The sequence below is a fragment of the Triturus cristatus genome, chromosome 9 (assembly GCF_964204655.1).
Source record: "Triturus cristatus chromosome 9, aTriCri1.1, whole genome shotgun sequence".
NCBI classification, from domain to species: Eukaryota; Metazoa; Chordata; class Amphibia; order Caudata; family Salamandridae; genus Triturus; species Triturus cristatus.
Genome location: NC_140592.1, coordinates 253578546 through 253866903, shown reverse-complemented (window position 1 = coordinate 253866903; position 288358 = coordinate 253578546). Strand labels below are relative to the sequence as shown.

Below are 288358 nucleotides of genomic sequence, written 5' to 3'. Positions count from 1 at the left end.
AATCTACGGAATACTCCCTGAGTGCTGCACTTTGTCCGAGAGGGTGGACTTTGTTGGTAGCGTCGATTTTGAACGCGGGCACCACCGCGTTACAGCACCCGCCTACGAGTGCCTTGGCTTTTGGTGCAACCTGGTAGCGATAAATACATATATATATATACACATATATATATATATATATATATATATATATATATGTATATATTACCTACTGGCGGTCGCCAGTAGGTAGTTATAGTTAGGACCACGTTTCCATAGGAAATCCGCAACATTCTATTTTGAATAACTTTGGCGCCGGTCGACGAATCCTCGCGAATGTTTCAAAATAGGTGGGGCGCTACGCTCCGCTCCTACCCTGAAAGTCTCGGGGGGATTCGTCAAGCGGGGGCTGAGATAAAAGGGGGGTCCCAAAACGCAATTTTCCCATGCAATTTTCCATAGGACCTTTAGACAGGGCTACAGCCCGAACGGCTGAACAGAATTTAATGAAATTTGGCAGAGAGGTAGTCCCCAGGTCAAGGAAGTGCCTTTTGTAGGTTTGGTGTAAATCTGTTCAGTAGAATCTGAGAAAATAGCCTTTAAATCAATATATATATCTGTGGCAGCTTACCGTGCGCTTACGGTGCGCTTACCGTGCGCGTACGGTGGCGTGCGCGAGCGCGATTCTGATTGGCTGTTAGATCTTAGTAAACATTCGAATCGGTCGAAACCAGGAAGCGGCGGCCGCCATTTCGTGTGTTTCACTCAGAAAAAAAAGAGTGATATCTTGAAAAGGGGGCAAGGAGGAGAGTTACAGACCCCCTAACATTTGTAAGGGGGTCAAAGAAGGACAGAAAAGTTCAAAGAAAACATTTATTATTTTTAAAAAACGCGTACGGTAGAAAAAAAAATAAAAAAAGAAATAAAATTCAGATTTAAGAGTTTAGATATTAGGGGGCTCTAAAAAGAGCCGTTGTGTTTATGAAGTGATTTTTTAGTGGTACCTACAAGTAAGTACCGATGCAGAGTCTAAGGTTCAAGAGGAAGACTCTGTTCCCTTCATCATTGAAGTGCACACCATCTCCTCTATAAATGTCTTGCATGTCGTAACGCAAGTTGTTGTGGTAAATGGAACCCATACCATAGTCACGGAGGAAAGCAGAAACAGATTTGTTGACGTGCTTTCTTGCTTTGTCAATCTGCGGACAGAAATGATTGGACCAGTTCCATTTTTGCCTTTGGCATATGTTAGAAAACACAAAGGCAGTTTTAGGGAAAAGTGAAAACAGTTGTGCAAAGGTGTCCTTCATAAGCATTTCCAGACCTACCCCAGTCAAAGTGCCTAGGTCATTGCCACCACAGTGCACTATTATGAGGTCAGGGTGTTGGATTTGCATGAAGGATTTCACCAATGGCATCAATTGGTGCCACTTTAACCCTCTCTGACCAATCCATTTAATGTCTACATTTGGCAAAGCAAGGTCTCTCACCATACCTGTTTTCTCTGCAAACTTTTCACTCCAGAAAACATAGCTGTGCCCTACAATCCACACTGTGAACATCTCCCAAGGAGATCTGGATGCACTCAGGAGGTGTAATTCAGTAGAATGGTAAAAAGAAATGAAAGACAGTTTGGAAATGGAGGCATACATATTTTTTTCATTAAAAAAAAGAACTGATTGGCTGTTTCATACCATTCTAGAATAAAAACTAGGCTGCATGTGTAAATTAATAGAAGCATGTTTTGTATTGGTACAGAAAAATGTGTTACCAAAGAACAGTACTATGGATTTGCTGTTAGGTTTGAAAAGTCAAGCACTCTTGCTCTGTGGAATTGAAACATTGTTTGGTGATCTTCTGACCTAACTCCACACAGCAGTGTTCCATGAGCTGTTGCTATGGTAGCAGGCAGAAGTCAAGTTGGGGGAAGGGTACTTTTGGAAAAGGGTTGGTTTTCAACCAATAGAAATGTGTGATTACATTTGAAAAAAAGGGGAAGCACTGAGATTTGAAATTAACATGTATATGTGTGGAAAAAGAGAGGGAAAGTTTGCCATTATCTGGTTCTGCTGAGAGGAGAGAGGTGTAAAGAACAGAGATCCTGGCTCTGATAATCTGCTGTTTGAGTGCCACATTTCTTTCACAGCTAACTAATTTTAAAGGTGAGTTTAGAGTTTGAGAGGGGATGTATATGATAAATTAAGAAATGAATAATAGAAATGGAATTCCTTTTGTTGAAGTTGTGTTTATTATTTTCTGTTTTGGGAGAAATTTAAATGTGAGGAACATGTAAAATAATATGGACTATGTTTTCAAGATAAATTAAGGTGTACTGGTAAAAATAAAGAATACTTTAAGGGTTTGAGGTTGGACTCAGTAATGCAAATACATACAGCATCAGTAAGGCTGGTTGCCCTTGCTGGAGTGTAGGCAGTCAGCCAGGTTACACATTGTGCTAGTCTGAAAAAGCAGTTTGGACATGTGCTGTTTTAAGAATCTGAAAAGTGGATTCAAAATGTGTCAGTCTGTAAAAGTGTTTATCACTTGCCAAAAAAAAGAGTAGTAAGTGTGCTTTCAAAATGGCAAAGAAATTTCGTTTTGTGACTAATGTGAAAACATGAGAAATTAGAAGGTCTCTTTCTTCCACTTTATCTCAAAAAGATTTTTAAAAATTAGTTAATTTTTTTCTCAAGGATCTTGAGATGTGGTAAGTGATTTTTAGTGTTTTTTTTTTACAAAAAAAAAAAAAAATACGCTTACGGTAAAAAAAAAAAAAAAAAGTTTCAAAGAAAAAATAAAACAAAGTTGAGAGGTAAGGTTGGCTCTTATAAGAGCCGTTGGGTTCATACAGGGATGGAGGAAAGAAAGAATGGGAGTATTATGAGCGTCTACAAACATGCTGGTCTATCTTATTGTTAATAAGGGGAAGACTGATCTCCCCAAAAACAATAAGACCACCACATCTTGTACACCTCATTTCAACCCTCCCAAATCGAGGGTTGGTGTCCACAGGAAAAGAAGAAGGTGATGCTCCCACATCAGAGGAAGGGCTCAGCTGAGCTGCCGATGATGTACTCGGCTGAGCATCTGAGGCTGGGCTCTGGTGACTTACTGAAGAGTTTTCTCCAGCATGTCGAGCAAAGGTCCTTGGGTGTCTATCCTGGAGGTGTCTCTTCATAGAGTGATTTCCAAAGGAATATTTCTTCCTTGGATTTCCTCTTGATAAAACACGACCACAAAGTATGCAAGTGACCAATTGAGCATTCACCTTTTTCTCCCCCTCTGGAAAAGAAAAATACTCCCATACAAAAGAAGTCTTTTGTTTCCTCCTTCTCTGGATCATGGTGGTGCTGCTGGCCTCACTCTCAGAAGAGGTCTGCTGTTCTGCCATTGTATCCCAATGTCAATCCAGCTCCTGCTCCTAGAGAATCACAAGCAGAAATGAGGGGAATGGGTGTGGTGTGGGAAGAATCTGGAACTGAAAGTAGTTTCAACCAATGAAAAGTGTTCTTTCAAGCAGTAATGAGGGGAATGGGTGTGGTGTGGGAAGTTTCTGGAAGTGAAAGTAATTTCAACCAATAAAAAGTGTTCTTTGTAAGTCATATGACCTACCGTGCGCGCACGTGACGCTTACGGTGCGCTTACGAAGCACGTACGTCACACTCGCGCATGCGCATTACACGCCCCTGCGTAACCGCGACGTTGCTTCCGGGTGTACGCGTATGCCACGCACGTATCGTGTAGGCACGCTGTACTAATGACGTCCAGAGCGCGTAGCGTCAGCTTACCATACGCGTATCCTATTACGTACGCGCACCGTACTTATGCCGTACGAAGCGCTTACCGTACGCGCACGGAAAAAAATGCATAAAAAAAAAAAAACCTTTCCATAATGCAGGATATAGTACATATATTATTTTATACAAAGGCTTACAAAAAATGACAAAAAAAAATTTGCATTTAAAAAACCGTACAAATTCACTGAAAAAACCATGGGTTTCACACACGTTATAGTTAGAAATTAGCATTTTAAAAACCTTGCAAATTCACTGAAAAAACCATAGGTTTCACACATGTTATAGTTAGGGATTAGCATTTAAAAAACCTTGCAAATTCACTGAAAAAACCATAGGTTTCACACACGTTATAGTTAGGAATTAGCATTTAAAAAACCTTAGAAATTCAATGAAAAAACCAAAGGTTTCACACATGTTATAGTTAGCTGGACATTTCACTCGTAAAAAACCAATGAAATTTCCCCGTTATAGTTAGTTCAGCTAACTATAACTCGCGCGCCCGCAATGCACTACTGATGACGTCACATACTACATCACTCATGACATGGTCACTGACATCACTCATGACATCAGTGATGACATCTCAAATGACATCACTGATGACATCACTGATGACATCATCCTTGTGAAAGAGTAGCAGACCTCTTCTTCCCCTAATATAACCTTTAATACACACATTCAAAAATAGAAACTAAAATGTTCAAAATAATGAACATATCAATATCAGTTACAACAACCTATTCAGTAATTCTAAGAACCACATACACATCCACTCATTCACCAACAGTCCTCTACAGTCACTCATACATGTACTCACTCATCATATGTATTCATACACCTATACATCCTGTTACACAACGCCACTCATCCATAGAGTTACTCACACACATAGTCACTCATGCTAATAAAGAATCAAACATCCATTTACTTGCATATACAGTTATACACACACCACCACACCTACTTCTACAGAAACTTACACATACTTACTCTTTTAAACAATCACTTATAGAAACACATACTTATTCATACAGGAACTCTTTCAATCTCTCACTCTCACATATACTCACTTATATACACCAATAGTCACATATACTAGTATAAAACATATGTAGTTACTCATGGAGACACTATTGAGACAGTCATTCACTCACTAACGCACCCATGCACACACTCATCCACCCATACAGTCCTGCACACATGCTGTCTTCAACACATACAAACCGTGAGTCACTCATTCATGCACCTATGCACTACGTAATACCCCCCACCGAACCATACAGACACTCAGACACTCATACTGACAAAAAACCAACTAATAACCTATATAGACACTCATGTAGCTACTCACCAACCCATGCAGCCACTTATACACAAAGTAAGAAACTGATACAGATATTTTCATATTTAAAGATTACTCAGTAAGCCATGTATTCACTATGATACACTTAATCAGTCAGTCACACTAAAAAATTTTCAAAAAAAAGCATCCATTTAGACACTTATATACCAATTTATTCTTCCATTGACCTTGAGATATACATAAATATAAAACATATTTAATTTTCAGAAAAACACACAATCACAAGGATGATGTCATCAGTGATGTCATCAGTGATGTCATTTGAGATGTCATCAGTGATGTCATGAGTGATGTCAGTGACCATGTCATGAGTGATGTAATATGTGACGTCATCAGTAGTGCATTGCGGGCGCGCGAGTTATAGTTAGCTGAACTAACTATAACGGGGAAATTTCATTGGTTTTTTACGAGTGAAATGTCCAGCTAACTATAACATGTGTGAAACCTTTGGTTTTTTCATTGAATTTCTAAGGTTTTTTAAATGCTAATTCCTAACTATAACGTGTGTGAAACCTATGGTTTTTTCAGTGAATATATAATATACATATATATATATATATATATATTATTTCCTTAGTAGGATATCGAGCACTGAGGCAGGCTTATTTTCGCAAATGGAGCGCTGTGCTATTCCAGGAAATAATTGAAGATAATGCAACAAATATACATTTGAACTTACTAGAAGGAATAATTATGCTCGCATCGGGACTTTATGTCCCATCATGCATCCTAACAGACATTGCACTAAGCATTCGCCCACTGGGGGCTGTTATGCAAATAAATAAGAGTGGAAATGGAAAGAGTGCGAGTTTCAGATGTCATTTGTTTTCAGCCCAAGAAGAAGGGGTTGTTATACCTTGAAACGCGTTGGCAACATAATTTAAAAGTGGAGCAGTGAGGCATGCTGCATGACAAAGCCGGCTGGCGGAGCGCTGTCGAGTGTGCTCCCGATGCTTCAGGGCACTTTGGTGACAATATATATATACATATAAAGGGTGCAGTCTCAGACGTGTTTCGGACACAAACTGTGTCCTTGATCATATATATATATGACCCAGTTGATAGTTGGGTCAGTGTTTCCATATGAAATGCGTTTTTATGGTGCTAATTCCTTTGGAACCGCTTGATAAACTTACACAAATACTTCCAAAAACAGAGCTCTTTTTTGACTAGTCTGTGCATGGAAAGTGTCAGTGTAATCCATCAAGCGTAGACCGAATAAAAAGGTCCCAAAACTCGAAAGCTCCATGCATTTTCCATAGACTACTTTAAGAAGCACTACAGCACAAACTGCAAGACGGAATTACACCAAATTTAGCTTGAAGCTAGATCTTGGTCTGTAGATTGTGCTTTTTGTGATTTGGTGTAAATCTATTCAGTAGTTTTCGAAAAATTAAAGTTTTAATTTATTTTTTATATCTGGACAATTGTGTCTGCGAGAGTCTTGCGTGAGAGCTAATTTAATAATAGAGCATTCTGATTGTCCCAGTGGGCTTTTTTCCCCATTAGGCCATCTTGCTTTAGCTGGAGCCAGACTCTCACAGAAGCAGGTGCTCTGATTGACTGCCAGCAACATGAGAAAAGTGTTGTTTTCAGCCATTACAGTCTCCATCCTGAAGATTTTGGACCTAGAGGGACCTCCCTGGGATTATAAAGGCAGCAGTCATTTTATAATCTAAATAAGTGTCAGCAGGGCCCCGCCTCCTCAGCCTGTTTAGGGTCCCAGTGCCCAGTGAAGGTGAGGTGAAGGAAGTGACCCGAATAGGGTCTCCCGGGTCACTCGCTACCGCCTCTCGGACTTCCAAACAAATGAAGAGTCAGTCAGACAGTATAGAATATAAACCAAGTTATTTATTACTATTGCGCTGCAGCCGAGCCCAGTCTGACCAGCCTCATAAGATAGCTGCCGAGGGACTGATCTTCACAAGCATAAAAGTAACAATTATACATTTCGTAACTAGACAGGAACGAGCCCACCCAGTAACTTTCCACAGTGAGACAGCTTAAACAAAGGGGCACAGAGAGATGAGCTAAGACTCTGAGACAGGGCACACACTATCTCTCTGGCAAGGTCATCCTGTCTGTACCCGCAGCTGGTATAGTGGGAGCGATCCTCTATCTAGCGGGAAAGGTATGTGCTAATGACCAACTTTCTCATGCTTTCAGCGAGGCCTAACCTTGGAGACACAAATACATCGGCACAACTTTTAGCAATGAAAGCAGAAATAAGTTTCGATCATGGTTCAAAATGGCGGCTGGCAAGAAAATGGTGCCATGAATGCTAACTTAACACAGAACAAAGCATAAGCAATATGGCAGTAATATTTCAATTCTTATAGACCCTTCTATTAGCATTTATGGCTAAAAAAAAATTCCAATAGGAGCGGCCCCATTTGTGTGTAACAATACTTTTTTTATTGCCATTAGGTAAGGGTCTTACAATTCTAAAAGATGGAAAAAATGCTCAGACAAAGACAGTAGTACAATTTGTCAGTATTCAGAAATACCTGTTATTCGATATGCGTAAGGACATTAACACTCAGTATTACCCATTAATTTAGTATCAGAAATAGAAGTTGCAAGGGATGAGGCAGAACCAAAAATTCTCTCATGTATCTGCATCATCTCGTGAACATCCTTCTGCAGTATAATCACAGCAGTATCATGGACTGTCTTCCGTGGCTTTGGGGAGAGGAGTGTTGTAAAATAAGAGCAGCGTAATGGAAGACACTGCACCAGAACGCAACAGAAAATCAGAACTACAATAAAATAGATTACCCTTTCCATATCCAACCCCATCCACCAAAGAGGGACCAACTCCAATTTTCGCTCTCCATTCCTTTGACATTTTCCAAAATATCTAAATGTGTTGGGTAATATTCTTTTCCATATTTGTGATGCCGACTATACACTGGTCGCCTACTACTGCGCACACACCACCGCTTTTAGCTAGGATGAAATCAACCACATATCTTGCTTGCTCAGAGTAGACTCGCATACTTTTCAATTGGGTGGTGATGTCAGGTAAGGCTGCTACTGTGGAGTTAGACAGTATCTGCAACTTACATCCAAAATATTCCCTAGCCCTTTCACCTTTAGTCATAGCGATACCACCAAATGTAATAATGGAGGAAAGTATATACCCAAAGGTGATACCATTACTATAAATATTGACCTCCAGATCAGTTACTCCGTCACAAAATTCTTTTGTTAGTGTTCTTTTCACCCAACGGATATTAGGTTTGGGATTAGCATGTTTGCAGGGAACGCCCAAAGGCAACACCATTCCTAGGGCTACATCGTCTGTTCCATTATGGACATTAGAGTAAGTACCATTAGACCAAAAATAAAACCCCGGGTGTGCAAAAATCGGCATATCCTAATCCACACCAGAATATCTAGAATTCATTAAAAAGGTATTGGGGTCTTTATCATTGACTAGGGGAATCGTACTTTTATGCAGCACTGTGCCTGGGACGTTCACATACAAGTCGGTATCTGTGCTATTTACAATGGGATAAGCAGGATAATAGCCGGTCTCTCGGGTAACCACTAAATCTTTATAATGCCAGCCTACTGGAGTAATAGGTGTCATTAGCGCATCTTGGATAGCCCATTCCCCGTGGTTTTCTGTAATATAGGCAAGGACCCTGATAGGCAAAACCAAAGGCTCCAGAAACTTCTCTAAAATACGGGAGTTTAGTGTAAGTATAGTTCACGAGAGACAATGGATAAGCAGTCCATAGGTTAATGACGGAATCGGTAGGGTAACAAGCTGTTCCTTGTCCAAATAATCTCAAATGTGTATCTAAAAATATGTTGTATGGGACTGACCTCTTACTTCAAGGCAGAGAGACAACCTTTTCTTTTCCTGACAAGATTACATTTTGTTCATTCTCCAATATCCATATCATCCCACATAATGTCAAAAACAACAGAACCATGGAAACAACACAAAATATTTTCTTTTTAAGTGACCACACCATATTAGATTGAACAACAAGGAACACAGGCTGCTCCTCGTCAGCCATGGGTCGACCAAATGGGTACATGGTAATCAGAAAAGGGGGAGTGCAATGAAGCTAAAAACAAGCAAAAGTAAAAAAGGGGGTACATTTTCTAGTGTCATCTGAGTCTCACTGGTAGACTCCTATTGTTCATCTGCATCGGCGCTATTGAGCACCGGCGGTGGAGCTTCTAGTCCGAGCTCTTTGTCACAGTTCACGTTGCAGGAAAAGCACTCCCCTCCAGAAGAGCACGCTCACCGAATCCTGTTTACCACAGTCTGAAAAAGAGCACCAATTTCCCTTGCCCTAAGCTATCTTTGGTACCACAGACAAGGTACATGCACCCTATTCTTCATCCTCGCAGTTCATCCCTACTAATCTGACTTCACCTTTGGTGCACTGTCCCTCCGTCGGGGATGCAAATTGTACACAGCCGCCCCATGAACAGAGAGGTCAGCGAAAAGGTGTTCAAACTCAGATGAACCAGCGGATGGGGGCTCAAACTCAGAAGCACCAGTGGATGGAGGCTCTTGGATGACCCTTATTTCAGGGGGCGCTGCCTCATTCAGCACAGCATTGTTCTCCTCCTCCGATTGTGCCCATGTCAGTCGAGCATCAGAAAAGGGGATCAAACGGGCTACTTTCTCTGTTTCACTGTCTCCCACTCTTTTCAGCACCCATTTGTCGTACGACAGAGGCAGAGGTACCCGCTGACAGGGGTTGACGTGAATCCAATTTTTCCGGCCAGCCACTTTCACTGCACTTCTGGTGGTAAGTAGAACCTGGGCAGGCCCCTTCCAGCGGGGCTCCAATCTGGCATTCCACTGGAAGTGTCTGGTTAGAACATAGTCGCCAGGCTGGATAACATGTCCTGGCCCCTCAGGTGCTGGCGGCAGGGTCTCTGAGATCTGTTGGTTAATAGAACGCAAATATTTTGTCAATTCATAAAGGTAATCCATTAACAAAGGGTATTCACTTTTGGAGAAATGTCTTGGTCGTGGGACGCCCCAGACATTTGCTGGGCAGCCGAACACGACCTCACATGGGGACAATCCTGTCCCAGAGTGAGCCGTAACTCTGGTTGACAGAAGAGCTAACGGTAAAGCATCTGGACACTTCAATCCTGTACTTTCCTGAATTTTTGCCAGTTTCAGTTTGAGGGTACTTCTCAACCAAACCTGCTGACTGGGGGTGGTGTGCAGCATGGAACTTCTGCCTAATGTGCAACCCATCACACACTAACTGGATCACTTTTGCATTGAAGTGACTGTTATTGTCACTCCAAATCAAACGAGGCAAACCAAAGCGAGGGAAGAACTCCTTCAGGATGGCTTTCGCCTTCGCCAAGGCTGTATTCTCTTTAGTGGGGTATGCCTCAACCCTTTTACTAAATGCGCAAACAACCACTAACACATATTTCAGATTGATGTCCCGTTCCATTTCGATATAGTCCATCCGACGGCGGGGCAAAATTGCCAGGGGGTGTTGGAGTGGCCTTTCCAGGATTGTACATCATGCATACCATGCAATATTTACCAAGTGAGCGGCAGCCTTGGGGATGCTATCATTCTGCCTCACAGGGTCTAGTAGTTTGCATATGCCCTTAGTGCTAATGTGAGCTGGTCCTGAGGCCAATGTGACTACAGGGAGGACATAGGCATCCGGTAACATTCATCTTTGCTTTCCTGACTTATCCGTCCAGCACCCATCTTCATCTAAATGTGCTGTGCTTTCTTGCCATACTGCAGCTCCTCAATCGTTGCCTCACTCTGCATCTCCTTGACACTTTCCAGTGTATCCTCAAACATAGCAACTTTGGGTACCCATCTAGCAGGACCTGCCACAAACATTATTTTCATTTTTGTTCAAGCTGTTTTCTTAGCTGTTAGATCTGCAAATGCATTTCCCCTCCCCACATCATTAGTAATTGCCTTGTGGGCGCTGCACTTTACTATTGCTTGCTTCTTGGGGAGTGTCAGAGCTGGCCAAAGCCTGTGTATCAATTGCCCATTCTGTATCTTTAACCCATGTGAAGTCAGAAATCCTCTGTCTGCCCAGAGCCGCCCAAAATTGTGGGCGACTCCAAAGGCATACTGGCTGTCAGTATAAATATTGACAGTCAGTCCCTCACTTAGCTCACAAGCCCGAAGGAGGGCAACTAGCTCTGCAGCTTGGGCTGACTGATAGGGAACTCGTGATGTCTCAACTACCGTGTGCAAAAGTGGTTACTGCGTAAGCAGCAGTTGTTGTGCCATCCGGTAATTTGAAACAAGAGCCATCGACATATAGGTCCCTTGTGGGTCAGATAGGGGAACATCAGTCAGGTCTACCCGTCCCTCTGTCTCCTCTTCAGTCCGAAAAATTGAATCATGCACGTCTATTTCCTCACTTTCAGAAGGGAGGGGTAGTAACGTGGCTGGGTTCAGGGTGGCACATCTTTAGATGGTGACGTGTGGTGCAAAGAGTGTCAATTTGTAACTAGTCAGACATGCACTGGTAAGGTGCTGTGTCTTTGTTTTGTTCAAAAGTGTATCCACAGCATGCGGTATCGTGACTGTGAGGTCGGTATCAAGGACGAGCCCTGCCGATTGTCAGATAGAGACAGCCACAGCCGCAACCGCTCTTAGACAGCTCAGGAGGGCTCTCACTGCGTTATCAAGCAAAGCAGAAAAATAAGCACACGGTCTCTGCTTACCTCCAAAGGCTTGTGTCAGGACAGAGAGCGAACAGCCGGCCGTCTCGTGTTCGTACAACACGAATGGCTTCTGGTAGTCAGGCGTACTAAGCACAGGCGCAGAGCAAAGCGCAAGCTTTAATTGCTCAAAAGCTTGCTGACATTCAGGTGTCCAGGGCAAGGGTTCATGCACATCTTTAGTGGTTAGCTGCAACAGCGGCTTTGTTAGCAGGGAAACGTTAGGTATCCAGTGGCGTCAATACGAAGTAATACCAATGAAAGCTCGCACATCCCTTTGAGTCTTAGGGATGGGCTTTTTGACAATAGCATTAATGCGTTCAGGTGTTAGTCTCCTACCCTCCTGCGACAGTAGGTAACCTAGATAGGTAGACAATATGCGAATATGCGAATTTTGAAAGGGGCACTTTATGTCCATGATGAGCCAAATGTAGCAATAATTTAACCGTTGCATCTTTGCGCCCTTCTTCTGTGTCTGAAGTGATCAAGAGATCGTCCACGTACTGCAGTAATACATTACCTGGGGGAAGTGTGAGGGAATCTAATTGGCTTTTTAAAGCTTGACTATATATGCTAGGACTCTCAGTAAAGCCTTGGGGAACCCTACAGAATCTAAAGCTTCTGCCAGAGAGGGCAAACCCAAACAAATACCTACTATCTGGATGGATTGGAATGTTATAGATTGCATTTTCCAAATCGATGACAGAAAAGAATTTGGCGGAGGAAGAAATCATAGTTAAAAGGGCAGTGATATCGGGGACAACTGGGAACTGAGGAACCATAATCGTATTAACTTCACGCTAATCGATCACAAAGCGATATACATCAGGTTGGTTATCAGAGGAGCCCGTGGGTCCCCTCTTAAGAATGGGAATAATAGGGCTATTACACAAATTCGCAGTCGTCTCTTCAACAACCCCTGACTTAATCAAATCTTGTATAATCTGCAATAGACCTCGCTCCCCTGCTTGTGGTATTTTGTACTGAGGAATACGAGAGAGAACAGCATTGTCTTTGACCCGAATAGAAACTGGAGGTATTTGCAACAGCCATACGTCTGTATCACCCGTAGTCCATAAAGTAGTTGGTACATCTCTAAACTCAGTGGGAAAGGGTTCATCTTTGGACAAGCACTGCTTGGAACTCGCTACTTTTGGTCCTATTATCATATAGACACCATCCGGAAAACAAGAAATTGTCACATGCAGCCTCTACAACAAATCCAAACCCATCAAATTTTCTCCACAATTGGATGTCAACAGAAATGGCGAATCCACAGTAAAGGGACCAATAGTCAAGGCAAGTGTCTTGGAAATGGGGCTCACAACCGGTATACCTGAAAAGCCTACCAAAACATTATTTTGGCCAGAGGACCAACAAACGAGACATAGAGCTATTCATTGCCCCTGTGTCCACTAAGAATTTCTTAACTGAGCCTTGCAAATCTGCGGTGACATAAGGACCGCACTAATCCACAGGTATCTGAACTGGTCCCCCACCCTGTCCCTGGGTGTCCTAGCTGTGGGACATCCCTGTCACCTCGTCCAAATCATAATCATCGTGGTAATACTGTTTCCCTCGAGGGTCATCAAAATAGTTCTGATCAAAGCGACCCTGCGATGTCCCATCCCCCCGAGCTTTGTCTAGATCACTTACTCCGCAACCCCGTTCACGAGAACCCTGTCTTTGAGGGGCAGCGACTTTCTGCAATAACACCACACACTCGCTATGCCAGTGCCCCTCCTCTTTGCAATAAGCGCACTGATTCGGCCCTACAGGCACAGCATTCCTGCTAGTACGGGGAAGCTTCAGAGCCGGACTAGCACCACATCCCTTTCCATTTCCCCTAGACGCCTGCTGTAACAATACCTTAGTTTTTAACTTCTTATGCTTCTTCTCCACCTTCTCCTCATTTTCCCTATGCTCTTAATACTGTACCATACTCAAAATCCCGGAAGGGTAGGATGTCATCCAAGTGCTCTCTGAAGCCTGCAACTGAGTCGCATTCTCTAGGAGAAGGTTCGTAACAAATTTATTGACAAACACTCGCACACCCCCTTCTACTGACAAATCCTGTTCGCTGAAATCCCAAAACACCCCCTCAAACTGCGTAAAAAAAATCGGACACACTCTCATCTTTCTTCTGACGACATGCTGCTAACTTGTCCCAATCTACTCTTCCCGGAGGAATAAGGGAGTGCATATACGTGATAATCCGGACGGTTAAAGCTAGTATCTTGGCCTTCTCTCCAGGTTTCCTTTAGGTTTCCCATGCTTTAATCTGATACAACGTATCACCCAGTTCTAAATATGATCCTGCGTGTGCACCTGGCTCCAAATGTCGACAGGCACCAATAACCCAGAAAACATTTCAATGGGCCCGATTCAGAAAAGTAATCTGACACAAAATCCTAACTTTACGACTTTCGGTATTCACAAAAGGCATTTAGGAGTAGTAAAGTTAGGATTTTGTCTTAAGTTTGTCTTAAGTTTTGGTCTTAAGACAAAATCCTAACTAAATTCATCTTAAGTTAGGATTTTGTCTTAAGACCAAAACTTAAGTCAAAATCCTAACTTTATTACTCCTAAAGGCCTTTTGTGAATACCGAAGGTCGTAAAGTTAGGATTTTGTCTCTGATTACTTTTCTGAATCAGGCCCAATATCAGCAAGTGTCAGTACTGTTGACGAAGCAGCTTCAGTCAATTCCTTATAGAAATGCAGTAGGATTTTTCCTAGGGTCAGGTAACTGAGTCTTGAGGGACAAAACCACACTACTTTTCCAAGGAGTATAAACCTACTGTTCTTGAAACCGGGCCTCTACCCGTGGCCTAGTAACATTATCTTGCTGATCCTGCAACTCAGGTATTTCAGGATGATATATGGGATGGACTTCCCTCATTGGGACTGGGATACTGCCTTCGGGCTCCTTTCAAGCAGCCTACTTCGATAAGCGACCAGTGACGCAACTTTACCAAAAACATCACTAGGTGCCATATTAGCTGCATATACATGGTCCTTAATATCATAAATAACCTGGGGTGCTACATCATTGAAACACTGTTCCCACAATCCAATCAAATTAGCAGACATGTGCTTAAGGACATGCTGCTGCACAAACGGCTCATAATCTTTCATCACACTCCTCACATTTTCAACACTGTAAATGGGGTTACGAGCCCACTGAGCGGCCTGATTGGCTACCACCTTTTTCTCTTCATCTCCCACATCCTATCGTATTAATGTCCTCCCCATTCGTTCCCTAGCTGTCACCCAGTTTCCATCCCCTAGTCCACGAACAGACGCTCCACTACCTAATGCTGCCGGGTAGTGAGGGAAAAGGGAAGGAGTAGTAATTGAGTGGGGAGGCACCAATGTCATCAATGGCTGGGTTGTGGGTGTAAGGGCCAGAGAAAGAGAAGACACGGACACAACAGGCACAGCAGAGACACTAGCAGTTATCGCAGGCGCAGAGGGTGAAGCCACAGAATGGAAAGGAGGCGCAATTGTTAGAGCAACTGAATCAATGACAGAAGAAACAGAAACATTGGGGGCGGAAGAGACTGAGACAACTGACGGAGGCACAACAGGGTATACTCTCTGCGGGGCATACGGAGGCGGGGGCCGGGTGTCTAACAAATCCTCCCCAAACGTATTACCTTCCTCTCGGGGAACATAGGATTTGTCACATTGCAATCAAAACTTTCTATCAGCACACTCTATACCTTTTTCTACTTCCTCTCTATCATACGCTACTGCTTTCTGTGTCACTGTCTGAATTCTCCCTTTGCAGGCCTCCTTTTCTGCCTTCATCCGCCTCTGTTTAGCTTCCTTCTGCCATACCTGAAGAGAATCAAACATCGACTGTCCAGTCCGTTTTGCAAACAATTTATTCTATAGGAAATTCTGTTTTTGTTCATCAAAGGTACCTGTTAGCGGCCACTGCAACTCGGCATTGTACCTTGTATATTTGTGTCACAGTGTACTAAAGATAATAGGGCCAAGGCCATGCTTGACGTACATATCAAAGTTTGGAGTGGCTTCCGGAGGCATAGGTTGCCTCTCCTCCAATAAAGCATCTGTAGAACAACAACGGCACCCCAAACAACACAATTTGCTCACATGAAGGCATCTTAAAAAGGGGGCAGGGTCACTATTCCTGCCAGATCAATAATATGCAAATATCTTTCAAAAGGTCGATCCTCAGACCGTATCAAACAAAGAAGAACCAGAAGTCAGTCCTCAGACTGCACCCAAAACCCAAAAAACGGTCAAAAGACCCCCAGGGATTTTTTTAAAGTAAGCCAAATCCATTCTTTTGCCCGGCAAAGTGTCTGCAGACACATTGCATCCATAATTGGTCCGCAGACCTATCAAATACAAACCAATAGTGGTCCTCAGACCACACCAAAGATTACTCAAAATGGCGTCGTAGTCACAAAGAACCAAAGCAAACTCACCTGGTGCACACAGGTCGAACTAATTTATTTTCTACTGCCGACTCTTCCGACCAAACGGTCAGATCCAAGGGTTTTGCCTTTCAGGACCCCAGCCGGGATGACCACTAGGCGAGGCACCGCCTAGTCAGACAGGCGGGGCAGCTGCAAGTACTAAGCTCTAGCATGCAGGGACCCCGATCCGACCCGACGTGGCGCCATCCTCCACACCCGTCTGCGGGTGAAGATGGGTCACCCCATGGAGTCCTTGTTCGGGCGCCAACTGAAAGAAGTGACCCGAATAGGGTCACCCGGGTCACTCGCGACCACCTCTCGGCCTTCCAAACAAATGAAGAGTCGGTCAGACAGTAGAGAATACAAACCAAGTTATTTATTAGTATTGTGCTGCAGCGGAGGACAGTCTGACCAGCCTCATAAGATAGCTGCATAGGGACTGATCTTCACAAGCATAAAGGTAACAATTATACATTTCGTAACTAGACAGGAACACGCCCACCCAATAACTTTCCACAGGGAGACAGCTTAAACAAAGGGGCACACAGAGATGAGTTAAGAGTCTAAGACCGGGCGCACACTATCTCTCTGGCAAGGTCATCCCGCAGCTGGAATAGTGGGAGCGAACCTCTATCTAGCAGGAAAGGTATGCACTAATGAGCAACTTTCTCATGCTTTTAGTGAAGCCTAACCTTGGAGACACAAATACATCGGCACAACTTTTAGCAATGAAAGCAGAAATAAGTTTCGATCATGTTTCAAAATGGCGGCTGGCAAGAAAATGGGGTCATGAATGCTAACTTAACACAGAACAAAGCATAAGCAATATGGCAGTAATATTTCAATTCTAACAGAGGGGGGTGCAGCCTCCCTCCCTGAGGCATTTTCAGCCCGGGGACCAATCCCCGGGCCTCAATGTATTTGTTAAGGGGAGGGAGGTATGCAGCACCCCACCCCGCGCCATTTGAGACCCCAGGGACTCCATGCCCCCGGGCCCACTGTATTTATTAAGGCAAGGGGGGCACACAGGCCCCCTCCCTTGCCTTAAAAAGTCCCTGGAGACCACACTCCCTAGGGCTCTCAGTTTAATTAAGAGGGGGGGGGGTGGCCCCTCTCCCTGAGCCTTAAATGGCCCAGGGCACCCCATCTCTAAGGGCCAGCTCAATTACTGTGTCCCGGGGAGCCCACACCCGAGACACAGTAGTTTCCCTGCCTGCGCTATAAGGTGCAGGGAAACATGTGTTCACTACCGTCTGGCGGGAGCCTTTTTAATTCTCCTGCCAAACAGGAGCAAACACTATGGGTCCAATTACGATGCTGCCCGAAAAGGCTCCGACCATCGGTTGGAGCCTTTGACGGTCGCTTCTTGGTTTACTTTCCTTCCGCCGCATTACTATGCTGGCGGACAGAAACTAAACCAGCCGGTCATTCTGGCTGGCTTCCTACAGTCGGAGGCCAGCCCGTAATCCCAAAGGGCGGTCTTTCCGCCCTTGGGATTACGATACATGGATTTGGGCAGGGTTGAGGGCGGGGCGCTTGCCAGCACCAGCAGACTGTTTTGAAGGGCACATTTGGTGTACTCCTTGCATACTTCAGTTGGAACCAGTCCAGGGAACCCTTGGCTCCTGCTCTGGTGCAAAACTGGACAAAGTGAAGAAATAAAAACCTTCTAAGGGGTTCACTGATACACCTGGCCCTTTAAACCAACAAAGAAGAGATGGGCACGGAAGCTGCAATATCAAAGGAACATATTTAATAACCTCACAACAGGGAGACTGCGTCATACAGTACCCTCAGGCCACTGTAGGAGACAGTCTAAGGGGTACAGAGAACAGGGGCCTTTTATACCCACACAGGGGCTCAAAAGGAGGAGGTACAAGTACATATGAGAAGAGTTACACACATAGATGGTCATACAGAAAATGCAAGAAGGAGGAGTAATGAGTTGTTGACATCAGTAAGAACAGCCTGACAGTTACACACTAGAAGCAGGTGCATTCTGGCAGCTACCGGTCTTTCTGGGCATGTGCAAGGCTCTGGAAGAGGGAGAAAGCACATGGCTAACTAAAATGGCTGCCAAGAACAAAATGGCTTTCAGCTCATGCTAATAGCAATTCCTGCAATCTTTAGCAAAAGGACATGGTTATTTTCTCCCCTGTGTTCAGCCCCTCCTCTGGGAGGGACCTCTGAGTCATTCCAACCCTTTCCCTAGGGTACTTAAGGGCTTTCATGTGGGTGGCTCTTCAGATTCATCGCAGGACAAGACTCAAGCCTGAAACCATTTCAATCTTCGACTGTCAGGACACCTGGACTTCACCTGGAACAAGACTGCATCAAGGAAGACTCCTACGGCTCTTGGTCTCACTGTTCTGCAGGTCTTCTTTGTCGTCTGTGTCTGTGCTTCTTTCAGGATCTTTAACAGATCTGTGGGCAACAATGACACCCGAAGTAGTCTCCCTTGGAGTGAAGGAGACACTCCCCTGCATCTGCAGGCACTGCAACAAAGCTGACCGGTCTACTGCTCCTGATGTCCCATGGACTTCGAAAGGTTCAGCAACACAGGTGGTGGTTCGGCATCTCCCACGAGGCCTGACTAGTCCTCTCTGGAATTGTGTGGCCAGTACCCCTCCTTGGAACCACTGGGACCAAACCCCTGTGCTGACATCAGTTAGAACAGCCTGACAGTTACACACTAGGAGCAGGTGCATTCTGGCAGCTACAGGTCTTTCTGAGCATGTGCAAGGCTCTGGAAGAAGGTGAAAGCACATGGCTAACTAAAATGGCTGCCAAGTACAAAATGGCTTTCAGCTCATGCTAACAGCAATTCCTGCAATCTTTAACAGACGGTCCTTTTAGCATGAGCTAAAGACATCCCTATGATCTAGAAGGAACATAAAAAATATTTTGCACATTTATTCTCATAAATTCATCAATATCCTAATCCATTGTTAGGTGGGCATTTCTCATTCTAAATATTAAGCGAGCATATATAAAGTATAAAGAGGAGTACAAAGGGAACAGAGCATTGGGTCATAATTAACACACCAGTATCAGGAGAACACATATCTAAAAAAACATTTTCAATAGACTTTTCCAATGTTCTTTTTATGAGGGCAGAGTATCAATTAATATACTTTAGGAGGAGGGCAAAGTAACATTTGTCAACTGCTCAGAAGAACGTTTCTCTTGCAGAATAAACAATATTCCTAATGCAAATATTAAAGCAGTCAGACATATTATTACAAAAACAATCCTGGCTGCAGGGGACCAGGAGGACCACACAGGGCCATAGGAATTAGGACGAGGAGCCGCAAAGGGCTGCTCCTCCTCAAAAATGGGACGACCGAAAGGGTACATTGCTAACAAAAAGAAGTCCTTGGGAAATTGAAGCCGCTGTACAACCAGCCAAAGAGGAGTCTTCCCCCTGTTTCCGTTTGAGCCTCACATGCAGGCTCCTATTGTTCATCCAACGGTGGAGCTGCACAACTCACAACTCAGGAAAAATTATCAAGGCCCAGTTTCAAGGGAAAAGTTTCTTCTTTCAGGATAGGGCAATCTCCGCCCCCCCCCCCTTCCCCCCAAGGGCAAAGGTCCTCAGCGATCCTGTCCAGTGTCTCAGGCAGTGTACCAGTTTTCTTCACTTCAATCTAACAGGCACCAAAGCCACAACACCTGTACCCGAAACTCAAGTCCTTCCCTGACTCCTGTATTGCTCCGCTGGCGCACTGCTCTTTTGTTGGGGCCACAGATTGTACTCAGTGTGCTCAGGTATCTCTTGATCAACAAACAAAGGTACAAACTTTATGGCCAGTATTCAGGGGCGTGATGCTGAAGTACCTGAAGCAACCCTTATTTCAAAGGGGGTCACCTCAAGCAAAAGCCTCCTTGCTGTTCTGGTCGGTCTGTGACTCTCAGCTGGGCATCAAAAACTGGATCTATGACTTCTCCTTTCTGATTTGTGACCCCGTCTTTCGCCCAAGAAAGTGGCAAGGGTACACACTTCACATCCCAGTGCTGCCGGCCTTGTACCTTCACTGGGGTCCTAGTTGCCAGCAACGCCTGTGCTGGTTACCTTCACCTTGGCTTCAAGCTGGACTAGTGCTGACTCCTCAGGCTGGATCTGATGTCCGGGCCCCTCTGGCAATGGTTGTAAGGCAGAAAATATCTATTGGTGGACAGAACAAAAGGTCTTTAGACAAGGCGTACAAATAATCTATCAACAGAGAGGAGAGTCTCAGAATACCTTCTCAGTCTTGGGGCACCCAATATATTAGCAAGGCACCCAAGAACCACTTCATCTATCTGAGAGTAAAAAAACCTGAACCTATTACACTATTTGAAGCAGCTAAGGAAGTCTGTGTTCATTTACTAAATTCTGAAGAAAAGAGAAAAACAATACAGACATACTCTAAATCCTTACATTTGTGTATTCCTATATTATTAATCTGAAGAACCTCAAGAAAAAAAGGAAATGTTCTACACTTTTACTCATAAACCTTGCATTACTTGTACAGGACTGCAGACACTTCTAAAATGATTTTTCTTTCATAAAGACAGCTAAATTGTACGCTTAGGACCATGCTCTCAAGTTATAGGTGCAGCAGGAAAATCTAAAACTGCTAATTTAACAGGGATTCTTATTGCATAAAGAACTAAAAAAAACTCAACGTAGTGGGTACATAAATTTCTCCATCAGAATATATTGTAACAAACAAACTCCCATAAAACAATATTTTCCTTTAAAAATGTTTGCTGAGGATCACATGGGTGTCTTCCCTGACATTATAAACCTTATGCATTCTACTTTTCACGATGTGGACTATGCAACATCATTCACCAGCTCTAATAAGACTAGCAATGCCCGTGCAAAACTGTATGTAGCATGAGAATGACATATAGTTTCCCCTTAAAGGTCAAATAAGGGAACAGCAATCTAGACTACTCATCCTTTCATAATTTCATCAGACAGGATGGGCAGTAACATAGCATATATATTTTTTTCTTCATTTTATTAAATGCTAACAATTTTAAAACAGTATTACTGAATAGCCAATTAAATGTCTCATGGCTATTTCCTAGACAATTTAGACAGGCTCAAAAGAGAGAGAGAAAAAGAGAGAGAAAATATAAATTTGCCTACCCTTAATTTGTAGAGGAGCTAACCTCCTTCCCCTATTTCGACAGTAGGAAAACCTGAAATAGGTTTACCTTCTGTCAACACTATCTACCCCTATTTGTGGCAACTGGGCACAAACAAACTTGTAGGAGGTAAATAGCACATTGAGGTAGCTAGAAAACATTAGAAACCAACCACCAATTCCTTTAGCAATTGTACTAGTGTAACATGAGGGCGAATGAATGCAAACTAAATCCCATTGCCTCCTTATCTCAGCCCTTGCACAGTAATCTTTAAACTAAAAGCATTAGTGCTATATACATGGCAGAGCTATTCTCTAATCAGGGCCAACATATACCACTATATTTCCTTCTGTTCATATGACTGCACAAAAAACTTATTTTTGCCAAAAATAGTAAGCAAAGCTTCTATTTCTCTCCCTGCGCTGTCATCTCGTCTTTCAGAATTTTTCAGAGCCCGAAGTGTCAAAGCAAAAGCCTGCCTTTAGCCCTGCTAGGCTGCTAAATGCAGAACTCGACCTTTAACCCTTACCAGCTGCCCTATTTTGTGCAAGGCTTTCCATGCGGCTTTTCCAATACAAAGCAACTTATGGACTCACAGCTGAAAAGCAGTCCTATGCCATTCCTGTTTGCCAGTAATTTAGAGGTAGGATAATAACTTCTGCTGGTTTTTTATACTTATTTTCATTTGTGTGCAGTGTGTGGTGTGCTTTTCTAGCAGTATAGAGGTCAGCTGCTTGTTCTATACTTGCATGTGTGCATACTGAAGCCTGAGATCAGTTTGAAAACTGCCCTGAGTGGCAGAACTGCTTTTAACAGTACATTTTGCCCAAATTTGACTTTGGTGCTAGGGGCACTAGAAAATGAATAACCTACAATGTTTTGGCATATTAAGGACCCCCAGAGTATTCTCTAGATATCCCAGGAATGGGGGATCAGAAATGTATAAGGTACACCCTTATAAAATGAGTTTTTATACGCCTGGGTAAAATGAAATTTCATATTTTAGATCCCCTCCATTGCTGTATAGCGCTGCTTAAATTCAACTTTGATGCTAGGAGTTCACAGTATGTTTATTTAGACATTACAAATCAAAACGAATTTAGTGCAATTATTTTTTAGTAAATTTTTGTAATATAGTCACATTTTAAAAAATAATAATTATCACCAACCCTTTTGCTGTTTCCACATATGAAAAGCAAGCCTCATTCCTTTCCTTTTGCTTTTAAATGCATGTTATGTTATGGTATGTTATGTTATAGGGTATTTCTTAAGCGCACGGCTACTCCACAGATTGTCCCGGCGCTAGCCTGACCCCAAAACAGAGAAGCAAACCTGAATAACTGCCACAATATTTCTGAAAAAGCCAGGTCTTTAAGCCTGTTCGAAAATTGAGAAGGTCACATTCTTGCCGCAGGATAAGAGGGAGGCTATTCCATAATCTGGCTGCGACCACCTGAAAAGAGCGGCCGCCCTTGCGAGAACGGTGGAATTTGGGCACAATTGTTAATTGTTGGAATGATGAACGCAGTGTTCTGGAGGGTTTATAGGGTTGGATTTTATTTCAAATATATGGGGCTCCAATTTTATTCAAAGCCTTAAAAGTTAAAACCAGGGATTTAAAACAGATCCTCTGTCTTACTGGTAGCCAATGCAAAGTGATCAGATGAGAGGACATATGGTCTCTTGGACCCACTGCAAGGACTGCCCTTGCCGCTGCATTTTGAAACACCTGCAGACGATTTAAAAGGTAGTTCGGGAGGCCCAGATACAGCACGTTTACGTAGTCCAGCCTGGACATGATCAGAGCCTGGACCACAGTTTTCCTGTGCGCAATCGGGAGGAGGGGGAGAACATTTCTCATCGTTTTTAGTAGTCCAAAACATGTGCCTGCCGTTGATTGAACCTGGGTCTTCATGGCCATATCTGAATCAATTTTTACTCCTACATTTTTCACAGTGAGGGCAGGCTTCTCCGGAGGCGAATGATTATTAGGCCACCATTTGCGCCATTCGTTGTCCGGGGTGTGCCCAAAAAAGATAATTTCTGATTTATCCAAGTTACAGAGTAGCTGGTTTTGGTTAAACCAATTGAACACCTCGGTTAGACAGATGTTGACTTTATTTCCATCTAACACCTCCTCCTTACCACATGTGAAAAGGAATTGCGGTTCATCTGCGTAAGATATATAATTTGCATTTATAACCCTATAAACCTAAGCACAGAGGCTTTACTTAAACCTAAAATAGCTTGCGCCACTTTTTAAAGAGCAGTGATTATTTTACCATCAGATCCACAGGTGTACTTACATAAAAAGCAACAAGAAAGAAAAATCCCTAATCCTTTCACTGTTTTCCAAAACAATGAAACTGTCTGTTCTAACTTTTAAAATCAGCAGTCTTTAATGCACGCCTTTATACCATGTTTGCACTAACTTAAAATCTAGTTGACTCAGCATTTTCCCTCCGTGGCCTGCGATCAGGTAGAGCCATGTGTTATTGACTCAGCTGTGCTCTTGACCAGCAGGCGTCAATTTCTACGCCTTTCAAGCCAGCACAAATCTATCGTTCTGTAATGTGGTATTTATTTAAGTAACAACCAATTGACTCAGATGATGTGAATGCCTTTTAATATCTAATACAATGTATCTAAGGAAAATGCAGGAACATTTTATATTGAGTCCTAGGTGTTTAAAGCACACAATTTTGTGGCTCAATGATTAGAGCGGCAGACCCTGATGCAGAGGTCTAGCCCGGGACCAGGGTTCAATTCCCTGCCTCGGCGGGTCTTGGGCTAAAAAATTCCATGGACCTGATAATTCTCTCCTCGGTGCCATTCCAATCATGGAGTCCCACTCTGCAACTCTGGGCAATAGCTTGCTTAATCTCCACAACGGCCCCCACAACGCTACGGATGCCTGGCCTCCACCTTGGGGGTGCCCAGGAGTGGACGCCTCACAGGGAAAGCCAGGATGGGTTCCACAGCGGTATTCGTACAAGCGCCTTGAGACCCTTGCGGGTGAGTAGTGCGCTATACAAGTATCAATTTACAATTTTGTTTTTTCTTCCTTTCTATGAGGCCTATTTTATTCCTATTGATTGTGAATTCTAATTTATCTTTAGCATTGTGGCAATTTGCACATCCAGAATTTGCTACTATTTTACTTCCAATGTGCTATTTAGCATATGTTACATAATTAATTTCTTGAATTTTAAAATTTAATTCTTTCAATGACATTTGCATAACAGAATGACAAAAAAAATTCCAGACATTTTCAGAAGGGGGTCATACACTCAGAACACACAATACAGCGTGCTTAAGGCTAGCCATTCTTACACAAAGAGTGCAATCGCTACTCACTCACACAAGTACCACCGGTGTCAAAGCACAAACCACATAGACATTTAAACACACAATTAACCCCCAAATCAACACTTAGGACAGAAACAAAAGACAGCCCACAGACTGTACTTAAACCAAACCATTTGTAAATACTAATTGTAAGTCATATTTACAAGAAAAGCTCTCAAAAGTAGTCTAAAAGACTGCACCAAAACAGCCCAAAAGATTATTCCATGTTCAAGAAGTCAAAATACACCAAATTCGCCAGTTTTGGCTGGCAGAACACTCAAAAAGCGCTCTGCATGTCACCACTTATGAATGTTACTAAGTGCATAGACCAGGATCCTTTTTTATGTACATATTTAGTTCCATGGGGTACTTAGTCACCAAGGAAGAAATACCTTTTTATACCTAAACCTATTTAGGTATCCCCTCTAGGGGAACCGGCAGAGTTAATTCAAGATTCACATTGGTACCTCCAAAAAAAGCAGCACATTCTTGGATGTGCGCTTAAAACAGGCATGCCAAAAATATTGTAGCATATACAATATAATACAGCAGTGGCACTTAACACAATATGCGCCGTTACGAATTATTCAAAAGTTAGAGAAAAATCTCCTCAATACCTGCCTACATAAATTGCAATTTACATATATTTCCAAATTCCAAAGTCTTTGGCCAAACAAACAAATCAAATGTCGACGACCTTACCAAGCACAAATATCCATACTCCACTGCCAGGTTCTGAGTGACCTAACGGTCGTTTTAAAATACTCACGCCAAAGAAGTTCTCAGTTGGGAGTGGCAAACACTTGGAGGATCAGATCAGAAAGACCAGAAATATACTGGGCTGGAAAGACAAACAATCTCCGTGCGCAGAGTACCTCCTCAGTAGATTCCTGTCCTGTCCTCCTCAGTAGATTCCTGTCTCCTGTCAAGACCACTCCCTTGGATAGCCGCTTCTCCGCTGAGGTCCACGTTTGGGCGCCATTTGAAGAAATAAAAACCTTCTAAGGGGTTCACTGATACACCTGGTCTTTTAAACCAACAAAGAAGAGATTGGCACGGAAGCTGTAGTATCAAAGGAACATATTTAATAACCTCACATGAGGGAGACTGCGTCATACAGTACCCTCAGGCCACTGTAGGAGACAGTCTAAGGAGTACAGAGAACAGGGGCCTTCTATTCCCACAAAGGGGCTCAAAAAGAGGTGGTACAAGTACACATGAGAAGAGTTACACACATAGATGGTCATACAGAAAATGCACAGTCAACAAGTAGGAGGAGTAATGAGTTGCTGACATCAGTTAGAACAGCCTGACAGTTACACACTAGGAACAGGTGCATTCTGGCAGCTACAGGTCTTTCTGAGCATGTGCAAGGCTCTGGAAGAGGGAGAAAGCACATGGCTAACTAAAATGGCTGCCAAGTACAAAATGGCTTTCAGCTCATGCTAATAGCAATTCCTGCAATCTTTAACAAAAAGACATGGTTATTTCCTCCCCTCTGTCCAGCCCCTCCTCTGGGAGGGTCCTCTGAGTCGTTCCAACCCTTTCCCTAGGGTACTTAAGGGCTTTCATGTGGGTGGCTCTTCAGATTAATCGCAGGACAAGACTCTAGCCTGAAACCATTTCACTCTTCGACTGTCAGGACACCTGGACTTTGCCTGGAACAAGACTGCATCAAGGAAGACTCCTACGGCTCTTGGTCTCACTGTTCTGCAAGTCTTCTTCGTCGTCTGTGTCTGTGCTTCTTCCAGGATCTTTAACAGATCTGTGGGCAACAATGACACCCGAAGTAGTCTCCCTTGGAGTGAAGGAGACACTCCCCTGCATCTGCAGGCACCGCAACAAAGCTGACCGGTCTACTGCTCCTGATGTCCCATGGACTTCAAAAGGTTCAGCAACACAGGTGGTGGTTCTGCATCTCCCCTGAGGCCTGACCAGTCCTCTCTGGAATTTTGTGGCCAGTACCCCTCCTTGGAACACTGGGACCAAACCCCTGTGCACCACGCTGACTTGCCGTTGCCAAGGCTTGTTGGCTCTGCACTCCAGAGTTCCTAGAGCTACAAGAAGCTCCACCCTCCATCATCTCTTCCTGCCAAGATCTTCATCCTCACCACATCGTCTGCACCTTGGGCCTTCATCTTTGGTGAGCTGCTTGAGGTCCTCTTGCTATTCCTGTGCCTGAGGTTCTTCTCCTGCTTCAGTGGGCTCCCCTGCTTGCTCGGGTCCTGCTCTGACTCTCCTGCACTTGGTGAGTCTCTTGCTGGTCCCAACGCTGCTCCATCATAATTTTTCACATTTGTTGCTGCTGCCAAGGCTTGTTGGTGCTCCCGCCGGACACCGACATCCTTGTTCTCGACTTACGACATGGGACAGGGCGTGCATGGCTCCTGGTCTTTCTGAGTGTTGCCTGGTCCTCACAGCTGCAATGACAAGGTCACCGTCAACAGTCCTGCATCCTCCTACATCGGTGGGCATTGCTCCTCTGTGCCACCTGTTCACCTCTGAGTGGCATAGACTCTGTCCCTTCTGCTTGCAGGTTCCTCACATCAACAATCCACCAGTGGAATCCACCGGACTCTTGCACCTTCTTCGCCATCGGGCATCTTTACTGAAGTCCTCCATTGTGGTCTATGGCGATTTCCGACATCAGCTCGCACCTATGCACCCGGCTTCCCTGGTGTAGGTATCCTGGTTCCTGGTGTATCTACGGGTGGGGTGCCTCTCGAACATACTGTCTTCCATGAGGTTTCTTCAGAGTCCACTGGGAAGGGTCTTTCTTCTTCAAAACTGCAACTGGCCTTTCCCATTGACTTCTATTGAGTACAGAGTTGTGTTTCCACTCTGCACACAGCCTCTTTGGGGTTCCTGGGTAATAACCTTGGGTGGTTCCTTGGTTACCCAGCTCTTCTAAGTCTCCTGGTCCAAGTCCTGACTTCAGTCGTAGTTCGCATTTCACTTTCTTAGTATATGGTTTGGTCTCCCCCTGGAGACCACTGTGTACTGTGCTTACTTACATCTTGCAATTGAAGTATCGTTGTGTATTTGTGTTGATATCTCCGGGTGGGAGATATACCAATGTGTCAGTGAGGGTTGTGTAATAAATAGACATATTTTATAACTACACTGTGTGTTTCTTGTACATATAACCTACACTGCATGATTAGATCTGATAAATCAAGCTGCTTAACACTCCTTCTGGACTAAGCCTGAAGGCTGCTCTTCACAGCTACCACTTAGAGAGCTTTCTAAGGTTGTCTAAGACCACTAAAACCACCATAAGGGTTGTCTGGAATAGTGCAAGGTGCTTCACTTAAGTGTGCACCATATACTAAGCCAGCCTCCTACATTGGTGTGCAGCAGTCGGGATTTAAGCCTGCACTTTTTACCAGCTAATCTAGGTGTGGTTAGTTGAAAAACCATCACTAACATTGGGCACATATAAATACTTTTTGAAAAGTAGTAAGTTCTACTGAACCTTCTGGATTGTTAGTTGAGGGTCTAGCACAACCCTTTCTACAAACCCGTTTTAAGTTTAGTTTCCACTAGGGTAGGTAGGTGCAACACCACACTACACCTAGTTTTACCATGTCTTTAGTTTGGGAATCCAGTGGGTTCCAATCTTCTAGATACATTGGTCTTAAGTTCCAGGAACTTAGAGCCCTGGCTGCAGCTAGGAAGTTAAAGACAGGTAGTAATCTGCTGCTGCAGGATGACCTCCCGAATGCTGGTAGGCCAGAAGGACAGGACAATATGAGTGGGATTGCTCCAGAAGATGGGTCAAGGGTGGTTCATCCCAGTGACACAAATTCTGAGCATGACTAGGAGGAGGCTGATGACTCCACACTGGTGAACTCTGATCCTCCAGTGAATATTGCAGATGGTACAGAGGGTGTCCCTAGAGGTATGTCCCCCTTTATTCCTCCTGGGAGGGTGCAGAGAATGCAGGTGAGGTCTAGGTCATCCTATGCTAATTCAATTGCCTCTAACAATTCGATAGTAACCTCCATCTCTAGTCAGAGGGAAGACTCCTAAGAGAGGGAATACCATCTGCTTAAGCTTGAGAGAGCCAAGCTCAGAATCAAGCAAGAGCAGCTGGCCATTGATAAGGAAACTTTGGAAGTATAGGGGGCTTGGAAGAAATTGGGACTACAGTCCCATGGTGGCAGCACTAGTGTCCCTAGGCGGAGTCGAGTCAGCGGAGATTTGCCGGCATCCGCCGGTATCTGCTGGTACCTGTGCCCGTGCTGGGCGATCCCCTACCGCTACTGCTGTCATTGCTGTCACCATCAGCTGCCGGCCCCCCTTCAACCGAGAGGAGCGACGCTGCGAGAGCGGAGGGGAGAGGAGGAGCGGCGGCGGCGGAGCAGAGCGGAGGAAAGCCGCGAGGGTCGTGGCCGTGGAAAAGGCTGCTGGGACCCCGCCTTGACCCCGCCTGGACCCACGTGAGTGTTCCGGCAGCGTGAGTGTCCCAAAGGGGCAGGGGGCCACGAGAGCCACAGAAGCGACGTGAGCCTCCCTATACTAGGGGGAGTGGGGTCGGAGCACCGTGTGCAGCAGGTTGTGAGAATCCCAATGAAAGTAGGAGCAGAGCGGAGCTTGAGTGGTGGTTGGGCTATGCCAGACCACCCCCCGCGGCGGTGACAGGAGCTGCACCTGGAACCAGTTCTGATCCTGTCAGCGGCAGGAGGAGCTGAGAGAGTCGTGGGAACTGCTCCAGTGTCGCGCCAGAGGCAGGAGCCAGGAGCCAGCACCCCCCGCAGCAGTAGGAGCCATACTAGTGTCCCCACTGTCACTGGAGAGTCTCCCCTAGGAGGCAGGAGGCAGGAACAGCAGCAGGGAGTGAACTAGTGCCCCAGCAGCGGTAGGAGGAGCCGTGGGCATCTCCCCACCGGCTACATTGGCTGCATTGGCGCCGCGCAGGAGTTGTGTCTGTGCCCATTCCAGCGGCTGGAGGGAAGTTCCTCCAAAACTTCTCCAAAGCAGCAGGTACCGCAACAGAGAATACCAGTCGCTCTCAGCCATCCACTCTCTGCCATCCACAGTCACTTCTGAGCCCTGGTTACCATACGGAGCATACCGATATAGCCATAGTAATGAGGTCGGGTAAGAAAAGAGCTCAGCCTGCGACTAAGCCCAAGCTTAAGGCCAAACGAACTGATGATAATAAACCAGCCAGCGGGAGCTTGATCACATCCCCAGAAGGGACCGGGTCCAGTAGGGGTTCAGCTCATTAGGCCGGAGTTCACTACTACCATCTTCGTCAACCAAAAATTACATCAAAATGTCATCTCTTAAAAGATCCACCTTCATTTATTTTTTCATCTAGCGGCAAAATCTTGGGCCTCCAGTACCCCCTACTTCCCCTACCTTGCAAGGAATCACCTGTACCAGCGTTGCAGGGACTGGTCCCCACTCACGCCATCAACACGTCCCTTTCCACGGCTGCCTTGTTAACGAATGGAACTAATGGCAAAAAGGCGCTCGACAACAGGGGCACCAGTAGCATAGCTGCCCTGCAAAAGGAAGGCAAGGGAGGGCAGTCCCCCTCCGGTCTACCGTCTCCTCAAAAGTTCATAATCACCTCAATTACTCCACACAACCAGAGGGGAAGACAACCCTCATTCAGCCATACGTCAAGCCCAGGCAAGGATTCTAACCAAGAGGATGAGGCGCTCAGCAGCTCTAACTAAAATGACCTTTTTAAGCCCACTAATGTCTCCCTCCACACTTCGGAGGCCACTAAGACCATTCAACTGCCTACAGAAGCAACTGTAATTGTACATAAAAAGGGCCATTACAAGCAGCTGAAGGAGGACATTGAAATCATACAGGACTCAGGGTGCGACGGCCCTACCAATTTCTCTTACTTAGGACTACAGGAATGGGGGGACACAATTCTTCCTGACATTCAGTTCACCCCCGCTAAACAACCTCTGTCTACAGCCAAAACCAAAGAAAACCAGCATGTTATAATCAGGTTTTTCATCAGGAGGCAACTTTAACAAATCAACAGAGTTCTTCAGCCCTTTTGGAATCCCCCGGCCTCCTAAGTTTATCAGGGATTGATCTAGGGACCCAAACATCGAAAGCACCTAAAACATGGGATATTCTTTTAAACACAATGCAACGAACGGTCGACACTCTACATTACCAGTCCGATAAAATGGATTTGCAACTGACCATACTTGACACCTTGGCCATCTTTGTGGGGCGGATTGACGAGAAATTAGGCCAACTAAATCTTCTAATTGGTAGAGCCCAGCAGGAAGCAAAGTTGATCTGCAGCTGTGGCCCAATTATTGACAAACTATCGTCACTTCCGGAAATAGTATCTACTCTGATAGAAGGTTTGCCAAAGGGGCACTATAAAGTGGGACCGGACACCAACACCAGCATAAAAACTAATCTCGAAAACTTAAAAAAGGACCCTTCTGCAGCCAAAACTACTGACAAATCTGTACTGTCATCCCCAGAGTGCACTTCGCCCAAATGCCCCCTTCGACCCTCCAAGCACCAAAACCCAACTCAGAATGCCAAGCAGCGTCGTCATCAAAGAAGGAAAGGCCGCAACAAAAAACTAACTTTAGCCTCTCCCAAGGGTTACCCCATTTTTTAGACAGAATCTGGACAGCAGCCACCTGAACTAAAACTTTTCTCAGCACTCTTCACAAGTGCAGAACAAATTCCTACTGAGACTAGTGAACCCACAATAGGGCGAAACCCGGCACTTCACAAAGAGGCACCAATACTGGGGGCAGGCCGGGCCCAGTCCAGCAGCCACACTGGCTCTCAAAGTACTATGGTTCTTAGTCGGACTAGTAACGGGAAAGCTGTTAACTTCCCTAGACAACCACCACCAAATACGCCAAAGGAGGTGCCACTCACACATGGTACTGATTCGGCACCGGAATCTACGATCATCCCCTACCCGCCCCAATTATCGGGCGAGGAGCCTACAACACCTGGACCTTCGGGTCCCTGGGCTCAACTGCCTCCTCACTCAGACGGAGCCCCTAAAGCCCCCTCAGTTTTCAAGTCTCAATACCCTCCTACTTTTGATGCCAATTCGAGACCCCCACAACAGTTCACTTCAAACAACAGAGGAACTTACTTGGGTGGCATCAATCCAATAGTTCAGCCGGGACACCAAACCATGAATTCCACCATTGCTGTTTTCACTCCAGAATACGTATCAAAGGGCCCAGTTGACATCTTGAATAGGGGGAACCTACTTCGACTCCTAACCACCATGCCAACCTTAAATGATTTATGCTCAGCAGACCTTCTCTCAGTAGAATTTATATAAGTCGAGAAAACACAGAACCTGGAAGCCACAAAAGCAACTTGGAGGTCGTCCGAAATTGCTAATAAAATTCTGGAGGCGCAGACAACCCTTAAAGCATGGGGGATCCAATCAGCCCTACACCGCAACACAGGATATCCGTTCCCCCTGCTTGAGAGACCCCGCGAAGAATTATCTCCGAAAAACTCACAGACCACGTCAGTGCTAAGGGGCGCCCAGGGTCGATCACTGTTAAAGAGGCAGGTGCTGAACCATTAAGAGGGCACAACGGCTCCCCACTCAGACAATTTAGAAAACTTACGGATTTTTAGGACGATCAACGCCACGAACTATCCACAATGACAGGGCAACCCGATAAGGAAAGATCCGAATCTAGACATTACGCCAATGAAATTGTGTTCATGGAACATAAACGGGCAAAACAACAAGGCTGCAGATGCCGATTTCCTTCAATATGTAAAATCATTTGATATTATCCTATTACAGGAAACATGGTTAGAAAACCCTGTGCAAATAGAGGGTTATACCTGTTTTTACTTTTCAGCTACAAGGAAAAGCAAATATGGCCGGCTAGCGGGTGGTTTAGCCTCTTACATTAAAATCACAAAAATTCACAGTGCCCTGGAACTGACCCCTCAATCCCCAGTTATAAACACCGTTAAGATCAAATTAAACCTCAAAGGGAAAAAGAAGAGGTGCTGGTGATCAACACCTACATAAATCCAAAAGAGAAAAAACAGGAGTCGAAATTTCTATTGGATTATTTGCACCAATTGATGTCCACGCAAACTGCCTCCAAATTCATTTTGTCGGGGGATTTCAACCAACATATCCTAGGCTCGTCCATAAACAATGACATTCAAGCTCAGTCATTCTATTGGAATATTCCAACCCAATCCACCAATGGCCAGGGAAAAATCCCCAAATTGGGAAAGGAGCTACTAGAAGAGATGGAGCATTTAGGGCTGAGAGTTTTAAACGGAAGATTCGCAGGCGATTCACCATCTGCCGCCTCATTTCATTCAGGTAACATGTCCTCCACAATAGATTACACATTCGTATCTCTTCCAATTTTCCATCACATACTAAACTTCAGCCTAGGAGACAAAGGGGATAGTGACCATCGACCCCAGGAAGTCTCCATTCTTGCTTCTCCAGATCTAACCCTTCCCAATCCAATAGGATTCTAAGCTTGCCACACAATAAACCTCAGAATTAAGAATTAAGTCCTCAGTGGCAAACACAAAGGAGGTACTCTCAGTAGCAAAATTTCAATTAAACAGTCTGAAATACCCCATGGGCAATCCTATAGCCCTATGGGAGACCTTCACGGACGTTTTTGCGAACCTCTATTCAACTACAGTTCGGCACTATTCGCCTCACGGCCCAACGGCCACAGGGAAGATCTCTAGTGTTCAGAAATCGGCCCTGAAACATCATAAAAACGCCATAAACAAATTACTAAGGCTGCTGAGGACACATCCAGGGGGCACGGGCCTTTCCCAACAGCTTCGCAGACAAAAGGCTGACTTTAAAAAACTTAAATGGGGGATCAAAAGACGTAAAGAAGACGACTTTTGGGCCAAACTCCACTATGACATTAAAGCAAACAACAGTGCTCGCTTCTGGTCCACCCTGAATAAACTCCTAAATCCCAAACATGGAGGCATAACATCACATGTAACAGATAATGCCTGGGATCTCTTTTTAGCTACCCACTTTAATCAACAGGCTGTAGGATAAATCAGGCGCCAGGATGATCAGGCGGCCAACCTACAGCAAACAACACACTATACGAAGACGCACCACTTGAAATCAGGGAATTAATTTCCAAAGGGAGGAAAGATGGAGCGCCAGGGCCAAATGGAATCCCACCAGCTCTCTTTAAACACAATCCGGATTACTGGTCAGAAACTCTGACCCCACTTTTCACCTCGGCCAGTCTGTCTGGGGCCTTCCAGCCTCATGGAAGGGCTCCCCAAAAACTATCGCCTGATCGCTCTATTGGATATAGAGGTGAAATATTTCGCAGGGCTCCTATTGATTCAGCTGCGCGAATGGGCTACCAAGAACAACTTAATCCCGCCCAGCCAAACAGGATTTTGTAGAGATGCTGGAACCACAACAAACCTTTTAGCTATATCACTACTTATTGACAAAGCAAAACAGACCAAACAAAGTCTCCAATTCTGCTTGTGGATTTCAAAGCGGCCTTTGATAATGTCAATCGAGCAAATCTTTGGAGGAAACTAGCTCTATGGGGGATTCCTGCACCCCTTTTAAATCTCCTGATCGAATTGCACTCCAACACATGGATCCAAGTGAAGCTGGGGAATGGCACCCACCTTTCGAGGCGCATAACAACAACAAAAGGCCTCAAGCAGGGGTGCGTTTTAGCACTAAGTCTTTTCAATCTATACACAGCCGATTTGCCACCAGCTCTAGATGCCTGTAACGCACACGCCCCTCGTCTGGGGGGGGTCGAACCCTGCCCAGCATATCCTATGCAGACGATGTGGTTCTGATCAGTCACACCAAAGTAGGCCTGCAACACCTTATCAATACACTGCACGGATATGCTGAGGATAACCTGCTTGAAATCAACATTGAAAAAAACAAAACACTGACAATAACCGGGAAAAATAAGTCCTACTCCTGGTTCCTTGGGACAAGGGCAATTGCGAACTGCTCTGAATATAAATATCTTGGCGTTATTGTCGACAGGGGCGGCCATATTTCAAATCACCTTGAGGCCACCAAGAGGAAAGGTAGGCTGATTGCAATAACACTCAGACAACTCAAAACCAAACTGTCCGGGCCTACTCTTCTGCCACTACTGCGTGTCGCCCAAGCAAAAATCTAATCATCAATCACTTATGGTAGCGAAGCCTTAAGAGGTACAGACGCAAAACTGCTGGACACCACTATCTCAAAAGCTTATAGAGTCCTCCTAAATCTACCATCATACACCTCAAAGGCCCAAATCCGGCTAGAATTTGGTCTAACCAAGCAACTGCTCGCAAGGCGAGGATCATGCATCAAATGCTGGTACAAAATAAAGAACTCGCCTGAAAACACACTGAATCACCAGCTCTGGGAAAACCTGCGTGGCAGCTCCACTGCACTTGCAAAAAAATACTTAGAGGAGTCATTAGCAACGACAGGCCTAAAAGATCTATGGGAAATCTCTCTTCCGAACGAACAATTCAAACGTGTTGTAAATAAGAACATAAAGTGACTCTCCGTTATAGAGTATAAAGCTACCTTTGCTCACAGACGCCACGCATGGATGATACTGAGCACTTACAAATCGCCCGGGTTACAGGCTTATTTCGGACTGGGTTACTGCAGGAAATCAAAAGAAACATTTCTAAAACATAGGCTTGGAATCTTACCAGCCATACCCCACTTACAACCTTGGCTGAGAAGGAATTGCGGGCCTACATGTAGGCTGTGTGGCTCAGGGAAAGAAGACATGGACCATCTGATATGCTCCTGCAAAAAGTTAAAAGGGGAAAGAGTAGCTCTCCTGAAAACCACCTTCAACGAACTTAATATACGCACACGGAGACAAGCAGTCATTGCATGCTTTGACCCAAGACTTTTACATCTGAATGTACTGCTGGCACCAGTTCCTTGTCTGGGACTAACCTCTATCCCGGTTAACCTGCACATTTGCGCCTCCTCCAAGCCCGCTTCCGCCTCCGCCTCCTCCAAGGCCCGCTTCCGCCTCCAGGTGCGACGCATCAACACATCAGTGCGAGGAAGCCGTTGACGGACGCTAGTGAACGCCGAAACGCCGACCAACGCCAGAGTAGTGCCACCGACGGCGTGTGTATCGCCGCGTAGGCATATTGGGGGTTCGGGAGAAGAGCCTTGGTTGTGCAGGGCACGGAGGGACAGGGTGAAGGCCCGGGGAAGGTCCGGGGAAATTAATAGGAAGTCCGTGCAGCCCATATGCTCACGCGCCGAGGGGCAGAATCTGACACTGTCTCGGATCGGCAAGATGTAAAGTGGCGCTGCAGCACTTTAGTGAGCAGAACATTTTATTCTGCGTATTTAATATAAAGGACAACAGGAGAGCAGCCGAAATCAGCAGAGCTGTGTAAAGCAGGAGACTGTGTTGGAAAGATATATAAGCACAGGCTATAACAAGGGGCTGGAAAAGAGTGCAGGGGAAAAACCGTGGGAATAGAGGTAAGTGCTGAATAACAGTTATTTTATGCTGGAGCAATCTGTAGTGGTTTAAAGATCTAAAATGTTATTCTTTAAGGTTTAAATTAACCAACATCTAATTATAGCCCTATGAAACATAATCTAATCTAAATCTAGTGTTGGAACAAGAGACGGAGTACCCCCAGAGGAGGCCTGTACCCAATGAGCCAGATACCCTGGTAATCTTAATCCAGCTGGGGGAGAGTAAAAGGTTAAAGTCAGAGAAAAGAAAATGGCACCGGTAAAAGCACGGACCAAAGCGAGAGCTCGTAAGACTACAAAAACCGGGAAAAAGACTGAGAAGGATATTGTGGAGAACCCTGTAGAGTCCGGGGAAGAAAATAGAGTAAACAATCAAAGGAGGGTGGCAAGTGACCCAATCGAAAGGAAAAAGCGACGGACGAGAAATGCACAATCCCTGACCCTAACCCCTAAACCAGTAAACCAAAAAGCAGCAAAAGGTGGCGCATCAGTATCAAATTCAATCAAAGACTTCCTTGGAAGACATTTTAAGGGGAAGGACGTGTTGGAGAAGGAGTCAAGGGACATGGAGCACTCAACCTCTGGAATATCGGGCAAAGAGGATTTAATTTCCATAAACCAGATTGTACTTAATTTATCTGAGGCCTCCTTAAACACACGGCTGTCTTCTTCACCGAAAATGACTCAGTGGCCTCTTGAACGGGAAATAGAGGATGAAGGCGAAGGCGAAGAAAGAACTATCTGCAGTATTGAGCTAAGCTCAAAAGACTTAAATGACTCGATGACCCATCCAAATGAGAAGGGGGGAGATGACTATTCTCTTGGTATAGAGAATGATCTATCGCGCTCCCCACTGTGTGGGCTTGAGGTTACAGGCACTTCAAGTACCTCCATGCTTGAGGTTATGTGTGTCCTGCAAAAAACCCTGCAAGGCCTACTAGAGGTCTCGGTATTGAATAATGATCTTTTAAAAATACAAGGAGAGCAGTCTAAGGCTATGCTGGGCGAGCGGACTCAGATTAGAGGTTTAATGCCCACCTTAGCGAGCCCGATTGATGGAGTCCAGGAGGAGATAGGCTGTAAAAAGAAGGAGGAAGTAGGGTTGAGCGCCCCAATTTTAAAGAATGAGGAACCCTCAGTATATATATCTCGTCATCCAATGATTGTAAAGAAATGGGGTTAATGGAGATACTATGCAAGCGGAATCCCGAGGTTAGGAGGGGGTGAGGTAGCCCGTACTAAAAGATACCTAACCAATCTCCACGTAAGGAATAAGAGAGAAAAGGATGGAGGAAAGAAAGAACATAAAGGTAAAGAAAGGGAAAAAATGCAAAATTTAAGATTGAAGAAAGCAAAGATTCAGGTAGAAGGTGAGAGAAACCATACAAAGTTAGAAAAACCCAAGAAAGGGAAAAGTGACCCGGTATTAACATCGAGGGAGATGGAGATGAAAGAAGGGAAAAGGATAAAAGGGAGATTGATGATGCAGGGGGGACCAGGAAACCTAAATGGTAGGCAGGTACCCATAGGGAAAGAGAAGGGAGAATATAAAATAAAGGAAAAAGAACCCAGAATTAAGGGAGATTTGTATGGTACAGGGCAAGACTGCTCCCCAGACCTATGGATCTTTTTAGAACCATATAGGGATGTTAAAGGTGGGAAAAGGGTAAGGAAGCTAAATCCTCTAAACCGATCCCAACTTCTTTCCTCAATGGCTAAATGCGTAAGTCTCAGTAGCATTGGCACAGAGGATCTTAAAGAAGTGGGGTTTGTCACAAGTAGTAATGGGGGAGATGTGACTAAAGTTCTCTTTCATTCAGCCATGGTGAAAAATGCTGTAGAAAAAGCCAAAACTGAGCTGCAAAGGGAGGGAATTAGACTGGTAAGAAAGTAGGAATTACAGGGACAGTACTTTTTGACGAACCATGCGGGCCTAGGCCTACGGAAGGTAAGACTAATTAACTCAAATTGGAATAGGAAGGAGAATCTTGCAATAACGATAACAGAGAGCGGATCCGCGAGCTATGAAACAGACCTATTAATAGGAAATAGATTCAACCATCTAGCATCCCCAGATTTTAGGGCGGACGATGAGGAGGGTTTTCTGAGTGAAACTGATTAGGAACCTGGGACGTCACACAGCCTATCAGCCATTTCATGGAACATAAATGGTCTCAAGAAAATAAGTGTAAACATAGATTTTGTTAAATTTATAAGGCGAAATGATATTGTATGTCTACAAGAGACTTGGCTGTGTGACGATACCCTAGAATTACAAGCCTTAGAAGGATTTATCCAACATTCCAAAGTAGCAAAGAGGGAAAAAAATTTGGGGAGACCATCTGGGGGCCAAATAACGTTGATCTCTTCATAGATAGCAAAGAAAATCGATAAGTTAAAGCTATTATGTGATTGGGCATTAGGTTGTAGGGTCCTATTACAAAAGACCGACCCTCGATTCGAAGGAATATGTGTCATAAATGTATATATTTATAAGGGGAAGGATAATGATTACAAAGTAAATTTGGGAAATTTGAAAGAAGATATAGCGGCAGTTTGTTTAAAGTATCGGAAGGATCTAGTACTTGTGTTGGGAGATTTTAATCACAGATTAGATCCCCGAAGAGTGGATAAATGGTGTAAAGAATTTTTAGACGCTTACAACATAGAAGCAGCCATCTTTCCAAAAGGTGAGATCTCTGCACAGGATATGATATTTACCCAACTGATGGGCTCATTGGGCATGATCTGTGCAAATGGGAGATCTCACCTGGATCGACCATCTAGCCGGACCTTTGTGAGGGACCAGCAATTCTGCCCAATCGATTATATGTTCTGCCAGGCCTGGTGTTTTGAGACAATTAAAATTTTTGAGGTGGTAAAAATGTCAAGCAGTGACCATTACCCATTGAGGGCAGAAATCCAACTATCAAGCAACAATAGAAATAGAGAAAGGGTGTTGCAGATACATGCTGAATATCCAAAACGGCTGAGAACATGTATAACTGAAGAGAATGTTAAAAAGCTTTTGTTAACCCAGCATGAAATTTCAATGGAAGAAATGTATGTGAATGTTGGAATAACCTGGTATGAATCATCCTTGGGAAGGCTGGTGGTAACCCTAAAGAAGAAGTTTAGGGCAAAAAAGTCAGAGAAGGGTAGGAATAATCCTGTAAATTTGAGGAAGACCTGCTTTGATGAAGATTGTAGGAGGGCAAAGGCTGAGATTAGACAAAAGGAAAGAAAATTAAGGGCTAAATTTAAGCTGGATGTATATCAGTCGCTCCATCAAGCGAGAATCAAATATAAAAAATTAATTCGAGGAAAAAAAACAAGCTATAAAGATAAATGTTGGTCAAATATGTTGGAGGTAATAGAAACCAAAGACATTAAAGGGTTCTGGAAACTAGTCCAAGAAAGTATGGGTATGAAAACCGGCTCCCTGATATGTAAGGTTGCAGAAGATGATTGGGTGGGTTACTTAGGAGAAATGTATGGGCAATGGCCAATGCAAGAAGATTTAAGAGTTATTGATTGGAAGGCCGTTGTCAGAGGACATAAAAGAATATTTTTCCTCAGAAAATATAAAAAGTATTATAGCCAGTCTGAAGCTCACCGGTGCGGCAGGCCCAGATAACTTACCGGCTGTAATAATAAAAACAAGACCGGAATGGTGGGCTGACCTTTTTACAAATCCGTTCCAAATAATCCTGGAAACAGGAATTATCCCAGAAAGTTGGAAGGGTGCTATTATAAGACCCATATATAAAAATGGTGATTATAATTTACTGAAAAATTACAGATTGATAAATCTCCTTGATATAGGGGAAAAGGTCATCGCAAAAGCACTATTGAATGTATTAAAAGACTGGGCAGAGGAAAAACAGATTATCCCGCCGGAACAGGGGGGGGGGGGGGGGAGGTTTAAAGCTGGCCATTCTACAATTGATCATTGTTTTGCGCTATGGGCAATAGCGCGGAAGTCAATGGAAACACGGGGAAATTTATTTTGTTTTTTTGTAGACTTCCGGGCAGCTTTCGACCTGGTGGATCGGAAGCTGCTATGGGAGGACCTAACTAGCTTTGGGATCTCAAATGAATTGTTACGCTTGATACAAACCCTGCATACCAAAAATTGGGCCCAGATAATTCTAGATATAGACGGTAGTTTATCCAGGAAAATAGAGATTGGGAATGGGCTACGGCAGGGATGTGTATTGGCCCCCCTGTTGTTCTCCTTATTCCTGGCAGATCTACCTTTGATTCTAGGGGAACCAATTAGGGTTAGCCCGAAACTAGATGGGAAGCATATTGCCAGCTTACTCTATACTGACGATCTGGTAATTATGGACCAGACCGTAGTGGGCTTGCAAAGGAAACTGAATTCTTTTAACGCTTATTGTCTGAAGAAAAAACTGGTGATTAATATGGATAAGACCAAAACTTTGACTTTTGGTCGAAAGAAATCCGGTTTCACTTGGTGGATGGGGACCGAGAAAGTGGAATCAGTTTCCGAATACAGATACCTGGGGATATGGTTTGAGAAGACCATGAAGTGGCATACCCATCTAGATGCATTAAGATTGAGATCCTCAATAATAATCAGTGGCCTGAAAATATTTAACAAAGCCTATGGTGAAATGTCGGATGGCCCAGTGCTAAAAGCTTATTCCGCTATGGTACCCCCACAATTTCTGTATGGTGCTGAATTGATATATTTGAGTGGGAAGATGTCCTGGGATCTTGAGGAAGGCAAACATTTAAAAAACATATTTATGCTGCCTCAATCATCAATGGTTCAGGCCGTAAGATTGGATCTAGGACTGACTTCATGGGGTATGTTAGCTGGTATGGCCCTGTTTCGCTTTTGGCAACGATTAGGGGCTGATGGAAATATAAAAGTATCCCAATGGTGTAAAAATGAAGTAGAGAAAAGTGAGTTAAGATGGGTAAAAGAGATCAGGGCAACCATGAAGAAGTTATACCGTAGGATGGAGGTTACCCTGGGCCCTAACGATTCTGTGGTAAATATTGATTAAAAGATCCTCAAATCGTTGGGGAAGGAAATATCTATTGTAGAGGATCGAAAGTATCTTGGGAACAAACCATCAGTACATTTTATGAATATTGCTTGGGAAGATAATCAATGCTTCCCTTATATTGATAGGCTACCAGATTGTGGATTACGGAGGGAGGTCCTTAGGGTAAGAATTGGGGTAAACCCATGTTATACAACCCATATGGTAAAAAGCGCCATGGTCGACAAGATGGGAAGATTTGTTACATATATTATTAGATTATTAGATTGCCACAGGCTTTTAGAATTACGATGCATGTTTTTAAAACCATTATTTAAGTTATATGAGATCAAAACAAGGATACAGGCTGTCGCACTGTTAACCGAAATGACTAATTTAGATATTGCTGTTGCTATGGGGAAGTTTTTGCAAAAAGTGAAAGTATTTTTGAATACTTTTATTGAGCTGTAGCAAATAGATCACGTGCAACTTAGGTTATAAAGGTGTTTAAATGAGTTTTTAAGATGTATTTTAATGTTTTAAAAGAAATGAACTTTTTAAGATGTAATTTTATATATTGTGTGTTTGGTTTATGGATCTACGGTCCAAATAAACGTGAATTAAAAACGAACGACTGCTGGTAAAATTCCTGAAATTAGTCAAGCAAAAACAATCCAAAACAGATGACGGTGCTCAGAGAAACAAGGAATCATGAATATCTTTTAAATTCTAACTCTATAATTATTTTTTCTTTTTAAGATTGTTCTTAAATTCAGAAACTGATGAAATGTGCATTTACTATGAACTTTTGTAATGGTTTTAATTAATCCGAAACAATAAATTTGTACTTACCACTTACTACTACTACTTAGTGTCCCTAGGGTTATGGAGCTATCTTTTGATGCTAGGAACCTGAGCAGGATAGTCCCTCCTTACCAGGGGGGGGGGTGATATCCATAAATAGATCACTGCCTTGGAGAGGGCCTGTAAAGTACAGAAGGTCCCTCAATGGTAGGGGGCAGCTATCCTGTGGCTCTCTTCTGTTAGCAAATGCAGAGACAAACTTCTTACTGTTAGGGGGGAGGATGTAGACAATTACTCGGTCTTGAAGAGTGCCCTCATAGATGGGTTGGACTTAACCACTGAATAGTGCTGGGTTAAGTTTAGGGACACACAAAAGGAACACACCCAAGACTGGGTATATTTTATAGACAGTGGTATTAAGGCGCAGGAAGTCTGGCTTCATGGAAGTAATGTGCATGATTACACAGGACTGTACAATTTACTAGTGAGGGAGCACATCCTTAATAATTGTCCAAATCAACAACGGCACCAGTACCTGGTAGACTCTGATTCGACCTTGCCCCAAGAATTGGGGAAGAAGGCAGACAAATGGGTTCGTTCTAGGCTTAAGACTAAGTCTCAAGGTGGTGGTGACCAGAAGAAAGATTCTTCCAAGGCCCAAGAGAAAGGTGGGGAAACATCCCAAGAGAAGTCCTCTAAAGGTCACAAAAAATCTTCCTCTGGGGTGGGTCCAAATCCTCTTCCTACCCTGGTAAGAAACTGTTGGACTTGGCACTTTTTGCAGGGTCATCCCCAAACTTTTTGCCTTCCTCCTACATTTTTTCTGACCTGTTGTTGGCTGTTTTATGACTCTGGGCACTTTATCACTGCTGACCAGTGCTAAAGTGCATATGCTCTCCCTATTATAAATTAATGTGTGAATTAGTGATTCCATGATTGCCTGTTTTGGTTTACCTGTCAGACCCTAGTACAGTGCACCAGGAGTGCCCAGGGCTGGTAATCCAAATGCTGCTGGTGGGCTTGCAGCACTGGTTTTGCCACCCACAGAAGCAGCCTGTAAAAGTGTGTCTAAGGCCTGCCATTGCAGAGCCTGTGTGCAGTCTGGTACTGCCATGCTGACTGGGCAAGTGCACCCACTTGCCGGTCCCTAAACCTTCCCTTTTCTTCATGTCAGACACCCCTATGGTAGGACCAAGGGCAGGGTGCATTGTGAGTATACGGTAGGACAAGCCCTGGTGTGTGTGGCATGTCCTAATAGTGAATTACAGCCATTTTCGTTTTTCACTATTGCAAGGCTACCTGTTCTCCATAGGCCAGAATGGGCAGTTTGGTTATTACATCTTATAATCCTAACTGACTCAGGGAACATGGTAGAAATTCAAGTTTAGTATGCCTAAACTCAGAATAGAAAGGCCATAAGGCAAGTAATTCCGATTGCCCCAAGGCCAGCAACAAGGATACCACTACTACTACTACTCCTACTACTACACGCCATAGTGCCCCTAGTAGTAGCACTCTAAGCAGTAGTAGTGCACCCAAAAATTGAGTTCTGATGGGGTACTAAAGCAGATTCTGGCCAAGCCAGATCCCCTACACAGGCCACCTTAGTATGTGTTGGTGGCATGAGTTTTGCCACTTTTACTGTACGTCCCAATACCTTGGGAAAGTACATACAGGAACCTCTGATCAATTATCAAAAAGCTGTAGACTGTAGAGACACAGGGGCCACTGTCACCATGGTGACAGGAAGACTTGTGTACCCCTCTCAGCTTCTACCTGGGTACATGTACCAGGTGACCAATGCTGATGGTGTTAGAACAGATCACCCCATGGCCATAATCAATGTAAGCTGGGAAAGGGTAACTGGCCCTAAAAGGGTTGCAGTATCCCCCAACCTGCCTGTAGATTGCCTTCTGGCGCAATGATATAGAAATTTCAGCTTGGTCTGAAGTAGAACTCAGTACCCATCAAGAAATTATAGGCCTCCCTGAGCACGTTGGTATGACCCCCTAGGGCAGAAGTCCAAAAACAAAGGAACTCTGGAGTAGTGGAGCCTGAGCCCACACAGCTCCAACAGAGAGCACAAAGGAAGAAGAGAATCCCTCCACCCCCCGGACTGAAGGTGAGGGTCAGCCTCCTCAGGAAACTGATCTTACCTCTTGTGAAGAAACTGTCCAAGAGGAGGTCAGGCCTGTCCTGGCAGAGCATCTGAGGATAGGGGAGTCTTCCAAGGAGGTACCAAGTCTGAAGTAGGTATCCTGCCCCTCTCTGCCAAGCCTCAGCCAGCCAGGTGCTGCAGAGGCAGGGATGTCAGTGGACCCCACAGGGCCCACTGCCAAGAGGAATCCTCCCATCCACAGATTATGGACCCCAGCCTAGTAGTACTTGCCAGGTGAACTGCCCTCAACAATCTGAGGAATTCCTCTTACCCTTGGCAGGTGACATCCCCCAAATGGACTCTGTTGGGCAAAGCAAGACCTGCGACAAAACTGTCCCAAACCTTCACTGGCCCCACATATTTCCATAGCAGCAGGCTCAACCAAAAGCTGTAATCAGCAAAAGATTGACTCCTAGGGATAAGTACAAGTCAGCCATGGAGACAAGGGCTTCTGTTGTGGCCAGTGCTCTGCGGAAGTTGAGACCAACCCTGCTAGGGCCTCACTTCCCTAGTCAGACACCCCACAAGCCTCTCTCTTGGATTAAACAGTTGGCAGGTAGACACCCCCAACTTTTGAGAGGATCCAAGCCCCTGCAGAGGAGAAACTATTCAATGGACCATAAAACAGGGAGTATCCATGCTAGTGTAGTTGGACCTTCCTTGTATGTAGCATGGTTACCCTCACTTTTTGCTGGTGTCTGTATGTTTTTTTTAATTTACTAGTCTGGCTGGGATCCTGCTAATCAGGACCCCAGCCCCTGTGCTTCCTCCCGAAATTTGACATGGTAAGTACTTTGGTACCTCTGCAATTGGCTACTGGTGTACTCTTGTTAGCCCCTAGTATATGGTACTAAGGTACCCAGGGCATAGGTACACCAGGGGTCTCCCATGGGCTTAAGCATGTATTATGCCACCCATGAGAGACCACTCAAACTGTGACTACAGGCCTGTCATTGCGGCATGTGTAAGCTGGTGTTAGCACCACTTACATCAGATATAAGTTTCCTTATATCTGAGGTCACTAAACTTACAACCTATAAGTCACCCCTAAGGCAGGGTGCTTGGCTATAAGTATGAGGGTGCCCCTGCATGATCAGGACACCCCTATAAACCACGAAGTCGGTTCTCCAGGCTTTGTAAGTGCGGTCAGCCATTCTAACACACATAGTGGACGTCAGTCATTACGAGATGTCTTAACTATATAGTGGCTGAATCGAACTGGTCATGTTTGGAATCAAACATGTTGGAATCATACCCCTAAACCGATTTGAGTGTTGGTAGTATGATCCCATGTACTGGGGGCTCCATTGGGGTACCCCCCTGTACTCCAGGTTACAGCCTTTCAGGGTCTGACAGCAACCAAGTGCTGCTGCCCACCACAGACACGATTCTGCCCTCCTGCTGCTGAGCCAAGCTCAGGAAGAGGAAGTTAGAACCATAGGTTTCCTGTCACAGGGAGATATGACCACCTTCCCAGACAGGACATAGTGTATTGGGCTGGGGTGGGGGAGCTTGCCAGCGCCAATAGACTGCTTTGAAGGGACATTTGGTGCCCTTCTTACATACTCCAGTTGGTGCGAAACTGGACAAAGGACATGGGCGTATCCTCCCCTCTGTCCAGCTCCTACTCTGGGAGGGATCCCAGAGTCGTTCCAACCCTTTCCCTAAGGTACTTAAGGGCTTACATGTGGGTGGCTCTTCAGATTCATCGCGGTACAAGACTCATGCCTGAAACCATGTCACTCTTCGACTGTCTGGACACCTGGATTTTGCCTAGAACTAGACAACATCAAGGAAGACTCCTACAGCTCCAGGTCTCGCTGTTCTGCAAGCCTTCTTTGCTGTCTGTGCTTCTTCCAGGATCTTTAACAGATCTGTGGGCAACAAGGACACCGGAAGTAGTCTCCCTTGGAGTGGTCACTCCCCTGCATCTGCAGGCACCGCAACAAAGCTGACCAGTCTGCTGCTTCTGACGTCCCATAGACTTCTATAGGTTCAGCTACACAGGTGGTGGTTCTGCATCTCTTGCGAGGCCTGATCTGTCCTCTCTGGAATTTTGTGGCCAGTATCCCAGAACCGCTGGGACCAAACTCCTGTGCACCACGCCAACTTGCCGTTGCTAAGGCTTGTTGGCTCTGCACTCCAGAGATCTTCAAGCTACAAGAATCTTCACCCTTCAGTATCTCTTCCTGCCAAGATCTTTGTTCTCACCACATCCTTTGAACCGTGAGCCTTCACCTTTGATGAGCTGCTTGAGGTCCTTTTGCAACTCCTTTGCCTTTGGCCTGTTGGTCCTCCTGAGGGTCTTCTCCTGTATCAGTGGGCTTCCCTGCTTGTTCAGGGACTGCTCTGACTCTACACTTGGTGAGCCCCCTGGACCTTGCTGCTCCCAATGTTGCTCCTTCTTCGTGTTCTATATCTGTTGCTGCTGCCAAGGTTTGTTGGTGCTCCCGCCGGACACCAACCCCCTGGTTCTCTACTTCCGTCATGAGACAGCTCGTTCGCAGCACCTGGTCTTCCTCAGCGTCACCTAGTCCTCACAGGTGCAACTAAAAGGTCACCATCAACACTCCTGCATCCTCCGACATCAGTGGGCATTGCTCTTCCGTGTCTCCTTGTCACCTCTGAGTGGCATAGACTCTTCCCCTCTGCTTGCAGCGTCTTCGCTTCAAAAATCCATCCTATGATTCCACCAGACTCTTGCACCTTCTTCGCCAGCGGCATCTTTACTGAAGTCCTCATTGTGGTCTAAATCGGTTTCCGAAGTCACTATGCACCTATGCACCCAGCTTCCTTGGTGCAGGTTTCCAGGTTCCTGGGGTATCCACTGGTGGGGTGACTCTCCAAACTTCCATCTTCCACTGGGTTTCTTCAGAGTCCACTGAGAAGGGTCCTTCTTCTTCAAAACTGCAACTGCAACTTTACCATTGACTTCTATTAAGTACATGGCTGTGTTTCCACTCTGCACACAGCCTCCATGGGGTTCCTGGGTACTTACTTGGGTGGTTCCTTGGTTCCCCAGCTCTTCTGAGTCTCCTGGTCCAAGTCCCAACTTAAGTCGCAGGTCGCATTCCACTTTCTTAGTATATGGTTTGGTCTCCCCGTGAAGACCACTGTGTATTGTGCTTACTCACCTTGCAATTCAATCAATCACATTTGTAGAGCGCGCTACTCACCCGAGAGGGTCTCAAGGCGCTGGGGGGGGGGGGAGGGGGGCCGCTACTGCTCGCAAAGACAGGTCTTGAGGTGCTTCCTGTAGGAGAGGTGGTCCTGGATAAGTCGTAGGTGGGCAGGGAGGGAGTTCCATGTCTTGGCCGCTAAGTAGGAGAAGGATCTTCCTCCTGTGGTGGTTCTGCGAATCCGTGGGACGGTGGCGAGGGCGAGGCTGGCGGGGCGGAGGTGGCAGGTAGGTGTGTAGAACATAAGGCGGTTGTTGAGGTATTCGGGGCCCAATGTCGTGGAGAGCCTTGTGTGCGTGGGTGAAGAGTCTGAACGTGATCCTCTTGTTGACGGGGAGCCAGTGCAGGTCTCTCAGGTGGGGAGAGATGTGGCTGTGTCGGGGGATGTCCAGGATGAGTCGTGCCGATGCGTTCTGTATGTGCTGAAGTCTTTTCTGTAGTTTGGCCGTGGTCCCAGCGTAGAGGGCGTTCCCGTAGTCCAGTCGGCTGGTGACGAGGGCCTGGGTGACCGTCTTCCTGGTTCCAGTGGGGATCCATCGGAAGATCTTACGGAGCATGCGGAGGGTGTTGAAACAGGTAGACGTAACGGCGTTGACTTGCTTGGTCATCGTGAGGGAGGAGTCCAGGATGAAACCCAGGTAGCGTGCATGGTCCGTGAGTATGGGGGCGGGGCCCAGAGCTGTGGGCCACCAGGAGTCGTCCCAGACGGAGGGGGATGGTCCGATGATGAGGACTTCCGTCTTGTCTAAGTTCAGCTTCAGACGGCTGAGCTTCATCCATTCGCGACATCTTTCATTCCTTCCTGGAAGCTGGATCTGGCAGTGGTGGGGCCGTTGGTGAGGAAGAGGATGAGTTGGGCGTCGTCTGCATAGGAGATGATGTTGAGGTTGTGTTTGCGTGCGATGGCTGCGAGGGGGCTCATGTAGACATTGAAGAGGGTAGGGCTGAGTGAAGATCCTTGGGGTACGCCGCAGATGATCTTGGTGGCTGCTGCGCAGAAGGGCGGGAGACGGACTCTCTGAGCTCTGTCTGAGAGGAAGGAGATGATCCATTCCAGGGCCTTTCCTTGGATCCCAGCGTGGTGGAGGCGGTTTGTCAGGGTGCGGTGGCAGACCGTGTCGAATGCGGCTGACAGGTCGAGGAGGACGAGGGCGGCAGTTTCACCGTTGTCGAGTAGGGTCCTGATGTCGTCGGTGGCTGCGATGAGGGCGGTCTCAGCGCTGTGGTTCGCTCGGAATCCGGACTGTGATTGGTCGGGGCGCCGTTTGTCTCGAGGAAGGTGGTCAGCTGTTTGTTGACGGTTTTCTCGATGACTTTTGCGGGGAAGGGGAGGAGCGAGATGGGACGGAAGTTCTTGAGGTCAGTGGGGTCCGCGGTGGGTTTCTTCAGGAGGGCGCTGATTTCCGCATGCTTCCAGCTCTCCGGGAATGTGGCGGATGCGAAGGAGCTGTTGATGATATCTCGGAGTTGGGGTGCGATGATGGAGCCGGCTTTGTTGAAGATGGGGTGTGGGCAGGGGTCGGTTGGGGAGCCGGAGTGGATGGTGTTCATCGTGTGGGTGGTGTCTTCAGTGCTCATGGGGTTCCAGGCGCAAAGGGTGGTGGTGGGGGGGCATAGGTCAGGTGGATGCGTATGTAGTCTGAGCGCCGAAGCTGTCATGTATGTCGCCGATCTTTCGGTAGAAGAACGTTGCGAGTGAGTCGCAAAGGTCTTGCGACAGCGTGATGTCGTTGTTGCTGGCGCTGGGGTTGGAGAGCTCTTTAACGATGCTGAAGAGTTCCTTGCTGTTGTGGTTGTTGTTGTCCAGTCGGTCTCTGAATGAGGTCCTTTTGGTGGTGCGGATCAGCTGGTGGTGGTTGCGGATGGCGTTCTTGAGGGCTGTCATGTTTTCTGTAGATTGGTCGTGGCGCCAGGCTTTCTCAAGGGAACGGCAGGATTTCTTGGAGTCTTTGAGGTCGTCGGTGAACCATGAGGCTTTCTTGCTGTCGTGAGTGCTAGGGGGGTTCTTCAGTGGTGCAAGGGCATCGGCGCAGTTGGTGATCCACTGTGTGAGGTTGCGGGCTGCTTCGTTGGGGTCCGTAGTGTTGGTGGGTGGGTTTTGGCTCAGGGAGGCGGCGAGCTGGTCGGCGGTGATCTTGCTCCAGCATCTTCGGGGAGCTTGTTGCTGGTGGTGGAGAGTCGTGGTTTTCCTGAAGTTGAAGTGGACGCAGCTGTGATCCGTCCAGTGTAGCTCGGTGGAGTGGCTGAAGGAGATGTGGTTGCTGGAGGAGAAGATGGGGTCAAGCGTGTGGCCGGCGTAATGTGTGGGGGTGTTGACCAGTTGCTTGAGGCCGAGGTTGGCGAGGTTGTCTAGCAAGGTGGTGGTGTTGTTGTCCTTGTTGTCCTCCAGGTGGAAGTTGAGGTCCCCTAGGAGGATGTAGTCGGGGGAGGCGAGGGCGAGCGGGCTGATGAAGTCTGCGATGGCTTCGCTGAATTGAGTGCGTGGTCCCTGGGGTCTGTAGATGAGAGTGCCTCTGAGGGTGGTCTTGGGGTCGGTGTGTATCTGGAAGTGGAGGTGCTCGGCGGCGGTGAGGGTGTCTTCGGTGTTGGTCGTGACGCAGATGGTGTTTTTGTAGACAATGGCGATGCCACCTCCGGTCTGGTTGACGCGGTCCCTCCGGGTGATCTTATAGCCGTCCGGGATTGAAGTATTCTTGTGTATTTGTGTTGATATCTCCGGGTAGGAGATATACCAATGTGTTAGTGAGTGTTATGTAATAAATAGACATATTTTTATAACTACATTGTGTGATTCTTTTTCATTTAATCCACATTACATGATTAGATCTGGTAAAACGAGGTGCCTAACACTCCTCCTGGACTAAGCCTGAAGGCTGCTCTCCACAGCTACCACTTAGAGAGCTTCTATGGTTGTCTAAGACCACTAAAACCACCATAAGGGTTATCTGGATTGGTGCAGGGTGCTTCACTTAAATAAGTGTTTACCATAAACTAAGCCAGCCTCCTACACAGACCTAACTGTAACTTGTGCCCCCGCATTGTACTACGTATGACCTCACATATGACATCATTCATACCATTTTATATGACATAATTGATTACATCACTGAGGAGACATATTACTCTATAACCTAGAATGGCACTAGAGGCCTGAAAGTAAGAACAAAATAGTTCAGAATAATATAAAGCATCATTAATGCCATCACAGAAACAACTCCCTTAGGTGTAGCAAACATGTTATGTGCAATATTGACCCTATACCATACACTTCCCGGGTAGCCTAGTTCACATTAGCAATCAATCACAGATATATAGGAATCTCTCATTGCACACAGTTTTCAATATGTATACAACTGTTCAGAGAAAGCCAAGTTCCTCACGATACTCAACGTCTCATCCAAATTAATGCTCTTCTACTGACAGTTTTTATCTATATCAAATTCCTTGCAGTCACTGAACCTACATTGAGAAATTAAGCTGATAAGAGCAAATGGGTATTGTAAACAATGTTTACTCTATGAAGAGATTTTACTCTGTACCACACTGTTTGCAAACAGTGACACTCTCATGAGACATACACCAAAGAGTATAAAAAAGTATCTGGTAAGAACAGTGTACACACTATGCAACACTTGTCAAAAAATATACTATTCACTTAAAATAACCAAGGTCTGAAGGTGTTAAAGATCATATTATCTGCAACCTTCATATTGTGGTGAAAACTTTCCAGATAGTCAATCTTCTGAAACAAGTGAAGTACATGTACATAGGTTAGTATATGGTGCAGACAGTCGTCTATGTTAAGTAGAAATTGTCATGCTGAGACGATTTTGTCTAATAACTCAAGGCTGCTTACAATACTTATTATATAGTACGTACAATCTTTGCCCTGTTGGAAACTATTTCTGCAGAACCAAAACGGTTGTGTGGAATTTGCTGGACACAAGTCATCAACTGTCATCTGCACACAGAGTTACTCTTCAATACAAAGATTTAGAATGTGTTCAATACCTCTACACACCTATAATGCATTAGAAGCACATGCGTTTGGTAAACACTGACACCCATAAGGTGGGCACAGGCTGTACAGAATTAGGTAGCAAAGTAGTATGGTAGCTACCCACCATTAATCAGTGGTACTCAAAGTACGAGCCGCTGGCAGCCTGGCAGACCTCTCCTTACCGCCCGCAGACATTCTCCAGGAAAGAGCAGCAGAGAAATAAAAGCTGCCCTACTTCAATTTTTTTCTGTCATTTTTACTAACTAAGCAAATTTGTTTTTTGGTACTGGGCTTTTTTTTCAATAACCCAAATCAAACAGAAGGCTCCAGATTTTTGAAGCCAAAAATGGCTTTATATTAGGTGTCTCCCACCTAAAATTACCTCAGTTTCAACGTAAGCCAATGGGGAAAATACATTCCCAGGTTTTTTTTCCTAAATCGCCCAGTTTTGAAAATGTTTTGTTTTTTAACTGTCCCGATAATCTCCCATTCCTCCCTATCTCCCTAAGGATGGCCCAGCATTAATGTGGCCCTCAAGCCCCTCACTGACTGCACTTTGGGGCCCCTGAGAAAATATTTAGGAGTACCCATGATGTAAACTATAAAACAAACTAACACACTCATTGGATGTTATCAATGATGCCACATTGAGATGTCATAAATGATGTCATAGAACATGCCATGAGTGATGACATATGTGAGGTCATAAGCAGTGCATGGTGGGGGCGCAAGTTGTAGTTAGCTCTGCTACCTATAACTGGTAAATTTCTTTTTTTTTTTATTCAAAATGTTAATGTTGTCACTGACAAATTCACCTAACTATAACAATATATGATTGACAGTATATATATATATATATATATATATACTTTAAAACAAAGCCCCTTCTGGACAGCTGGCACCCATGGAAAGTGGCGTACACGCCAGCGGAGCGTGCTGGCAATCTTTAATGCACAAATCCAAAGTAGGTACGCTCTCAGTCAAAGAAAACACGCTCTCATAAATGGATGCGACTAGTTTTATTCCACACGACGCGTTTCAACTGCATCCGCAGCCTTGCTCACGTGAATATGGTGCACTGACTCAAAACATTCACTAAGTAATCACGGATATCGCGTCATAATCCTAAGACATAGAGAAAGGACACTATCTGTAAACATCTTGGCGGCCATGTTGGAAGTGCCAAATTAGTTTGTTACTTTGTAAAAACATCAAATTAAACGTCAGTACATAAATCCTATACAGTATTATGTATATTGTGTTCTTGCATCATAAAGAAGTACAAAATATCACAAATCGTGTGCGTGATTATGTCCTCATGACGAGATAAAATAACTGAATGATTACTTCACAAAGAGGAACCAGAAAGGAAAAGAATGACACAGCCATATTGGACTAGTTAATCGTAACTGTCTACTCATATCGTTATACCAGCCTAATGCGTGTTGATGAGAAAATCAAAAGGTAAACTAAACGTTATATATTGTGAGAAAATGAGAGAAAGTGTGAAGGCACAGTGCTCGTTTACGTGTGAATAGCAGAGAGCATAGAAGTGCTACTCTCCCTAAATGTAAACGGGAGTGCTGAGAAAAAAAGTACATATTAAGACATATAATAACTAAGCTAATGCTAGAACATTTATCACTCAACATTACACTAACCATTAGTTACAAATACCATCATAGTATAAATGCACTTCTGTGCGGTAAGCATATTCACATTATCTCGCTATTATGATACGCTCTGGGGATATCAGAGTAAGCATCTGAAGATTCATCTGACAATATTGTGCCTAATGCACCATAATCTTCTAAGTGGTATCCTTGATTAATCCATTTGTCCATAGTGGAAAAATTGTATATACGGTACCATTTTATCAACCAAGAGGATCTTCACAATTGAAAAAAAAATATATATAGAGTATTCACTTTCTGTCCTCCAAACATGTAATCAATACAACCAGTCCGTGAAAACATCGTGTACACCAGAGTCATCAAATGTATCCAAAATGTGATATCAAAAAAGTGAAGTCGAAGAAAAGGTTAGGCAACCCGTGTAGTGGTTAGGTACCTTCCTTCTCTCCTGCAAAAGAAACAAAATTAAATAAAGTTACAATTCAAAATAACAAAATTGTTAAAAACACAGTTCCTAATGCATATGGTCACTAAGCTTCTGATAGGAAATCCATCATACTGAAAGACAATAAATACTTTCTCTCATTTTCTCACAATATATAACGTTTCGTTTACCTTTTGATTTTCTCATCAACACGCATTAGGCTGGTATAACGATATGAGTAGACAGTTACGATTAACTAGTCAAATATGGCTGTGTCATTCTTTTCCTTTCTGGTTCCTCTTTGAGAAGTAATCATTCAGTTATTTTATCTCGTCATGAGGACATAATCACGCACACAATTTGTGATATTTTGTACTTCTTTATGATGCAAGAACACAATATACATAATACTGTATAGGATTTATGTACTGACGTTTAATTTGATGTTTTTACAAAGTAACGAACTAATTTGGCACTTCCAACATGGCCGCCAAGATGTTTACAGATAGTGTCCTTTCTCTATGTCTTAGGATTATGACGCGATATCCGTGATTACTTAGTGAATGTTTTGAGTCAGTGCACCATATTCACGTGAGCAAGGCTGCGGATGCAGTTGAAACGCGTCGTGTGGAATAAAACTAGTCGCATCCATTTATGAGAGCGTGTTTTCTTTGACTGAGAGCGTACCTACTTGGATTTTTGCATATATATATATATATTATCTACTGGCGGTCGCCAGTTGATAGTTATAGTTACAACCTAGTTTCTATAGGAAATCTCAAAATTCTATTTTGAATAACTTTGGCGCCGGTTGACGAATCCTCGCGAAATTTTAAAACAAATGGGGCGCTCCGTTCAGCTCCTACTCTGAAAGTCTCGGGGTGATTTGTCAAGCGGGGGCCGAGAAAAAGGGGGGGTCCCAAAACGCGTTTTCCCCATGCATTTTTCCATAGGACCTTTAGTCGCAGCTACAGCCCGAACGGCTGAACAGAATTACGTGAAATTTGGCAGAGAGGTAGCCATAAGGTCAAGGAAGTGCCTTTTGCAGGTCTGGTGTAAATCTGTTCAGTATTTCCTGAGAAAATAGCATTTAAAAGCATATCAATATCTATACGCGCGCACCCTGCCGTGCGCGAGCGCAATTCTGATTGGTTGTTAGATGTCGGTAAACATTCGAATCGGTCGAAACCAGGAAGTGTCGGCCGCCATTTTGTCTCTCGCAGTCTGAGGGGGTGAAAAAAAAAGGTGGAGAACGTGAAAAGGGGGCAGAGTGGACAGTTCCTGACCCCCTAGCCGTGGTCAGGGGGTCACAGAAGGACCCCCAAGGGAGAAAAAAACAATTATTATTTTTTTTTGAATCGCGAGGTGCGCGCACCGCGCGCGCACGGCACGCACGGCACGCACTACGAACCGTGGGTGCTCGGTGCGTGAAACGCACCGAGCGCCCACGGCGCGCACACGGTGCGCGCACGGTGAACAACATGAAAAATAAATAAATTAATAAATACATAACTTAGCATTTAAAAAAACTTACAAATTCACTGAAAAAAACATAGGTTTCACACACGTTATAGTTACGAATTAGCATTTAAAAAACCTTGCAAATTCACTTAAAAAACCATAGGTTTCACACATGTTATAGTTAGCTGGACATTTCACTCGTAAAAAACCAATGAAATTCCCCCGTTATAGTTAGTGCAGGCAACTATAACTCACGCGACCCCAATCCTCTGCTGATGACGTCAGACATTACATCACTGATGACATATGTGTCTTCATGAAAAATAAATATTTGTTATATATGTATAGCTAAAGATTAATGGAAGAAGACATGGGTAAATAAGTGTCTAAATACAGTGACGTAACTATAACGTGTGTGAAACCTATGGTTTTTTCAGTGAATATATATTATCTACTGGCGGTCGCCAGTAGATAGTTATAGTTAGGACCGAGTTCCCATAGGAAATCTGAAAATTCTATTTTGAATAACTTTGGCGCCGGTTGACTTATCTTATTGAAATTTTCAAAACTAATGGGGCGCTCCGCTCAGCTCCTACCCTGAAAGTCTCGGGGTGATTCGTCAAGCAGGGGCTGAGAAAAAAGGGGGGTCCCTAAACTCGTTTTCCCCATGCGAGATATGATTGGCTGTCAGCACTTCATCCAAGAAGTGTTGGCAGCCATCTTGGGACCAATATACATGATCGCTCCTCATTAAAAAGCATGGCAGTTAATAGAAGGTTTTAAGACTTTAGTTACATTATAAATCATTTGTTGATGGTACCATACTCATTTTAGGAATTGTGGTATGTTCTAAGGTGATTTTACCATGTGAAAAAGCCTTCTGCTGGGATATCATGAATCATGTTTGAGAGAAAACTATTTTCACATGCTTTTCCCACAGAGGTTTGGAGGTGATCTATAAGCTAAACTGAGAGCATATTTTCTGTAAATTCACATTATCTTTCTCAGTCATGTGAGAATGAAGTCTGACAATCTCAGTAAAACATGTACATCCAACAAGGGCAGAGACTGTCAGTTGATTCCTTTGTGTTCTACTGCAGTTTCCCAGAGTGTTCTAAAGAACAACTAGAGCGCTAACAGTCTTACTTATGACAAAGGTATGGCACACCTGAAGCCATCTTGATTGGAATAAAGTGGTAACATTTAAAACATTTCGTTTAAAAAGGAACAACATGAGAGGGTTCATTTTGCCATAGAATGTATGATTAGTGCTGCAGAAAGAAAAATGAGGGCACATTTTGAGTGACTTCTCAAATCCTCTTCTATTTCATTAAAGAATTCTGACATGCAGACTGAAACATGCACTTTCAATACCAGCAGCAGACTTCCCTGGTGAGCAGTAGCTTTACTACAGTGATCTAATGAGCAACTAGAGTGCTAACATTCTGAATTTATGGCAAATGTGTGAAACATCTGAATGCCTTCTTCATTGAATCAAAGTAAAAAACTGACAGTATGCCTACTGAGGAGACTGCAGTAAATGAGGAAATTAGGAAACTTCATAACAAGTCTCCCAAGATGGCCACCAGAGACAAAAGAGCCCAAATGTAGCACAAATATCACCGAGATGTAGCCCAAGTATAGCCCAATGACAGAAATCCCAGAGTGTTTTAAAGAACAACTAGAGCGCTAACAGTCTTACTTATGACAAAGGTATGGCACACCTGAAGCCATCTTGATTGGAATAAAGTGGTAACATTTAAAACATTTAATTTGCAAAGGAACAAAATGAGGGGGTTCATTTTGCCATAAAAATTATGATTAGTGCTGCAGAAAGAAAACTTAGGGCACATTTTGACTTCTCAAATGCTCTTCTATTTCATTAAAAAGTTCTGACATGCAGACTGAAACATGCACTTTGAATACCAGAAGCAGACTTCCCTGGTGAGCAGTAGCTTTACTACAGTGATCTAATGAGGAACTAGAGTGCTACCATTCAGAATTTATGGCAAATGTGTCACATCTGAATGCCTTCTTGATGGAACCAAAGTAAACAAGCATTGAAAATGCAATAGGTCTCGCCCTCGTTTAAGTTAAAGCAATTCTGTTTCTAATTAGGTGGCTTTTTAGCTTTGCTTTTATTAGTGTTTTTCAAAATTTCATGTACATAACATGCATATATGTATATGTATGCATGAATTTATATTTGTATTTATATAGATATGCAGATTATATATATATGTTTATATATGTATGTATATATATATACACATACATATATATAAATGCATATGCATATATGTGCATATGTGTGCGTGTAGAGAGAGGTAGAAAGACGTAGAGAGGTAGAGGTGTAGAGGTGGAGACGTAGAGGTAGAGGTAGAGGTAGAGGTAGAGAGGTAGAGGTAGAGAGGTAGAGAGTAGTAGAGAGAGAGGTAGAGAAAGGTAGAGAGGTAGAGAGTAGAGGATGAGTAATAGAGAGTAGAGAGTAGAGAGAGAGTAGTAGAGAGTAGTAGAGAGAGTAGCAGAGAGTGAGTAGGAGAGAGTAGTAGAGTGAGTAGTAGAGAGTGAGTAGTAGAGAGTAGTAGAGAGTGAGAAGTAGAGAGTAGTAGAGAGTAGTAGAGAGTGAGTAGTAGGGGGAGTAGTAGGGAGTAGTAGAGAGTGAGTAGTAGAGAGTAGTAGAGAGTGAGTATTAGAGAGTGAGTAGTAGAGAGTAGTAGAGAGTGAGTAGTGGAGAGAGAGTAGCAGAGAGAGAGAGTAGTAGAGAATGAGTAGTAGAGAATGAGTAGTAGAGTGAGTAGTAGAGAGTAGTAGAGTAGTAGAGAGTGAGTAGTAGAGAGTAGTAGAGAGTGAGTAGTATGGAGTAGTAGAGAGTAGTAGAGAGAGAGTAGTAGAGAGTGAGTAGTAGAGAGTGAGTAGTAGTGAGTAGTAGAGAGCAGTAGAGAGTGAGTAGTAGAGAGTAGTACAAAGTGAGTAGTAGAGAGTGATTAGTAGAGAGTAGTGGAGTAGTAGAGAGTGAGTAGTAGAGAGTAGTAGAGAGTGAGTAGTAGAGTGAGTAGTAGGGAGTAGTAGAGAGTGAGTAGTAGAATGAATAGTAGAGTGAGTAGTAGAGAGCAAGTAGTAGAGAGTGTGTAGTAGAGAGAGAGTAGTAGAGAGTGAGTAGTAGAGAGAGTAGTAGAGTAGCAGAGAGTGAGTAGTAGAGAGTGAGTAGTAGAGAGTAGTAGAGAGTGAGTAGCAGAGAGAGTAGTAGAGAGTAGCAGAGTGAGTAGTAGAGAGTGAGTAGTAGAGAGAGAGTAGTAGAGAGTGAGTGGTAGAGAGTAGTAGAGTGAGTAGTAGAGAGTAGTAGAAAGTGAGTAGTAGAGAGAGTAGTAGAGTGAGTAGTTGAGAGTGAGTAGTAGAGAGTGAGTAGTAGAGAGTAGTAGAGTGAGTAGTAGAGAGGGAGTAGTAGAGAGAGAGTAGTAGAGAGAGAGTAGTAGAGAGTAGTAGAGAGTGAGTATTAGAGTAGTAGAGAGTGAGTGGTAGAGAGTAGTAGAGAGTAGTAGAAAGTGAGTAGTAGAGAGTGAGTAGTAGATAGTAGTAGCGAGTGAGTAGTAGAGAGTGAGTAGTTTAATTTAAAAGGAACAATATGAGGAGGTTAATTTTGCCATAGAAATTATGATGAGTGAGGAAAAAAGAAAAATTAGGGCACATTTTGAGTGACTTCTCAAATCCTCTTCTATTTCATTTAAAAATTCTGACATGTAGACTGAAACATGCACTTTCAATACCAGCAGCAGACTTCCCTGGTGAGCAGTAGCTTTACTACAGTGTTCTAATGAGCAACTAGAGTGCTACCATTCAGAATTTATGGCAAATGTGTCACATCTGAATGCCTTCTTGATGGAACCAAAGTAAACAAGCATTGAAAATGCAATAGGTCTCGCCCACATTTAAGTTAAAGCAATTCTGTTTCTAATTAGGTGGCTTTTTAACTTTGCTTTTATTAGTGTTTTTCAAAATTTCATGTACATAACATGCATATATGTATATGTATGCATGAATTTATATTTGTATTTATATAGATATGCAGATTATATATATATGTTTATATATATATGTGTGTATATATATATATACACATACATATATATAAATGCATATGCATATATGTGCGTATGTGTGCGTGTAGAGAGAGGTAGAAAGAGGTAGAGAGGTAGAGGTGTAGAGGTGGAGACGTAGAGGTAGAGGTAGAGAGGTAGAGGTAGAGAGGTAGAGAGTAGTAGAGAGAGAGGTAGAGAAAGGTAGAGAGGTAGAGAGTAGAGGATGAGTAATAGAGAGTAGAGAGTAGAGAGAGAGTAGTAGAGAGTAGTAGAGAGAGTAGCAGAGAGTGAGTAGGAGAGAGTAGTAGAGTGAGTAGTAGAGAGTGAGTAGTAGAGAGTAGTAGAGAGTGAGAAGTAGAGAGTAGTAGAGAGTAGTAGAGAGTGAGTAGTAGAGGGAGTAGTAGAGAGTAGTAGAGAGTGAGTAGTAGAGAGTAGTAGAGAGTGAGTATTAGAGAGTGAGTAGTAGAGAGTAGTAGAGAGTGAGTAGTGGAGAGAGAGTAGCAGAGAGAGAGAGTAGTAGAGAATGAGTAGTAGAGAATGAGTAGTAGAGTGAGTAGTAGAGAGTAGTAGAGTAGTAGAGAGTGAGTAGTAGAGAGTAGTAGAGAGTGAGTAGTAGAGAGTAGTAGAGAGTAGTAGAGAGAGAGTAGTAGAGAGTGAGTAGTAGAGAGTGAGTAGTAGAGAGTGAGTAGTAGAGAGTGAGTAGTAGTGAGTAGTAGAGAGGGAGTAGTAGAGAGTAGTACAAAGTGAGTAGTAGAGAGTGATTAGTAGAGAGTAGTGGAGTAGTAGAGAGTGAGTAGTAGAGAGTAGTAGAGAGTGAGTAGTAGAGTGGGTAGTAGGGAGTAGTAGAGAGTGAGTAGTAGAGTGAATAGTAGAGTGAGTAGTAGAGAGCAAGTAGTAGAGAGTGTGTAGTAGAGAGAGAGTAGTAGAGAGTGAGTAGTAGAGAGTAGTAGAGTAGTAGAGAGTGAGTAGTAGAGAGTAGTAGAGAGTGAGTAGCAGAGAAAGTAGTAGAGAGTGAGTAGTAGAGAGAGAGTAGTAGAGAGTGAGTGGTAGAGAGTAGTAGAGTGAGTAGTAGAGAGTAGTAGAAAGTGAGTAGTAGAGAGAGTAGTAGAGTGAGTAGTTGAGAGTGAGTAGTAGAGAGTGAGTAGTAGAGAGTAGTAGAGTGAGTAGTAGAGAGGGAGTAGTAGAGAGAGAGTAGTAGAGAGAGAGTAGTAGAGAGTAGTAGAGAGTGAGTAGTAGAGTAGTAGAGAGTGAGTGGTAGAGAGTAGTAGAGAGTAGTAGAAAGTGAGTAGTAGAGAGTGAGTAGTAGATAGTAGTAGCGAGTGAGTAGTAGAGAGTGAGTAGTTTAATTTAAAAGGAACACAATGAGGAGGTTCATTTTGCCATAGAAATTATGATTAGTGAGGAAAAAAGAAAAATTAGGGCACATTTTGAGTGACTTCTCAAATCCTCTTCTATTTCATTTAAAAATTCTGACATGTAGACTGAAACATGCACTTTCAATACCAGCAGCAGACTTCCCTGGTGAGCAGTAGCTTTACTACAGTGATCTAATGAGCAACTAGAGTGCTACCATTCAGAATTTATGGAAAATGTGTGACACATCTGAATGCCTTCTTGATGGAATCAAAGTAAACAAGCATTGAAAATGCAACGGGTCTCGCCCTCGTTTAAGTTAAAGCAATTCTGTTTGTAATTAGGTGGCTTTTTAGCTTTGCTTGTATTAGAGTTTTTCAAACTTTCATGTACATACCATGCATATGTATGCATATATGTATATGTATATGTTTGCATGAATTTATATATATATTGATATGCAGATTATATTTATATGTTTATATATGTATATATATATATACACACATACATATATATAAATGCATATGCATATATATGCATATATATGTGCATATGTGTGCATGTACAGAGAGGTAGAGAGGTAGAGGTGTATAGGTAGAGGTGTAGAGGTAGAGAGGTAGAGGTAGAGACGTAGAGAGTAGTAGAGAGAGAGGTAGAGAGTAGAGAGCGAGTAATAGAGAGTAGAGAGTGAGTAGTAGAGAGTAGTAGAGAGAGAGTAGTAGAGAGTGAGTAGTAGAGAGTAGTAGAGAGTGAGTAGTAGAGAGTGGTAGAGAGAGTAGTAGAGAGTGAGTCGTAGAGAGTAGTAGAGAGTGAGTAGTAGAGAGTGAGTAGTAGAGAGTGAGTAGTAGAGAGAGAGTAGTAGAGAGTAGTAGAGTAGTAGAGCGTGAGTAGTAGAGAGTAGTGGAGTAGTAGAGAGTTGTAGAGAGTGAGTATTAGAGTGAGTACTAGAGAGTAGTAGAGAGCGAGTAGCAGAGAGCAAGTAGTAGAGAGTGTGTAGTAGAGAGTGAGTAGTAGAGATTGAGTAGTAGGGAGAGTAGTAGAGAGTGAGAAGTAGAGAGTAGTAGAGAGTGAGTAGTACAGAGTGAGTAGTACAGAGTGAGTAGTAGAGAGTAGTACAGTGAGTAATAGAGAGTGAGTAGTAGAGAGAGAGTAGTAGAGAGTGAGTAGTAGAGTAGTAGAGAGTGAGTGGTAGAGAGTAGGAGAGAGTAGTAGAGTGAGTAGTAGAGAATAATAGAGAGTGAGTAGTAGAGCGAGTAGTAGAGAGTAGTAGAGTAGCAGAGAGTGAGTAGTAGAGAGTGAGTAGCAGAGAGTAGTAGAGAGTAGTAGAGAGTGAGTAGTAGAGAGTGAGTAGTAGAGAGTAGTAGAGAGCGAGTAGTAGAGAGTGAGTAGTGGAGAGTGAGTAGTAGAGAGCGAGTAGTAGAGAGCGAGTAGTAGAGAGTGAATAGTAGAGAGTGAGTAGTAGAGAGAGAGTAGTAGAGAGTGAGTAGTAGAGAGTAGTAGAGTGAGTAGTAGAGAGTGAGTAGTAGAGAGAGAGTAGTAGAGAGTGAGTAGTAGAGAAAGAGTAGTAGAGTAGTAGAGAGCGAGTGCTAGAGAGCAGCAGAGAGTAGTAGAGTGAGTAGTAGAGAGTGAGTAGTAGAGAGTGAATAGTAGAGAGTAGTAGTAGAGTGTAGTAGAGAGAGAGAGTAGTAGAGAGTGTAGTAGAGAGTGAGTAGTAGAGAGTAGTAGCGAGTGAGTAGTAGAGAGTAGTAGAGAGTGAGTAGTAGAGTAGTAGAGAGTGAGTGGTAGAGAGTAGTAGAAAGTAGTAGAGTGAGTAGTAGAGAGTGAGTAGTAGAGAGTGAATAGTAGAGAGTAGTAGAGAGTGAGTAGTAGAGAGTAGTAGAGCGTGAGTAGTAGAGAGTGAGTAGTAGAGAGTGAGTAGTAGAGAGTAGTAGCGAGTGAGTAGTAGAGAGTGAATAGTAGAGTAGTTGAGAGTGAGTAGTTGAGAGTGAGTAGTTGAGAGTGAGTAGTTGAGAGTGAGTAGTAGAGAGTAGTAGAGAGCGAGTAGTAGAGAGTCAGTAGTGGAGAGTAGTAGAGTAGTAGAGAGTGAGTAGTAGAGAGTAGTAGAGAGTGAGTAGTAGAGAGTGAGTAGTAGAGAGAGAGTAGTAGAGAGTAGTAGAGAGTCAGTAGTAGAGTAGTAGAGAGTAGTCAGTCAGTGTCAGTCAGTGTCAGTCTATGTCAGTCAGTCAGTGTCTGTCAATCAGTGTCAGTCAGTGTCAGACAATCAGTGTCAGTCAGTCAGTGTCAGTCAATCAGTGTCAGTCAGTCAGTGTCAGTCAATCAGTGTCAATCAGTGTCAGTCAGTGTCAGTCAGTCAGTGTCAGTCAGTCAGTGTCAGCTAGAGCAGCTCTGCTCACCTGGTTCTCTGGCTCTAAAGCAGCTCTGCTGACCTGGTTTCTCTGGCTCTACAGCAGGTCTGCTGACCTGGTTCTCTGGCTCTAGAGCAGCTCTGCTGAGCTAGTTCTTATGCTACAGAGCAGCTCTGCTGATCTAGTTCTCTGGCTCTACAACAGCTCTGCAGACCTGGTTCTCTGGCTCTAAAGCAGCTCCGTTGACCCAGTTCTATGGCTCTGAAGCAATTCTGCTGACATGGTTCTCGGGCTCTATAGAAGCTCTGCTGACCTGGTTCTCTTCCTCTAAAGCAGCTCTACTTACCTGGTTTCTCTGGCTCTGCAGCAGCTCTGCTGACCTGGTTCTCTGGCTCTAGAGCAGCTCTGTTGACCTGGTTCTTAGGCTCTAGAGCAGCTCTACTGACCTGGTTCTCTGGCTCTAAAGCAGCTCTGCTGACCTGGTTCTATGGCTCTAAAGCAGCTCTGCTGATTTGGTTCTCTGGCTCTAGAGTAGCTCTGCTGACCTGGTTCTCTGGCTCTACAGCAGCTCTACTGGCCTGGTTCTCTGGCTCTAAAGCAGCTCTGCTGACCTGGTTCTCTCCCTCTAAAGCAGGTCTGCTGACCTGGTTTCTCTGGCTCTACAGCAGCTCTGCTGACCTGGTTCTCTGACTCTAGAGCAGCTCTGCTGACCTAGTTCTTAGGCTCTAGAGCAGCTCTGCTGACCTGGTTCTCTGGCTCTACAGCAGCTCTGCTGACCTGGTTTTCTGCACTCACGACGCACGCACCCGACTTCGCGAAAATATATTTAAAAATAATATAAGTGGAGGAGGAGCCTAGCGCGCAACCATGATGGACGCGTAGGCACAGAGCTCCCGAGACTCACGCAGCCTCCCACGATTATCCTGGATTTCATCCTGATCTTTTGAAGGAATACTACGGGTGAACCTACGCTGAGGACACCCCTGTTCTCAAAACGCAAATCGGATTCTGGGAACTTTACTTATTCGGTTTTTGGGAAAGAGGCCTGCTCCGCGACGCTGCCCCGGGCTCGGTTTGGCATCTTCCCCGTGTCCCAATTGAACAACAACGGATCCGGAGCGTCGGGCTGACCCGTGCACCCCGGGTTTCACTTTCGCTTTTGACTCTCCTCAGTGGCGTGGAGAGCGGGTGCCTGTGAAGGCTCCACATCTGAGCAGCCCGGAGGCCGGCGGGTGAGATCGGTGGTGGGAGCTGTCTACCACTGATTGCGGTGTGCCCCCCCCAGGGAACCACTGCAACACTCGGGCATCCGGTGGTTGGTTTCCCCTGCCGTGTAATGGCGGCCCGACTAGACGGGGACAAGCTAAGGCCCAAGGCTACCTGGAGAGGTGGCTATGTGCAGACGAATAACATGGATCGGTATGCCCATCAGAAGGGGTCTCCTGGTCCGAGTGGGCCCGCAGAGGTGGCTCGAGAGGGACCGTCATCCTCGGTGGAGCTGACACTTAACGATGTCATGGGTGCCATCGACGCCATGAAGGAATCGGTTGGCCAGCGGTTTGACTCTCTGGCCCACAAGCTGGACACCGTGTCAATTGAGGTTAACCTCCTCAGAGCGGACCTTTCGAAAACCAGCTACAGGGTCAATTCACTTGCTCTCACAACCTCGGGCCTCACGAAAGATGTTACTGACATGCAGATGGAGCTTCACTGTCTGAGGACCCTCACCGACCTCTCGACCAAGCGGCTGGAGGATTTTGAAGGTCGGGCACGACGAAACAACGTGCGCATTGTAGGTGTGCCGGAGAGGTCGGAGGATGGGTCAGTGGATCTTTTTGTGGAGGAATTGATCCTGAACCACCTCGTGCCGAAGTGCCTCAGTAAATACTTCATGGTGGAGCGGGCCCACAGAGTCCCGGGGGGTCGACCGAAGCCGGGGGCCCCACCGCGTCCCATCATCGCCAGGATCTTTAACTTTAGGGACCGCGACGCCATCCTACAGACCTCCCGTGTAAATGGCCCGCTGAAGTATGAGAACGTGGACGTTAGCTTTTATCCTGACTTTACTCAGACAGTCCAAAAACAGCGCATGGGGTTTCTGACTGTGAAACGGCGTTTGAGAGACATGGGCCTGAAGTACGCCATGCTTTTCCCGGCTAAGCTTCGTGTTGAACTGGAGGACCAAATCCACTTTTTCGACCGGCCTGATGCGGTGGAGGAATGGCTTGATACATTGCATCATCGGCGCGGGGGAGATGAGCGGACCGAGGACGACGGGGGTGGCTCGGCGGAGCACCCGTGAACTACTGAACTATTGTTCCTGGCTAATCGTGTGTTGAACTCAGACTTTGGTCAGGGGTGACCTGGTACATGGGACTGCATTGCCCTTCCTTTTGTGTTGGGGGGCTGCGGGGTATCTGGTGAGACTCTTCCTCCTCCGGGGGAGTTTTCTTTCTTTTCGTAGACTAGGTTTATGTCGGGGCGACAGGCACACTGCGAGTTGGGGTGGCTAGATGTTCTAGTGCAGGGGTGCAGGGTGGGGGGGTGTGTCATGGGAGTTGGTTGGGTGGTGGTGGGGGAGTTGTTGTTGTTTCAGGTTAGTTTTATACCAGGTGATCGATGTTTTGTTTTTTGCTCTCGTTGTGGGTGGGACGTTCGCTGTGGTTGGGATGGGGGGTAGGGGGTTGCAAATCTTAACATGGAATGTCAATGGGTTGGGGGATCGTGTGAAGCGAGGGGTGGTGCTACAATATCTGAAGCGTCTCTCTCCTGATATCGTCTTCTTGCAAGAGACGCATTTGGTGGGCAACTCCTGTCAGGCATTGAATAGACGGGGCTACCGTTTGGTGGCCCATTCCGGCTTTACTACTGGGTCCAGAGGGGCAGGCATTATGGTTCGAGCATCTCTCCCGCTGGAAATTGATGAGGTGAAGCACGATGACCGGGGGCGTTACGTAGTGCTGGTTGGCCGGTGGGAGGGTAGAACTTTATGTTTGGTTTCAGTTTACGTCCCCCCTGGGTTGCAGACTACCACCTTCGCGGATCTGGGAGGTCTATTGCTTGGGCTCCCTGAGGGCCTGTTGCTGGTTGGTGGGGATTTTAACTCTGTTGTGTCTGGTAGAGAGGATCGACACCCGCCCAGAGACCTCCCTGGGGCGCATTCTTGGTTAGGTGGTTTTATTGACACTATGGGGCTGGTTGACTGTTGGAGAACGATGCACCCGGGGCTGGCTCAGTTTACGTTTCACTCTGGGGCCCACGACTCCCTGTCTAGATTGGATTATGTACTGATGCCGGCCGCCCAAGCCCCAATGATTGGGGAAGTTAAACATCTGGCTCGTGGCATCTCGGATCATTCCCCGGTGCTGCTCCACTTGGATATTGCCTTGGGGGCTGGGGGGAGGGTGGCGCCGATTAACCCCTGGTATCTCCGTGACCCCACAGTTCGTGCCCAATTGGTGAAGTCCCTGGACCGGTTTTTCGCGGAAAACCAGGGTTCCGTCGCGTCAACTTTGACATTGTGGGAGGCCTTTAAGGTGGTGATCCGTGGGCAGGTGCTATCCCTGATTTCCCTTGCTAAAAAGCGTAAAAACGAAGAGGTAGTGCACCTAGAGTCTGACATAACTAGTATGGAAGAGGATCTTGGGCGGGGAGTCACGAGGGAGAAACTTCACGCCCTTAGCCTTAAGCAGTCGGACTATAGGGCGCTGGTTACGAATGCTGCGAAGCTCGCTAGTCGGGAACAGCAGGGGCGCTTGTATGATGTGGGTGACAAGGCTGGAAAACTGATTGCGTGGCTGGAAAAGAGCGAAAGAGTGAATCGAGTGGTTCCGGTGATTGTGCGCGCTGACGGTGTGAGTGTCACGGACCCCGGAGAGATAGTGACTTGTTTTGCAGATCATCTGCGTGACGACTATACGTCGGTTTCGGATAGGCCGGAGGATGACTCTCGTCAATTGTTACGAGATATTACGTTGCCATGCCTCTCTGTCTCCGACAGGGATTTGATGGACGCGGCATTGACGAATGATGAGATAGCTCTGGCGATTCGCGCACTCCGCTCCGGAAAGGCTTTGGGCCCGAATGGTCTGCCGATCGAGTTATACAAGCTTCGTCCTGAGACGCTGGCGCCTCATCTCCGTGAGATGTTTAATGCATCGCTTAAGGTGGGCTCCCTTTCGCTAGACCAACGGCTTGCAACGATTGTGGTTCTCCATAAAGAGGGGAAGCCGCGAGACGGTTGTGCATCTTATAGGCCTATCTCACTCCTGAATGCCGAACCCAAAATTCTTGCGAAGGTCCTGGCAAATCGATTGATTACTGTAATTGGCGACCTGGTTCATCAGGATCAGTCTGGTTTTATTCCGCATCGCAACACCGCGCTGAACCTGCGGCGCCTGCATGGAGTTCTCGCAAAAGTCGACTGTATCCAGGAGCCCACCATTTTGGCGTCTTTGGACGCCACGATGGCGTTCGATACGCTGGAATGGTCGTATCTTTGGGCAGCACTGGCCAAGTTTAGTTTTGGACCCGGATTCATTAAATGGGTGAAACTGTTGCATATGGAGCCGCTGGCGCAGGTGGTGGTGAATGGTAGGGTGTCTGCCCCCTTTGTGCTTGGGAGGGGCACCCGCCAGGGTTGCCCCTTGTCCCCGCTTCTTTTTGCTCTTGCGCTGGAACCCCTGGCGGCATGGCTGATGTGGGAACCCTCTATGGCGGGTATCCGGTGGACTCCGATGTTTGAGGACCGTGTGTCACTATACGCTGATGACATTTTGCTCTACCTCACCTCGCCGCGGAAATCATTGATGGTGATGTTCGATGTTTTGACCTCCTTCGGCCGCAATTCTGGGCTTGTTATCAATTGGGCTAAGTCCTGTGTATATGTGCTGGTTGGCGACCCCCCTCTTCTCCCTCGCGGCTGTCCGATTCAAATCTCTCCGGCTGGATTTAAATATTTAGGCATTCACGTCTCCCTGAGTTCAGCGGATCGTTACTCCCTGAACCTGCTGCCGCCGCTTCAGCGGCTTCGGGCGGACGTAGTCCGGTGGCGGAGGCTTCCGTTATCGCCGCTGGGCAGGGCGGCCTTATTTAAAATGATGTCTCTGCCACGTTTTTTGTACGCCCTACAGAATACGCTGGACGTGGTGCCTGCACGATATTTTCGGGAGGTGGAAAGCCTGCAGCGACAGCTGGTGTGGGATGGGAGACCACGCATCGCTCTTGCTAAGCTGACTCTTCCATGGTACGATGGTGGCATAGCTCTTCCTGATATCAGACGGTATTACTGGGCGTCCCAGCTGGTGGCGGTGAACCATGGGACGTATGGCCCGGCTTTGAACCCAGCGTATGAGATGGATAAGCTACTGTTGCCGGGTGGGGATTTCAATCGAATGCTTTATTCCAAGAAGGGGCGCGCTAAACTCACGGGCCCCACGAACAATGCTGTACGCGCATGGCACGGCGCCACTGCTGCTACGGGCTGGAAGGGTCGCCTGACTCGGGCGACTCCGCTGTATGCCTCTGAAGAGTTGGGCGGGCTGTGGCGCACTAAGGGATTTGAGAAGTGGGACACGATTGGTATTAGCCGCGTCGGGGATCTGTGGGCGAAGGGCGCTTTTAAAACGTTCGATGTCCTTCGGGCCGAATATAGCCTGAGCGATAAGGAATTCTTTCGTTACGCGCAGATCCGCCACGCCCTGCTTTCTGCCTTTCCGAACCCGGCTGATATCCCTGAGGCCTCCCCTTTGGAAGACCGTATACTCGATGGTTACTTGCCAGACAGCACCATTTCCCTGATTTATAGAAAAATGATTAATACTCGCGCTGACCTCCTCACCCGCCTGCGAGAAGCATGGGTCGCTGATGGCCTAGAGCTGGATGATGAGGACTGGGTTGCGGCTGTAGCCTTGCCGAGAGAGGTGGCCATACCCGCTCGCCTCAGATTTGTGCAGTTAAAGATACTACACAGGGTCTATGTTACCGGTCCCCGCTTGCTTCGCTTGGGATATTCGAGTGATGGTTTATGTAGGCGTGGCTGTGGCCTGCTTGGTACTTTTCTGCATATTTTGTGGGAATGTCCAGTGGTTGTCCGGTTCTGGATTGGGGTGCATGCAGCGATGGAGGAGGTCACTGGTGTGGCCCTACTCCCGGAGGCGCGGCGCTGTGTGTTGAATGTGTGGGAACCGACTGATTGTGACGCGGCCCAGGAGCGCTGGGTGACTCTGGGTAATATGATAGCCAAAAGAGACATCGCGCAGCTGTGGGGCTCGGGTAGGTCTCCTACGGTGTCGAAGTGGAGAGAAAACATGGACTGGTGCATGTTCCGGGAGAAAACCGTGTATGTTGCTAGAGGCAAACCCAAAAAATGGAATAAGATGTGGGGTCCGTGGAATTCTTACCGTGGTGATATATGCACGCCCCCCCTGGTGATCGCCTCCGATGTAGCCCTGTCCCCTTAGCTCGGATATTCCTGTTCCTTCCTGGAATCGGTACATGTGTACTTCCCTGCCCCCCCTCCCGCCTCGCCTAATACTAGCTTTTGCCTATAGTGCCGCTGAGAGGCGGCTGCCCCCCCCCCCCCCCCCCATGGGAGAGCAAGTCCCTGTTTATATGTTTTCATGCCTGGTTTTAGTTTTGTATTGTTGTTTTTTTCTCATAAAATGTTAATTCAAAACCTTCTTGTCGTATGGAATCTCGTTGTGGGCCGATTAGCCGCCCCCTCGTGCAGGTTGCTCATTTGCTCGCTGTATTGATTTTCCTTTTTGCACACTAGCGGCCGGCCTCGGAGGTTGTAGGCCCGTGACTGTACATAACTGCTGTGTCAAATAAAGGTTTTTTCAACAAAAAAATAAATAAATAAATAATATAAGTTTCTTATAAGTACAAATATATTATTTTGATGAATATCTTACATAATCTCTTGCCTTAATATGTATATTAAAGACACATACATATCATTTTGGAACATAATTTTTTTTTGCGGGAGTCGCGCACCCAGCGCGCCCCAGCACGTATATGATGTCACGCGGGACCCGCAAGTGCGCAAACATCTCGTACCGTAATGCGCATGTGTCGCGAATGCGCGGGAGCAGGAGTCGCAGACTGGTTGCATACCAATCGCGCATATCACGTGATATTAAATGTATATGATGTAACTGTAAAACACGCAGCCGTCGCACACCATACGCGGATCCTTCATGACTTTTCTAAAATGGCGGCTAGAATGCGCGCACCCACCGTGATGTGTACACTTTGAGTGCACGACTGCGAAAGAAATTGGAATTTTTGTTTTTTAAAGAAAATGATATAAATATATTAAAATAAAAAATGAAAACAAGAAAATGAATCAATATTTCAGTTTTAATTAAAAAATGTTTTTTTTGCAATTTTCAGAAAAATATATAAGGTTATTTAATTAATAAAATATTTATAAATAAACTGTTAAAAAACTGTAGAAAATCAGTACAAAAAAATAAATATAACTACTATCACACTTAAAAGTTAGCATTTAAAAAACCTTTGAAATTCACTGAAAAAAACCATAGGTTTCAGGGGTGTTATAGTTAGCTGCCCATTTCACTCGTACAAAACCATAGAAATTCCTCCGTTATAGTTAGTTCTGCTAACTATAACTCACGCGCCCGCAATGCACTGCTGATGATGTCACATATTGCATCATTCATGATATGGTCAGTGACATCACTGATGACATCACTGATGACATCTCAAATGACATCACTGATGACATCATCCACTTGACAATCCGATACACCACATTATACACTAGTATAACCTTTCATCACTCACTGTAAAATACAGAGTACCATTTTGAAACCATTGACACACCAATACCAGTTACTACATACCCACTCACTGATTCCTAAGTCTACACACACAACTACCCATTCAACAACAGAATCATCTATACATGCAGTCATTAGTTAATAGAACACTATCAAATGCACTTATACACATATATAGACATTGACAAATCAGCAGTCATCTTAGTCAGTTATGCAGTCATCCTACTCACTCATGAAAAAAATGTATCGCACTTAAATTTACTCACTTACACAATTATCCAACGACACCTCATTTATTCAAACACATAGTAACTCATCGTTAATATGTTAAACAAGCATTTGCAATGCAATAGGCCTCGCATTTACGGGAGTTTGAGCTATTGGCATTGTAATTGACAATGCGTTTTATTTATGTTTTACAAACAAAAACATAAATAAGAGGCATTGTCATTTACAGTGCCAATAGCTCAAACTTGCGTAATTGCGAGACCTATTGCATTGCAAATGCTTGTTAGGGATGGGGAGATTAAGTGATTTGCCCGGAATCACAGGATGCTTGAGCCTCCCGTCAGACTCGAACCCAGTTCCCCACCTTCAAAGTCAGCCACTCTACTGTTAACCTACATGTGTATCTGAGAAAGAATAAATGGCTGCTCATTGTATTCTCTATTCCCCAGTGAGAAGCGCTCAGAACTCTTTCTTTCACTTTCAAAGTAGTAATTGAAGCAAGCACCACACAGAATGTGCTATTATACGTGGGGGGAGGGCAGAGGTAGGTTGTGCCTCGCTGGGCCTGTTGCTGCACTGAGTCATGGAAGTCTGTTGTCAGTCAGACACACCCAGGGGCGGTGGAGGTAGACTTACCAGGCCCAGTTGATGCTGGTGGGAGCGGCAGCCCCGGATTCCTACAGGGGCCCCTGCTGCCCCGTAGACAGCTGATTGCGCTCCGCGGCTGAGACACTTCCTGGCGTGTCACTAGGGGCAAGCAGGAGCATTACACAGAATACGTGGCACGCGTCGCAGCCTTAAGAGAAATAGCCCATTACTCCCAGTGTATGTACATCCAATGCGGTGTGCTTTGTTGATGATCCCATTCATAAGTATTGACACACAGTTTTGGTTTTTGTACAGTTAACACTGGATTCAGTGAAGCGTAAAAAAACAGACCCCATGTAATGTTAAGATAATGGCCATTAACTGGGCAGTCACATTTTAGCAATCCTAGAATTACTGAGTATTAATTAGCAAAAGTCGTGCCGTCGCGGACAGAGACGTCATATGACATGTGATCCTCTGCAATAAACTTTGAGCTTTTTGCATCATTGCATACTTTTACTCTAAAGATGCTAGGACATAAAAGGCATGTCATTCAGTGACAACATAGCACTATGCGTACCCATGAAAAGAGATCATGTTGAGGAGCATTGGTAGAGCGCTGTCTGTATAGTGTTCAAGTGTATATCAAGAGCAAGGTGGACTGGGTTAGCTGTGTGGGTAGGGAGTCGAGGGATATGTTGGGGTACAAGCACAATGTGTGTACAGTGGATCTGCAGGTCCAAAGCAGAGCAGTGGGAGACCTGGCTTTGCTCATTTTATGAAGAGACAAAGGAGGGGCTGCGGGGTGTGCCCTTCCCTCGCTATCTCTTCCCTGAACTGCTTCTATCAATTATAATAATTACAGTCTACATGTACCTGCAAAGAGAACAAGCAAGCATGGGGAATGCAACGGTGGGTTAAGGGATGGGGCGATAATGAGGTCAGCATTGCAGGGTGTGCAGAGCCTTCTGGGACCAGGCGGACTGATAGAATAGTAGTGATGGCGAAGGTACAGTGGAGGGGTACAGTGTTGTAGTGTATCAGCAGGGATGGCGGGGGCATAGCGAAGCAGCACCGTGCTGTAATGTAATAGTAGCGATGGCGGGAATATAGCACCGTGACACGGTGCTGTGGTGTAATAGCAATAATAATGGGTTTGGAAAAAACGGGCACGGTGAGGGTGTAGCAGCGATAGCGGTAATACAACGGAAGGTCACGGTGTCGCAGTGTAATAATAATAACGAGGGCAGCAGACAGGAGCGGCACAGCGTAGGAGTTGTGGCAAGGATACAGCGGAGGGACCAATGTTGTAGGAGACAGCAGAGGGACAGAGTGGTGTAATGCAATAGTAGTAATGACGACAGTAGAGAGGAGAAGCACGGTGTAGTAGTATAGTAACAGTCATAACGAGGATGCGGCGAAGAGACATGGCGCAGTTTGTCATAACAGTAATAGTGGGAGAAGCACAATGTTCTGGTGCTGGTGGTGTAGTGATGACAGGCGTGAGCGAAAAGGAGCAAAGGGGCACAGTGGGGCAGCGTAATAGCAGGAATAACGAGATACAGCAGAGGGGCACGAAGGCCTAGCGTGATAGCAGTGATGACGGAATACAGCAAAGGGGCACCATTCAGCGAGGGAAAGGCGGGAGAAACAAGAATCAACGGGAATAGGGCACACATGCTTTTGTTTACATGAAAGGGGCGGGGCCTGTCACGGGCAGCTGATTCTGCTCAAGACAAACGACATTAGCAGAGCGGTCCGTGCCCAGAGGAGGCGGTGTCCACAAGCAGGGGTCACCAGGGGTCACCCAGAGAAGTCCGCAGAGAGGCAGAGTCTGGATGCCTGAGGGGAACCAGAGACAAAGTAAACAAGCAAGAAGGGGGTGGCAAATGGTGTGCACTTTGATGTCCTCAGTGGCCGCGCGGCTCACTGAGGACATCAAAGCAAGTGATCAGGCAGTGCTTTTCAGGCTGCCAAATGGTGCGCGCGCCCGGCGCACATGCACTGTATTTGGAGGCCTGAAAAGCACTGTTTGCACTTCCAAAACTCGCTTACTATAAGTCTCGCCAGAGCAGCGCTAAAGCGCTGTCTCAGACGAGACCTAAAAAGCACCATTACAATTATACACTCATTCATATATTTACTCTCACAATCACTGACTCTTACACAAACTTATTTATATACACCAACTCTCACATACAATGCCTTTTATTTTTTTACTTTTTTGAAGATGTACAACTAAAACATATATTCGCTCACCAACACACAAATAAATACACTCAGTCACCCAAACAACTGTTTCCACATGCACTCTTAAACCCATACACCTAGTCAATCAACCATTCACACATCTATGCATAGAGTTACACACACCTCATCCAACCACACACAAACTCAGTGTCCCATACAAATACTCACCCAACTAATCAATAACTAATATACACTCTCATGTAGTTAGTGACCAACTGAGGCAGCATGTTATACAACAACAGAGACAGTGCTGCACACATTCACATAGTTTAGTTACTAATCCATGTATTAAGTGAGACACTTTTAATTACTCACTTAAAAAGACAGTCAGACAGCTACTAAATCCTCCATCCAGACAGTTATATATCCACTCAATCTTCAATACAGATTGGTATATATATATATAATACATATTTAAATTTCAAACTAAACCACATTCAGTGGATGATGTCATCAGTGATGTCATTTGAGATGTCATTTGAGATGTCATCAGTGATGTCATCAGTGATGTCACTGACCACGTCATGAATGATGCAATATGTGACATCATCAGCAGTGCATTGCGGGCGCGTGAGTTATAGTTAGCAGAACTAACTATAACGGAGGAATTTCTATGGTTTTGTACGAGTGAAATGGGCAGCTAACTATAACACCCCTGAAACCTATGGTTTTTTTCAGTGAATATATGATATATATATCATGCTAATAGATTTGATTCAGGTGGGAGACTCCTATTTTGTCTCTGTAGTGTTGGGCCTAAGGCTCCTTGCTTGCTGGGCGACAGGATGTCCAGTCGCGTGTCGCTGGCGTTGGAGCGCTTGGTGCTGTGGCGGCCGCCACGTGGAGTGTGCGACTCCTACCTTGCCTGTCGTGGGTCACCGCCGACTCCATCTTGAGGCTGTGTTGAGGAGGACACTGTGACGCTTACGGGCCGCTGCGGGTGTGACTCCTCTCTTGCCTGTTGTGTGTCACCGCTGACTCCATCTTGAGGCTGTGTTGAGGAGGACCCGGTGTTGCTTCCGGCCCACTGCGGGGCTTCGCTGGTGCAGTGGGGACGTGGTCGCTCTCTGTGCTGCATTCAGCTGTGTTTCTTCGTAGAGATGTCTCTATCTCCCGGGCGCCTGCCCGTGCAGTCGGATTCACTGGCGTGGTCTTCTACATGCTTCGGACCACATTTGCTCCGTCTTTGTCTTGGGCGCTCTCTTCCGGCATTGGTGTGCCTGTGGTGTGGTTGGCGGTTGTGCCTGTTCACCAGAAAGGGGCAGGTGATGCGACCTCTTCCCTGGCGGTGGCGTGTGGCAGCCACGTGCGGTGCGTGCTCTGCACCAGTTTGGCCCGTTCTTCGGCTGGGGTGGTCCTGGGCTACGGGCTTCTCTTTGTTAGTTGTGGGTTTGGAGCTCCTCTCCTTTGAGTGGTTGGGGGCGTCCTTCCGCTGATCTCCGCCGTGGCACTGGGAGCAGTGCTCAGGCTCTTCAGCCTGCCTTGCCTGTAGCTGGGCGTGCCTGGGTAGGGTCTCTGGAGGCGCTCTTGAACGATTGTGCGGTGGCACTGTCGCTACCTGTAGGGTGAGTCCGAGACACACTCTTCCAGTTGCTGAGGTTTCTTTGCTCTTGGCGGTATGCCTTTGGACCCCACGTAGGGCGCGCTGCGGGCCTCCCAGTGTGCTGAGGACACTGGCAACCGTGGGGGGCCTCTCAGGCTGGTGTGTTGTTCACGCGGTGCAGGCATGCGGCCGCTAGGGGTGCTGCACTCACGCCTCGGCAGCACTTCTCCTCCTGTGCGCCATCGGTGCGGGACAGCTTCTGCGCTTGTGTAGGCTGAGGATTTGTGTGTCCCTTGCACGCTGTTCAGCAGGCATAGCAGCGGGATTACCTGCGGATGCTCTGTCACCTGCCCAACTGCGCTCTTCTACCAGATTCTCCTGCTTTCTTTTCTTCCTTCCTCCAGTATTACACCTGGTGCCCTATTTGCCTGTCTCCTCTGTAGTGCTCAGGATCAGGGGCTACGTCCGAGAGACTTGTGCATGGGATAAGGCTGTGCCTAGGTGGGAGCCATTCTGTGCCGGTGCAATGTCTTTGGCGGCCACCGGGTGGCAGTGCGACCTTGTGCCTGGGTCCTGGCCGGTGTCCTAGCGATGCGGGCTTAGCAGGGCACGATGGACCACAGTGCTGCATAGAGAGGGCTGGCTTGGTAGTTTTACGGGACTAGAGGACAACCAGGGGGGGCTCCACGGAAGCACACAGCCCTCCCTGAGGGCTTTGGCTGCTGGCAAAGTTCTCGCACTCAGTCCTGGACGGGCCTGCTGTGGGTACGGTCTTCCCGTGTGGGCGCTTTGGTTACACGGCCACTAGGTGGCGCTGCAGCGGCAGCTCTCTCTCGGCCGCGGCCGTCTTTCCCCCTCCCTGCGGGTCACGCTGCGTTCCGGTCGACTTGCGGCAGTCAATTGGGGCCTTTCGTAGAGCTGCAGATGTGTAGCAGTAGCAGCGTGGCTTTAGCACTTATGCCGGTCAGCAGGGCAGCTTGCTGCGGCATGTGCTTTCCCTGGTGAAGGAAGATATGTGGTGTGACACCGGCAGGCATCCGCTAGGTGGCGCGGCTTGCGGAGTCACTATTTCGCGGGCTGAGGCGGCTTCCTCGTTTCCTTGGGCAGAGACACGCACCGCGAGCAACTGGTGCGGGGCCTCCCGCGACGTTGGCGCCTTGCCTCCCTGTGGTGCCTTCTCTCCGAGCAGCCATCGCCGAGCAGGAACTAACTGGTGCTTCTAGGTGAGGCGGCTTTCTCTTTCTTCGCGGGCAGAGAGACGCGCTGCAATCAGCTGGTGCAGGGCCTCGCATGGCTTTCTCCCGTTGCCTGTGGGTCACAGGGCTGTGCTCCTGTGGGGGTGACCCTCCGGCTGCAGCTGCGGGCACAGTTCCGACATTGTAGGGGGGTTCGCCGCGCTCCCTAGCAACCCGGGCAGATGACTGGAGTGTTGCCTTCCCCCTTCTTGCTCACACCGCCGCTACGGAGTGTAGGACCACTTGTGGGCGCTGCGGGGCTTGCAGGGGTGGTCACTGACCTCTCGCTGTCTGGCTGGGTGGCACTGGGGTTGCGTCGGTGGCCGCGTGTGGGTGGCTGCAGGCGCCTCCTGAGGTCTTCCCTGCGATGCCGGTTCCGGTACCCGGTGGCTTTAGCGGCACGGCTGCAGCCGTCGTATTGACGATGGGGCTACGTGCAAAAACCCTTGTGCAGGCAGTGGCGATCGCCTCGGGGCAAGGATGCGTGCCTGGGTGGCAGGAGAGGCGCACCTTTCACCTCCGTCACTGGTGGCGCGAAAGAGCACACCGGGTGTCGCCGCCGGGCTTCTCTCTTCCCCCCCCACGAGACGATGAAGGTCAGAGTAGCGGGGCTGGAGGGTTAGTTACCCGCCCCGTCGCCAGTGTAGTGTTGGGCCTAAGGCCCACATGGCATAGACTGAATGACACAGACACTCAGCAAGATAGTGCGATAATTGGCCACGAGCACGTGCACCCGGGCCTTTTTATTACCGGGGCCACGTCACTCGTGACACCCGTGATGGATGGGTGTCGGGTGCAGTGTGTCCAGCCCTCGAAGGAGTGGCTGGGGTTACAGCTTCCTGTGAGACACTAGAGCGTGTCTCGCAGGACACTACAGTCTCCTGCCTAAAGTTGCCTCTGCTTCAATAAAAGCCAATGGGGAAAATACATTCCCATGCTTTTAAAAAAAAACAAAATACTCCCACTTCGCAGTTTGAAAATGTTTGCATAGACAATAAACACAGGTATATTTCGTCTACTCCTTGGTGACTATGAACCGGCTGTCCAAAACATACATAGTCCTATTTCTATGTCTACGGCATTCTCGGTTTTTCATTCTAAAAAAAAAAGTCTGGTCGCGCTAAGCAATGCTGATTATGAATGTTGGCAGTAGTGACCAAACAGTTAAAGTATGCGCTCTTGTTTGACTTTCCACGTCTTTGATAAAGCCATTACAAAGAAATAAAAGAACGAGAAAGGCTATGTTGTTACTTCAAGGGTTTTAACTTCAGATAGATAGCTGATAAGATAAAGGAGTCGAGCGCGGGCAATGTTATGTCGTTAACCATTTTACGCGCTTCGACCAGTAAGTTTTAGGACTCACGCTAGCAGAACTGCTGAGCAAATAAAGCAAACGTACGGGAAATAGTGAAGTGTGAGACCAAGCCAATCCGGAAAGGAACACTCAACGTACCAATAGAGAAGGAGGTTTATGAAAGCTGAAGAAAATGGCCAATCAAAGACCATTTTACATTGACACAGGCGGTAATGTTTTATATCTGTCTCTATGATTCGTAGCTCTCGTGGAAGTGGGGGTTGGTCCGTGGTTTGGTTTTGGTTCCCCTGATCGGCAATGCTGGCTGCTTTCTGTTTCTGACATTCATGAAACAAATTACGTTTGTGTTTGTTTTCGGGAATGACATCGTCTGCCATACAAAGTACGGGATTTACGTTAAGAAAGATCTTGTCGTATTTCCCTCAGGATGTTAGCTTGGCGTTTGCTTATGGTTCGGGGGTGTTCAGGCAGTCCGGGACCAGACAAAGTCAGATTGGGGTAAGACTGCAAACCTATTATGGTCATGCCATAGTGAAACATCGAAACTGCAACAATTCTAAAAAGTAGTTCGTTCAGTGTACTTATTAACAATAATGGTAATTGTGTGTATTTTAAATAACGTTCGTTGCCAATGTTTCGAGTCCACCCAGTGTTGCAAATAATTGCTTGACAGTAAGATTTCTCAGCTCGGTGGTACACGTTTCGAATCGTCTGCCAAATTCTGAGAGGCAGAGTTGGCCCTGCAAATCGATTCTATTACAGGACCGGAGGCTTCGTATTATGCTTCTTTTTCTATTTATTGCTACCCACAGCAGCCAATGAAAACTTTTGTTACATGAAAAAACAACAACATTTCTCATGATGCATATGTCACATCACTTCCTGCAGGGCCCCATAAGAGCCAGCCATACCGGAACTAGTCCTCTTTCTTTGCTGCTCACGCAGACAGTTAAGTTGACAGCTCCGATTTTAATTGGATATCATTGACTTATGATTGTTTTATGATTGAAATGCGCTTTCTTCTAGCGATTGCTATGCTAATGGGCATGTTCAGGGACAGCCGCTTTGTGCTATGTTGATATATGTGTTCACGGCGAGAGCGCCCTGATTTGTCCGCATCCTTCGGGTGTGAAGGTTTTCAGAATCGCGCTGCGGCGCTGTGTGGTCACCGCGATTGAGCGTGGTGAGCTTGGGGGCATTACTGACGGCGAGCGGGCCGAGGCGCGTATGCGCGTTACCTTGCAGTGAGGATCTCTCACGCGGCGCTCGGCCGCTTCGCAGGTCCCAGCTTACGCTTCACTCGTTTTCAGCACCGGTACCGTCCCACCTTCGGCGGGTTCAAAATTTATGGTTTATGGGCGCTGAGGCTTCCCTTGTACGCCGCTGACGCCAGGAGCCGGATAGTTTTGGTTTCGTTCGTGTTTCCACGTGCGTAGCCCAATCTGGTTGTTTTCAGTTGGATTTGGGCTACGCACATCGAAACGACCCGATTAGTTTCATTTTTAGGCATTTGGGCTGTAGTTTTTATTCGAAGAGCACTGCTGACGCCTGGCTGGCTGCAACAACGACCTGGGCCTGGAGGGAGCACACCTCCTTGGATTTGATTTGCTCTTTGGCTCTACTACGCCCTGTGGGCTGTAATAATTGTTCTACAGCTGCTGCTGAGGAGCTAGGTACTGGTGCTGCTGTGCTGTGGGTTGGCTCCCCCCTTGGATTTTCCTCCTTGCTTTTGCCTTAGGAGCAAATACCGATACAAGTGTGGTTCCACTATGGATACGTGGGTGCATTATGAGGAGGATGATGATGCCTTGTATGAAGAGGAGGTAGGAGGACCTGCCATTGAAGAGAATATTGTTGAGGCCCTGGATGCTTCTGTCCAGGAGTCGGTCAACAAGGCCCTAGAAAAAGCAGTTCCGGGAACTGTGCAACAAGCTCTAGCGACGGCTTTAAAGCCCATCACCAAGCAGTTGGAGAGGTTTGCAAAGAAGCATGGCTTCCCTAAACAGACAGAAGGCAGGTCAGGTGACCCCCGGGATTCCTACGAAGCGCTTCCGCGCCCGATCAAAGAACGTGAGAAGGTTCAGGACACTGACACAGAGTCTACGTCCACATCTTCCGACACCCCGGATGACTCCCCTCCCAAAAAGAAGTCCAGGAAAACTAAGCATGCGGAGCCTTCCCCCCCGGCTCCTACACCCTTTACTTTCAACCCCGCAGATATTGTGCACCCCAGATCATCGGACTGGTTACCGGCTCCTGAGGTGGCCGCGTACTTACATAAGAATTTACGTAAGGGGTTTGATAAGGAGGTGCGCAACAGGCTAAGGTCAGAATGCCCAAGACCAGACCTCTCAGACAAAGTGGCGGTGACTGATTTATTCTAATCTTCATTGTGGGAGCATAAGGGCGGGCGGTTTTGTTCAACTCCTGAATAATTCATTTACTTTCGTAACCTTATAAAATATATTTTATTTATTTTTACTTTTTCAGTGATAACAGCGTGGTTTTTCTGTATGTACACACATGATCTATTTTTTCTACGTGTTTCATCGAAAGGAGAATTCGTGTATTAAGTTGGATTATATAGGAGTATAAATATCTTTTCTTAACCTTTTAACTATGGATTGAACATATTTTGTTGTCACAGCCGAACTAGGACGTTCAATTGTATTCTCTTTTGTTCAGCCTTTAGAAAGTTCCAGGAGAAACAAAATACACGTCAACTAGTTTCTTACATAGTTTTCTCATACTATGGGGCAGATTTACTACTTCTGGCGCATCTCTGCTAATCAGCAGGGATTCGCCGTAAGAGTTGCGATGCATCTGCCCACCCGTGCGCCACCACTGATGTGCCGCATTTACAATGCGGTGCACCGTGGCGCACAGATGGGCAGATGCGTGTCGCATCCCCCCGCGGAAAGGCGGCACATTGCTGGAGTTGCGACGCAGCTCCAGCAAGGCTTGGGGTGCCCCTATCTCTAACATGCTGCATCACTCCTTACGCCTGCTTCAAGCAGGCACAGGGTTTTGACGCAGCATGGCCGTAAAAGTGACTTGGTGAAATCTTGTAGATTTCACTCAGCCACTTTTCGGAGGCGTTCCTGCGCCGGAACGCCCCCTGATTTCCCCCTCTCCCCCCCCCTGTGTAGGAACGCCCACATGTGGCGCAGGGCTTTACAATGTGACGCATCTCCCTAGATGCGTCATGTTGTAAATAACCCGCAGCATGGCGCTGGCTTTGCACCGCCGCTGCGTCACAAAAGTGATGCAACGGCGGCGCAAATCTGGCGTAAGGGGCTTGTAAATTTGCCCCCATGTTTCAGGATAATCTACTCGCCTATTCTAAGCCAAGAATTGCAACAAGATTCTACTTGTTATTACTAGTTTATAAAACGCAAATAGATACCGGAAGAAGGAACTAAAACAAGAAGCACCAGAAACACCATATAAGATTCACAAAATAAATAGGTTTTTGCGACACACGTAAAAGCTAAGGGGCATATTATCAAGCACGGCGTTAAAATTATCACCGCTTTAGCGGCAGAAAACTGCAGCTAAAGCGATGATAATGGGCTTGATAATATGCCCTTGAGAATTCCAATAGAAGCCCATGTTGACACCAGAACATGGGCTTCTATTGGAATTCCCAAGGGCATATTATCAAGACCATTATCGCCGCGTTAGCGGCAGTTTTCTGCCGCTAAAGCGGCGATAATTTTAAAGCCGTTTCTTGATAATATGCCCCTAAGTTTTTCCTATTTAAGACTTTTCAAGGTCATGGGAATCCCTGTTGGCGAAACAGAGAGTATTAAACTGCATTCAAATCTAAATTTGAAGCCAATGCAGGGAATGGCAAGTCTCCGTAATGTGAGTAAATTAGTGGAGCTTACAAAACGTACAGATGGCTAAGTTTTGAATAAGTAGAAGTCTGGACGAAAGATATCCGCAGGGCCCAAGAATAGACTATTACTTTAGCCTAATGATGAAAGTGTCAGGGCAGGGATAAGTGTAGAATGTTTGTACACCGGTATGACGATAAGAATTTTCCTAGGTGTTCGCAATATCAGAAAGCAGGAAGATGGGGCCACCCACCTTATTGTGTGTAACGAGGGAGGAGTCAGAATTGACCATTGCACTGATGACTTTGGCTTTCAGTGGAAGGGGGGTTATTCTCAAGCTCTGGGAGCCACAAAATGCAATCCCAGAGCGAGGGGTTAGTTTCCTAGGATAAGATTTTCTTTTCACTTGCATTCAGTTTTAGGAAATTGGTGTTTATCCACTCCTGAATCTCCACCAGACTGTCCCTCCGATTATTTGAGTATTTCCTGCATATGGTAGCGCTGTGTGTTGTATGCCCGAAAAATCTTATTAGCTTCAATAGGGGGCAAACATAGACACGTACTTGGAACAGAAACAAGCCCTGACAATTCCACTCGACCTGCCGGGGGTGGGGTCCTAGTGTCAAGCACTGCTGCCGATTTTGTTACAGGGGGCCAGTATTGCAGCACTACGTAAAACCGTCCACCAGTAACAAAACCGCCTCCCACCCTGCCGGCCCACCGGGAAAACGCCTGGTGCCCGCTACGGCCAGTCCAGCCCTGAACATATATGTTGAAATGTAGTGGTGACAACGATGGCCCCCTGTGGAACTCACAGTTTATAGGTACTTTACCTGAAAGAAGGTGGCCAAAGATAACATCTGTGTGCAATTAGCTAGGAATGATTTTAACCATGCAAGGTCAGTGCTGTATATGTCAGTTTCAACCTGTCATGTGATTAAGATGCAATGGTCGATCATATCAAAGACGGCCGATAAGTCCAGCATGAAGAGGACAGACATATAACATTCATCTTTTATCCAACATTTCACTTACATGGTCATCAAAAGTGCAGATACAGTTCCACTGCCAGAGCAAATGCCCAGCTGCCTTTGATCAACTATTGCAGACTTTTCAAGAAATTTAGCCTGTTTGCAAACAAATCTACCTGTAGAGGACCCCACCTCTGCTGTAATCTCTCAAACTTCCCTGTTCAACCTCCAATTGCTCACATCTTTGAGATATCTCGAATACCAGTCTGCTTCTACGTTGCTGAACCCTGGAATATACTGAGCCTGAACCATAATCTCCTTCTCTAAACAAAACCTCCAAAAATCCTTCGCCAAATCTGCTAAGCCATTCGATCTCTGACCTCCCAGCTTGTTCACATACCTCACTGCTGACAAGTTGTCCATCTTTAAGAGGACACAGCATTTCACCTGATCCTTCATAAAGCTCTTTATTGCAAACGATCCTTCCAGGAGCTCCAAACAATTTATGTGCATGGCTCTCTCCTTCTCTGACCACTGTCCCCCTCTTGACACCATGCCACACCGTGCTCCCCATCCGTGCAAACTCGCATCCGATTCTATTTCCGGAACCTCTCCAAAAATTGCCTTCCCATTCCATGCTTCCAGACTCCTCAACCACCAATTCAGTTCTTCTACTGTCTCCTGATTCAACCTCACCTTCTGAGAGTATTTCGCTCCTTTCCTTAAGTAATGAGCTTTCAACCTCTGCAACGCTCTGTATTCAAAGAGAGCTGGAAAGATCGCTTGAATAGACGCAGATAACAGACCCAGCAACCGAGATAACTGTCTCAACGTAATCCAATTTGCATTCTTCACTCTTCTCACCTCCTTCTTGATTTTCCTCACCTTTTCCATTGGTAACCTCAACACACATTCCAACATCTGTATCTGAAAACCTAAAAATTGCATCACTTGCTTCGGTTCCACACACAATTTCTCCTTGTTCACCACAAATCCTAGATCCTCCAGAACCCTCACAGCCAACTCAGTTTGCTCCATCGCTAAACTCCTTTTCTCTGCCATTATCAATATATCGTCCAGATAAACAATCAAACGAATCCCTCTGGACCTCAACCAAGCCGCTACTGGTCTCCTTACCTTCGTAAACCACCATGGGGCTGATGTCAACCCAAATGGGAAACTCTTGAATCTCCAAAGTTTTCCTTTCCATCTGAACTGCAGGAAATCCCTTTGCTCTTTGCACATTGGAATTGTCAGATAAGCATCTTTCAAATCCAACCTGGTCAACCAATCCACTTTCCTTAACTAATCCCTCAACATGTGAATACCTTCCATCTTGAAATGATTGTAACATTTAACTCCCTCAGATTTATTACTGGCCTCATTCCTTTTTCTTTCTTCTCCACTAAAAACAAATTGCTTATGAAACAGCCCTGCACCATTTGTGCTGTTTCTATTGCCCCTTTCGCCTCCAAAGCCTCTACTTCCTTCGTCACAAGTTCTTCCATCTCCTTTGAAAACCTTAAAATATTGGGAGGCCTCCCCTGCACCGGAGTTTGTAAAAAATCTATTCTGTAACCTGAAACAATTTCCAAAACCCACGGATCTTGAGTTATTTCTCTCCATCTCTTAACAAACTGGGCTAGTCTGCCGCTCAATTTTAACTGGATAGAAATGGGGTCTAGAGAACATCTTACCTGACCTCTCAGATCGCATGCCTCTCGATCTGCCCCTCTGCCTTTGTGGGAAAAAACTTCCCTGCTCCGGCCTTGTATGGTTGTTGTTTGATCCAAAACTGGTTTCATAGGGTCTGAAACCTCTTCCAAAGCTTCCTCTGGACACACCTTGTCCCCGGACGGGGAACCGACCCCGCATTCGACCGGCCATGCCAAAAACTCTGCGAATATCTTTTTGCGCCTTTTAAGTGAGTTGAACGTACCCACATATTTGGCCATATCCTTAATAAAATCTTCACCAAATAATAAACTATCACTAAGTTCTCCAAGCTCTTTCCTAGCTAGATCCGCCAACTTTGGATCTATCTTGAACAGAATACTTTTTCTTCTCTCTGTACAAAGCGCAGCATTTGAATTGCCTAGAAGGCAAATTGCCCTCTGAATCCACTGCCGTATCTCTGCCACATCTATGCCTGTATTATTAGAATGTGCCCCCTCGCACATATCAAATATTTTTGTAAGTGGTCCCAGCACATCTAAAAGCCTGACCCCTTCTAGGATCCTTGCCAGTCTTGTTGATGAAAGCCATCATCTTCTGATCCAACTCAGGAGTATAGGCTACTTTACTGTCCAGAGTTGGTCTTGGACATTCGGACCTCAGTCTGGTTCTTACATCCTTCGGTATCTCTCTCCGAATCCAGTACCTTTCGTACTTCGCCACAGGAGCCCACTGTGGTTAAAGGGGATGTTGTATTAGGAGAGGATCGAACGTCTCCTCTCCCTGGGGGTCAACAAAATCCCCAATTTCTAATGTAATCTCTTTTTCAAGCCCCTTTTTCTTCTTTAGTGGAACCTCCTCTACATCAGAATCATCAATACTTAAACTACAAGTTATCTCTACGTCCCCACTCGTAGAGCTAGAATCACAAGCCACCACCATGTGCTTTCCTTTACGCGCCTTTATAGCGCTGTCTTTCTGAACCTTTAGTTCATTTCCTTTTCTCAACATTTCCACGTTTCCTTTTCTGGGCTTTTTTCTTCCCTAAACAGACCCTCCTGCGACCACCTCAACTTTTGTGGTCCAGAAGTTTTCATCTTCGCCTGGCTTTTGCCTCAACTCCTTTTTTTTTTAACATTGATTTTTCCACAGAATTCTCTATTTTCTTTTCGAGAGATGCATACATTTCTCCAAACATCTTCTCCATATAAATCTTTATCCTCTCCTCGACACCTGCCTCTGAATTTTCCACTTTCAAAATAATTACATTTTTTACGCTGCCAAACTCCCTAAGATTACCTCACCAGATAATAAAAAAGTTGAATTTACTAACCAAATTGTTCAAAACTACAATAACAATCTTATGCCCTTAGCAACAATTTTAAAACTCCAGAATTTATATTAAACCGATCACCTCTCTTCACGCTATTGCAACCTCCTCATGAACTATTGACCGAAGTCTGTCAGAATACTGATCTGCGATCTGCCAGACTTCGACTCCATTCCCCAAAAATGTCCATCCTTAATCATGCATTCTTAATGGTACTTAACCCAAACTCTCAAAATGGCCGCCGCAAGTTGCATGCGTACGGCATCCCTTCTGACCCAAAACTAACTTCCAAAATGTCTTGAGTCCACCGACGGCGAAGATGCGAGAGAAAAAACCAATGCGCTCGAGCTCGCATCATGCGCGTCATCTCGAACGTCAACAAGGTGAATTCGAACCTCGCGTGTCCCCTGTTTGAAAATCTCACTAACGGTAAAAACTGTGGAAAATCTGCATTTTATGCAGCAGCAGTTTTTTCTACAGAATCTTAATTTGACTGGGTAGTAGTGTGATATAATTTCACGAATCGTTGGTATTAAGATTCTTTTGTTTTTTTTTCAGAAAAGGGTAAACCATTCACGCTTTCCAGTTCTCTGGCACTATAAGCATGCACTATAAGCATGCATGAAAATGTTTGGCAACTGGGTTGCTGGTTGCTTAGGCCTAATTACTTCTTCTGGAGCAGATGTACCTGGCATGGGTCCAGTCGGGAGGTTAACTTAGTTAATGAGTTTGTGGTTGTCAGGTGGCTATAGTAGCTCAAAGTCCTACCATGGGATATCTTCCTCATTCTCCAGACTAAGATGCTGTGGAGAGCAGGTACGAGTCGATTGGTCTTAATCGCATTCTAGATTTGTTGTTTCTAGTGCTAAAAAACAATTAAGCCAAAGTATTACTGGATTCCTACAAATCGGGAATGATACTAGCAAGGTCTTCTGCCTAAGGACACACATATTAGAACTGTCCAATACCTCCTCACCACTAAGAAAACTTCACAGAACTTAATATCAAGACTGGATATTGTTAACTACGCACTGTTCTGAAAGGTTACATCATTAGATCGCTAGTATTATGTTAAATACATGTGTATAGCTTTGCACTAACTGGTAATAAAGCATTAACAAAAACAGTACACATTTTCAATTTGAAAAACAGTACACATTTTCAATTTGAGAGAAGTGTGGACAATTTGATAAATGTGTCGACAGTTGTGGTGGGCAGGAGCTTTACAGTACATCCCACAATTGTAAACAAAACAAACTCTGAGTTGGCGAGTTCTTTTAAGGTTAGCACCCTTAACACACATTACATTTTGCATTATTACTATTTCTTTACATATTATAGAGTTCTGGAAAGAGGTATAAATACTGTTGATTATACCACTGCCACACACCTACAATATTTTTATTGTATTTTAGTAATTTTTTTTCTTGCGATGTGAGAGCTAAAATTCATACATGGCACAATCCACTGCATCATAAACAAAGAAGATAAAAAGTAAAGTAAACTTCCCAAATTCATTCCCCCTATTCATTTTGCAGTCAATCTAGAATAAAGTACTTCGCAGTAAAGTTCTAGCTCTCACGTTTCCATTTTCAAGTGATAATCGAGTTCATTATACAAACTTCCATGTACGATAGACCTAGAAGCAATTATTTATAAGCTGCATAAACAATATTCAAGATACAATAAAGTGTTTCTCAAAGTTATTGTAATACGTAGAACTCTAATTTGGAGTAGTAGATCGAAGGATTATAATCACATCATACATATTCAGCTTTATCTAACACTTTCTGTTACCCATACTCTTCTGCCAGCCTATTTTTTTTTTTTTTTAGTACTTGAATTCCCAATTCTTCCTTATGTTTAGCTTAACTATGGAGCCCAACCTTTTAGCATACAGAACTTCTCGAGTGTATACTCTTTGCGTTTTCAAGATCCATTGGAAAACTGTAGGGGTTGTCTCCAATTTCCAATTTGCTACAATCAATGACCCTGCTACTAAGGTGGCAATAAAAATAAATTGACGCTGTCCGATAGTTAGTTCTTCAACTATCTCAGTCAACCAAATAGAGCTGCAGACGCTTCTGGACAAAGATTACCTTGCAGTTTGAAACTAACTTCAGAAAAGATTTTTTGCCAGAATTTAATTAAATTGGTGCATGTAAATGCTATACAAAGCCAATCTCCATTAGCTTGCCTGCATCTATAACGTTGTGATTCTACCCCGGGATACACTTTATGGAGTTTAGCGGCGGTGTAGTAAATCATCCACCTGCTAAACAGCGGCACTCTCCTTAAATTAGTTGCTCTTACCGCCTTGCAGCTCCACCGATTATATTCCTGGCACGTTGAGATATGTATACAGCAGCCTGTGGAAGTTTGTATTTCCTCCAAATGGTCGGAGATTTCCAGCTTATCCGCTGCTGGTTTGAGTAGTCCGTACCACTTGCCTACCCCTTTTATTGTAGAGATAAAATATGCCTTCTCCAGATGTATCGCAGTAGAGTTGGAAGAATCTTCTAGGCATTTTACTGCATTTATTTTCAGCATTGTCCCGTGCCATTTGGTTTAGCATCTGTTTTTCAAAGAATCATGTTTCAGCTTCTTGTTGATGCCTAAAGTGTTGGTATTCACAAAGAATCTGGAGCAGCACTTCCGAAGAGTTCTCAAACCTTTTCTGATAGAGGGATTGTGGTAAAAAGAAAAAAAGTGTGAATTTTGGAAGAAGTCTATTGAATTGTTGGATCATGTCATTTCGGAGAATGGTATAATGCCTAAACCTTGTCTGGTTCAGGCTGTAGTGAATTGCCCAGTATTTAGGAATAAAGATGAATTGCAATTATAAAATGGTCTGTGTGAATTTTAGTCAAAATATATTCCAGAATATGCCACAGAATTGAAAGGACTTTCTAATTTGTTAACGTCTGTGCCAACCTCCTCGCTATCACTTCCCCCCCCCCCCCCCCCCCTCCCAAAAAAGAAGACGCTGTAAAAGTTCCAACCGAACCTCTTCCTCACCCTAAGCTGCGTTCGGCAAACTCAGCAGGCTGCAATTTGGCTGACCAATTTAAATAACTAACAGGGCTTTATTGTAATGCCCGTTCAATTCCAAGACATCCTCTCGAGATATGGGGCCTGCTAGACTCCAAAAAGCCAGACTTCTGTTTCATCACCGAAACCTGGCTCCATGAGTCTGCCCTCCCTGATATTGCAATCTCAACCCCCCCCCCCCCACCACCCTCGGATTATCAGCTAATCAGACTTGACAGGAACAATAAGAGAGGAGGCAGCCTAGCGCAATAGCCTTCAGGACCCGCTCTAAGATTAGCATATTTGAAACTTTTCTCTCGGAATGTGGTGAACTATGCATCTTCGGAATAGAGAACTTCACTAAGGGAACTTGGAGAGGTGCCTTAGTCTACCGACCCCATGGCACCAAAACTAATTTTACCAACCACTTGATCAAGACTATTGCACTATTGCACCACATGTACTAGCAGCCGACCACTTTCTCCTTATCGGCGACTTCAATTTTCATGCAGAACTTTTATCCGACACCAAAACGTGCCGACTGATTTCCAGTCTTCACACTGTGTCAACGACAATTGGTAACCGGGCCAACCCCTTCAGCAGGCCATACCCATGACCTCCTGTACACCAATACACTGTATGTCAAAGTAGAGCCCCCTATCCCAGTACTCTGGTCAGACCATTACTTACTAAAATTCTCTTTACAGCCTGTCTCTACTCAGTAACTCCAGCAGAGAACAGAAATGGAGCCGACCCTGGAAGGAAGTCAGCTTAGCTACTGTCTTACCCCACTTTAGCACCCCACACTTTGCAAACACTGATCACTTTAAACCTTGCAGTTGACACTTTTAAGAAGGCAATCACTCAGGCCGTCAACATTATCGCTCCCTTGAATAAGGTCAAACTCAAGCATAAAATGTCACCTTGGTTCACCAAAGCTTTAGAATCCGACAAACTGGCCAGTAGGAAAGCCGAGCGAAAATGGAGGAACTCTAGAAGTATTGAGGATAGGCAGGTATACAAACATATATAGATGCTACCTTGACAACATCAAATAAGTAAAAAAAAACTACATAGGTAACAGAATTAATAAGGCCGCCAATTCAAACAAAAAACTTTACAAAATATTAAATGAATTCACTAGCCCCTCCTCCTGCCAGTCTCAAACCCCAGCCTCAAAGGATTGGGTGGACACAATATCCACCTTCTTCAAGGAGAAGATTAACACCATCCATAGCCTTTTTCCTAATCAGATAGTTGAACACCATTACAATTTGTCCGACAGCAAACATACACCTACCTTAAGGTCTCTATAAGAATTTACCAAATTTACCCAAGAAGATGTCCGTATTGCCCTTTCTAAGGTCGAATCAGGCTCTTCCGCCGACCCAGTCTCACCTCTCATTCTGCCCAGTATCGGCCCTGCACTTCTCAAAAGCCTCACTGGCCTTTTCAACTGGCCTTTTCAATTTATCCTTAAGTTGTGCAACTGTGCCCATAAAATGGAAAGTAGCCAGGGTCAAACCCATCCTAAAAAAAAAACTACTTCGACCCTAAGGGACCTAACAACTATCGGCCCATCTCCCTTTTTTTGGGAGAGTCCTTAATCAATAAGCAATTTTCGACCTCCCTAGTGAGCCATAAATTGTTGGACCCTTCCTAATCAGGGTTCCGGGCGGCCCACTGCACTGAAACATCACTGATGGAGGTAGTAGACAATATAAGACTTGCCCTGGACATTGGGCAGTCAGCCATGCTGGTCCTACTTGAGCTATCAGCTGCTTTTGTCACCATCTCCCACAGGACTCTAGTGCATCTACTGTGGGAGATGGGAATCAGGGAAACTGGCTTAGGAGTTACTTAACTGATCATACGTTGATGGTGCAAATTGGCACCCTTGTCTTTTGTAGCCAGACGGTTGACAAGGTAGTCCCCCAGGGATCCATTGTAAGTCCTACGCGTTTCAATCTTTATGTGGCACCCCTGGCAAGAATGATTAGATCGCATGGGTTCGACACTGTGTCGTACGCAGACGACACACAACTATTGATTACTCTTGGCCCAGATCCACCTGACACCAAACTCAGATTCACAAATTGCATGACCAATATCAACGTCTGGATGCAAAACAACCACCTGCAACTCAATGCCAGTAAGACGGAGATTATTTTCTTTGGGACGGCCCAAGAACTGTGTTCCAGCAACTGATGGCCTCCTAATCTTGGCCCTTGTACTTCCCCTCAACTTGTGGTCCGTAACCTTGGGGTGAAGATCAATAACAAATTGTCGATGAAAGACCATGTTAACCATGTGACGGGCACCTGCTATGGACTAATGCGAAGCCTATCCAAGATCTTCCAATGGATCCCAGTTGAATCCAGGAAGCCGCTGGTCCAGGGTCTAGTCATCAGTCAGCTCCATTACGGAAACTCCCTGATGGCTTCCATCAATGAAGAGCTTCTTACCAAACTCCAAGTGCTTCAGAACACTGCCACCAGACTTGTATTACATTTACCTTCACGGTCCCCATCAGTACCAAGTCTGAGAGCTCTCCAGTACTTCCCCATCGGGAAACAAATCCGTTTTTAGATCATCTGTCTGGTACATAAAACTATTTACGGGAACGGGTCAAGATACCTTGCCATAAAACTCATCTGGTACCTACCTAGTAGAACCCCTAGGTCCGCAACCAAACATCTTCTCACCCCTCTCAAGATCTGCACCGCCAGGAATGGAGGCAGATCCTTTTCATATCTCGTCGCCACTTTGTGGAACTCTCTTCCACTGCAGCTGCCTATGGTTACCGACCATAGTCCATTTCGGAGAAGGCTAAAAACCTGGCTATTCTGATCATCCTCTTTTGCTGCCGCTGTCGTCTTTCCTTCCCTCTTCAGGTTTTGACTAGCGTTTTGAGACCCTCAGATTATATGTGCGCTTAATAAAATCCTATTACTATGTCTATTTGTTTGGGATGTGAATTATCAGTCCACTTTTGGATGTACGAAGCGAGAACTGTCAAGTGTGAGAACGCTTAAGACCTATGTCTGTGCATTATTACTGTGGATGCTAGTAAATATGGGTTAGGTGCAGTTCTTACCTTTAATATTGGGGGGGGGGGGAGAATTAACAGTTTTCTTTGCTTCTAGAGTCTAAAGGGATCTTGAGTTATATTATTCTGTCATAGAGAAAGAACTGCTACGCTGGTTTTGGGATATAGAGAAATTTTGTTTAAATATGTTGGGGGGGATTAATTCCTCAAACAGATCACAAATATTTGGTGTTGATCCTTAATTGGGGAACGTGTTAAAACTATCACACCATATATAGCTAGACTCACTGCAAAGCTATTGCAGTATAATTGTGATGCCCAGCATTTTCCTGGTAAAAGTAATTTCACTGCGGATTTTCTCTCTAGTGCTTGTTCTGAAAAGATGTGGAGAAAGCCAATGATAATGATCCTGTTCTTAATCAAGGGAAAAATTGTGTTACCAATAGCTGGCCCAAAGAGAGAAATGTGCAAGTTGGATTGAAGTCTTTCGTCAAGGTTGCTGACGAATTATCAATTGAGGATGATGTAGTGTTGAGGGGAGATAGGTTGGTACCACCAGCTAGCATTAGAATGGATTTGGTGTACTTAGGTCATGAGGGACATTTGTAATCGACAATGATCAAAAGAAGAATTAGCATGAACTTTTGATGGCCACAATGGACACTGATATTGATGATGATGTCAATACGTATGCAATATTTTGTAGTTCGGAGAAAGAGTTGAAGGTCAACGCTCCTCCTTTAGATCCTATAGAGTTCCCTGACTGACCTTGGAATAAGGTTGGTGTAGACATGGGTGGACCTTTCAATGTTCTTCCTGCACAGCTCCACTGTGTATTTGTTTTTGTGGATTATTATACCAAGTGGCCAGAGGTACAATTTAGTAGTTGCGTTTTTGAGGGATGTTTTTTCTAAAGAGGGATTTCCTGCACACCTGATTTCACACAATTGTGTACAGCTTATTGGAGCTGACAATACATTTTCTGGCTGATTGCAGTGTGAAGCATTAGAAGAGTTCTTTGTAAAACCCTCAGACCAGTGGTCTTGTAGAAAGGATGAACATGGTGGTGACAGATTGAATTCAGGGGGCAAAGTATAATAGGTGTGGTGTTGAGGAAGGTATGCTCTCTATGCTCCGGTTCTATTGCCCCACTCAGTTGCAAAGGTTTCATCTTTTGAGTTTTGAAGAGGGCGGCAACTGACCTCAGTCTTGTATCCAGCCTGGATGTCCAAATGGCTTCATAAAAGTAAATCAGAAGAGCGGCTTGATGGTGAGGTACGCAAAAGGGTATATGAAGCCCAGGAAAACAAAATATTCAGTATAACTCCAGAAGGTGCACAAAGTAGAGAGTATTGAAAGTAGGTGGGTGGGAGGTGCTTATAAAGAAGATTGGTTTCATAAGGAAAGGAGATTCATATTTTAGTGAACCGCACAGGTTAAGAGGGTGTGTGGCAAGTCAGTGATTGTTCAGGGTGATGAGTGGTGGAATTAGAGAAAAGTTATGAATATCTCAAAAAAACAAGCCGAACCTTCAACGTTTTACCAAGATCTTAGTGAGTCTTCACAGCATGTGTCTTTTGGTAAGGACAAAGATGAATTTAATGATGCCACTGTGTCTAATTGTGTTCTTCGCAGATCTACCCGTGTCAAACAGTTGCCATGGAAGCTTAGATAGGCATTTTAAGTTTATTATTTGGAATGCATATGTAAATGTTTTTCTGTGGTCTGTTCATTGGGTGATGTTGGTTCTGTGTCTTATGGGGTTTGTATTCCTTGGTTTATTTTGGAGATTGTTTTGTTCCTTTGTTAAAAAAAAAAGAAAGATCGATAATGTTGTATTTATGCTGTCCTAGAAGGTTGGGGTTTCAGTTCTATTGTGATGGTTGGAATTGGAGGGTGAATGTTCGAAGGTGAGGTAAAGCGTTGTTCACAGTTTGTCTGTTGGAGGGCTGACTGTCTCATTACAGAAACTGAAGATAAACTTTATCAACGCTACCTGTTTCTAGAATCATCTCTCGCCATCGCAAACTAAAGAGTCACATAGTAGAAATCACCTCACATGTCATTGAACAAACAGTTTACCTTAGAATATGTTATGTGTCTATATTTAAGAGGGAGAGACTTTTGATTTCCAGTGTTTCAGTTTTATTTTGTTTCTCAAACAACAGGTCTATGATTTAACCGGTGTTGATTACTAGGCCCTAAACATCATGAGACATGTAGCAACCATAGGCGATCCATACAGATTATGGCGAGACCAAATCAATCCTATCCAGTTCCCCTGCACCGTACTTTTTAAGTTTTGTCTCATCCGCTCAAAACAGGCTGAGAGCCTGCCCCTTACTTACCATTATTTTGCTTTTGTGTCACTCATTTCCTTGCTTCTCATTGGTCAGCGCCTCCTGCTTCCACTTTTTCTTTGTGTCTTCCTGTCTATCTTGGATCAAGGACCAAGTATAGCTTCATGTCTGCGGCAAGTGTCTTTCGGAGGTACTTAAAAAAATTTTTTACACTACGACTCCATTCAATGCATGTGCTTGCAGGCCCTCTGTACCCCTTCCCACCCCCGTCTTTGTTGATTGCCCCCTCCCACCCACGACCTTGTTGCTTACTCAGTTGCCCCCCCCACCCGCTTGGTTTTTACATCCTCCTATTCCTCCCACCTCTTTTCTTCTTGCCCCTCCCCAGACACAAACAAGTATTGGCAAAGCCAATAGGTATCAAGCAAAAAGGAAACCACCTCTCCTTGAAATACTATAAGACTTACAATATAGTCACTTAATTATAAAAGCTACTTCTCACCATAGACCTATTCGGAGTTAATTGATATTATCAAAACATATTTTTTTAGGTCAAATACCATATTTTCATACTAAACATATTTCTTTTAAAACAAGAATTAATCATAGCATACATGGTTTATTTATCACAATTAATTAAATCTTCAGTAACATGAAAGATCAACTCCTCCCACATCGCATACAATCTGCCCCTCATAAAAATCATGATAACGTTCAATCTACACACACCTCATACATACTGCAACCTAAAACAAATTTCATATACAGACTACCAACACTTAAAACGGTCATATTTTTGTTCAGATTTGCAAATTAACATTATCACACTAAGTCCTGGTCATTTACTGTTGATCTACTCATATAGCTATAAATCCCCTTTCCTTCTCTTGTTAATCTTTTGTACACAGAGTGTTGGGCCTGTTTCATCAAATAATAATGTCTTTCCAGTTGTGATTCCAATAATGTGCCAATGCATGTTTTGGAGAAAGCCAGTAGGCACTGTACACATTCTTTAGGACACCAACAACTACCCACCTAAAATCAAGTGGAGGGGAGGTGGAAGGTGACACAGTTACCTACAATGATAATAAATTCAAATAAACGCGGAAGACTCGCAAATCATTCACAAAAATAAAAATCACAAAATATTACCTACACCATTTGCATATCTATTCCAATTATCATTTCACCTCCACCGTGATTGAACAAACATGCACTAAGTGTACACAATTCTGTGAACTGTTACCAGTGTTTTATATACAGCTATGTATAAACCCCTCATCACACCAAACGTGCACAAGTACCTCACCTAATCATAAAAACGACCCCCCTTAAGACCATGCTGCACCTCTCACTACTTCTGTAAACCTTCAGGACTAACGAATGTGTATGTCTCCCTTCCTTCTACGGATGGCTAGAGTACGGGGAAAAACATCCAATTTAACTTATAGCCATCCAGTCGTACGCCATAAGAATAGAGGCTGACTATTTGAACCAATTTCCTCCAGACCTTCTTCCTCTTGATTTGCGCATATAAAGCAAATAATATTTGAACAGAATTCCTACATCTCTGCCTAGTTGATATTAGTATAATGCTTCGCTGCTTGTGGGCAATGTGCTGCAGTTCCTACAAAAGAAAAGGTACAGATATAGATACAGCCAGTTTAAATCTCCTAACAAGAGGGGCGACTCCCGGAGTTGCTTAAACCAATACTGAGAATACCTAACTCAAAGTAATCACATAAACTTTAAAGAGGCCAAATCTATCTAACCCGGAACATCTACTTGACTCGTATAGTAGTAACCTGCATGAGGTTCAACATGGAGTCTTCTAACAGGTATATCAAATAACTGGAAACAAAAAAAGTAACTTTTCCTCAAGGTCGAGTTTAAATATCCATTGCGGCTCCTTATGTTACTGAGTAAGCGCCCTAATGCCATTACTGTTTTTAACGTTGCTCCGGCAGTCATCTTAAGATAGTTGTTTTGAATCTAAGAAATGGAAATTTATTTCTGCTCCGAATGTAAATGCAACCTATAATACAACACTGTATGCCATCTTGTCCTGGTATTGGTCGAAAATTTATATGCATGAATTATAAATCTAAAAATAAGACCACTCAAAGAATACCCCCTATGTCAGACAAATGATCGGAGTAAATTGTACGTGCAAGCTCTTATATCAATAAACATCGACCCCGAGGCCCTCCGTACTCCTGACGCTAATCATGGCGGCCATCTTCAAATAATTATGCTAAATCAGGATGAACAGAGATATTGTTCAAACTCATTGAAGGTATAGCTAGTATGTACCAAATCACTCCAACTTGCATTCTATCATTTGTCACCTAATCATGGCCAAGAGTATATATACACATCAAACCATGAATGTGGAAATCAACTGAAGCTACCCTCTATGCTAGGCATTACTCTAGTAACCATCCTTTGTTGAACTAATAGCCATCACATATCGCTGATCCTCTCAAAATATGAAAGACAATCATGCCATACCATAGAGCATGGTCACCGCCAGTTATATTATCAGAGGAATCTCTTGGAAACTAAGTAACATTGAGATTCAAAAAGAAGCAACAGGGGTCCCTGGTAGGAGTAGTCTACAGTCCGTATATTCTGGCGTTTTCTCATGGTATATTTTTGTTTAGGTGCCCGAAGTGAAAATCCAGTATACTTTTCTTTCTTTGATGGGGAGACTATTTTTCCCCTTGATATATTTAATCTTCTCCAATATAACCCACTTGAGGCTATTATCCCCATGATCATATTCAATACAATGTTGTGCAAAAGAAGCCTGGCTTTTTTATTGCGAACTGCTGACTTTTGTTAACTAAATCCATACCGAAATTCTCGCCTTGTTTCTCCCTCATAGCCAAGGCGACATGGGCACTAGATCTAGATATACCGCATTGGTTAGTCATGTGTTTCAATATTATACATATACCACTTTAGCTCATATCAGCAGTTGTTATAGCTGTAGGAGAGTAGGGTCTGCAATCCTATGATCACCCAGATTTTTTGCTTTTGCTTCATTGGTTTACGACTTTCCCCGGCTGTGGGCCTGCCAATCAGACCCACAGCCTAGCTGTTCTCTCTCGAAATTAACACACATGTACGTTAGGTGCACCCACTAATTGGAACTGGGCCGCCTTGTCAGTCCCTGTCTCAGCATACCACAGGTATCCAGGGCATCGGTGTACCCAGGGCCTACCAGGGGCTGAAGCATGTATTATGCCACCCCTGGAATGGCCGCCCAAATCTGACACAACTGGCTGCACGACAGCTGGGGCCACGTGGTGTAATCACCCGTTGCTGTAGGGGTAGTATTCCTACACCTAAACCCTAAAATGTACACATGGATTCCTATCAGTCACTCCTATAGCAGGCCTTATCAATCCTGAAGGCAGAGTGCAGGGAATCATGTGGGACGGTGCTCTGGCGCGAGCTGAGCCCGTCGACGGCTTGCGGAACCAAGTCCTAATAGCCGTTCCATGGTGACGCGGGCCAACTACTTTTAATGCATTATAATTCTGGCGGTTATTTGCTAACTTTGGCCTCACATCACCTACACATGTCGAGTAAGGTGTCATACGAATGGGAATACAAACCCCTCGCCAGTCCTGGTGACGGGGTTAGCATTCCCCCCTTTCAGAGGGACACGACATGGAAGTAACCTTGAACCCCGGTTAAAGTTGACTCAAGCCTCAGCATCACAAAATGGATGCTGCCACCAGACACAAGTCTGACCTCCTGCTGCGGGGGGACCTTCCAGCAAGGGGAGCTTGGACAAAGGGTTTCCTGTCGAGGGCGGTGTTAGCACCGTCCCAGACAGGGTTTGTGTATCCCAGGTAGGCAGTGCTGAAAGGAAGGTGATTGCAAGTGGCACCCCGGTGCTCACTGTGCATAGCCCGGCTCAAACCAGTTTCGGGGGCACACCAGCCCCTGAGCTGGCGCGAAGCCGGACAAAGGATAGGGGTGTAACCACCCCCCTCCTGGCTCCACCCATAGGTAGAACCTAGTCACGGGCCAGCCCCTTTTCTTAGAATAAAGGTAGGAGCGAGTCCCCTTCCCAAATTGGATAATCAGATAATTCCGAATCACGAACCACTTTCCACGAAAGGAACTCTTGACTATTTCTGAAGACTCTCCCTTGTGGCTAAGGAGTAGCCACCCTGCACCAGCAGGCACCATCTAAGCGCTTGCGGTTTGCTGTAAGTCTCTCCTACGGATCAAGACTGCCCAGCTCGACGAGACCCGAGTTCCCTGCCATCTCTGACCTTTTACCTACCTCATCAGCCCAGCTGAGAGTCGTAGGTGTGACGAGACCTGCGGGACCGGCCATCTTCAGAACCTGCACGACGCTTATCTAGCACGCCCACCGAGGGACCCTCGAGTGAGTGCACCTAGGGTTTGAGAAGCCCTAACCCTGAGCAGCTCCAGCATCGAAGTCTGCCTCCCCAGCATCCCCGAGATCTGCGTGGGGGCCCTTCCGCTCCTTGCTGTTCACCGCGTTGTTCGACCACTTGCCGACCGGCTTGTGGCCCTCTTCACGACGCACCACGATTGTTTCATCACTAGTCTGGTTGCTCCAGACTGGCTCTTGCTCCCCTTCAACAGAGGAGTACCACGGACCCTCCTGGTCCACTCCCGACGCCATCTTGACTCCCCCGCTTGGGTTGCCACTGCCAAGATCCGCTGCCCCTGCCTGGGCCCAGCATCATCGACAGCAGACACCTTCGTGGGACAGCTCGCCCTCCATCCTGGTCGCCGCCGCGCCTCCTGGCCCGAGGAACAGCCGAGTCCGACGTCACCCACTCACCTGGTCGAGGTGACTTCAGCCGGTACCCTCCTGGTACCCACACGATCGCTGGCTAGCGGTTGAGAACTGAGTCCCCTCTGCTTTCAGGTTTCCTTCATCACCGATCCAGGCTTGGATCGCTCTGAACATCGTCACTGGTCGCCTGCCAGCAACTTCTTCCTTCAGGCTCCTGAGACTACACGAGGACTCCCGACATCTTGCCGAACTTCACGCAGCCGCAGCCTCCGGGCTAGGTAACTCGAGCATCTCGGTGCTCCATCGCAGGTTCGCTCTACAAGTGTCCAGTTCCTTTTTCGTTTAGTCCCACTGATCGGATCACTCCGGAATCAGTACCTCCAGACTCTAACCATTCGCATTTCACTGTTAGTGTAGATGGTTTCTCGTGCCCCTCGGGCATTTGTGTAAATTGTGCAACTGAAGTATTTTCCTAAGAGTTTTGTAGTGTGCTTAGCTCCCTGACTCATAAAGAGCCAGGGTAGTCTTGTTATAAATAAATATCCTTTTATTTTCATAACAACTTGTGTGGTGTCCTTTCACTTGGTGTTCAAGGGGTATATGTGATGGTAAACAGCTGGCTTAACACGCCCTCTAGAGTTTAGCCTAAGACTGCTCGTATCCACGCTACTAGGATAGCTGGTCTAAAAGGTTGACTTACAACCAATCATCAATAAGGGTCGTTTGGAATGATACACAGTGATCACTAGAATAGTGAGCGCTACATATCAGGCCAACTTCTCACAATAGCTCCATCACACGTGTGACAATGCCCACAGTGATTCCCAATCGCTGTCACCTCACCTGTGATAGATTTCTGTATAAAGTTAGATTCTGTAGTGATTCGAGATCTTACTGATCTATATTTCAAACTGTGATTTCTACTAAAAGCAAATAACGGCCTTGGAAGCTTGAAATCTTCATTGCAGCTATTAAGTATGTGCCACTGGGGACTAACGATCTGTCATATCTTCTGATTCAAATTAAAATCCCTAGTGAGACATACCAAACTGTTATTACCTTTGCTTTCCTTAGGTTCAAACATAAGGTCACTATTGAAATATTTGGCCTTCTTAAATGAGTCTTGGACTAAGCGTCTAGGGTAACCTTTTGTCAATAGTTTCTTCTTTAGAGTGGTTGCATTCAGAATGTAGTTGTGCAGATTAGAGCAATTTCTCTGAATTCGGAGGAACTGGCTAAATGTTCTACCCTGTTTCGGGCTAACTTTCTTTTTAAGCAGGTAAATTGTCCATTGTAGGTAAAGAAATCAATCTAAAGGCATTTATGGATGTCTTCTTGCCTTGGCATCAGTCGGGTATGGGAGATCCATACTCCTGAAACCAAAATGACTGTTCTTAATTAAAAATGCCTTTTGTGGGGGGGGGGGGATATACCAAAGGCAACCCTTAGTGTCAAGAAGGGGAAAACTGGTAGGAAATTATGTATGACTGGCACATGACCCCACAAAATTTGCACTGTATCTTCCCAAACAAAATTGGAATATGTCTGCGAGAGTGTAATATGGAGGGATCCACAATACTTATATGGTGGTTATGCCTAGTGATTGAAATATTTTGGGAAGAGATCATAGGTCCTATTTTTTTTTTTTTTTAAATGCCTTGTTAAGAGAGAGATATCCCTATATAAAAATGACTAGAGTACCTTGCAATTTTGCTCCTCCCCTACAAAAGATTTCTGTATATCAAATCTCTCAAACAGATCAAAGAGCAGCCGGAGTGAAAGTTTCTCCGAACATAGAGATCCATGGCCAATACACCCACCTTAATCATCATGATCTTACTTCATAAGCAAGACAGTAATCTCTTCTGTCTTGTACCGTCTTCTGCAATCCATGCAAAGACAGCATCCAAATTATTCCACAGCATATTTTTTAATAATTCCCTGCAAGAAAATTTCAAAATGTGCAATTCCTGCAAAAGACAACTTTACACTGCTATGTTGAGACTGTGATCAAAAGAAACTGGAACGACTTCAGTCTTATTCCAGTTTGTTTTATGTCCTGAAAGTTTGTCAAAACTATGTATTAGTTGCAATAAGTAGTTACTTATTTTCTCTGGATTACCGATCACCAACAGCATATCGTCTGCATTAAGAAAGGCATATTGTATCTTAATGCTTAAATCCCTGACAATTGGGTCCTGTTGATTTGGTATGGCCAAGGATACTACTGCGAGATTTTTAAAAAAAGCAGACAATGGGCATCTTTGCTTAGTGCCCTTGCTTTGTAATTACTCTGGCCTCAGCACTTCGATATAGTATTTCAGATGTCTTAAGCAAAGTATTGCCTGCACCAAAAGTATGTGAACAGAATCCAAATAACTTTAATTACCTCTTTTAGAATCAAGGGATATGATACCTGTATGGACAACATTATTTGTTTGAGTGTGATTACATTTAATAGAAGATTTAAATAGCACTTCAGTTATTTTGTGGTTTAGTTACACCCCAGTGCTGCCCTTCAATAAATCGACCTTGGTCAGTTGTTAAAGGGTTGGAGCTTTTTAGTAGCTGGCCTAGTAACACACTAAATCAGAAATACGTTTCATTAAGTCTTGTTTAACTGTTTTAGTGCTTAAAAGCCTACTCCTGAAGTATTAAATAAACACTTGCATTTTCTCTTTAGAACAATATGCTGGACTTTGTGTTTGCTGTCGATGACCCTATTACGTGGCATACAATGAACATGACGCGGAATCGGAGCCACTATTCTTTCCTCAAGTATCTTGGTTCAAAGCAAATCAGTGTCTTGCAGAATAACTATGGAGCAGGAGTTTACTACAATACGTTAGTACCCTGTGATGGCAAGGTAAGTGATTGTTAGAGGCAAATATATTTTCTTAGTGGTGTGGACGAACACAGCTTATAATTCTAAAAAAAAGTAGAAACAAGGAGCAATCCCTGCTGTTGCTTTGTTCTCTTGAAAGCATACTTTCGATTTTCTATAAAAATTAAAAAGGGAGTAAAATATTTTGCACAAACGGAAATTATCTCTAAGATGTCAAAGTGAGCAGATAGATAAAATAGGTATGTTTGTTGCCTGTCCAATATTGGCAAATTTTTTAGTTGCTGTATTTCATAAAGTTAGTAATATATACTGCAAGTATTGAGCCCTGAACCTAGTATTAAGCTGTTATGACTACATAATGATTACACTGTTTTTATGCTGTCTTGTGCATGAATACTTCTCTCAAATAATTGGTCATATAACTGAGCACCTACTTATTGGAAATGGGGAAAGTATTTTAACAAGACTTATGAACTGCAATATCAAATTGCTGTTACAAAAGGTACTGTTGCGGCCTAAAAGACCTGATTAATTATTTAAATTTGTAATTTGCTCCTCCTTTCACCTTCCTTCTCAATTTCTAATTTCCTTTGATTAATTGAGTGTACTTTTTCTGCGTGTTTATGGCTTTTTTTGTACTGTGATGCTCTGTATTAATTTATTTTATTGTTTAATAACAACAAAAAATAAAAACAGAAAAATGACTCAGACCCACCTCTACACATACTTGCCTTTCTTAGTGGCCAAAACACAATAAACTGAATATGTAATATCGAAGAAACCTGTAACTTAAATCACCTAGTCCTCATAGCCCAAAAGATTCCATTATTCCGCCCCTTTCAACTTCAACTATCTCTTTCACCTTTGTCCTCCCTGTTTTGGCCTCAAAGACCGCTACTTTCCACCTAATCTACTGGCCTAAGCAAATAACACTCCCCCACCTCACCAGTCAACCATTCAAGCAATTTCTTCCTTGAAGTGAACCTCCCAGTAAGCTTATCAACCAAAATTATGAAAGAAGCTCTCCTTGGCCTCTTCCTCACTCTGATGATCAACATTGTTACCAATGAAATCCACACAAAGAAAGCAATGATCTTGGATTGTTATCTCCATTTGGAACTGTTGCTTGCGTCTTCTAGACTAAAAGACTGGTTTGATTATGCCACTATCCAGATCCTCAAACCATTCAAGTAAAACCCAAGAGCCAACAGCACCTCTCCTACAAAGACTCTTTTAAATATGTTGTGACCACCACAACCAATTCCACAGCAAACTAGCTCCCTTATTGACTCACTCAGCTGAGCCATAAATTACCGCTTTGGCATCCATACCCTATGAAACTGTTCACCATGAAAACAAAACCCTTGCCAGGTTGGAAATCAAACGTATTGTGGCATAAGACAAGTCTTCAGAAGCTGCATAACCTGGATTTAGAATAACATACAACCATAATTCATAGTCTTTCTCCTACTTCCCTTGTCTTCAGAAAACAGCAGTTCACTTCCCCTTCTGTAATGAACCGTTATATTTCTCCTGTTCCCCTTTATCTAAGCCATGAAGTATGTCCCTCTCAACTTTGTGCACGACCTTCAGTTGCTTCTCTTCTGTACTTTGTGGTGCACTTTGTTTCCCCAGCTAGATTCCTGATATGTTTCAGTATATATAAAACATAATATAATCTGAGTTATCCTTTTTCGCCAAAGCACTGTGAGTGTTCCCAAACACAGTATATTTGAGCTATAGATGATACAAATAAGCAAACTATAGCTTAGTCAATTCAAACATTAGTGAGGTAAAAGGCCATGAACTAGAAGAAATATTGTATCTTTGGTTTAACGGAGTATTACTGGATTACATGCACTAGAATGGGAGGATCTTGTACTTGATTCAGTGGCATTTTCTTCGAGTCTCAGCTGTAGATATTTACTAATGCGAGGAGGCTTTGTTGGTGAAGATGCCACAATTAAGCTTCTTCTTACCTTCCACACTCATTCCCTATCTCCATACTTTAAATGGCAACACGAATGTTACATAAATATAGTAACAGAAGTTGGGCTTTGACGCGTTGCCAAAACAATGGGGACACCTAAAATGTGCAGAGCCCTCAGAAATGCTGGGTAAGATGGGATGAGTATCTCTAATGACACTTCATCCTTCGTAGAACGTGACCCCTAGTGCGCAGCCGGTGTCTTGCTAAGATAACTAGTTTCGTACAAATTGTTATCCATTCTAAAGATACATGATCCTTCGTATGTTCCATTAAAGGATGTTTTTATTTCAATTCATATTCATACAGAACTGGATAACATCAAATCATGATTTAATCTCATGACCGCTATTGATTCTATACATGTATTTTACACATGAAAGCATGATGTGAAATAAAGCAAAATTCCATTAACTTCAATGAATAGCCAATATTTTTGCTCCAAGGTGAAATGCATATTAAAATGTTAGTAATATCAAGAACGTTATTCTGTTCGCTTTTTCTATAAAACCAGAGTACATGTCATTCTTTTTTCTTCCTTCTGTACCAACATAAAACTCTTACTTCCTAAATAAAAGTGCCCTGTATCGAATTCTTAAAGGTTTAAGATACCTTCCAGTAATTGTTAAGGACATTACCATAATTCAGTCTTATTAAATCAAAATTGGCTAATGTGAGCAGTTTTTCATGAAAATGTTTAGTGGACAGCGTATTCTAGTTTTGCCAAACGTGCGATTGTGTTCGCAGGACTTGTGACCTATTATCAGTAATGGACAAAAAGTTACCAAGGAACACATTTATTTAATAACTGTTCAAAATATATTTTATAATATGTGTGTCCGATATTGTTGTATATAAGGCCGATTAACTCACCAGCTCTTATAAACATCAACCGATGAGTGCATTCATTTTGTTTTATTTTAAAATTTCAGATGATAAAGTATGGGGTCGTGAGCACTGATAACTTGATTAAGGATCTCCTTCACTGGAAGACACTGTATGTTGCTGGCAGACTACACAAACCAGTAAGTAAACAGAATACGTATGCATTGTTGGCTTACTAGTCACAAAAGATGAATTCTTGTGTTTGAAACTTTTTAGTGAAACTGAGTTGTTAAATATTTTCTGTTTCCAAACTGCACAACCATTCATGCAGCTTTATGTGAGCCTTGAAATGGCTTAGGACGTATTCTTCATGAGCTTTCACGACAAGAGATGAGGGTTAAGTCACCAACAATATTCGATGTTCCTGAGCGATGCAAGCCTTAATCGTCCAGATTTACCTGCAAGGAAACGGGCCTAAAAGTACTTTTAAAAATTTTTTTTTTAATCTTTAATGTCGAGTTTAATAAATTTCAAGAACACAAATAAGTATAGAGATGCAAGACACGCATCCGATGACCAACAAAGTCCAAATGCTATTTTTTAGGTCTGTCCTTGAGGGGAGACGTCCTTTACTACGCGGGCGTTTCACCGCGGTAGGTTTACAACGCGGGCTTTACAACGCAAGTCGTTCAGAGTGGTCCAGCTGTTTCACCAGCCTCATATTTTCTAAATAGTTGTTTATATAATACATAGTATTACTTACTGCCTCGAATTAAATGCTTCAACTAAACAGTGCTTTGGTTAAATACTTGTTAAACTGATTTTTGATGCTGATAATGTTACTCGCAAAAGTATTTTTCCTTGATGTTAAGTAACGGCTTGCATTAGCCTTTACACTTGTTTCACCATACGTTTCAAAAGATAACATCTGGCACGAAAATACTTGAGCGCTCAACAGCTAAAAAAGTATTTTCACACTTACAGATTTTAAATAGCCCGTTCTTTAAATGTTGTAATTCCTCTTAACCTTATGCCCTAGTTCTTAAAACCTATATACTCTGAGGCTAATGTGAACTGCTGGAGATGTGGTTCTGTAGTGAGGCCATTTGGTGGGACTGTGTATGGGTATGAGCCTGCTGGAAGGAAATATTCAGCCATGATGCACACAAGTCCTGGAAATGCCAGTCTAGGCTCACCCTATGGTAATCATGTTTAATATGCAAGAGCTGTGCCTGGAGGAAGGGAGTAAGGCTCCGATCATTTGGTTGTCCCTTATGTTAGGAGTAGCTGAGAGCCTCATTGCTACACATTGGGAAGAAAAATAGTCCCTCCTCATTGTCTCAGTAGATCTTTTCCCTTTAAAAGCCTCTCGTTCTTGAGGGCCTCTAACAGCTTATGTCAACAGGGCACCTATTCCGATAATATATGGAAATTGCTGAGTCAACATATGAAAGCTCTGCGACAACTCTGGGACTAACTAGCATATTTGTGAGTGCTTAAGCTGTTTAAAAATTAGTGCAAGCAGAGTGATGGCAGTAGACAATATCCATCAAAGGTTGACATGAGAAGGTCCTACATTTTGCTTGGTCAACCCAATTGTTTACTGGCTGGTTTAACTGGATTTTGAACTCTGCACACTGTGGCCCTGTTGTCCAGGCCTCAGTGTATGTGCCCTAACCCCTCAAACATGGTAAAATTGGCTAACCCCCCAATTGACTTATTGAACTTCACACTAAGACCATAGTGTACTAGAAAATATATAGGAAAATACACTGATGGCACGGAAAATTAAATGTCGCCTGTGGACTGCAGCCCTTATTGTGCCATCCACTATAGTGTCTAGAAAAGCAGGACTTCAGACCTGTGTAGCCGAACTACTGCAGCTTTTTAAACCTGCAGGCAGACCTGTCATAATAACCCCTTTTCAAAGGAACAAACCTTACTTTTAGATATTTAATAATTCACCTCTATTTAGGCCTTGTTGCCCACAAATCAGAAGTGGTACATACAAGATTTTAATCTTCTTCTGTACCTATAGTGACTAGCATCCAAAAGCTGTTTTCACTGGAAAGGGTTGTAGCTGGTTTATGAAAATAACTACAGTTCAGAATAAAATGTCCGGTATGGGAGAAGCGACTGGAATAATTCAAACACTTTTTTCGGTGTTTATTATAAATCCAATTCAGTGGTGAAGTTGTAATTTTAATAAATATTTAGGAAAAAAGACTTTTAAAAAGTTGGATGTTGCTTTCACCTCCAGTGGCTAATTAGTATTAACCTGCTGCCAGATGACCCTGTCAGTGCTTCTCCTTAATGAGCACAGCAGAAACAATGGGTTAGACCTTTTCACAGGAAGACTGAGATGTGAAGTATGTGACGCATATCCGCTCAGAAATGGCAGCTGGAGAAGAGTTCAGGGACTTCATTAACTTGAAGGGGAAAGGAGTGAAGGCTGCCCATTCATAGGGGGCGGAATAAAGGCAGACCTGGGAAAGAGAAGCATTTGTATACAAGCCAATCTATCGCCAGTTTGGCACTAGCCCATTGGGAGGAGGAGCTGGTCCCAGAACCAGTTTGATCTAGCTGAGGGGCTTCTCATTTGCCTAAACGCGCTCCTGGATGGCACACAAGCTTCCTTCGTTGGCAGAAAGATTGTTCCATGTTGAATTTGCCTCAAAATGGCGCACTGGGGGATTGTTTGCATTAACACAATCGGGATGTGTTGCAAAAGTGGGAAGATTTGGCCTTAGTAACTGTTTCCTCATTGATTTGGGAGTATTCAGGAGTTACCACCACGAAACTACAAAGCTGGACCTGCAGTATAACATGAGAGGGCTGGACCTACTGTTTGAGATCTGTGTGGAGACATCAGGCACTGGACCCGTTCCCACTTGTAGTAAGTTCTAAAAAGTGGACTCCAAGAGTCAGTTAGATTACCTCCTGTGTGTCTACAGGGGTACAACAAGCTGCAAGAGTCTTTTTTTTTTTTCCTGAAGGCCCCAGCTGATGAGTAGCGACTGGACCTGACTTGAACCGGACTCTGCTGGAGGTCCCTGCAGAGTGAGTTTTGACCCCTAAGTGCTGCACATGAGGTCCTAGGAGTCTTACAAGTGAATAAGAGGATCTGCTCCAGAAACTCTGAAAAGTTGTAAATTAGAACGTTTTGGATTTTCAATACCTTCACAGCTTCAGTGGGACCTAGCAGCAACAGCGTCAGATTTCGAAGCGACTTCGTCGGATACAGCTTCATGCTTGCCCTGGTGGACCATTATGAGCTGCATTAAAAAGACTCCGTTCAAAGGTGGAAAATCGAGCAAAGTCTAATTTAACCTGAGAACTTTGGTGGCTGTGAAACTTGAATTTGTCCTACTCTGAGCTCTTCCCGCCAAAACCAATGTCTTCAGATTGACTTTGTCCAATGGCTGTCTGGCTTTGAGAGGCCTTCAGTGGATCGAGCCTGCAACGTTGCCCCACTAGAGGATTTGAGAGACTAAGTCAGATGGTAAAATCTTTGACTGGGCTGACCTGCATGGTGCATCCAACCCATGCTCCATTGTGGTCAGTCTGAGCTCTTGATCAGTCCAGTCCAGCCTTGTGGCATTTTGGTGACATTTTGCCCATTATCTTTTTCTCCAGTTATAGAAATTGACTGTAGGGTTGGTATTATGCTATTTTTGGCTTTTTTAAACGGTTTTGTTACTGCTAAATGCTTAACACATTTTCCTAACTTTAAACCAGTCTGTTCTGTGTCATGGCTATCCGGGTATTGCGCCCAGGTTTAAATGATTGAAACTCAGTTTTGCTCTGATTAAGGTTTTTCTTTAATTGGATGTCATGGGGGATGGGTTCTCATTCAAGTGGCTGTGCTGATTGTGGGGTATTGTAATTAGAAAGAGGAGCTTTACCATACAGGTATCCATTGATACCGATTTTTGGTTGGCCATCTTAGTAAAATAAAAATTGTTAAAAAAAATTGAGATCATTATACCACCACCGAGAAAAGCTCAGACCTATTTGTTGTTTTTGATTCACCTTGTCAGTGCCAGGTCACCCCAACGTACTTGTGGCTTCTTCCAGCTAATAAAATAGGTTGATAATTATGATATGCCCAAACCTGTCCAGCAAGCACAAAAATTGCTGTTAGATCTAAAATAGATTATTTCAATATATAGTCTCGGCAACGCTAAAAAAAAATGGAATTCTATTTGTGCTGCGGAGCTCAGCTGGTGGGACCTTTGCTATGAAATTCTACTGGTTCACACTGTCTACCAAAACGTTTGAAGCTCTGACTTTTACTCACGGTGCTTTGTTTGTGAGTCTCTCACATAATTTCAGCACTGAACTCCAAGTTTGGGGGCTCTGAAGGAAGTTATGCTGTAGATGAAGAATCTCATTGAATGCCTAGAGGAAGTCACGTCACCGTTGCATCGGTGCAATCACAGTGTTGACACCTGCTCTCTAGCGGACTCCTACTTCCTGCTAAGGGAAGCTGCTAGGTGCAATACTTTGACGTTTTGCAATGCTCTTTCTTGCTTTTGCGAAAGTACTTAAAATGTACTGGAAAACAAGTGTCCACTTTTTTAAAGCTGTGGTGGTGACCAGCATACTGCAACATGCTGCACAACAAGTTTCGTACTATAATTATGCTATTGTGTACGATACTTTAAAATGCAAACAAACATAAGTATAACGGTATTTATTTACTTCGTCAAGCGTAAGAATAAAAAATTAGCTAGCATTCGCGCCAAGAATTTTCAATTCTATTAAGGACACGGAGGTGAGGATTATGCTTCTCTTTCAATTACTGCAAACCAACAGCAGCCAATGAGAATCATTATAACATAACATTCCCAGAATGCTTATAGTAAGAAAACAACAACCATAGAGGCTATCTCTATATAACAGTCAGTCAAACCGGAACACTTCCTCTTTCTTTGCCCAACGAGCAGAGTCCAAGTCCATCAGCATAAGTCCGATAACCACAGCGAAACATCCAAACCGCTCCAAGAGGCTGGAACCCCAGCAAACGCAGAACTGGAAAGTGAAGTTCATGGAACGCACTCTTAAGAGGATCACCATCTGGTCTAATCTCCTTTCTGATCAGCGCCTGAAACGGAAATATCATACTCGTAATAATTGTCACCGACTGATAAATCAGGGTGGGTAACATGACATCATGAATCACCAATATTCAGTTGTCCCTGGGCGGGATAATCCTCGCCTCCGTGTCCTTAATAGAATTGAAAATTCTTGGCGCGAATGCTAGCTAATTTTTTATTCTATTACAGGACCGGAGGCTTCAGATTATGCTAGTTTAACGCTTATGTAATACCACAGAGGCAACATCGCCTACAGGTTTATAGTAAAACTGCTTGAAAGTAGAGCTGGAAGACCAGTCGGCCGCTTTCATGATATCTTGTATACTGGTACCCAGCATGAATGACTTGGAGGCCATAGTACATCTGACTGAATGTGCACCAAACAGATTAACATCAATGCCTGCTTCTGACATAACAAATCTCAACCATCTGGCAATAGTAGCGGAAGTCACTGGTTTAAACGGTTTCTGTAAGGCAATAAGCAACCTGGAACAACCAGAAGGGCGAAGTGGTCGTGTACAATCCTCATATACAAGACATTTGACCACACAAAGATTTTCTTTCAAAGGAAACTCATTGTAATCTATAGACCTGGAAAAAGTTTTTGTGCGAGCAGTGATGACGAAGTACACTCCTTCAGGAGAAAAAATCCTACCCTTCAAATCAAGCACTTTAACATCTGACACCCTGTGGCATGAGGATAAACATAACATGGCAAGCTTAGCTGACAACGGTTTACGAGATAATAATTCATTTTTAGGCCATGCATCAAACAGTCAAAACCTTTAAAACATCCCACAAAAAAGTATACTTAGCCTTAGGTGGATTGGAGACGCATATTCCTTTCAAAAGCTTACACACCACCGGGTGCATGCCTACCGGCCGGCCATCTAGTTGCGAATGCCCAGCTGAAATGGCGGAACGAAAATTATTCACTGATCTGTAGGATAAACCTTCGGCGGCCTTTTGAGATAGAAAATTCAATATGTGAGTGAAATCTGCTTCCACGGGACACATATGTCTCTCCAAGCACCAACCCAACCAGGCCTTCCAGGCCGATCCGTATCTCTTTCTGGTAGAAGGGGCCCAAGCTTGTTGAATAAAGGTGGAAGCTTGCTCCAAAATTCCTGGCAACGACCACTGTTGCCGGAAAGCCTCCAGGCCATCAGGGACAGCTGCCCCGCTAGAACTAGCGGATGGAGCTCTCCCTGAGGGTCCTGGAGCATCTGAGGGAAGCAAGGGAGGCGGAGCGGGCAGTCGCACGCCACCTCTAGGAGAACTGGGAACCACGGCTGCGATTTCCAAATCTGAGTAATCAGCACAATCTCCGCTCCCTGCCAAGAAACTTGATTCGCCACCCTGGGAATCAGAACAAAGGGGGGGAAACGCGTACTGAAGGTTCAGGGACCATTCCTGAGTGAATGCATCCGTTGCTCTCGCCCAGGGATCCGGCCTCCAGCTGAAGAACGCTTCCAACTGACAGTTCAGTCTGGAGGCAAAAAGATCCCTGTGGAAGGGGCCCCCCAGCGCTTGGATCTGATGGAACAGAGATGGATGGAGTTTCCAATCGCTATAATCCTTTAAGTGGCGTGATTGCCAATCCGCCACCGCATTGTCTCGCCCCGGAAGGTATTCCGCAATGACCGATATCTGATGCACTAGGCAATAATGCCAAAAGTCTTTGGCTATCTCCGCCAACATCGGGGACCTGGTACCCCCCAGCTTGTTGATATAGCGTACAGCTGAAATGTTGTCCATTCTCAACAGAATACAGCAAGAAACCTTCCTGGGGGAGAGGGTGCGTATCGCAAACGAGCCCGCCAGGAGCTCGAGACAATTGATATGAAGCTCCAACTCCTGGCGAGACCATCTGCCCCCTGTCGTGACTTCCCCGCAGCAGGCTCCCCAGCCCGACCTGCTGGCATCCGATTCTATGATCACCTCGGGGTGAGATCCGAAGATCGCCCGACCGTTCCATGCCTCCACATGGGTAAACGGCCATTGGATTTCTACTCGGACTTCCTCCGTGAGCGGGACAAGGTCTGAATAGGAGAGGCCCTTCTGGAGGTGTCTGATCTTTAAGCGCTGTAAAGCGCGATAGTGTAGAGGGCCCGGGAAGATCGCCTGTATGGAGGATGCTAACAGGCCCACCAGACGATGCGATCTCCCTCAGAGACATTACCTGCCTGTCCAGAGTCTTTCTCAATTCTTTCTTCAGGTCCCTGATTTTGCGTTTGGGCAGAAGCAACTGCGCTGACTGCGTATTGACCACAAATCCCAGGAATTCCAGGGATTGCGTCGGAGTGAGGATCGACATCTCCCTGTTCACTACAAAGCCCAGACTCTCTAATAGTGACATCGCCAGCTGCAGGTGAAGAGATGCTATGTGCGCTGAGGGAGCCATAATCAGAATATCGTCGAGATAGATTATAAGACGTATGCCCTGCTCCCTGAGATGCGCTACCACCGGCTTCAGGAGTTTGGTAAAACACCACGGAGCCGAGGAAAGACCAAAAGGTAGGACCAAATATTCCAGGCGCCTGCCGCGCCAGTGAAACTGTAGAAATCTGCGATGGGGAGGAAAAATGGGCACCGTAAGGTATGCGTCTTTGAGATCGAGGCGGACTAGCCAGTCCTCCCGTCTCAAGAGATCCGCCAGAAGATGGATACCCTCCATCTTGAAACGTCTGTAAAGGACAAAGGAGTTGAACCCCTCCAGGTTGAGAACCAGTCGGAACCCCCACCCCTCTTCTGTACGAGGAACACGGTGCTGCAGAAGCCTACGGGACCGTCGTCCTCGCAATAGATCACCGCGTGCTTCCGCAGCAGCTCGTCTAATTCTTGATCTATAAAATGCACGTCTTGTTGGGAAAAAAATAGAGGGTTGGGAGTCGAATCCTGAAAAGGAGTTTGATAAAAGTCTATGCGAAAACCTTGCACTGTTTGAAGAACCCAAGCGTCCTGAGTAAGGGCCTGCCAATTGTGAAGAAAATGGCGAATCCGACCCTCCAGAGGATAAACAGACAAAGACACTGGGCTTACCTGCTGTAATTTGAGGACTGGAGTTTCCTCTGTTGCCACCACGGTGGAAACCGCGACGATTGGATCGTCTTGTAGGGTAGAAGGTGCCACCTCTGGTTGAATCCTGAAAGTCGCCTCGGCCATAACCACCTCTCGCGGACCCTGATGGTACTGGCGGCCTGACGAGCGGCCCCTGCCTCGCCCAGCCCTTCAAAAAAGGCCAGTGGTGAACACCCTTTTGATATTTGATTGGGCCTTGTCTAAACTCGTGAATGTCCCTACATACTTGGAGACGTCTTTCACAAAACGGTCTCCGAAGAGTAAGCCGCCCGCCAGGGGACCTGGTTCAGCCCCAGCCAATTCAGTTAGTATCCATGCGCATAAGGAAGGATTTCCTGCGCTCGGCTGAAATGGCGCAATTTGCATTGCCTAGGAAGCAGATAGCACGTTGGGTCCAACCTGCCAATATGTCAGGGTCAATCAATGCTCCAGACTCTTTGGCTTTCAGAGCCATCTCCAAGATTTTAGATAACAGGCCAATAGTATCTAATAACTTATCTTGGCATCCGAACCAAGCGCGGTCGATGCCCTTCTTAGGATCCTTCTGAAACTTTTTTAAGAATGCTAACATGTTAGGGTCTATGTGACCTTGTCCGGAACATCTGGACGGGGGCATTCTGACCTTAGGCGGTTCCTGACATCCCTGTCGAAACTACGACGTAAATTCTGGTGTATGTAGTCTGCCACCTCCGGCGGAGGTGCCCAATCCGAAGACCTAGGATGCACTATATCTTGTGGATTGAAGTCAAAGGGTGTTGAAGGCTGATAGACTGGGGGCGATTGAGAGCACACCCCTGACTTCTTAGATTTTTTTCTTTTTCGGCGACATAGTGTGGCTGGTGGAGTCCGTGTCGGTATCAGTATCCATCACCACCCTGGATGCCGCAGGCAAAGGATTAGGGCCCCTGAATAAGTGTGGTCCCTGGACGCGGGGGGGGGGGGGAGTGGTGATCGTTTGGGCATGCGGCCAGTTGGAAGATTTAGATTTACCCCCTGAAGAAGTAGACACCTGTACGGTATCTTGTTGCAACAGACCGCCACCTCCACTGCCTTAGTGACGGAGTCTTGAACAGAGGCGTCTAACGCCTGCACAAGGTTGTCCTCGAGGGGGGGCATGCTCCTCCTCATAGTACCCATACCCGACCTCCTCAATGTAGGCCCATTCTTCCATGACCACCAAGGGGAAGGCGGCACGTCAAGACCTAAAAATATATATGTATATATATATATATCTATATCTATCTCTCTCTCTCTCTATATATATATATATATATATATATATATATATATATATATATATTTTCACAGAAAAAAACATAGGTTTAGAGCACGTTATAGTTAGGAATTAGCATTTAAAAAACCTCAGAAATTCACTGAAAAAACCATAGGTTTCAGGGGTGTTATGGACTTTTCACTTGTACAAAACCATTGAAATTCCCCCGTTATAGTTAGTTCAGCTAACTATAACTCGCGCGCCCGCAATGCACTGCTGATGACGTCACATATTACATCACTCATGACATGGTCAGTGACATCACTCATGACATCACTGATGACATCTCAAATGACATCACTGATGACATCACTGATGACATCATCCAGTGAATGTGTGTTTTTCTGAAAAGTAAATATGTTTTATATATGTATATCTCAAGGTCGATGGAAGAATAAATGGGTATACAAGTGTCTAAATGGATGATTTGTTTTTGAAAAATTGATTGTGTAACTGATTAAGTGTATCATAGTGAATACATGGCTTAGTGAGTAATGTTTAAATATGTAAATATCTGTATCAGTCTCTCACTTTGTGTATAAGTGGCTGCATGGGTTGGTGAGTAGCTACATGGGTGTCTATATAGGTTATTAGTTGGTTTCTTGTGTATCAGTCTGAGTGTCTGCATGGTTCGGTGGGGGGTATTACGTAGTGCATAGGTGCATGAATGAGTGACTCACTGTTTGTATGTGTTGAACACAGCATGTGTGCAGGACTGTATGGGTGGATGAGTGTGTGTATGGGTGTGTTAGTGAGTGAATGACTGTCTCAATAGTGTCTTTATGAGTAACTACATATGTTTTAAACTAGTATATGTGACTATTGGTGTATATATGTGAGTATATGTGAGAGTGAGAGATTGAAAGAGTTCCTGTATGTGTTTCTATAAGTGATTGTTTAAAAGACTAAGTATGTGTAAGTTTCCGTAGAAGTAAGTGTGGTGGTGTGTGTATAACTGTATATGCAAGTAAATGTATGTTTGATTCTTTATTAGCATGAGTGACTATGTGTGTGAGTAACTCTATGGATGAGTGGCATTGTGTAACAGGATGTATAGGTGTATGAGTACATATGATGAGTGAGTACATGTATGAGTGACTGTATAGGACTGTTGGTGAATGAGTGGATGTGTATGTGGATCTTAGAATTACTGAAGAGGTTGTTGTAACTGGTATTGGTATGTCCATTGTTTTGAAAAGTTTAGTCTCCATTTTTGAATGTGTGTATAAAAGGTTATATTAGGGTGAGAGGAGGTCTGCCACTCTATCACAAGGATGATGTCATCAGTGATGTCATTTGAGATGTCATCAGTGATGTCATGAGTGATGTCACTGACCATGTCATGAGTGATGTAATATGTGACGTCATCAGCAGTGCATTGCGGGCGCGCGAGTTATAGTTAGCTGAACTAACTATAACGGGGGAATTTCAATGGTTTTGTACAAGTGAAAAGTCCAGCTAACTATAACACCCCTGAAACCTATGGTTTTTTCAGTGAATTTCTGAGGTTTTTTAAATGCTAATTCCTAACTATAACGTGCCTGAAACCTATGGTTTTTTCTGTGAATTTCAAAGGTTTTTTAAATGCTAATTTCTAACTATGCCTACAGAGATAGGACATGTGAAGAAAGAAGAAAAAATGCACAGAAAGAAACAAAAGAAGTGCAGAAAGAAGCAACAGAAGTCCTCAAATACGAAGATACGTGCAGGAAGAAGGATAACGTGCAGAAAGAACAAAAAGAAGAGCAGAAAGAAGCCTTGTTGCAAAATCATCCTGTACCCTCAACTTTTTCAGACGGATACTGGTGGTAACTGAGTCTGACTAACCAGTCCTAGAGCCAGTGCTATGTTAAAAGACACTTAGAATACAGAGAAAACACCTACATACACTAGGGAACATTATGCGTTGGGGTCCCCCTGTGATTAGCATGACCTCCTCTGTAAGCCCCTAGTATATAATAGGGCATGGGGATTAAAACTACCTCTTAAAACAGGCCACAGGGCGTTTTTGCACACGTTAACTCAGGCCCCGTCCCCTCCCTTCACCACTGTGTAAACACGCCCTGTGTCCGTTTTTAGTTGGGAGATTAAGTTCATTTGAATCCTGAGGGTCCCTAGGGTCCAACTAGCCCACTAGGTACCTCCAGTAAGTGCCACAGAGCTGCGTTGCAGAGAGGTGTAAAAAGTGGCACGGCCTGGACCACCTCTCTGCAATGCAGCTCAGTGGCGCTTACTGGAAGCACTTGGTGGGCTAGTTAGCCCCCAGGGGCCCTCAGTATTGAAGGGAAATTATATCCCCAATTTAAAACGTGCCATAGTGCGTGTTTGCACACGTCACCTCAGGCCCCGTCCCCTCCCTTCACCACTGTGTAAACGCGCCCTGTGTCCGTTTTTAGTTGGGAGATTAAGTTCATTTGAATCCTGAGGGTCCCTAGGGTCCAACTAGCCCACTAGGTACCTCCAGTAAGTGCCACAGAGCTGCGTTGCAGAGAGGTGTAAAAAGTGGCACGGCCTGGACCACCTCTCTGCAATGCAGCTCAGTGGCGCTTACTGGAAGCACTTGGTGGGCTAGTTAGCCCCCAGGGGCCCTCAGTATTGAAGGGAAATTATATCCCCAATTTAAAACGTGCCATAGTGCGCGTTTGCACACGTCACCTCAGGCCCCGTCCCCTCCCTTCACCACTGTGTAAACGCGCCCTGTGTCCGTTTTTAGTTGGGAGATTAAGTTCATTTGAATCCTGAGGGTCCCTAGGGTCCAACTAGCCCACTAGGTACCTCCAGTAAGTGCCACAGAGCTGCGTTGCAGAGAGGTGTAAAAAGTGGCACGGCCTGGACCACCTCTCTGCAATGCAGCTCAGTGGCGCTTACTGGAAGCACTTGGTGGGCTAGTTAGCCCCCAGGGGCCCTCAGTATTGAAGGGAAATTATATCCCCAATTTAAAACGTGCCATAGTGCGTGTTTGCACACGTCACCTCAGGCCCCGTCCCCTCCCTTCACCACTGTGTAAACGCGCCCTGTGGCTGTTCTAAGTTGAGAGATTAAGTCCCCTTGAATCCTAAGGGTCCCTAGGGTCAAACTAGACCACTAGGTACCTCCAGTAAGCGCCACAGAGCTGCGTTGCAGAGAGGTGTAAAAAGGGGCTTGGCCTCAGAACACCTGTCTGCAGCGCAGCTCCCTGGCGCATACTGGAGATGCCTGTTGGGGGCGCGTTTGCAGAGTGCTGCACGGAGGGGGCATGGCCTCCGGCACGATGCCAGTCTTTTATTTATTTTAATTTTTTAAGAAGGGGGGCTGTGTGGTTCCCCTTCTTATTCTAATTTATTGGCCCTGATGACCCAATCCCCCAGGGCCTGTCTCCTAATTATATTTTTTTTACCCCAATCCCCAGGGCCGGCCACTGTTTTTTATTATTTTTAAAAAAGATATATTTATAGACACACCTAGGACATGCTGGACAAACCGTACGTACCTATCACCATGACGATTTGCGTGATATTCATTAAAAGGCGACTATGCATGCAATGAATCCACGTGGAATGTATTTACACCACTAGTGAAGCTCTGACATGTCTGATGCCCTACCGTGCCTAATCCCGGTAGACACCCTTGTCGTTTATTTATACAAACATGGGTAGCTATTGACGGGCACATTTAATACACATGCACACCAAGCCATTCAAAGGGGATTCGACAAAAATTCGACCAAAACTATGCAAGAAACCCCCCTCACGGTTAATAAAACACACATCCACTGCCGGATGTGTAATACTTTTTATTTTACTCTCTGGAAAGGGGACGAACATCACTTGAGAGTCACAGCGCGCTCCTGACAGAGCCCAATGCTGTGTTACACCCACCATTGCCTGCCGAGTGCCACACACCTCTGTATTGTATTCCACTAGCTAGTGCATATGCTATGACACTCTCTAGCCCATGTGCACTGTAACACCACCCCGTGAATATGTCATGCCACACTTGTCTTCGCACGGGTTATATTGCCCCATCTAACGTGCCTTCCTCGATGCCTATGTTATAACGCACAGTGCTATGCCATACATATTACAATCTGGGATCCATATCTTTGTCACAGTGCATATGCAACGTTACACTCCCCAGCACATATTTTATATTACAACTTTAGAGACTAGTTAGGTTACACAACACTGCCCTGTGCATATTACACTCCAAGGCGCATATCGCATAGCACGCGCTAGTGCCTGTGCTATATCGTGCTCTCCAATGAATCTGTCATTGCGCACAATGTATTGCATATTATATTTCACGCCCGGTTCATCTTATATCACACTTTTTGGTGCATAGTTTATACCATACACTATATCTAGTTTTCATTTTCAATCGTGCTCTCAGGACTATGTTCTATATAACACTGTGTTCACCTACCCTTTTCACGGGCATTACATTTTGCGATAGGGGGTGGAGGGTCAGGGGGTGTTTCTGCCAAGTGAGCCCGGAGTCACAGTCACAAACGTCCTCTTCTTCCTGAATAAAAGTGAGATTATGCTGCATACTTGTTCATATTTTAAGTAGTTCGCACAGACGCAATGTTTTAAAAACAATAAAGTTCCTAATACCCGCTGTTGGACCCGGCCCTTCTGGTAGGTTCACCCCGAAACTTTTTTTTTTGCTTTTTATTGGTGACTTGGTGTAGTGATTTTTGGTTTCTGCGCACTTTCCCTGTGTCCCAGGGTAAAGTGCGTGCGCACTCTTGAGTGCATATGGTGAGGTAGGCCTGCCCTCCCATAGGAATGCATGAGGGAATGTATGCGTCCTGGTAGTTCCTGATGCGTGGGGTGTGCAGGCCCGAGTTTGGTATGTGCGGACTCGTGTGATTGAATGCTGCGCGATGATGTGTGCGGCGTGCATGTACCTAGTGTGGAAGTGCCACTTCTAGAAGTGGGCACTTCGGTGTGCAGTATGAAATGTGTGGCTTGTCTGGCGATTGGCTGGTGGAGGTCAGGTGACGGGCTAGGGATTCCCCAGAGTCAGGAGGAGTCACCCAGTGGTGAATGGGGAGTTTAGCATACTGATGGCTGGGGAGGAGTACACCTGGGTCCTGAATAGGACAGGGCTTTCCCCACACAATGCTGGCTCTGGACCCTGTGGTGCGTCTGATGACCCTAGCCCTGCCAGTGAATAGGGAGAGGGGCTGAGCAAAACAAAGTGCTCAGGAACCTGTTGTAACTGGTTCGCCCCTTCCCTGCACCTTCAGACAAAGACTTTTACTGTATAAAAAGGGGCTGTGTCCCCTTACAATTTGTTCTCTTGCAGGATCAACTTGAGGGGGGCCTGCTGCTGCTGGGCGCCAGGAGAGACCGCCACTGGGGACTGCCTCCCTGCTGGAGGGCCCTGTGAGCTGGCTCTGGGCCCAGTCTTTGCCCCCCTGCTCTTTGAAGATTTTATGACTGGACCTGTTGGCTTGTAGCGCCTGGGAGCGCTCTTTGGACTTTCTAGCGCTGGGCGCGCTGTTTGGCTTCATAGCGCTGTGAGCGCTTTGATTCTGGAGGCCGGTGCCCACCCGGCATTGTTATCGCCATAGCGGGTGCCTACCCTGCTTATTTGCGTGCCTTTGGCCGTGAGGACGACCGCGGGTGCCCACCCCGCATTGTGTGATCGTTGGCGGGTGCCCACCCCGCTTATTGCTTGAGTAAGTTGCGGGAGCCTACCCCATACTGCCGCCGAGAAGCCCGGGCCGCCGCGCTGCCTGCAGCGACCCGTAAGCGGAAAGAAGACACACCTGGTGGTGGGCGGGACAACGAAGCCGTGCGTGGGTAGAGGGAAGCGGACGGGAGCCTACCCCGCGCTTCCCGGAGCGAAGAGAGTGAGGAGTGCGGCAGGAGCTGGTGCGGAGGGGGCGCGAGGCACATTGTCGGTGCCTGCCTTGGAGTCCTTCCCCCCCCCCCCCCCCCCCCCACGGGAGCAGAGAACGAGGAGACGACGCGGGAGTCCCCAGAGCAACAGCCCGGTGAGTGTTTAGAAGGGCTGGGGGACTCCGCGCATGTGCTGGGGGTGCGGGGGCAGTGTTTACGAGCCCCGGGAGGCTCCACCAGAGGGGGGCATTTCCTTAGTGTTCCGAGCCCCGAGAGGCTCCAGCGAGGGCCCGCATTGGTTGGTTCTCGAGCCGGTGAGGCTCCAACATAGACGTGGGCAGCACTCCTTGAGCGTGTTGCACGCTCCAACGACGGGGCAATATTTGCAAGAGCCCAGCGAGGCTCCACCTTAAGGGGGCACCAGTTGTTTCGTGACGGAGCGGCCCCAGATGGCAGCGGGTCGCTCCCCCCTTGCCCCACAGTAACGTTTAGGGCCACGAAGGCTCTAGGGGGCATTCTTTTGGTAGAGCCCAGAGAGGCTCCACGAGTGACGGCGATTTGTGTGCCGAGGGCACAGTGGTGTCCACGCTCAGTTCTACAGCTGCCCAGCACTTAGTGGGCAGTTGCAACGTTTAGGTGGGGATCTTTACGTTCTGGCCTGCGCAGCTGGCGCAGCTGGACTGGGACAGGGTGTCCTAGCCCCAATGAGGCCAGTTGGCCTAGGGACTGCCACAGGTGGTGGCTCATGGGAGTTTCTCACTAATGTTCCTAACCTGCACCTCTGAATGTTTTATGCATCATGTGTTTTCTTTCATGACACCGCTGAATGTTTTATGCATCATGTGTTTTCTTTCATGACACCGCTGAATGTTTTATGCATCATGTGTTTTTCTTCCCAACACCGCTGAATGTTTTATGCATCATGTGTTTACCTGCCCGGCACCTCTGAATGAGTTTATGCATCATGTGCCATGTTCTACACCTCTGAATGTTTTATGCATCATGTGTAATGTGTGTTTACCCCTACAGGTATTGTGATACTAAGGTGGTTGTGTTCCCCTGGTACCGGTGGTACTAGGGAGGTTCTGAGTCCCTGCGCGATAGTCTCCTAAGGTGGTTAGGGTTGCGTAGGTGGTACTCGCTTGTTACCAGTAGTTACTGGTTGTGTGCTATACATGTTATTTTTGTGCTACAGTAATTTTATATTTGGTGCTAAGTGCTAAATTCTAAAAGTGCTGATTCTTGACAGTGGTCCATGTGGCCCTGTCCCCTGTACATATAATCCCTTGTAAATTCTGCCCGTGCCTGTTGGCACATTGTAAAGTGTGTGTTTTTATCTAATGTGTTTTGTATAATACAAAGGCTATTTTTATAGAATACCTTGTGTGGAGTTTCCTTTGTGGTGGGCCTTGGGTGTTGTTGCTGGGTGCGCGCGCAAACGCTTTACACCTTGCCTCAGAGATAAGCCTGACTGCTCGTGCCAAGCTACCAAGGGGGTGAGCAGGGGTTATCTTTGGCGTGTAACTTCCTTGCCCTGACTAGAGTGGTGGTTTCTGCCTGGCTTTGGCGCAAGCCCTAGCCAACCAGAAATGGCCAGTTCTAACACCCGCCTTCTCTGAACAGTTAGCTTGCTGCCCCATCCCCCTCCTCCCTATCCTCTGTTGTGTGAATCCATGGACTAGCCTCCTCCCTCCTGCCATGCATGGTCTGATGTGCTGCCACTGCCCTCAATTTAGTATGATGTACCAGTCCACTCCTCCTGCCCTCCATTGCCCAATTCTATGCCCCATCATTGACCTCCTGCTTAAACTCTGTGCTTAGCTTGCTGTCCCTATTCTCCTTCCCCCTGCCCTCCGATGTCTTTGTGCATGCCCCTGCTCCATCCTTTTTGCCCACCATGTCCCATGGACCTGCCACTCCTATCTACTCTGAGTGTTTTGTTGAGCTGCCACTCCCCTCCCACCTGCCTAGCATTGTCAGATGACTGTAACCTGTCCCTGCCACCTCCACCCTGCCTGTCCACATGCCATGCCCCTATCCTCTTCCTCCTGTCCTACATGGTCCATTGTACTACCACTCCCTTCTGCCCTCCCTGGTCTGTTGTGCTGCAACTGCTCCTCCTGCCTGCCCCGTGTGGTCTGTTGTGAGGCCCCTTCCCCTGAACTTTCTTGTCTGTGCACAGGTCCTGACCCTCCCTTCTATCCTCCATCGTCCTTTGTGCATGCCCCTGCACCCTCCTTCTTGCCCATCATAGCCATTGTGCTGCCACTAACCCTCCCACTTGCCATGCATGGTCTTCTGTGCTGCCATGGCCCCTCCCACCTTCCCTGTGTGGTCAGTTAGCTGCCCCTGACCCCCTCCCACCTTCCCTCCATGGTCTGTGTATGCCATCACAGTCTCACTGTTGCTCTTCATGGTGTGTCTTGCTTCTAGTGCCCATCATGCCTGACCTCAATGGCTATCTTGCTGCTCCTGCCCTCTGTTTACATGTGCAGACCCCTACTCCCTCCCTCCTGGCTTGTCTGTTCCATTGTAATGCCCCTGATACGTCCCTCCTGCCCTTTATGGTCTGTTATGCTGCAGCTTTCTCTCCTGTCTGTCCATTATGGTCAGCTAGCTACCATTGCCTCTTGCCCCTCTGTTCTCTGTTGTCCATGTGCATGGTCCTGTCCCCTCCCTCTTGCTTTCTATGGATTGTTGTGCTGCACTCCCGTCCTGCATGCCCTGTGTGGTGTATTGTGCTGCTGCAAACCCTGATGCCTGCCCTGCAGGGTCAGTTTGGTGCACCTCTCCATGTCCCTCCTGTCCTCTGTTATCCAAGTCCATGTCCCTATCCCATTTCCTTCCATTATCCAATGTACCATACTTGCGAACATTTTGAACTTGGTAAGAGAGAGATTTTGAAAAAAAACTGGGGTATTGATTTTCCCCTGTGAGTTACATTGAAAAAGAGGAGATTGTAGACAGGAGACAGATCAAATAAAGCCCATTTCGAGCTTAAAAACATTGGACGTTTCCTGGCTGAATCGGGTCTGTTGGCATGTATGGTTGTACTACCATTGCCTCTTACTTCTGCCCACAATGGTCTATTACATTGCCACAGCCTCTCCTGCAAGTCCTGTATTGTTGGTTTGTTGCCCCTGCCCCCCTTTCCACTGCCCTCCGTAGTCTGTTGTGCTTACACGGCCCTTCCTGCCGGCTCAGTGTGGTTAAATTGTTGCCTTTGCACCCTCCTACCTGCCTTCAATTTTCAGAGTCCGTGCCCCTGGCCTCTGCCTCTCAACAGTATCCTAATGAACAACTAGATTGATAACATTCTATATTTATTACAAAAGTGTGGAATGCCTGACGTCATCTTGATGTAATCAAAACTGTAATACCTAGAGCATTTCCTTTAGCAATTACATATATGAGAGGGTCTTATTGGCATCAAAATTATGGTTAGTGCTCTAAAAGACTAAAATAAGGACATCTTTTCTGAGTTTTCAAATAGCGACAAAGCACTTTTAAATTATTTGCTATCTTTATGTTTTTTTATCCAGTTGACCACTTGATTAAATGTTGCACTTAGGGGAGAGGATGTGGTGTTACTTCCAGAACTGCAGACTTTGCAACTGGGGAACCAGGTTGAAGTTTCTGCTTCAGCTCGACATTCTGTGATTCTGGTCAAATCACTTAGTCTCCCCATGTCTACAACCAAAATGAATTTGTTCTTGTGTGATGTAACCAATGCTCATGTAAAGCACTCCAATACCTGACAAGTCTGCACTATATAACACTGCAAAAACACAAAATAATAAGTGTTTTGCACACTTCTGTCATTGGGCTATATTTGGGCTACATCTGGGTGATTTTGGGCTACCTTTGGGCTCTTTTGTCTCTGGTGGCCATCTTGGGAGACTTATTTGTTATGAAGTTTCCTAATTTCCTCATTTACTGCAGTCTCCTCAGTAGGAAATACTTTCAGTTTTTTACTTTGATTCCATCAAGAAGGCATTCAGATGTGTCACACATTTGCCATAAATTCAGAATGTTAGCACTCTTTTTGCTCATTAGATCACTGTAGTAAAGCTACTGCTCACCAGGGAAAACTGCTGCTGGTATTGAAAGTGCATGTTTCAGTCTGCATGTCAGAATTTTTTAATGAAATAGAAGAGGATTTGAGAAGTCACTCAAAATGTGCCCTAATTTTTCTTTCTGCAGCACTAATCATACTTTTTATGGAAAAATGAACCCCCTCATTTTTGTTCCTTTTTAAATTAAATGTTTTAAGAGTTACCACTTTAATCCAAGCAAGATGGCTTCAGGTGTGCCATACATTTATCATAAGTAGGACTGTTAGCGCTCTAGTAGTTCTTTGGAACACTCTGGGAAGCTGCAGTAGAACACAAAGGCATCAACTGACAGTCTCTGCCCTTGTTGGATGTTCATGTTTTACTGAGAATGTCAGACTTCATTCTCACATGACTGAGAAAGATAATGTGAATTTACAGAAAATAAGCTCTCAGTTTAGCTTATAGATCACCTTCCAAACCTCTGTGGTAAAAGCATGAGAAAATATTTTTCTCTCAATCATGATATCCCAGCAGAAGGCTTTTTCACATGGTGAAATCACCTTAGAACATACCACAATTCCTAAAATGAGTATGGTACCATCAACAAATGATTTATAATGTAACTAAAGTCTTAAAACCTTCTATTAACTGAAATGCTTTTTAATGAGGTGCTATCATGTATATTGGTCCCAAGATGGCTGCCAACACTTCTTGGATGAAGTGCTGACAGCCAATCAGATCTCAGGATGAGATGTGTGGTTAGGCTCCGCCCACATATATATATATATGCTTTTAAATGCTATTTTCTCAGGAAATACTGAACAGATTTACACCAGACCTGCAAAAGGCACTTCCTTGACCTTATGGCTACCTCTCTGCCAAATTTCAAGTAATTCTGTTCAGCCGTTCGGGCTGTAGCTGTGTCTAAAGGTCCTATGGAAAAATGCATGGGGAAAACGCGTTTTGGGACACCCCTTTTTTCTCGGCCCCTGCTTGACGAATCACCCCGAGACTTTCAGGGAAGGAGCTGAACGGAGCGCCCCATTAGTTTTGAAAATTTCGCGAGGATTCGTCAACCGGCGCCAAAGTTATTCAAAATAGAATTTTGAGATTTCCTATGGAAACTAGGTTGTAACTATAACTATCTACTGGCGACCGCCAGTAGAATATATATATATATATATATATATATATATAAATCCCAAGGGGATTAGTCAAGGGGGAGCCACCCTAGTGCAAAACACTTTGAAAAATATAAGGGAAAAAAAGTATGCTCCTCAGCAAAGCTGTATTCAATAACCCAAAGGGCACAGAGAGCCTCAAGTATCCTACCAGCCTGCACACAGCTGGGGGCCTGCCACTATTCTACAGCCTGGGAAGGCGTCAATTGAAGGGCACTTTCCTGGACAACTTGCAGCTCCGACGCAGAATCGCGTGGTGGAAAACCGAAAGTAGACGTCGCGTAGCCCAATTACACCGCGGGCTCGAATGAGGGAGAGCACCGCCCGCCACCGGTAAACGCGGCAAAATGGGGCACAGAAGGAGGCGGGATCGGAAGGTGAGGAGCGCTTAATAAGCGGAATCGCCACCCTCCCATCGGCCTTTGAAGCGTGTGAGCGCAGTGCGTTAAGCGGTAGAAGAGCGCGAGACACTGAAAGCGCCAGCAGTAGGGGCGCGCGCGAAATGCAAAGCACCAGCAAATTGTAAAAATACACATCAAACCACACAATAAAGGCTGCAATAATATACTGAAACACCAAGCAAGAGAGAAGGCAAGATAGGAAATCGACCACTTAACTCTGTGAGGAGCAGCAAAGAAAGAGGAAGTGTTCCGGTTTGACTGACTGTTATATAGAGCTAGTCTCTATGGTTGTTGTTTTCTTACTATAAGCATTCTGGGAATGTTAAGTTTTATAATGTTATCATGATTCTCATTGGCTGCTGTTGGTTTGCGTAAATGAAAGAGAAGCATAATCTGAAGCCAACGGTCCTGTAATAGAATTGAGATTCCGAGTGTGGCTTTTAGTGCTGGCCTGTAGAGGGCAGTATGCGCACGTGTCTTTCATTCTCGTCCTTTTCTCTTTAAACTGTGCTCATTATTAAGTCACCATATACCTGGGAACGGGGATTCAGGTGAAAAGGGGAGAACGGTAGCACATGTAATAATCATTTTAATTAAAATTAACGTAACTGTGTTATGACAATTCTCATACTTGTCAGTGCAACCGTAAAACTTTACCTTGATTATGTAAACTGCAGGTGACTTAATACACGATTCGACCTTGCATCTCTTCCTTTAGTTTCACACAACGTACCATTTATTTCACTCATGTCTACACGCGGCAACCACGCTATGCGGATATGTGTTCTAAGATAATACGAAGATCGCAAAGTATTCTGCGTCTGCTATATGATGCAAAATGGAAACCTCTGTCTCGAGCAGTTTATGAAGCGAGTAGATGCAACGTAAAAGTAATAAAACGAGATTATAGACCAACACTTCCTTTGTTGTTTTGTGGGCTGTTTTTTTTAAAATGACAGTTGTTATTCTGATCTTGGTTTTCAGCTGCAAGTTTAATGAGAACTTGCCTAACAAACCCAGCGAGGGAGAATTACCCAACAAAGTACAGAGAGACAACTAGAAAATAATTAATCAAATCTGGGTGTTAGGAAGAGGGCTGTTATGAAATGACATTATTTGTGAAAAGGTATCCATAATCCTGCCTGAATTGCCGACCCTTGCAGTGTTGGCGACCTTTAGGAATTGAGGTATCCGCCTGGAGGGTCGAAACTTGCCAGCAAGTGCTTTAAATAATGCGGCCACAGCTTATTGTTTCCATTTTGAGATGTCAGTAAACGACAAGTATATTAAATTCCATTAGATTTCTCATTTCACAATTTTTTTTTTTCTGGCTCAAGAATTTTGTGCTCATGAATTTAGAAATGTCCAGTGATATTTGCTCTGTTGCACCTTTTTGCTCTAAACTCGATATGGCTTGTTTCTCTAGAATTCTGACTGATTGAATGCATGGGACGTGGATGGAGTTTTTGTATGGAGTGCAATAAAACTCTGTCTAGGATTCCCTTCTCATTTGGCGAACCAAAAGACCCTCTGTTATCATCTTCAGTTTGATTACAACAATTTTAATATTCCTCCTGTTTAAAGAGAAGACTTTTGTTTAAACCTTTTCACTTGGGTATTTACCCTCTGCCTTGACCCCTTACACCATAGACTTTGAAGCCTCTTGTCGTTGCTGGAAAGAAAAGGGGGTTGTAATCTTGAGAGCTAGTTTAGAAACAACATAATTGTGAATAGTAACTGGACGTTTGTTAAAAGTGGCTGCTACTGTTACTGGCTATTGGGAGAACACAGGAACCAAAATATAAGTTTCTTCAAAACGTTTGTGGCTTGCCTTTGTTGAAAATGCGGAAACAAGTTCCATTTTGTTAATGAAAATTTCCCAATTAATGACTTTTTTTTGGCTGATCCTGCTTCTGATGTCGTCTAACTTAGGTTTGATTGTTTCTTTAAGAGTGAACATTTGCACCTTTACTGAGAAATTGCAGAGTTAGCATTCACTATGTAACATTAAGGCTATTTGAGCCAAATAATTAAATCATCTGCGTCTACAGGTGTTTTACACAGCCTTGCTTGCTCTGCCATATCTAAATTCCCGCCTGGAGGGCCAGTCACCCACCATCTGTGCATTTTTAGGGTTTCTTTTTCTACTTCGAAAAAAAGATCGCTATCTTTGTGTCAATAATTGGAGTACAGTAAACACAGCATTATCCATAGTAGTTGAAAGAGGACATACCTGTCTCATCCTATTACTGGCTCTTTCATCTAGAAGGGATCTTATTCTAATGTCATATTTTCATACCAGCTTCAAATAGCCTATTCAGTAGAGATAGAATGTTGAACGTAAGATGGGATTTGAATAGATATATTAGCCCCATCTAGAGCAAAATCTTTAGCATTCTGAGGATTGAAGGTTCTAAGTGTGAATATAGAAGTGTGTATATTTTCATTTTTTGAAGGCCCAAGAACAGTGGATGTTGAGTCAGAAATGTCAAAAGAACAATTGATGGACAGAATGAAGAACAATGGCATACATTCACCCCAGTACAGATATCTGGGCCTAAACCCATCGTTTTTTTGCTCACCATGCCATTCCAGTTTGGACCCAGCCATACGCAAATCAGTCTTGACCCTGCACCCAATGGGAACAGTCCAGCCCGAACTGCCAGGCCAGGTCCTCCCTGGACTGGAAACAGGCATCCTAGGACCGGTTTCGGGCTTTCAGCCCTCATCAGCCAGGATAGCCTGACTCCAGACTGATTTGCATAAGCCCAGGTCGACACTGGGGGGGCATGGTGAGCAAAAGAATGATGGATTTAACCCAGATCTCTTGACTGGGGGTGAATGTTTTGATTTGTTCGGCATTCCGTTCATCAATTGTGTCTCTTTTGTTTTCTCTCCCTAAGTGCGCCAGGTATGCCCAGACGTGGGTCCTGGGCTCACTGTGCCACTGGAATCAAGCTATCCTGGCTGAAGAGGGGTGAAACCCCGAAACGGGTCCTAGGATGCTTGTTTCGGGTCCAGGGAGGGCCTGGCTTGGCAGTTCGGGCTGGACTGTTCCCATGAGGCACAGGGTCAAGACTGATTTGCATATGGCCAGGTCTAAACTGGGGTGGCATGATGAGCAAAAGAATGATGGATTTAACCCAGATCTCTTGACTGGGGGTGAATGTTTTTGATTTGTTCTGTCCGTCAATTGTGTGTCTTGAGTCGGAAATGTCCCCATTTCCTTCAGAATTAATACCATTGTTGTCATCATTAGCGTATAGCACATCCATTGTGATAACAGTTCTGCATGTTTGCTAATCTCCCACTAGTCACAACTTAAATGGCTAACCAAAGTAATATTTCAAATAAGTGGATTTGCACAATGACAATGCCTGGTTATTTTTAAGCCAACTTATATCTGCCAACTTAGTGGTGATTAGGCCCAAAATGGCAAAGCACTGGAATGTGTTTTTCCAGCCAAATATGTGCATGGACATACCCAAAGTTCTCTTCCAACCAGCAGGAGGGTTTGTCTCGGAACAAGCTAGAGCTTGAGATGATGAAGACGCTTTTTTCTTTGCTGTAGACTTCATAGAGGCAGTTCTAGCCTGCTATAGTAACTACCTTACTCCAAGTAAGTTTCTTTATTGCGAACACCCTCTTAAGGACTTCACTAGTGTAGATGCCTGTTACTCGCAATTCAAAGGATGTCCCTATGTGTTTATACACTATTACATAAGGCATAATGTGCATCTGGAGAATGATGGTTTGTACTTGGAATCTGAGTCCTTCCCTACTTGGCTATATAAGCATGTATTTATAAAATTAGGTGATGGGTGCCCACTCCAAGGGGTTTGCTGTGTAGGTCGCAGCTGAACCCTCACCATTGGGTTTAGAAGATCACAGAGGAATGGAGAGCTTGAGCTCCCTGACAGATCACCTCGGCATCCGGACCTGAGAACAGATCAAGCAACATCTAGTTACCAGCAGTAAACATGGGGGGGATCCTGACTGATAAGTGAATAGAATCCTGCTTAAAATTGGACTTGTATCTCATAAGACTCAGGAACATTTTTTTTCTTCTTAAAGTACAGTTAACTTGCTTTAGTAGCCTTTTAACCCTAAGTTTTTGTGTCCTCATCCATGAATAGTAGACTGTGAAGTAACCGGGCGCAATGGAGCAATTATGTTGTAGAAGTTCTTGAGACAAAAGGTGTGAAAGCATTTCTCGCAGTAAGCTTTGTCTTCCAAACAATATATCATTCATGGGTGAGCTTGAATCTTTTTAGGAACAACAAAAGGCCACTCTGGTTGTTCTAGACTAGTTCGTCCTGCTAAGTTATCATTCAAACCAGACAATCGAGCAGAGATATTTTCCTGTAAACGATCCATGGTGTAAAAAAAAGACAGATCACCCTTACTGCTTGAAAAATGTGGCCTTCTCTGCTTCTCACTTGGCAAGCTGTCACTTTTCAGGGGCTGAAAAATCAACAAAATGCTATTAGACCTGCAGGTCGAGTAACTTATTAAACTAGAGTTTCAAGGTCTTTACCTGACATTTATTTCCTAAAACACGATCAAAATATTGATTTTAGTTAACGTTTCTTAATTTGCGGAGATTATTGCATGGTGTTGGGAATGGAGGGTTGCTGGTGTAATGTATCCACTGCAGGGATCATTGTTTGATCCAAGGACAACAGGTTCATAGCCCAGCAAGTCTACTCAGCCTTTCATAGTTCCGAAATTGAGAAAATGAGTGTTATCGAGTTTGGCAACAATACATACTTGTTACCTCTCAAAAGCGGCAAGGGACATCTCCTAATTCAGTTTCGCCCACAGACGTCGATGTGATTTTTTTGTATGTTTACATTATTATAGCGGGGGCCGAATTTGTAGGCCAATCAGTTGAATGGATGTACTAAAAGTACCAGTGATGTGACTGAATCTGCCCTAAAAGTATGGCCCTTTCAGTTTCAAGCCTGTCTTTTGACCGATTCAGCCCTGGTGAGTCACCCTTTCATATGTGATTCCTGACATGTGACTGACAGAAAAGAGCCGCTAACAATTGTTTCTAATCAATGTGTGATAGAAATGGAACCATCCCTATAAGTCTTTCAGAAACAATCAATCAACATTAAGGACAATTGTGATACCACTTGCAGGTCAGCTTTTAAAAGTTTACAACTTCCATTTAATAATGATTGTGTTTGAAAAACTGCTGTTTCAAGAAGGCCAAAAATAAATACTCCTGTTATTGTCATGTTAATTTTTTGTCAAAACACTTCACGGCCTCCCGCCCCACCCCACCCAAATGCTGGGGAACAATAGAGCTGTTGCAATATGTACCCTCCAAGTCCAAACTTGTAATCACAGAAAACCTAGGCGACACAATAAGGTTCTAATCCAATCAAAGGGTATTTACCTGGATAGTGAGAACCAGGGGTGTCGTGTACCTTGGTGTCATGCTTCATTAGCTGCCCGCCATAATTATCATGACTCCTTATAATGACTGATGGGCTCCCCGTTGTGCTAGGAATTCTTTTAGGTAAAATGGGGATGTTAAAAATTTCCTTCTGATGTTTTCTCCTTTATTACAGGAGGGTTCCCAAGATGATAAAAAATGTGTCATTGATGCTATGGAATGTAGCCTCACATGGGTCGACCTGTTTCAGCCATACACAGGCCCATGTGCGGGATTTATGGTTTTCATCAGGACCGGGATCCGATAATGTTCTATTGATTCTGCATCCATACACTCTTCAGCACCCAAATAATTAGAAAATCATGCATTAGTTGCAGTTAAATACTAGTGTTTTTTGCATTACTAAGGGGGGGGGGGGTCCTGTAATAGATAAATAATAAGTAAAAACTAAAACCAGCCTATGAAAATCAGAAGTGCACTTCTTGTCTCGTGTTTTGATATTTGTGCCCCTGCAAACTACACACATGAAGAAACCATTGCAAATGTCACAGCAAGTCAATGCGTGTAAGTAAACGCCTCAAAATCCTGTTAAAACAATGCAGTCATTCACTCTTACCCTAAAATAGTGATATAGTCTCATGGAGGAACAAATGGGGTGCAGGAATGGGGTAAACAATGTAAGTCAAGGATTACTCCATATTAGCATTTCTCCTTAGTGAAAACCCCTTGCACTCAGTTTATCTAAACTGACCATGTGCCCACTGAACATTACTAACAGACTGCCAGCATCTTAAAGAGTTATTACATTGTTCGATCAGGGACGTGTCGTGAATATTGAATAGTTATTCTGTGTATCAGATTAGGAGCGTTTCTGGCACCCCAGCAAACAAATTAAAATACTACATTCACAAGTAGATGATGGCCTTTCGGGACCTCTTGCTGAAGGTTGTCATTCAGAGGTTATAGGTAACTATTAGGACTGACAAGTTATCTCTCCTATGACCCATTGACTTTATGCTTGTCTTTAACCCTGTGCAGCGCTCCGCTGCCATTTGGCAGTGTTCACTCTATATGAATATCACATGCATACATACTAGCTGCCACAGTGCATCAGCAGCTGCCTTTCTCCATGTGACCACCGGAATGGTTAAGGAGAGCAACAATAAATATGAGGTAAGCAAAACTGCCTCTACAGAGGGAGACATTTTCATACACTGGTGGCTTATACATTAACTTCGAAAATCAGCACCACCTTCACCTACTACAAAACAAGTCTTGTTGCGTATACCGTTTTGGGAGTTTGATCTAGAAATCAATGGATCCTGTGGACATTTTCAGTGCAGTGATTTTCCAGCGTAAATGTGTCTCTTCCCCCCTTCCACCCACTGTCTGTCTCCATTTTCTGACTTTCCTCATGCTCTGCCTTTTTTAAAGCCAATGCGTTTTTAAAAAAAAAAATTTGCATGATATTGGACAAGAATATATATTTTATATTCATCAACCAGCAATGATCCTTAAGGGCAGGAACATACAAATGCCGAAGAACATGAATGAATGTCCGAGTGTTATAGCCCAAACATTTAATGTGTATATCATTTTATTATCTTTTTATACAGTAGGTCCCTTGATCGATGCAAGATAAGTAGTAACTACAAAAGTGTACAAAGTGCACTCCATATTTGTTCCCAAGGATATTGGACTCACATGGATGTAAGAGTATTTGTATGTACTTGGACACCTGACTGGTTACAGCCTCTCTCTCCTCAGGTATCCAAATCACTGTCCATCATGTAACATCTCCACTCACTGGATCCCTCAGTTAGTGTCTTCTCTTGTGTTAGCCCTGAGTATCTCAATAATAAAAGAGAAAACATTGTCTCTACTGGGAAGAAAGGCAGATTTACAGCACGTCATATCACATTTACTTCCAAACCATCATGCTACACAGTGGTTCAGAGTGCTCTACAATTGATGACCCTCACTGTCTTAGTAGGTATCCACTCTCGTCTCAGTAAACACTTTGTAATTGCTGTTGTCGTAGCACTGGAATCAAGAAAAGACCAGTCTTTTCTATTCGTAACTTGAGAGAATTGATTTACATTTTGGCGTTTTGGCCCTTTTTGGATATCCTCTGTGTGTAAATTTCATTCCTCTCCCCTGAAACAATCATTTCTATGATTTTAGTTTATATGATTAGATAGCGTATTTATCCTAGGAGCAACTGCATATACACAATCTTTAGTCTGCTGAAAATCAGTCCCTCTGCAACATTTTGTAGTTGAAGGCGAACTTCCTAGGTCTGAATGCTTTTCATCTGTTAGTGTAGGGCAGGTGAATATTACTTTATACCAAAACATGGCTGTGTTTACCTCAGCAAGTAAAGGACTCTCTCCAAATAATTCTCCTTCCAGGAAGTTAGGACATGGATGAGGGCTCTGGAAAGAAAAATAAGCGATTGACTTGTTACACTTAAACTCACCAAACCAGTTGCACAATGATGTAGTGTAATTGGATTTGTTTGCATTTCAGGTATAGCATTGCCTCGCTTTTGAAGTAAGTCAATCCTGTAAGTATTCTTACATGTGTTCCTCAGTGTTTCTGGTATTTGAGCTACAAGCAAATGGTGCGAGAGTTCCTTAAACTCAAGTGAAGTATGGGTGATACTTTTCTCTCAGAGGTGCCTAGATCTCCATCCTTTCACTCCATTGTAGAGTTTAGCCATCTGGTTCCCAGGGAGCTACCTGAGTTTACTTTAGGCGCCAGTAGTTTAGGTAGTTTTGCTAAATGTATTGACTAATTGTAAAGTACACATTCGCTCAAGTCTTGGGTCTCTTAATGCTGAGATAACATGTCTATAGTTACCAAGTCCAACAGTACTCGTTTTATCAATCTTCGAATGATGAAAGGATGAGTGGGACTAGATGAGTTTCGAACCTGTGGCCTTGAGGGCAAACACTTATTCCTGGAGTGGATGCATTAATCCACTGAACCACCAGACCCGGCTCCGCAGACTCAGAAATCTGTGGTCTTATAGCTCATCTTGTCAAGCTGGAAAAATAGGTCTTTAATGAAAAAGATTACTTCCACTGAAAAATAGAGCAGTTTAGCGAAATTTCAGTAGTCTTTACCATTTACACTACTTGGTTCAACTATCCTTTTCTACTTAAGATTTCAATGTTACATGGATACAAGTAGTGACACGCAAAATTCATTGTTGAATCAGCTGTGTCTTTGAACTCTGACAGAGTTGGGCACACCCAACTTCATTCGTTCTGTTCCAGGTTTACCAAACTTTTAGACATACAAGCTCATCCGAAAACATCCTTAAGGCTCATTATTCATTTCATGGTAAAGGTTTTATCATCTTCAGAATGTTTAAAACTGAACCATCCCTTTCTAGATTTGAAACAGCGACCGGCTTTAGGTGCTTACAAGCACACCATTTCATGCCGGTATATAACCCACCGAGCTTTTATTCCCAAGAAACGAGCTATACTTTTTATGTCCTCCATGACTCAAACAAAATTGTGTTTTGAGATTTGTAATATCAAATGCTTGCATCAAACTATTTTGTACTCTTATTATCCGCTTTAAAGAGTGGAGTAAGCCCTGAAACTATTGGAACCTATAATGTGCAGATTGCACACTGATCACTGCAGTGGGTGATAATCTGTTGGACTACCCATCTGTCGTAGTAGCTTGTGTGACTTGGTATTCAGACTCAGATCTCTGGAAGAGGTCCTTTAACTCCCCGAGTTGCGTTAATGGCTTTAATGCCATGACTGACCCTATGCCCCCTTGACTGATATGAACAAACTAAATTACAAAACAGTACACATAGACGTTCTTCATGATCAACTTAAAACTACTTTTCAGAACTCCAAAAAAAAGACTAGAGCTTTGTTTGTTCTTGCAGGTAATGGTTAATATAAAAACCAACATTGCGTTCCAACTAAAGTTGTGTTGTAGACCTATTTCCTCGTAAAAAAAATATTTAAATTCAGATCGTTTTTTCACTTCATGAACATGGTATTCGGGTGCTTTTGTTTTTTAAGTGCACACAGTGAGTGGCTGGGTATTTGATGTGTAGACATGCGCTAATGAACCTGCTGAGACATAACAAATAACCTCTGTTTCAGGTCCTGTCAATACAATACATTTCAAGAGGTCCAAAAATTAGTGTTTCTTTTCACAGTATATATACACCACTACTTCATCCGTCCACTACTACTTCTGCTTCTTTTTGAAGTAAAGACTGATTTTCTTTTGATAGGTGAAGATCCTAACGCAGAATGAGAATGGGAAACTACATACTGCACTAATAAGTAACCTGAAGAGCGCAGTTACTGCTGCATTTCTCATGCTCCCCGAAAGTTTCTCAGAAGAAGAACTCTACATCCAAATCGCCGGGCTCTCCTATTCTGGTTTGTAAGACTACCGTACCTTTTCCTGCTGACTTGCAAACACTGCATTTAGACATTCAATGACAAGCGCCCCTCTATTTTACTTAATTGGAGTTTAGGAATCCAGATTGGGGAAGAAAGGCCTGTGTCTTGATATCAGCTGTGACTGAGCTCCTGCATAATACAATGCCTAACTAGTAAAAGCAAGTGATTGAGTGTACCACTGGTAGTTTGACTGGAGTAGCAAAGCCTTTCTCAGGAAAACAAGTCTGCATGGCATACGTACAGATGCACCACTGCAACTTTACATTTAAGGGAAAAAAAATGCATTGATATTACATAGCCTATTTAGTTAAAACAATTGCGGGCCAGATGTACAAAGGGCTTTAGCGTCCGTACACCCTCTGGTTTGGTAAATCAGAGGGTTTGCAGACTCTAAAATCCTTTTTTAAATGTACTAAGGCCATTTAACGATTCGGAAAATACTTTCATGGATTATGAAGCCAATCAATCAATAAAAACGTTATTAGACTTTAAGAGAGAATCTGAAAAGTCAGACAACTAGCATACATAAACAAAAAATTTAAAAAGATGGAGTTAAGAAGGCACACTACTGATGAACATAATGCGGGTCTACAGTCATTACATTTATAACAGAGTTAGGTACATTTTAGAATAGACTCTGTAAAATTCGCAACAACATTTTAAATTGGAAGAGTGACTGTTAAAATACTCTATCACAAGGGTTTAGGAAACCATACTGAATCGGTATTTGGAAGGGTTGTGTTCAGGGCATCCCTTCCAACTACTGATTGCTTATGGTATGTAATAATGTTTTGCAACTGTGATATAGTTGCAAAAAATTCATATTTTCCTGCCACCTCAAAATGTGGTAACCCATTTGCAAACAGAAAAGGACATATTCCCCTTTGTGATTGTTGAAAAGCATTGTTTAGAAGGGAGTAGGCAGTCATCCCTGCGACCACGGTTTACTCCTTAAAAAAAAAAAAAAAGGTTTTTTTAAAATCTTTTTTAAAACTCATCCCATTTTCTTTTAAGGAAAACAAGCTGCATTTGAAAAAAATATTGGTTTATTTAAAAGCAATCACAGACATAGTGGTCTGCTGACCCCAGCAGATAACCATCCCTGTAACTTCGACAAACTACAGTGGGTTGCAATTTGCGATCTAGCTCATTAATATTACTGAGGTAGGCCAAATTGCTACCCACTATGATTTGGTATTTTGTAAACAGCCATTAGCACATATGTCGCTCCCAAAATACCAGTGCATTGAGTAAAAGTGGCTGTGCAAATTGCAGCCACTTTTACTGAATGCATTGAACATGCATTTGGCCCTGAATTAGTAAAAAGAAACTTAAACAATAAGACTAAAAGTTCTGAACTTATGAAATATTTTATAAACATCCATAGAATGAATAGAATATAAAACAATATTATCTATTCAAGTAAAGGTCTGCAGTTCACCCTATTCCAGAGGTTTTCAGTTGTTTTGTTGAAGTCACAGTCCCCCAATGGAGCAAGGTAGGGGACTACAACCAAGCAGCACACGTTCCTTTCCATATTTTTAATTTCACAGCCCCGCTGAAGCCTCAAGCTGAGCTGCAATACGCTCCAAGTTGCAAAGCCCCGGAAATCATAGACACTGCTGTTTCATTGGTGGCACCTGTTGCAGATTTTCTGGAAGCAGTGTAAGGTCAGAGGACTTGACTGTGCCTGGCTCCTTTAGGTTGTATAGCTCGTTGTCTCAAGGTTCGGTTGACGTTTTGCGGCATAAAATTTAAAACCAGACGTACCAGTTCTTACTTGACGAGGTGATGTCTTCATTGAGAAGCCTTGGCAACATGTCACAATAGATGAGAAAGTTACTAATTCCAATCTTTCAGAACTTATTCTATAACTTCTTTTCTCGTGTCCTAAACATTCACAAACTTCAAAGGAATGATCCTTGCACACTATTTGATATATTCATTCAGTTAACTGGTCTAAATAATACATTCAAAAAATTAACTTTTGATTTTATTGGTAATTACATCAGTTAAATAAAAGCTCATCGTATACCTGAATATCCAGCTAAGCCTCCATAACCTACATCTTCTCATAATATTCCCTGTGGTATGTCAGTACTCCGCGTCCCGAGTAGCAGCTGTCGTTTTCCAATTGGGTTCCATAAGTATTTTAAGATTTCCTTTTAATCCTACTTCTTCCTTTTTCCCTCTATCCTGGAACTTCCTTTGCTTTCTACCGTAGTTTGATTTTATCTTGCAGCATAAACAAATGACCATGCTAATAAAACTTGTCAAATCCTGTATTTCATTTATTCTGTTCAGCTATGTTGTTTCTATGAAAGAAAATGTATTCACTAACTATCACGTTTAAGCTGTCTTAGTGTCAATGTCCTCCACTTGGGGGTACACTTAACTCTTCTTATCTGGAGCTGTCAAACGTTACAAATTGTATCACTTAAATGGTTCACCATTGTTGTAATAGAATTTCTTTTGTGAATGCCATATTTATGTTCATCATTTCGCAAGAAATCATGCTTCAGTGTTTCCCATATATGCTGTCTCACATGGACATCTGAGCATAATGTCATGTTCTTGGTGTTGGATGTCGTTAACTAAAATGTTTGCCCATTTATTTTTTTTAGAGTGAACATGGTTAGATTTAAATTATTGTATGCTCTTGAATGAAATATCTCAAGTATTCGATCTTTTTCTTCAGAAGATGCAGTCCTCTGTAATTACCCTTAGAAACTGGCTTTATTGTAAATTTTCTCCAAGAGTTTGTGGGTGAATATTTGTTGGCATTGCTAATTATTACAGTAAGTTTATGTTCACATAGAGATCAGTTTCAAAGATATGTCCACTGGTGTTATCATAAAAACCAGAAAGTGAGCTTCTGATTTGTCTTTCGTAAATGGCTGGATTTTTTTAAATAATATGATTCTACCCAGTGTAGATAGTTTTATCTAGTGTTTTAATATTATTTTAAGTGATAATTGGTGAGGTGCGTTTAGTGATCCATGAAATGTCATGGGAAAGCACTATGTGTTTTTAAAATACCCCTCACACACTATGAGTCCCATAGTGTCCTGCTTCATCATGGAGGTCTTCCCGTCCCTCTATGGGGCGGGGCGTGCTACTACCTGCGAATACGGGGGAGCACTGATTGTTATGAAATAATAGGCTATTTGTAGTGAAGAAGTGTGAGTGATAGGGTTAAGTGAAAATTACAAAAAAAAGTTAAATACCCTGGCTAGTAGAAAAAACATTTTTATTCACTTCTCTGGCTGGGAACATTAAAAAGGGGAATGTGTAGGAGGTGTATCACAATGTGTAGCCCCCTACTGGGTCAACATGTTTCGTAAGCAGTCCCCACTGCTTTACTCATCAGGACCAAAAATAATCTCTATTGCACTCAATAAAGATTTTCTGAATTGTTTGTATGCCTATTATTCCAAAAAACCAGACCGTTAAAAATGTATGTAGATCTGGAGAGAGATTTATACGAGGGTGCATTGACCCCTGTGGTTCATAACCAATTTGGTATCTGAAAGGATAAGGGAAAAAAAAACAAGAAAAAACAATGCAGACAATTTTCTAACTGTTACATTGACACATCACCATACAGTGGAACATCCAATATAGATTCATTGTTGTGATAGATTAGATGTACTTTTCGTGATATATTTTTCTAGATATATTTTTCTTCTATGGCAGCGAGGGTTAATATTCTTAAACCCGTGACCCACTGCCTATTTGTAGTGGCAAGGATAAAAAAAAAAAGAGTACTATAGTTAGACAGAGAGACAACTCACACACACGCTTTCTTCAAAAATAATAAGTATATTAAATATCAAAACAACACAAAACTCTGGTTTTGTTAATAAAGGTAATCAATCATTCATCCGTCTACTCAGACTTGGTTGTAAAGGTTATTAAGTTCAGCCCGTTGTTGATTGTGCCAAACAACATTTTAACGTGAAATCGCTATGTACATACACTATTTAGGAGTAATATTCAGGCTTCATGAGCGCGCACTGGAGGGGAGGATGCCTGGATTAAACACTGTTGGAAAACAAACATGGTGTTAGCTTTAAGGCGTTTGCGTCACAATCTAGCGATGTAACAGTCACACGTGCCTGTTGTAAAGACTTGGCATAGTCTTACTCACATATTGCAGGATCTTTCCTCGCTTCAGTATGCCTCTGTGTTGCTCCGTGGATAGCAACACGGAAGTGTATGTAGAGGCTTTTAACTGGTTGAGTGAGCAAGATGCGGCGGGAAAAAACGCTTTGGTTTTGGTAAACTAGAGCGTGAATTATTTCAAAATGGCTGCCCGGAATGGGCCTGTGAGGAGGTACTGAATGCTTTACTTCCTGGTTTGTCGATGATCATGAAAATGAAAATTGAACGTCCTGCGTGAAATGTAAAATGAACTGTTTCAATGTAGGTTATAATACTCAAATAGTGTTCTTCTGATTTATGTGCCCATCAATCTACAGCGGATACAAAAATTTTGGAATATAAAATAAAATCGAATCGAAAAGACTGGGAATGGGCGTGGCAATGTCCATGCTATTTAGATTAGTTCTAAGGGCTAAAAGCAGTTCGTTTCACCTTCAGAATTGAAGTAAAAAGGAGGGGAAATAAATGAGGTCTTCCAATCTTATTCTTAGCGAACCCTCCTTCATTACAAGATACTAAAATAAATACAAGTGCCTGAAGGGAAGGAAAATAAGGAATGAGTTCTTCCGTTTCTATTCTTTGCGAAACCTCCTTCATTATGAAATACTAAAATAAATACAAGTGCCTAAAAAATTAAAGGAAGAAAATCACAGGGAAAATGAGAGACTATTAATTATCTGCTCTTCGAACACTCCTTCATTGGAAAGACTGTAGTTATGACTGTATGGATACTTCGTCACACGATTGTGTAACATAATTAATTGAGACTGGAATACTTGGGGGTCTCCTTGTGCATACTCTTTTGTCTCCAAAAAAGGTTGGTTCATACTATACAGGTTGCAGAGTTCACTGTTATTTAGAGATATTACAGAGGGCAGAAAGAGGAGTAACTGCTAGATTTCTAAGGTGGACAAAATGATGTTCCATATAAAAAAAAGGAGTGTTTGATTCTCAGTGTGGTCATGACTGACCCCATGGGATATAATCGTTCAGGCCTGTGATATTGGTCTTAAGGTGGAACACCCATCTTTGTTCTTTTTCAAAAAGATATCTTTCATTTGGGACTTGTTCGATTACTGTCCATGATATATCTTCCGGTGTGTGGCCAAGATCTATGTAATGTGCTGCCATTTTTGTTGTGCCTCTTTTACACCTGATGTTACTTTTATGTTCTCCTATTCTTGTCTTTACAGGTCGTGTTGTCATTCCTATATATTCTAATTGACAAGAACATGTGACCAGGTATACCACATTGGTACTGTTACAGGTGGTAAATTTCCTCTGTTCCCATTTTGTACCATCAAGGAAGGTGATGCTTTTACTTTTTTTGGTGAGTGGACAGACCTTACACTTACCACATGGATGGTGCCCATGAATATTGGCCATAGCTGTTGACTGGCCTGTGGGTTCATTCTTGCTGGGTCTGGTGTGGACAATCATGTTGCAAATACTTTTCCCTCCTCTGTGCGAAAAGATTGGTTTGGGGAGATTCAAGCCTCCACTATTGAGAATACGCCAATGTTTGTTAACAATTTTGGTAACTTGGTTAGAATTGGTGTTATATGTGGTAATACAGAATGGTCGTTTTTCATTGGGTTTGGGATTAGCAGGTTCCAGGAGGCTCTCTGCAGTTGTTGCGCGCCCTTTTGGACGCTTTTTCTATGATCTGTTTTGGATATTGTCTTTTCACAAGTTTGGCTTTGAGATCTTCTGATTGGATTTTGAAATCATTGACTTCTGTGCAGTTTCGTCTCAAGCGTAAAAATTGTCCATTGGGGAGATTGTCTCGCAGGTGTTTGGGGTGGAAACTTTGATATAGTAAAAGGCAGTTTTTGGCTGTGGTTTTGAAGTGTGTTGTGGTCATGAGTCTCCCATCTCTGGGTGATATATTCAGGTCGAGGAAGATCAATTCCTTGTTGGAAATAGTGCTAGTGAAATTCAAAAATTCATCTTGGTAGTTGAGCCAAGTGATGAACCGATTAGCAGTGTCCTCATCGCCGTCCCAGATCATTAATCTATCATCTATATATCTTTTCCAGATGTTAATGTGATTGTGGAAAGGATTGTTGGGATGTAGAATTTTCATTGTCTCCAAATGATGTACATAGAGACCAGCTATGCTAGGAGCAAAGGTGCTCCCCATGCTGGTCCCGTGCTTCTGGAGGTAAAGGGTTTCATTGTATTTAAAGAAATTCTCTATCAGTGCTAGATTGCAACATTCCATGATGACATTTCTAGGTGTTTGATACTCCCATTCAGTGTCAAAGAGGACTTCTTCAATGATGTTTAGAGTCTCTGTGTGGGGGAGACTGGTGTACAGACTTTCGACATCGCAACTTATCAGTAGTTGGTGTTCAGGGTCAAAAGGGAGGTCTTCTAGTAGTACAAGAACGTCTTTGGTATCTTTCAGATAAGTAGATGTCTTTTGAACAATGGGTCTCAAGTATGCGTCTTCAGATTTAGAGACCGGTTCTAGGATGGATCCTATTCCGGATACGATAGGACGACGGGCAGTTTTTTTAAATTTCTTGTGTATCTTGGGGATGGTGTACAGATAAGATGTTATGGGCGAGTCTTGAATCAGGAAGTCTCCTTCCTATTTTGTTATCCATCCGTGAGCAAGTGCTTCTTCTACCATGCTCATTATTTTTACTTTTATCCTTTGGGTTGGGTCTTGAGCTAGAATCATAGTTTCTTGGGTCTTGAAGGAGGCGTTTACATTCATTGTCATACTGATCTTTGGATTGTATGACTATCGCCCCTCCTTTGTCAGCAGGTTTTATCACCAGATTGGGATTGTTATTAAATTCTCGTATTGCTTGTCTTTCGTCGTTAGTTATGTTCTGGAAAACATGGTTGGTAGTCGGGTTCAGGTCCTCTAAATCTTTCATTACTGCTTTTTACTGAAAGATTTAGAGGACCTGAACCAGACTACCAACCAAGGTTTCCAGAACATAACTAACGACGAAAGACAAGCAATACGAGAACTTAATAACAATCCCAATCTGGTGCCACTATTTCCAACAAGGAATTGATCTTCCTCGACCTGAATAAATCACCCAGAGATGGGAGACTCATGACCACAACACACTTCAAAACCACAGCCAAAAACTGCCTTTTACTATATCAAAGTTTCCACCCCAAACACCTGCGAGACAATCTCCCCTATGGACAATTTTTATGCTTAAGACGAAACTGCACAGAAGTCAATGATTTCAAAATCCAATCGGAATATCTCAAAGCCAAACTTGTGAAAAGACAATATCCAAAACAGATCATAGAAAAAGCGTACAAAAGGGCGCACAACAACTGCAGAGAGAGCCTCCTGGAACCTGCTAATCCCAAACCCAATGAAAAACGACCATTCTGTATTACCACATATAACACCAATTCTAACCAAGTTACCAAAATTGTTAACAAACATTGGCGTATTCTCAATAGTGGAGGCTTGAATCTCCCCAAACCAATCTTTTCGCACAGAAGAGGAAAAAGTATTCGCAACATGATTGTCCACACCAGACCCAGCAAGAATGAATCCACAGGCCAGTCAACAGCTATGGCCAATATTCATGGACACCATCCATGTGGTAAGTGTAAGGTCTGTCCACTCACCAAAAAAAGTAAAAGCATCACCTTCCTTGATGGTACAAAATGGGAACAGAGGAAATTTACCACCTGTAACAGTAACAATGTGGTATACCTGGTCACATGTCCTTGTCAATTAGAATATATAGGAATGACAACACGACCTGTAAAGACAAGAATAGGAGAACATAAAAGTAACATCAGGTGCAAAAGAGGCACAACAAAAATGGTAGCACATTTCATAGATCTTGGCCACACACCGGAAGATATATCATGGACAGTAATCGAACAAGTCCCAAATGAAAGATATCTTTTTGAAAAAGAACAAAGATGGGTGTTCCGCCTTAAGACCAATATCACAGGCCTGAACGACGATATCCCATGGGGTCAGTTATGACCACACTGAGAATCAAACACTCCTTTTTTTGATATGGAACAGCATTTTGTCCACCTTAGAAATCTACCAGTTACTCCTCTTTCTGCCCTCTGTAATATCTCTAAATAACAGTGAACTCTGCAACCTGTATAGTATGAACCAACATTTATGGGAGACAAAGAGTATGCACAAGGAGACCCCCAAGTATTCCAGTCTCAATTAATTATGTTACACAATCGTGTGACGAAGTATCCGTACAGTCATAACTACAGTCTTTCCAATGAAGGAGTGTTCGAAGAGCAGATAATTAATAGTCTCTCATTTTCCCTGTGATTTTCTTCCTTTAATTTTTTAGGCACTTGTATTTATTTTAGTATTTCATAATGAAGGAGGTTTCGCAAAGAATAGAAACGGAAGAACTCATTCCTTATTTTCCTTCCCTTCAGGCACTTGTATTTATTTTAGTATCTTGTAATGAAGGAGGGTTCGCTAAGAATAAGATTGGAAGACCTCATTTATTTCCCCTCCTTTTTACTTCAATTCTGAAGGTGAAACGAACTGCTTTTAGCCCTTAGAACTAATATAAATAGCATGGATATTGCCACGCCCATTCCCCGTCTTTTCGATTCGATTTTATTTTATTTTTGATTCCAAAATTTTTGTATCCGCTGTAGATTGATGGGCACATAAATCAGAAGAACACTATTTGAGTATTATAACCTACATTGAAACAGTTCATTTTACAGTTCACGCAGGACGTTCAATTTTCATTTTCTTGATCTTCGACAAACCAGGAAGTAAAGCATTCAGTACCTCCTCACAGGCCCCTTCCGGGCAGCCATTTTGAAATAATTCACGCTCTAGTTTACCAAACCAAAGCGTTTTTTCCCGCCGCATCTTGCTCACTCAACCAGTTAAAAGCCTTTACATACACTTCCGTGTTGCTATTCACGGAGCAACACAGAGGCATACTGAAGCGAGGAAAGATCCTGCAATATGTGAGTAAGACTATGCCAAGTCTTTACAACAGGCACGTGTGACTGTTACATCGCTAGATTGTGACGCGAACGCCTTAAAGCTTACACCATGTTTGTTTTCCAACAGTGTTTAATCCAGGCATCCTCCCCTCCAGTGCGCGCTCATGAAGCCTGAATATTACTCCTAAACAGTGTATGTACATAGCGATTTAACGTTAAAATGATGTTTGGCACAATCAACAACGGGCTGAACTTAATAACCTTTACAACAAAGTCTGAGTAGATGGATGAATGATTGATTACCTTTATTAACAAAACCAGAGTTTTGTGTTGTTTTGATATTTAATTTACTTATTATTTTTGAAGAAAGCGTGTGTGTGAGTTGTCTCTCTGTCTAACTACAGTACTCTTTTTTTTTTTTTTTTTTTTTTTTTTTTATCCTTGCCACTACAAATAGGCAGTGGGTCACGGGTTTAAGAATATAAACCTACGCTGCCATAGAAGAAAAATATATCTAGAAAAATATATCACGAAAAGTACATCTAATCTATCACAACAATGATTCTATATTGGATGTTCCACTGTATGGTGATGTGTCAATGTAACAGTTAGAAATGTGTCTGCATTGTTTTTTCTTGTTTTTTTTTTTTCCCTTATCCTTTCAGATACCGAATTGGTTATGAACCACAGGGGTCAATGCACCCTCGTATAAATCTCTCTCCAGATCTACATACATTTTTAACGGTCTGTTTTTTGGGAATAATAGGCATACAAACAATTCAGAAAATCTTTATTGAGTGCAATAGAGATTATTTTTGGTCCTGATTAGTAAAGCAGTGGGGACTGCTTACGAAACATGTAGACCCAGTAGGGGGCTACACATTGTGATACACCTCCTACACATTCCCCTTTTTAATGTTCCCAGCCAGAGAAGTGAATAAAATTGTTTTTTCTACTAGCCAGGGTATTTTTAACTTTTTTTTGTAATTTTCACTTAACCCCATCACTCACACTTCTTCACTACACATAGCCTATTCCTTCATAACAATCAGTGCTTCCCCGTATTCGCAGGTAGTAGCATGCCCGCCCCGTAGAGGGACGGGAAGACCCCCATGATGAAGCATGACACTATGGGACTCATAGTGTGTGAGGGGTATTTTAAAAACACATGGTGCTTTCCCATGACATTTCATGGATCACTAAACGCACCTCACCAATTATCACTTAAAATAATATAAAAAACACTAGATAGTTGTATCTAGACAGGGTAGAATCATATTGTTTATTAAAAACTATACAGGAGGTAGGTTCTATCCAGTTACCTCTCTACTCCCCCATTTGGTATTGATTCTCTTTTTTTTAATAATACACAACATAAAGAATTCCACAAATTCCCTTTCTCCAGTGTGTGTACCAGTGCATATACCGTCTACACAATCTCACCAATAAATATCCTCAAGGAGTAGTGTGCTCTTTCTTCTTTTATAATCATGTATGTTCCTGGTTTCAAAGGGAAATATAAAAATGTTGACAAATATGGGGGCTACATGGTTTCCCATTGCCTTTCCATTGTAAGTCCAATTGTCTGTTGATAAAAAGCTGTTTCAAATTAAAAAAATAATTATGAGAAGATTCAATTTAATATTTAAAAAAAAAAACTTTTAAATTCATTTATTTGGGGGGGCGTGGTTAAGATGGCGGCTTAGGCGGACGTGCTGTTTCGCCTCTCCCGCAGGCGGCCCACGAAAAGCCCGGTGTTCGGCTGTTTCCAGCTGGCCGACATCGGTGTAAATAGCCCAGGAGGTGCAGACTGCAGCGGCGGAGTCCCGAGCGTGGTTGCCGCCCGCCGGTGCACTCCCGGAGACCCGCGACATCGGGTGAGAGAAGGGCCTGGTTTGGCTGAGGCCTGGTGCACGGAGAGGCGGCCTGGGCGGGTCAGCGGCCGAGCGGTGGCATCCGTGACTGGACGGCAGTCGGGCGAGGGCCCGGGAGGCACTAAGAGACACCAGCGCGTCTGTGGAGGATCCTGACGGGCCCGGCGTGCACCGGATCGGTGCCCTTGCCTCAGAGAGCGGAGGGACGGATCGGCCTGCGAGCGGCGCGAGGAGCCACGCAGCGGCGATCCCGGCCCAGGCGGAGTGGCGACGGTGGTCCCGGTGCGGAGAGACGGCGGTCGGCGGCCCGGAGGAAGCGCGAGACGGGGACCGGAGTGGAGCCTGGGGGACCCGGCGAGAACACAGCGACGCCCAGGCAGGTGATCGCGCTGCTGGCGCCGGTGGCCGGGAACCTGGGGCAGGCAAGTGGGGGTCCCTGGCGGGAGCCTATCGGCGCCATCTTCGAGGCGCGGAGCTCGGCGGTGTGACTGTGAGGCGTGGACGCTGGTGGTAGAAACCGAGGGCCTACTCTGGTGGGGGCGGCCACACGGAGGAGCAGCGGGCGGCGTCCCGGAGCGCCAACTGCGGGGCCCTGGGATTGGAGCATAGGCCGGAGCCGGCAGTCTGCGTACCGGTGCAGGAGTCGCCCTCTGGCTAGAAGCGCGCTGCCTCGGGAGGAGTCCGGGGGCGCCGGACGGGAGGCGAGCCTGAAGAGGGGTGTCTGCCGCACGAGGAGGAGCAAAGGAGGCCCGCTGGATCGGTGGTGAGAGGCGATCGGGGACGCGGTGGCCAGGCGAGGGGCCCTGAAGGAGACCGTCACGGCGAGTGGGTGAGACTTGGGCCCCGTCTCCTCTACATCCGGGCAGTGGTCAGATTCTGGCAGACCTGGCGCGAAGAGCCCGGCAGGCGCCTGAGCAGTTCAGAGTGACCGCGAGGGGGTCGTGGAGAGTGCTGCCCGGTGTGGACTCGGCAGTGCACGTGGCGGGCAGCAGGCCGACAGTGGATGGTTGACGCGAGGCTCCAAGCCCTCTAAGGGTACGATAGCGGCGGAACCTACGGCCCGTTATGGTCCCTCCGAAAGGCCGCAGAGACAAGACCCTGAAGGAGTTATTCGCGAAACCACGAGTGGGGCCTGCAGACGGTAGTATGGCGACGGGGGCGGCGGGCCTCCCGCCTGTGCAGCCGGAGGGTTCTGAACCCATCACGAAATCCTTCTTAGAATCCATGTTCACAGTTCTGCGAACCGACATCCAGAATCTGCAGAAGGAGTTCGCAGCGGAGCTCAAGGAGGTTCGTAGGGATGTGGACAGCATTGGGGAGCGTGTTGCCACGTTGGAGGATAAGGGGGACGGCCGAGACACGGAGCTGGCGGCGCTGCAACAGGAACTCCTGCGGTTCCACGACCAACAGGTGGATCTCCAGTCGCACATAGAGGACCTGGAAAACCGGTCCTGGCGCCATAACATACGCATTCGAGGGGTGCAGAGTACCGACGATTCTAAGGACCTCTTTGAAAAGTTCCCTGGTGAAAGCAATCGTATCCTGGAGCGCCCGCTGGACTCAGAGCTGAGAATCGACAGAGCGCACAGGGTGGGGTCCCCGCGCCCCGTGGCAGCCAATCCGCCCGATATCCTGGTATGCATACAAGACTACCGCACCAAGGAGGAGATACTACTCAAAGCCCGTCGGCAACACCCTGTGAAATTCAGAGACCATGTGCCGGTACTGTATCAGGACCTCTCGTCGCTCACGCTTCACAAACGTAGACGTTTTAAGCCGATCACAACACACCTCTGACAACGCAACATCCAGTATAGCTGGGGCCACCCTTTTCGATTGGTGTTTCGCATAGACAGCACACTATATCAGCTGCGGTCCCTCTCGGAGGCGGCTAAGCTGTTGGGGGTGGATCTACCACAGGAGGATAGTGAGGCGGAGGACGGCTCAGCGACTGCGGCGACGACTGGGCCTGGCTGGCGCCGCCAGGGCCGCCGTAGACGTGCTAAGACACCCCCGGCAGCGGAGATCCTTCGAGGACAGCAGGCGGCGCTGGAGTCTGTCTCTGCGGAGCTGCGGGGTGCCTCGCCCGATGCAGCTGAGTGATGGAACTGGCTGTTTGTACCTCTGGCTCATTGCCTGTGTCGCCTGCGGGGGGGGGGGGGTGCCTTCTCACTGTATCGTTGCACCTGGCGCACCTACTTCACCATCCACTGGAAAGTGGAGGACAATGGTTCTGGACTTTTGTTGTACCATGTTGGGGGGGGGGCTGGAGAGGGGGGGGTTGGAGAGGGGGGGTTGGTTGGGAGGTTGGGATCAGGGTCTGGGGAGGGGGGCAGGGGAGGGACGGGGGGTCCACGTCCATCAGGGGGAAGAGTCAGGACAGATACACACACGCAGGGCACACTCACCACTTAACCCGGGGGCACGGCTCCCACGCGGCCTGCGCAGTTCAAATGGCATGTTCAGGAAGGAACCGGACGGAGTGAATGGCGCCTCACGCACTTACAATATTGACCCTTAATGTTAGGGGTCTCAACAACCCAGTGAAACGCAGGGCCGTGCTGTCCTGCCTGGAGAACTCCCAGGCAGATATTTGCCTCCTCCAGGAGACCCATCTACTAGCACAGGACTGTCACCGGCTCAAATCCGGCAAATTCCCAATACAGCTCTTCTCGTCTAGCCCCACCAAGACAGCGGGGGTAGCGATCCTAGTGGCCCAGCGGTTCAAAGGGGAAGTATTGCAGAAGGAGGCGGAAATCAGGGGGAGGCTGCTGATTTATAGGTTCGCACTGGGAGGCATTGCCTTCACCATCGGCTCGCTCTATGCTCCTAACGAGGGTCGGGAACGCTTTTTGCAGACCGCCCTCACGAAGGTCACGGCGACGAGTGACCGCCACATCATCCTGGGGGGAGATCTAAGTCTCGTATTTGACAACATACAGGATAGGTCTTGTCAACGCACGCATCAGGCGGGCTTTGCCCGTCTTCGAGAACCTGGTTTGATGATTTGTGGCGCGCGGTTCACCCACGGGACCGGGAGTTCTCTTACTACTCGCATGCACACAAAACATATGCGCGGTTGGACTACCTTCTGGTTTCGTCGGCGGTCAGAGCGATGACAACGGCTGTTGAGATAGGGGTAGCCTCGCTTTCGGATCATGCCCCGGTGTTCGCGAGTTTGTCATTGCCGCCGGTGGTGCGCCCAGATAGGATTTGGCGCCTTAGAGACACCCTGCTACATCGGGAAGATGTGCTGGGGCAGGTTCGCGGATCGATCACAGACTTTCTGGCGCACAACGCCAATACTGACACTACCCTAGCGACACAGTGGGCCGCGATGAAGGCAGTCCTTAGGGGAGAGTTCATTGCTATCTCGACGGCCGACAACCTAGAGCGGCGGCGAAAGCGGGAGGAGCTAACGCAAAAAACCAGGGAGCTGGAGCAGATGCACCAGAGGACGGGGGCCCCGAGGGTGTGGCGGCAGCTGAGAGCCACACGCCAGCAGCTAGCAGCGCTGGACCAGGACCGAGCGGAATACGCGGCCCTTCGTTTAAAGCACGCTTACTACACGGGAGGGGATAGGTGCGGACGCCTGCTCGCGCACAAGCTCCGGGAGGTCCGGAAACGTCAGGGGGTCCAGGAGATCTGCCGGGAGGACGGAAGGAGAGTTACTGACGACAGGGACATAGCTGATGCCTTCCGGGCATACTATGCTGACCTGTATTCGGACTCGCGGTTGGCCGCCGACGAGGGGACTGCCTTTCTGGATTCGGTCACGCTCTCGGCCCTGACACAGGCCCAGGCTGATCGGCTCGATGGGGACATCCGGAAGAAGTGATTGCGGTGATTTCCCGGTTGAAACTGGCGAAAGCCCCGGGGCCGGATAGCTTCACCGCCATCTTTTATAAAAAGTTCTGCACCCAGTTGGCGCCCCTCCTCACTCGTCTCTTCAACTCCTTTTCGTTCGCGGGAGCCATCCCTCCGGACCTGTTGGGGGCTCACATTGTAGTCATCCCCAAACCAGGGAAAGACCAGTAGCGCTGCGGGGCCTATCGCCCTATCTCGCTGCTGAACGTCGATCTTAAGCTTTACTCGGGCATCCTGGCCAGCCGGCTAGCATCTTGTATGCCGGGCCTCATTGACCCGGATCAGGCGGGGTTCATCCCAGAACGTCAGGCCCCGGACAACACGAAACGCGTCCTGCATTTGGTGGAGAAAGCCTCTCGTACAACGGGCGAATATATGTTGCTCACGGTCGACGCCGAAAAGGCGTTTGACCGCGTTCACTGGCCCTACCTGGAGCAGGTGTTGCAGCGGATGGGGCTGGGCGAGAAATTTCGCACCCATATTTTTAACTGCTACAAGTTCCCGTCGGCAGTGGTCCGGGTAAACGGTCACACATCCACTAGCTTCGCCATAACGAGGGGCACGCGACAGGGGTGCCCGCTGTCGCCGCTGCTTTTTGCGGCGTATATGGAACTCCTCGCCCAGAGGATCAGACAAAATCCGGGGATCTCAGGCATTAAGTTCGGGGGGTATACTCATACCATCAGCCTCTATGCGGACGACGTGTTGCTGTCTCTGTCGAACCCGCGGGAAGCGTTGCCGGTGTGCGTAGCAGAGATGGACTCCTTTGCGCGGGTGGCGGGGTTCAAAGTGAACACTGACAAGTCAGTGGCCCTCAGCCTCTCTCTGACTCCTTCCACCCGAGAGCACTTGCAGAGCTCCCTCCCATTTCAGTGAGCGGAGGAATCTGTCCCCTATCTGGGGATTCAGTTGGCGCCCACACTCCCACGAGTGGTGGCCCTTAACTATGCCGCTTTGCGCCGGAAGATTCGCAATGAGCTGGGGCGGTGGAAGCACTACCCCCTCTCATGGCTAGGCAGGGTCGCGGCAGTCAAGATGACGGTACTACCCCAGATCCTCTATCTCTTCCGCACCATCCCGCTCTACCCACCAGTTGGGTGGCTCCAACAGACTCAAGCAGAGCTGTCCCGATTCATTTGGAACGGCCGGAAACCGCGCATGAAAGGGTCACTGTCCACTCTCGCACCTGAAGACGGGGGACTCGGGATCCCGGATCTCCAGATCTACTTCTGGGCCACACAGCTGCGTTATCTGGTGGAGTGGAGCCGCTGGGAGTCGGAGAAGCACTGGTTGTTTCAGGACCAGGCGGTGGCTGCCCGGCCCCTACAAGAGATCCCCTTCTTGCGTAAACAACACCAGCCCCCCAACCTTTATGCCTCGCACATCACCCGGGTCCCTCTCGAAATCTGGTACCGGACTAATGCTCCTCATGAACTCACTACCTTTCCCTCCCCGCTTACGCCCCTGTTCGCCAACCCGGAATTCGCTCCCGGAATGGACTCGGCGGCCTACAGCGGGTGGAAGCCAGCGGGCTGCCGCTTCCTGTACCATATGTATGGTGCGGAGGGGGTGTACACGTTCCAGCAATTTCGCCAGGAGTACGGGCTGCCGGAGGAGGAGAGGATCCGCTATCTCCAGGTCAGACATTGGGCGCTTGACGGGCGGGTCCGCCCGGTCGCTGACCGGCGGCTCTCCCCATACGAGCGGTGGCTAGTAACGCGCTCATCCGATAAGCAACTCATCTCTGACCTGTACAGAATGCTTCAGCTGCGATTCGTGCATACGTATAATGCTGGACGGGCACGCTGTAAAAGAGAGCTTGGCCAGAATTTGACGCATGAGTGGGGGGGCATAGCTTACAGAGCCAGACATTCTGCTTACCACATGGGCCTCACAGACACCCTCACAAAGATCACAACCTATTGGTACTACACCCCTGAGCGCTTGCACGCGATGGATGGGTGGCGAGATGCACACTGCTGGAGGGGGTGCGGACAGATAGGAACCCTAACTCATCTGCTATGGGAGTGTGAGAGAGTTCAGGCTTACTGGACCCAGGTGCTTGAAGAGGTGGACAAACATTTCGACACTGAGATCCCGCGCTTCCCAGCGTACACCCTCTTGGGCCTCCCCAACCCTTTAACATATCCGCTCAAATCGCAGGGGAAGACGGATAGCGATAGCGTTGGGGTCAGCGGTGCAGAATATAGTTACTCACTGGCGCACGCCCACCATACCGACGTTCACAGGCTGGCTCTACCGGCTGTGGCATGTCCTGGGAATGGAGAAACTCTCTTTGACAATGGCCGGGGAGGGTTCAAGGTTTGGGGAATTGTGGAGGCCCTTTCTAGCACTGTTGTCCTCCGAGTTCAGGGAGGTTACTTGTCCCCGCTATCTGCGGTTGCTGCGGCTACCCGAAGACCAGGCAGAGGGGTAGGGCTGGAGAGTGAGATGCGGGAGGCGGGAGGATAGATGGACGTGGAACCGGGGAGGGGGGTGGGGTGGGGGAGGGGGGTGTTTAACCTTCACCATAATGTTTGCTCCATGACAGCTACCAGAAATCACGTCGAACTCTCCAATCTAACCCACGATTGCTCCCGACCGCGGCCGGGGTAGGTGGGACCCACACCGCTTAGAGACTAAACACGGAGTTCGCCACGAGCGGTTTTGAGCCTCTTTGTATGTTTTTTTTGTGAAATGCCAATAAAAGATTTAAACCATAACTTCATTTATTTTAAATCACTTTACATCTACTACTCTCAATATGTGGTATACTTATACAAAGGTTTAAAATGCTATTCATGTATATATGTCTATATTAGTATTTATATATAGTGTGGACCTAATTATGAAGTGGAAGAGACATGTATAGTATGTGAGGGGTTAGGAAACTATCTACAAGATCATGTTCATCAAGTGTGGATTACACAAATACATATTACACACATTACATTTCACTTTTTTTGAGGTACATGGCGATTAAGTGATTGGCCTGGAATCACATTAAGTTCAGTCTGGTGCCAAGGCCGTGATTTGAACATGGCCTACCAACTTCTACAGGAAGCAGCTCTAGCCGCTAGGCCACATCTCCCAATACATGTATAGGCCATCACCTCATCACCTACATTAATCTCTTTTTTTTTTTTTTTTTTTTTTTTTGAGAGTGAGACACATCAATAGATCTGGAAGCTTATTCCAATAATCCTCAAACCTGGACGGAGGTACAGTCACAGACCCATTCACTTTCAAATGAATACATGGACTTTGATGTATGTGTTCTTTTTTGTGACTGTATGCTCTGCTGTTAATGCCAATGCAACTAATAATGCTATTTCTTTCTGAATTTCAAACATGAGATATGTATTTAATCCACATCCTTGTAACATATTGTTTACTTGTTGTTAACACTGTCAAGCCTCTCATCACTGGTTTCACTCTGAAACTTTTAGAAGTTCTCATGCAAAGTCCAATTTTGACGATTTAAGATTCGTGCCTTTCTGCTCGGGTTCAAAGGAAATCTCAAGAATTTACATAATCAAATCTGTCTTGATGATGCTAAGCTTTTGCTGAGTACAGGAGGTGCATTGAGCATTTTACCACAGGTTAAATTGAGGGGAAAAACGGATTCACACTTCCAGGCACTACTCCAACAAAACTTGGAGTCCCAATTGGTCCTGCTGATTTTCTTTTAGGCTTTTTCTCTTTCTTGAATCTTTTACATTTTGTCCCACAAAAGACATCCCACATTAGCAGGGCCTTGCTTGAAAAAATCATGGATTCCATATTGTGCTCATTAAAAGTAATTTGTACATCCTGATTCGGCTGCAATGGAGTAACTGGCAGAATTGAAATTATATGATGTGCAACTAAACCCACATCTTTCTGGTTTTCTCCGGACATTTTTCGCCAGGTTAAAGCATGCAGAATTAAACTGAGGATAGAGTGGGTGTTAGGTGCAAAAAATGTGTAAGTGCGCAAACACAGATTCCAGTTGTTAATCCTTATTTCTCAGGGTAACTGTAGTAATGTTGCTGTAAAACCATGGTCATGAAGCAGGGAGAAACGCACAAGACATTAAAGACTTCATGCTCATGTAAGACAGTTTGAGGTGACACAAATGTTTAGTAATGGGGAATTTCCCTTGCACAAATTGTATGCTCCTTAACAATAGAAGTGTTCAGACCACCATAAAAGGAGTCTGCTGTCACTACCAGATCTAAAACAGTTCCTCCCTCCTTAGTCAATACTGCAGCATTGTCACAAGCTTGCAAACCAAACTAAAAATCTCAATAGGACCAGAACGACAAAACAAACTTTTCATCAGTACAGAGGGAGTGCTGCGAGACTGCAATAATTTGCCCTTTCAAACCCATTGGCCATGCTGGGTGGTGCTGTGCTATAAGCGCACTACCATTGTTCCTTGTCTGCTCTCACTCTGCTGTCAAATGTGAAGAGCAAGTGAGCAATATCCTGAACCTGAAGATGCAAAATCCAGACTTCATTCTGGAGCGTGCAGGTGGTTCTGAGCTGAAGAGACGCACATACCTGAACTTTTTCTGAGAAGCCGCCAAGCACCCCGATAGCTGAGGTTAGCCAGAGGCTCTGTCACGATCTCAATCTTTTATGGATGATGGGCCAGTGTATCACTAAAGGAACAGCACACAATAGACAATGTTGCATATTTTTGGAGTATAACCTGTAACCAAATATTAGTGGTGTGAAGAAATTGAATAACTTCGATAAAGTAATTGACAGACCCTTATACTGAGATTGTAGTGAAGCAGCTCAGCAATCCATATTTAGCCAATCTGTATGAAGTAATCCAGGTTGCCTCCTACTGGGGAGCGAGATACTTTCTAATAATTTCAAGACCAGTGCAATTGCTGTAAATAGATAAGTGGTGCAGCACAAAAGTGGTTGACAGTAAACACCAACAGGTGAAGTGAAATGTAGTATCTCTTTTATATGGTCTCTTTTCCTTTTAGATTGAAATTACACTACAAGCTTGTTATAGAGTGAGCACCACAACTTTTGAGGAGTCACACAGGAGGGCACAGTTATTACTAAGAAAGGGTTTTGTTAGTGGAGGCTGACATGGATCTGTAGTTAGGTGGTAGTGTGTGTTAATCAAAAAATCAAAGGAGGAAATGAAGAGGAAAAAGGTAGAATCGTCCTCCTCTTGATACTGTTTTACAACATAGGGATTCTACCGTGTGTGCTGCTATTTTTATTTGGAGTGTTCAGTCATACGTGAAAAATGGTGCAAAAGGATCAGAGCTCCTTCTCTCAATTTGTGGGAAGAGCAATGTTTAAAAAAATTGTAAAATACCCCCAATTGTAAAAACCTGATTCAGTGTCATGCTTCATCATTGGGGTCTTCCCGCCCCTCTACGGAACGGGGCGTGCTACGACTTACGTAGACGCAGGAGCACTTTATTCAGTGATTGGTGAGTATGTGTAGTGCGTGGGATCGTGAAAAGAAAATGTGAGATGGTTAAAAATTCTCTGGCTAGTGGAACGAAAATACTTTGTCTTCCCTGGCTGAGAATAGTAAAAGTGGGGAGGTGTAGATGGTGTACTATAATGAGTCACCTCCTACAAGGTCGACATGTTTCAGAAGCCATCCCCTTGGCTTTCTTCCTCAGGACCAAAAAACCGATCCCTGTTACACCTCAATGGGTGATAGAATAAATGTACATATGCCTGATAGTCACAAACAATGTCCTTTGTTCCCTGTTATGGGAGTAGAAAATATACCACTTGTATATCTTAAGAACCTGAAAAGAAAAATATTTTCGCTAAATCATGGCTTACATCATTTATCTATTCACATCACCATCAAGTGGAAAGTTTTAAGCTTTTTTGTGATGTATTTCTCTTGTGCAACTCTGTTGTAGGTAATGGTACCATTTGGTAAATATCCTCTACTCATAAATCATCTGAAAGAACACTCCTTGTGATTTCTAGTGCCCAGTAGCACATTTATTCAACATTCTTTCATACATATGTATCTCCTAGCAAGATACATCTTATGTTACAACACATTCATACATACGTATTTGTACACTCCTATTGTGCCCCAAAAAGATACAGATTAATGTTCACCGCAAACGAGCACTCGCATTCATACTCCCATGAGCCTTGGAAAAAATGGGAGATGTTTGGCAAAAGTCCGTGCACTCGTCCTTTTAAACTGTGATCTCATGGTGTGTCTTTAAAAAAAAAAAAAAATGGTATTCATGCTCTCAAAAGGACGTGCCATAATAATACATACTTTAGAATTTAATCGTTATCGCTCTATGAGCTCACACGAGCGGTGTAGGGCGCCTCCAAATAGACACTGTGGGTATTATAAAAGAACAAAAGGAAAAACAAGGTTTTAACGCAAAGGTGGTTTTTAAACAAACAAGCGTGGTCTCTTTGGCTTTTTTAAGGACATGCCATTGTCCTACTTACATGCTGGAAGGAGCGTGATCACCAAAGGAAGTACCTTCTCGTGGCTCGTCGGAACCTAACTGAGGTTTGCCAGAGCCCGGTCTTTTAAAGTACAAGGAGGCATGCTTGATAGGAAACAGGTGTGGCTGGAAACACTAGACCTTGGAATTTTTAAAGATGGCCGCCGGTAAATGGACCCAAAACAGGGTTCATTTTGATCCACTTCCTGTTGAAACGATTAACACTGAATCGATTGAAAAAGCAAGCATATATTTGTTTGTTTTGAGGCTTATTTTGGAGTAGTTTCAAAAGGCAGCCAAATGGAGGTTGAATTCAAAGGAATTGTTAAACAAAAAAGAAAAACTAATTGTTGCGCTAGAGAGGCATGGATGGAGTCATCGCAGACGTGCATTCATGTATGTGGGTTTTTTGAAAAAACACGGGGGGCAAATTTTTTTAAAATGGAAAACCTAATGGAAAAAAAGGTAAAGAAAAAATCCCAGCAATAGAACGCTAGAGGCTGAAAAAATATTAACTGGAAAAAATTTCCTGTCAGAGGATGAGGATTGAAAAGCAAAAACCATGTATATTTAAAAATAGTGTGTGTACACTCGGTTTTCAAAAATTATAGTTTCTCTAAAAAAGGAAGAAACCCAGTTTCCAAGGGCATAAACCTCCTATTTGTTCAGTATTAGTTATGAGGGTGGTTGTAGTTCTGTATTCTCCTTATGAGTCTGGCAAATTTTTTGGTTGACCATTAGTTGCCAGGGGATTCCTGTGTTAAATTTTGTATACATCGGAGCTGGTTCCAAGGAATCTCATCGTTCAGGCCTTTCTCATGAGTCCTCAAACGGAACACCCACCGTTGTTCTTTTTCTAACAAATACCTTTCGTTTTGGATTTGTTCGATTACTGTCCATGAGAGATCTTCCCACTTATGGCCTTTTTCCAAAAAATGGGCTGCCATTTTGGTGGTACTCTTTTTTTACATTTAATGTTACTTTTGTGTTCCCCTATCCTTACCTTGACAGGGCATGTGGTCAATTGGTCCAATCTTCCTTTAGAAAAATGGCAGGCAGTTCTCGACCTCCAGACCTCCCTACAATCCCAACCCCACCACAGCAAACGAGGACTACAACCAGTGGATTGCGGACTCACTTGACTCCGTGCTCCCTATGAAATGCACCAAAACTAAGCGCTCTACAAAAACCGCTCACTGGTACTCCACCGAACTGCGGGACCTGAAACGCCAATGCAAGAGACTGGAAAGGCAGTGGCGGCTGGACTATTCTTCACCCAGGAAGACCGCCTACAGACAAGCGATCCGAACCTACAAAAATTAAATAAAAAATGCCCAATCCACTTTCTTTGAAGAAAAAATTAACGCAGCTGTCTCCCGACCCAAAAAAATCTATCGTATCGCAAAAACCCTCCTCAAACTCCCAGACAAACCTTCTAACACTACTAATATACAAACCCGTTGTAATGACTTGGCGGAGTTCTTCCACCAAAAAATTCCAATTGTCTACACCTCCTTTCGCCCCGACCGACCCAACCCCCCCTTTACCCTCCGAGCTAGGATCCCAACCTCAGGCCACCTTTGATTCCTTTCCCCCTCTTAACCCCACCACGCTAGAACCCTTTCTGCACCAGGTAAAATCTGGCTCCCCCCATGACCCAGCACCTCCACGCACCCTGCTGACTGCCACTGGGAACATCCTCCCCACCATACTCAACCTACTTAATGCGTCCCTTTCCACCGGCAGTGTCCCGCCACCCTGGAAGCGTGCTATGGTCAAGGCCCTTCTGAAAAAACCCAATCTAGACCCAGACAACCCAACTAATTACCGCCCAATATCTTTACTGCCATGGCTGAGCAAAATTCTGGAAAAATATGCCAATACCATTCTGGCAAAATTCCTTGAAACCAACCACCTACTCGACCCTTCCCAGACCGGCTTCCGGCCCATGCACAGGACCGAAACCGCTCTAGTCGCAGTTACGGAGGAAGCCAAAAATATCCTGGACCAGGGAGAATTCACGGCAATCATCCTTCTCGACCTAGGCGCAGCCTTCGACACTGTTAGCCATAATATCCTTCTACATCGGCTCACCAACTTAGGAGTCTCAGGGACTGCGTTGGACTGGCTCAAATCCTGTCTCTCCAACCGCTACTTCCAGGTCTTCGAGGGAGATTTTACCTCCCCGGATAAACCCCTCGGCTGTGGAGTGCCACCCCACAATACAGCCTGAGGAACTGCCTCGAGGAGGTGACCAAATGGATGACCTCATCCTGCCTCAAACTCAACGGGGACAAAACCGAATTGATGCTCTTAGGCAATCCCTCTCCGCTCCCCGCCACTCTATCATGGCCGACCTCTCTCGGCCCTGCCCCCACCCCTAAGGACAAAATAACGAGCCTTGGCATCTGGCTGGACAAGTCCCTTAATTCTAATCATCAAGCAGTCAAACTTTCCGCCACATGCTTCGTCCTATTCCGGCTCCTGCGTAAGATTCTCCCCCTATTGCCACCCCAACCACGACAGATAATGGTTCAGGGTCTCATTCTGTCTCGGCTGGTTTTCGGGAATGCTCTCTATCTAGGGGGCCCCCAAGCCACCCTGCGCAAGCTCCAAACTCTTCAAAACTGCGCTGCCCGAACCCTGCTCCTGATACCCCGGAGGCTCTCCGTCAAATCCGGCCTAAGGAACCTCAATTGGCTCCCGGTCAGGGAGAGGATCGACTTCAAGGCCCTATGTATTGCCCATCGAGCCTTTTGGAAGACCGGGGCGGCCATTAACCACTCACTTATTACCCCCTACAAACCCACCAGACAGCTTAGGTCAGCCTCCTCCTTCCTCGCCACGGTACCCAGGATTAAGAAAACTACGTGTGGAAGCCGCTCCTTCTCCTATAACGCGGCCATCCTATGGAACTCCATTCCCCTCTCTCTTCGTTCTGAGCCCAACCTTCTGCGGTTCCGTAAGCAACTAAAAACCCTGCTTTTCAATAGACCAGTTTAACCCCTTCAGCGCTGCGCGGATTCCCCCGCGGTGCTGAAGGGTTCTAGCGCGGGCGTGGTCATGACGGAACGGTTCCGTCATGAGCACAGCTCAACCGATGCTCATGACGGAACCGTTCCGTCATGAGCATCGAAGGGGTTAAACCCTAGCCTTCCACCTACATGCTTGGTCCGTAGCGCTAGGACGCCTCAGGGTAGCTACCGCGCTCTACAAATAGTCTTTTCATTTCATTTCATTCATTCCTACGTATTCCAAAAGACACGGTCACATGATCAGATCAACCACATTTTTTGAATTGCATGTTGTGATACTTCTTTGGTCCCATTTGGTTCCATCATGGAACAAGATTACTTTGATTTTCTTAGTTTGCACACATTGCACATTCCACAGGGATGATGCCCAGAGATTGGGGGCATTATAGTGGTTTGCATTGTCTGTTCTTCTCTTCTTTCTTTTGGTCTGGTGTGTACTACCAAATCATGGATACTCTTCTATGAGAGAAGATAACTTTTGGTAGATTGATGCTTCCACTGTTGAGGATTTGCCAGTGTTTGTTTACAATTTTTGTGATACCATTGGAGTTTGTGTTGAAAGTTGTTATACATACTGGGCGGTTCTCTTCCTCCTTTTAGATTTTGGGTTCCAAAAGACTATCTCTGCAATTGTTGCCTGCCCTTTTGTATGCATAATCAATCACCTTTTTAGGTTATTGGTGTTTTTCCAGTTTCTTTTTTAGATCGTTTCATTGTTTTTTTAAATCTTCGATTTCCGTGCAGCTCCTTGGTAGGCGTAGGAATTGCCCATAAGGGAGGTCATCGCGGCGATGTCGAGGGTGGAAGCTATTGTACAATAGTAGGCAGTTTTTGGAGGTTTCTTTGAAATGAGTAGTAGTTGTTAGTTTTCCCTCTTTTGCATATATGTTTAGATCAAGGAAGACAAGTTTTTCATTTGAGATGGTGCTTGTGAATCTCAAAAATTGGTCTTGGCAGTTCAACCATGTTAGGAAACGTCTGGCGGTGGTTTCATCTCCTTCCCAGATCATCAATATGTCATCTATATATCGTTTCCATATATGTTTATGGTTACGCAATGGATTGTTGGGATTGAGGATCATCTGTTTTTCAAGTTGATGTACATAGAGACCAGCTATGCTAGGAGCAGAAGTGCTCCCCATGCTGGTCCCGTGTTTTTGCAAATCGAGAGTGTTCCGGTATTCAAAGAAATTTTCTTTGAGTGCCAATTGGCAGCACTCCATAATCCTGTTTCTCTGTGTCTGGTAGTCCCAATCTGTGTCGAACAGGACTTCTTCTATGATGTTGAGGGTCTCGTTGTGGGGAAGGCTCGTATATAAGCTCTCCACATCACAACTTATCAATAATTCTCTTTCTGGGTCAAATGTTTGCCCTTCTAACAATTGCAGGACATCTTTGGTGTCTTTCAGGTACGTGGAAGTTTGTTGTACAAGTGGTCTTAAGAAAGCGTCCGCAAATTTGGAGACTGGTTCCAAAATGGATCCAATTCCAGACACTATTGGACGTCCCGGTGGGGAAACAAGATTTTTGTGGATTTTTGGTATAGTGTACAGGTAAGGTATTCTTGGCGAAGTCGTGGTTAAAAAATCCCCTTCCTTTTTAGATATCCACCCATGTGATCGTGCCTCTTCCACCATACTTGTGATTTTCACTCGTATTTGCTCCGTGGGGTCCTGGTTGAGGACATCGTAGTTCCTTTCATCGTGGAGGAGGTGTAGGCACTCTTGGTGTCAAGGTACCAAATATCCACGGAAGCCGATGATGGTCCCAACGCCCCGCCACCTCAGGCGCCACCCGAGATCAACTCGAAGTAGTGACTAAAGCAGGGGGGAAAGGGGAAGTGGACAAGAAACAAGAGAGACAGCCTTGTAAGTTGGTGGTACTTCACACGGTCGTCTGGGTGGATCTTCTCACTGCACCTGGATTTTAAAGACATACATGTAAAAGCTGCCTAAACATGTTTAATGCTCTATGTATCACTACAACACTAAATTTACCCTGTCGACCCCAGGCTGTAGCCTCTCTCTCTCTGTGGTGTTTTATTATTGGGTTAATTCTGCATCTAAATGTGAAGGGAAAAAGACAACACTTGTAAATACATTTCCTAAGAACTAAGTCACTCTGAATATGTACTTTTAGTTAGCACCCTCCTAATTACCTTAGCTACGAGTGGTAGCTTATTAATCCAACTGTCTGTACTTTTATTCTGGGAATGAGTTGTAACTCACTAACATTCTCCCAAAATGCACAAATAAACTTGAAAACCTTGGTCTGTTTTAAGTCTCTGTTCCAAGTGCTTCTAGCAAGAAAGTTCTTATCATATCACATTAACTCTGTTGTTCAATAAGGTTGAAAATTCACCACACGGTCATCTGGAACACGAGGTGTTACAAAGAGGTTACCTTAGGTATTCTAGGAAGGTTGGAACAAATACCGCAACTGGAACATGAAGACTAAAGTGCTGCACGAGATTCTCTTCCTTCGGTACTTTCTTGTCAAAAAGGTTGAATCCCACGTTGCGCATGCGTAATAGAACCAAAAATTTGAGATAAAATTATTTCCTGAGGTAAATACAAAAACAAGTTCTGCGCCTCACTGAGACGCTACACTCTTCCAGAAGACTACAGTTGAAGTGCGCAGTTCCCCTGTGGAACGCGCACCTTGAGCTCCCTAATTGTCGCGTCAGGGGAAACACTAGACCGCCGACCTGCTTTAGATCTGTGCCCATCTGCGCGGCCATTTTCCTCACCTGAGTTTCTTATCATAGTTGAGCATTGTTTCAACAGGATTTTGGGCGCCAAACACCTTCGTTTCCTGCACGGATACTTAATTTGTTTTGTCCATGAGTTGCCTCTCGCTATGGTTGTAGTGGTGGCCAAAGTCTTGACACTTGGTCATACTTCTCGGCTGATTGTATTACAATCGCCCCTCCTTTATGGGCTGGTTGTATTACCAATTCCGGGTTGTTTGCTAGTTCTCCGAGTGCCTCATTTTCCTCTCTGGTGATATTGTGAAAGACCCTGTTGGTTGCTGGATCTATTTCTTCCAGATCTTTCATGACAGCTTTTTTGAAGGCGATCAGTTCTACTGGTAGATTGGCTTCGGGTGGAGTAAAAGTAGATTTTGGAGTCAAACCAGTGTCTCCATCCTGCTGGTCATTTTGTTTGTCTTTGAAAAAGATTTGTAACTTAAGTCTCCTCATGAATTCTTTCATCTCTTTGCATAGTTGGAATTTAACAAAGCCTAGTCCTTTTTCTAGGACTCTGATCTGTGCCGGTGTTAGAATGTGGTTTGTAAGGTTGACTACCAGATTCATTTCTTGCTGGTTGAGGCCCCTGTCATGCTCCTTGTTGCCATCCGGATTTGTTCTTCGTTTTGTGGAGCCCAGTGAACATTGTTCCCTCTCCGGTTCCTCCCTCTGTTTCTCCCTTGGCGTAGCCCTAAAAAATGGGGTTGTTCATAGAAGGGGTAATTCTGCGGAGGGTAGTTCCATTGAGGGTAGGCTCCTTGTTGATGTGGGTATATCGGAGGTCCTAAGGGGTGCATGGGGTATGGAGGTGGGCCCTGGTAATGTCCCCATCCTCTTTGGCCGTGGAACCAAGGACGTCTGTTGTTGCTCCTCCCACCTCGGTATTGTTGGTATTTCCCTTTACTTGAGTCAGATCCACTGGCTCCTGAATCGGATGAATCATCGTCAGTGACGGTTCTCCTGAGGTTTGTAATCATCTCTTATGTATGGATGGATCCTCTCATGGCTGAAACGGGTAACATCTTTTTTTAGTTTCTGGTACTTGCTCTGTTTCAACGTTACTTCAAAGTCATTGAGAGTTTTGTTTAACTCTTCGAGATGTTTTTTGAGGGCACTCGGTGTTTCATAGCTCTTTAAACTAACTTCTATTTCTTGAATTTCAATTTTCAGTTCTTGTCCTAATCTGCCAGCTGTCTTAATAATTAGCACAAGCCAATCTTGTGTGCAATGCCAACTTATTAATGACCAGTCTTTTTAAAAAATCTTGTCATGTTGAAAAATGTATGGTTCATTTCTTACTATTAGCCCATTAGGTGCCGCATTGCTTTTAAGATATTCATTCATGAGGAGACCGTGGAGGGCTGTTTTTATCTGGGTGCGCCTTAGTTGTTCTATCTCGTTCCAGTCATTGTTTGTAGGTATTGGATCTGATGTAGCCCCTCGAAGTTGTTTAATGAGGCTATGATGCTGTCTATCTCTTCTTCCGAGAAGGTTAGGCCTGTGTTTTCTGCCATTCTTGTGGTCAGTCTGTTTGTAACCTGGTGTGTATGTTCTGTTTTTGTGATCTGGGTTAAGGGTGTTGGATCAAAGATGAGAGGAGGATGTTTTATCTCTCTAGAAAGATGAAGTTTAGATTCAGTGATGAACCAAACTCCCACAGCTGTACGCTGTCAAGAATAATAAACAAATCAAAGGACTCGTTATAGTACACCATCTACACCTCCCCACTTTTACTGTTCTCAGCCAGGGAAGACAATAAAGTATTTTCGTTCCAATAGCCAGAGAATTTTTAACCACCTCACATTTTCTTTTCACGATCCCATGCACTACACATGCAAATCCAATCACTGAATAAAGTGCTCCTGCGTCTACGTAAGTCGTAGCACGCCCGTCTCGTAGAGGGGCAGGAAGACGCCAATGATGAAGCATGACACTGAATCACGTTTGTGTGTGAGTAGTATTTTAACATTTTTGGAGACATTGCCCTTCCCACAAATTGAGAGAAGGCGCTCTGATCCTCTTGCACCATTTTTCACGTATGACTAAACACTTCTGGTAGTGTGTGTTAACCATAGTCTTCTTTATTTCTAAAGCACTTGAGTAATTCCCAGTAGAAGAAGCAGTTCCACTTTGTTGCAAGACAGCTGATATGCACACAGTTCCTTCGGTGATACTAGCACGTGTTTCACTCTTCGTTTTCCCATTCCAGTTTCCCCTGACTACACCTGTTTTGTAACCAGTTAATATACTCTTGTATGTGAGGCTGTAGTGGTCTGGGCACGGACTTCAAGTCTACTAGAGAGTGGCACCAGTGCTGTGGATGATCAGTTACCATTCTTGATCACGACATCCTGTTCTTACTGTAATTCGCAGTACAAGTAATTCCAGGTGCGTCATTACAGATTCAGGTCACCTGCAGATTCTGTAATGAGCATTTTAGTCTTGTGGCCAACAAGATACCAGCTTCCGGAACCATGAGAGAACATTTTTTAGATTCAGGGATTCAAACTGAAGTTGTGACACTCCTCAGTCTTTCAGCGCACAGACAAGAGTTCTTCCTTACAGGCAATCTTCCAGTGTCTTTTCAGTTTCCTACAGCACTCTTATTTGGGAGTGGTGAGTAACTGTTTATATAATGTAAAACCCGCAGGGACTGTCAGAATTCTCTAAGGAAATAATGGCAGAGTTGTTTCGCAATCTACTCCTTCCCTTCTCATCATCATCACTCATGTCCTGGTCTTCAAACCTGACTTATGGCAAGAATAAGACTACCTGTTCTTCAGCATTTCACAATGGTGGAACAGAGCATTCTCTAACTTTACACCACTCATCTGGTGCTTCTCAGTGCCGACCTTCTTTGGCCCCACGAGGATCAAACCAAAACAAAACACCCCTCATAGAAACCCTGCATTAGAATGTAAGGTTCTTACAGACTGGGTGCTCTGAGCAAGCGTTCTGGAGTTCCCTTGTCCCAGAGCTGCCAATACATAAGTGAAGTGACCGGCGGGGATCTCTGTGGTGAAATTGTGCTCTGAAGGGTATTTATGTCCTTTGACTCGAAGCTTTCAGGACAGGAGCCTGTGATATGTTGGCAGAGCTGTGTCTGAGCAGGGTTTTGACAGTGAGGCTCAAACACATGGGGGTGGTCTGCATGAAGTCTTTATTTTTTAGGCCAGCATTTAAATAGTGAGCATGAAGCACTTTGCCTGAGCAGGAATGAGGTGTAAAGGAAAGATAATACTGTGGAACAGGAAGTGAGGACCTAACACATATCATTTGCATCTGCCCAAACCTGATGGACATAAGGCATGCCTTACTTCAACCAACATTGAATCAGAAGGGCATCAGGACCCGTAGGCAGGCTGTAAAATTGAGTTTTAATCCAGAAGAGATTCAGCTAAACTGCAGACTCACAAAGTACTTTGATATAGTGACTGAAAGACTCAAGACTTATTGAGCACTTTTCAGCCAACCTGCACGTGGGCCCGCTTCGATTAACCCATGTTTGTACCTTGAAGCACAAGCACTTTATCAAAGTATTTACCTGCCACATAGGAATGAACAGATACCCTAAAGCACAAGCACTTTGTCCATGCTTTAATCCGTCTTAAAAAGGTTTGAATATATAACAAAATTGAGCCTCGATATGAACTCCACGTATAGCATAACATCAATAAGCTAAGTATGCAGTCTGTATTTTAAAAATGTCAACAAGGATTGGTATGCACTTTTAATGTCTTGATGGTTTCAAATTGTGAGTTTTAACTAACGGTACAATAAAATTATTACTGTGGAGATACACAGGCCCATCAAGCGAACAGGGATTAAAGTTGGCGTATTAATGCAATTCTTGCAACATACTTGGACCATATAAAATAAAAAACAATGTTGACTTATTTTCATAAATTATTTATAATCTAAACCAAGAATAGAAGTCAATAAATCTTTAAAAGCTGTGCATGATTACTGTTGTTTAAGTGGCCACCACAGCATTTAGAATTAAATCAATTTTATTAGCAGAACACATAGCATGAAAAGATGTTGCATCGTTGCCTACAACCCTATGGGCCGGCTACATCACAATTGTAAAAGAAAGGCAGGGCCTACGGATCAGAGGCTGACTGTTTAGTTAGTTAACACAGCATGCCACCTACAACCCATCCTGGGCCGGCACCGTTTGCTAAAAGGAGACATTAAACGGTCCTGGCTCAACGAAATGTAAATGAGAGAAAACTCTGTGGCGCGGTGAACATGCGTGTGGCAATGAACCAAGGACTTGTCCTTGACGGCTTGAGGCGATAGAGTCTGCTTTTAAAAGAAGGAGTAAAAATTGCATACCAAACAAGAACCAAATCTAAGTTGAAGAACCCCATACCCAACCCTCTCCCACCCTTTCCAGGTGAGCAAGAAACGAGGAAAAGAAATACACTCATACATACGGGTATGATCCGGCATGATAGTTACCAGTGTCTCGAGGGCCCAGGGAACCCATCTGGAATTGAAGGCGCTAGCCACCCCCATGACTCTCGGGAATCAGTTTCAAAATCCGTAGATAGATGGGACATGACAATTCCCGAAACTCCTTGGATGAAAGGGAGATAAAGGGGGCCCAGATATTGGCATATTCGGATTTGTTCCCCAGAGTAGCCATAGACAGCCTCTCCATGCGCAAAAGAGACCACAATTGATGCAGCCATTGTGTGTGCCCAGGGACCCTGTCTGTTCTCCACCCAGCTAGAAGTACCCGGTGTGCTGTATTCAGCACCAGAGCAATCTGCCTGCCTCTGGTAGAACACAAGGGGAAGGTGTTCTGCTTGGGTTATCGGATCAGATAGAACCCGCTCAACAGAGCCTTTCTAACCCAGCCAGAACGTTACCCCCTCCCTAGGGCCTATTCACAATAAGTAACCACATATATATATACCACCTAAGGACAGGGAATTCCTACTATATATATATATATATATATATATATATATATATATCTCAAGACCTCTTATAATACCAGTGGCGGCCTCGCGATCCAAGACGGACCCAGGACTTCCTACCCAGACGGCAGACTTAGCCTCGCGGTCCCAAACGGACCCAGGACTTCCTACCCAGACGGCAGCCTTAGCCTCGCGGTCCCAAACGGACCCAGGACTTCCTACCCAGGCGGCAGCCTTAGCCTCGCGGTCCCAAATGGACCCAGGACTTCCTACCCAGGCGGTAGCCTTAGCCTTCACGAGTTCATCCTATGATCACTATAACATACGACAAGGGAATCAGTGTATCAGATCACACAAGAACTGCCAGTTTGAGCACAACCTGTTCTCTGGTTCGAGGGGCTCCTTTCTCCCTTATTCAGTTACCACTTACCGGATCAGGGTTAACATCTGTTCATGTCGAGTTGCAGCTGACTAGAAGAATAGGCTACCCTCTTATACAAGAACACGCAGCACATGTTGATTTACTACAAACTGACTTTATTATATATAGATATATATCATATACGCAAGCACATAATGTAACACATAACCTGTAAAGAAAAGTGAAAGATTAGGTTGTACACTCTAATAAGAAAGGGGTCGACATCACCTTAGTCGTGTGTAGCCTGCACTCAATGGTCATCTAGGTCCCCTTCTCGTCTGTGCCTCGGCTCGCCTGGAGATCACACCTCCGTCTCCCTTCTCCGAGTCACTGGGACCTCTTTCTCATCGGCTACTCTCTCCTCTCTGGCAATTCTGCTAGAAGAGTATCTGTCTCTTGGTCTTTCTCCGCCCTCAAGTTTGTCATCTGTCTTCCCTGGAATAAGTAGTAGCTTTTCTGCTAACGGCTAGGTGCCGCCTATGGATTGAAAGAATAAGTGCCAGTATCTGCCTCAGGCTTTCACTAATATAGAGGTGCATTTTCTCATGGAAAATTCCAGCCCGTAACCTGCCGCCCACCAAATTCTTGTACCTCCCCGTGCCAAGGACACTTTCCCAGCCGGCCGGCCTGATGTAGCGTCTTCGGCATGAAGAAAAATACAATCCTTCGATAAGGGCCGGTCTGAACCGGTTCTCTCCAAGCGAATAACACCTCATAACTAAAACATCCCCTGTAACCTAGAAACATCTCAAGCTGCTGGAGCAGAAAGAAAGATGGAGTCTCCCCCGTTTGAGGCCTACCAGGCCTGAATTCAACACGGCTCCATGAAATACCCTCACTACAGGGCAGGTTATCCCTAAGACTAACGAATCTATCCCCTAGGATATGTGTGCAAGCCCTAATCTATGGGGAAGAACACAGGATCATGTCGAAGTGCCTAGTAAATAGACTTCATTCACTACTCTAACCCTTAGGCTTGAATGGTAATAGACTGAAGTCACCCTAATCACCCATCAACACAATAGGGCCGGGAAAATCGAGCAGTACATTTCACCCTTGACTTCAGTCTATTATACATTCATTAAACCGAACTAACATCCGTAGAGGAATAATATGAAACAAAACTAACTGACCTATGTCTAGTACCAAGTGTGCAGAATTGAAGTAGTGAAGGGATACACTGAATAACGCAACAAATAGAAATCAAAACAGCGATGGTAAGTAGAATACCTCCTAATATTCGACGTAATAGATACAGGTCAGGTAACCAATTAAAGAGCCAGTCAAACCAGCCCTGGTCAATGTGTTTTCTCACTTCCTCCGTCAAATCATGTAACCTGTCAATGTGGGCGCGAATAGATTGTGTATGATCAGACAAGTTAAAACAACAAAGACCCTCAAAGTCAGAGCAGTCATGTCCATGTTTAAGCAAAAGATAATCAATGGCCGCTCTATTTTGCAAGATGGCTCTACGTTCACCCTGGGCGTCTAACAGCATGTCAGATAGGACTGTAGAAGTATGATTAATAGATTTTACCATCCAGCAGGCCATTTTCCCAATAGATTTAGCATTATAAACCGCCAAAGCAGGAACACCAATAATTGAAATAGCCAAGCTAAGGTATTCAGACTTGGAATACAAATGCAAAGATGAGTCACAATCCTCCTGTAACATCACTGTATCTCGAATCACACGAGAATTGGCATTCGGATGTGATGAGAACATTAGTAAACTGAGTCTTGTAATAGCACAGGGGCCACCGGAAATATTCGCGGGGACATATGGCCAAGAAGTATTACCACATGAGAAAAGCCATCCGGCAGGTAGCAACATCGTGCGATAATGACTAGGGGTAACCACCAAACTCTTGCAAGTCATATTGTTCATGACCGAAGCACATGTTTTCGGTGTCCTTTGAAAGCACAAAGTTCGCTCATGAAAGGTGAAGGAAGTAGCACCTTTCAATTTCAGCTGTAGACATTCAGAGATTGCACTAGGATTACATGTAAGAAAAAAGCATATATCACCTTGTGTGATATTATAGGTAACTATTTGGGATTGGATGGGGGGTATCCTGTCCGGAAGTTCAGTACATAAGGGGCAATACGTGTGGGTGGCAAAATCGCCCAGAAGAACATTGGGGCGAGCCTTCGAAATGTTGAAAATATTAGTTAGGGTTTCCAGTGAAGCAGGGACAGCAACCAGACAGGTCGCTAGGATGTCATGTACAGATCTCATCGGCGTCAAACAAAAGTGAGGGGCATCGGTCACCCTTTTCGCCAGTAGTGTCCAAAAGTTCGATGACGTATCCCACGCAGCAAAGGAACGCGACACTCGGGCGTGTAGCTCATCCGGGGTTGACGGGAGTCCTTCTCCCTCGTCGAACCAACCCGAAAATAGTCCTGCGACGACACATCCTGCAGCGACAGTCCAAAGAATGATCTGAAAGAGAATCAAATACAGGCATTAATCATTCTCGTAAGTAACATTTGTCAGCCGGGACTGCTTCCCAGCTATCTTTCCCTGGTCTCATAACTAAAATGGTATTATCATGACCGGTGGCGATGACCTCTGCCTGTTCAGGGGGAGTCTTAGGCGACTGCACCCAAACCCTGGCCCCAGGGTTATCTGTGGAGCCAAAACCTTTCTGGCCTCGTATAGTTAGCAAAGTTGGGGCAGTGCCTTTTACCATCCCACCACTGAAGACAGGCATTATCAGTAATTGAGCCACTCGGTCAGTTCGATGGATCAGCAAATCAGCCTCACTGCTATTTAGCAGGAGCACCTTAATCTCTCCCTGATAATCGCTGTCAATGACCCCTCCAAGTACCTGAATGCCTTTTACGGCCAGCCCCGATCTAGGGGCGATTAATCCAAAATTCCCGGGTGGTATATGAACACCAACACCGGTCGCGATGATGACCCGATCTTTACCTTTTAGAACGGTGTCATCCATGGCATGCAAGTCTAAACCTGCCGACCCTGGGGTCGCTCTACATGGAGCCAAAGCTCCGGGAGTAATCTCCCAGTACATCACAGTCTCTCTGATTTCATTTGGCTGAGCATTAACATTCGGAGGGAACAAACGCATAAGTGGAGATTCAGCATTTAGAAAAGGACGATTAATAGTGCTTGAGACAAAAAGTCTCGCCAATTCTTATATTTGTCATCAGTTAGTTTACGCAACTGCCCCTTCAGCAGACCATTCATTCTCTCCACAAGACCTGAGGCCTGTGGATAATACGGGACATGGAATACCCAGTCAATATTGTTTTCCACACAGAATTCTTGTACCAATCTTCCACGAAAATGGGATGCATTATCAGATTGAATTTGGAATGGCACACCATAATACATGATAACCAATTCCAACGTTTTAATGGTATTCAATTGGGTAGCTTGCTTACAGGGAAGGGCTACCAACAAGCCACTGTATGTATCAACAATTGTGCAAACATATTGACAATTCCTGCTCATGGGAAGTGGACCAATGTAATCAATTTGCCAAATTTGAGCGGGCAGTTTCCCGCGATGTAAATGACCTTTAACAATCTGGGGCACTTTGCGCTGTCTGATATGCTGACAAATGGGACAATGTAAAATAACATTCTTGATCAAATCTAAGGGAATATAAATTCCTCGATCAGCAGCCCACCTGCTAGTGGCTTTCTCTCCAAAATGTCCTGCCTTCTGGTGGGCCCATTTCGCCAATCCCGCCATATCAGAATCTTGCCTGTCCACCACTGCCTCAGCAATTTTAGATTTCTCATCTGCAATGTTATGAAAAAATTTGTCAAGAGAATCTATAGGGGTGTGAGCATCCACATGGAAGATTGTAACAGTACTCTGTGGGAGCATCTCCCAAATCTCTTGCCATAACTCTCTTCCCCACAACTGTTTTGAATGCAATTCCCAATTATGGGAATGCCAAGTCGGTAACCAAACTGCCAGTCCATTGGCCGTAGACCAAGAGTCAGTGAAAATATGACATGTGCCGGGTAATTCTTGTTTCAGGACTTGATAAACAGCATACAGTTCAGCGAATTGGCTGCTCTTACCTTCACCAGTTGTGCTCAGCAGTTTCTGCGTGACCGGATTATAGGACACCGCTTTCCAGTGCCGTTTCGGCCCTATGAACCTCGCTGAACCATCCGTAAACCAGACATGGTTCCTGTCCTCTACGGACAAATCATCAAAGGGTCTACCCCACTTGACAGGAGACTCCTGTACTAAAGGTACGGAACATACACTCTCAGTCTCAGTCGATGGCGCTCGCGCCACCTGCTCATGTAAAGATGCAACTCCTTTCTGACCCACACGTGCCCTGTCTTGTATATACCATTTCCATTTAATCACACTCGCCTCCTGAGCGTGTCCAATGCGGTGAGTTTTTGGCGAACTCATAACCCACTGCATAATAGGAATCTCAGGTCGCAAAACTATATCATGTCCCAAAATCAATTGCTCGGTATCCACCAGAGCCCAATAACATGCAAGTAACTGTTTCTCAAAGGGTGTATAACGCTCACTAGCATCAGGTAACTTTTTGGTCCAGAAACCTAACGGCATATATATATCAAGACCTCTTATAATACCAGTGGCGGCCTCGCGATCCAAGACGGACCCAGGACTTCCTACCCAGACGGCAGCCTTAGCCTCGCGGTCCCAAACGGACCCAGGACTTCCTACCCAGGCGGTAGCCTTAGCCTCGCGGTCCCAAACGGACCCAGGACTTCCTACCCAGACGGCAGCCTCAGCCTCGCGGTCCCAAACGGACCCAGGACTTCCTACCCAGGCGGTAGCCTTAGCCTCGCGGTCCCAAACGGACCCAGGACTTCCTACCCAGGCGGTAGCCTTAGCCTCGCGGTCCCAAACGGACCCAGGACTTCCTACCTAGACGGCAGCCTTCACGAGTTCATCCTATGATCACTATAACATACGACAAGGGAATCAGTGTATCAGATCACACAAGAACTGCCAGTTTGAGCACAACCTGTTCTCTGGTTCGAGGGGCTCCTTTCTCCCTTATTCAGTTACCACTTACCGGATCAGGGTTAACATCTGTTCATGTCGAGTTGCAGCTGACTAGAAGAATAGGCTACCCTCTTATACAAGAACACGCAGCACATGTTGATTTACTACAAACTGACTTTATTATATATAGATATATATCATATACGCAAGCACATAATGTAACACATAACCTGTAAAGAAAAGTGAAAGATTAGGTTGTACACTCTAATAAGAAAGGGGTCGACATCACCTTAGTCGTGTGTAGCCTGCACTCAATGGTCATCTAGGTCCCCTTCTCGTCTGTGCCTCGGCTCGCCTGGAGATCACACCTCCGTCTCCCTTCTCCGAGTCACTGGGACCTCTTTCTCATCGGCTACTCTCTCCTCTCTGGCAATTCTGCTAGAAGAGTATCTGTCTCTTGGTCTTTCTCCGCCCTCAAGTTTGTCATCTGTCTTCCCTGGAATAAGTAGTAGCTTTTCTGCTAACGGCTAGGTGCCGCCTATGGATTGAAAGAATAAGTGCCAGTATCTGCCTCAGGCTTTCACTAATATAGAGGTGCATTTTCTCATGGAAAATTCCAGCCCGTAACCTGCCGCCCACCAAATTCTTGTACCTCCCCGTGCCAAGGACACTTTCCCAGCCGGCCGGCCGGCCTGATGTAGCGTCTTCGGCATGAAGAAAAATACAATCCTTCGATAAGGGCCGGTCTGAACCGGTTCTCTCCAAGCGAATAACACCTCATAACTAAAACATCCCCTGTAACCTAGAAACATCTCAAGCTGCTGGAGCAGAAAGAAAGATGGAGTCTCCCCCGTTTGAGGCCTACCAGGCCTGAATTCAACACGGCTCCATGAAATACCCTCACTACAGGGCAGGTTATCCCTAAGACTAACGAATCTATCCCCTAGGATATGTGTGCAAGCCCTAATCTATGGGGAAGAACACAGGATCATGTCGAAGTGCCTAGTAAATAGACTTCATTCACTACTCTAACCCTTAGGCTTGAATGGTAATAGACTGAAGTCACCCTAATCACCCATCAACACAATAGGGCCGGGAAAATCGAGCAGTACAGAAGGTCAGCGCATTGGGCAATCCCAGGATAGTATAAGCAGGGAATCTAGGGATGGTGGTGTCAAAGGCCTTATCGATTTCATCGAGGATCTTTTCCCAGTATCTTGTGAGCTTCTGGCAGTTCCACAGCAAATGAAGGAGGGTACCTGAACTCCCGTAGCCATGCCAGCAGAGGCCATCACACTGAGAGTTCAACTTGGTTAGGCGTGCCAGGGTGTAATACCAGTAAGATACAATTTTAAATGCAGTTTCTGGGTGACCCATGGAGTGTGCGGTGTGGTGGGACCTGTAGAAGATATCCTCCCATTCTTTATCTGAAAGGGTGCAACCTAGTTCCCCTTCCCACCGTCTCTGCCCTGTGGTGCGAACCTTCCACCACAGCATTTATAGCCTTTAAGCTCATGTTACCCTCTGTAGATGTATGCATGCTGTAACATTTATTTTAGATTTAATCACTATGAAGCTCGGACCGACTTTTACAAGAAAAGTCACAACTGACCTGTAGTGGGTTAAACGCAACATTTTAATCAAAAATGTTGGATTTTAATTCCAGCACAGAGGCTTGCACGCAATGTCACATGAGTACCTCTCAGATTTTGTGAGCTCTGCTGCAAGTGGTGAAATCTGTTCTACAGGCTCACATGTTGTAATTGACCTTTTAAGCAGACTGCCCCATTCTGTGCACTTCTATGAAAAACATCAAATATGCCAGTTCAGTTGCCAATATAGATACCATATTTTTGAGAAGAGTCAAAAGCAGTAAGGAGCTGTATAGCAAAGGAGCTGGCAACCGGCTCCGTACTGTATTTACTATTATATGTCAAAAACACATGCTATCCTAGTCCACAGAAAAAAAAGAAAATCCAGGGGCCCAAGTGCAAAAGATTAATTTCCTCCACTGTCTATTCATATTCGAACCCTTAGTCATTGTTAAGGCAAAGGATGGGATGGACTATCTTAGATTTAAAGACATTTAGCCACTTTCATCTCACTAATCATGAAAATAGGTGGCGGGTATTGTCCAGCTTTCAGTGGCAAGCCTTCAGCTTCACCATGTGGCCCACTGAACCCAAAGTCTGCCCATGTGCTACCTGGAAGTACCCCTTACTCTGTACTGGATCATTTTTCTACCAGTACTCTGGTTTCCAGCTATTTCAAGACCACACACATTCCAATAAATTGTAAGATCTGGTGAAATCTCTAAGCCTGTCGGAAATGAAACATTTGAGTGACTATGGGGAAAGTATATTTAACTGAGGTTGCAAGAGGTTTGTTCACTTAAGCAAACATATTCATTATATCTGCACTGAATAGTAAGGGGCAAATTTAGAGTTTGGCTGCTTAGCATAGAGACAGATTTATTGTAACAGAACTTTCTACAAATAAGATTGCTTTTGTTCAGTTGTGTGGGTACTGACTAAGGGTTTGGTGAATGCGGGACACCTGCCAAAAAGTGTCAGATGTCTCATCCAGCCTATTTAAAGTGCATATATATCTTTGCCTAGGGCATTGATGTCTCTCTGAGTCACAGTTCAGAGACTAGTATTTGACAGTTCTGCTAAGTAGGTTCGAGGAAACTTCTGGCATAGCGGGTGCTCCTACATTAACTTCTAGGAAGGGTTTCTCTTTTTTAAAATAATCACCTCAGATGTATGATTATTTGACATTGCACTTAAAAGCTTGAAATGGAATACACCAATCGCTTTTTTATTTTATTCCTCATTGTCATTGGTACTCTCGCCTTGTAGTTGTCAGTGATTCGGCCGGTTGGCCATGAAGGAAAGATCATGTATGTATTTCCAATAGAGAGAAAAAGGTTTGGGAACCTAGCTCCTGGTCAAGGCCAGAAAAAGATTGTCGAATGAGACCCTCTGTGGGTGAGTTGAATGCTGGGGGATGTATCAAAACTGGATGGATTTAAGAAATGGAACACCACAGGCATCTCAAAGCTCCGAGAGGTATTTTTGGAATGATATAGATACTTGGATTCCTCAATGTAATTTAAAAAAAACACTACATTTCTGATATGAAGAAGATGGGCTGTACATAAATTGAAGCTAGGGTACTAATGGAGGAGCAGACCAGAGTTGCAATGTTTCAGACACCCAAGGAAAACTCAGACAGAGGTTGAGTGTTGCCTTAACATTTAGAAGTGGTTTGTGGCAATCCAGTATAAATTTAAGCTTATTGAACTCGAAGTCGGGAATATTGTACACTGCAATTGGTCAAACTGTCTGCAATTGGTCTGTAAATGGGAGGAGGAAACTTTGTTCCACACTCTCTGGGGTGTTATGCTATACCAATTTCTGGGACAGGTCAGGCTCCAACTTGTCTTTCCCCAGGAGGAGATATAACTTAATTTGTATTTTGTTTAACCTGAAATGTGTTGTTTTGCTGTAAGGTGTCCACCTTGGAAAAAATTATGTTCGAGGCATGTGGGCTGCTGAATTCATATCTGTGCATAGATCGCTGCCTAGTGTTGGGTCCGGATGATTGCACATTGTTGTCCTGGAAGAGTCTTCGAAGTATCACGAGATAGGTGACTCCTCCCCTGGACCACAGTGCGCATGGGCATCCTCTCCATCCTTAGATTGTTTTTTTCCGCCATTGGGTTCGGATGTGCTTATCTTAGCTCAAGTTAGGAAAATTCAGTTTAAGGCCAAAAGGCCTTTAGTTATCGTCGGTACTGTTCCCGTTCGGTATCGACTAGTTTCTTTAGCACCTTCTTCCAGCTTTTCGGATCCGCTTGGTCCGAACATCGAACTTCGATCGACGATGGAATCGAGGACTCCATTCAAAAGGTGTCCTTTATGCCACGCGAAATACCCACACATCGACGTCCACCCGGTATGCAACAAATGTCTCTCACCGGATCACGATGAGTTGAAATGTATGGCCTGTGCCCAATTCCGCTCGAAGAAAACTCTCCGGAATCGACGGGCAGCGCGATTGGAGGCGCAGCAATCGGCACCTGCCCCGGCCAACATCTTTAGCACCGAAGACGAGGACGCCGAGAGCGTGGAAGACGTAGACTCCAGCCCCGCTTCCGAACACGACTCCCGATCGGAAGATGACGATGAGGTGATTTTTCAGAGAGAAGTCGTCGTCGAAGAGGTAGGAGACTACGATGAGGCCTTTGGGGCCGAGGAAGATAGCTCCAGCGAGGAGCTAGGCCAACCCGTCCATACGGAGGCCGACAAAATACGTCGTCATGAGGCTCAGGTCGAGGGATCGCCTTCGGGCCTTACCCAAGATCAATCTCCTGGTTCTTCGGCCCCGCCTTCAGGCCCGGCCTCGAACATTTCGCAAGAGCCATTATTATCGAAGGCGACTGGATTCCCTTCAGCGAAACCATCCATTGCACCAGTTCCATCGAAACCGAAAGTGAAACTGGTTGTGATCGGCTCGAAGGCCTCGAAGCCCTCCACTCCTTCGACGCCGGCAAAGGTCATCGGCTCCGACCGTGCAAAAAGGGATTTCGGTGCCGAGCTCACCGCAGCGGATACGGGTGCCGAGCCAAAGAAGAAGGCCCTCGGTCCCCAAAAGGCGCCTTGGCCTCTGGCACCGAAGACATCGGCCCCAACCACCAAAGTCAAGGTGGCCACCCCGTCTGCTTCGACGTCTAAGACGGCGGCGCCTGCCAAGTCATCGACTCTAACGAGCGTCGATACCTCCCTTCGGATCGATGACCCCATGACTGCAAAGAAGTCGGGTGCCGCTTCGACGCCTACCTCCAAGGTGCCGACCGGTTCCAAAGAGCCATCCGCGTTCACCGTGCAACAGGTCTCGGCATCGTTGCAACGCATCAGAGAACGGGCAGCCCTCCACTCTACGTCGGGTCCCGACACGCACAAGGCTTCAAAAGCACCCTCGGCGCCAGCCAACATCACGTTTGGGTTGCCGCCGCCCACTGCGCCGAAACTGTTCGAGATTCGGACACGTGTCCGCCAGACACAGTCCCCATCCACAGGACAAACAGACTTCGAGCCTTCACAGCCACAATTTATCGATGCCAACACTGGTAGGTTGATGCTCCGCAAGCGGAAAATCACGCCAGAGAGGGGATTGGACTCCTACAAAATTCCTCTCAAACACAAATTGCCGGCAGGGTCAGAGCCAGTGCTTCATGAACACTTTCAACCCTTCCATCAGGATCCACCGTCCTTTCCTCCTACGCCTTCAGAGGCAGACGCAGTAGAGGACTATGTAGGGGATGATACCACCTACCCTGGGGATATCGATCCTGATGATCACCTGCAAGACCCAGATCAGGCATGGGATGACCCCACAGACCAGGGTACCGCACCAGATACCCATGACACGCAGCTTTATAACATAAAGACATCTCCCACAGAGGACACTGCTGCCTTTAATGCCCTCATAGAACGGGCTGCTGCCAATCATGGAGTAGAACTCCATTCTGACACTGTCGAATAAGACTTCTTGGTGGACACTTTCGCCTCTTCTGAAAGAACTGTCAAGACTCTGCCCATGTTAAAAGGAGTTCTCAAACCTGCAAAAGACATTTTCAAAGAAACAACCAGGGCACGGGTGCTAAACCCCAGGATTGAAAAAAAATACAAGCCTGCACCCGGAGACCCTATGTACATTAGGGGCCAGTTACCCTTGGACTCCATGGTGGTTGCTAATGCTCGCAAAAGAGCCCACTCACAAACAACAGGTGATGCTCCTCCCCCAGACAAGGAGTCCAAAGTGCTGGAGACATCAGGCAAACGGATTGCAGCGCAGCAGCAAACATCTGGCACATTGCCAACACACAGGCACTCCTGGCCCGTTATGATAGGTCCCACTACGACACACTAAAATCACTACTCCAACATTTGCCAGATGAATATAAAGAGGCAGCGGAGCTCCTCATCAGAGAGGTACAACTCCTTACCAATGCATCCATCAAGTGCGCACTGGATGCAGCCGACACAGCGGCGAGGCCAATCAACACAAGCGTCATGTTGAGAAGGCATGCATGGTTGAGAATCTCAGGCTTCAAGCTGGAAATTCAGAACAATATCTTAAATCAACCGGTCAACCCAGACTATTTATTTGGCCCTGAAGTTGACACTACCCTCAAGAAAATTAAAAAAGACACTGACGCTGCGAAATCAATGGGGGCTCTGCAGACGCAGCAGTTTCGTAGTGGCTCCTTTCGTCGCCCCGGGAATAGAGGAGCAGCTAGAGGTCAGGGGTCACAGCAGCAGTACACTAAAGGGGGCAGACAAAGTACCTATGATAAAACCAACAGAGGTGGATATCGTGGCTCCAGCACCAAGGGCAGAGGACGTGGTTACGGCAACACCAGGTCCTCCCCCAAAAACAAACAGTGACGCCCTCTCCTTGCCCCCGACCACATAACACCTGTCGGGGGGAGACTCCAACGGTTCCTGTCAGCGTGGAAAACCATCACCACAGACAGGTGGGTCAGGGACATTATCCAGCACGGTTACTGTCTCGAATTAACGTCCACCCCACCCAACATACCGCCAAAGCACCGTCCTATGTCCGTAGAGCACTTGGCATTATTGCAGCAGGAAGTGCTAAGTATGCTGCAAAAAGGTGCAATAGAGGTCGTGCCCGTCAACCAGCAGGGGACAGGGGTGTACTCTCTGTACTTCTTAATCCCAAAAAAGGACGGGTCGCTCAGACCTATACTAGACCTGAGACCCCTCAACAAATACATACTCTCAGAGCATTTCCATATGCTCACCCTACAGCAGGTTCTCCCGCTACTCAGTCAGGGAGACTTCCTAGCCACACTGGACCTAAAAGATGCGTATTTCCACATACCCATACACCCATCACACAGGAAATATCTCAGGTTCACTATTCAGGGACATCACTATCAATTCAAAGTTCTCCTCTCCGGAGTAACAACAGCACCCAGGGTCTTTACCAAGTGCCTAGCAACAGTGGCTGCACATCTACAGAGGCAACACATTCACGTCTTCCCTTACCTGGACGACTGGCTTGTTCAGGCAAAGTCAGCCCAGCAATGTGCCAGCCACATGTCCCTCACCATTCACCTTCTTCACAGTCTGGGATTCTCACTAAATTACCCAAAATCACATCTCCAACCCGCACACGTACGACAGTACCTGGTCGCGACCATAAACACTCTGGCAGCCACAGCTCAGCCAAATTTAGTGAGGATCAACAGCATGCAACTGCTGATCTCAAAGTTCAAACCTCAACACTCCCTTCCTGCGCGAGTGTTCATGCAGTTAATAGGCATGATGGCCTCCTGCATTTTCATAGTCCCGCACGCGAGACTACATATGCACCCGCTTCAGGAGTGCTTGGCATGTCAATGGAATCAGGCTCACGGGCAATTAAAAGACCTAGTGTTGGTAAGCGGTCGGGCATACAACTCTCTGCATTGGTGGAATCCACAAAACCTTTGCAAGGGCCGACCGTTCCAAGAGCCTGTTCCACAAATAATACTGACAGCGGACGCCTCTCTCCAGGGTTGGGGAGCTCATGTACTCACTTACACAGTGCAGGGACTATGGACAACGCAACAAAAGAAGATGCACATCAACGTTCTGGAACTGATGGCAATCTTCCTAGCCCTGAAGGCATTCAAAGTACACTTGTGCAACAAAGTCCTGTTGATCCGGACGGACAACATGACTGCCATGTACTACATACAGAAGCAGGGAGGAACACACTCTCCACAGTTGTCTCATCTGGCACAGAGCATGTGGAGGTGGGCCATTCAGAGGAACATATTCCTCATGGCGGAACACCTCCCCGGCAAGGACAACCAGATGGCGGATCTGCTCAGCAGACACAGCCACCAGATGCACGAGTGGGAGCTACATCCGTCAGTTCTCCAACCGTACTTCCAACAGTGGGGTCATCCAGAGATAGACCTATTCGCCACATACGAAAACGCAAAATGCCAAAGCTTTGCCGCCAGGTTCCCACATCCACAGTCACAGGGCAATGCGATATGGATGAACTGGTCCGGCAGATTTGCGTACGCTTTTCCCCCAGCGCCATTAATACCGCTGGTGGCACGCAAACTGCGACAACACTCACTGACACTCATCCTAGTTGCTCCCACATGGGCGCGCCAACCATGGTACACCACCTTTCTAGAACTTTCCGTGGTGCCGCATCAAAGGCTGCGGATCAAACCCGCACTTTTAACGCAGAACCATGGCGAAATTCTGCACCCAGATCCGCAACAGCTGAACCTGGCAATCTGGCTCCTGAAGTCTTAGAGTTTGGCTACCTAAACCTGCCACCTGACTGTATGGAGATCATCAAGGAGGCCAGGAGACCCACTACCAGAGCTTGCTATGCGGCTAAATGGAAGAGGTTTGTCATTTACTGCAACAACAATGACATTAACCCGCTGGACGCATCCATTCAAAACATCATCTGTTACCTCCTACACCTATACCGATGCAATCTGGCATACAACTCAATACGCATCCATTTAACCGCGAGTGCCTGCCATCAAAGCCTTCTTGGAGGGACTCAAACGAGTAATCCCCCCAAGACACCCACCGGCACCGGTGTGGAACCTCAATTTGGTCCTCACCAGATTAATGGGTCCACCCTTTGAACCTCTCCATTCATGTGAGATTCAATTCCTCACCTGGAAAGTAGCTTTCCTAGTGGCAATCACTTCGTTAAGAAGAGTTAGTGAACTCCAGGCACTAGCCATTCATACAGGTTCACGCAAACAGGGTTGTACTACGTACCAACCCCAAATTCATGCCCAAAGTGGTATCGCAGTTCCACATGAATCAAACTATTGAACTGCCTGTTTTCTTTCAAAATCCACAGAATGTCGCAGAGAGAATGCTCCATACACTAGATGGAAAGAGGGCCCTCATGTACTATATAGACAGAACTAAGGATTTTAGGAAAACAAAACAACTTTTCGTTGCCTTTTCTCCACAACACAAGGGTAACGCCATTTCCAAAGCAGGTATAGCCAGATGGATCGTTAAATGTATTCAAATTTGCTATCAAAAAGCTAAACGCACATTAACGATTCCCCCACGAGCCCACTCAACAGGAAAGTTAGGGGCGTCCATGGCTTTCCTAGGAAACATCCCTTTACAGGAAACATGTAGAGCAGCCACATGGTCCACTATACATACATTTACCAAACACTACTGTGTAGATGTACACTCAAAACAGCAGGCAGCTGTAGGACAGGCTGTTCTCAAAACTCTTTTTCAGACTGCTGCAGCTGGCACGGGTAGCCGCCGCTAATGGAGGTACTGCTATATATTCTATGCACAGATATTAATTCAGCAGCCCACATGCCTCGGACTGAATATGCTACTTACTAGTATGCATCTGTTCTTGGCATGTAGGGCTGCTGACATTCATATCTCCCACCCTCCTCCCCGGCGCCTGTAGCGGCTGCAGCACTCAGAATTACTGTATAGCATGGTCATCACTTACTGTATCTACTCCATCACTGCCACAATGGCGAAAAAATCTAAGGATGGAGAGGATGCCCATGCGCACTGTGGTCCAGGGGAGGAGTCACCTATCTCGTGATACTTCGAAAACTCTTCCAGGACAACAATGTGCAATCATCCGGACCCAACACTAGGCGGCGATCTATGCACAGATATGAATGTCAGCAGCCCTACATGCCAAGAACAGATGCATACTGGTAAGTAGCATATTCAATATTGGTTTAAAACTATCTAACCCATACAGACAGAATCCGATCAGAATGTTGTGGGTAAGTTATATGTTGGCAGTGTGTATACTCTGTTGCAACGGTGTGCATACATACTGCCAACATAAAGGTCCACCCATCAGATTTAAATGCGAGCGGGCCTGCAGTCGGCGACTACTCTGTCTCCACCATGGCCAAACCTCTCCGACAGTCCTGGGGAGTAAGGGGCCGTCGAAGTAATGGCTACATGGCCACCCTCCAGATTTAGGTGGGTAGACATGCGGTAATTTTTTACTGTTTCTTACCACCAGGTAACACCTGGCAGAAAGGAACTGTAAAAACATTATAATGTCACCCCCAGTCCCTATGGAGAAGACTCCCAATGGCAGGGGGAGCATTAGTTTTTTACTTTTACAAAAAGAAAATCCTGTTTTGGGATTTTCTTTTAGTAAAGAAAACAAGCATTTGCAAAGCAATCGGTCTCGCTTTGGGACCGTATATGTATTTAGCTATGCAGCACATTAGCCTGAGTGCTGAAACATCTACTGTTCTTTAACATGGAGGGAAAGTAAGCACCAAACTGTGTGACACGCCAGGTATGGAAACACATGGAGAGAAATATTACCTTTCAGCGGGAAATGGTATAGTCCAAAGCTCTGTTTTTAATATAAAATAATGGCTTTCGGTGGTAATATCACTGAAAATATAAGATTTGAAAAAAATATTATTGTCTACGGGTGCTTGTGGAAGACAATTTCTATTGACCGGAATCTATTGAATGCTAAAGTGATTCTGGTATTTTACTGACCTCTGCTGGTCGTTTTCTATCAAGACTTTTAAATAGAGGCAGTTGAACAGAAAAAAAAGTCCCTAAGCGGAAGCAAACCAGTCCTAGGGCTGATGTCCAGAGCCCACAAAGTACATATACATATAAGTATATATAAGTATATACTTAAGTATATACAAGAGGTCTCGAATGCTCGACCTAAAAATATGATTCTGTGCTACAGGGCTGCATCCTGCTGAGGCAGCCCTGTAGAAAAGAGTAAAATGCATTGACCGGAACCGCTGTGATGGCAATTTCTGCCAATGTTTTTATAAACGAGCGCCTGCTTAGCTGTGATTTATAAATTAGGTGGGTGATCCCTCTGTCATGGGGACGGACTCATTTACAATGTCCCAATGGCGGACCATCCGCCTATATGTAAACCACCCCCCCCTATATTTCCTGGACAAATTAAGACTTAAATAGGAATAAACCAATGAAAAATAGTGAGCTTTCTGATCGAGTAATCGTGTCACTGTGATAGAGAGTTGAAAGAAAATGACAACAAAAGAGTCCTTGTCTGACCAGTTCGCAATAATGGCTAACACTCCAAGGATACACTCCAATACAAGGTCATGAAGCTCTGTGGCATAGCAGGGAAGTGACATTAAATTATACAAGTGTCACATAATAAAACTGCTTTTGCGATTGACGTGGTATGGAGAAGAGTTGCAGCTAGATGTGGACTGACATTTCCATAGTCTAATGTTATTGAGACTGGATCTGCTCTGTGCCCAAACAATCCCTCATTCCTGTAACATATCATGGGGATTACTCTTTTGATGTGCTATGGTTAAATTGGTGAAAGCATGTAGATTAGAGCACGATAAAAAAAATTGTAAATCTAGTCTTGTAGGTTTCCTCCTATATTTGGAATAGATTTATAGTTTTTGGAGTATCCTCAAAGAGTTCTAGTAAAACGCATATAAAGCATGACAGAACATACATTGGTGAAACACATGTCCATCTTGTGGGGTATTTTGCCATTGAATGCACTCTGCATAGGTTCTTATTTGATTGGCCCCTGAAGGCAGACTGGCTGAGTCTAACCAACCATTCATGGGATCCAAACTTGTGATCGTGGGGTCAAACACATACTCCAGTAGAGTCATCAGGGGACAGTTGCAACTGATGCTTTTTCCCAGTAGTATTCATGTAATTGTTTGTTTGATTGGATATTTTCACCCGCAAACGTATACAGATATATTTGCTCATACAACAATATCGAATAAGTCCAAATGCACTCCCTGCCTGTTTTGTAAACATTTTTCTTCATGTGATAATATTTGTTTCTGTAGAAAAAAAACTAATTTTCCCACACTGTCACCAGTTACTGGGCCGTTCCCTTCCATTTCCGACTCTCAAAGAGATTTACTCCTGCCATTGACAGGAGTAAATTCCACATTTTCCATGGCAGAAGTGGTTCTGTAACTGGTTAGTGAATGGCTCTGGCTAAACTTCAGAAAATACCTGTAGATATGCACAAACCTTCAGGACATTCCTGCTCAGGAACACCTCCACCTGGCATAATATTTAACCTCACAAAATTCTATGTGTGACTAACTCTTTTAACTAGTGTAAAAGCACCATTTTTGGACGTAATTTATTGTTTCCTGGCATAAAAGGCTGTATGCATGTGTAAGCTAAATTTACAATTGCTAATAACATGGTAAGGCGTAGGGTAGTTGAGATATTAACACTGAACTCACCCACTGACAAAGAATTAAGAGTAAAGAATTGAAATATTCTTGACATGTTGATGATATGAGCTAACACACTGTAATCCTTGAAGTGAATAATACCTGATCCAGTAAAAAACAAAAATGTGTAGTGTAGTGCCCTGGATTATACCAAAAAGCAGCTTTAGCTTATTACCTGGTGTCGCTTTGAATAGAGCTCGAGGAAATCAAATAGGGCACCTCCTACCCTGTATTATTTTTGTATAGTTTTTTGTTTATTATTTAAAAATTGCTATATATGTCTCTAATGAATTACCAGGTGTTCTTCAATAAGTTTCTCTATTCCCATCTACATAGGTGACTTCAGGATGATACTCGGGGAAGATCGGTCAAAGGTGCTAAACATAGTGAAGGCCAACATGTCACATTTTCAGAAGTTGTACAGTAATATGCTCGAAGAGTGTCCTCAGGTGGTGTATAAGCACCAGCAGGGCAGATTGGAGGTAAATAATATTTTACTTGTATTTCATCACAAAATATAATTTTGATGCATAATAGAACTGACCTAAATGTCTGTATTCGATCTAGAAGTGCTTTTATATTCTTTTAGAGTGTCATCCCTTCTATCTCGGGTATATGTAATAATGTTTTATTGCAGAATTCAGATTCGTGTTCATTCAGATAAAATCATCATACTAAAAGCAAAGCGTTTCATAAACTAGCAACTCATTTCAATAATAATTATTGAAGGTGAAGTTCCCCCAACAGTATTTTCTACGTTAAATGGTTCACATGGCACAATACTAGAATCATCCAGTAGGTTTTTTTCCCAATGTATTTTATCACTTGATGTAACATTAACTGCTTGAAATTAAAGACTTGATGAAAGACTTTGTTGGTAATGCTTGCACCCTTGACGTCAAAGTCTTTTTCTAATTTGCTCCAAGTCATACTGATCAGTGCCCATTGTAATTATGCTCTGTCTGACTTCCTTCTCTACATCAATGTCTGCAACTTAAAACCCTACATATGACAAAGTTAACGTGTAGGGGCCCAGACAAGAAAATAAGTTGAGAAAAAAGAAGGAATGACAAATGGTACATTCAATATAAGGTGTCTAAACTGCGTAAGAAAAAGGATAAAGAAGGTCCCAGGGAAGGAGAGGATTTCCGACAAATATATTACCTATTCAAAAATTGTGTAGGCAGTATGCAGATGCAGACAGGCAACCACTGTCCACTAGTACTTGTGAAGTACCTTGATCACCCCTTCTTGGAAGGCTGCTGAGAGCAGTGGTATGATAATACGATGCTTCACCCGCTAGTTGTGAAAGCTGGTAACCAGGTCCATTACCAGACCAGCCACAAATGGATCCTGTTTCATGCAACAAACATGTGTCCTACATTCTCCACAGACTTCCACTCCATCGAAAGACGTATGTTCTACATTGCCCTCATGGGTAGGGTGTGTTTCAGATTCGATTTGGACCAGCACTTTGAGACTGAAGACCCAGGATTTTTCTGCACTATTGAAAAGGTACCAGATAACTTGTCCACCGTCCGAAGCCAGATTGAGGTTACTGAAGCAGATTGTGTGAGCCTGGTGCCTGCTCTTTATGGATTTTACAAGAAAAGGAAGGAAAGCTATAAAGTGGCAGTTGGAAGCGACTTGCTCAGTCACATGTAGAAGCCTTGTTGGCCAACTAAGATAGATGAAAACATTTCCTCTGGTATATTCTTTAGAGTATTGCCTGTCTTTTAAGTCCCTGTCAAGTTTGAATGGTTCTCTAGTATAATGGATGTCTTATTTTGTAACAAGGAAAATGGAATGTTCAAGCTAAATAGCCTGTATTAATTGAGAAAACAAGTGAATTGTTGGATGGTTTGGGCTGGGTAGGAGATATTGACTTGTGTGTGTACATTTTCACTTAGCTAGTCTCTGTCATGTAGTTTAGATTGGGTAACGTGCACTTAGTGCAACAAAGCGACCTCTTTTTCAATACCTATTTTTCTGATGTATACTTCTAGCTACAGATTCCTCACCTTTTATATATCTCCATGCACCAGACTGGATGCATAAAACTAAAAGAATCAGTGCTCCTTCACTCCAATAGGCAGCGGCGTGTGACTACGCATCTGAAAGAGACACGTTAGTGATAGATTCCTTACTTTAGAATATCCCCAGGCGTCAGACTGGAACTAGAACGTTTTTCGTCAGCAGTACCCCTGCGCGTCAGAAGGTGGCGTCGTGCGGCTCCGTGTCCGTCGCTGGCGTCATAGCTGCCGAGACGACTTCACGGAGACTACGTAGGCACCACCCATGCACGCTGACCTCAGTTATTTCTTTTTCCGCGCCAGCAAGCGCAGATCTGGTTAGAGCACGTACCCTAGTAATTTTTTGACTAAACTTTTGAGACTTTTTGTCACGTAGGGGTGCCTGGATTTAAATCCTGCGGGGCCTGTCGCCGTACAATGTCAGTGGCCGGCCCCCATGGCGTCTGTCTCTACTGTCTGGAGCGCAACCATGACTCCCGGTCATGTTCCGACTGTCTGGCCATGGTTCCGAAGGCCTTGCGGGAGCTGTCCCGCAAGCTGCTTGAGGCCCGGCAGTCGTCCCCGCGCCGTTCGAGGTCCAGGGGTCATTTGAGGGACTATGCGTTGAGCCATCACCATCGGTCCTCGGGGTCGAAGTCGTCACACTCGAAATTGGGTAAGAGATGTCATAAGAAGAAGTCGAAGACGCGTTTCCGCTCTCCGACGTCCCCACGTCGGTCTCCGGAAGCAGACGTGGGGGCTGGGGGTCCCACCAACGCCGCTCCTTTGGAGCCTGTGAGTCCCGCGGCCTACCCACCTTATCCGGGTCAGTCGGCGACTCCTGCCCAGATGCAAGATTTTCTTGCTGCCATGGACCACCTTTTCGGGCCTCGGGCTCACGCCGGCGCGCCTTAGGACTCCGCAGTCCCAGCTGAGGGCCCTCCCTTGCTGCCGACGGCGACACCGGCGCCGCAAGGTCCACTTCTGGCAGCTCCGGCCCCGGTGCTGCCCTCGGCTCCGCTCCCGGCGCTGCAGTGGGTTCCTTTCGTCCCACCCTTGCCCGGGTTCCCGGACAATATTGTTCCTGGTTGGGACCCTAATTGGGACACAGAGCCAGAACGGCGCCGTTTACGGCGCCGTTCGACCCTTTCTATTCCCCTGTCCCTCCCCCACTGCTGCAGCCTGTTCCACGGACAGTGGAGGAAGGGGACGACTGGGAGGGGTCTTGCACGGCAGTGTGGGTCGGAACCGGAATGGACAGAAGAGTTGGAGGATGCAGGTGGCCTTGACCTCTCATCTAACCCTGGTTTTCTTTCTTCTCCCGCTGTGGCTATGGAGGAGGGCGCCACGTACACTGTTGTGCTCCGTAGAGCATCTGAGGCCCTTGACCTGCCTACGGTGTCCCTCAAAACTAATCTCCTCACTGAAGTACTTCAACCGGCAGCAAGCTCTATGGAGCCCCTGCTTCCGTTCAGTGAGGCGTTAACGGACGTATTGATGGGCACCTGGTCTAAACCAGCCACGGGGGTTCCGGTGGCTTTAAACGTGGCCAGGCGCCATCACCCAGCCCCGGGTGTCCCTGCTTTTTTGACAACCCACCCTACCCGAGAGAGCTTGGTCATCCAACTCTCCACTTCCCAAAGTGCATTCCTTAACGCCCGCCGGATAAGGAATCCAAGAAGCTGGAACAGTTCGTCAAGAAACTGTTTTCATCTGCCAGCTTAGGGCTGCGGTAGGTGAACACTGCATGCCTCTTGGGCCGCTATTCCCACGCTGTGTGGGATACGGTTGCGCAGGTGCTGCCTCGGTGTCCGGAGGCGGCTCGGACAGTGCTTTCCCAAGCTGTTGCAAAGGGGAAAAATGCAGCAAAGTTCGCCATCAGATGTGGACTGTACACCGCGGACTCGTTGGGTAGGGTGATTTCCACAACAGTGGCCCTACGTCGACACGCCTGGTTGCGGTCCACTGGTTTTTCAAGGGATGTGCAAAGTTCTCTTATGGACATGTCCTTTGATGGCACTCGCCTCTTTGGTGATAAGGCAGATAGTGCACTGGAGCGTTTTTAAGGACTCTCGAGCTACGGCCAAGTCCTTAGGTCTCTCCACCACACGCCAGGCCAGGTCTGCTTTTCATTCCTTTCGTGGCCACGGAAGGGGCGCTCCAACACGTTCGTTCAGCCAGAAGCCTGCGCAGAACCAACCTCTGCGTGGATGTGGATCCCGCCGCGGCAGGACAGGGGGCTAGCGTGCGGGTCAGTCCACCTCCGCAGCATCCGCCTCAAAGCCTTCCTAGTCCGAGCTTTGGGGCACACCCCACGCCGGTGGGCGGCAGGATTCACCATCACCTTCCTTACTGACGTTCCTTTACCTCGGATGATTTGCAGCACCCACCTGTCCGAAGGGGCTACTCCCTCCCCTTCGAGTCTGCCCCTCCAGCTATGCCACCTCAATTCCACCACATGTCGGGGGACCATTTTGCGCATCTCCAGCAGGAAGTCACGCCCCTCTTCGCCAAGGGGGCCATCGAACGCGTTCCTGGGCCGGAAGTAGGACGTGGTTGTTATTCCCACTACTTTCTGGTCCCCAAGAAGGACCTCCGGAAGGAGAAGTTCAAGATGTTCACTCTAGCTCAGGTCTGTGCTGCCCCGACTCTGGAGACTGGATTGTAGCGTTGGACCTGCAGGACGCATATTTTCATATCCCCGTCCTGCCGGCGTTACCTGCGGTTCATGGTAGGCCACAAGCACTTTCAGTTTGCCTTGCTCCCCTTCGGCCTTACCAGTGCCCCTCGGGTGTTCACGAAAGTGATGGCGTTGGTCGCAGCTCATCTGCGTAGATCAGGGGTGCCAGTGTTCCCCTAACTCGACAACTGGTTGTTGAAGGCGGGCTTGCCACAGGCAGTCGTCTCCCACCTCTAGATTACGGCCGACCTCCTGCATTTGCTGGGGTTCTCCATCAACGTGCCAAAGTCGCACCTGAGTCCCTCTTAGAAGCTCCCCTTCACCGGAGCAGTTCTGGATTCGACGCAGTTTCGGGTTTATCCTCCCGAGCAGCGAGTCCGGCATATTCAGGCTATGATTCCGATCTTTCAGCCTCTATCCCGGGTTTCAGTAAGGATGACCCTCCGGCTCCTGGACCTCATGGCCTCCTACATCCTCCTAGTGCAACATGCCAGATGGCATATGCAGACTCTGAAATGGGACCTGAAGTTCCAGTGGGCCCAGCATCAGGGCAACCTGTCCGATCGCGTCCAGATCTCAGAGGGCACTGCACGACAATTGCAGTGGTAGCTCACGAATCGCGATTGGGTCAATGGCACATTCCTCTCCCTTCCCCAACCATAGCACACAGTAGTGACGGATGCGTCCCTACTGGGATGGGGCGGCCACATGGGAGAGGCGGAGATCATAGGTCTCTGGCGGACTCCCGGGTCCACATCAACCTTCTGGAGCTTCGGGCGATCGGACTTTCACTGAAGGTATTCCTTCCCTCTGTCCGGGGAAGTGTAGTGCAGGTGTTCACGGACAACACCACCGCCATGTGGTACTGCAACAAACAGGGCGGGGTGGGGTCGTGGACCCTATGTCAGGAGGCTCTCCACCTCTGGACATGGCTGGAACATCAAGGCATTACCTTGGTGGTTCAACACCTGGCAGGTTCTCTGAACGCCAGGGCGGACGAACTCAGCCGCCGGTGCATGTTGGATCACGAATGGCGTCTGAACTCGGACGTGGCGCAAGGTCTCTTTCTGCAGTGGGGAGAGCTTTGGTTAGATCTATTCGCCACCGAAGAGAACACTCAATGTCATCAGTTCTGCGCGTTGGAATTTCCAAGGTGGCACTCGCTCGGCGACGCTTTTCGTCACAAAAGGAGCTGCGGTCTGTTGTACGCCTTTCCGTCTATACCGTTTCTGCCCAGAGTGCTGAAGAAGATTCGGCACAACCAGGCCCAACTCATCCTTGTGTCTCCGGATTGGGCACGAAGATACTGGTATCCCGAGCTACTCAGCATGGTGATCAATCCCCGATCCGACTGCCTCTTCGGGAGGATCTTCTGTCGCAGCAGCAAGGGACGGTTCTCCACCCGAACCTGTCCAGCCTCCACCTCCATACGTGGAGATTGAGCGGCCACAGTTGACAGCTTTTAGACCTTCCTCCCGAAGTCTGTGATGTCATTGTGGCAGCCAGGCGTCCCTCCACTAAGACGGTATACGCCTGCCGGTGGAACACATTTGTGGCATGGTGCACAGCAAAGGCTGGTGATCCCATTTCTGCCCCTCATTCCAAGGTACTTCTGTTCCTTCTCTCTTTGGCCCAGCAGGGCTCTGCTCTGGGCACTATTAAGGGTTATCTTTCGGCCATTTCTGCCTTCCTAAGGCTTCCAGATCAGCCTTCCCTTTTTAAGTCTCCGGTTGTTAACCGCTTCCTGAAGGGCATTACACACACGTTTCCTCCCGTGCCTTTCATAATCCTTCAATGGGACTTAAATCTTGTTTTGACTTATCTGATGTGCGCTCCCTTTGAGCCACTCCATAACTGTCCTTTGTCTTCTCACTCTAAAGACTGCTTTCCTGGTAGCGATCACCTCTGCCAGGAGAGTGCGTGAGCTCCAGGCTCTGTCTTCTAAACCTCATTTTCTCTCTGTTCATCCGGACAAGGTGGTTTTTCGGCCTCGTCCTTTCTTGCCGAAGGTTGTCACGCCCTTCCACATCTGTAAGACCATCACTTTGCCTACCTTCTTTCCGCCTCCGCATCCTTCAAAAGAAGAAGAGAGGCTCCACCGTCTGGACCCAAAACGTGCGCTCTCGTTTTATCTGAAGCGCACACAACAGTTCCGGGTGGACGACCAACTTTTTGTTGGCTATGTGGGCGCCAAAAAAGGTCGGGCCGTACACAAACGAACCATCTCTCGGTGGGTCGTTCTGTGCATCAAAGCATGTTACTCATTGGCTAAGAAGGAGCCTCCTGTGGGGCTGCGTGCCCATTTTACCCGGGCAACGGCATCCACTACTGCCTTGGGACGCGGCGTTCCCTAGCAGGACCTCTGTCTGGCAGCTACGTGGGCCTCGCTGCACACGTTTACCAAGCATTATTGACTTGACAGTCAAGTCCAGAGAGACGGCTTCTTTGGCCGTTCTGTTCTCCGTGACTTTCTGGTGTGATCTTTGTTCGCAGACCCACCACCGGGGTTGGTATTGCTGGGATATCTATTCTAAGGTAAGGAATCTATCACTAACTTGTCTCTTTCCGATGCACAAGTTACTACTTGTGTAACGATATATCTGTAAGAGATATTAGTTAGTGATAGATTCCTTACCACCCCACCCATCCTCCCCGTTCTGCGAAATGATTTCAGGGCCCTAGTTTCATGGCACCAGTGGTCAGTTTCTTGCATGGCTCTGCGTTCCTGGCGCAGAAAGTCGTGTACAGAACTGACGTCCTCGTGCATGGGTAGCGCCTACGACGCCAGCGACAGACACGGAGCCGCACGACGTCACCTTTCGACACGCAGGGGTACTGCCGACGAAAAACTTTCCGGATCCACTCTGACGCCTGGGGATATTCAAAGGTAAGGAATCTATCACTAACTAATGTCTCTTACAGATATATCATTACACAAGTAGTAACTTGTGCATCAAGTCCATTACGCTCTGGAAGTAATGAGTGGAGTCACATATTAGTGCCACCCATGCGCGCTGACATCAGTTCCTTTCTTTTGGCTCCTTCAGACGCTGATCCGGAGCTCCCTCTGGGAAGAGATTTTTTACTTCAAAATTCTCCAGTGTGCAAGGGAAGGGAACATGTCCCTTCATAAACTTCAGGGTTTAAATCCTGTAGGGCATGTTGCAAATATAGATGTGCCTCTGGTTCTTGCATTCAACACTCGACTATAATTATGCTCAGATAAATCTCAAAGCCATTCCACAATGTGAAGCACCACAAGACTCCACGGAGGTTCCACGCCAGCTTACGGTAGATTTCCTGTAAAACCGGTTCTGGAACAGGAGGTTTCCCGTCTGGAGAAGATGCCACTCTGCCTACCTACACAAACGAAGGGGCAAGCTAAGGTGTGACTCACATTTGCCTCTCGGTGACGATGGCCCCTTTAAGCTGGGCCATCTGTGGCCACCTCCCCCTGGGTCATTCAGGCAGGGGGAAGTTGCACCTCCTCCCTGCAGCATATCCTATGTTTTCTTTCCTGGGAATGATTCACACCTCTTAGCAGGACAGCAGGCTGTCTCAAGTAACACCTGCTGTAGTTAACCAGAAATGGTTACTAGAAATTTGAGGCAAGAAAGTGGTGACTTTCTAAAGTCACCTTAGCATTAAAAGTTGCTTCAAATATAACTTTAGCATTAAGTCAGGGTTAAGGTAACAATTAATTTGATACTTCAGAGTACTAGATTTGGTGATCCCAAATGGAAATTAGCATTAAAAGTGTGGGTTAGTGACACTACATGTTAGCCAATAGGGCTGCCAGTGTGGCTTGCGGCCTTGCTACATTTGAGGATATGTAAAGGATAAATTCAACATGTCCTTCATTTTCATAACGGCCACCAGGCCTTATGGGCTTCTAAGGCCTGCCTTAAAGTGAGTTTACAAATATTAAAAGGGAAGGTTTCAAAATGGCAAAATAATTATTAATGATTTTGCCATGTCGGTTTGGCAGTGTAAAAGCTGCCTGGCTAGGCTGCAATGGCAGAACTAGAGCCACAATTTCACTTTTTCACAGTAGTGGAGGCACAATAAGTGCTGCAGTTCACTGGTGACATTCAACTTCCTTGCAAACACAAAGAGATGATGGACGGAGCACTAAAACCTTTCAGACACTCACCCCAGTCACATATCTGGGGTTAAATCCATCATCATTCTTCGCCACCCCAGTTCAAACCCAGATATATGCAAATCAGTCTCGACCCTGTGCCTCATGGGAACAGTCCAGCTCGAACTGCCAAGCCGGGTCTTCTTTGGATCGGAAACAAGCATCCTGGGACCTCTTTTGGGGTAACCCCCCCCCCCTCATCAGCCAGGCTAGCTTGAATCCAGTGGCAAAGTGAGCAAGGGACCCACGTCTGGGCATACCCTGCCAACATAGGGCAAACAAAGCAAAAACTTGGAGAAGATGAACGAAGCGCTAAAACTTTACAGACACTCACCCCCAATCACAGATCTGGGTTAAATCATCATTATTCTTTAGCTCACTTTGCTACCCTAGTTCCTTTTTGTGTGACATTTAACTTACTAGCCCTGGGTATTTCTTGCACCATACACTGTTCACTTCTAGGTAAGCTAAATATGCCATTTATGATTAGCCAATTGCACATACACTTTCAGGGATCCAGGGCACATGCATGGTCAGCTGGGCCCAGTGCACTTCAGTTAGTAATTGCAGTAGCATAAGATCAAAAAATGTGAAGTGATCACGCACAAAGATCCCATTCGATACTGAAGTCCAAGTAAGACTCCGCCCTTTCTACCACTCCCATTCTCCAGAGAAGGTGCAAGGTGGTTATCGTCCCTGATAGTCTCACTCCTGTTCCACTGAGGAACCGTTCTATCCTTCGTCCCAATACACCCTGAGTTTTCAGGTCCATTGGTGATATGGCAGCAGGATAAAGCCTTTCCAGAGATCATACTGCTCATCTTTAACACTCTTCTGGCACGCTTTCAGGCCCCAAGGGTCTGAACTGATTGCCATAGGAGCCTCCAGTCAGTTTACTATCAGCAGAGCCCTCCTCTGCGCCATCTGTGCCCCTGAAACCTACTTCGGATTCTACACTGACTTCAAGTCCAGTGCCAAAAATCTGCCTCACTGCTCAAGCATCCGTGCCAGACCCACACCACTGGTGTGATAGGAGGAACAACAACCCATTGTGGTATCTGAATCCGAGGTGACTTTGTCTCGATGGAGGCCATGGCCAGATCTTGATGTGGTGCAGCCAATATTCAATTCATCAGACTCGGACACTAATCAGTTGTTGCTCAGCTGCTCACAGAAAATACACCAATTTTTGGGCTCAGACTCTGACCAGATCCAGCCATATGGAGGTGACAATAGAGTGGATGGGGAAAATGTTGCCCCATTTTACGATGAGGACAATTGAATTGGTATCATAGACGAACAAAATGTCAGTGTGTTGGACACCTATCCCTCTACTGAATCCTTGACCTCAATCTCTCCTGCCTTTCACAGGTCCTCACTGAAACGCTGTTGGGTACTTGGACTAAACCATGCAATGGCACCCAAGTAAACTGATTAGTCGCCCGTCGCCATACACCAGCCCCAGTCAACCCGGATTTCTTAACCCAACATCCAACTCCTAAGAGTTTGGTGGTGCATACTTTGGACAGCAGAGTGAATCCTAATTCCTTCCGGGTTACCCCCTCCTTCCAGAGAGTCCAAACGTATGGAAACCTTTCGCAAACTCATGTTTTTCTCATCCAGCCTTGCCTTGAGGTTGGTCAACACAAGTAACCCCCACGGACGCTATACCCACGTACTGTGGGGCATGGTTTGTGCAATCTTGCCGGCAAACCAGAAGTCTTGCAAGCTTCTTTGGCCCAAACCATTCAAGGAGGCCACGTTCATTTTCCACTCGAGCCTAGCCACTAAGCACTATCTAGAAAAGGCTATGGGAATGAGCATGGTGTTCCTGCTCCAAAAAAGGAGGAGATCCACCAGTTACTCAAGGGGCAGCCAGGCATCCTTGATGGACATACTCTTTGACGGCATTTGCCTGTTAGGCAAAAAGACAGACTCGGCCATGGAGCGTTTTAAGCATTGCACGGCCACAGCAAGCCCTTTGGGCCTTTTGGCTCCAGTCAGACAATTTCCCCCGCTCCCATCCTCCTCCCAACAGGTTCAACCTTTCATGGCATAAGTCAGGGTGTTTGGTGTATCGACATCACCGGGTCCAGCAATCCGTACTACAGAATTTCCAGCCCTTTCGAGGTCAGGTCTTGGCCCAACAGTCAATGACTTGGCCTTCAGAGACAGCATACATCCCAATCCCCAATGCCTCCCGCAACAACCTCAAAACCTCTTTAGTGCACTCTCACAGCTATCTGGTTGGAAGCAGGGTCGGCTACTCCCTTCACGGCTGGCAAAACATTACGTCCGACAGTTGCCTCCTACAAATTGTTTGTATTGGTACATCCTGTCATTTCTTTTCAACACACCGCTCCTGCCACCACCATTAAAGCTGCTTTAAGAGGACCATCTGTTCGTCTTATGCAAGAAGGTGCAGGCTCTTTTGGCCAAAGGAGTCATAGAGAGGGTACCAGCCTCAGAGGTAGGGAGGAGATGTTGTTCACGCTTCTTTGTACCAAAGAAGGACGGAGGCCTTCTGTTCTAGACCTACACCCTCTCAACTAATTCCTGCACAACTTTAAGATGCTCATCCTGGCCCAGGTTCTAACTACCCTGGATCCAGGAGCCTGGATGGCGGCATTGGACATGCAGGATGCCTGTTTTCACATTCCTGTCCTGCAGGTCCACAGGCTCTAACTGTAGCTAAATGTGGGTATAAGCTCTTTCAGTTAGCTGTGCTCCCTTTTTGACGTACTATTTGCCCATTGATCACATGGGAGATGGTGGTCACTGACCATCTTTGTAGGTCTGTGTACCTGTGTATCCCCATTCTAGACGGCTGGCTGTTGAAGGTGGGCTTGCCACTGTCAGCCGTAGATCACAACCAGACCACGGCGAACCTCTTGGCATTCTTTGGGTTCTCGCTGAACCTGCTGAAGTTGCACCTAAATCCTTCACAGATGGTCCCCTTCATCGTAGCCATATACACTGTGATGCGCTTTCAAGCCTTTCCTCCAGACCAACGATTCCAGGATATTCTGGCCATGATTCCGATGTTTCATTCTCTGTTGTTGGTCTCAGTGAGGATGGATCTGAGGCTTCCTGGCCTGCTAGCCTCCTGCATGCTGCTCACTGACTATGCCTGATGGCACATGCAAGCACTGCATTGGGATCTGAAATCTCAGTGGGCCCATCACCAGGGAAACCTGTCTGATGCAATGGAGGTGTCAGAAGAGACTGCATAAGATGTGCAATGGTGTCTGCGCAACAGCAGTTGGACAAGCGGGCAACAACTCTTCCTATCCCACCCAGAATTGCCCGACATATCCCTGCTGGGTTGGAAAGGCCTTCTGGTAGAGATGGCGATCAGGGGCCTTTGGCCTTCTGTGGAAACCCACCTCAACATCAATTTTGCTGGAGGGCGATCAAGTCACTTGGTATTTAAGGCCTTCCTGTTCCCATCAGGAGTAGCCTGGTGCAGCTTATCACAGAAATAACACTACTACAACAGACAGGGTGGGGTCCTGTGCTAGGAGGCTCTACCTTTCTGGTACAGGATAAATCATCATGGCATTTGCCTGGTGTTATTCTACCTGGTAGGATCTTTAAACGCCAGAACGGATGATCTCAGCTGACGATGCCTGGCAAATCACGATTAGCAGTTCCTTAGAAGTGGCTTGGGTATGTTCAAACATTGGGGAGAACTTTGGTTTTATCTTTTCACTACCATCAAGAATGCACAATATCCATTCTTTTGAGCCCTTGAGTTCCCAGAACACTCTCCGCCAGAGATGCATTCTACAGGGCATTGAGCCTGGGACTCCAGTATGCCTTTCTGCTGCTACCTATCCTATTCTGAAGAAGATCAGGAACGACCAGGACTAAGTCTTCCAAGAGTCTCCAGTTGGGCCAGGAGAGTGTAGTACATGGCACGTCTGCGCTTGAGTATATCTCCTCCAATCAGGTTGCCTCTTCGGGTGGACCTTCTGTCGCAGCAGCAGGGGAGAGTTTGGCTTCTGGGCCTGCCCAACCTGCTCCTTCATATGTGGAGATTGAGTGGTGATAGTAAATCTTTTTTGATCGCCATTCCTAAGTCATTGAGGTCTTCCTGGCATCCAGGCCCCTTCAATGAAATCTGTCTTTGCCGGACGCTGGGATAAGTTTGTGGCTTGGTGCAGCACCCGCAAGACAAGCACATTACAGGCCATTCTGTCAGATGTATTGTTGTTTGTTCTGCCTTTGGCCCAGCAAGAGTTTGCTGTAGGCAGTTAGTGGTTATTTGTCATCCCTTTCGGTCTTTTTACTTTTGTCGGACCAGCCGTCTTTGTTCAAATCACTGGTTGTTTCCTCAAAGGGTTGCAACATATAATTTCACCTAAACCCGTTGTGATGCAACAGTAGGACTTAAAATTGGTTCTTACTTTTCCCATGTGTACCCCTTTTGAACCAATGCACAGTTTTCCATTGCCCTACATTACCTCAAAAACAGACTTTCTTGTCAAGATAATATCTGTACACCTGGGAAGTGAGCTTCATGCCCCTTCAGTCTGGCCTCCTTATACCTTACAGGCCATCTCCACGGCGGGTCAGGGGCAAAAAGAAATTTTCAAGATAGTAAAGGATTTTATGAACCCATCAGCTCTTTCGCAGGAGATTCCTCCGTCCCAAAATCTCTGCAATGCGATATCTGACTATTTTGAAAATAAGATCCTCGATATCGTGAGGACTTTCCCTCCAGTACCCTCTGTCGGGAGCTGCTGAAAGGATAGAGGGGGAGAAGACTTTAACTCGCCTGGAGGGATTCGCCCCTGTCTCCCTTGAAGATACCTCCAAGGCCATTCTGGCCAGCAAATCTGGATCTCCCTTTGATCCATGCCCCCCTTTAGTCTTACAGACTCTAGTGGAAGTGGTTAACCCTATCATCAACAGTATTATTAACTCATCATTAGCTACGGCAGACATCCCTAATGATTGGAAGCTTGCAGCCGTTAAGCCTCTCCAGAAAAAGGCACTGGTTGACCCAACCACCCTCTCCAACCTGCGTCCTATTTCCCTGCTTCCGGTGGTGTTCAAACTGGTAGAGAAGTTAGTCAACAGTCAACTTACGAGCTTCCTGGAGGAGAATAACATTCTACATCCTAACCAGTCAGGGTTTCGGTCAAAACATTCTACCGAGTCAGCCCTGCTGTTTACAGCAGAGACCCTACGAATGGCCATTGACCAGGGAAAGAAGGCTGTTCTAATCTTACTTGACCTGTCGGCAGCCTTTGATACGGTTTCACATAACATCTTAGTGGACCGGTTGGCTGCCGCAGGAGTAGGTGGGGAGGCTCTGGCATGGCTCAGAAACTTCCTTAGCAACAGACGCCAAGTCACAGTGCTGGGCCAATACCAGTCTGAAGCCAAGGTCGTCAGCTCCGGGGTCCCTCAGGGCTCGAGTCTAAGCCCCTTACTTTTTAATTTGTATATGGTACCCCTGGTGAAACTGATCGCATCATTCCAGATCAGCACAATATCATATGCTGACGACACCCAGCTTATCCTGGTGCTGGATAGGGAACGGCCTGGCGCCGAGGAAAATCTTAAGGAGTGCCTAGCAGCAACATTCAAAGGGATGACTGATAATCATCTAAAATGTAATGCCGGAAAGACAGAAATTTTGCCGTTTGTAAATCAAAATCTGTTTTCCCCAAAAACCTGTTGGCCTGATGATGCGGAAGCCCCCCCCCCCCCCCCCCCACACCATTACATCTGCTCGAAACTTGGGTATCAAGTTTGACGACCAATTGTTCTTTAAACATCAAGCGGTGGCCGTAGCTGGCACGTGCTTTCATATAATAAAAGCTCTAAGGAAGTTTTTTGAACTCCTCCCGTTGCCGGCCAGAAAAACGGTTGCAGTTGCCCTAATAACCTCCAGGTTGGACTACTGTAATGGCTTATATGCTGGAGCTAATAAGTCCGTACTCCATAGGTTACAGATGGTCCAACACGCAGCGGCCCGCCTGGTATTACGTTGGCCCCGCAAGTCATCAGCCTCAGCAGCGCTTAATGCGCTCCATTGGCTACCAATTGGTAAAAGGATTCTTTTTAAGATTCTGCTAATTACCTTCAGGGCATTTCAACAGCAAGGACCAAAATACCTATGTAATGGTTTTAGACGGTATCACCCGACACGTTGCCTGAGGTCTGCCGGTCAGAATCTGCCTATAATCCCCAGATTTAAGTTGGCAACAAAAGGTGGCAAATCCCTTTTTGTGCTGGGCGCCAAGGCCTGGAACAAGCTCCCGCCCTTCCTACGATCATTGTTCCACGAAACCCAGTTTAGGAAAGCATTGAAAACCTGGGTGTTCTCTCTGACTGATGCTGCCTGCAGAGCACTGGTGTAATGTGTAGTGTAAAGTGTAAGCTGTCTCTTTCCCTCCAACCCTTCCATCTGGGTTGGATGAGCGCCAAGATACTCCTTGGAGTGATAGGAGCGCTATATTAAGTGTCCTTTACATTACATTACATTACCACCTTTTTTCTGGACAAACTGTTGTTAAGGACTGGAGTACCATTCATACCAGCGGCAGTTATGCTTTTTCACATTGGGCCATCACTGTCCTATCCTGTGCTCTGCTTCATCTCCGAAAGATGGAAAGAGACTCCAGTGCTTGGACCACTGAACTTTTACTGAGCAGTGAGCTTTTGCATCAGTCGCATGAAGGAAGATTGGGTGAATGATCAGCTCTTTGTGGGTTTCTCTGAGGCAAAGATAGTCAAGGTGGACAAGAAATGGGCCATCTCTTCATGTATTTGGATCTGTTACACATTGTTTAAAAAGCAGCCTCCTGAAGGTTTGAGGACTCATTCCTCCAGCTCCAAGGCTGCAATCATTTTATTGGAACGTCTTGTCAGGCAGCTTCGTAGGCATCAGTGCGCACATTCAAGAAGCACCACTTCCTTAACTGTCAGGTCCATCGGGATGGGCATTTTTTTTTTTTTTTTTTTTGAAACAGTTTATTACAGAATCCAAAAAATATACAAAGATGGGCCTACAACCTTCAGGCCGGCCGCTAGCAAGCAGAAGGAGCATGTAATACAGACAATAGCACGCATGCCGCGGCAGAGGGAAAGTCACAGGAGTTGGAAGAAGCGTTGGCAGCCACACCATCCGGACCCCACATAACGGTTTCTTTTTAATATAAATAACAACAAAAAACAAATCCACAAGGCAACCCACAATCGGAAACAGCAGCATGTGCTCCTCGAGGAGCGGGATGGGCATTTTGATCATTTTGTTTTTTTAGTCTGATCCATTTCACACACCCACCACCTTGGGCGGTATTGTTTTGGTATCAATTCACACTATGAGGAATCTGTAATTAGACATATCGGTCAGAAGATCAAGTAATTGACTTTCAGTAATGCTCTTTCTTATGGATGCTATATGTAACTGAAGATTCCTCACTGCTCTCCCACCTCCTCTGAAATTGTCTCTTTCCATCTAAAAATACTCCAGTTTAAGAATCTACACACTGGTTCTTCCCGTTATCTGATGAACACCGCATATGATGGCACGGATTGGCTTATGAAAAAAACTGATGTCAGTGCACATTGGTGGTGCTTATTGTCTGCCGGATGAATCCTCTAGGACAGCTGGATGCTTAGATTTGGTCCCCCCACCCTCTTGATTGGAAAATACACCTTAGCCAGGGAAGGGAATCTTTATTTATGCTTCGCTGATCTTCGCAGCGCCTTCGACCTGGTAGACCATTCAATTCTGTGGCCATTATTGCTAGATATGGGCGCACCTAAGGAGATAATCTATCTACTAGCGAGATTATATAGCACCCTGTCTAGCAAGGTGCGGTATGGACCCCTAGGTGAATACACTTCCTTCTTCAAAGTTACAAGAGGCATCCGCCAGGGCTGCGTGCTGGCCCCATTGCTTTTTTCTTTGTTCATTAACGAAGTAGACGCAGCCCTGAAGTTGTTTGAGTCGGATGCCCCTAGGGTTGACGGTCTGCCCGTCCCAATTTTACTATATGCGGACGATGCGGTTTTATTATCCCGTACCCCCATTGGTCTGCAATGTCTCATGGATAATTTTACCGCTTTTATTGCTAAAAGGAAACTTTTAATTAATAAATCCAAACCTTTGTAATGGCATGTGTTAGGAACCCTATAACATCTAGCACTTAATATATTGAAGGCTCTAAGGTCCAGACAGTTAAAACCTTCAGTTATTTAGGTATCACATTCGCAGGAAATCGGTTATGGGGCCCGGAACAGGAAAATTCTTGCATTAAGATGTCGAGAAACATCAACGGCATCTTTAGATTTGCTGCCAAATTAGTTAACAGACGCATCAGAGACATGCTGGTTATTTACGAGATACGATGTGTCACCGCAGCTTTGTATGGGGCAGGTGTTTGGGGCCACTGTCCAGGAAATAAATTACAACAAGTTGAAAATTCCATTTTAAAACGTCTACTGTGTGCTCCATCATCCGCCTCCACTGAATTGATCCATAGGATGTGGGCATTAAATACATTTCAGAACTGGCTTTGATTCGCCCCCTCCTTTTATGGAAATCCATCTGGTCAAAAGAAGAAACACTGTTCACGCAATCTATAATACGGGATTGTCTCAGCATGGATAACTGTTTAAAAATACCTTGGCTTAATTACAATATCCATTGGTTTAAATTTTTATTCAATTGTGATATTTGATTGGACCCAATGTGTTCAGCTTCAATTGACAAGACTGAGATAAAAACGGTTATGATGGCCAACAAGTTAGAGGCAAGATCTCTAGCCATCAAGTCTCAATCTACTTTTGTCTTGTATCTACAAATGGATCTTAAAAAGGGTTTCCAAAGCTATCTGTAATTTGTCTCCAGAGCATCACACCGTTTTGTGCTGACACGATTAAGACTGGGCACTATTCATCATCTTGTCAACTTTCCTTTTACAAAACGGAGCTCCGATCATCCATGCCCATGTGATGGAGTATCACGACAAAGCTGTTCCCACATGCTACTTTTTTGTCACTTTTATACCCATCTTAGGAAATTTTATTTAAAACCTTTTTTTTTTATACTATAATATCAGATTTTTTAAAAATGCCATGGAGCTGCTTTTTAGATTAGATGACCCGCAATTGTGTTTTTATCTAGATACTTTTTTGATTAAAGCCATCAGTGCTAGGAAATCTACGATTATCTGATTAATCGTCTGTATGCTATCCTTGGTATATTGCATCTGCACTTTAATTTAGGCCTGTTTACGCCCAAGTAATACGTTATGAGATTTTGGTGAACTATGCATTTGCACTTTTGCTCTTTGTATTCTTTGCACTAGACATTTTATATCCCTACATGTTATCCCCACTGTTTTAGATTTTATTGTTTTCCTTTCAAACTGTTTGTATTATGGATGTATTGCTTATATGGTTGATTTATCTGACCGAATAAAAGCTTATAAATTGAATTGGGTCCCCCCCCCCCTCCCCCCCCCCCTCCCCCCCCCCCACTCGACCGCTCCGATCCTGTTTGCTATAATTGTGCAGGATATTATGTTTGGAGGTTGTGACTAATGGGAGATTGTTACCCTATGAATGTCTGTGTCTTTGCTAGTGTTGTTTTTTTCCAGATCTGTTTATTTACACAGGACAGGCCTCTTCTCTATGTAAAGAGAAAACAAACTAGGGTAAGAATTTCAGGTTTTCTTGATTCTCATATAAACACAAATTCCTTCTTTTCTATCGGGTCAGTTTAAATTCGAATTCATCAATCAGTTCATACCACAAGCTAAAGTTCTAAGGTAGTCCCAGCTGTCTTTGGTGATACTGATATCCACACCCTTCTAGTATTAAATCAAAGAAGAATGTGGATAAAATGAATCTTTAGCTTTCGCCAAAATCAAACGCTTTCTTTCCTCGAACAGTTCTCAAATTGACCTCCATAGTCTCTAATGGAGCTCCTCTTTTAATCTGAATGTTTTTCAAGTTGGAATCCCTTATTACCTTTCAAGAGTGGCTCTTGGGCTTGGTCACTTTTTGCTTTGAAACGAGTCATTCACTTTGCAAAAACTAGTACCAAGTCCAAAAGGGTCCACTTATACCAATTTCATACTGTTTCAATACTGTCACATAATGAACACAACTCTGGCAGATTACTGCCTGCACCAACATCATTAGTTATTTTCCTCCAGCGTGCTTTTTATATTTAAGACTTCGGCACATACACCCTTAACGCACCCGCTGCTTTGAAGATTCTCCATGATCTGTGTGTCTGGAACATAGAGTCCTGCCTGTTCCTGCTGAAATCTGCTGAATAATGAGCGGCACGTTTTGGGTGCAGTTGCTTTTATAGCAGGGACCCTCCAAAGATGGCTGCAATTTCTAGAAAAGGGATTGTGGGGCCTTCATTCCTTAGAACACACTTGCAAGCACTGAAGGAATTTTGCACAGTTTTGGATAAATTCTTTTAAAGGCCAGTTTTGAAATGTTCACCAGTCACCAGAGCCCCATAAATCCCAACACAAAAACACCATCAATCCTTAGACCAATACCAGAGATGCCACATTGTAGTGAAACTGGCCCTTATAAGAAGAACAATAGTAGCAACAGATCTAACCCAAGAATTTGCCCTGGAGGTGTTACCAGAGGCCCTGCCACTTATGTTTGGCTCCTCTGGGTCCGAGTTGCTTTCTGCTCCGGTTTGTTGTGCTGTGCTTGGTCCCGGGGGACCACAACGACCGGCCTGCCTCCTGCTTACAGCCGCAAGGTAATCCAACGGTGCCTGGAGGCGCTACAAATCCTCGCGCCGACTCCCGCAGCGCGGGTTCGAGTTGCTTTCTGCTCCGGTTTGCTGTGATGTGCTTGGTCCCGGGGGACCACAACAACCGGCCTGCCTCCTACTTACGGCGTAACGTTATCCAACAGCGCCTGGAGGCGCTACAAATCCTCACACCGACTCCCGCAGCGCGGGACGCGCACGGGGACCAAGCCTGGACCCGTCTGTGACTGGATGAAGCTGGGCTGGGCCCCCTCTGTGACCTGTGTTCCGGAGCTGTGGGTGCAGCGCTACCCCTGGGAACTTAAGACTCATCGATTCGACCTGTGTGAGCTTGTTTGCCTTGTTCGGGGGCTGCTTACGGGAGGGGGGGGGGTGTTATAACAGAAACACTCGTTCAACAAGGCCTGAGCAAATGTTACAGCGAGGTGGCCCGGGACGCTTGGCTAGTTAAATCCACCCTGACATTGTTCGGATTTTATTGTTCACTAGCCGAGCGGTTCGTGTTGCCTCACTAGGCCCACCAGCGGGACCTGCTTTTAAACTCTCTGCCACTTTTGAATCCACAGCCATGGTTAGGCGCAAAGTTACATCGTCCACTTCCGCTACTGCCTTGAAGGGGAAGGCAGGTGTTGTCTCATCTTTCTCCACCATGGACTCTTTTCTGCTTTTCTGCACTGGACAAGGAGATTGAGATGGTGAATAGGCGCATCTCGAGGTCTCCTACTATCCCCTCCTATCTCCCCCCGGCCCCCCACAGACTTTTGTGTGTTGCAGATGCCGCAGGAGGGTGGTACCAACGAATACGCAGGAGTGGTCAGCCGCTCTGGGTCTGAGTTGATCTCACAGAGCTGTATGGGGCTGCCGAGTACATTACTTGTTGACTCTAATCGAATCCCAGTACCGATGCCACCGTCACCTGTAATTGCAATTCATAATAGGTAGGGTGGTGATTCTATAGAGAGGCAGGGAAATGGCACTTGTCTGATCAGCAATGCGTTGATACCTCCCTCCACTCATCCAAGTGTAGGGGTAATTCTGGTAACGGATGGGATTTTGCAGAAGGGTACCTATATAAAAAAGGAAAATTCAAGCTACTGGGGTAAAGCGAAGAAAGCGAAACCCAATCTGGCTTCCAAAACTCCCGCATCTGTCTCAGTCTCCCCTCCTATTCCCCCTACTTTTGATTTCCCTGGGGCGCTAATTGCATTTCAGTCATTAATGTCCGAATTGTTAGACCTTAAATTGAACCCTATTTTTGAGAGGTTGCCTAAAATTGAGGCTAGTATAGCGCTACCTAACACTGCAGAGGCGGTGCCTCTTCTACGAGTCCCTAGTGCTGCCCCCGGCCAGAAGTCTGCAAGGGTCTTCGAGCCACAGACTAAACCGTTGAATCCCATAGACCAGCCTCTAACCTCAATATCATTGCAGTCTGTAGAACCGGGTTCTGGGGATAGCAATCCAGTAGAAGGTCCAGGAAGAAATACCCTCGTACCCGGTAAAGGCCCAGCTTGCAGCTACTGCCCTAGGGATGGGAGGTTGGAGAAAAGTGAGGTGCTAACGAGTCTCCCAGTAATAGACCTACCACCTGAATACACTCCTTACGTAGTAGTTCTGGGGAGTGTTCCATCTCTCCCCCGAGGGGCCAATGAGGATTTTGGGCAGTTGAAAAATAAAATAACTCACTGGCTCACATGTCTTGGGTGCCCGTGTGGTTAAAAACATCCTTATGGCCCGCAGAGTTAGCTGGATTGGGAGTTTGCGTAAAACAGGCACTGCCGATTGTGTAATTGTTAACTTTGATAACCCTCATATTGCGGCTAAGATATTGTTCAGGGATTCTTATCACCCTAAACTAGGATCTGTTATCAGGGCACTTCCTTTGGGCTTTTTCTATAAACCCGATTTATCAAAGGAAACTCTATCTAATGCCCATAGGGAAGCTCCCCGAGGTGGGTGGTTATCTAGAACACCTTCTGTGCAACAGCCCACTCCTGCAGCCAACTTACCTTCTGTAGTCTCTGTCCCGCACAAAGTCTGCCCCTCATTGGAGTTAAATAATAGATTTTTTGCATTAACAGGGTTGGGGGAGTGTGATTGAGTAAGAAATTCCTTGTTTCACGGTAATAAGATTGATGTTCAGAGACAGCATCCATTAGAGGTAGTTGAGGAGAGCCGAAGTATAATAGCTATTAAACTTTTGTCCTGGAATATTGCAGGGTTGGCAAACAAGTTCCATGGTCCACTATGGTTGCAAATTGTGAAGCAATTCCAGGTGATCAGCCTTCAAGAAACATGGATGGTGGATTGTGACTTATTCCTGGAGGGTTACAAGGCTTTCTTTGTCCTAGCTATTCCTGCAGCAAGTGGAAGATCCAAGGGCGGTTTAGTTACTTGTATATCTTTAGCTGTTGATTGTCAGATCCGGGTTGTGTCATACCCATGCCTGGGAATACTGGCACTAACTGTAAAAAAGGGAGATACCAGATGGGGTCTTATCAATTTTTACAATTCTGTACCTTATCTACACGGTGCCTGCAGCATTACCTCCCTGGGCACATTATTAGCCAGTCCTTTGACTCCATTTTACATAACCTTATGGTTTTTGGTGATTTTAACATCCATCCTTGTGGCAACCCAATGTCATCCTGTATATCTGAAATGGGCTGTCTGCGAATTAAGGGGTTCCACCTTGAACATATTGCTCAGGGGGAATTGTTGAATAACTTGTTACATGAATTTGATATGATGTCCTTAACTGCCCCGCATACCATATTGCCCGTTCCAACTTTTAAAGGGAGAGGTAGGGGGTCATTTATTGACTTTATTCTAATCTGTTCCTCTTTACAAACCTTATTTTGTGGTTTTAATATTATTGAGAGTGAACATAGTGACCATAACCCCCTCTGTGTTTCCATGAGGGGTCCATTGTTAATACGTATTGGTGATGTAGCAATCAGGGGCACACTTAGACCAACGGACGGCAATCAACGTCTGAAATGGTCCCAGATTTCCTCAGATAAATTCTACCGGGCAGTAAGAGAATTTTGTGCTCTTGAGCTAGGACTGTGCACCGTGGCGGGCTCCTCCCCAGGCGAGGTTATTGGTGCCTATGAATTCATAGCCCATAAAGCTGGTGAAATTTTAAGTATTCCGGCAAGTAGAATGGTTAGTTCTGACCCCAGATGGTTTGACGCGTCCTGTTCCCGGGCTGCGAAAAATCTGAGGGAAGCCTTGGCTGTTAAACAAAGAAATCAAACCCTGGTATGCACCCGCCGTAAAGAATATATATCATCCCTGGCCAGACGGAAGGGCGCTTTGAAAGAGGAGGCTTGGAGGGAGTTGATTGATTCAAGTACCCTGAAGAATAGCTCCAGGTTCTGGAGCATCGTAAACAACCCTCTCTGAGATCAGCAAGCAGGGAGGGGGGGGCCCTAGATGCGCATATCACCGAGGAGGAATGGGTACTTCATTTTAAATCAATGTTTGATAGCCCAGCGGATCTCCCTTGCCAAGAAGGTCGGGATCCAAAGGCCCCGGTAATGATCTTCGAACTAGGCGAGGTGGAGATTGGCATTGTAGGGTTATCCACTGACAAAGCGCCGGGCCCAGATGGTATTCCCCCGGATCTATTTAAGTCTGAACCTTCATTTTGGGCACCGGTACAGGAATAGCACTCATTGCTTTAGGCCTATCTACCTCATTGATTCCGTGGTTAAGGTTGTAGGTCGCATTCTCCTGGAGAGATCTACCTGGGCGGAGGAGCATAACATTTTGTCGGATGTCCAGTATGGATTCCAACCGGGGAAATCAACGGTTGCCCAGTGCCTCAACCTTTCTAAGTTATTGGGTAAATCCACTGTTGCCCGCCCGGTACTGTTTATCTTGCCCTCATGGACTTGTCCTCCACTTTTGATTGTGTCAATAGGGTCAAATTGTGGTAGTCCATGAGGGCAATGGTGGTGGATAACAGCGTTGTTAACTTTTTAAAGGATTTGCACAGATCTACCACAGCCAATGTTAGGTTCTCAAAGGATCTCAGGGTTACCAGGGACGTGGAGATTAAGAGGGGAGTACGGCAAGGCTGTATCTTGGCCCCATTTTTATTTAATTTTATATATTTGATATATATTAATGATCTGGATTGTGCATTGAGAGCCACGGGGGTAGACTATCCATGCGTATGGAGGCGCTGCATTCTATTCTTACTTTATGCTGACAATGCCGTCCTTTTATCCAGGACCGCACTAGGACTGCAAACTCTATTAAATGCATTTTCCAAATTCATGATAGATCCGAATTTGGCAATTAATAATGCAAAATCTTATATAATGCAAGTGGGGCAACGATCTAAAAAAAAGTTTTCAATTTGTGTTGGCTCTGCCAAAATCCCCCGCACAAACGTCTTTTCTTATTTAGGGGTTCTGATGGATGACCAGTTAAAATGAGGGCCACCTACCTTGAGGAAAAGGGGGGACCTGTCTCTGGTGAATGCGGCAATTTTTAACTTTGCTTCTAAAATAGGGAGGAAACCAAACGGATCCATGCTGAAAGTTTATCAAGCCAAAAGTGTGGCAGTAGCTAGTTATGAAAGCAAATGTTGGGGTTATGCCTCTGCGGACCCCCTCCAGATTATCGAGAATAACTTTTTAAAGCGCCTGTTGAGTGTCCCGCGCGGTCTATCCAACCTAGTGGCCCATGAGGAGTTGGGGGTCCCCTTTTTAAATGGCACCTTGGCTGTACGCCCTCTTGTGTTTTGGATGAAGTGTTGGTTGAATGAGGAGCTAACCCTTAATCATATGATTTTAAGAGAGTGCATGTCTCTCGACAATGCAACCCAAATTCCTTGGCTAAATTACATTAAAAGTAGTCTGGAAAGGGTAGGGCAAGTTGATTTATTTTTTAAGCCCGAAACCATTGTCAAGAAAGATGTGGAATCAATTAGAGTAGCCTTTTTAACCCAAAGAAAATAGGATAGGGATGAACAGGAGCTGCAGAAACCAAGTGTTCGTACGTTTATAATGCTCAAAACAACCCAGTCAACGGAGCCTTATCTTATGGGGTCCCTAACTATACATGAGAGGTTTCTACTAACCAGGTTTCGGATGAACCTTTTCCACCTCCTGCTAGCAAGGCCCAAGGGATGCAATAGAGGTCAAGTGCTAGCACCCTGTGGCTGCGACAGTCCGTCTCCACAGGATTTGCTGCATTTTATGTTCATATGCAAGTTCTATGAAATCCCCCGAAAACATTTTTTGGTTCCTGTATTAAAGAAGATGAATTTTATTCAGGCTCGTCCTGCCCTTTTGTATTTGCACCTGATAAAAGAGGATTGTTTACCCTTCATTGTGGGATATTTAAAATCTACTGTGAAAACCAGGGTTTCTCTGGATGCATAGTTAATGTATGAACAAATGGGATCTTCACAAGCTGTGAAGGCTCAGTTTACATCACAAGGTGAAATATTCATGGGAGAGTTGTCTCTCATGGCACATTGCAATTTATGATTGCATGTTATGTTTACAGATCAAACTGTGGGGGCTGTGCAAGTGGGTTTTATTCGTAACCTGTATTTTAACTAATTTGTTTTTTATGTATTTGTATGTTTTATGTCTTCCATGGCACATCGTACTTTATGATTGCACGTTATGTTTACAGATCAAATTGGGGAGGCTGTGCAAGTGGTTTTATTCTTAACTTGTGTTCTTAATGAACCTGGTTTTTATGTATCTGTATGTTTTAACCTTTATGGTTTTCCTTTGTGAAACCGAAATAAAGTTTATTTGAATTTGAATATGGCTCCCCCAGTCATTTCCAGAGTAGAATGGAGTCTACATTGAGTCGCACAATGCCTCTGACTGGTGGGCAGAATCTTTTAGAGTTTTCCTGATTCAGTCTGGCACCTGGGGATATTCACAAGATGAGGAATCTGTGGTTTGTTAGAAAATCCACCAGGTAAGTAACCAAAGATAACTTGTTCATATTGTAAAGTATGCTAAAAGTGCAGCATTGACTACTGTAAAAGAACCTGTTTGCCATTTTGCTTTGTTGTAGGCTGGTTTCTTCTTACATGTGTAGTCCTTTGTCTCTGTTAGCAATAATTGACTGGGGCACCTTAACACCCACCCATCTCCTTGGTTGCATGGCCAGGGTACCTGTTCCCTTCACGTAGGCCTCCCTTCCCGTAATCCGATCTATCCCTGTTCCCAAGGGTGGTAAGGTATATGGCGAAGAGGTTAAGGGCAATTTCATGTATCTTCTCTTTTTGGGCCTGATGGGGGCTAGGGCCAGATCCACCGCACCCTCTCTTGAACCACACACCCTGCCCCTCCCTAATCAAAATGCATTCCACCAAAGAAATGTTAATTGCACTCTTTCTTAGGTTTCCTTAATGGCACTTACATCAGTGGGTTGGTATGTCATCACTCCTTTCTGGACCTCACATGGCTGAATATATCATTGTTATGCTTATGGGTTTCTCCTCTGCTGTTTCTGTGTGGACTCCTTGAAGCATATAATATGGCTTGGCTCCTTGCATAATACCCTTTCCTGTGGTTTACTCCTCGTCACACCAGGGGTGTCTCCTCAGAGCATATATCATGGTTCTTTCTATAATGCCCAAACCTATGGGTTGCACTCTGCTGCATCTGTCTGAACGCCTTAGAGCGTATGTAAGTGTGTCTGGCTGTTTTATTCCTATTCCTATAGATTGTTGTTTGCCATACCGGGACAGACTCCAAAAAGCATGTTCTACACCAGGTCTTCTAATGGACATACATACAGGTTACTCATTTTCACACCATGATTGACTCCTTAAAGCACATATCTTGTATATTGGTGGCTCCTCTGCCACTCCTGGTATACCCGTCAATCATATACAAGCTCTATGATGCCCGATCCTAAGGTTGCTTCCTGTACTAACTTCTCAGAACATATACAGTGGCTTGGTCTATAATGCTTATTTCCTGTGAGTTGCTCTCCGCCACACCTGGGACTATACTATGGAAGGTTGTATGATGAATACTTGTATTGGTTACTCCCTCCCATCCATGAATCGACCTTCAGCATACTATTGCTGATCGGTTGCAAGAACTTCAGACATATACTATTGATGATCGTTGCACATCTTTCACTCCACCGAGCACCCATTAGAGCACATTCTATGGCTGGTTATGTGGTGTGCATTTCTTTAGGCTGCATCCTGCTGCTCCTGGTGGATTTATCATAGTATATATCATGGCTCATAGTTTACTGTTCAGTCCTTTGGGTTTTTCCTCTGTCTCTTCTGTGTAGACTGATGAGAGCATATACTATGGCTGATTGCCTAATGGTTTCTCTTTGCCGCACCAGTCTGGGTTCCAACGAGCATATACTGTGTATAATGTCCATTCCTAAGTGTTACTCCCTGTTACACTTTCATAGACCTTTGGTATGTTTTTTGGTTTCTCCTGTGTCTCCTTGGTTACTTCTTGCACTGCCGAGGAAAACTCCTCAGAGAATATACAATGACAGGTTGTATAGTGCCTGTTCCAATTGGTAACTCTGAAACTCTTCAATAGTCAACTCTAGCATATATTACGAATGATCATTTAATGTACTTCCTTCTCTGTTGACTTTTGCCGTTGGATACTTTTGATAACGTTTCGTATCGTGGCCCCAACATCGCCATTCCGTCTGCAATCTTATTAGAAACAAATTAATGACTTAGAAGGAATTAAACTATCTTCTGGGGTCTTTAGGGTAAATCTGATTGGCTAATTGCTTGATTAAATCAGAGTAGAGGATCATAGTTCAGTATTTATTGAACATTTTTATTCAAACAATATATTTTCAGTTCATATATTACTTCATATATCTCCAACATACTGAATGCAAAACCACACACCGCCTCTAGTTCCAGTCGTCCTTAGTGTATTCCGCCTTTAGCATTACAATTTCCGAATAGTGTCTTACACTCCTTAATGCTGCTTCCTTTGATGACCCTATCTCTTCCTTATTCATCAATTGTTTAATTTTGAAACTCCTACTCCTCTTCTGGATATTATCAGCTCCTTTCTACTCAGTGTTTCCCATACTTTCTTAACAACGAAGTCCATCCCTTCCTCATTTAACCTCAATGTTGACTTTGAAAAGTGCTCTAACTACAAAGGTCTGTACTACTCTTCAAGGACATTGTGGACGAAAAAGCACAGATAACATAATTCCAAGCTAACCTTCACCACCACTAGATAGATTTCTTGACCTTGTTCAGGTCCTTGTCTTTTTTGTTAGCTGGCCTACGAGAGTCTACCACTAGGCCATTCAAAATATTTTTCAGGAAGATGTTCAGCTGATTGGTAATCAGTGGAAATTGATTGACGTACAATAACGCAATATTTGTTAAATCTACCGCATTGCTCCTTTTGCACACAGCGATGCCCGGCCTCCGGGATGTGGGATAAGTTGTGATGTAATGTACCCTTCAGAGCTAAGACAACCGGCCTCAGGGTTGTAGGCACATAACTATGTACGTCACCACGTGTTATCAGTGAAAAATAAAATACAAAAAAATCAGTGGAAATTGAAGTACATCTCCCAATCTTACATCTTCTGCTCTGTCATCATACTCCAGCTAGAATCCACTTTGAATCATGCTGTGTAATTTACAGAGGACTTCTCTGAAAGAAACTGGATTATATCCATACCATACATAGCATCCCCAATTCGCAGGTCTTCTCCAATGAAGCTTTAAATCCTAAAGGTTCACAAAAAATGCTTGCGGAAGCAGGCCTTCTTACATGCCTCAAAACTGTTGAATGTCCTGTCCTTCCACTTTCGACTTGCTCCATTACTTTAGCAGGCTTTTGCTAATGGTGCAGGGATATAACTGAAATGCTTTTACATTTTAGTATAATTTGTGTGTCATCCACTTCATTCTAGCAGTTGAAGTTGAAAGAGGAGATTAGCTCTTTCTTGACATATACTTTAAAGAGGAGGAGGGGGGTGGTGGATCCCTAAGGAAGTCTTGCACTCGAGGAAAACGGTTGGAGCAAAAGGAAGCCAAATATAGAAGTGCTACAACACTTTTAGGGTCTGTGGTTGTGTTAATGTCATCTTATGGTAAATTACGGTCCAATTCTGTGCTCCAGCTTAGATGGAATCTTGTTCAGATGTGAGAGAGAAGGTTCCTTTCTTCTCTGTAAACTGACAGTTGTACAGTGCAAGATATTTCATTAGGGTTTCCTTGTAGATAACCATGATAGTTAAATAAGAGAATTGTTTCTGTCATTTTTTTTGTTTTTTTTAGAATAAGTTTGATGTAGGCAGTTTTGAGTCCTTCCTGGAATAGATCAGACTCAAATGAGTGTCTCTGCTCATTATGACGGCTGAGCTGTTGAGAATATCATTGGCTAGGTCAAGAGTATGCCAGAATTCCAAAGCACCAAAGATTTTTGTCATACTAGGGTGGAGGAAGAGGTGTAGCCTTAGGAGTTTGGACACCACATTAGTGGACCTGTTGGATTAACAGATCAAATTCCCAACTCAAAGTCCTTGTAAATAAAAGGGACAACATAAAAGAAGATAAATGGGAGTCTACCTAGGAGCAGCGTGGGCCTGTCTCGGGATTTTACAGAAGATGGTCCATAGAGGTAACCTAGGAGCCTTTGCCACATACCTCTGGGATTTAAATCGGCACTACAATAGTAAGCCTATTGGGTTAACCTAGAAGCAGTTAACTTGCAGCCATGGTATATAAATAGACACAAACCTATAGTATGTCCATGGGTCAATCCAGGGTCAGCTGGGTATGGCCATTGTATAGCACGTATGCCCTTCTGTAGTGAGTCTGTGGATGCAGCCTACAATTTGCAAAGCCCAACCTTCATAATATCCACCACAGAGCCCTGTGAATGTTGAATAATTAGGTCTGTTGGACCACGGAGCAGCAAAGAGCAGACTAAAAATTTAAGAAAACTGGATACCTCAATGGAGTGGGTCTATAGGGTCAGCATACAAGCATCTAAGTCACAGATCTAAAAATATTAACCTGCACTGTCGTGGCTCAAAGGGTAAACCCCATAGGCAACTAGTTTGAATATGTAAATTTAGTAGACCGTGGTATAGTTATAGGTTATACGGCGCCTTAGGAACAATCGCACATATATTTGTTCAGGATAGTATTGAGTTACGGTGCTGTAAGATGAGGAGAACCACCAACCTCCCCCAAAGTTGTGGCCAAAGCCAACATAGAATTCACAAAATCCTCAGCACACGTCTGTCGCGTGAGATTAAATATCAATGCAAGTATACCCAAATTCTAAACACAGTTTCAGAAATCTTCTCTTTCTTTTATTCTTTTCTTTCTGATCAGCCAACACGTGTTTCATCGCACAAACTGGAAAATCATCCTGCGACTGGCTCAAGACCTTAATGTCATTGGTAGCAACTTTCCATGTGGTGATAATTCCATCCCACATGCTTAAGACTGCGGGTGAGTCTAGTATCCTTGCTTTGAAGTGAGTAAATCTGTAAATATCAGTAAAAGCCCCCCGCTACGCGCCTTACTGCAGCCGCAACTAGTTCAGTCAGTCCGGTCCTCGAGTACCAAGGGCAAAGCCCAACCTTCATAATATCCACCACAGAGCCCTGTGAATGTTGAATAATTAGGTCTGTTGGACCCTGGAGCAGCTAAGAGCAGACTAAAGATTTATGAAAACTGGATACCTCCATGGAGTGGGTCTATAGGGTCCGCATACAAGCATCTAAGTCACAGATATAAAAATACTAACCTCCACTGTGGTGGCTCAACGGGTAAAACCAATAGGCAAATAGTTTGAATATGCAGAGGCCACATGCACAGAAACCTTCAACAGCTCTAGAGTAGTAGTTTATTGGTTCTTCTCAGGATGGGATAGGATCTCCTGTTTTAGCTAAGGTATTAGGTTGATAGGGCTAGAGGAAGGAGGTAGATGTTAAATAGTTTACTGTTTTTGTCCCAGGGTGCAGACAGGCCCAAGCAGGACAGTCTCTACAAGAGGTCTTCTTTAATTAAGCATTACAGTGCTCCATGCGAGAAGGGGGTATATAAGGGAGGTTGGGAAGGCTTGTTCAAAAAGTCATGAGACTCCAGAAGGGCTTGAAACTGCAAGCATAATTCTTCAGAGGCTTCAACCTTAAAACCACCGTGAGCTTGAGGGCAGTAAAAAGTAGAGGAAGTAGGTCATGTCTTTTAAGTCCAGTCCCAACCAGATAAGATTAAGCTGCTAGCAAAACATATCTGTAGGTGGAAATTTAATACATGATAGAAAAGCCACAATGGAAACACTAACCAATGGAGAGAAAAGCCCCCACAGAGAAGTTAGGATTATCAGACCCAGCTGCTAAGTAGAAAAAGACGCTTTATCACTAAATTTGGTTTACATTTTTATTTGAGTGCAGCAGTAGATTAACAGTTGGTGCTGACTAATCATGTGTGTGCGCAGGTGGGCTGGTTGCCCTTTCTCTGACACATTCATTGTTTCTATAGCAAATGGGAGTACTAGATTGTTTAGTATGACTGATAGAAATCATTGTATATTTCATGAAATTAATAATATTTTTAAGATTAATGAGATCTTTGGCTTGCAAGTAGAACGTGTTTGGGGGCGCGGGGGTGTGCATTGAGGTGAATGTATTGGTGGTTGAGAAGCTGACCGTTTCAGGTGTATATTAAAAGAGAGCTGTAGTCCAGAGTTGTCTTCCTTTGTGGGTTACTGCTATGACTCGTACTGTCAAACCAAGAGTGTCTAGGTCAGGGGTATCCAACCTTTCCTTTAGCGAGAGCTACTTCTGATTAGTGAAAATCATTTTGAGCTCTGAAGGCCAAGTCACATGCGCAATGTTACCAGACACCCCCATACCCAGTTTAATTGATTAAGCCTAATATCCATAGAGCCAAAACTATGGTTTGAACAAAATACTTTGACTAAGGGCACTCTGACAGGGCTGCCATGTGTGTCAGTGAGAGCGTGGTCTTTGGGAATGTATGAACATGTGTGCGTATGAATGGGATATATGTATATGGGTGAATGAGTGTCATATGTTCTTGTGGCCCAGGACATGCCTTTCACCATATGTATATCACAAACGTACAAACTGTTTAGGTCGAGCCTGGGCAGCACAAGCGCTGCTCTGCAAGCCTTGCTGTATTGGAGTATAGAATAGAAGCCCTGCACACTCCCACCTATATTTGTAATTGGCTTCTGTCATTGTCCTTCCTAAATGCTGGCTTCTGATTCATTAATAGGCTTGTTAGTCCCTCCTTAGTACCGCATTGTTTTAATTCATAACCTCCCATAAGGACTGGCCCTTTTACTTCGGTTGTTACACGGTGAGTCTTTTTTAGTCTGTAAGCACTATTTTCTTTAAATTGTTTCTCTTACTGCAGGCACCACATGCTTTCCTGCAACATTCAGCGCGCCATGTGCGCTTTCAATTTCTAAGTAGCCCCGGACAATGGCTACCGCTTCTTTGAATAGGTGTCGCATTTACTGGAGTTTGAGCTATTGGCATTGTACATGACCGTGCCGTTTATTTATGTGTTAATTTTCAAAACGTATAAATAAAAAGCATAGTAATTTACAATGCCAATAGCTTAAACTCTCACAAATGTGAGACCTATTGCATTGCTAATGCTTGTTTTTTAATAGGAGAAATTTAAAGTGTAGAAAACTGTTATGCAAAAAATGTTCATATTATGGAAAAATGTTCTGCACTTTAAATGTCTCCCACTTCAAAAAAACGTTTTTTAGTTATAAATATGACCGGTCACGTGATTCCGATTCTGAGAGAGCGAGCAGTGTGAGCAGACTGACGCCGTAGCGGCCGCAGAGCTGTGGGACCTACGGAGCTGCGGAGCAAGCGAGACTCTGCGACACCTTCAGAGAGCGAGAGAGTGGAGGTGAGAGGCGGGGAGAGAGACTGGCGGAGAGGGGCTAACTTGCCCGGGCGGGTACGAGCAAGGAAGACCTGCGGAGCTTGTCACCCTTCCCCCTCCCCCTCACCTCGCGGTTTGGCTCAGCGCTGCTTTGCTTCACGCCGCCAAGACCCTGTCTAACCTCGCCAATCCCACAATTACAATCCAGCCTTACCTGTCTAGCCTGGAGTGAGAAAGACCGGTTCGGAAGTCTATTGGAGACAGAGGGTGCTAGCAGTGATTTTTGGTGACAAGCGCAGCTGCCCTTTAGCAAGCAGCCACAGCAAGTGAGCCTTTGGGGTCTTGCGGAGGTGGCCTGCAACACAGCCTTGGGAGCCCCGCTTGACTAAGTCCTCGTTCCTGCTCCAGCCCCCCACCATCTTAACAAAAGACATCGCTATACTTCATTTGCCCAGCTGTATTTCTATACTGTCATTGATACTGCCATTGATGCGGATCTCCTTTAGTTTTAACTTTGCGGGACGCGCAGCGGACGGCTAACGGATTTACCGATACAGCAACTACTGTGACCAGAGGGCCCTGAGGCAGTGAGGGGGAGCGTCATCAGCAGCAGCCCCTCCCCTTACACCGGCAGGCCATCAAAGTGACCTCGCGCCTCCCGCTTCGCGGGACGCGCAGCGGGACACGCCGGGCTAAGCCCGGGCAAAGGGCGGGCCGTCTACGGCCGTCCAAGGCCGATCGAGGCTGGGCTGGGCCACCCCCCCTGTCCTCCCCACTCCAACGTCGCCTACCTTCCCTGAACCAGGTGATTGACTTGTGCCTTGTCTCCCTCTGGATTTACAGGAACTGCCCGCCATAGACTCCTGACAGGCTTAAGTGTCTTACTATCCACATGGCATAACTGCATTTATGTGATCTGCGTTTCGATATTACCAAGTTAACCAATATGTCCTCTCACACGACTAAACGAAGGCCTTCTCTGGTTGGGGGCTCAGTCAGGGGGACACTCGACCACTTTATTACCAGGGCCGTTTCCGTGCTAGAAAAAGAGATCGCCATCACGGAACGCCGCTTATCACTGGACCCCGCTTTTCAGAAGCGATCTTCAATGGGCCATATTCAACAGGCCATTTCACCGCCACCTAGGGATCCTGACTTTGATTCAATCCCTGATCCTGGCCCATCTGCGCCTCATCGTGATCCAATAGACATAGCCTCTATTTCCACTGAGCCTGAAATTTGTTCCCTCAATTCACAACTCACTGTCGGCACCCCTCCCGTGGATTTATCACCTACCCACATTGTTAAGACCCCTAAGCGAAAACCGGGAAATAACAGACCCAGCCGCTCGAAGGCAATAGCAAAATCCACCCGGTCTGCTCCACCAAAAAAAAGGAGAAAGGATGGCCACTTGGATGCGCCTCAAAATATGCCCCAACCAATACGGTCCCCCACACGAACTAGGCCCCCAGTATCTTCCACGCAGCCTCCTATTTCCCCTTATTCTAATTTACTTACCGACATAGAGCACTTGGTAAGATCTTTACTCTCACCTCTTTTAGAGAGAGTTAAGAACATCGCATCACAGCTAGCATCTTTGGAAGTCTCGCACGCGTCTCTTCTTGCCTCAAACACAGAATTGAATTCCCATTTACGTAAAAACCCCTCGGTCACCCATTCTCTACCTCACCCTCTAACGACTACCCAGACCAACCCATCCAACCAAATACAGAACACACAAGCTTCCCTGTCTACCCTACAGATACAATCTTCCGTCAAAGGAGCAATTAGAGAAGATCCAACTCCCATTTCCACAGACCCCCGGGGTATTAACTTCTATAGGCAGCCCTCCTCAGCTGACAAATTAGATAGAAGCTCACACATTGACTTGCCCCCTGAAGCAGCACCTTATGTAGTCACCCTCATTGGCGTCCCAGTTCTTGCCCAGGGTAAAACGGAGAGCTTCCAGGAACTCAAAAATAAAGTAGTACACTGGCTGACTCAGAATAGACCGCTCCCCCCTGAAATCAATGGTGAGATTCTACACGTCAGGAGATTAAATTGGCTGGGCCCTAGACCCAAGGACAAACAGGGAGACGTCATCATCATTAATTTTCGAGATCATAGAGTGCTCCCTCATATTGTGGACTGGTACTCCCCGCGTAGGGGCTCCGGAATTTCAACGGCCGATTTAAGTTATTTTTACCCCCGCTCCCTTCTGACACATCCCACACCTTCATACCTCTTATCGAGGGCCACTCCCGAGATATGTCACTTCACTATTCCCACTTCTAACAGCTACGCTACCCTCTCGGGTTTGAACGGACAGGACTGACTCTCTCACCCTGGACCGATGGCTGACAATTCATCTCAAATGAGTATTCAGTCACCCTCCTTAGTACCAGACAACCCTAACATCACGATTAATACGTTGCCTAGTACCACCATGGGGTGGAAATCACCTCTTGCCACTGTTTCCCATCCTTCACTTCCAGTGCTACCGTTTCCGCCGGTTGTCCTGACTACCACCCTTCATTCCCCCCATTTGATCCACAGGGACCTTCATCTCTTGACAAATTCCCCGCCTTTTATAGAAACTGCCATGGCTGTAACAGACTCGCCGCCTGGTACTCTTTGTACGTTTGAGCCCTTGCAGGGAGACAGTCTCTTGTCTTGGAACGTGGCAGGTCTCCTTGACAAGCTGTCTAACCCTGCATGGACTCAAATCGTCTCCCGATACAGTATAATCTGCCTCCAGGAAACCTGGACCCCTACAGAGCTCCATCTTCTAGGTTCTCAGACCTTTCACACCCCAGCCTCCCCCAGTCCTTATGGCAGACACAAGGGAGGACTCACGACCTACATCTCTGTAGAACTCCGATTAAAACCAACCTATATTACACAGTCTTCTTACTACCAATTAATCAGTTTGTCCGGCGGCTCCATTCATAATGTCGTTCTGGTCAATCTCTATAATAACATCCCAAATGCATACTTGGACCCGGTGTTTAACGGATTAAAATCCGACCTAATAAACAAAGAGTCCCAAAACAACTCTGATACTTTAATTATCCTGGCAGGCGATTTCAACTGCCCGCTTTGTTCTCAGAATATCAGAGGCACTTGTGGTCGGATGACTGAAATGGATGATTCCCCTAACCATTTCTGTCACTCTAAATTGGGAGACTTGTTAAACAGATTATTATTTTATTTCAATCTATCCTTTGTTAATGATTTATGTTCTCCCCCTAAGTCCTTTAAACCCACCTATAATGGGAGAGGTTGTCATACCACGATCGACTACTCACTCATATCCACAAGGTACTCAGGCTTGATAACCAATTGGGAGACCCTTGAAATTCCTATCAGTGACCACTACCCCATCGAGGTTACCTTAAAGCTAACCCCGAATATTAAAGGCCCAGCCAGGCAGAACACCACTTATTCCCCTCCCCTGCAGCTGGGCACCACCATGGGCCTTTTCCTCAAATGGGACAAAGTAGTCCCCTCCATTTTCCTAATAAACCTGGTTACCAATAATTATGATCACTTTCAAATTTGCCTGTCATCTACGGAAACCCCACAGACAATATCCAGCTCGTTCTCCGTAATCATGACAGAAATCAAAAACCTTCTTGCGCGCGCGCCAAAGAAATCTGCCCCTTCCCCCCACGGTTGGTTTGACAGGGACTGCTCTAAAGCCTTGCGCGTGTTGAAAGCAGCTCTGAAATCCAACCCTAGAAACCGTCATGAGATCCAGATCGCTAGACATAACTACCGTACCAAACGCCAGGCAAGGAAAAAACAGCTGAAATTGTCGGCCTGGGCAGCCCTGGTGGAAGCCTCCGAAAAGAAAGATAACACCGCCTTCTGGAGGGCAGTCAATGCCCCCTTTTTCCGATTTTCCAAGCCTTCGACCTTGGACTCAGCCATCACCCCCGAAACTTGGGTCACTCATTTCAGCTCTCTATACAATCCTACTAACTTGGTCACTCTACCTTCTGAAACTGATTCTGTATCCATTTCCCCTCCTGATTCAACTACCCCCTTTTCTTTTCCCCTAAATATTGTTTTTGACCATGATGAAGTACTAATGGCTTTAAATGACAGCCCCTCCGGGAAAGCCCCAGGCCCTGACTGCGTCCCTATAGACGTTTTTAAGTCCCACCCTGACTTATGGGCCCCACTGCTCACTAATGCTTTGAACTCTCTGAATTCCACTGGTTTCACTTCCACCTGGCCATCGGCTGTTGTCGTCCCGATTTTTAAAAAAGGCGCGAGGGATAATCCCGCCAATTACCGCCCTATCTCACTTTTAGACTCCCTCATGAAGGTAGCCGGGCGAATTATTTTAAATAGATTACACGATTGGCTAAGCACTCAAGATATTATCTCCGAAATGCAATATGGTTTTAGGCAAGGCAAAGGCACCATTGAACAGGGTCTTAATCTGTCCCTTATTATAGCCAAATATACTCAGGCAAAAAAAGGTAAGCTCTACATAACCTTTGTTGACCTCAGCTCAGCATTTGACTGTGTTGATCATGGGCAGTTATGGGACTCCCTCACAGAAATTGGCTTAGACCCTACCATTATATTATTCATTAAAGAGCTGTACAGGGATGCATCGGCCCGCGTGAGATATGGCATCAACGGGGAATGCTCCGACAGTTTCGCTATTAGGCGAGGTGTAAGACAGGGTTGTATATTAGCCCCTTTACTTTTCACCCTTTATATCAACTCTGTCAGTCACCACCTGTCTAGAACTTACCACGATTACCCAACAATTAATGGTAAATCGATCCCCATCTTGCTTTATGCCGACGACGCGGCAATAATGTCCCAGACTCCCATGGGGCTTCAGAGGGCTGTTTCTGAATTTTCTGACTTTATGTCAAAGAGAGGCCTAAAAGTTAACACCTCCAAAACCCATAGTATGTCCTGTGGCCCAGGGATTGGGAAAAAGCCATGTACTATCTTTTTGAATGGCAACAAATTATCCAATGTCGATAGCTTCCCTTACCTGGGCATTACTTTTAATAAGAGGGGCACCTGGAGAGCTGCGGCCCAAGCCAGAGGCTCAGCAATGACTAAAGCAATAGGTGCACTGACAAACTTTTCAAACAAATTAGGGGGTCGCCCATTACGCCCCTTACTCCAGATCTATCGGGCGAAGTGCACCTCAACCGGCACCTATGGGTCAGGGATCTGGGGGATTGAATCTGTCGAACATCTTCAGCGCCTCGAGAATGCTTTTCTACGTTATCTCTTGGCTGTTCCCCCCGGCACCTCTACCCATATGGTGCACACAGAACTGGGCCTCACATACATTGCAGACACAATTAACTCCTCTCCCCTCATCCTATGGCATAAAATTTGGATCAACGAAGATACACCATTTAATAGGGAAATCATAGTAGACTGTCTAAAACTGACAGAGGTCAGGAACATTAAATGGCTGAACTATGTAAAAGGGTTATCCACTGACATCGGGCATCCGGAATTTTTTTTGCTGATCCATCAACCTTATCTCACATATCCAAAGCCGAGCTTAAGCGACTTGTTTTAAATCATCTGCACCGTAAACGCTGGCTCTTAGAATCACAGAAGTCCACCACTGTTGATTACCAAAATTCGATCACTGTGACTGGCATACAGCAATACTTATTACTAGAACCATCTCCATTCATTCGTATGCTCCTGACCCGTCTTCGCACTAACACGTTCTTCAGACTCCTTACTTTCCCTAATCCAAATTGCTGGGACACTGACCTACAAAAATGCCCCTGTGATGGCCTCTCGCCCCAATCCAACATCCATTGCATCCTTTTCTGCAGATTTTGTCACCTGCCAAGGACTACTTTTTTAAAACCACTGCTGAGATCTTGGGGTATACGCACATGCAAACTGGCATACTGCAAATTAAAATCTTTGGAAACCCCTTTAGTCCTGGCAGCTATGTCATCTTACCTGAAAATGACGATGAGGCTGAGGTCATCAATGCAACCCTAACCTGTTTTAAATTTTGTAGCTTAGCTGTACCTATCTTTTTAACTTTTGTGATTTTACTTACGTTATTGACTGTATGTAATTTTAGCTGTTTTAAGGATTTTTATTCATGTGTACTTTTTTGATATTGTATTTACATATCGAATAAAGCTCAATATCTATCTATCTATCTTATAAATATGACACTGTATCTACCAGCCACTGGGAGCAAGATGCCTTCTATGTGCACATGCCATGTATGCATGGTGCCATATTTACAACACAAAATACAGCCATTAGTTTAAATAAGAGGAATTTAAAGTGAATAAGCATGCTTCATAAAGATATAAGTGGCTTAATTGAAAGAGGAGAAAAACATTGACTCATTGTTTCATTATTATCCACTGTAAATAGCTCCCATTTGAAAAAATGGCAGTATTTTGCAGTAATAAATATGGGGTGTCTACTGGCCACTGGGAGCAAGAGGCCTGCTGTTTGTAAATTTAACAGTTTAAAATGAGATAAAATTTAAATGAAGAGTTAACTTAATCATTAAGTTCATTCTTGATTTTAGTTTTCTCCTATTTAAAAGCATTCAGAAACATAATTTAGTTCTCATGCTCCAATATTGAGTTGACAAGCACTTTTATTTAAGATTTAATTACCACAGTGCTTCAGTTCTTCACCTGTGTGTCCTAGGTCATAAATCTGACTCTATCACTGATAATTATCAGGCCCTGCTATCTGAAAATATTAATTTTATATAAACACAGACTTCCCTTAACTTTAAAAAGAATATGTGACCCTTTGCTGTTTGAAAAATGGTCTCAAAGCAGTGAGCTACTCTAAAGGTGTCTGCGAGCTACTGGCAGAGATGGACAAGAGAGAGACTGGTTGGAGACATCGATCTAGGTTATGGGTCAAGGGTCTGTCCACAGTTAGACCACAAGCCACGTTTAGAATTGATGGCATTTATGCATTGTGCCTAAATTAATTATTTTACTCGCATCCTTTTTTTCAAAGAGAAGAATTGTATAAATGATTAATAAATACCATAAATCCAAGGAAAGGGGCAAGTCTGTGGCTGTGTGCACTCATGGCATACAAGGTTGTAGATGTACATGTTCCTTGCACTAAAATGCGGTACATTTCTCTCTCAAAATATTTAGTATTTCACTTTAACTTTTCATAGTACACACACAAATCATAGCTCGACACTTATCAGATGCTGTGCATGAAAACACTAAACAGGAAATTTAACATGAGTTATTTATTTCCCTTTAGAAACGTGTTAATGTATCTGTTCTATCGATCTGTTCTTTAACATCCTTCTGTTTTGTCCTCTGTGTTTAGATTGATAAGAGTCCTGAAGGGCAGTTCACACAACTTATGGCTCTGCCCAGAACCCTGCAGCAAAAGATCACCGCCTTAGTGGACCCTCCTGGAAAGAACCGAGACGTGGAAGAGATCTTACTGCAAGTAGCACAAGATCCAGACTGTGGAGTAGTCGTGGAGCTAGGTACGCTAACAGTTCGAAACCCCTTTTTACTGATCAGGCCCCTGTCTGCCCCACGTATTGTTACTAGTTCTTTAACTTATATATAGAATGGTCTTTGGCTCCACCCCAAGCTTATCAGTCTCTCACCTCATCATAATGTCTTTTTGGTGCATCATTCCACCTTCTTGGAAGTGCTTCCATTGGCACTAATGAGTGACTATTTTTTCTCTGAAAAGTACACTCAGGCTTCATACTATCAAATTCAATTATTGATCTTCTATATGCACACCAGGCGTAAAGCAATCCTTTTGAGGTCGAGCCTAGGCAGCACTTGTGCTGTCTCTTCGAGACATGTTATATACACTTTGTGGGCTTACAACTTACCCTTAGGCTTCCCATTGGCTGGCTCCATCGTCGCTCTCCTATTCTTTCCCCCATTTGTCCATGGCATGCAATTGTCATTCCTCTTCCTGTGTTTAGCCATCCCCGAGAGCAGGGACCAAGTACTATAATAATCCACTGGTCACCATTTTAGCAAGTGTTTTACAAACTAATTTTTTGAAAAACATTCCACACGATCGGTCCTTTTTTCACTCCCTTCGCACTCCTCTGTAAACAGGCCGGTACATCTTGTTTTTATCTTGTTTCATTCCAAGACTGAGGTTAAATGACAGATACTGTTTGCCACTCTTCGGTCCGTGTCCAGCTTGCATTTTATTGCATCTTCTGTAGTTCACTTAATCTTCCTGTGCCGTCCCCACACCGCCACCTTCTACCTGTCACTGCTTGCCGTGCTAAACTCCTGTAACTGTATACAGAGCCTTTCCTCTCCCCAGATCTCCTCCTCACCTCGATCCTGCTTATCCCATTTTCTTAGTTCTGTCCAATGTGTATTCTGGCTGTCTGCTGCTGCCTGCAGTAGCACACCCCAGCATGCTGCATCGATGGTATGAGCGACGTGGACTTCGAAAGAAAGTTGCAAGAACCATGATGAGGGATTGGTGGCTCCACCTTTGCTCCCCTCACTTCTCCTACTGTCCTTTGCTATTGGCGCAAGTTGTCTGCAATGCACAATTTTATTTATAAAGTGATTAACCATTTTTCCATGCCCTCTTTCCCTCTAACTCCGTTGCTCTTTTCCCCCTCACTTGTTGCCCCGTTCCTCATCCTTTCTTCTCATTGCTTGTTGACCCATCTGTCCCTCCAGCCCCCCTTCCCTCCCTGTCACTTGTTTTGTCTGCTACTGTATAACAATTATGCTACAATATAAAGCCCCAGACTCGCCCGCCAGTTTCTCATTTCAAATACAGAGCAGTCTTAATTGACTGCGTGTCTGTACAGAGAATGTTTATTATACATAGAATAATTTTGGCCTTTTGGGAAGTCAGAAACAGTGTAAATTCTTATGTGTAGAGAACATTTGCTAACACAGTTTTTATTGAATTATTTACACCCATTCTTTATCATCGGGATAAAGTGTATGCACAATTTACAAAATGTGTGTTTTAAAGGTCCCTGACATATTCTTGCAACTTGGAGCATAGTTCAGGCACAAGCGCTCCTTTGTTAAAACGTGACTCATCCCTGCATTGCATTACATCACTAGGCAGTAACTCAGAAAAGGCGGGTAAATTGTGGGTCAGCAACTGTAGTTTCATGATGCATAAGCACGTACGAATCATCTAACTTTTTTTAATTTTTGGATGCTGAACAGTATTGTCAAAAAGCATCATTGTCAAAGCCAATAGGTTTGCTTTTGCAGCTAAAGGGCAAGACCTATTGACTTTGCCAATGCTTGTTTTCTTTTATCAGTATTGGGCTTGGTTTAATCTTTTGCCACGTTAAAATAAAACAAATTGGATTTGCCAATGCTTGTTTTCTAATAGCAATTGGTGTTTGGGTTACACTTTTAGTAACCTGTTTTATAATAGCTTTGTGGGACCCAAGCTTCAGGCAATATCTCAATGAACATATGGCATTAGATGAAGAGCTAAAATGGCACATACATTTACATAAAAATAAAACACTGCAGTAGTGTTTTCAAGCCACTAGGATGCCTGTAAGATCCGGTTATCTCCTATTTGCAACTAACCAATGGAATTAACTTCAATATTTGATAGTTTAATTCACTCAGACAATTTTTTTAAATATTGTGTACCTGGTAGGTCACATACAGCAAAAGTAATTGTGCTGTATTTGTTGTAGCCCTTTGTAAATGTGAAAAGAAAAACTAATACATACAATTTCAGAGTTTTATTTATGTACAATAAACATCAGACTACAGAAAGAGAAGTGAACACCCAAATTATACGTCAGCTTCACCGAATCCTAGATTAAACCTTAAGGAACCACCCTCCATTGAATACAGCAGACTCTAGTCAATATGAATATATCGAATTTACCCCTATCATAATATAGGAAGCTTGAACATCAATGATATCTTCAAGGCATACTTCAGTTGAACAATATCAATTTGTTACATCCAAAATGTACGGAGAGACCAAACTGGTTGGCCAGCTCTTCCAGCAGCTCAAATTACAAATTAAACAGCACAAACAATGGGTGTGTGGGCGGAATAGCCGACAAAATGGCCCACAAGAAGTGAAATATCGGGGCTCCGTCTGCCCCACAGTAATACTACTTTATTCTGGACGCTTGGAGGCGGTGCTAGAGGCAGTCTGTGGTTCCGGAGTCCATGGCAGCAGGAGAGAGGACACCCGGGGTGTACTAAGAGCCCCACAGGTCGATAAAGCGAGCCCAAAAGGAACAGAGGTGAGCGGATCGGTGGCTGGTGGCCCACAGTACAATATATCAAGCAAATGAAAACAAGCTTGCTACCCTTCCAATGTGCTGTCATACAGGTCTTTCACTCATGTCTCAAACAAACAATTAATTGTTTTTTTTAAAGAACCCTCATCCACCAACCTAGGTGGTGGCATGCTTTTATCATTGGATTCCCACTTAAGATGCCGAATCCTTCTTAGGTGTGCTACAAGGCCTGATCACAGCAGAGATGGGGGTTTTTTGTGGCTTGGTAAATTTGTGATTGAATTTTGAACTACCTCCAGGATATCCACCCTCAGGGAAAATATTTTAACTGTGGATGTCTTGGGTAGGGTTAAAAACAGTGAAAGTGGATGTGTAGTGAGAAATGAATGATCTCTCACATCGTTGTGTGTGTTCAACATTTGTCAGCCAAATATGAGTGCTGTTTGAGTCACAGTGGCTTCTTCAGGACCGAAATGCAAGGGAAAACCCTAGTCATTGAACACACCCTCACTAAGGCATGCGTATGTAGGGTGTACCATAGTAAGTTACGATTTTCACAAAACTTCTTATTTTATCTAAAAATGGATATGATGAGACAGATATTATGCATATATACCTGGAAGTTTGAATCAACGATGAAGATTACACAGAACTGGCACCAGATTATGCCTGTAATATCTAAAACAACTATTGTCTATTTTCTAAGTAGGCAGAAAACGTGCGGCACCCACTCATGCATGTATCTGCAGTGTCAGGAAGGGCGGGCACCAGACGGGTTCCTGAAGGACTGCCTCCTAGGAGACAGCCGGGTACAACGGCTTGAATGGAGAAGCCTGTGCTGGGCAATCGGGACTCTCCGGAGGAAGGCCCAGCCCCCAAACCAAGAAGTGAGACTGGGGCCTCTCATGATCAGGCCGCTCCACCATACTCTCTTGGATAGGGCCTGGAGGATCCAACAAGAGTGTTTAAGGCCGGGCGGCTCTGGGACCTTGAACTGTGAGGAGAAGTTAAAGGAATTAAAGCACTGCAGGGGTTCAGAAACCCATCGTACAGGTTTGTGTCTTTGGCACACAAGGGAGTGCAGGCAGAGAGCACTAACAGAGCGTTTCCACCATCACTGGTACTGGAGTGCGTCGACGACTGCCCTTATGCCCCCCTCTGCTAAGACTGAGCAATCGGTGTTCAGCTATCCAGGACGGCCCTCTTGGGGGTGGGCAGCACTGGTCAATTGCCATCTGCAAAAATGTACACGTTTAAGTTACAAATCTCTTTGAATTTTGGGAGTTTTCATGCTGTGAGTTGTTACTAATGGTTGTAACCGGGCTGCATGCATATTACCTAGCTAGGTGGGAGAGTTGATGTTACATCGGAGTGCCTTGGGGAAGGTTAAGGGCTGCCCTTGCGAAGTGTGGAGAAACCAGGTAGTTGAGATTTGTTGAACAGCGAAGTTACGCAGAAAAGTAGAGGTAAGCGCAACTGAGTGCACTGCATCAACCTTGGACAGGGTGGGAGTTCCCTGCCTCTGGTGGAGGGCCCTCCAGCCGGGCGGTGCCATGAGGTGTATATCTTCCCAATAACCAGCATACTAGTTGCCTGGAATGTCCAGGGCAGAATGATTACCCTAAACATTTTAGAATATACTCCTGTCTTCGCAGATACAAAGTGCATATTATGATGCTACAGGAGATCCATTTATTCCGGTCTGATGCATCAAAGCTAGGAAAAAGATGGAGAGGCCACATGTATATTTCTACCTAATCAAATTACCCCCGGGGTGATGACCTTTCCAGCTGGGGGGGGGGCCTGTTAATGTAATGAACTGTCCTGATAGAGCCATTGGAATTTCTACATAGTGGTAGTGGGGGATCTAGACAGCTTTGATTTCTGCCTGGTTAATATCTATATTCCAACTGAAGATGATAAAGCTTTCTTTCCGGTCTTAATCTGGGCCAGGACTCCCAGCATGGAGATACACATCATATGGGCGGGAGACTGTGTCGAAGTCTGGGAGGTAGATAAACATCTCCCTCAGGCCAGGAAATAAACCTTCTATGGAATGGGCTCTGAGGGAGGCAAAGGAAGAACTGCTGGACATTTGGACACACCAGCATGTGGAGCAGCACCAAGCTCTTACTATTCCCATGTCCTTGCCAGTTATAGCCGGATAGATTATATACTTGTGCGAAATGTGGCTGTTGATGCCTATGAGTCCTCACCCTGACTTGACAGGATATTTCTCAGATCAATCCCCGTTGTTGGTAATGCTGGAGCATGGGTGGCATTTGCCTAGAATCCAGCTGTGATGGTTGCCGGTAGAGGCCCAGACGGATGAGCCCTTTTGGGGTCCATATACTGGCATATACAACATCTTTTTTTCATCCTGCAGGGACAGGTGGGAATTGACCCACTGCCCTCTAGAAATAAAGACTAGTGGGAGTGAAGTGGACTAGGCTAGAGAAGTACACCTGCACACGGTATAGACAGTGCCTCTTGGGAAAGTTGCTTGTGTGTCTCCTGAAACAAGAGAAGCCTCACACGTACATTTTATCTGCATGGGCCTGATGGCTGTGACATAGTGGCTCGGGACAGAAACAGTAGGGCCTGGTCGGAGTTTTATTAGCATTATACGTGATTTGTAAAGTGCATATCTACTTGATAAAGGTTTCCCAGCGCTAGCCTCCTCACGGAGTCAGAGTCAACTGAGAATTACCACTTGAGCATAGTTAACTGTTGTTAAAGAGTTGAAAACTTCGAGGTTTTAAGCAGGTAATGAAAGGCAGTGAGCCATTTACAGGCTCTCAGCAACTGTGGCAAGGGGTTCCAGAGCTTAGGTCCCAAATACGCAAATGCCCAGCCACCTTGACGGGATTTCTTAACTCTAGGAACCTGTGCCAGCTCCAGATGGCTTGAGTGGACCGAGCGTTTGGGTGTATACTAAGATACAAGAGGTCTCAGATACTTGGGCCCTGTGTTGGATAGACACTTGTGAATGTAGCATAAGGCTTTAGATTGAACGCTACGTTCAATTAGCCAGTGAAGAGTTTGTAACATGTTGGCTGAGTAGGTGAGTTAAGATGGCTGGAGTAGAAGGGGTGCGGCTGCCTTTCTGGAGCCGTTTGAGCAACCTAATATAGAACATTGCCGTAGTCCAGTCTGAAGACCACCAGGCCCTGGACTACAGTTCTTTGGGCTGGGACCAGGAGGCATGCCAGAATTTTCCTCAGCCATTTAAAGATGCCAAAACAAGTAGCAGCTACTGTGTTGATCTGGTGGCTCATAGACAACTTGTCATCGAGCCATACTAGTAGATCTTTCATCACATGTACTGGGGAAGGAGTAGTGCCATGGATGACGGCCGCAGATGAGGACCCCATAGGGTGAGCATGCTTACCCACCAACATAACCTCTGTCTTGTCCCCGTTAAGTTTCAGTGAGTTGGTATACATCCACGATGAGACTTAGGCAAGACAGATGTTAAGGGCTTCTGCATTCACACAGGACAGGGCTATGCCCTACACTCCCATTTTTCCTTGTATAGAAAGCAGAGTGGAGTGTTTCACTATTTCGGATGCGGCACTGAGATCAAGAAGGATCAGTGTTGCAGCACCTCCATTATCTAGATGACATCGCTGGTATTAAGTGACACTGAGGTGGCTGATTCGGTGACGTGGCCAGCCTTAAAACCTGATTGCGCGGGCTGCAGTAGACCATTTAGTTCAGAGTAGGACATGAGCTGCAACTTAATGTGTTTCTCCAACACCTTAGCCAGGGTAGGCAAGAGCACAATTGGCCTATAGTTTGACCATATAAGAGGGTCATGGTTCGGCTTCTTTAGTAATGGTGTGACTAAGGCCAGCTGCCAAACTAAGGAAACGATGCCATCGGTCAAGGAAGCATTCAAAAGTTGGGTGAAAAAGTTGGATGAATTCTTCCATGACTGGCAGAGCAAGTTTGCCCAGTACTGGGAGGGGGGGGTCAGGATCCAGTGGAATGCCTGATCTGGTATCTGCGAGCAATGAGATAATCGATTGGAGAGACTGCTGGAGGTCTTTACAGAAGCCAGAGGCCTGGAAGTCCTCCCACTTTTTATGAGAGAGGCAACGATGGTCCTGATTCCCAAAGAGGGGAAGGATCTCTCTTGATGCTAAATGCAGACATAGAGTGGCTGTGCAAGGTCCTAACCACAAGATTGCTGAGGGTGATAGAGACATTAGTACTCCTGGATCAGACTTGATTTATTCCCGGGTGCAGCACAGTGTTCAACAATCGGCAACAGAACCATGTACTTCATTTGCTTGGGACCGCCAATGGGGACTATGTGCTCCCCGTGCTGGACTTGGAATGCTCTTTTGACACAATTGTCTGACAGTAAATGTGGGTGGTGCTGAGGGCAATGGGCTTTGGACCTTGCTTTACCCATGTGGGTGCAGTTGCTGTATATGGAACCGCTGGCCAAGGTCCCCCGAGTCGGCGTGGATCAAGGGTAGGTGGATAGGCGTCCTGTACTACGGACTTCTGACACTGTACTATCCGGTGTCTGCCTCCAGCGCCAGCTCGTTGGATTTTACAGCCCTGCAGTGAAGGGCATTTTTTCCTAACCTGCACTAGTCACCACTTATTAGGGTGCTGTATGTGTGGTAAGTGTCAAAATTAAGCCACTACCACTACCAATGAGTGTGTGAATCACCTGGTCCTGAAGAATTGCGGTTACTTTACTTAAGCAAGAAACATGTTGACCATCTATGACCACAGCGTAATACAGTCAATCTAACTGTAATATTACGCACTCTATTGTTTTTATTGTAAGAGTGGGACCACAGTCATTTAATAAACACCATTCAGGTTCCCCACTACTTATTTTTAATACACTCCCCTCACCACACACTTCTCACTTGAAGGCCCTCACCTGCATTCACCCACCGGCAACTATGGAATAAAGATCTCCATTAAAAGGCGCCATTGGGGTCGCCGATCGGGGATTGCAGCGCCGCCCCGATTCGGAGCAGACCCGATGATGACACTTTACATCTGGGCCACATGCTGACGACATATGACAGCTAGTCTACCGGGTGTGTGAGGGTCTTTTTCCTAAAGGAGGATTTTCCTCCTGACCTCAGGGACTCATTTATCTCTTTTTTCACCAGTAATTCTCTTTAGGAACAGCATACTTTCTTACTTATTCAAGGTGCATGTGTCTCAGATCTGTGGAGTCTGGGTAGATAGACAACACAGGGCTCAATCTTGTCTTGTTGAGCTTGCGGTGGAGCCACTGGCAGGCCGACTGTGGGCACGGCTGGGACAAGGATCTGCCATATGGTGTCACTGTATGCGGATGACACCTCAAATTATTTCCCAGACCCTGGAGACTCAGTGCTCCTCTCCCACAAGAGATGTAAGGCTTTGAGATGTCTGGAATGAATATGGACTGATCCAAATCTAGTCCAGTTCTTCTGAGAAGACTGAGGCATACAGCTGAGGCTCTCTCTCAGGAGCTGGAATTGCAATGATAAAGGGACAAATTCTTCTACCTGGGTATCTGGGGGACAAACGGTACAGTAGCCCAATATGATCTTAATGTGGGACGGTTATTAAAGGATCTGGCACAGTCTGAGTTCTAGAACACTCTGCCTCTCTTGGTTATGGGACGCATCTCATTGCCTTAAATAGGGTTCTTGCTGCGATGTCTGTACGTGCTACAAAATGCGACTAGACCGGCTGTCATGGCCATTGGTATGAGCAGGAAAGAGAAGCAGAGTATGGCTGGAGGGAATGGATGGTTGGGTGTACTTACCTGTTTTTATACTGTGCGGCAGCCCAGCTCCAGCATGCTGTGAACTGGTTTGAAAACAATTCTAACTGGAAGAAGGCTCTTCGGGCGGGCTCGCACGACTCATATACTCGTCCGTAACTGCTCATGATGGGAAAAGGAGTCCCAAAAGAGCTCCTGTACCTAGTGCATCTAACAGCGGAGGGGTGGCACTGAGTGGCATGCAGGGTCCTCCTAAAGGGCACAGTTCGTGGACGACCCGCCTCTATGAGTATTAAAACCATTCACCGCCCTGGGCAGGGACAAATGGATTGGAAATGGAGGGCGGTAGGGTGTGTGTGTGAGAGTAGAGACCTTTATTCAAACAACAGATTTCGCACATTTGATCAGGCCCAGGAGCTCTTTCAGCGGGGACTGGGACAGTTCATGTATTATGTGCTCTTGGCGCATGTAGCGAGGGGGTTTCGGTTCATCATCCCAAACAAGCCGCAGGAGCATGCTGTGGCGAAGCAGTTGCTGGGGTTGGCTGGGTGTCGGCAACTGGTGACACACTTACATGGGGCACTAGTATATGATAGAGGGGTATCTATGGGCAGGGCCAGGGAACAGTGCAGTATGGACTGCCCTGAGGAGATTACTGGTGCGGAATGGAGAAGAGCCTGCGAGCAGGTGCGACAGGTATCCCCTAACACTAGATTCAAAAGTGTGCAATTACATTATCCGGACTAGACGTATCTAACCTCGGCCGAGCTGACGAGGATATGCCCAGACAGCTCCGTTGCCTGTGGCAGGTGTGGGCTCCTCTCTGCAGATTTCCTACATCCTACTTGGTTCTACCCACCACTGGTGTGTTACTGGCTGTTGGTGTTGGGGCACTGACCCATACTTTGGGGGTGAAAGTGGAGGGATCATTAAAAGCGTGTTTGGGGGTGGTGCCATGACAAAAGCACTTTAAGATGCAAATGGGCATGGTGGCACTGGGAGTGGTAGTGGCTAGAAAGTGAGTGGCAATACACTGCAAGGCAACCAATGCTCCTGCCATGGATGCTGGGTGGCAGACCTGGTGGAATGGGCGCTGGCAGATGAGCAACTCCTCAAGCAGACTCTGAGAGATTATTAGGTGGTTGAGGACTTGCGAAGTGAGGGGAAATACTTGGAAGGGTCATGGACCTGTTGCCGGAGGGAATAGGATGAGGAAAATAATAGACTCGGCCACAAAACGGTCTGGCTGGGCTAACTGACTGGGGGATTGGACATTGCAGGTGGGGTGAGGGGACCTACGGGGAGACTGAATGTTGGAGGGCCTCGGATGCAAGGTAAGTCAGTGATATTGCTTGATTATAAGCTGTCAAATAATGCAGTGCTGTACTTGTCACTGTTTAAAACCTTAATAAATACAATACAATTGAAAACAAAACAGTACAAGTGGCAGGCTACATATCCGTGGCACATCGTGTGCATAACATATAAGCCAATTCAGATAACCACTCCCTCTGCTACTGACAGTAGATAGCCAAAAATAAGAAAACCTCTGCATTTGTATAGCAAGCAGCGCCCTAAACCAATATGGTTTTTCAAATAGTTAGTGCGGGTCCTGTTATAAAGGTCTTGAAAGCGTCTAGTGATCTCACAATACTATGACACAGCTGTTGTCCTTTAAGCATCATTATCGACCATCAGCAAAGTAACTGTCCCCTACTGGAGTGGTTATAAAAACCAGATTGGGACTAGCAAGCATGTTGTTCTGCACTGGTATCCTGTGTGTTGGCTTGCCATATGTTATTTAATGACCTTCGGAAAACAGATATCATAATGGTGGTTGATGAATTGAAAGTTTACCTGGTTCTGGTGTATAATTCTTATATGTATTTAGTACAGATACAGTTTTCTTAAGTATTTAGAAAACACATTGTCTCAGTCATCTGTTAATTTGGATCTAGAGGGAATACAGCAAATTATAAACTCCACTTTTATCTTCCTAAACTCATGCTTGGTAAATGATGTCAAGCCATGCCAGGAAGTTTAAACCCTGAAGTTGACCACACCACCCGTCTAAGTGGGTTCCTTCAATCCGGCAGCCTCAGCTGAGCAGTGTCCATGGGTAGCCTTCATCCAATCACCCCCACTCTGGTTTTCCCCATCACCAGCCTCTATGATGCTGACCTCTCCAGGTCCTGATAAACTCAGGTGGATGGATAAATGGCGTGTTAGGTCAGCCAGTGGCAGACTACCATGTTACTGGCACAGGTGACACAGCAGTGTTGCAAGTTATTGAGGACTCCTTTTGGGCCACACAATGGCAGTTGCCACTACAGCATGCAGTGTAGCTTCCCATGTCAGGCACAACTCTCGTCACAGCACTGAAAACAGGATCGCTGGCCAGATCAGGCGAGAGCTGTGCGTTGATAGCAGAGCCTCAGAAAAGTGTTCTTCACATCATCAAAATAGCCACACTCCCCTTTATTCAATTATCCTTTTATATAGTACTCCATCATTACCAGTATTAGGGCACTTTACATAGAAATCCGTTGAGCTAACTTACGATACAAGAAGCATACCAGATAAAGAATTACATACAGATAATGAACTATATTAAGACCTTAACTGAAGAAATAGTCCACATGAGTTAAGTTAGATGCTGTAAAAATTGATCTAGGGTGATCAGGAAACAATATTAATACAACATCAGATTGAACAGTTGGGTTGCATGTGGTTTCTGAAGGATCTGCTTTGACCTTATGCCTGTAGGCATATTAGATTGTCATACATGGCAAAGACGTCTTGCAGGTAAATAAGGGATAATTGTGTCACATTAAACCTCGTGCATGACGTGATAGGCAAGACAGTGAATTTTACAAAGAACTTTAAAAACAAATTACTCGTGCTGAGCTAGCTACTAGATTAGGTTATCATAAATTGAGCAAGACAAGGATCTAACTAGAGACTATTGATAAGTCTGGCTGCCACTTTCTTAACCAACAGTCTTTGTCATGCTCAGCATTTAGGTAGTCTCAGATGAAGAGCATTTTCGTAATAAGTGGCTGTGGTAATTGTGGCAGAATCCACCATCATTCACAATCTTCAGCTGATATCAAATATACTTGTTAAACTGTCCAGCCAGCCATAGTTCTTTCTTCCTATGTAGTGTAAAAGTATTCCCTGAAAATGCTGTTGACTTTGCAAATAGAATTGGAAATGTGCTTTGAATAGTAGTTTTTTTTCTTTATATTTGATGTGCCAGTTTGTAACCACTAATCTATCTAATATTCTCTTCTGATAAAATGGCACCTGTTTTGTTCTGCAGATTTGGATAAAGTGATCAGGGAAGTTGGTTTTTCGAATGCATTAAGATCTGCAGATGAGGAAAAATATGGAAAAGAGCTGCATTAGGATTATTAAGCTGCAAAGTAGAACCAAATGATGGCTGTATGAAGAAAACTAAACTTCATATAATTGATGCTCTGCACATGGCAATTTGGTACTGCAAGGTTTATTAAGACGAGAGTAACGTATATCATATTAGATCGCATGGTGGTCTGGCTAACTTAAAATTGCAAACAAAGTAATGTAAAATAGCCTGTAGAGTTCCTAACGTAAGGTAACATTTGACTATATCCCCATATTTCAAGATTCTAGAGAGCTTTCTGAATCATAAAAGCTCTGGCGTCCTCGACCCAAATGCCCGAATTCAAATGAGAGCTCACTGATATTTAATTAATTAATTAGCAGTAGCTCGGAAACAAGTGGACAGCATACCACCATGACAACATAGGTAACTGAAGACTAAACACACATAGTGCCCAAGAAGAGGAGAAATTAAAGCAAGCATTCTCTTATCGAGTTTTGTGCTCTTCATACACCAATATACGCCAGGGAATAAAATAACAAATTAAAATATCAACCAAATACAAAATAAATGGTTACATGCAGACTTTGTAAGAGAAGAATATGTTACTCAAATTTCTCAGAAAATAAAGGGGACACATGAGAGTTAAAAATCTGGGGCCTACCAGGCGGGGAGCCTATTCTCAAGCTAATAATATGGACCGCTATGCTCTGCAGAAGGGGTCACCGAGTGGGTCAAGCCAGTCGCCGGATATCCAGAAGGAGGTCTCGCCCTTGGCCCCGGAGCTCTCGCTGCAGGATGTCATGGGGGCGCTAGAGGGGATGCAGACCTCGATTGGGAGACAATTTGATGCCCTGGCGCATAAAGTGGATACCATCTTGGTGGACGTTAACCTGATCCGCGCAGATTTGGGCAAAACCAACGAACGGGTTAAAACCCTGGACCTCAAGACCACGGGCCTCGCTGATGAGGTTTCGGAACTGCAGACCGAGGTTCGCAAGCTGAGGACCGAGAGTGATCTCGCCGCCCGTCGGCTGGAGGACTTTGAGAGCCGGGCCAGGCGCAACAACGTCCGCGTTATCGGGGTCCCGGAGTCCTCGGATGAGGCTTCGGTTGACCTGCTCGTGGAGGACTTGGTGCTTAACCATCTGCAGCCTAAGGGTCTTGGGAAGTTCTTCGCGGTTGAAAGGGCCCACAGAGTGCCGGGTGGAAAGCCCAGGGTGGGAGCCCCGCCGAGGCCGATCGTCGCCCGGCTCTTTCATTTTCGAGATCGGGACGCTATCCTGCAAGCATCGAGGATAACGGGCCCGGTCCCCTTCCAGAACGCGTCGGTGAATTTCTATCCTGATTTCACCCAGCAGGTGCAGAGGCAGAGACAGGGCTTTCTGGGGGTGAAGAGGCGCCTCGGGAGAGGGATCTGAAGTATGCCATGCTCTTCCCTGCCAGATTACGTGTGGTGTACGAAGACCGGACATTCTTTTTTGAGTCTCCCGCCATGGCCGATGAATGGCTGGACGCTTTGCCCCGACGACGGACGGGAGAGGACACTGCCGCGGATGGGGACAGTGGCCGGGATGGGCAAGGGTGATGTTTTCAGAGCTGGTCTGACTCGATTTGACTTTATCTAATGACTTGAATAGAGTGCAGTAAATGCGGAGGGTTGCGGGAGGACGAGGGGAGCTCTTTCCTCCCTTAGGGTACTTTTTGTAGATTTGGGTTTGGTAGGGCGACAGGCACACTGCAAGTTGGGGGGGCTTTGTAAGCTGCAGCAGGGGTGCAGGGTGGGGGGGGATGGTTGGGATTTTGGGTTTGTTGTTGGGGGGTTTGTTTCTGCAAGGCGTAATGATCATTCTCGGGATTGTTCCATGGTGGCTCTTCGGGTGGGGGGTGGGCCTCTTTGTGTTTGGGGATGGGGGGTAGAGGTTTAAGTGTTAGCTGGAATGTTAATGGTTTGGGAGATCGCATTAAGCGCGGGATAGTTTTGCAACACTTGAAACGGTCAATGCCAGATGTTGCCCTACTGCAGGAGACACACCTTATAGGTAATACGTGTTATGCTCTTAATAGGAAGGGTTATAAATTCATAGCTCATTCGGGATTTTCCTCCGGGTCCAGGGGTGTGGGCATCCTAGTCAGGGCCTCGCTACCATTTGAGGTGGACTCCACAATTGTTGACGATAGGGGGAGGTTTGTGGCGGTGGCGGGGAGGTGGGATGGTAGAACTTTGGTTTTGGTTTCGGTTTATGTCCCTCCAGCCCTGCAGGCCTCCACGTTTACAGATCTGGGTAGGGCCTTGCTGGATCTCCCGGGAGGTATGCTAGTGGTGGGGGGGGATTTCAATGCTGTCGGCTCTGGGCTGCTGGATAGGTACCCGCCCAGAGACACTGGGGGGGCTCAGAAGTGGCTCCCAGACTTACTAGACACACTCGGCCTGATAGATTGCTGGAGGCTCCGGCACCCCACACAGCGTCAATACACCTTCCACTCCGGGGCGCATGGTAGCCTCTCTAGGATTGACTACCTGCTCACTTTGGCTGTGCACGCCCCACTGGTGTCTGAGGTCAGGCACATGGCGCGTGGCATATCGGACCATTCGCCAGTGTGGGTCAGGCTGGATATAAGCCGCGAGGGAGGGGGAAGGGTGGCTCCTATTAACCCCTGGTACTTTCGAGATTCCAAGATGCGCAGCGCACTGGTGAAGACAGTGGATAATTTCTTCAAGGACAATCAGGGGTCCGTGGACTCGGCTGTGTCGTTGTGGGAAGCATTTAAGACCGTGCTGCGAGGGGAGGCCCTCTCACTGGTAGTGGCGGCCAAGCGGCGGAGAGATGGCGAGGTTATGCAAGTGGAGGAGGAGATCGGGGCTTTGGAGGGAGCGTTAGAGGAGGAGGTAACAGCGGCCTCACTGCATGAGCTGAGCTTGAAGCAAGCCGAGTAAAAGGACCTCGTGACAAATGCCGCTAAGACCCTCAGTAGGGAACAGCAGGGCCGCCTGTATGATGTTGGTGACAAGGCCGGGAAGCTCCTAGCTTGGCTGGATAAAAAAGAAAGGGTTAATAGAGTAGTGCCGGAGTTGACGGGAGAGGGGGGAGAGGTGATTGTGGAACCTGAGGGGATTGTACAGTCTTTCTCGGACTATTTCCGTAAGGTTTATGCCTCAGTGTCGGATAGGCCGCCCGAGGACTCGCGTGACCTCTTGAGGGATATCGCTCTGCCCTGTCTTTCTGATATAGATAGAGATGATCTTGATGGAGACATAACGGTCGATGAGGTGGCGGGAGCTATTCGCGCGCTGAACCCGGGCAAGGCCTCGGGCCCGAATGGCTTGCCGATTGACCTGTATAAGCTGTTCCCGGATAGGGTAGCCCCTCACCTGCGCGCCATGTTCGTGGAGGCGCGGGGGAGTGGGACCCTCCCGTTGGACCAGAGGCTGGCGACAATTGTTGTGATACACAAAGATGGTAAACCCCGAGATAAGTGTGCCTCATATAGGCCCATCTCACTCCTCAACGCCGAGCCGAAGATTCTGGCTAAAATCCTGGCGGGCCGATTGGTCAGGGTACTTGGAGACTTGATTCACCCGGATCAATCCGGCTTTATTCCGCATCGCAACACCGCGTTAAACCTTCGGCGCCTTCATGGTGTGATCGCCAGGGCTGGCACGCTGCGAGAACCGGCTATTGTGGCGTCTCTTGATGCCAAGATGGCCTTTGATACGGTGGAATGGGCGTATTTGTGGGCTGTGCTAGCCAAGTTCGGCTTTGGCCCTGGTTTTGTGAGTTGGGTGAGGTTGCTGTATGAGGGACCCCTTGCGAGTGTGGTGGTAAATGGCCGGGCATCGACTCCGTTCCGGCTTGGGAGGGGGACTCGGCAGGGCTGCCCCCTGTCGCCTCTGCTGTTCGCCCTTGCCCTTGAACCGCTGGCGGCGTGGATACGCTGGCACCCGGACATACGTGGCCTTCGCTGGTCACACGAGGACCGCATTTCGCTATATGCTGACGACATCCTGTTGTATCTTGCCTCGCCCAAGAATTCATTCATAGTGGTTTGTGACGTTCTTACATCTTTCGGTAGGAACTCGGGTCTCGTCATCAACTGGAGTAAATCGTATTTATACGTCTTGAGTGGTGAGGTTCCACCGGTCCCGCGAACTTGTTCGATCCAGATTGCTCAGCAGGGCTTCATGTATCTGGGGATCTTTATCTCCATGGACCCCGCTTTGCGGTATGAGAGAAACCTGCTCCCCCCTGCGGCGGGATGTTGAGGGCTGGCGGAGGTTGCCGCTCTCCCTCGTCGGGCGCGCTGCCTTGTTCAAAATGATGTCCCTTCCTCGGTTCCTCTACGCATTGCAGAATACTCTGGATTGGGTGCCGGCCAAGTACTTTCGGGAGGTCGAAAGCCTCCAACGAACGTTGTTGTGGGATGGGCGGCCGCGGATAGCGATTGCTAAATTGACGCTTCCATGGTATGACGGGGGTATCACTCTTCCAGACATCCGACGCTATTACTGGGCCACCCAGTTGTCCGCGATTAACCATGGTCTTTATGGCCCGGCTCTCAGCCCTGGTTATGCCATGGACAGATGGTTGCTGCGCGGTGGGAACTATCTTAGGGCATTGTATTCGCGGTCCCTCGACTCGTCCCTCACGGGGCCCACTGGGGTGGCGGTGCGTGTATGGAAGATGGCGACTGACTCTCTGGGCTGGAAGGATAGGCTCACCCTAGCTACCCCGTTGTTTGAATCTGAAAGGTTGGGTAGGCTTTGGCATACGAAAGGGTTTGATAAATGGGACTTGATCGGCATCTCCAGGGTTGGAGATGTGCTGACTAAGGGGAGGGTGAAGTCCTTTGAAGAGTTGCAGAAGGAGTATGAGTTGGGGGCATCCGAGTTTTTCCGATATGCTCAGGTGCGTCATGCCCTGCGGTCAGCCCTTGTGGAGGGTGAGAGGGTGCCTGAGTCCTCTCCTTTGGAGGACCGGATCCTTGATGGCCATATGCCAGAGAGCACGATCTCGCTCATCTACAAGAAACTGATAAATGTTCGGGCTGATATGCTTCTGGGGCTGCGGGACCAGTGGACCAGGGACGGACTCGAGTTGGATGATGAGGACTGGCAGTCTGCTGTTTCCTCTCCTAAGGAGGTTGCGATCCCGTCGCGTCTGAGGCTGGTGCAGCTCAAGATATTGCATCGAGTGTATGTGACGGGGCCGCGACTGGTTCATATGGGATTCTCTGAGGAAGGCCTAGGTAGGAGGGGATGTGGTATGGTTGGTACTTTCCTCCATATCATTTGGGAATGTGGTGTCATCACGGAATTTTGGAGGTGAGTTCATGCGGTGATGGGGGAGGTGACGGGCATTGCTATGCAGCCGGAAGCGCGGTGTTATCTCCTGAATGTCTGGGGGCCCACTGATCATGATGAGGCGCAGACCCAGTGGGTGACTCTGGGTAACATGGTTGCTAAGAGGGACATCGCGCGCTTGTGGGGTTCCGCGGGGCCCCCCACGTTAACCGCGTGGAAAGAAAATATGGACTGGAGTATGCTCAGGGAGAAGACAGTCTATTGCGCTAGAGGCCGCCCTCGGAAGTGGCATGCCATCTGGGGGCGGTGGAATCAATACAGGGGGGGAATATGTCTTGCCCCTGATCTCGATCCCCCCGAGGAACAGCTTTCTTCTTGATCTTCTTTCCAGCTTAGTATGCAGATGTGATGGTTAATTGACTTCTTGGGCCTCTGCTTTCCCCCCGTTTTCCTCTTTTCACAGTACTGTAACTGTTAGACGATTGGGGTCCGGCTCCCCCCTGAGGGGCTAACACCGTGGGTATTCAGTGTGGTTGCCTTGCTGGGGTTTGTTGTGTGTTTGTAATTATTTTAAAATGGAACCTTTTCACTGCTCCTTCAATGCACTGTGGACGCTTCTTTGTCCTCTCCTACCGAAGCTGCCGAACCTCCGGGTTGTCGGTTGAATAGCTGTGTCCAGATTCTTGAAGAAATAAAGGTTTTATAAAAAAATTAAAAAAAAATCTGGGGCAAATGAGTGGCCCACTAGATTTTTACCTAAATTAAGGTGACAGCACAAACAACTTAGTTGTCTTATCCCTCCAACACATTTTTGTCAAGAGTAACAAAATAACTTCTAAGGTGGATACTTTCTGAGAACTGTTTCTGACTGTCTTTTAATTCATTTAGCTTAGGTCGTACTATCTTCTTGACACTTTTTGCCCTGGGATAATTATACCGAAGAGAGAATGATCTTTACTTAACAGAACTGCTGTGTTAGGCTACAGGAAGGATTTGGGCCCTTGAAGTTGTCAATCACTTGTGAGAGACATTTATTATATTTTACTGTATGGTTATTTGCATAGAGCTTTGGCCTAATGTGCTTTCTAATTATTTCAAGTGTCTTTTCCGTGTGTATCATTAATATAGTGCTAATTTCTTTGAGGTTACTGAAGCGCTTCGACTTTCATTGAGTTCCTGGTCACCGATCGGAAGTATGACTGAAAGTGTGGTAGTTACAGTTAGAGCTGTATAGAAAATTAGGTGTAATGCATGTGGGCTGTGGGTCGGTAGAAATGTACAGTTCGCTTTCTGGGACATGAGCATAAGTGTTGCAAAGTACTCTAAAGACAGACGCAGCATCACATGCGGTTACTTATGCTTTGTGCAGTGATTGAGTGAAGCTATATGTGGGGTTTGTATGTTAGATGGGTTGAACCTTGAATTTGATTGTGTATAATTGTGTGAGTGGTAAACCATTCTGTTGCTGGGTGTACCATTGATATTCTTGGCAAAACCTCTCTAAGAGATTAGCTCCAAGCTAGTAGGATTTCGATCAGTGTAGTTCATGGTGGCACTTGAAACAATGTTATACGTTTGAGAGTTTGTCTTATTTCAGTAAGATATATTTTTATTGTTTTGTGAATTTGGAGTGGCTGTAGATTGTCCTTATTGTCTAGGCATTCTATAGTTTACATGTTTGTATTGAAGAACATGCTACATAGCCTAGAGCCTTCTGAAAAATAGGATAGTTTGTTGTGCTGCTCTTGATTTGCAAAAATAATTGGCAGAGGGCTGTATAATGTCTTGTGGGCAAAGCACTGGGCTTTAAAAATAATTCTTCCTTCGGCCAGTAGGCATGTAGGGTCTTCAATGCAAGGATAATGTGATCACTTCTGTGTAGACTAAGAACTTGTCGGCGTTGGTGTTCTGATCTCAGAGTGAGTTGATTAGGCATTTTGTAAGATCATTATACTCTGTTGGCATATTGTAGTCTTGACAGCACGAACGTTCAAGTGGCACTTTGAAGTCTGTGATCACACGCAGGCTCTTCACTTCTGTTTTGGTGTCCGTGGTAAATCTGATTTCCATTATCCAGAGGGTAGTATCTGTTTTAAGTGGGTTTCATTTGAGATAATTTTTAGCATCCAGGTATCAAGAGCCTGCAACCAGCTTGTAAGTCCAGATGTCCCTTGGTTTTATTTTTTATAGTTTATGCACAATCTGGATATTTTCAGAATATTTGCAGTAAATTATGTTTAGTAACGGCAGGTATGTTTTGAAACCAAGAAGTTCAATTGTGGTTCCCGGGGAAACACCTTCACATTATGTGAATGGTAATGAAGGGAATGGAGTTAGTGATATGATTGTTTTTCCCTTGTTGAGGAATGACTATCCATTTTTGTGCAGTACCCTACATTCTTGTATCATTTAGTCTTTTATGTAGTAGTATGTAGCGTACAGTATAAAGGGCTGCTGAGAGGTCCAGTAGTAGTAGAGCGCAGAGACTCTAGTAGAATTTATACTGTTCTTTGGGCTGTCCCTGATAGCTATCAGTGCTGTTTGAGGTTGTTTTTCGAGAGATTCTGAAATTTGGATGAATGCTGATTTTGTTTTTGTAAGTTTGTCCAGAAGAGGTTCTTTCAATGAGGTCTGTAATTGGTCAGATCCTCCTGATCCAGTAGTTGCTTCTTCAAGATTGGTTTGATATAAGATGTTTTTCGTTTCCTCATAGAAGTAGGTGATAGTATGATGCCATTAGTAGTGGTTAGGAGGGTAGCAGTAGTGTTGGTGGTGGTAGTAGGAGTGGTGAGAATGGTGGTGGTGTAAAAGTGGTGTTAATGGTGTTAATTGTAATGGTGGTGTGGTTTTATTGGAGGTGGTGGTAATGGTGGCAGTAATGGTACTAGTGGGAGCAGTGGTAGATATGTGCTGGTACAAGCAGTTCTGGTGATGAGAATGATGGTGGCGCTGATGCTAATGGTGGTGGTAAATGTGGTGTTTGGGTTAGTAATCATGGTGATGGCAATACTGGTACCAATGGTTTTAACTCAGAGGCTGACCCAGTCTCTACTTTATGTATGCTGTCCTTCGGAAGCCTGACCGATGTCTGTAGTATTTTGAAAACTATGATGGAATAATTCTCAAGATCTTAATTAGTAGAAGCGGTCTCTCTCGGCCAGACCTAAAATACATACAGACTGACAGCCGCAAATATTATGCTGAAATTTTGCACGGTCAAGTGCCACAACCTGCCACATTTGTTGTATATTTTTTCAAACTTGTCATTCCATATCTCACAAACTACTATTTACCAAAGAATACCTTTTAGAAATGATCCTGTTTAAGATCTGTTGTGCTTAACTATACGTTGATAAAATCAGCAGTCTATATCAATAAGACGTATATCTGATTCTTAATCAAGGGATTTGTTTTAACCTCTTCAGTGCCCATGACGAGATGGTCTCGTCATGGAGCACGGTTGCGCTGTGCCCATGACGAGACTATCTCGTCATGAACCCCACCCACTAGTGCAACGCCCGGCACAGGAGGGGGAAAGGGCGTGGCACTGAAGGGGTTAATATTAGCAGCAGCATACTATTCTAACCTAATAAATTCAACCTTGCCTTCTGAAGCTCCTACATATCAACTCTGTCACTTAGTCAATAGACTAGATGTTAACATATCCACTGTTTGTGCATACGTATGACACCACATCGAGGTCTAAAATGGTGCTGTTTCTGAATCTTTGGATAACCTCTTTTCTGACCCTGCAGACCCTATGCAGGCATTAATACCCAAGAACAAAACCATTGCAGAATTTTGTGTAGTTTAATATAACCCATACTAAACCACAATCGGTGTCTTCCAGCAGCACTGTACCTCAGTAACCAGAGGGTTAAAATATGCACTTCCAACTTTAAAATTATTGGTGAAAGATTAAATAATTTTAAAAGATGGTTCTTGGTCCCAAGTGTCCCACCAGTATTAATGAGTTGCCTCTGGCTGATAATAGGAATTAGAATAGTTTTGCTGTTGCTGCAGTGTGTTCCAAGCTTACTGAAGAGCTGCAATAGATACCTCGAGCAGCCTTGTTTTATTTCAATAAATTAAGAAGCTGCATTAAAACACAGACACATTGTCTGTTACAGAGTCTATATGATGACTAACATCTGTTTTCTGTCTGCTCTTTACTGTATACAGGCATTTCTGGAATTGTGAAATCGTCCAGTCTAAGTCAGAGTGCCAAGGGCATACTCACAGCTGGTAAGAATTTGTACCAAGAGGAATACTGAACAGAAAATGAAAGGCAATAGCTTGCGAGAACTAAGTTATGGTATTCAATAATGGTTTTTATTTGTATTGAAAAGCATTTACATATTATAGAAAAGGGTTTTAACACAACGTCGGTCCATACAAAGTACACTTTGTGGCAGGCGAAATGCATTTTTCTTGACCAACGCAAGTATTTTAAACATTGTTTTGTTTATGGCCATTATATACAAACTGTATTTTATGCATATCGGTGTGATCCTTTCGATTAATGATAAAAATGTGCCATGGACTCAGTTCAAAATGAACTCTGAAATGTTAAGTGTTCCTGTGTCCCAAGAAGAGTGTACATAAATAATTGTTAGTCCCAGCAGACTCATAAAGCAGAATTGTGAGTTACACTGAACAGCTTTGCTATTTAGATCGAATATATTAGCAGTAGCCAACACTGTGATGGGAACATATTGATTTGTGTTGTATATCTTTCTGAGGTTTTTGAGGTGCCCCTCTAATGGAAAATACATCCGGTTTCCTTTTACAAATGAAAATCTTTCGGAACATTCTGGCTATTTGTGCTTTACTTTAGCACGCACCAAACCACACCATTGACCATGCTTGAAAACCTTGAGAAGAGGGAACGCAATATTCGTAGCATGTGTTGGCTGCAGATTATGCACTCTTCTGTCATCCGTGAGGGTCATAACTTAGGCCTAAAGCGCCTTCTCGGTGGACTTTTAAATAAAATACCGTCAAATTCCCTGTGCAATATGCAGCTAAATGTGATTGTAAATTCTGAAGATTTTTCCATATCCTTTGTAAACTGATCCAAGCAGCAAGGCTGTGTTTTGTTAAAAGGTCTTTGCAATCTGTCATAATAAAAGTAGATTGAACAGGCTGGACCAACACCTGGTCGTAGCATGATATACCTGCCCCTCGGATAGGAATCCCTCCTCTCATACAGAGGACGAGACAAGAGCCCAGGTCTACCTAGGTAGGAACACAAAACACAGTCACAGTAGGAATAGAGCTGAAAGCAATTGGACACTTTTAGACTCGCTCATCAATGTGTTAACTCCTTGCTTAGTCTTATATGGAGAGTTAATACCCCTTCCACCAACCTAAAACTGCTGGAATGCTTCCTCGCAATTTTGTCCCAATTAAATCTTCCAGACTCTGAATAGCAATCCAACTAGTGGGGCTTCTATCTTGCTGTGTGGTCTGGTTTTCTATATAAGCCCCCTTGTACCTGAGGGGTAATGGTCTCCTTGGGGAAGGAGTTGCTGCCTGCCTCATCTGTTCCCTATGAGGTGTTGTCTCTGACGAGGAGTTGGAAGGAGTTTCCCATGTGCTGTGGGTTCCTCCCCTGCCCCTTTCTGATGGTGGCTCAGGAACCTTTGCAGGCAGTTGAATTTGAAGATCTCCTTACCTCAGACTATGGTTCTTGACTCCTGCAGAGGAAAGGTTTTCTTCCCACTGCCATCATTGGACCACTGATTTGGTGTCGTCTCAGTTGTTTGGGTTGGGTATTTTGTACAGCCTCCTCCATCAGGTCACTTTGCTCCATTCAACATTTTAAGAACAGACAGACCAAAAAAGAATAACATTGCTCCCAATATTAACTGATTACAACATTGTTGTCGACATTACCACAACATTAATTTAAGGAAAAAGTATGGAGGGTTCCACCCCACTCTGGATCTTTATGATCGGAACCAGATGCCCATCTGCAGAAGTTTGATGTTGACTTTAGATCAGGACCTGGCAGACATCTAGAACAACAACTCGCAATGCTTGGTCGATCTGCATGACTTACTTCCACCTACAGGAAAATAGGAGGCAGTTGATGAGAAATCAGTACCACCAGTACAGAGTGCTTTTCTTTGTTCTCAATGTGCTTCCCATCCTCTGGATCGTCACCAAAGTTTTGGTCCAGTGGCCTCAATTCTGAGACTGAAGAAACTTCAGTGCTACCCATAACTGGATGGCTTTATCACCAGAGTGGTGTCAAGGGAGTTAGCAGATGCTGAAGATTCAGATCATCAGGGCAATGCTGAACACGGGCCTGACAAAGGCTTTCCTCCTCAGACAGTATAGCTACCAACCACAAGCGATGGAACATTTCCTAACCAACTAGACTGTTTCCTCATTGTAGTTCAAGAGGTTTCTGAGACTTCAGTCCATTCCACATACTGTTCCCATCTGTAGTTTTCCTATAATATAAGTTTTTAATCTATTGTGGGACTGTTGGTCTCACAAACATTTTTTAACAGGATTCAATCAATCAGAAGGCTTGTATAGCGCGCTACTCACCCATGAGGGTCTCAAGGCGCTTGGTGGCGGGGTGGGCAGCTGGGAGGTGAATGAGGTGATCTTAGTCCACACTTCAGACAACGTGAGGTTCTTCATTTTAACCTTCAAGGAAGTTCTAATTAATTTTCGCTCAAATAGGACCGCCATATCACAACTTTAGGAATAGCTCTGTAATCCCATTTGAGCATGACTGACTGGGCACTGCCCCTGTAGAAACCTAACCCGTCGCTTTTTGATGGTTCAATTCCTGACAATCCAAAAAATGATGAAAGGAGTTGGTTGCTTTCCATTGTTAATTTTATTTCGGACCTATTTATGGCATGAAACATTTTGACACATATAACGGTACAATCCAGAATCGCTTTTCTATTAAAGGAAGTCTTTAATTCTCATTAGGCAATCTGATGTGGAGCAACCATTCAGTGTATGTAAATCCATGCCCGTAGATACATTAAACTTTACATAATTTTTTTTTAATCTGGTTTCTGGTTATATGAAAGCTCTGGCTCGTGTGCTTCCCAGTAGCTATCCTGAACTTCTGAGTAGGGGTCTTCAATATCCAGTCAGTCATGTGTGACTGGTGTTTATTCATATGTACAAAATGTTAGAAAACAACACAATACAAACAAATTTGTATAATGCATTCTTAGGCCTTAGTGCATCCCTAAACTGTTTAACATGGCTTATGCAGTAAGGCTTATGCAGTAAAGCTCCCAATTCAAATAAGATGGATCGCTATGAATAATGCTGTTCCAGAATTAAAACATATGCTCCTCTCCTTTCCACATGCGCTGCTTAAGTCCGAAACAAGTAGGATAAGTTATATTTTTCTTTGAGGCAGTGCAGGAGGTGGTCAGCTACATGCTCCCAGCAGAGGGGAGACAGAGTGTGGTGGTGGAGGGGTCGGCAGTTGGGGGCAGGTGGGCACAGGGTGGATGGAAGTCCTGCCATAGCTAATGTTCTACAAATGTATCTATGCTTTGTAAATTAAGAGTTCAAAAGGACAAGAATATTAGAATGGTTTTCAGTGTTTAAAAGTCACTGCCCCACACCCTGTGTGTGTATCTCTGTATCTTGATCATTGTCCGCCTTCAGTCCTACTTCTGTGTCTGGTCTGTCCCGGTTTTTGCTTCTCAAATCCTGCTCATCCTACCCTCATTTTCTGCACTGGTGGTGATAAAGCAGCATATAAGCCCACATCGGATTGGTAACGCGGGCAGTCGGGCATAGGCCGATGGACCGGTGCCTAAGGGTCACCAGTGCCCCGGTTTTTGTCCACCGGCCCAGAGAGTCTTATTGTCTTCCCAACCAGGCCACTGTAAGGTGGGGGGGCAGCATCATGAGCAAGGAGGCTCTGAGGGGGTTGCTTTCAGCAGCGTTGATAGGCCAATATTGTTCTGTCTGCTGCAGACTTTATCTTGGCCTCCCGTTGGGCCGGCGCAGATGCCCATAAGCAATGTCCCACTCCCCTGCTGTGGGCCATCATCACCTTGGCTCCCTGCTTTTGTTCACCCCTTCCCTGCCAGGCCATCACCCTGAGGCTACAGTTGACTGGGCTGGGGAGAGTAACTGAATGGCCTTGCTGAGGGCCTGTTGTTGACACCTCGGCTACAGTGTCTTTCAGGCCTTGGTGGTGGGTGTGTATGTTTGCATAAACCTCGCTGTGAAGCACCTTTGCCAGAGCGGAAAATTGAGATAATGTAATGTTAGGGTCAGCTGCCGAATGTGGAACTGTGGAAATAGGTTCGAGTCCCAGCCTCACCGCAACATCCTGTGATTCTAGGCAAATGACTTAATTGCGCAAAGGCTTAAAATAAAAATGAATTTGATCTTTTGTAATGTAACTGGTGCTCATATAATTGCGCCCTTTGGCCGAGTTGACGCTATATAAAACTACAATAAAAAAAACATAACCTTCTGTTTGCTCATTTTTTAAGAATCTGCAAAGGCTGGAACTTAATAAGAGAGGGTTCTTTATTGAATAATAAAAAATGTCTGTATTCCTTCTTAAAATGGCTTTTCTTCCTTTGTTTAGTTTTAACTATCAGTCACGGATCATTCAAGAAGCTTTAGACCACATTGTAAACTGCTTTCACCTTACTGTTCAAACTTTTAAAGTACATATCGATCTGGGGGAGAAAATACCAGCTTTAGATGATTTTCTTAATTTTCATAATGGCAAGGGCATTAAAATACTGGTTAAAAAAAACAGCCAGGTAGCAAACATAGCCATATCAGGAGTTGTGGCCTTTGGGCCATTTTATTTCACTTCCCCGCCTATCGAAAATGTAGTGCTTCTAGTTTTCACCAATGTTTCTAGCGCTATGAGCTTTAAAATACATAATTTATCAAACATTTCTCTAAAAATTAGCCAGATGAGACAAGCCAAATGCTGTTTCGTGAACGGCGTATCCAGGAATGTTGGCCACTTTTTTGGGAGAGCCCGGGCCGAATTGTGATCCCAATACGACCCCGATATAAGCTTCAGTTTATTTTTATTGGTCATAGTAATCCATAGTTGGTAGGCTGACCAGATCTTGACAACCAAATACTGGGACATTTTACAAAAATAAAAGGACTACAACTTTTGATCAACGGTGCTGCTCCGAACAATAACTTTTTTCAACATAGGAACACAGAAGATGCACTAAGAAAATAAATAAAATTTAATTTCTAAAACTAGCATAATACCTGTTAATTAAATAGCTTACTTATAACAGCTGCTCGCCAGCACAACTTTAGAACACCCAATAAGTGCCTCTTACTGGTTTCAGTCGACCCCCTATAAAAACAGGGACATGAGCCAAAATTGCCGAAATCTGCCGGGATTGCTGGTGAAAACCAGGGACTGTCCGGGCAAATCCGGGACGCATGGTCCCCCTAATAGTTGGTCAAAGTAGGACACCAGAAAAATGTAAAATCAACATTCCCACAATGTAAAAGAAGATGGCAGACGGTAAGCTAAACAACAGAACGTGTCAAAACGCTGAAACTCCCTTGGCCGTTCTTGGAGGAATATTCACTCTTCTTGTGCTAATCATTTTTAATGGATTTACAATTAACAAAGCAGCAATTATGAAAATATTTATGTTAAATGAGTCTTCCGATCTGTATCTGCCTGATATTCGTTTTTCCTCTATGTGCCCAACATTCCACGGATTTGAAACTCGACCGTATAATTAATAGTTCAATTTCAGAGCATCGTATGTGACGTGTATTTGTTTATATCTAACCTCTTGTTTTGTTTCTGGCTTGTTTTGAACCTGGATATCTCCTGGAAATAAATCCGGTTACTCTGAAAGCGAGTTCTGTTGTAGGACTGAATACTCGTCATTAATAACAGATGCATAAGAGCTCATAAATATTGCACGTTGAAATGCACGTTTCCAAGATCCGAAAACCCGTGACGCACCGATGCGCATCTAGTAAATACACCAGAATGGCTGCTTACATCATCCGCCATTTTATTCCCGAGTGCTCGCTGTCTGAGTGCAGTTATTCATTTGGGACCTGCGGTAATGACCTACTTGTCCTGATGATGCTGCTGGTGTTACTCATGGAACACGGGTTTGCTGCTTTTGAGCAAACTATTCAGGTTCTTTCCCAGCACACCTGATGATGCAGCCAGTGTTTTTTCCACACACTGTCTGCTATATGAGACCTCTTGGTGATTCTCAGACCCTCAGGTCTTCTGTCCCAACAGAGTGTCGTGGAAACTCTCCAAAACGAGAAACCTAAAACAATAAGCGTTTCTTTTTCAAGGGTGCCTGTGTGAGCAATTGCGTTTCTCATTGTGGCTGGTGCTAGGTTTATTGCCAGTATGCACCACTAAATCTAGTATTGCAAGTGCGTACATCAGGGGCTTTGTATGAGTCTATTGTTGCCCACTGATAACTTTATTTCATGTTAACAGATATTTGTATAGTGCTTTCACAGACTTTAGTATGGCCATGCAGCACTTTCAGGCTCGGGTAACTTCTCCCTCAGGTTTTGAGAATCCCATCACACACTATAGTCTGTTTCGTGTGTCAGCACGAACACTGGCAGTTTAGGTAAGCTTTATACTAAATATTTATATTTGATTATAGTGTGGGGTGGAGTGTGGGTAATCGGAGATCTTCCTCAGTGTCATGTATGTGCCACCTGAGGGTTGAAATGTGTATTACTCAGCTTGAGGTATGTGCAGTAGGAAACTGAGACTATGTTGTCTTGTTAGGGTCCACAGTATCCCTTTTAGTCTTGTTAGCTGTCGGGTGTTGGTGCAGGGTGGTGTTCATTGTTTTTGAACAGTGTTGGATGTATGTGCATTGTTCTGACTAATGTGTTCCGTTGTCCAACTATGTGGAAGATCAGAGTGTGTGGTGCAAATGCTTAGTGTTCCGTCCAGTGTGTTGTGTTGCATTTTCCCAGTTATCTAATGCGGCTTAGGTACTATTTGAAGCCACACACGTTTCTTTACATCCAAGAGCATCTCCCTGTAGGATGCATGCATGGCTACTTCTGTTATTTATTATAATGGGTGATGTTACTAGTGCATTGATTCCAAACTATATGGAATATGTGAACTGTGTTGGTTGAGTAGGCAGAGTAGTGTCTAATGTATTGTGCTGTGTGCTTGTTGCGGAGTGATGTGAACTATCATAGTATGTATGCACTGTGTTGGATGTGGAATCAGTTTTCTGTCTAATGCTTCCTAATTGATATGGAGTGTAGGAATAGATGTTCCGCTCACTCTCCTGCAGCTATGGTTTAACCAGGCAATCTTCTACCACGTTGCTGCTGCTCAAATTTCTCATCCCATTCAGAGCAGCTACTTTGTTATTACCTGGCTTGTAAGGTAACGTCTTCGTGACATAATGCTTCCCCTTTGGGAAGTGTACATATGAAGGGAGATATTGCTATTATTTATTTCTAGGATGCTGTAAGAAGTTGGGGAAGATGTTGCTTATTTCAAGCTACATCAGCTATGGGGGTGGTAGGAGGGAATCCAGTCTGATGAACACCAAACTTCACTGACACCCCAAAAGGACAAAACAGAATCAAGGTTTTTTATAACATGCTGGAACCCCACTCCGCTTGAGGTCAAATCCTGACCTACAGTGCAATTCATGACACTGTCTAATTAAATACATGAAATATTACCAAGGATGCTATCCATGAGTCAGCGAGAGGAAGGATTCAGTGAATGGGTATGAGAGAAAAAGTGAGTTACAGTGTGCGTTTCTGTCTGTCTGGTGTTGTTGAGACTGGATTAATGCAACAATGTCCAAGCTGGAGTCCCATAGAAACAGATACTGAAACTGCATTGACCACAAAACCAAGCAGCCTAGCTCTGTCTAAGATCTAAAACAAAGTTTTCTATCCCTCCAGGACTCATAACATGCACTGGTGTCTAGTGGCACAGAGAAAGAGTTCAAATTTCTCTGCCTGCACATTCCTCAAAGCACAGCGGACCACAACCCAAATTGTCAACGTTTTCTGTTCCCAAGCAAGATACAGAACAATAGCATGAGGTACAAATATGCAAACATGCTCACACAGGCCATAGGACCCCTAGAGGTTGGTGGGGCCTTCTTGGCAACTTGAATGCTCTGTGCCTAGATCAGAGGAATTGGTTTAATCTGGGAATAGTAAAAAAACAAGGAAATGTCTATAACGATCAGCTCGAACAAGAAATGGTCCATTTAAGAAATTGGATTGGACTGCCCACCGCAAGGATTAATCCCACCTCATGTCAGGGTGAACACTCAAGGTTACTAAATTAAACTGACCTCAACTCCCTGGTAGATCTGGCACAAAGCAGACAGGCTTAAAGTAGGGCAATGTGTAAATATTTATTCAGTACTGAAACAGTAATAGTCAAACCAAATTTGAAAAACACAGTAGAATTTATTAAAGTACACCAAAATGACAAAACTCCAACACTGCAAACTAGAAATATGAATTTTTTAAGTTTTAGGTTGGAATAACTACAAAAAGTGCAGGGTGCCAATGAGAGTCCCAATGATAGTCTGTGGTTGAGGTAGATAGGGACCTAGGCACGATTTGGATGCACCAAACAGGTTCGTCCCATCAAAGATTTTACCTTCTGACTTTCTTTTAATTTCCAGTTGTTAGACCTGACATCCTTGGTGTGATCTTCCACCAAATAGTTAGCCTTCTCCCCTTGCTGTTTTCTGGATTTCATTTTAGTTGGCATTAGGACTCTGTGCACTTTACCACTGCTAACCATGGCTAAGGTGCTTGTGCTCTCTCCTTTACAAATTGTAAAATTGGCTTACACCCAATTGACTCATTTAATTTACCTGTAAGTTCTAGTAAAGTGCTACTACTATATGTTCCCAAGGCATGGGAATTAAACGCTACTAGTGTGCCTGCCACACTTATTGTGCCACCCACTAAAGTAGTCCTTTAAACATGTTTCAGGCCTGCCATTGCAGCCTGTGTGCAGTTTAAAACTGCCAATTCGACGTGTCCAAATAAATCTTTGGCCAGGCCTAGACTGCCCTTTTTAATACATATGTTACCCCTACGGTTGGCCCTAAACAGCCCATAAGGCAGGGTGCATGGCATTGTATTTAAAAGGTAGGACATGTGTTTTTCAGTTTTACATGTCCTGGTAGTAAAAAACTCTCATATGTTTTTCAGTACTGTGAGGCCTACCTCTCCCATAGGATAACATTGGGTTACTATATTACATTTAATAAATGCTAATTTTTCATTGGGAACAGCTCAAAATGTAATGTTTGGTCTTCCAAGAATTTTAATTTAAAGTCTTTTTCAGTGATAAAGTTGCATTTTAAGTCACAATTCTGAAATTTGGCACTTGTAGAAAATTTACATTTTCTTGTCCTAACCAATCTGATAGAGACTTCTAGCTGAAGATTCCACAGAGTCATTCTTGTGGCTCTGGATTTGGTGCAGAGAGTTTGGTATCCCAAACTGCAAGTATGAGTATCAGTCTTCTGATCAGACTTCCTCTTCAGGAGGATCTTCTATCGCAGCAGCAGAGCAGGCTCTTGGACCTGAACCTGCGCACCGTCTGCTTTCATGCGTGGAGATGGAGCGATGACAGTTCACAGCTTTCGACCTTCCCCGCGAAGACTGTATACTCCGGCCGTTGGACAAGTTTGTCACAGGGTGTGCATCCAAAAGCATTGATCCTCTTTCTGCACCCTTATGCCAAGTTATTTTGTATGTTCTTTCTCTTGCCCAGAATGGCTCTGCTCTGTGCAACAAAGGTCCATACCTGCCGAAAAGAGTAAGGTTTTGCTTTTAATATAGGAGGTACTAGTAAATGGTGATCCTGTGGGAATTATATAAAGAAAAATGTAGTTTACTTTAAAGAAAATACTTGTCATAACTCTGCTTTTCATGTCTTTATAGTTTGATCATCTTTTAAAACATTGCAAACGTCTTCTATTTTAAAAGGCATAATTTTGAATAAGAATACATATTGCAGTAAGACCACATTCCTGCACAGTGCCAGTCTAGTGCAAACATACTGCATACAAATTAAAGCTTTTAGGGTGGAATTAACCTTGGTTATCTGTTCTTTACAGGTATTACTAAGATTAGAATCTGGTTCTAAAAGGATAGCTCATAGTAACAGTCTTTATAGTGTCCTTTAAATAGAGCGCTCTTATATAGTTACTAATTTAGAAAAAGTTCATCAAGAAAACATAATGGAGTGCAAACGCTTGTTTAATCAAAGAAAATAATTAGTGATTGTTTTTGATTTGCTCTCTTTTTGAGGTAGGTCCTCTGGTTTGACTAGTTGATGCGCTGCATTTTGACTATTGTGACTGCTTCCTTGGGGCTTCCTCAGGGAACATTACGGATATCTATAGTTGGAAAAATAAAGTTGTAAGTATTTACTCAATATGTGGCTTTTTAAAACTAAGTGAATCTGCCTCAAGGTTGAGACATACCTGATGCAGAGGTTGGGTGGTACTTCTGGCTGTGAATATAGGAAGGGCGTGTAAGTTTGGTGCCAGTGACTATGGAACATGTCACACTAGTAGTGAGCTTATAATGTCTTGCTTACCTAATAAGCTTACCATCAATGACCAACATTGGGGGAGGGATGGGGTGCAGTAGGCAAAAATGTATGTCCTTGGACAAAAACTGCGAAGGACCCAACATAAGTGTGTTGGAGGGCACAAGCTCAAGGCTACCTGGTGTTCATAGTGTTTTAGGGACTTAGGTCGCTTTGATGTGTTTTGTAGTCTGATTACGTGCTGGAAGTTTGACATGGCATGGATTCTGGTGCCTTTGGTTACTGGGCTCCTTTCTTGGTAGGTTTACTTGAGATTTACTTGAGGTTTACTTGAGATTGACGCAGGTACAGAGACTAGTTTTTTAGGTTCTCACACTCGTTGTCTGACCCTGCTAGTGTCTAAAGTGGTTGTTTTTGGTGTAGCCTTCTGGTTTCTCACTGCACATTTAGTGTTGTTTTTTAAAAGTCCAGAGAATTTGCTTGTGACAGGCTTGTTTTGATGCATAAAATGTCATGTTATGTGTAATTGTAAGGCGCACTGTCACGCGCAAGGTAATCTAGTGCTGAGCAGCTGTGTGTGCCTAGCCCTGCCTGTTGTAGGTTGTTTCATTAAAAAGCCAGGTTTTCAGTTTCTTTCGGGATTCAGAAAATGAGAAGAAGGAGGCTCTGATGCAGGTTGGGAAGCCTTTCCATGCTTTAAGAGCGATGTAAGAAAACGCTCATCATTCTGATCTGGTTCTGTGTATTCGTGGGATGTGTTCGAGTAAGAGTACTGTGCAGCAGAGGTGTCTTGATGGTTTGAAACGAGATCTTTCCCAGGGAGTACTGTGCAGCAGAGGTGTCTTGATGGTTTGAAACCAGATCTTTCCCAGCATCTTCATGGTGTGGTAATAGGATGCAGTGACAGCTTTGACTTGTGCTGTCATGTCCAGTTTGCTTTCGATGATTATTCCAAGGTTCCTGGTGAGGGTTCGGGGTGTGGGTGTTGGTCCGAGTTCGGAGGCCACCAGTTGGAGTTCCATAGTGAGGTGGTCTTCCCGAAGATCACTACTTCCAGCTTGTCCGTGTTGAGCTTGAGACAGTTGGTGTTCATCCAGTTAGCAACTTAGTTAAGCTAGCAGTGAAATTGTTTTTTGTGTTAGGGGGCTTGTCTGAGCGGTAGTGTACGAGTTATGCGTCATCTGCATACGAGAGGAAGTTGATGTTGTGTGCGCAGATGACATCATGTATGTGTTGAAGAGGGTGGGACTGAGCGATGAACCTTGAGGCACTCTGCTGATCAGTTTGCGGGTTACCGAGGAGTAATGTGCCAGACTGACAACTTGTCCTTTAAGAAGGAGCAGATAGTGGGTCCTTGGATGCCATTCTCGTGCTGGCGCCTGATGAGGATGGGGTGTAAGTTCAAATGCTGCAGAGAGGTGCAGGAGACTGCAGGCTACCGTGTCTCCTCTGTTAGGGATCATGCAGATGTCATCTGTGGCGCCGTAGAGAGTTATTTCTGTACTTTGGTTGGGCCTGAATATGGACTGCTTCGTGTCGAGGAGCTGGTGGTTGCTGAGGTGGTCGGTGAAGCATTGGTTGATTAGTTTATCACTTTCTAGTTTCTTAACTGGTCTGTGGGAACCTTTCCTTGTGACTCTGAGTGGTGGGAAGTATTAATTGAGAATGCATCATGTATTTCTCTGGGAGTGGGTCTTTGTTTTCATGGGGTTGAATTTCGGAGGAACATATGTATTCTGGGCATCTTCTTTTTAAAAGACCAATATTAGACGTATTCCACTTCACTGTGTATGAGGTGAGCATCTAGTGGTGAGAACACATTAATGAATTGTTATAATGTATCACAGGTTACTTGTCAAGCGGAATCTTGCTTTGTGGAATGCATCGAGCAGTTTTGATTAGGGAGAACGTATATATTTTATGGATTTTATCGTTGTTTTGTTGGATTAGTAGCTTTCCCTTCCGTGTTATTTTTTTAGCCGGTGCCTGGATTTATACATGTCATTTCGCAAAGGTTCCTCTGACCATTATTGTACAGGTTGCAGCTATGATTTACTCTGGGTTAGAATTTATTTTCTAATTTGTTTTGCCCATGTAGATTAGGTCACTTGGACATAGGACAACATACACTACACATTTTGTAGTACAGTTTTGATTGATTGTCACGTTTTATATATAAATTCTGTTCCAACAGTGGTTTGATTACGGACCGTGCAAGTTCCATATTTTTGGGGTCCATCATGGTCGGGCTGTTTTTATGTTAAACTCCTACCGACTTCAAACTATAATTTGAAAACTTGAATCACTCTGCCGCTATGTGTCTAATTTAGTTTTTTTTTAAAACTCCAAATGATATATCTAATAATCCATGCATTAAGGTGGCACGAAGGTGCGGTTTGAAAAGAGCAGGGCAATAATGTAATTTATTGAGTCTGCGAGTAATTGTGTTTACAGTGGTGGGATTTATGTTGAATTTTGGCAGCAGCGGTATGTTTTGTCAGTACAATTCGAATTGTTCATTCTTGGTGGGAGTTGCCTAAACCAATCTCTTTTCATTTTCAGGTGTGAAGAAGACAATTTCATACAGCATGAGAAAAATGTTCAAAATGTGGAAAGGATGGCGCAGGAAGGACTCTTGATTTTTCTTTTTTAACATATGGATGTCTGGCCATTGTAAATAAAGTGACTTATTTCCGAAAAAAAAGTTCTCGTGCTTTCCTGTACCGAAGTAATGTGCTAATTTATTTTGTTAAAATTTGAAATAATTTGTAAGAGGACTTACACGACCGTTAAGCCCTCTGTACTCCATTCATGCTGCTTTGATCTCCATCCATGTGCTCATTTTTGGGCCTGATCCTGGTGTATCTGTTGCTTTTATATTTAGTGGTGCTACAACTAGCCCCAGCACAGTATTGTCTTGAAAACCATTAATCCGTTTACTGTTTCTAAACAATGAGAACACTATTAATTTCACTACAAGTTTCTAATGGATTCCATGTTGTTCCTGGTATTGTGTAACATAATACCTCCCTGTCTCAAGAACTATAAGTGAGGAAGAAGGAAATCATTGCAAGAAGTCAAGCAGGAAGGAGTGTCAAACTGGTACAGTCACTAACGCATGAACCATCATTGGACATCTGTAGTGCAATTTCAGCAAATATTTGTTTCGCCACAAAGTGTAATATCAAAATGAACGGCAACATGTACAGAATGCACATTTATTCCTGGGAAGTATTTTTGTATTTCTGTTTCTTGTGAACAGGCACATGTACAGCGTTGGCTCTGAAGTGCCTTTTCCAGACACTGCGGTGCCAGAATTATCACATGTGCAAAATTCACAATCTGGATCATATTTAAAGTCTCTTTCACCCCCCACCCCTACCCCTTTTTTTCCCTTTTCTGCGGGAATTGAGAGTTGCGATCTAGAGGTCACTGTTATTAACTTTTGCAAATACTTCTATACTTGAAAGTTATTGCTGTGTTTCTAATGTAGCCACTTTTTGCAATGGTGGTTACATAACAATTCATATGCATTGGAAAATTACAAAAAACAGACTACATCCACTGTCCTCCCACTTATTAATCTTTTCACATTCATGATTTGAAATTTGAGAATGTATTATTATTTTGCGATTTAATGTAGTTTATCAGACTGCGTTATGTGATTAAATTTGTATGCAATGAATTATATACATCAATTGGATGTAGCCTATGTATTGCTGCAAACAAATAAAAGCAGGTCCGCAAAGTGTTTTTGTGGCTGGTTTAAGGTGATCTCGGTGATAGACTGTAAGTTACTCAACACATGCTTGAAGGATTATTACACATTGATCAATAGCAAGTCTTTTTTAACAATAGACGATGACTAAGTTACCATAAAACTGAACCTTCAGTCAAAACAACTGACATTTATTTATACTGACATGAAATCCCAGTTTGCTAAGTTGTGTTATTTTAGGAATGTGTATAATACAACTGTCAGACTACTTTCCTATAGTCAGTGTACTGGGACACTTTTTCATTCCCTTGTTTCCACTGATGATTGGTTTTATTTATGTTTGCTCACATTTTGCATTAGTAAATATTTTTGTGTATCTCAAAGTAAATTCTGCGAAGCATGCAATACTTCTTTTTACAGCAAAGAATTCAAAGTGTGTGGTAGTGAATACATTTAAGTAGCTGTGTGTCTGATTTAATGAAGGAGCTATTCAAGAAATGGCTTGTTTCAGTTCTTTGATGTGAATGGCTAAAGAATGGAACTACTCTAGTGTATGTGTCCAGTATCCAGAGGCAGTGGGTTCACCCAAAACGTTTTAAACTGTTAATGAGTGAGGAAATGTGTAGTTTTATTTGGCTTCAAAGGCAGAGTGAGCTACACCAATGCACTGTTTGCTTGACCTCGTTCTAGTGAAATACTGATGGAACAAGATGTTTCTAGAAATGGAGATGGAGGGTTCTGTAGTAGGGGATCTCTGTGATAGTCATAATCTAGTGAATAGTCCCGCCCATGTGCGGGGACCCCGGAGCAATAAAAAATAATCTCTTAAGGTGTCAAATCATGCAGACCTGCATCCACCTTTAAGAGAGAATTTAATTTAAAGACCGATACTGCAGCCTATACCCACAGGCTACACTGTCCAGTACTTCAACTAGAATTCCACCAACATCCACAAACAGCACTGCCTGTCCAGCTTTTCTTCACAAGGGAAAAAACACCCTGCCTCTCCCAGCAAAAGCCTCTGGAATGATAGAGAGGAAGGAATGGACAGACCAGCCCCATAGGCTGCCATTATGTGGCTCAGAGCAGGATACTGTGCCTTTAAGAAAACTTTCCAGAACTTTCCCAGTATCCCAGAATGCACAGTAGGTCCCTTTTACTTTCAGTTCTTTTTTCCGGCTCCTGCTAGCAGGACCCTGGAGCATTGAGCTCTCCCTTTTCAAGGGTTATTTGTTACTTTTCAAGTGTTAGAAAGTCCTTTTTCCTTCTGGTGTTATCAGAATGACTGGCTTGTTCGACAAGTGTCCTGATTGTGGAAGAAAAAAGGCTAAGTCAGACACACACATGGTGTGCATCGTCTGCCTTCCCCAGTCCCACGTGCCTGAGGAGTGTGAGATCTGCCGCTCTTTTTTAGCCAGGACCCTGAGAGAGAGGAAGAAGATCAGGCTCCAGGTCCTGGAGGACAGAAGGCTGAAGGCACGAGGTGGGTCTGGAGGGGCTGATTCTGCCCATGCTGAGGCCTCTGGGGGGCTCCCCAGGGGCAGGAAGACCAGCAAGCGTCCCCACTCCCCCTCGAGGGCGGCGTCGAGGGGGATGACTACGGTCTGTTCGCCATCTCCCCAGGGCTCTGGGGAGAAGCGGGTTCGACGTCGAAGGAGCTGAACAGGCCGCCGTCGACGACATCGGCATCTTCTGCGACGACGCCGTCGAGCCATCGGCGGCGAGATCAGGCCCGGCGTCGGCGCTCGTCGGCGAAGAGGCGACGGTCGCCGTCGAGGCGGTCGACGTCATGGAGATCGACGTCGAGACGAGTGCCGTCGAAGAGATCGACGCCGAGTAGACGATCGACGTCGAGAAGACGATCGGCGTCGAGGAGACGAGCGTCGTCGAGAAGACGATCGATGTCGAGAAGACGCAGGGGGAGCCCTGATGCCAGGAGTAAGAGGGGAACGGAGTCACCGGGATCGGGGTACTCCGTGGTGTATACACCCCCTCGGAACCCTATGCCATCACCACGACCGCCGACTCCTCCTCCTCCACCGCCACTGCCACCACGGCCGGCGTCACCACCTCCACCTCCCCCTCCGCGTCCTATGCCGCCTCGCACTCCGTTGGGGCCGCCTGCAGTTCCACCGCGGTCGGTCTCCCTGCCCAGGTATCCGACTCCGCCGCAGGGGACGCCGAGGCTGCGTCACCCACGGTCGCCGGGCCCGGCAAGACCGTCGGACAGGCCGAAGCCGAGGAGGTCGCGCTCCCGCTCCGTCAGGAGGAGAAGGTCGCGGAGCCATAGGAGGTCGTCGTCGACATCAGGACGGCGCCATAGGAGGTCCAGGTCACGCACACAGTCCTCGGCCAGGGATTTCTCACCGACGCTGTCGGACTCACCGGGGACTAGGGTGTCTCCGGTGGATGATCTGATCTCCTTCCAGGAGGTGCTGCTGCGGGGGGCAGCCAAGTTGGGCATCACGGTGACGGTACCGACACCCACGACGTCCGTGATATTCGAGACTCTACACAAAAAACACCTGTCTCGCCCCCTGCTGCCTCTAGTGCCGGGACTGGTGGAACCCGCGTTGGAGTTGTTCCTCACCCCCGCGGTGACGAAATCTGCTCCCTCACTGCTCATGAAAAAGTATCGGGCCCCGGACTCGGACCCTGCTTTTTTACGGATGGACCCGAAGCCGGACTCTGTCATCGTGACGGCGGCGAGGAAGCAGCATGCGACTGCTCCTTCATCGACGGTCCCGCCCGACAAGGAAAGCCGCTGGCTGGACTCAGCGGGCAGGAAGGTGTGTGGGACCGCGTCTACCACCATGAAGGCGGCAAGTGCGGGGGTGCTGTTGGGCCGTTACGACCGGGCCCTGTGGGAGTCCCTCCAACAGTATGCGGACCTACTGCCCCGGGACAGGAAGGAGGACTTCCTGGAAACGGTGCGAGAGGGGATGCTGGTTTCGAACCAGGTCATCAGTGCGGCAGCGGATGTCTCCTTGTTGGCGGCGCACGCTTACTGTCATGGTGTCCATCAGAGGCGTCACTCTTGGTTACGCCTGACTTCGCTCAAGCTAGAGGCTCAGCACAGAGTAGCCAATATGCCCTTCTCGGGGGAAACCCTGTTTGGAAAACATGCGGATGATGAGATGGCCCGCATGAAGGCGGAGGCGGAGACCCTGACGGCTGTCGGGTTGGAGAAGGCCGAGAAGAAGAAGCGCCCGTTCCAGAGGAGGTTCGGGTCTACGGGCAGAGGGCGTGGGCAGAGTTCGGGACAGCAGCAGCACCAACAGCAGCAGTTCCGGAAGCCCTTCCAGAAACGCCAGAGGGGTAGAGGAGGCCAGCAGGCTGCTACCACTACCAAGGGCCCGGCCGGGTCTCGGCCCTGAGCGACTACTTCCCCCTCAACCGTTACCCACTCCAGTGGGGGGAAGCATTCAATTTTTTCCGGCAGAGTGGAGAAAAATTACTCCGGACAAGTGGGTGCTGAATATTGTTTGCAATGGATACAGTCTTCGGTTTATCAGCCCGCCTCCAGCGATTCCGCCGGTAAGCTCTCAGTTTCAGCTGCGAGAGCTCCAGGCGGAGGCAGACATCTTGTTGAGAAAAAAGGCGGTAGAAGAGGTACCTCTGTCTCAAAGTGGAAGAGGTCTGTACTCTCGGTTCTTCCTCGTTCGCGAGAAGGACAAGAACGAGTTCAGGCCCATTCTGGATTTGCGACAGGCAAACAAATGGATTCGCAGAGAGAAGTTTTGCATGCTATCGTTGCATCAGATTTACCCTCAGCTGCAACGGGGAGACTGGCTCTGTGCCATAGATCTACAGGATGCGTACTTCCATGTGCCCATCGCACGGAAGCACAGGAAGTTCCTGTGATTCCAAGTCGGCGCCAATCACTATCAATACACAGTACTGCCATTCGGGCTAAAGTCTGCGCCCAGGACCTTCTCGAAGTGCATGGCAGTGGTGGCGGCACACCTGCGGAGGAAGAAGGTGTTTGTCTACCCGTATCTGGACGATTGGCTGATCAAGGCATCATCCTTCTCGGAAGCGCAAGCTCACTTCCGGTGGACGTGCGCTCTCTTGCACAAGCTGGGGTTACACGTCAACATGTCCAAATCGGTCCCGACTCCGGTCCAGTGCATACAGTACCTGGGAGCCTCCATCGATACGCGGTCAGCAAGCGTGTCTCCTTCGGAGGAGAGACGGTTATCACTCCTTCGGAAGGCTCAGGACCTCAGGACTGCTCCATCGACGACAGTGAGGAAGGTGTCTTCGCTGCTGGGATCGATGGCCTCCTGTATCTTCCTCGCGCCTCACGCACGGCTGCACATGAGACCACTGCAGGAGTGCTTGGAGGATCAGTGGGATCAGAAGACAGGTTCTTGGGACGACAAGATACGGCTGTCTCTACATGCTCTTCAGTCTCTGAAGTGGTGGTGTTCGGCGGAAAACCTCCTCAGGGGGGTTCCCTTCCACAAGGACATTCCCACGAAGAGTGTCGTGACGGATGCGTCTCTCCAAGGCTGGGGAGCGCATTCTGGGGACTTGCAGATTCAAGGAACGTGGTCCCCGTTGGAATCGACGTACCACATAAATTTCCTGGAACTCAGAGCTGTCTTCCTGGCACTGAAGGCCTTCCTTCCGTCCTTCCAGACCAACTCGCTGCTGATACAGACTGACAATACAACCACTATGTATTACCTCAACAAGCAGGGGGGGTCGAGATCGCGCACCCTGTCGCAGGAGGCGCAGGCGATCTGGCACTGGCTTCTGGCCCGAGGACTGGCATTTACGGCCACGCATCTGCCAGGGGTACAGAATGCTCAGGCGGACGCACTGAGCAGGCTGATTCAGGAAAACCACGAATGGGTCATAAACGACGAAGTACTAGGAGAAGTCTTCGCAAGGTGGGGGACTCCAGACGTAGATCTGTTCGCCACCGCCGAAAACAGCAAATGCCAAGACTTCGCATCCAGGTACTACCAGTGGGGAACGCTGGGGAATGCGTTATGGATCGATTGGTCGAACAGCTTTCTGTATGCTTTTCCACCCATTCCCCTGATTCCGGCAGTGCTCATCAAGCTGTCCCAGTCCAGGGCGCGGATGATCCTGATCGCCCCGGAATGGCCCAGACAGTGGTGGTTCACGGACCTACTTCACCGGTCTCTCCTTCCTCACATACGGTTGCCGTGCAGGCCGGACCTTCTCACGAAGTTCGGGGGGCGGATGGTGCACCCCAACCTCTCGTCTTTGAGTTTGGCGGCATGGCTCCTGAAATAGTGCAATATGGCCATCTGAATCTACCAGAAGATTGTATGGACATACTGAAGTAGTCTAAACGGCCTTCCACTAGGACGTCCTATGCCTATAAGTGGAAGAGGTTCTGTATCTGGTGTAAGTCCAAGAACTTTGATCCTACAACATGTAAGGAAGATGTCATCCTTCCGTACCTTTTGCATTTGGCGTAGTCTGGCCTTAATTTCCATTCCATTAAGGTTCATCTGGCTGCTTTGACTGCTTACAGGAAATGCCCTTCGCAGACTTCCTTCTTTCAGATCCCTGTTGTCAAGGATTTTTTGGAAGGCTTGAAGAAAGTGTTTCCTCCTGTCAGACTTCCCTCGCCTTCCTGGGACTTGAATGTGGTGCTGTCCAGACTGATGAAGGAGCCTTTTGAACCCATTCACAAGGCTTCATTGCAGCACCTATCCTGGAAGGCAGCGTTCCTAGTGGCCATTACATCGGCCCGCAGGGTGAGTGAACTTCAGGCATTATGTTGTCAAGAACCTTATACTGTATTTCATGCTGCTAAGGTTGTGATGCGTACTCACCCTAAATTTCTTCCTAAGGTTATCTCTGATTTTCATGTCAACCAGACCATAACTTTACCTACGTTCTTTCAGAATCCCTCTTCGCCAGCGGAAAGGTCTCTCCATTCCCTGGATGTTCGGAGGGTGTTGAAATTTTATCTGGATAAGACCAAGGATATTCGTAGGTCAGAACAATTGTTTGTTAATTATGGATCAGTCAGGACCGGTCTCGCGACCTCTAAGCAGTCCATTTCTAGGTGGATTGTGTCCTGCATACAATTGTGTTATCAAAAGGCTAATAAGACCTTAGGGGGTAAACCTAAGGCTCATTCCACCAGGGGCAAAGCTGCCACAACGGCTTTGCTGCGTAATGTTCCGATTGCGGAAATCTGCAAGGCGGCCTCTTGGAAGTCGGTCCATACCTTTGCTGCGCATTACTGTCTGGACACGGATGCCAGGGCAGATGCTCAGGTTGGGCAGGCTTCGCTGCGAAATTTGTTCGCACAGTAGTGGTATTGTCTTGTGTGTTCTCCACCGCCGTTGTTGTGTGGGGGTGGGCTTTCCATTCTATTCAATAGATTATGACTATACACAGAGATCCCCTACTATAGAAGGAGTAGTTTCTTTTCTGTAACTCCAGTTCTGTAGTAGGGGTATCTCTGTGATAGTCATAAGCGCCCGCCCTCCTCCCCGGTGGAGAGATGAATATTCAGGTAAGGAATGCTACAGGTCTGGCGTGCTATGCCTTCAAAAAGAACTGAAAGTAAAAGGGACCTGCTGTGCATTCTGGGATACTGGCAAAGTTCTGGAAAGTTTTCTTAAAGGCACAGTATCCTGTTCTGAGCCACATAATGGCAGCCTATGGGGCTTGTCTGTCCATTCCTTCCTCTCTATCATTCCAGAGGCTTTTGCTGGGAGAGGCAGGGTGTTTTTTCCCTTGTGAAGAAAAGCTGGACAGGCAGTGCTGTTTGTGGATGTTGGTGGAATTCTAGTTGAAGTACTGGACAGTGTAGCCTGTGGGTATAGGCTGCAGTATCGGTCTTTAAATTAAATTCTCTCTTAAAGGTGGATGCAGGTCTGCATGATTTGACACCTTAAGAGATTATTTTTTATTGCTCCGTGGTCCCCGCACATGGGCGGGACTATTCACTAGATTATGACTATCACAGAGATACCCCTACTACAGAACTGGAGTTACAGAAAAGAAACTACTCCTTCCTGATCACCAGGTGTCACTGGGAGGCACGTCAAAAGGAGGCAATGCATATGGTAAGAGTTTGTGTGTTATCCTTCCCAAATTTGGTATATACGTTTGCCACCATGTCATCTGTACACCCTTGATATAATACAATGAAGTCATTTAGGACAAGTTACTTTCGATGCACTCTTCTATAATCAAAACCAAGTTTCTCTGGCGTCAGTTCTGGATCATATGGGTTACTCACCTTATATCTGAAAATAGTATGCAATTTGGAGGCAATTATCTTTTGTGTTCCTGTCCTAATTTCTGTGAACAGTCCTTTATAACAAATAATATTTTATTAGATTAACTGAGGACACATACCAAATTAAAAGTCTGAATGTGGGTTGGTTTATAAATGACACCAAAACCTAAGCTAGCTTTGTGGGCCATAATACTCCTGTCACCCTTTAGGTCTTTTCAGGTCTGGCTTGACACCCCAAGTGTTTGCTTGACCTATTGTTACTTATTATTAAACATACACATAGAGTGGGCTTTGACTCCACCTAGAGGAGGATGCTAAATCAGCACATGCTTTTGGTGTATCATTCCGCCTACTATGGAGTGCTTGCATTGCAATGCATCATGGACTATTTTACATCTCAGAAGGATACGGAGCGATCAAATGTAATGTTACATTTAACTTTTATACAAAAAAGTCTTTTTGGGTGCCTTTTCACTGCAGCAGGCTTTTTAAAATATATTTTTTTCAACCTCACAAGAGATAATGGGAGGAATAAACCTAACCACTGCAAATCGCTCAGGGTAGTATTCAACCAGTCATTCTTTTGCACCAAGCCACCTCAGTTTGGACGCAGCCATATGCAAATCAGTCTTAAGCCTGCTCCAATTGGAACAGTCCATCCTGAACTGCCAGACCAGCTCCTACCAGAACTCAAGCAACCCAAGACATGTTTCACCCTTATTGGGCCTCTTCAGTCAGGTGTAGCTTGGTTCCAGTGGCACAGTGAGCATGGGACCGATGTCCGGGCATACCCTTAGTCATTTAGAGCATTACATCCAACACACAAAATTTGATGGGACAATGTTTGCAGTAAGTTTAACCTGTACAAACTCTTGGAGTAGCATCCCAATTCATCATTCTTTTCCCTACCATGCCACCTCAGTTTAGACCTAGCCATACTCGAATCAGTCTTGACCCTGCTCCAATCGAAACAGTCCAGCCAAGCTGCACCCAACTGACGAGCCTTACCCAGGACAAAACCAGTCTTCTGTTGCTTGTGTGCTGGTTCAGAGAGGATCAGGCCCGGAGCTTAGCCTCTTTACAATCCTTTTGATTAGCTGACTTTTGTGCTTGAACTGGTAACTTTTAGGGAACTACTATTTTCTTTATCACTTATCACTCCATGAGTGTGTTTTTCCCAGCTCTCCCTTGTGTGCTCCTCGTGATCTAAGCAGTGTCTGCCGCCTTGGATCTGTCCAAAAACTTAAATGGCTCCTGTATCATTCTGCACATCTCGTGCCTTTTTTCCCCCAATGTTGAACAACATTTCAAAGTCAGATATGGCTGGGGAACCTGACTCAGCGTGCAGTGTACAGTTGCATTTTTGCAATTTACTTACATGAAATTAACAGATTGACAATAAGTTTGGTCTGCTGTATAATTAATTGATACGAAATGACAAGTAACTTCAACTCACTGGTAAACTGACATGCAAGCAAGTAACAACTAGCAGACCAAGAATGTCCTACAAACTAGGCAAGTGGGAAATCAAGTGCCTGAAAGAGCTAGGAACTGAAAGATCGACCAGAAGGAACTTTTTCAGTAGCAAGAGGACAAAGGAAATAGCCATTTAGTTTCCTCTTCGGAGGACTGGAACATGGTGCTGGGGTGTGTCCTAGAAGTTTGTACCCAAGGCAGGTTAGAAATCTAAGTTTGTCACACTGAGAATTTTGCGGCTCTGAAAACTGATTCAGCTGACCCTTGCAATACAGTTATTTTATCTTGTGGAGCCCTACCTAGCTACATATTATAGTCTTGCCCTGCTGTATAATTTCCAAGACCAAAAATACTATGCCCAAAGGTAAAACCTTCAATGGGATGAGGTGGCAAACCTATCCAGCAGGCAAAGTACCCTTAACACCCACAAAATCCAGCTTGGTTCTGTTCTGAACTTTTGGTGTTAAAATCAGTAGCTTCAGTGGGAGCTTAACAATGGCATATCTGACTTCGAGGGACCCTTGTCAACCTCCCCCTTGGACTTTGCCCAGCTGAAGAATTTTGACTTACATTTAAGAGCCTACGGCCTTGGTTTAGAGTTTGGAGAACGGTATGTAATCTATCAGGACGAATCAGTAAAATACTTCATTGTCCTGACAGAATACCCATCCTCCAAATTTAGAGTTGTCAGTCGCCCCGGCAGACATCTCTAGTCATTGACAGGAACCACCGTCAGTGCGGTTCCTGTCAATGAGTGAAAAGTTTGACAGATGGCTATCAAACTTTTATCTTGTGTTTATTTCCTCAAAAACAAACTCATAAGGAGGTATTTCGTTTTGGAAAAAGTAAACCTAATGGCCTTCAAAACAGAAGTTTAGTCCCATGGTGTGGGGTCATTTATATGTTTTACTGTCTCTTACTGTCAGAGTTTTCACAACTGTAAAGGATAGTAAAAACTGGTAATTCAACTGTCCACTCTAAATCAGACGGACGATCAAATGGCCAAACCTCTGACGGCGCTTACTCAGTCGGAGGAGTGTATCAGCCACCGAGAGAGTATGCTCCGTTGCTAACATACTTAATGTCCGCCCAACTGTAAATCAGGCAAGAGTATCCACTCCGCCAAACTCTAAATAAGCCTCTATGCAATGATAAAACCTTTGACCTGGATGACCCTCCTGGTGTATCAGAAACACACTGTGTTATAATTGTTGTTTTTCGATGGTGCTATGCTTTTTCTGAGTGCTTGCTGCACAGCATTGCTCGAATGACAATTAATTGTGCAGTGCCAGGTCTACACAAACTCGACAGCCTTCATACAAAAAAGCCTGTTTAGTGCAATGATAAGGCCTTGCTGTGGTGCAAAGGTGAGCCAGCAGGGTCCAGCAAAGGATTTGTACTTGAGACACACAGTCCAATCCAAATTTCGACGAGCAGATACCTGATAAAGGCGAAATAGGTCTGCTGTAATTCAGACCTCTGGATCCTCCTGACCTTGCTCTTGGGAAGGATTTCTATATTTGCCTGCTAATCAACACTAACTGGATCATTGAGATCTAATCACTAGTTTAAAATTGGTGCAAACTCAATATGTGCCATGATTTTAGGCTTGCACCTATTAGCAGTTGAGTAAAAATTGTGGTAATTTCCCATGCAAACCACAGGTGCTAATTGTTCACGCAAAACGGGTGCAAGTAATGGTTATAATCGCTATTCCACATTTAATTGTATATAGATGTAAATCGTGCTATAAAAGCAAGTGCAGGCATTGCCCAAATATTAATATCACCATACTATGTGTCCACTATTTGCACCTATGTAGAAATAGGCCCTCAATAGGACTGTATCGATGGAAAACCCAATATCTACGACCTTAAAGAAAAGAACCTAGAATGTAGTAGTCTGAATATATCCCTCGTAGAGAAGAATGGCCCGTGGATTGTTAGAGGGAATTTATCGATGCCCCTCAGATCCCAGAATGTTCTCCTTTCTCAGAACGTTGTACCTGTACATATGATGTGATCGACATGCGTCCTGTAAAATACAATATGTATTGGGCTTATGAGCTATCTCTTTTCCTTAGTAATTACGTTTGTTGTTTCCTCTGTGTGGCATGGTGCATTCTCACCGTGGCGAATGTAGAAACCGAGTGCACACACTGTTCAATACCAACTGAAAAACATAAATGTGACAGTAGTTGTACTGTTATGACATACTATTGGTTTTTGTTACACCGACATTTGAATTTTCAAAAGTTGCATCGTTTCATGTTTCTATATTCGAATATTGACAATTAGTTTACAATCTGTAGTTAATTCATGTTAGTTGTATGTTTGTTTTTTCCATGCATCGTTATGTGCAAGAAAGTATATTACTTGATATTTCAAGTGTGTGAGCCATACTAACATGCTGACTGGAACGCTGGGAGCCAGCAGCCAGTCACAAAACTTCATTTGTGGGCAAGAACAACTGGTAGGCCTTCTCATGGGGCATTCTGAGGCTGTCTGTTCTCTGTACCTTTAGGGTGTTGATATGGCTCCTCTTCCCAAACCTGTCCGATTGCACACATCCTCCTCTCTCTGTAGACCTCTTAGTGTTTGTTTTTTTCTTCTGGCAAGTGGTCTTCCTAAAGGGGTGTAGTTTAATGTCCGGATCCGTGTGAAGTCCAGGTGTTGCCGCACAGAAACACATGGTGACACTTTTGAGGGGTTTTCCCAGGCAGAGAAGCAGGTGAGCATGGACTTTGTGAAAAGAGTTGCACACTGAGGGACGCTTAGGGGCTTAAGGAGCTGTGACCAGGTGCTAAAAGCCTTTTTTTTTTTTTTTTTGCTTCACCTTAAGGCAATACTGTCTCTAAATGACTTTCCCTCTCTTTATGGGTCCTCACATGTAGTTTGTGCCTACGACTGCATTAGTGGGTAATTTTACAGCTAATATTGCCTAAGCCTTCAGTCAGTAACAGTTAATTAGAACACTGGACTGTTTGGGGCACCACTGAAGTCAAATAAGTGGCAGAGGGACACAAATTATTGGATTAGACCCTCTGCTCCAATGTTGTAATGTATTTATTTCTGTTTAATTTAGAACATTCTACCCTCAGTGGATGGAGAGTTCTAATAGCGCTAACAGCACTTTTGCCTTATGTATACTGTTGTTAAAGGATATTTTCCTCATTGTAGGCCCTCCCTTTAGCGGCCTGTAATTCATGTACAGGGCTTTTAATTAGGCCTGGGCAGTGAATTTAGCTCCGTTCGTGGAGTTTTTTTGTGCTCCGCAGAGCTTGCGGAGTCCCAAAAAGCTACACTCCGCAAAGTGGTGCAGAGTGTTTCCTCGCTTTCGCTCGGCAACGGTGAGTTGGCGAGCACGAGCGAGGAAAATCCAACATGAGACCGCTTCCCAGCGAGATTTCTCAATGCAGGTAGTCGCTGATGGTCACTACTGCTTGCTTTGAGAAATCTTCCGTTCACGTTGGGAATACTGCAGCTCGAGTAGAACTTCTACTCGAGCGGCAGAAAGAAGCAGCGCCTGCTTGCCCTGCGCGTGATGCTGTTTGCGCTGCTTTCACAGTGCAGGGCAATAACACGGAACTAAAAATCAGCGAGAGTTGCACGAGGTAATGCACTCCGCCGCTTGTGGAACTCCGCGTAGCTTGGCAGAGTTTTTTTGTCCCGCCCTTGCCTACTTTTAATAATCGACATTGGCAGAGGGTACAATGCTATGGTAGAACAATGGAATGATGGGACATCCATTGAAGACAATGAAGCAGTAGAGACCCAATTCTGATCGGTATAGACCATTTGCTCCATCGTTCCAATGCTTGACTTTTTGTTTCTACCGTTTAATGTATGAAATTATAACTGGATTTTCTTGGTGAATTATAGTCCTTCCACCTCAGGCTGGTTGGTTGGTAATGACCGTATTTTTCATTATGCTGCTCAGGCCTGTAAGTCGTAAAGAAAGGCTATAATGTAGTATTGGGCTTTACTGATATCATAAGAATGAAATCGATGTTAGTCTGTTGTATACCCTAGATTGAAAGTTAGAGCCAAATATAACACAGACTGCTTTATTTGTTACAACTTCGACCAAAATAGCGTCTTGCATGATGTTTCCTCTGAAGAGATTTCTCCTGCTTGATCTCTGTGGGTTTAGATCACTGCTACTAGAATTATGCGGCAGCAGAGGACCAAATTATGTGACCGGACTGACTAAATTATGCAACAAGAAAAGACAAATTATAAAAAAAATTGACAGTGTTATCTTTTGTAAAGATGACAAAATAATGAGGTAATACTATCTGGGCAAATGTTTCACCTCATTAGAACCAGTTTGACACCCAAATACAGCAATAAGGAACAAAAAGGTGACCTGTCATCCTTCGCTAACGGCCTTTGACTGTGTGGCAACACGTCACCTTGTTTTTAGTAACTATTTATCCATTTGAGCCAGCAATCTTTTTGTTGTTAAAATCTGCAGATTATGTGGCAAATTTATAATTATGTGGAAAATGCTGAAGTCGCAAAATCACATAATTCCTATTGGCATCCCTTGCCATTCCTTATGCATGCTCACTGTTTACTTAAAAACACTAATTTGGTTGGATGCCCGCTGTTACATTTGCCTCTTACAGCACTGTTTGTCACCACAGAAAGAGCTCTGTTGGATGTGGCCAGGAACAAGGTGCAGTCTGTGAAATATGAGTGATCAACGGCCAATGCAACTCGTTTGTGCGCAGCAGATGGGGGATTAGCTTGCAGAGGCGAGCCCGCCCGAGCCTCTCGCTGCTCGCCAGCAGCACTACCCGATCCAGTGGCTGGCTGTACCGGTGTTATTCCCTGCACTCCTCGCCTGTAACCCGAGTTACTTGTGTTTGTCTTACATGACGAGAGTGAACGCTGAACACCTTGGCTTTGCCTACGGAGAACTTTCTTTGTTTGCCGAAGAAAAGGCACATGTATTATTCCTCAGCGGAGGGTGGGGTTAAGTCCTGCAGTCTGAAGGTGTCTGGTATACACCAGCTGTTGTCACCTGACGCATTGTGTAGGCTGCCTGGTAAGTCTCTCAAGAGCCTTCCAGGGTGAGGTCTTCTGTGTAGACATATTGTACCTGAATGCTGCGTCCCTTGGCTTTTGCTCTGTGAGCCCTGCCTGCTTCAGACTCATTTATTTTTAAACGCCCTGCCTTTGCCCTTGAGGCTACGGGTCCTGTATGGGCTTAATTATTTTGAAATGGAGCCAAGTGTGATTGTGTTTTGACTCATAAAGCCGGTGTCTGCAAGCCTCTTAATTTTGTGAAGTGATGGAGTGAGAGTATTCCTCACCCATCCTTCCTTCCTGGTCTAGATCTTTTCGAAATCAGTCCCTGGACTCCTCTCTGGTGCTGAGCTGGGGCACGCAAATGCTGTGGTCTGTTTTATAAAGAGAGAAAGATTACTGAGACACGCAAAATAATATTGGGGCCCCAATTAACTTTGAAACTCTATCGGGCTGTGAAATGGCCATGAGCCAACATTTACTCGGGCCGGATTGGCCCTAGCCGGCATCGGGCGTTTTCCCGGGAGGCTGGAAGGGTGGCGGCGGTGGATTTACATCAGTGTGTGGGGGGGGGGGGGGGGTTGTTGCCACTGGGGGACAGTTTTCTAGCGTTGCTGCAATATCGTCCCCCAGTAACAAAAGCAGCAGTGCTTCATACTTGCACCCCCCTGCTCCCAACCGCCCATCCAGCCCCACATTTACTGATTCTATACAAAACTCTTTACAAATAAGAAATAAACTCACAGGGCCTGATTCAAAAAAGCATACATTCACACCCTTATGCACGGTTGAAAATGTTGGACTTTTGGCAACTCACAGACATAGAAGCGGGGAAAGGATGTAGCCTTATGGTTAGAGCGGTCGACGTCGAAAATGGGGAACCGGGTTTGAGTCTCTGCAACGATGGTCAACATCCTGTGATTCTGGACAAATCACTTAATCTCCCCGTGCATAACGAAAATGAATGCCTCCTTGTGTACGAAACTGGTGCTATGTAAAGCGCTCTGATATCCGATATCTTCGGGTCTAGTTCGCGCTATATAAAAAAACTCTATTTAAAAAAAAAAAAAAGCTCATCTGGGAAGCGGTGCCAGTTACAGGGTTCCAGACTTCTACTGAAAATGTCATGTGACTTTTGCTGTTTCCCCCATGTGGAGTTATAAGCGCAATACAACTCCGCATTCACGAAAGGATGTGTTAATTTCTCATTTGTTTTACCTCGCCATAATTGTACGCATTTGTGGTATACAATCATGCTGGAATAAAAAAAAGTGTGCCTGCCTGGTATTCGTTTTGGACACCTGACTGGCATAAATGGAGTTCTTTCCAGACTAAAACATACGTCTACAGCACCAAAGGTCTTTGTGAATCCAAACCACAGCATCTAAGGGTATCGCTGAAACCAACTCTTTGTAAAACTAATAAGAAATTACCTGCTGTTCTGTAAACTGTACACGAGCTTTCGTATAGTATTTTTGAAACCTCTGTTTGTTAAATACGGAGTACGTACAGTCAAACATGCTATGGCTTTAATTTTTAATTTGCAATCGGCAGATATTTGTTTTTATACTGCCACATTTTTAAACCAGTGCATCAATTCCAGGAAAAGTATGAGTTTTAATGAATTCTGATTATTATTCTCACATATTTATGAAGATAATATGCATTGTCTAATGAGTCATTTACTATAACTATCAATTGTAAATTTTAGCTGTAATGTCTTTTTTTAAATGTATTGTTGTTTTTTGTTTATGCTTTTATGGTCATCTACATGTGCCGAATAAAGCTTCATGAATTGAATTGAATTGAATTGAATAAGAAATTACCTTAATGCTATGCTATTTTCTTCTTCCTTGCCTACCTTAATGCTGTATTGTTCTATATTCTTTGGTCGACTGTTGCGACTCCTACGAATCCTCATATGTAGCTTGAGTAAATGTCTTTGCATCAGATGTAAAGCGCTCTGATACCTTCGGGTCTAGCTAGCGCTATATAAAACTCTTAAATAAATAAGAGATACAAAGGCCCTCATTACAAGTGGCCACTGAAGTGGACCATTCTTTTCCCCACCTCCAGAGTTACTGATACTGTGATACCGGTAACTTCAGGGGCAGGAAAAATCCGGCCCATTACAAGTTGGAGCCTGAAAGTCCACAACAAAATCAGGAACTACTTTAGGAGTTATTAATTTTAGGTCCAATTTCCGCTGTAATTCTTAATTTTGTACCAGGATTAAAGTAGCCAAAAACTCTGAGTGAAAACAAATGTCTCATAATACTAATGAACCAGTTACTGTTCCAACTATATCGGAATTAAGTGGCCACTCTTAATGAGGGTCTAATTGGTGTTATTTTTTTCTAACCCCTCAGTCAGTGTTTATTGCTGGAATTGTGCTACTGTGTATTTTATTTTAACAAAATTATATATCTTCCATAATCAGAAAACGCATCATGCATTCATCTTTATGTGGCATCTGAGTAGTGTAGTATGTAGCAATGTGGCACTCTGGAATGCTCACTGGCTCCAAATGTGGCAAAGCAGTGCCATCATTTGCAAACAAAAGAGAGTAGAATGATGGCCTTCAGAGGTACCCAGCAGCATCCTAACATACAAGCACTGGGTCCAAAAGGCTGTGCTGTTCTTGTTGAATGCTGTAGTATACAAAAAATGATGGGTGGAATGCTTGAATTAATCTCAGCCAATGGCAATCACTGGGGCCGCCTCCCAATCTATTGTTACTTTGCACACCATGTCACCTCAGTTTGGGCCCAGCCATATGCAAATCAGTCTTGATCCTGCTCCAATGGGAACACTCCAGTGGAAACTGCAGAATCTCTGAAGTGTTGTCATGTGTATTCTGGAGCCTGATTTGATGTGATGCTTTGTTATTTTAGGTTTGGTGTCCGTAAATTCACACGAAAAAAATGTAGGGGATTGATCTTGAACAGCAGATTCAATATGGAACAGCCGCCGTATGCGGCCCCCAGGTATCACTCAATACCGAGAAAAAGCGCATTGGTAAGAACTTTCATTGATATTCAAAATCACATATTGGTGAAAATTAATCTGGCTTTTGCTACTCGCATGTAGAAGCCAAAACACATTTGCAAAATCACCTACACTGCAACCATAACAGGAGTGCATAAACACAATTAGAGAAATAAAATCATGCTAGACACAAATTTAAACAGGACACGGAAAAAACTTCTAAGAGCAAAAAATACAGTTAAGTGGCAGCCGTGCTGGACTCCCTGCTACCTGGCATCCTGCTAGTTGTGCCTGGACACGGAATCTGTGTCTCCCGCTTTCCCCACTCTTCAGCTCCTTGTGGGTGGAGTGCTTAATTTGAGCCGTGGTTTTCTGGTGCTTGGCACTGGCACTTACTTGTCAACATCGGCACTTATGACAGCTGCCACATGGTGGTGCTACTTGTGTAGCTTAAAGATCAACAGAACAACAGCAGATTATTTCAGTATGCATTCAAAACAGCTAATACCAGCTGCCAAGCCATTCTTACAGCTTTGGGGGTCTTGAACAGTCTGAATTGTAAAATGTGTAGCAGTGTGATGGTTAGTCGTTGTGTAGGTATTGTCATTGGCAGTGACTGTGGTGGCTCTTGAGAAGGGCCCTGACACTTAGCTTTTTACAAATTAAGCACTGTGGAGAGTGGGAGAGCAGTGCAATTGGTGCAAAGGCTTCTCTGGGCTCCCCACCCCCTCATCACAGTGCCATGCACAGAGCCCTGGGGACTTATAAGGACCATAGATCACTGTAGCAGCTGGGCCACACCTCTAATGGAGAAATATTTCCATACAGTTTGTAAGATTCCCCATTGCCACCTGGGGAGCTTTTCAGACGTCTCCACGGTCATGGGACATCGCTGCAGCCCTGCACATGCTACACACGAGCAGCTAGATCTTTCCTCAGTTCATAGAATGTCCCACAAAATCTGGCGACTAAATTAGGAGAGTGATCCCACAGCCTTTGCAATCATATTCGTTCTAAAAAGGACACAGCAAGTAAGACTTCCGTGATCCCCTTGGCTTTTAGATGGGTGACAGCCAATGATGTCACCAAGGTTGAGACACCTAACTTGGCATTGTGGTGTGAGATCTTGTCCTGTGATTGGAGTAGGCTTCAGGCCTATTGATAATCCCAGTGTTAGCTTCTTATTGACACCTGCAATCGAATACTAGAGATCCCATGTGGCCAACTTTACTTTCAATAGGTTTTCTGGGAAAATCATCCCTCTCTCCATCATAGTTCCTTTTTGGGACATGATTTGGTACCCCATGCACCTCTTCTCTGCCTACTAACACCCCACTAGTGGCACATCGACACCGTTCTCAAATTTTCTATTTTGATTTGCATCATTGACAGGACTCCACGCAGTGGAGCAGAAAAAACGCTCTCATTCTGCACCCTTCTGTGATGACTTGTAGTGTGCATTGGTATCCCCGAGACATCCACGCTGCTCTCAGGATACGCCTACATGAAACTATTGTAAAATATTTGGGAGAGGATGTGGTCCGTCGGCTTAAACTGCCGACTTTGGTGCAGGGAACCAGGGTTCGAGCCTCGAGGTCGCGTCCACATCCTGTGATTCTGGGCAAATCACTTAACCCCTTCGCCGCGGCAGGAATTCCGCCGCGGCGCTGGGGGGGGGTTTGGGGGCAGCGCGGTGGCGCGGTGCTCGTGACGGAACCGCTCCATCACGAGCCACGGTTGAGCTGTGCTCATGACGGAGTGGTTCCGTCACGTCTCCGCCCACTGCGCTAATCGCCCGCACAGGTGGGGAATTAGCGCCGCGTGGGCGGAGCGGCCGCCAACGGCCGTAGCATGACGGAACCACTCCGTCATGAGCACAGCGCAACCGTGGCTCATGACGGAGTGGTTCCGTCATGAGCGGGGAAGGGGTTAATCTCCCCGTGCCTGAATGTGCAATGTAAATACGGTGCTCATGTAAAGCGCTCCAATACCTTCGGTTCGGGTTCGCGCTATATAAATATGCAACAATAAAAAAAAACACCTTTTACACCGGTTGGGCGTTTTGGTCCTGTCTGTTTCCAAACCCTCTTGTTCAGTGGCAAAGGGTATGCTCATTTTGCAACACTAACCATTTTTTTTTACTGTACACAGTTAGTGCAGGATGCACTGTGGGGGTTGCCTACCAGCTTTGCAGGTATTCACTAACAAGTTGCTGTAACCTTGGTAGTTTAAAGTCAAAGACAGAATAGATGGTGCTGAGCATGGTGATAGGCCGCACCCACTTGATCTAACTTTATTAAAGATGTGTTACTTTCACTTCTTAGACATGTCCATCTTGGACAGCTCGTGTCCGAATCAAAACAGCAGATGTCCATAACACCTTTGTTGATTTGTGACTGCTGTTATGTGGTGAGGACATTAGGACCCTGCAGGCAGAGTCCTCCCCAGATAGCCAGGACACTGGACACCACTTCCTGTCCAGAGGACTGGACAGGATGGGAATTGTGGGGAGGAGTGCCGGGGGCAGCATGGGTGGAGGGAATCTCCCCCGGAAATAGAGGAACAACAACGACAGAGATGGTTTCTGTAATAAAGAATAGACTAGGCCTCGGTGTCAGTGTGCCCATTTACCTGCGGATGCTTGCATCAGTACACAACACCTGCTTCCCTTGTTTATTTTCATGGAGCACCCAGCCTTCTTCATGCCCTCCTAGAGCCCAGGTCCAGAATCCTTGAGCCGGCCCTGGCTCCTCCCCTTAGCATTTTATCAGCGAATGCTCCTAGTCTTATAAGGAGCTAATATTTAGACACTGCATTGTATCCCCTCGTGAAGTTTGCATAATTATACTAACACAGCCATTATTTTATGCAAAATGGCACGCAATAACAACACCGAGAAGCGTGGCTTGGTTTCAAAATGTGAAGTAATGTTTAATGTGCAGGTAAAACCGGATGGACTGGACCCGGGCAGGATCTGGCGGGGGGAGGGGGATTGGGTTTCTGTAACTTGAAACAGTGTGTTGACGGCATTTTCGTCTCTCGGTGGGAATTCAGTTGTCACGGATTGGTTATCCCAAACATGATTTCACCCCAGGCTGCAAAACAGATCAGGTTATCGCTTCCTTTAATTGTAGCGGCCCCGACCTTTAGAACCCGTCTGTTTTTTTACAGAAAGAGTTGTATGTCTCGGCAAGTGGCCAGTGCAGCGTCTTGTATTTCCTGCATTGCATTCCTTGCCCGAAACATATAATATAGCCATTAAAGGATGCAGTACAGCATGACTATATAAAACGACTAAGTGCTTTTAGCGTAGACAACACAACATCCTTGATTTGGTTAGAAAAGTAAACCGGAAGTGGAGCTTAATAGGGCGCCTTTAGTATGTGCAGCTACCAATCACATAATCCTAATCAGTTAAATATGTTTAAAGTCGACTGATTGTCTCCTACAATGGCCGCAAAAGTCGATGATTCCGCCACCTGTGGCACCACGCGCGAGTGAGTCAGGTTTCGGGATCACAGTGGGGGGCTGTCCCGGCCAGCACTGGGATGCCAGCAGCAACAAACACCAGCGAAGACAAAGCATACCAGTGCGTTCACCAGAGAGACAGCACGTTGCAAAGAACACTGGGTTCGACCCTTGCAGAGTGGTGTAGCGGGCGGTGGGTGGATGTGGCCGAGAGATTCCAGATTTTAAGAGGGAGAGACCCTGTTGGGTAAAACCGCAGGGGCTATTCTTTGACTGGTTCCCTTCAGACTGACTCCCGGGGGTAATGTGTTGTGCTTTTTGCCTGTTTCATGCTTTCCTTACATTGTCAATGCAGCTCCAGCATTAATAAAGGGATTTTTAGTTAAAAATGTCAATTCTTTTACACAAAATACAAAAAAACACACATTTGAGCTAAACATATAATTATGTTCAATATAATTAATCCACCTATTATCATTAGCAGAGCTAGCTCATGGGAGAAAAATGCAAATAAATAAAAATAGGGTAAAGGACAAATACATGAAAATCACAATTAATTGTGTGTGTGTGTCTCTCTCAATATATATATGTGTGTGTGTGTGTGAATATCTCTGTATATATACATATAAAACTTGCAAATGGCTCCTACTGGGACGCTGGGACCCTCGAAGGGTGGCGTACACTCCGGTGGAGCGTACCGGTGCTTCAATTCCAAAGCAAAAGTCAGTCTCGTACGCTCTCAGGAAGAATACAGGCAAACAATGATCTTGATATCCAGTTAAAGGGATTAAAACTGGATATCAAGATCATTGTTTGCCTGTATTCTTCCTGAGAACATACAAGACTGACTTTTGGTTTGGAATATATATATATATATATATATATATATCCACTATGCCTTTTCGTGTGTCTTAAAAAGCAATCTTGAGCCCAACTCCGTAAGCGTGAATTATTTATTTATAAAATGGCAAACAAACGCCCGACGTGTTTCGGTGCAGCCGCACCTTGGACCCATAACCAAGGTGCGGCTGCACCGAAATGCGTCGGGCGTTTGTTTGCCATTTTATAAATAAATAATTCACGCTTAAGGAGTTGGGCTCAAGATTGCTTTTTAAGACACACGAAAAGGCATAGTGGAAATTTTGATGAGGATCGCTACCTCGCTTGAGCCCGCCACCGAGAAAGCGGCAGGGAGACCAGCGAACTGTGTTTGAATATATATATATATATTACCTACTGGCAGTCGCTAGTAGGTAGTTCTAGTTAGGTCCTATTTTCTATAGGAAATCCGCAACATTCTATTTGGAATAACGTTGGCGCCGATTGACGAATCTTCGCAAAATTTTCCAAACTTTTGGCCAGCTCCGGTCTGCTCCTATCCTGAAAATTTCACGGTGATTCGTCAAGCAGGGGCCGAGAAAAAAGTGGGGTCCCAAAACGCGTTTTCCATAATGCATTTTCCCATAGGACCTGTTGACGCAGCTACAGCCCGAACTGCTGAACGGAATTACACCAAATTTGGCAAAGAGGTAGTCCTCAGTTCAGACTAGTGCCTTTTGCTTAAATGGTGTAAATCCGTTCAGTAGTTCCTGAGAAAATTAGAGTTAAAAAGATAGATATATCTGGGCGGAGCCTAACCACACATCTCATCGTGAGATCTGATTGGCTGTCAGTACTTCATCCAAGAAGTGTTGGCAACCATCTTGGGACCAATATACATGATAGCACCTCATTAAAAAGCATTGCAGTTAATAGAAGGTTTTAAGACTTTAGTTATATTATAAATCATTTGTTGATGGTACCATACTCATTTTAGGAATTGTGGTGTGTTCTAAGGTGATTTTACCATGTGAAAAAGCCTTCTGCTGTTATGAATCATGTTTGAGAGAACTATTTTCTCATGCTTTTCCCACAGAGGTTTGGAAGGTGATCTATAAGCTAAACCGAGAGCATATTTTCTGTAAATTCACATTATCTTTCTCAGTCATGTGAGAATGAAGTCTGACATTCTCAGTAAAACATGTACATCCAACAAGGGCAGAGACTGTCAGTTGATTCCTTTGTGTTCTACTGCAGCTTCCCAGAGTGTTCTAAAGAACAACTAGAGCGCGAACAGTCCTACTTATGACAAACGTATTGCACATCTGAAGCCATCTTGATTGGAATAAAGTGGTAACACTTAAAACATTTAATTTACAAAGGAACAAAATGAGGGGGTTCATTTTGCCATAGAAATTATGATTAGTGCTGCAGAAAGAAAAAAATAGGGCACATTTTGACTTCTCAAATCCTCTTCTATTTCATAAAAAATTCTGACATGCAGACTGAAACATGCACTTTGAATACCAGCAGCAAACTTCCCTGGTGAGCAGTAGCTTTACTACAGTGATCTAATGAGCAACTAGAGTGCTAACATTCAGACTCTATGGCAAATGTGTGACACATCTGAATGCCTTCTTCATGGAACCAAAGTAAAAATCTGAAAGTATTTCCTACTGAGGAGACTGCAGCAAATGAGGAAATTAGGAAACTTACAACAAATAAATCTCCCAAGATGGCCACCAGAGACAAAAGAGCCAAAATGTAGCCCAAATATCACCCAGATGTAGCCCAAGTATAGCCCAATGACAGAATGTCCCAGAGTGTTTTAACGAACCACTAGAGCGCTAACAATCTTACTTATGACAAAAGTATGGCACACCTGAAGCCATCTTGATTGGAATAAAGTGGTAACACTTAAAACATTTAATTTACAAAGGAACAAAATAAGGGGGTTCATTTTGCCATAGAAATTATGATTAGTGCTGAAGAAAGAAAAATTAGGGCACATTTTGAGTGACTTCTCAAATCCTCTTCTATTTCATAAAAAAATTCTGATATGCAGACTGAAACATGTACTTTTAATACCAGCAGCAGACTTCCGTGGTGAGCAGTAGCTTTACTACAGTGATCTAATGAGCAACTAGAGTGCTAACATACAGACTTTATGGCAAATGTGTGATATTTATGAATATCTTCTTGATGGAATCAAAGTTAAAAACTGAAAGCATTTCCTACTGAGGAGACTGCAGTAAATGAGGAAATTAGGAAACTTCATAACAAATAAATCTCCCAAGATGGCCACCAGACACAAAAGAGCCCAAATGCAGCACAAATATCACCCAGATGTAGCCCACATGTAGCCCAATGACAGACGTGTGCAAAACACTTATTTTTTGTGTATTTGCAGTTTTATATTGCAGGCTTGTCAGGTATTGGAGTGCTTTACATGAGCATTGGTTACATCACACAAGATCAAATTAATTTTGGTTGTAGACATGGGGAGATTAAGTGATTTGACCAGAATCACAGAATGTTGAGCTGAAGCAAAAACTCCAACCTGGTTCCCCAGTTGCAAAGTCTGCAGCTCTGGAAGTAACAGCACATCCTCTCACCTAGGTGCAACATTTAATCAAGTGGTCAACTGGATAAAAAAACATAAAGATTACAAATAATTTAAAAGTTCTTTGTCGCTATTTGAAAACTCAGAAAATATGTCCTCATTTTAGTTTTTTAGAGCACTAACCATAATTTTGATGCAAATAAGACCCTCTCATATATGTCATTTCTAAAGGAAATGCTCTAGGTATTACAGTTTTGATTACATCAAGATGACGTCAGGCGTTCCACACTTTTGTAATAAATATAGCATGTTAGCAATCTAGTTGTTCATTGGGATACTGTTGAGAGGCAGAGGCCAGGGGCACAGACTCTGAAAATTGAAGGCAGGTAGGAGAGTGCAGAGGCAACAATTTTACCACACTGGGCAGGCAGGAAGGGCAGTGGCAGCACAACAGACTATGGAGGGCAGTGGAAAGGGGGGCAGGGGCAACAAACCAACAATACAGGACTGGCAAGAGAGGCTGTGGCAATATAATAGACCATTGAGGGCAGAAGGAAGAGGCAGTGGTTGTACAACCATACATGCCAAAAGACCCGTTTCAGCCAGGAAACGTCCAATGTTTTTAAGCTCAAATGGGCTTTATTTGATCTGTCTCCTGTCTACAATCTCCTCTTTTTCAATGTAACTCAAAGGGGAAAATCAATACCCCAGTTTTTTTTCAAAATCTCTCGCTTACCAAGTTCAAAATGTTCGCAAGTATGGTACATTGGATCATGGTAGGCAGGAGGAATTGGGGTAGGGACATGGACTCGGATAAAAGAGGACAGGAGGGACATGGAGAGGTGCACCAAACTGACCCTACAGGGCAGGCATCAGGGTTTGCAGCAGCACAATACAGCACACAGGGCATGCGGGACGGGAGTGCAGTACACAATCCATAGAAAGCAATAGGGAGGGGACAGGACCATGCACATGGAGAACAGAGGGGAAAGAGGCAATGGTAGCTAGCTGACCATAATGGACAGACAGGAGAGAAAGCTGCAGCATAACAGACCATAAAGGGCAGGAGGGACGGATCAGGGGCATTACAATGGAACAGACAAGCCAGGAGGGAGGGAATAGGGGTCTGCACATAGAAACAGAGGGCTGGGGGCAAGGGGGCAAGGCAGGAGCAGCAAGATGACCATGGAGGTCAGGCAGGATGGGCACTAGAAACAAGACACACCATGGAGAGCAACAGTGAGACTATGATGGCATACACACAGACCATGGTGGGAGGGGGTCAGGGGCAGCTAGCTGACCACATAGGGAAGGTGGGAGGAGCCATGGCAGCACAGAAGACCATGCATGGCAAGCGGGAGGGTTAGTGGCAGCACAATGGCTATGATGGGCAAGAAGGAGGGTGCAGGGGCATGCACAAAGGACCATGGAGGATAGAAGGGAGGGTCAGGACCTGGGCACAGACAAGAGAGTTCAGGAGAAGGGGCCTCACAACAGACCGCACGGGGCAGGCAGGAGGAGCAGTTGCAGCACAACAGACCAGGGAGGGCAGAAGGGTGTGGCAGTAAAATGGACCATGGAGGACAGGAGGAAGGGGATAGGGGCATGGCATGTGGACAGGCAGGGTGGAGGTGGCAGGGGCACGTTACAGTCATCTGACAATGCTAGGCAGGTGGGAGGGGAGTGGCAGCTCAACAGAATATTCAGAGTAGATAAGAGTGACAGGTCCATGGAACATGGTGGGCAAAAAGGACGGAGCAGGGGCATGCACAAAGACATCGGAGGGCAGGGGGAAGGAGAATAGGGGCAGCAAGCTAAGCGCAGAGGCTAAGCAGGACGTCAATGATGGGCCATAGAATTGGGCAATGGAGGGCAGGAGGAGTAGACTGGTACATCATGCTAAATGGATGGCAGTGGCAGCACATCAGACCATGCATGGCAGGAGGGAGGAGGCTAGTCCATGGATTCAGACAACAGAGGATAGGGAGGAGGTGGATGGGGCAGCAAGCTAACTGTTCAGAGAAGGTGGGTATTAGGAACTTTATTGTTTTTAAAATGTGTGTCTGTGTGAACTACTTAAAATATGAACAAGTATGCAGCATAATCTCACTTTAATTCAGGAAGAAGAGGACGTTTGTGACTATGACTCTGGGCTCACTTGGCAGAAACACCCCCTGACCCTCCACCCCCCATCGCAAAATGTAATGCCCGTGAAAAGGGTAGGTGGACGCAGTGTTATATAGAACATAGTCCAGAGAGCACGATTGAAAATGAAAACTAGATATAGTATATGGTATAAACTATGCACCAAAAAGTGTGATATAAGATGAACCGGGGCGTGAAATATAATATGCAATACATTGTGCGCAATGACAGATTCATTAGAGAGCGCGAGATAGCACAGGCACTAACGCGTGCTATGCTATATGCGCCTTGGAGTGTAATATGCACAGGGCAGTGTTGTGTAACCTAACTAGTCTCTAAAGTTGAAATATAAAATATGTGCTGGGGAGTGTAACGTTGCATATGCACTGTGACAAAGATATGGATCCCAGATTGTAATACGTATGGCATAGCGCTGTGCGTTATAACATAGGCATCGAGGAAGGCACGTTAGATGGGGCAATAGAACCCGTGCGAAGGCAAGTGTGGCATGACATATTCACGCGGTGGTGTTACAGTGCACATGGGCTAGAGAGTGTCATAGCATACGCACTAGCTGGTGGAATACAACACAGAGGTGTGTGGCACTCGGCGGGCACTGGTGGGTGTAACACAGCATTGGGCTCAGCCAGGAGCACGCTGTGACTCTCAAGTGAGGTTCGTCTCCTTTCCAGAGAGTAAAATAAAAAGTATTACACATCCGGTGGCGGATGTGTGTTTTATTAACCGTGAGGGGGGTTTCTTGCATAGTTTGGTCGAATTTTTGTCGAATCCCCTTTGAATGGCTTGGTGTGCGTGTGTATTAAATGTGCCCGCCAATAGCTACCCATGTTTGTATAAATAAACGACAAAGGTGTCTACTTGAAGAGTACCCACCGGCGGGGGCGCCGGGATTAGGCACGGTAGGGCGTCGGACACGTCAGAGCTTCACTAGCGGTGTAAATATATTCCACGTAGATTCATTGTATGCATAGTCGCCTTTTAATGAATATCCCGCAAATCGTCATGGTGATAGGTACATACGGTTTGTCCAGCATGTCCTAGGTGTTTCTATAAATATATATTTTTTTAAAATAATAAAAAACAAAGGCCGGCCCCGGGGGATGGGGTCCCCGGGGCCATAAGTGGCCTGAGGAGGGGGGCAACGCAGCCCCCCTCCTAAAGAATAAAAAAAAAAAAAAGGCCTTGACCCAGGGGTTGGTGTCTCCGGGGCCAATAATTTAGAAAAAGAAGGGGAGCCACACAGCCCTCCTTCTTAAAAAATTAAATAAATAAAAGACCGGCATTGCGCCAGAGGCCACGCCCCCTCCTGGCAGCACTCTGCAAACGCGCCCCCTGGCCAGTTGTAAGTTGGGGAATTAATTCCCCTTCAATACTGAGGGTCCGTGAGGGCCGACAAGCCCAACAGGTATCTCCAGTATGCGCCAGGGAGCTAAGTTGCAGACAAGTGTTCTGAGGCCATGCCCCTTTTTACACCTCTATGCAGCGCAGCTCTGTGGCGCTTACTGGAGGTACCTAGTGGGCTAGTTTGACCCTAGGGACCCTTAGGATTCAAGGGGACTTAATCTCTCAACTTAGAACGGCCACAGGGCGCGTTTACACAGTGGTGAAGGGAGGGGACGGGGCCTGAGGTGACATGTGCAAAAACGCCCTGTGACGCGTTTTAAGTTGGGGAAATAATTCCCTTTAAATACTGAGGGACCCTGGGGGCCAACTAGCCCACCAGGTGCTTGCAGTAAGTGCCACTGCTCTGCATTGCAGAGAGGTGGTGCAGGCCGTGCCCCTTTTTACACCTCTCTGCAATGGCGCTTACTGGACGTACCTAGTGGGCTATTTTGCCCCTAGGGACCCTCAGGATTCAAGGGGACTTAATCTCCCAACTTAAAAACCGCCACAGGGCGTGTTTACACAGTGGGGAAGGGAGGGGACGGGGCCTGAGGTGACGTGTGCAAACACGCCCTATGGCGCGTTTTAAGTTGGGGAAATAATTCCCCTTCAATCCTGAGGGCTAACTAGCCCACCAGGTGGTTCCAGTAAGCGCCACTGAGCTGCGTTGCAGAGAGGTGGTCCAGGCCAGTATTTACACCTCTCTGCAGCGCAGCTCTGTGGCGCTTACTGGAGGTACCTAGGTTGCGCTGTGCGGATGACGGAACCGCTCCGTCATGGCCCCGCACGCGCACGAACCCTTCTGCACAGCACGGTAATCTGCGCCGCGCTGAAGGGGTTAATCTCCCAACTAAAAACGGCCACAGGGCGTGTTTACACAGTGGTGAAGGGAGGGGGCGGGGCCTGAGTTAACGTGTGCAAACACGCCCTGTGGCACGTTTTAAGTAGGGGAAA

The 288358-nt window shown here is 45.3% G+C and overlaps 1 protein-coding gene across 1 annotated transcript; it reads left to right on the top strand.

The window, feature by feature from the left end:
- The first annotated feature begins 77939 nt into the window (after nucleotides 1-77939).
- Nucleotides 77940-260295, top strand: TAMM41 (TAM41 mitochondrial translocator assembly and maintenance homolog). The gene is made up of 8 exons (XM_085624871.1): nucleotides 77940-78194; nucleotides 101362-101544; nucleotides 104443-104535; nucleotides 134934-135084; nucleotides 185158-185303; nucleotides 224659-224824; nucleotides 246170-246232; nucleotides 259110-260295. The coding sequence occupies exons 1-8, from the start codon at nucleotides 78057-78059 to the stop codon at nucleotides 259184-259186; spliced, it is 1017 nt and encodes a 338-aa protein (XP_085480997.1). The 5' UTR covers nucleotides 77940-78056; the 3' UTR covers nucleotides 259187-260295.
- The last annotated feature ends 28063 nt before the right edge of the window (nucleotides 260296-288358 follow it).

Bases quoted from the DNA above. Each gene is read 5' to 3' on its own strand.
- TAMM41 (XM_085624871.1), top strand. From the start codon at position 78,057: ATGACATCGTCTGCCATACAAAGTACGGGATTTACGTTAAGAAAGATC. The intron at 78,195-101,361 runs GTAAGACTGCAA...TTTTCTCTTTAG, and splicing joins CCAGACAAAGTCAGATTGGG to AACAATATGCTGGACTTTGT. The intron at 101,545-104,442 runs GTAAGTGATTGT...TTAAAATTTCAG, and splicing joins TAGTACCCTGTGATGGCAAG to ATGATAAAGTATGGGGTCGT.